This window comes from Lynx canadensis, chromosome A1 (assembly GCF_007474595.2).
Source record: "Lynx canadensis isolate LIC74 chromosome A1, mLynCan4.pri.v2, whole genome shotgun sequence".
NCBI lineage: Eukaryota > Metazoa > Chordata > Mammalia > Carnivora > Felidae > Lynx > Lynx canadensis.
Window position 1 is genome coordinate 68,811,666 of NC_044303.2, and position 288,358 is coordinate 69,100,023.

At 41.6% G+C, this 288,358-nt stretch overlaps 2 protein-coding genes across 6 annotated transcripts; both read left to right on the top strand.

The window, feature by feature from the left end:
* The first annotated feature begins 3,037 nt into the window (after positions 1-3,037).
* Positions 3,038-162,484, top strand: MBNL2 (muscleblind like splicing regulator 2). Of its 5 annotated transcripts, XM_030312935.2 has the most exons (10): positions 3,045-3,238; positions 52,692-53,466; positions 106,254-106,418; positions 116,703-116,903; positions 119,647-119,910; positions 127,163-127,216; positions 127,907-128,060; positions 135,195-135,230; positions 136,523-136,617; positions 159,695-159,798. In XM_030312935.2, the coding sequence occupies exons 2-10, from the start codon at positions 53,293-53,295 to the stop codon at positions 159,707-159,709; spliced, it is 1,158 nt and encodes a 385-aa protein (XP_030168795.1). In that variant the 5' UTR covers positions 3,045-3,238; positions 52,692-53,292; the 3' UTR covers positions 159,710-159,798. The 5 variants fall into 5 exon arrangements, with proteins under 5 accessions (XP_030168787.1, XP_030168795.1, XP_030168770.1 ...); XM_030312910.2 differs by lacking the exon at positions 127,163-127,216; XM_030312927.2 differs by lacking the exons at positions 127,163-127,216; positions 135,195-135,230 and having other exon boundaries at positions 3,038-3,238; positions 159,695-162,484.
* A 43,514-nt stretch (positions 162,485-205,998) lies between these two features.
* Positions 205,999-242,038, top strand: RAP2A (RAP2A, member of RAS oncogene family). Its single transcript, XM_030312946.1, has 2 exons — positions 205,999-206,373; positions 238,174-242,038. The coding sequence occupies exons 1-2, from the start codon at positions 206,060-206,062 to the stop codon at positions 238,409-238,411; spliced, it is 552 nt and encodes a 183-aa protein (XP_030168806.1). The 5' UTR covers positions 205,999-206,059; the 3' UTR covers positions 238,412-242,038.
* The last annotated feature ends 46,320 nt before the right edge of the window (positions 242,039-288,358 follow it).

Sequence of the window (288,358 nt, forward strand, 5' to 3'; positions counted from 1 at the left end):
AGGCCATGTTGAGGACTCTTGTCTTGTTCCCAAGCCCAAGCTGCCATAACAAAATGCTACGTAGACTGAGTGGCTTAAACCACATAAATGTGCTCTCTTGGGGTTCTGGAGGCCAGAAGTCTGAAATCAGCTTGCAGTGTGTCAGGTTCTGGTGACGGCCCGCTTCTGGCTGTGTTGTCACTTGGGTGAGAGAGAAACGATCTCTCTCCCTGATGTCTTCTCTTTTAAGGGCACTAATTCCATCATGAGAGTTCCACCCTCATGACCTAATTGTCTCCCAAAGACCTCATCTCCAAATACCATCACGTTGGGGCTGAGGGATTCAACACAGGAATTTGGGGGAGATGCAGTTCAGTCCATCGCAAAGATTTTGAGCAGAGAGAAGAATGTAGAATCATCAGAATTCTACTTTCAAGTGAATTCTTATTTTGACTGATGTGTGGAAAAGGGACTGAAGGGATCAAGAAAATATGCAGGAGGCCAGCTAAGAGCCTGTTTCAATAGTTGTGGTGAAAGACACAGATATCTTGGACAAAACTGCATTGGCAGAGACGGAACGAAGGGAAACATTTCTAAACATCTAGTACTGAACCTAACAGGCTTTGATAATGGCTTTCGCATGGCGGTTGGGGAGAGAGCATCAAGAATGACCACCAGGTTTTTGGCTTGTGCAATTGGATGGATATGATAGCAATTCTCGAGATAGGGATCATGAAATCAGCAAGTTTACTCATGGCACCTCACTAGATACGACGAAAATGTAGAAAGAACAGTAAGAGTGGCCATTGTTTAGTGAACATTTGTCATGTGTCAGCCACCGTATAGATGTTTTAAGTACATTATCTTGATATACTAGGCAAACCTTGCCTTCCGAGGTGGGGAGATCAGCTCATCATTAGGGGTTTAATGGCCTGGTAAAACAAAGAGCGCAGAACGCTTTCAGAGGAGGAGAACGTCAGAGAAGACAATGTGAACAGAGAAGCCATAACAGACAAATGAGGGTGCAAGCTGAGGTCTAAAGGTTGGGTAAGATTTTGTTAAGTGAAGCCCTTGGGAGTCAGGTCTGGGGATGGACTGTGGGAGCCAGGTCCCGGAGAAATGAGCATGCCTCCATCAGGAGGTTCACTTAGGAAAACAGTGTAGAAAAAGTTGAGTTAGAAGGGGGGGGGGGCAGGTTATGAAGAACGTTGAGAGTCTGTGATTTGGATTTTAAGAAAGGAGGCATTGAATATGAGAGGAGCATGACTTTGCATGATGGGAAAACCTGTCTGGCAACAGGGAATCTTCTTGAAAGTGGGGAGGCTTGATCCCAGAGGCCAACTTACTGGCATTTATATTATCCAGGTATCAGATCAGAGTTCCTCACTAGCCAGGAGGAAAAATCAACAAGACCTCATTTCATTGAATGAGAGTAGGAGAACGAGTCAAAGATGACTCAAATTTCAGGAATGAAATGAAGGGAATGGTAGTTTCATAGGCAGAAGCAGAGAGATGGGAAAGAGGAGACAACCTATGGTTGTCCATTTGCGTGCAGTGTGATACTGAGTGTATCGCTAGCTAAAAATAATTTTCTACCTGTTTGACCGTAGAGATTATTTGAATTTTCAGAAAAAGATCGTAGTAGACAGAAACCTAAAAGTTATACGTGACGGATTTACACTGGGATGAAAACTGTTGTAATTATTATTGTAAGTATAAAATCAGAGGGGAATAACGTGTGATATTCTATTGAAGAAATAGCCTAGAAATCCCAGGAAATGCTGTGTTTTTAAACTGCAGTTAGCAAAATCAAGGGAAACCATTACATCCCACCCCAACTGGTACTTCATTACAGATGCACTGAACAGTTGCTTATAAACAATAGTGCGTTGGTTCAACCTTCCGGATGAATGGGGCTTTGTTCCTGCTTTGGTCTGGTCTTGGAATCATGACACTTCATTTTTTAAATTCAGAATGTTGTGTTTAAGTGGAAGGAAAATGCATGCTTCCTTTTGTGTTTTCCAAATGCCATATGAGTTTTTTCAGAGCTTGCAGGAGCACTGTTGACTGGGGGGAAAAATAAATAACCCATACTCACCTTTCTGTTTCTCTTTTCCTGCTTTATCTCAGGGAACTTCGGCACGTCTAGACAACCTTTGGGGAATGGCACCCGATGGTGCCCCTTGGATCATGTGCCGTGTGTGTTCAGCTGTTAATATCCTCCTGTAATCACTGCTTCACTGATGACGATATGGGCCAAGGCACCGTATTTATCAAATGGTACCTGAGGTACCTTAGGATTAGGTGAAAGCACACCTAGTCGTCTCACCGCGGCCTGCCAGCAGGACAAAAGGGTAATGTGTAGATATCAATTTTATTGTTCAGAATTCCCTAATTGAAGACCCCAGTGGCTGGAAAACTTAGATGAAAGCTGTACGAGCCACAGTAATTAACCGCTGCAGTAACAGATGTTCTACAGGAAAACTGTGTGCAAGGGGGTTAAGCATGTTTTGATTTTGAATATGCACTTGGGCTCACACATTCTCCCTCACTAATAGGAATCAGCTGTAAATGCCCTCCCTGTAAGGTATTAATTTCCACGGCAGACGCTGAATTGTTTCTCCCTTTTCAAAAACCAAAACCCAAAAACCAAACCCATGCTTTGTCAGATGGGAGAAGGACTTCAGCTTCTCCTGCACAACCTGGGTTTCTTTTTTGAATCTGCGGAGTTGGTATCGTCGAAAGTCTTTACAGCGCAGTCCCAGGCTCCGGGCTGGCTGTCTTGGAGGGTGTTTTCTCCAGCTACCCCTCTCCCGGCTCTGCCAATTATGTGCCACTTTGTCTTGGTGCTATGATTGCTTTCTTCGGAGAGGGAAATTCCTCTTTCATCAGTATGGACGCACTGTTTTCACACACCGCAAGTGCTGTGCTGCTGTGTCACTCATCCTATAAGAGCCAGTTTCAGACGAGGAGGGCTGACGAGCTGCCCGGGGATTGGCTGCCCCCGGCTGGGAGGGATTTGTGGGGAGGAAGGGCTGCAGCTTTACAGCAACAGAGTTTAGACTGTCTTTGCTTCATCATCTGAAGGCAAAATTTTCCAGATACGGCAGACGGCTCCCAGAGTACAATACACAGGGAATGAGGACTATTTACATGGAAATTTCTGCCTCATGATGCAGCGGAGAAGCCTCGGCCGCTGGATTCTGCCAGATGTTCCCGGGGTTACTGTAAAAGGGAAAAAGAGGCAGAGCTAAACAAGGTAAGAAAATCACCCCCCCCCCCTTTTTTTTTTTTTGAATGTTTAAAGAGTTTGCTGCAGTATATGGTGCATTCCATGTGTGTTGCTTAGGGAAGCCAGGGAAACCGGATTCCACTAATTCAATGTAACACTTGCCGGGGACCCTGGAGTTTTACGTAACATTTTGATTTGAGGAAAAAAAAAAAAAAAGAGAGAGAAAGAAAGAAAGAAACGGCAAAAGCTTGAATCTGTGCCGCCTGACTGGGGTGAGGCATAAAACGAGTGTTTATTTCAAAGAAGAGATCCATTTTATTACTCAACAAAAACTGTGAATTCCTGGGAGCGTTCTTATTTTCTTGTTCTAGAAAATTTTCATTACTGCCCCAGTTCGCTCCCGTATAAATAAAGTTTACGTTGATCCTGCTATTTGAAAACGGACTTGTAATGAAGAAGAAAAGGAAAACTTCGTAGTAAATAACCATCGGTTGAATGTTTAGCCAAAAATACGTCTATGTGTTAGAAATTAGGGACCCACCTAGCCCTATAATGCCACGGCTTTGAGTTTCAAAAGCACATTTTTTAACAAGCCAGCAAGAGGTAGCTTTCTGACAAGTTTTCGATACTGTAGTTCAATGTTTACATTTCTTTTTCTGAGCCTTTGTTTCCAGCTTAAAAGTGGAACCATTATATTCAAAAGTAAAGCTGGGTTAATAATGCTTACTGCAATTATCTGATCTTTATGCATTTTTAATGAGAACACACAGCCAGCAGAATAATTTAATGAGGGCAGGCTAGCTTTTAAAGCTGTGTCTTCGCTATGCCGAACCATATCAACTTTCTTGCCGAGAAGCAGCAGGGAGAAATGATGGAGATTTATTTTTAACACACTTGGCCCAAGAGAAGGAAATGATATATTTGTTAAAGAATTCTTTCTGCCCTTTTCCGTTTTAAATTTCTGCCAGGCATGAGGAAACTGTGCTTTTTTGTTAGGCCTCGGAAGCATGTGTTTACAATAAATGTGTAACATTTTTAGAATAGTTAGCAAGCACTGAAGCGAAGAAAAAAATCTGACTTGCCTAACCACTACTACCGTGAATACTCTTCGAGAAACATTACTGTCCTTTTAAAAGACAAAGGTTAAGTGGAAAGACAATTTGTTAATTTGGTAATATGTGCATTGGGGAGCTAATAAAGTGGGGGGAGAAAGGAGGGCATGCTTATAATCTTTAAATAAGATGAAGTTTCTTCAGCTATCCTGCCTGTTTTCTAAGGAGCAGTTCAAATATTCATTTAAATAAGGGCAATGCCACGTAGATTCTTCCAGACCCACTGTTTTTACTTTCAAGGAGAAGTGCAGGACACTAGCCCAGAACTTCTGACGTCATCCCCCAACTATTTCTGCTGGGTGTTCTTTTATTCAGGCTCGTGGAGAGGAATATTGCTTTACGTCCTGGCCAGGAACATTCTGACTCTCACTTGGCAGGTCTTGAGTTATGTCTTCATATTTTAGCCCGTCCTTTCTAAACCCTAAACCCATCTCCAGCGTAAATAGGGCATCTCCTACCTGCCTCACGTCGGGCGGGTCCGAGCAGGTTCTCTGCAGGGTTCTGGCCGTGCTGGCGAAGAGCAGTGGGGAGCGGAGCACGGGCTTTGCTTCTGGCCCAACTTCGCCTGGCACAGCCCAGTACTGCCACCTGGGTGGATAGTGCCTGTGGCCTCATTCCCAGTTCCCCCGGAGCCACTGTGTAGGACCAAGGTTATGCCACCAAGTTCGTGGCTGGCCGTGATGGTGGGAACAGCTGCTTTTACATAAAGAGCACCATGCCTGGTGCAGATGGGCTGAAGGAAGGGAAGTCCAGTACTGCAGGCTGTTAATCTGTGTCACAGGTGGTAACCTGGGTCGGAGAGATCAGGGGAAGGTAGCGTTTAATATGGGGCCTCTGAAGGGAGAATTTCCAGACGAACAGACCGGAGTTCTGGGGAGTTCCCGGTTCTAGTTTACATTCCCTTTCCAGCTGCTCGTGTAGCCCTAAGCAGGCACCCACCTTCGTTTTTCTCTCTCTTAATAGAACTGAGTAATACTTGCTACACTTTTCTCTCATGATTCCAGCATTCATTTTGAGAGGCCTTGACCTTGTACCAAAAAAATAGATAAAATAAAATAAAATAAAATAAAATAAAATAAAATAAAATAAAACAAAATAAAAAGAAGTCATCTGTCTCTTGCCACAATGAGCTATTTAAAGTACAAAGGGATAAAACCTCCGTATTAATGAAACGGTTGGCAAATGCCTTAGGGTATTAAGATAAATAGTCATATTTCCAGAACCCTTCACTCTACTGTGTGCTCAGGTCAATTTTCTAGGGATATTTATCCTTAAACCAACAAACAAAATTTCCAAGGAATTCAGAGCATTGCTGTTTGCATTTTCTCCATCGATCTCATGCAATATACCAGAAGCTGTGCCAACCAGACTATTTCAGACGTAGGCCTTGTAGTGCCCAAAGCATTCAGTGCTATTTTTGCTTTGACTTTGCATTAAATTTGCGAGAGTAGATTGAATAAGAGAGACAATATGAGGAAAAGAGGAAAATACGCTTGCAAATATACTGGTTATGTAGCTTTACTGGTTACCGGCCTGCCTCCTCTCTGCTAGTTGTTTTAATTTGCTGTTGCTATGGCGAAAACAAATCAATATCACATGGCCACCAGCCAGTCCCGCGCTCGGGGAGCGCCATCGAAATTCAAGATCAGGCACTCAAGATTCCGAGCGAGAATTGGGAGAAAAGCATTTAGATTTGAGTTTGAGAGAATTCCTGACGATAGACTGACCAGGCTCAGTCTCTCGTGCCCTTCCTCTCCCTTTCCTCCTGCACTTTCTTACTGATAATGAGAGAAGATGGGGGCAGAAGGCATATTGATTTGTTTACATTTTCCAAAACGACAAAACGTATCGTCAGCATAGAAGCAGGTTGGTAACGTTGCAAGGGGTAAAGGATTGTGACTGATGAAAGGTGATAAAACTGTGGGGCATGTTTGTTGAAAACATAGTTTGGGGGCCTTGAATATCTCTGGGTACAGCTGCACCTGAGAGCTGACAGGGTCAGAAACAGTTACTGTGTCATATCAGGCAGAGAAATCTGGCAGCTCGAGAGAGCGGGGGCAGTGGAGGCGAGGGGCATTAGAGAAAGGTGGGGGTGTAAACCATCAGCCAGTAGCAAAGTCAAGGCAAAGCTGTAGGTCCAGAGTCAGGCCAGGTGAGCACGGAACCCCAGGGACAGAGAGGAACAGGGTAAAGGACTTCGCTCCTTTCACAAAGTCTGCCCGAAGACCTGGCAAGGAAAGAGAGGAAGGGGCTGCAGAGAGAAGCAAAGGGGTCATGCGCCCAGGCGTCCTTTCTGGAATGGTCCACCGAACCAGATGGGCGGAGTTGCGCTTGGCCGCGTGGAGCCAGGGACTTGATATTTCACGCGTTGGTTTCTCTCAGAAGAACGAGGCAGGAAGACGTAGCTGGGCTTTTAAATTAGTTACAATACAGTGTTTTTCTCCTGGGTTTTTTACTCAGCTCAGTTGTTTCTTAGGTTTTGTGTGCAAACTGGGGGTTGCAGCTGTGATAACATTCATAGTAAGCAGTCCAGGGTGGCGTCAAGGCTGGGTCTGCATCAGGTCGGTGCCTCCGAAGGCTCGGCAGCCGAGGCTAGTCCCGTTTCTGTTGTGAGAGTGAAAACAGGTGTGAAAGGTAAAGCCCCAGGGTTTCTTTTGTGAACCTGAGCCACAGGCCAGTGGACAAACTTTCAGCTGGCCCGCTCCCCTTGACTCGGGAGAAACGCTTGGTAATAAAAGTGGACCCACCGACTTACCTTAGCGCTCTGACAAAGAACGTATTGTCTAGAAGATGCTAGGTCAGTATATTCCATCAATCAGTCAACAAGTGTTTATTAAACACCTCTTGGGTTCTCTGGCTTTTGCTATTCGGTTAAAACGAGTCAATTACCTAATACCTGACTTAGTGTATGTGCAAAATCAGCGGCAGAAAGAAATGATGCAAAATCGTAAGTTTTAAAGACTTTAATAAATGTATTGGTTAATGTTAATTTCACCTTGACTATCAGGCATTAATTGTAGGTTTCAGATCGTTCTTGGTGTTTGGTGGGGGGAGAATAAGGGAAGGGATTTTGAGTTTTAAATGTCTATATGCACTTTCCTCACCTCTGTTACTTTCCTCAGCATAAATGCTGTTTAAGTAACATATAAAGATGTAAGATGAGCAATAGACCTATGAGAATGTGCTGAAAAGTCCCAAATAAGAGGCCACTGAGAGCAATCACCCAGTCTCAGCAAGCTGAGATTCAGCCCCAAAGTGACTGGGGAATATGGACGCATCATCTAAAAAGCCTTAAACACCAGTCACCAAAAGGAAATCCTAGATCCTCTCCCATACTCCAGAGCCTCGGGGTACCTGGGAGCCCCTGATGTAATTATCTCGCCATCCCCGTCCCAGTAAGGAAACCTGATTCCCCACCCTGGAGGATTAAACTACCCCCGCTTTTCCCCTTAAAAACAGAGTTACTTAAAAAAAAAAAAATGGTTTCTCCTTTTAAACACAAAGTTTTTGCTTTCCTTTGCTTATTTGTTGTTTTCTTTCTTTCTTTCTTTCTTTCTTTCTTTCTTCCTTCCTTTCTTTCTTTTTACTCTAACTTTTTTTTTTCTTTACTCTAACATCTCTGTGTATTTTCTGGGTGCAGACAAACTGCAAGGTTAAGGACTCACTTTGTGGAGAACTGAGTGGGAGACTGAGGGACATAAACGAGCCTAAAGAAGTCTTTTTAGTTACGAGTCTTGGCAGGCAGATGGGCTGTTCTAAGGTTTAGGAGCATCCAGGCAGCTGGCTGCTGTACGAGCTTGGGGGGGGGGGCGGGTGAGCCCCCCTCAGAGGACAGAGGGAGGAGGCAAGGAACACCCAGCACTGCAGGTCCTGGGTCTTAAGCATTTGCAATCCACGATCGCTGGGGAACAAGATACTTACAAACAAGATAAGAATAGGTCAGCACACAAATGTCTTCAGAAGAATAATTAACATATGTATAGTTTCTTACACTTTACAAAGGGCTTTCACAGACCTTATCTCAATTAACAGTTCAAAAAAGAGGGTTTAAAAAAATCCAGAAGCCTAAAATTAGAGCACTGGGTAAAGCTCCTGGAACAGATGAGTTATAAACTGGATTAAAAAAAAAAAACAAAAAAACAACTTTTATTCATTTATTTTTGCCCGTGGTTAGTGACTTGAATTTTGAAAAGCAGGAAAAACTTCTAAGTGTCCCTGGTGCATGTACACATGTCACTATCTCCTGTCCCCACAAGCTTTCTTGGACAATTCCGTGTAACCAGTACTGCAGACAGCCTAGTTCCCAAGGCAGAACAAGAAGAGAGGCTGATTGGCTTTGCTTTCTCAGCTCTGACTGTTCAGAAGGCGCCAGGGGACAAAACCTATCCTGGGTTCGTGCACCAGCCTAGCCACATAGTAGCCAGGTAAGTTTGGCTATGGATGGCAGGGAGGTGCTTCTAGAACATAAAGTTCATTAATGGTCGTAAATTGCCCGCACACGTGGGAAAAACCAAAATTCAAAGTATTCCTTTTGCCCACGAGAGCTTCTCATTGAGTCCTCTTAGGCCTGCTAATGGGGTGGGGGAGAAATTAATATTTTACAACATATCTCATTTAATTTGAGCCTTTGAAGAATATCACAACGTTAATGCTCTCCCCGCAAAGTTAATGATGGTCCATAGAACGAGAGAAGTTCCCAAAGGTTCAATAACACACCCGTGAGCCCATCGCTAATACTTGCTAGAGCCAGTATGTAAGCTCAGACCCTGACAGGGTAGGCAGCACCGTGTTTTCAGCTGAGCAAATGAAAAGGAGAAAATAAAAATCATTCATTTTCAGAAAGAAATAGGTGGAAGTAGGAGGGCAATTGTTTTTAGAGATCCTAGATATGCCTGATACAGTTCATATTATGACACCAAAGTGCTAGGTGAGATAATAACAGTGATGTCTTACAGGTACGTATCCCTTCAGTTTTTATCATCTCTTTAATGGTCACAACATTTCCTTCTTGTTCCTGTTTTATAATTTAAACAAAAACTGAACTTGAGTGAGGTTAACCAATGTGTTCAAAGATTTTTTTTTTTTCAGTAGCCAAAAAAAAGCAGAAAAGCTAGTCCTCAAAGCTATGGGAATCTGTGCACATGATATTCAATGAGATAAAAGTCTTTATTTTTTTTTTAATTTTTTTTAACGTTTATTTATTTTTGAGACAGAGAGAGACAGAGCATGAATGCGGGAGGGTCAGAGAGAGGGAGACACAGAATCTGAAACAGGCTCCAGGCTCTGAGCATTCAGCACAGAGCCCGACGCGGGGCTCGAACTCACGGACCGCGAGATCATGACCTGAGCCGAAGTCGGACGCTTAACCGACTGAGCCACCCAGGCTCCCCGAGATAAAAGTCTTTAAATGAAGTCACACTGCAGTCTGACTTGGAGTTTTCTTGTAATGGATGTTGCACAGTGGATAGAGCCCAACCCAAGCAATTTTGGAAAGACAGTAATGTTTTTAATTAAGATATTGAATTATTTGAAAAATCTATAAATTTCTGGCATCCTAGATGCAAACTTCAATTAATCAACTAAAAAGTATTGGTGAAGCATACATTATATTAGTGATTTACTACTTGTAATTTTAAATGCCCTGGTTGTTCAAGCAAGCAGAACTTTGTTCGGGCTGGAGTAGTAGATAACTTTATAGAGGGAAGCTCTATCCTGTAGCTCTGAATAGATATATTTTGTCCAGATCAGTGGTCCTAAAGTGGGAGGTCTACACCCGACCTAGGGCAAGATGATTCACTAGGTAAGGAATAGCTGAACTTGTGTCTTATACATTATTTAGCTCATCCTTTTAAAATGTCGATTTTCACATATGTTGGATAATGTATGTAACATATTAGCATTGTTATGCAAGTGTAACATTTATAAATAAGTAACAACCTCATGACAGTTGTGCCTGCTCAAAGATATTTTTCTGGTAGGGGTATTTGTTCAACAAACTTCGGAGAGGACAGGAGTCAGAATTAGAGAAAAGAAAGTCATCTCCAGAGGAGGAAACAGCATGATGTGATATAGGGGGCAGTGCGGAAGCTTAAACTTGTCTCTGGGGAGCAGTAGGAAATAGGGGTAGTGGGGAAATAGAACATGGGGGAAGTCAGAATATGGAAGACCTGAAGAGCTATGTCGAGCTTAATTTTGTTACTTATAACATCATATCTAGTGTTTTAAAAGTGTTCAATTACAACTTGTAAGAGAGGGCTGGAGATCTGAAAATTTGTAACATATGATGCCACTGGGGGAAAAAAATCTTTTGCCATATTCTAGGTATGATGTGGGAAAAAGCGGGCTTAGAATAGCATTGTGAGGATAGAAGAGAAAGGGCAAATCCAAAAGGTCCTTGAAGAGAAAATAATGGAAACTAGTGACAGCTTATAAGAGCCAAAATGGCACTGGAGTTATCAGGAAAAATGTCAGTGGAACCCTAACAGAAAACAGGGGCGGATGGGAAAAGGAACCAATCAGTAGGAGCGGGGTGGTGGAACGGAAGAAGATGATGAATGGTGCGTTCTGGTCGTGGTGTTTTAGCTAATGGTGGGTCATCCAAGTGGGCTATTCCATAGACATCTGACAATGTGGGAACGGAGAACAGCTTAGATGCAGGGCTTCAAATGTCAATGGAAACATACCTGTGTTGCAGTCATAATCCAAGCCAAGGATGCTGACAACCTCCAAGGCAAAGGGACCATAAATGGAGACAGGCAGATGACCAAGGATGGGCCTTGGGAGAGGACTACCAGAGACCTAGAAGAGCAGAAATGCTAGCAAAGAATCGGGAAAATAAACAGCCACAAAAGAGCAAAATTGTCAACCAAAAAGTGAGTTCCAAGACTCTTAAGCACCGTACCGCAGTCTCTGTGGTTCCACGGGATGACAGTGCGGCTTCCCACACTGCATTATCCCGCTGCGCATGGTTGACCCTCTTTGGCATGAGTGCTCAAGCCATGGCCCTCTTGAAGGCAAATATTGGTTCACTGTAATGGTGAGAGTCGCAGGATACTGGATGGATAGGGAGATCTTCCTGCTGCGTTTTTCATATATACGGTAGCCTTTTTTTAAAAAAATAGATTTTCAGTAATAACCAGAAGAAAACACTTAAAACCAGCAACTATCAAGACTTCAGCGTCTGTATCTTGAAATACACCTTTTGGGGTGGTGTCATTGGTTAGAATGTTAATTCCAGGGCGATTGGAGATTTCTCTGGACACCGGTCACCCTATTCTCACAGACCCAGAGGTCTGTTTATTCTTGAATCCAGCAGGTCTCTGCCAAACCCAGCCATTAGGAGCTCGAGAAAATGAGAAAAGCACTCAAAGTGGGTAAACGGTTGCTGTCCTCATAGCAGACCCCCGCAGTACGTAAACCATAGCACCACTTCTCAGACTTCCACGTGCATAGGGAATCAGCCGGGAATCTTATTAAAAATGAGATTCTGATTCAACAGATTTGGAGTGGGGCCTAAGAGTCTGCATTTCTAACAAGCTCCCGGACGATGAACACGCTGCTCATCAGCAAAGCTCTAGAGCACAATGGCAGTTTTGCTAACATAAACGTAGATGGCGGCAGACCACTGCGTCTGGCGTGGTTTTCAAGGAGTGCTTTCTGGGGCTGGGAGCCAGGACCTACCTCCTTGACACAGTAAGCCTTTCCAAACTGCTCAGGCTCAGAGTGGGGTGAGGGTGAACTGACTTATGCCGTGGGCCTTGCCCCAAAGCCTCTGTAGTCAAGGGTGAAAGGCAGGGCCTTGGGCTGTTTCCAGGAGTTCTGTGCTTTAGACAGCTGGTCTGTGGATGTCTCCCCATGCTCGTAGTGGAACTCTGACCAACTCATCATCTCCCTTCATGGTGCAGAGAATGTCATTCTTCCCTTATTCTCTCCAAAGAATATGAAGAATAGAGAGGACGTGTTAAAGGTGATGAAGATCGCATCTGTTTAAAAATGCTACTTTTAATGTTTTGCAGTAGAAGTGAAGACAGTTTTAGAAATGATAGCTGTCTAAGGTGGTGGCTTAAGGGAAATGTCCAGGCCTGATTGTGGACAGCTTTGTATCTTGTCACAAGTCTTACACCTTCTTTTGTGTCCATCTGTCTTTCCTCCCTTGAATGCTTCATTTTCCTGTCCATCTGCACGTGGCCCCTCTTTCCTGGGCCGAGTCTAGCTAAACTGATTTGGAGGAAGTTTTCCCTGCCCAGATGCTGGTTCAGCTCACACACAGATGGCTGGTGTTTTCTTGCATTTTTAATTTAACCAATAGCCTTTCAAGAATGAAGGGAAACGAGTGTCGGTTGAGTATATTGAGTGCCTACTATATGCCAAGCCCTCTGCTGGGAGCTTTGTGGACATTGACCCATGAAGAATTTTTATGAAGAAAATAAAGTCCCGGGAGCTGAGTTACTTGCGAGGGTCATACACTAACAAGTGACAGAGCAAGCGGTGAAACCCCAGTCGGTGGTCTCCAAAGGCCCCGACCTTTTCCAAAGGTGCTTCCTTGGGGGTTTGCTTTAGAAAAACTTGTCTTACATTCGCACATACTGCTAGCCGAATTCACTCCACTTACACTTGTGTGTAAGACAGACCACAAACAAGCAATTACTGGCATACTGTTCGGGCATGAGTTCAGTTTCAGCCAGGAGCTCCCCTTCCCAAAGGGACTTGATAAATCGCCAGGGATGGTCAGAGCCTTCTCTCCGTTATTTGTTGTCATTAGTTGGCCTTTTCTTTACTCTTGAATCTCGTGTGTGTGTGTGTGTGTGTGTGTGTGTGTGTGTGTGTGTGTAAGAAGCTTAAAGACCTAAAGATGTCAACTTATTGATACCTTAAATAGATAACATATGTAAAAGCCCATTATCGGCTGTGGGGCATGTACAAGAGGGAGATGTGTTGTGTTGTGGCTTTGCTGTGCTCTGTGAAAGTTCTTAGAAACCGCTTTTCTTGTCCCCCGCCTTCCCTCTTCTCTCACACGCGTGTCTCCCATCCTCTGCCGAGGCCCGTGCTGCTTGTTTCTAGTGCATGTACCCACCATCCTGTTTCTTGCTTGGCCTGCTCCTGAGCCAGCCCGTCGTCTCTTTTCTCTTGCTCTTCTCTCTGCCGAGGCATCTCTCCCGGGCACCCCTGCTAACGGGCACACGTAGTTGCCCACTGCTCCTGGGGTTCCGCTCACACCTGGCTCTTAGCTGATAGAAAGGTCTATTTATTTGCCCCCTTAGGAAGCCCATCCTTCCAACCCTACAGTATCAGCTTCCTGGCAGCCACCACAAAGACCATCCCCTCAGGAAACAAAACAAACCCTATCTCCAGAGTTCCCCTGTTTCTTTTCTTTCAAGTTCCCTGTTTGCTAGTAAGCTGCAATTAAGAGTCAGGATCAAAGGGAACTAGCTGCCTCTGGGGCTGCAGGGACCCACCAAGAACTTTGGTCTCCTTAACTCCTTACTCCCTGTGATCTGCTCACCTGCACCTCTCTGTTCCACTGGTGCTCAGGTGTTGGGGCTGCGGGAGCTTGGGGAGACGCCTCGGGGCCTCAGGAGGGGCTCCTCACACACGCGAGACCCTAACAACCCCTCCTCCCGATTTACAAAACCCACAAACATAAGGTGAAGATCAGAGGCAATCCCAAATTGGGAAGAATTGGAGGGATTATCTAGCACAGCTCATGTCTACCCCCCACCACAGCCCTGCTACCCAGGTTCTCATGGCTTCTTTCCCCTCTGTTGACTGGACAATCACTGCCCCAGAGTGCTTACGAACTACAACATTCTGTTGTAAAATTCAGCCTTGTGCTGAGACGAAATGTGACTCCAGTGACCTTCACTCTCCGGCCCTCGTTTGGGCTTTTGGAGTGACCCAGATGCTTCTTCAGTGGGTGAGTTTCTTCATATATTGAAAGATGGCAATCAGGCTGCCTCTCATAGGAGCAGCTGGCAGCTCCCTTATTTAGGATGTAATACATTTATTTATGCAACTTAGCCCGCTCTGAGTTTCTCTTGGGTTGCTCTGAGTTTCTCACGTTGACCCACATCGCTATCCTACTTGAACCTTGAACCAGCTGTGTTAGAGAAAGGGGTGGGGCACGCCGTGTTCCCTCAGCTCTGTGCAGGTGAAGTGAGGAAGGTCAGACATCTTCCCCAATGGCGTGGGATGCTTAAAAATTTCTGTCAATCCAAACAAGAGGCTATAGACGCCTTTGGAAATACCTGGCAAGATGCTGGGCATTGACTTGCAAAACCACCCATAGGATGATGGATAGACAGATTGATTTAGATGGATATATATGTATGTAGACAGGTAGAGAAAGACATTAATATACATAAACACATATAGAGCCGTAGACCCAGATTTAGATTAATATATGTAGATAGTTACAGATAAATATTTGTATATACAGATAAAGTTAGGTAGAGATTTAGGTTAATATATATTATGTATTTAGATTAATATACATACACAGATAGATATATGCACACAGATATATACATTGATATGTACACACACAACAACACATCTCGATTAGTGTGTATACAGACACAGACAGATAATCCACACAATTTGAATACCACACTAAAGCGGCTTTTAGACCTAAAGCACTTGTTCGGGGTGTTCTTTTGTTGTGTTGTTTCTGGTTTGGGACTCAACAAAATGGTGATCGTTGTCGCCGTGGCTCTTGGTCCTCCTGAGTCCCTCTGTGGCTGAGCACAGCCCCTCCACAGCTTGGAGACATATTCCACCATCAGCAGATGCCAAGGTCACCGAAGGAACTAATTAATCCCAGCTCCAGTCGACAGCGAGCTGCACTAACCTGTCCTCCTTCCTCAGAGAGGGAGAAACCAGGAAGGATTTTCTCCTTCAGTTCCGCCCGGGGCCTACTCAGGGACACCCTGTGCAAACAAAGGAAGGGCTGGTCAACTGTTTCCCGACTAGCTGGCCAGGTTTTCATCTAGAGAAAAGCCTGTTCAAGGGCTCTCAAACATGAGTTGAGAAAAGCCTTCCAGATTCTCTTAGGAAAATTCCCAGGTTGATATTTAACCTAAAGTTCCCCAGGCCTCGACTCTGCCTTTTTTTTTTCTCTCTTTACTACTAGTCTTACTAATGTCCATAAACCCAGCCAGCACTCTCATCCATGCTGAAAATGTGCCTTTTTAATTAAAACTACAAGTTTTCTAGCTGACCACGAGGGAGCATAAATTTCTTCCCCCTCGGGGTAAGATTGATGTCGTATCGCCCAGACCGTGCTAAATAATTGATCAGAAAACGTAACTGAGAGGAGTGCTTATTTTGGGAAATGTTGGCAGCCGATAACCCAAGATGGGAAGTTGGAGAATGTTGCTGCTTAAAACATGGTGGAAACCGGAGTCAGCATTAGTCTTCTTAGCCAGATACATGTTGGGTCTTGAGTTAATGGTTGTGTGCCTGTGGATTTTTATTTGATGTTCTGATCTCTTCCTTCCAGGCTGACAATTAGTGCAGAGAGTCGTGGGAAGCCCCACGACTTGGGCTCTGTGCTTTGTCAACGGTAGGGAGTCTCTGTCGTAGATCCGGTCAGTGCAGTTCCATCCTGGCCCTCTGTGTCTCCCCCGAGGGCCCCCCCCCCACCCCGAGCTGCGAAAGCGGGAGGGACACGGGCTCGGGCGTTAGTTTCCCTTTACAGTTTGGCAAATCCCAGCACCTTCTGGAGTTAGGTTTGTGACACTCTCCATCTTGCTCACTGGCTAAAAACAGAAAAAAAAAAAAAAAAAAACCCACCAAAATCAAAACCATATGTTCCACAGAATATCAGCCTTCTAGTGAACACTGTGCTATCAAATAATCACTGCCGACCTAGCCCCATATTTGAAGGCTACAGGCACGGGAGCTGATCTGCTCCGGCCAGAGGCTGAGGCAGGTAGAGAAGGGCCATTCTGTTTGCTTTCTTTCTCAAAATGGCACGTCGCTGGAGCCTTTCAGCTTCTAGTGGGGGACGCAGAGACTGCATTTACTGACTTATTTCCCTTCTTCCCATCTTCCTTCTTCCCCTCACATTTTCAGGATTGAAAATTAGAAACACTTTTCTCCTACATGCAAAATTTCTCTCTCTCTCTCTCTCTCTCTCTCTCTCTCTCACACACACACACACACACACACACACACACACACACTTTTTTTACCCCCTGCTTTGAAATGGCAATTGCTGCCAGACAGGGCTTCTCCAAGAACCCACTGCTGTCCTCTCCACAACAGTCGAAGGGTTAATTTAAGATGTAGCCAGCTAGTGAGATGTAGTAGCTAGTTCAAGAGAGGGGTCACCCTTTGGCGACAGGGGTTCTCAGGGTCCTGCTAATACGTTATTCCTCGGTCTGGGGGTGGGTCACACAGATGTGTTCACTTTGTGAAAATCCAGTGACTGGACACTTAGGATGTGTGATCTTTCTGTTTTTAATAAAATGTTTAAAAGTGTAGCTGGCTACCCGGCACTGTGTATTGTAAGATAAAGGGAAGTGGGTGGGGCGGCACCCCATATCCTTTTCTCACTGCGGCCCCGCCCCCTCCTTATCTGTTCTCCCCTCTTTCTGGGCTCTAGCTCGGTTCCCAAGACTAGTGAGGTCCCTGAAGCACCATCGCATCCTACCCCCGGGCCAGGGGGAAGTTCATGCTTCACATTCAGACTTGAAAAGGAGATCATCATCATCCACATCAAATAATAACCATAATAATAGTGCCACTTTGGTATGGTTTCCAAAGCATGTCCTTTTCTCCTCCCGTGCTTATGTTTTATGTCTTACAAACACGTGCAAGTCGTGCTTAAAGTGTTTTGGGGTTCTTTTTTTTAATCCTATTTGGCAAACAAGACCAGTGGAGGGAAGGAACTGTGTGAGGACCGCAGATGGCCGCACCGTTTGCCCTTTCTTCCCGTGTAACCCTAGATTTGTGGGAGTGCGTATAAGTCAAGGGAGTGCAGGTCTCAAAAAATAAATAAGAGTGACTAAGGATGGCAAGAATGTAAAGCTTGCAGGCCATCCACAGGGATTTGAATCCTGGCTTCCCCTACTTAGGATGAACAAAAGTCACAAGTCACTTGGAACTTTGATCTCCTGATTGGCCCAGTCGATCAAGGTGATCATTCCGTGTTTCAGGATTTTTGTTTAGATTTGGGGCCACAAGATACCAGAAGTGCCCTGCACACAGCGAAAGCCCTGTGTCAACAGGCTGATCATCATTCACTTAATCTTTACTTGTTCTGCCGGGGCAAGCACATTCTATTTAGTGAAGTTTTCTTGGCAAAAGAAAAATTTGCAGAAAAAAAAAAAAGTACCGTGTGAAAGGTTGAGGAAATATGTCTTAAATTTTCCTCATTTCCTTTCCTGTCATGGAATTTGTTCTCTGGTGCGACAGATAAGATGTATAAATAAACCGCAACGGTGAAGGTAATTCGTGCCACAAGGGAGGTATAAGGTTCCTTGTCAGTAGACTCCTGCTGTGCAGGTGAAGCAGGGAAGTCTTCTTGGAGGAGGCAGCCTCTGACGCGGCCTGTGAAGGAAAGCACCCATGCAGGTTTCTCTGGAGAGTAGGGCAGAATCCAGAGAGTATTCATGGGAGCACAGCTAAAATGTTTGGCATGATTATGCCTCAATTGTGGAGGACCCTGAATGCCAAACTTTGAATTTTGAACTTTATTCCAAGTACGGCGGAGAGCCACCAAATGTTTGTGAGCAGGTGAGTGGGGGAGCAGGGGGAGACGTCAGACACTGCTTGGGGAGATAATTCTGTGAGTACAGCTTAGAGCTGAGAGCTGTGGGCACCCAGGAAGTCATGGAGGAGAGAGCAGGTGACAAGGATCCGGCAGGGGTCATGCACTCATACAGGAGTGGCTTCCCAGGTGCTGGGGCAGGAACCTTGGAAGCCAAGGGAGAGGGAGGGAAGTCCGGGATGACCCGGAGACCATGAACTTCAGTGACAGAAACATTCATGACACCGGAGACAGACACATGCAGGAGGATGGGGAAAGATATGAGATTGGTTCTGGTCACTGGAAGTTGGAATGTTGTCATGGAAGTATAGGTCTGGGTTTCCGTAGAGTGCAGAGCTGGGAGTCCATTGGGGACTCATCCACAGAGGAGTGGAATTTGAAATCATAAAGGAGTTTGAGATAGCTAAGGGGTTCCCTCAGAGAACTAGAAAATGGTTGATGGCACAGCCTTGGGGAGCACTTACATTTGAGGGGATCTCCTAGGCACACTCCTGGTGGCAGGGAATCTGAAAGCAAAGAGACTTGCAGAGACAGCAGGTGTTCTTGGGACAGGTGTGTGGGCCTCAGGGCGTCTCTCAATGCCCTTGGATCTGTGAGAAGCAATCATGCTGTTCACTATGTCCTAGAAATAACGTGGGCGGGTGATGTAATATGGATGAGTATTCGGTTCTCCTAAAACCAAGTGCTAATGGGAAAGAAAGAAAGTTCAGTGACAATGAGGACTCAGTCTGGTACCTTGACGTGCGGAAGTTAAGACGGCACCCTGACCTTTGGGAGACAGCTGGAGGGTGGCGACTGGGAGGCTGAAAGGCAAGGTGCCAGGACAGTGGAGGTGAAATCATTCAGAGGGAGTGAGATATTTAAAGGAGTCGAAGGGATGACGGAGGGAAGCCGGAGAGGAATCAGGGCTAAGGTGAGACCGTGTGGGACTGAGGGGAGGTTGACTAGGCTGGCAGAGTGATGGATAGGATGAAACCACCCGGTTTTTGAAAATTTGTGGGAACAGGTCTGATTCTGCTCTAACAGGAAAGGTGAAAAGCATCCGATAAATTGGAAGGAAGGAGTAAGTTGAGGACCAAATGCTTCTGCAGGGAGAGTCCCAGAAGCCTTTGCCTTGAAATGTATCCTGCTCTATTCAAAGTAACTGTAGTGGGGTTACCGACATACGGCATCGATCCCCAGTTATTAGTGAGAGATAGGCTTTACCTCATTGCAGGCTTCTCTATGACATGGCACCTGCTCGACTGTGGCTTCTTTCCAAAGTGTTACGTCGAAGCTTTTTGTTGTTCTTCTGTCTTTTTATCATTTTCCTTAGCTTTTCCCCTCATTTTGCTTCGGGTCAGCAAAAGGATAATCACGGGCCTGGCACTCTTCCCCTAAATAACAACCTGCCAATATAGATGCCACTTGTAAAGCTTCCTTATCATCCCACTCCCCCATGCATTTTCAACTTGAACCTGGTAGGTAGTAGATGTTCACTAAATGTGCATGGAATGCAGTGGAATGATTGAAGTGTTTTATTAGCGAGACAGGCATTTGTATAGATGATTATTAGCTGTGAGTCATACTTACAGAAACTCACAGTCCATCCTCCACCCAAATGCACCCAGAAGTTTCTATTCCGGATGAAGAGGGTATGTGTTCTGCCCCCAGGAGACTGCACACATGTCTGTGTAGCCGTACTTTAGTACTGAAGAGAGGCCAGCTAAGCCCCAGCCCCTTCGGCCAAGGGTTGTTTTTTTGCATTTAAGCCTCAGAGTAGTTGATGAAGGCAATGGGCGGTCAGAGACTTAGAACAAAACACACAAATGGAGGAGGGATTTGGAACCCCTTAACTTTCACAGGACGTTTTAGTTGCTTAATTGCTGTAGGATGCATACTTCTGCTGACGTTCAGTTGCACAGTGTATCCAGCACATCTCACAGGATGGATTGGCCTATTTATTTACCCTTGAGGGCCACCTGAAAACTAAGTGAAGGACAGGCATGCCCCCAGTCGAGGCCAGAATGAGCTCCTACAGCCATAGGACAAGGTCCTATTTCTCTTCTGCGTTCGCTGCCCCACACACCTCCAGCTCCTAGAGAAGAAAGAAGTGTGGTTTCCTTCCCAACCCATTTCAAAGCCCTTACCAGTTACTCCAAACGCCGGTTTCATTGGCTGCACAAATTCTCCGGAAGCTTGTTTAAAAAGCAGGTGACAGATTCCTAGGCCGTGGCCCCTGAGATGCTCACTTGAGATGTGTGGGACAGGGCCCAGGAATCTACATTTATTACAGAAACAGAGTGATGTGAACACAAATGACTAATAGACCTCTGGGCCCAGGGGTTAAAGAGACCATTTAAACCCTGCACTCAGATCCCAGCTGTTTCACAGACTACAGGCTCCGTTTCAGGCAAAGTTTAACTTGTACCTGAATCTCAACTTTTTTTTTTTAATTTTTTTTGATGTTTTTATTTATTTCTGAGACAGAGAGAGACAGAGCATGAGCAGGGGAGGGGCAGAGAGAGAGGGAGACACAGAATCTGAAGCAGGTTCCAGGCTCCGAGTTGTTGGCACAGAGCCCGACACGGAGCTCGAACTCACGAGCTGTGAGATCATGACCTGAGCTGAAGTCGGACGCCCAACCGACTGAGCCACCCAGGTGCCCCCTGAATCGCAACTTTTTGAAAAAATGCACTTAATAATACTTCTCTGGGTGACGATTAGGCTTAAAGGGGATCACCCATGCCAAGAACTTTCTATCCTGCACAGAATAAACAACACATAATTTTGGCTGTATTTCTTTGACCCAACATGAAGCTACTGGGGAATGGTCCCCAAGGAACGCTGCGGACCTTCTAGACAATTCCAGAAGGAGCAGCGACTCCATCGTGACTGTTTCTGCAATTTCTTACAGTCTTGTATCGCTCACAAAGACATTACCGGTTTTGCCACAAAATGCAAGAAGGCTGTTCCTCAAAATAATTTTAGGCCGGACTTCTGGGCACACTTACGTTTGGTAGGGATGGTAAGACAGCGAGGCATATTTCCCTAAACCAGAGGAGTGCGGTTGCTTTTGACAACAGGAGGACCAGGCCACATTCAGAAAGCTTCATACAGTGCATGTGTGAAAACGGAGCACTTGACCCGGCCCTGTGACAGCCCATGCCTTGAGCTGTTTCGGCAGATAAAATTGATTCTGTCCCCACTTGGGCCGTTTTTAGGTCATTCGAGCAGATGGTAACTGGCTCACATTGGGACCAAACTCCTGAACTTAAACTTTTGGAAGTGAATGAATAAATGAATGAATTTCCTCGGGGGCCAAGAAACACTCCTGACATCTGCCAGTCCGTCCTGGCCTTCTGGTCCCCGGAGAAAGGTTGGCCCTTTGTTGCTTAGAGAACAAATAAGCAAGGATTTGCTGCAAGGTGTTTCCTGCAACCATGCGTTCCTTCCTTCCTGGCCCTAGTGACCCAGTTGCCTGTGCTGGAAGACTCGATGTGGCATGTCCTGTTTTCCCCCCACAAGAACCCTTCGACAGCAGAGACGCTTTCACAAGTTAGGTGCTTGCTGGTGCCCCGGGTCATGAGATTTGGGTCACACACAAACACAGAGGAAAGAAAGGTGGTGTGGAGTCCGTTGATTGGATTGGCCCACGGGAAAACCTAAGGACAGAAGAGTGAAAAAGAAATTCAAAAATAGAGGAGGGAGTACAAAGAGAAATGTACTCTGGGATGGAAAGTCTCCGTTTCAGCTTGCAGTTGGGGAAGATTTCTAAATGCTTCCAAATCAAGGGATATCTGCAAATCTTCAAATCCATTGTGAATCATTTTCAAAATGCTCATTCCCTCTGCTCAGAAAGCATTGATTAAAATCCAGCCGTCTGCTGGTGCACTGATGCTCTGTAAAGCAAGCAAAACAAAGTTGATGGGTAGCCAGCGATCACCGTGAGGAGTTAGGACACACGTGTGCACGCACACAGGCACTCACTGCGAAAGCCAGTGGGGGACCCCTGAGACTAGCCCTGTTTGGGTTGGGGGCCCCAGACACTTAACGATTAATCTAAGGCAGGAGGGAGGGAGAGGCCATCAGAATGTGGCCGGTTGGGCCGAATTCCCATTGGAGTGGGTCTTGAATTGAGAAGGATGCCTGGATTTAGGTAACAGCCAAGGAGAGCGGAAGACATCCCGTATCAGAGGAAACTGTTCAAACAAAAGCCAATAGGAGGAAATGAGCTCGTATTGTGTGCACACATGGGGTTCCACAGAAAGGAAATTGCCTGATTCAGGACACGTCCGATGCCTCCTGAAGCTACAAGGCAAGGCCGGGCCTGTGTTCCCACAACCTGGAGAGTGTCTTTCTCAAGCCAGGGTTGGCTGCAGTGAAACCGGTAGGATTTTAGCAAAACTGTCCACATTCTTAGACTTCTAGAAACTTCTATCACAAGATGTGTCCTTGGGGACCCAAAAGGCGATTCCTTATGCTCTTGTTTGTGCTTTAAGGTATATGGATCTAGGAGAAGGTGGGGAGCAGGCACTTGGCTCAAATGTTCAGGTACTTTTTTGGGTAAAGCTCATTCATTCTTCAGGCTCCATCAGGCAGCTGAGGTTCGGCCTGGCAGACCCACTCCTCTCTGGGGCCCTTTTTGGCTTCCTGGGGTGGGCCAGGCCAACTGGGACAAGGCTTCTTGCTGGGCTCAGATGGGTTTTACATGCAGGTGTCTCAGCTAGACAATGGTGGCATCAACAGTCTTGCTACCTGCCAGCTTCTATCCAAAATACAGTCCTGACCATGAGCTTTCGATTCTCTAGGGTACAGCCTGGTGCGGCCTGGTGCCTCATGGGGAACACAGAAACAGGCATGACGTTCCCAGCCCCCAAAGACTTTAGGATCTAGAAGAAGAGCATTCATTTCAGTAAACATCATAAGAAATGGAAATTTCCCTGGCACCACTGAGCCCCTGGGGTGAGGGGGGGGCACCTATGCATTGTTTAAAAGCTTGGAATGATCGGGACTTGTGGGTTTGTTTTTTTTTTTCCTCCTTTGTGTTGCCTGATTGACAGTTTGAGTACAGTTGAGCTTGGATTTGTGGGGATGCTACTGTAAGTGGCATGTATCATGGAGTCCTTTCTATTGACGTCATCTCTGAAAGCAGTGCCCACAGAAGGCAAAGTGCAGGCCCAAGTAGGGCTCCACACTGGACATGGGGCCCAGCGATGTGCTCCCGTGAAGGAGCGTCCATTGTGCTCTCTCCCCCGCCTCTGCTTCAACCCCCAGAGCTATGGTATGCTTCAGGCGTCCTCCCTCCATCCTCCCCCTGGTGACCGTCTGCGGCAGTGGCCAGTGGCGGGCGTGCGCGGTGAATGTAGGAAAGAAAGCCCTCCAGAAAGTGCACTGTGCTTCTTGAACGTCTCAGGTTCCGCTGCGGTTTAGGTAGATGGATTTTCAGTTGACTCTGGAGGATGAAAAATTGGGGTCCTTAAATCATGTTCTGGTGAGGCACAACAGCAACAAGATCAACTCCAAGGACATAAGGACTAGAGTAGAGGGGGGCACCATGGGCCAGGAGGGTGAGCGGCTCTCAAGGCAGTGGAGATGCTCCAGACAACAGCAAGCAAAGAAAGGGGCGAAGGGTGTCACAATCTCCTTCTAATTAGCATGTGCCTTCTAATTAGCGGCTTCTGAGGCTTATCAAGTCTCATCTGTAAACTAAAACTAATAGGCAGTTAGGGCTTTTTTTGTTTTCTTGGTTTTTTTGTGTTTTTTGTGTTTTTTTAGTTTTTTTTTGGGGGGGGGGTTTGCTTTTTTTCCTCCCTACCCTTCAAGGGAAAAACACATGAATTAAGATTTAATTTGCCAGCAAACAGCATAATATGTACGCACGGAAGCAAAACTGTGTTATTCGGCATGGCTACGGCTGAATATTTAGGGAGATTTTTTATCCTCCAGCATAGATCTTGTTTTGTTATCATTCATCAGAAGCAGCAAGAAAAAAAAGGGGGGGGTAGAGTGCAAACTTCTCTGAAGATCCCTGCCTGTTCTCTTTACATCTCTGTCTCCCACAGCATCAAAAAGGCAAGAAAGAGAACCACACCCTTCTCTTGGCCACAGCGTGGATAGTATTTTGCCCTCCCCGCTGGCTAAAATGACGAAATAAAAATACAATTCATCTCACATGACATCGGATCATGGCGGTTTCAAAATTCCTCATAGTTTAAAGGCTGATTTACAGGATTAGGTCATAGAAATGCCTGTAAAATTCCAATGTGATTATTTAGTTCTGTTCAGTTTGTTTCAAATATTACCACACGCCCCAAGGAAAACCCCACTTGTGAAGATCTTTGTAATGAATTGAAGTTTGCCTGCGTGACTTTTTTTTTCAGCTCTCCTGAGTAAACACGGCTGTAATTTCGAAAGCAACAAATTGAGGGATACACAGGGAAAAGGGCGCCAGTGCCCAATAATACTGCCAAACTGAACATGATCAGGAAAGCTAAGAAAAATCTGGAAACTAATAGAGACAAGTCAACTTATATTCAGGATGGTCCCACGAACCCTTGAAGTTCGCTGAGAACCTTGAAACTTTGGCTTTTTCGTGTATTAACAGCCCTTTTGTGCCATTGTTTTACAATGTAGACCAGCTGATAATGTGCCTTGTTCCTCATTGACTTTGCGATCTCATTCTTTGCCACAAATATAATGGCCTGTTTGTTTTGCTGCTGATGCACACTGGCCAAAGAATCAGACGTTTGTTTCACGGGTGCTTGTTTTGAAGAAATCAGTTCTGGGTACATCTTTACACTGCCTATAAAAACAGAGGCTCATCTGCGTGAAAGATACCCCAGGTCTGCACTGGGGTGGGCGTCCATGTATCCACTACTATAGAAAATGAAATTGAAATATAATAAAACTTCATTTCAATGTAATTACTAAAGATCCCGAATTATAGGCTATGCATAAAGATGTACACTTTTATTAATTATACCAACATACAGCAATTTGTACCGGCCAAGAGTATTTCTCATAATGGCTCTTAAGAAGTTCTTATTAATGAAGAGATAAGAATGATTTATAAGTAGTTTTACAGGTATTTATATCTAAATGAATGGTAATGAAATGCCTGGGAAGTTTGGTCTCATAAGTAGGGTAAATAATCCCATTAGAATGACGCTAAGACTATTAATTTTTTCAGCAAGCGCACACCCCTTCTGCCCCCCTTTTTTCGTAAGTAATTCAAAGGTAACCTTTAGCCTAGTCTGGGGGTGGTTTCAACTCACAAGGGAACTCTGATCAGTTGGTGGTGGCTGCCTGCCTGGAAACTTGTTTTGAGAAATCTTCCAGTGCCAAGTCTAGATTCATAGGGAGAAAGTGCTAGGATTGATTAGTCATGCCTGCTGTGGACGGGCAAGGTGGGAAGAGGGGAACTGAGGGCTATCCATTTGCTACCCTTGGCTGGAGTCTTCAAAAGTGCTGCCCAGTTGGCATTGTCACAAAGCCACCCCCAGAACGCACTGCAAACTGATAGTAACTTCAGCTACTACCAATGCAGTTGGTAGGTACCTTCAAAATCCACAGTTGAAGGTTCTTCCTACGAGAATGGTAGCCGTTGAAGTATCTTAATCCGCTTGAACCCTGAGTAAGAAAAGTAAGTTGAATTTACGAGTATAGCTATAGAAATGCATTTTTACTCTTTCTAAGTTTGAAGAACAGAATTATTTACAACCCTTCTTTCTGGGTGTGATATTTGGGGAAGGGAGTAGGGGGGCTGTTCCACGGGGATGAGCCCTTCGAAGTGGCATTTTGATATTTCAAGCATAGTCGTTGCATTTTTTGGAAAGAAGGTGAACAGGTGCTTATTTCCTTTCATTAAAACAAATCTGAAACTCAGGGCCAGGTCCACAGGACAGGCTGATTTTCTTTCACTTCTAAGTTTAATAACAAATAACACACAGGACACAGGAAGGGAACCAGCTCTCTTAAAGCACCCACTGTGTTCTAGGCACCTTGACAACCGTTTTCAAAATGTTAAAAAATATATATATTTAATGCTCCCAACTTCCCTGAGAGATACAGAATATTGTCCCATTTTCGAGATCAGAAAAATGAGGTTTAGGCAGGTTAGCTGTTAGGTCAATATGGAGCTTAAATTGGAACCCGCTTCTAAAGCAGGCTGAAACGTCTGTGTGAAGTTCCGAATTTAAACATAAGCCACTTGTGCCAACTTTTAAACAGGACTTTTGCGGTGCCACTTTAAATATTGACAAGTAATTCTAGAACTTTAGCATTTTGAGAGTCCTCAATAAATATTGGCTACTACTATTTCTCTCCCTCTCTCTCTCCCCCTCTTCTCTCGTGTGCGCATATACATACATAGGTGTGTGTGTGTGTGTGTGTGTGTGTGTGTGTGTGTATAGTGAATGTCTGTGGAACTTCAAATGTTTATTGCAAGCCACTTTGCCTTTTTATTTCAAGAAAAAGTGAATGGCTACTTTTTATGTTAGAGAATTATCTAAACCTAGAAAGGGTAACTTTTTATAGGAGGATAAAGACTACAAAGTATGCAATAAAATCAGCAGTGTGTGTAAGAAACTAGAATATCATCCGACATTTCATACAGTTTGTAAATTGTAGTTCTAATCCAGAGGAAGTCTGCTTTTAGTTAAATGCTGTGAATAAACCCCTGTTTCTAAAATTCTCCATCTCTCTTTTGGTGGGAGGGGGCAGTATGGGGTTGGCGCTAGAGAGAAACTTCTTTTATTTTTTTTCCTTTTTCTCTGAGAAGGCTTTTTATTAATTTCTTTTCCTGAATTTTTGACCCTGTAAAGAAAAAGAGAGCTATTGTACCAAACCACACAACAGGACAGGCTCCCCCAGAAGGGAGTTTTCCTTCCTGCTGAAGGACACAGATAGCAGCTTTATGAGCTGGTTACAGTCAGCTTTATCGCAAAGCCAGTAGATTTTCTTAATATACTTATTGCTGTTCTGTAAATAGCACGGGGGCAATCATGAATCTGAATCACTTATGGGGTCAAAATGAGACAGATACTGGTAATCTTGGGGAGAAGTGTTAAGTAGACTCAGTAATGAAACTAGTAATTGGAATTCTTTCTAATTGTGCGGGCTGTTAGTCTGCAAACTAATCCTTTGAGTGCCTGTTGTCTTCCTCTGAAATTCACTGAGACACTGCGTGCGGGAAGCACTTTATTCACTATGTAAGATGCTCCATAAATGCCAGCTGATAATATTAATGATAATAACTGTATTAAAATTTTAATTAAGACATGAAGAGAGCTCTAAGATTGCCCACCATATTTCTTGAAAAAGAGAATTCATTAAAAACTGCAGTGTGCGGGGCGCCTGGGTGGCTCAGTCGGTTGGGTGGCCGACTTCGGCTCAGGTCAGGATCTCGCGGTCCGTGAGTTCGAGCCCCGCGTCGGGCTCTGTGCTGACAGCTCGGAGCCTGGAGCTTGTTTCGGATTCTGTGTCTCCCTCTCTCTGACCCTCCCCCATTCATGCTCTGTCTCTCTCTCTATCTCAAAAATAAATAAACGTTAAAAAAAAATAAAAAAAAAAAAACTGCAGTGTGCTTTATTTGTTTCTTTATGGTCCAGAATATTTGGAGGAACAGCACCGGAATCCTGGCTGTATGTGAATCACTAAAAGCCATCAGAGAACAGGCTGAGACTTTTTTGTCTTTAAAATGGTATGGTACCCTGAGTTTTAAAATTCTGAATTGTCTTTTGATTCCCTTTGAAAGAGGGACAGGCGAAAGAGGTATTTCCTAAGGTCTAGCAGAGCTTTTAATTCTAGAAGAATGTTACTGTAGTTCTTCTCAGAGCTCTTTGGGAAAGCATCATTTCTCTCCTGTCTCTCTTGCCTCTTGGCTGAAGTTAATGATATGATCTGGGACACTACTGTGTGGATTCAAATGTAAAGCGTCGAGGTTATTGAGGCAGTGGTATTCTTGGTTACGTGAAAACTGTTTAGAACTCTAGATGCTTTTAGTTCATTCATTAGTCAGACAGCTGAAAAAAAAAAAGCAGAGTGGTTGGAAGATTAATAATGTCACTTACTCTATTTTAATCACATTTTGATTCGGTGGTATTGTTTTTATTTTAGACAGTTCATAAGCAGTTAATATTTGAATCTGCAGACCAATTGTTCTACCTGTGATTTTTACCCCAAAACATACGTGTGCCCAAATTTTGAAAACATTTAGTCTGCATCAAAGCAGATAAGGCAAATCCTTCATTATACTTCTTAAAAGTTTTTTTTTAATTTTTACTTTTTAAATTTAAATTTTAATATTTATTTATTTATTAGAGAGAGAGAGAGAGCTCATGCACGCACTAGTTGGGGAGGGGCAGAGGGAGAGAGAGAGAGTCTTAAGCAGGCTCCACACTCAGTGCAGAGACGGACGGGGCTCAATCTCACAGCCATGAGATCGTGACCAGGGCCAAAATCAGGAGTCAGACACTTAACCAACTGACCTACCTTCAGGCGCCCCACCTTCATTATACTTTTTAAGCCTAAAATGATTTGTCATCAATCTCATTCTAGTTCAGTGTTTGATGTTGCACTGGAAACAGTGTTTCTTGGCAAATATCCTCCCCGCCATTTATTAGTAGTCGTGGATTTAACATGTAATTATTTTCATATTGCATAACAATTTACTTTTCGTAGTATTTCACAGACATGTTTGAAGCTCTTCTACATGGTTGAATAGCTTAGTTGATTGAAGCAAGAGACCATGATTATGGGTTGCTGATACCATGGACTTATGCTCCATTCCAGACCTTAGCCAACCCTTCTAGAAATATGTGCTCTGAGTCCCCAAGGGGGTCAAACCATACCATGATATCTTCAACCACATAACGTACAAAAAGAAATTCCATGTTCACTATTGCTATTAAGAATAATAAAATCCAGATAGTGGATTTTTTTTCCCGAGAATCTCCCCTTTTATTCTGAAACCCTACAAAATCAAAGGAGGGGAAGAGAAGGTGGAGTTGTATCCGAAATGTAACATTAAAACTGTCTCATTTGGTGCCTTAGTGGTTAATTTTACACTAGTTATGTTTTATTATTAGATGTAATAATAAGGAGTTATAATTTAACATTTTTATGCCAAGTTCTATGAAAAGTGTTATGCAAATTTTACTATATTAGGAAGCTACAATTTGCAAGCCATTGTCACTCTGTTCATTCTTTTATTTAATCTCTTTCCTTAAAAGTTGGCCAGCCCCCTACCACAACCTACTCACTGTGAGCTTGAATTATTCAAATTAACATCAAGTTGTTTAAATATTAAACTGCATTTTACTTGTGACTTACTTTTCAGCAACATTATTATAATTTCTGCTGAGCAGTTTGGACAACAGACTATGATACGCAATCTGCTTATTGTATCAACTAAGTGGGCAAGGGTCCTGTCAATGAAAGTGTGTCCAAACTCAGCAAAATAATGTGATTTCCCTAGTTGGTTACTTGCTTGCCTTCTAGGATGTTCAGTCTGGAAATTATATCCACTTTATAAATGTCTCTTGATCTTCATAGCATTTGACCTATGGTTCAGTTTTAAACGAGACAATGACATGTTTGCAAGCATAAAAGCCCACAAGGCATTTTTAGAATTTTTTGCAATTTTTTTGTTTTATTTTCTGATGATAGTTGCTTCCTGAAGAGAAGATATACAATATTCAATATCACATGGTAAGCATTTGGATCTGACATTCTACATTGTTAGAAGAGCTGCTTAATACCTAATAATATGAATGTACAATAATTTGTTTTAGCATTTCCTGTCACTTTATATTGGTTCTAATTTTTTTATTTTTATAAATTATACTGCAGTTAACATCCTGATATGTAAATATTTAATCCCATGACTGATTCCTTTAGGATAAATCCCTCAAAATGGGATCTCTATGAACTATATATGTTTTCACCCTTTGAATGTTGGAGAATACTTTTCATTTTCGTGTAGGAAATATATGATAGAGTATATTATTTAGAGTAATAATTTCCCTCAAAATTCTATAGACATTTTTCTATTGGCTTTTTATGTTTTGTACTGCAGAAGAGAAGCTGATCGATTTATTTGTAGTTAACTCTTTTTGGGACAGAGGGGCTAAATCATTTTAGAAACTTCCCCTTGTCTTGGTGATTACTAGAATATTCTAAGTTCACAGAGCTTTTCATTGGCTTTGCCTAGGACATGGAAATCTCTTCTTTCTTGGCTCCCTTTGAACTCCAAAAATTTTCTAGTCCATATTTTTTAATTATGCTGTTTCATTTGTTCCTTTATTTTTATCTCTCCAGTGACATGAATCATTCTTAGTTTAGATTTTTGTTTTCTGGCCTCCAGATCTGTAAGCAGCTCTCTGATCATTTCTATCTTTTTCCTTTTTCTCTTCGTTTTAGAAATATGTCTCAAGTGTATTCTTCACCTCACTGATTCCATTTTTGTACACTGACAGTGCTCTGTATTGTATAACATTAAGGTTTTAATTTTGCTACTGAAATGTTGGTTTCCTCACATTCCTTTCTTGTGCCATCCAACCGCCATTTTTATCTGTGGCTGTTTCAGTCCCGTTTCAGTTCAGTTACCATTTTTTTCCTTCCCTGTTTCAGTTTATGAAGAAAGGATGGGCTTCCCTGGGTTTTATTGAAAACACAAAGCAAGATGCTATCTTAACATATTCTTCTTTTTCTTTTATGATAGACCTTAAGCTCTCCATCTTGACATTTTTTTTTTTTTGATTTGCAAAATCTTTCTGTAGTATGACTGGTGTCATATTGCATCTTTGTTGCATATTTAAGTTTTTGTTGGTCTTTTTACTTGTTCATCCATCTTGAATGGAAAAAGGTCTGTCCAGGCCTGGTTCTTTTTATTCAAGACAGGGAACAGAAACCTTTTTATAGCTCCCCACTTGCCACCTGACTGTCAGTAGAACCGTCTTCTCAGATGGCAGGCAGAGGGTTCTTGGGTGTAGATTGAGTTCAGTGGTATGGTATACAGGGGTGTAGCGAGGAGGGAGTTCGGGCCGTGGGGTACCCAGCAGGGATGTGTCATCTTGGCTTCGGTTTCTTGCCCTAGGGATTACTACTCTCTACCCACTCTTCCTCTGCTTGGCCTTCATGCCAAGTTTCCGACTCAGCCAAGCCTCCTTATTGTTGTTATTCCCATGGTACAAGGGAGACAAACCCACTGAGCTGCTGGATTTCAAGTTAGTGTGGCTACTCAGCAAAATGTTGGATTTTTCTGTAAACTAGGAGCAGTAGAGACTTCAAACCATGTAACTGATACCATTTCCCTATTTCTAACACTCTTCAAGTTTCCTTTTTCTGTATGTTGATCAACCTTTAGTTATTGCACTGGGGATTTGGCAGGGGGTAATTAAATAGCTACATGTGCTCAAGTTGACAGTGTACCAAGAAGTCAGAAGTTTTTAGTTAAAATGTATCAAAGCCATTAAAAATAGATTGACCTTTTGTTGTTTGCATTGTTTTTTATTCTCAGAAAGACTTAGATGCCTGTTATCAAAGATTGACCTATATATTCTTTTGCCCTTTTGTGGATTATCTTTTTAATCAAATCAACATGCAATTTATTTTGGTGAATAGTACAAGTTGAGTTAATAAACTCAATCTATCCTCTCTTTTTTCCCCAATTTTCCTAAATAGTACCTCCTGAATGAGACATGCTTTCTCCACCTGTGGTACTTATTATCTTGGATCCTGAATTCTTGGGTACACTAACATCCCTTTCAAGACGCGTTTAGTCAATTGCATTGATTCGGCTATCTATTCTTCAGCAGTAACAAACTGTTTTAATTGTTTTTTATTGACACTACATGCATCCATCTACTAAGGCCGATCCCATATATTATGATTCTGTCTTCATCTATTTCTTTTTCTAGAAAAATCTCAAAATCATTAAGTTCTTTCCATATTTATAAAAACCTTCTCCAACAAGAACAAAAAAAAATTCTTTTTGAGACTTTAGTAGAACTGTCTTGAACCTGGGGCCCCTGGTTGGCTTAGTCAGTTGAGCGTCTGACTTCGGCTCAGGTCATGATCTCATGGCCCGTGGATTCGAGCCCCATATCAGGCTCTGTGCTGACAACTCAGAGCCTGGAGCCTGCTTCGGATTCTGTGTCTCCCTCTTTCTCTGCCCTTCCCCCCACTTGTGCTCTCTCTCTCTCTCTTTCTCTCAGTAATAAATAAACATTAAAAAAAACTGTCTTGAATCTATAAATTAATTTGGTAAGAACTAACATCTTTAAATGGTAAGAATGCTAATCCAGAAATATCTCTCAATTAAAAAAATAATGCTTTGTGTCTCCAAGTAAAATTTGTTAATTTTTTGTCTATCCAAAACATTTTCAGTTATTATTCCCAATTGTTTTATGTTTTATGTAGCTATTATGAATGATACATTTTCTACTATGTATTCTACCTGATTATTGCTAGAAAGCAAGAAAACTTGGTTCCATTTAATTTTATTTATTTTCCTCATTTCTGGCAGCTTACGGAGTTCGCTTTTTCCTTGTGAGACTCACATTTAATTCTCTTCAATTTTCTGGGTATATAATCATATCAAATCAAGATAATGACAACATTTTCTCCTCTTTCTTAACCATATATTTCTGTTACGTATTAACGTATTGACCTGCACTATGTCTTGACTTAAAAAAATTTTTTTGAAGAGCTGATTTTCTGAAAATTTTCAAAAATAAATGGTTAGTGACAGAGGTTTCTCTATATTTTATATCCTGCTATGAATGCAAGTTCCCTAGGGAATTTTAAACTAATTATAGCAACCAGCACTAGATATTTCATCTTGCTAACTGAAATCTAAGACACTTAAGTATCTCATAAATATTAGTTTTACGATATTAAAAAATGCAGGGTAGTCCATTTAGACTGATTGCACATAAGTTTCCTGCCTCATAGAAAATAGCACTCTGGTATATAAATTTAAAATAAAGAGAGCCAGCTATTTTCTTTTGCTTTGTCTCATCCATCCATCCATCCATCCATCCGTTTATCTACTCAACAAATACTTATTGAACCTTGTGCTCAAAGCAAAAGAATGGAAAAGTCTAGTCCCAACCCTACAGACTCTCAGCTGACACTTACTAGGGATGCATAGTTCTGCTCACATAACTGCACCCCAAAATGTTCATGGCTTGATTAAATGATATTGAGTGAATACTTATATACTTAAGTTCTTATTACACTGATTATATGCTTCGGAGTTAAAACTTGATTCTCCGGGAAACAAATACTTGTGACATGTGAGTAAAACCAAATATCACTTGTGGATCCTGTTCATTCATTATCAGAAGGGTTCTCTTTTTGCCTGTCTGTCCCGTTCTTTTATTTTCTCACTTGAGGAAAGTCTGCAGCTATACAGGGGAATGTGGGAAAAGTAAACGCATTTCAAGTTTACTGGTTTGCACATGCATCAAAGAAAAAAAAAAATCTTTGAGGGGCACCCGAGTGGCTCAGTTTGTTAGGTGTCTGACTTCAGCTCAGGTCACGATCACACAGTTTGTGGTTTCGAGCCCCGTGTTGGGCTCTGTGCTGACAGCTCAGAGCCTGGAACCTGCTTCAGATTCTGTGTCATTAAAAAACAAAACAAAACAGGGGCGCCTGGGTGGCGCAGTCGGTTAAGCGTCCGACTTCAGCCAGGTCACGATCTCGCGGTCCGTGAGTTCGAGCCCCGCGTCGGGCTCTGGGCTGATGGCTCAGAGCCTGGAGCCTGTTTCCGATTCTGTGTCTCCCTCTCTCTCTGCCCCTCCCCCGTTCATGCTCTGTCTCTCTCTGTCCCAAAAATAAATAAACGTTGAAAAAAAAAAATTTAAAAACAAAACAAAACAAAACAAAACAAAAAACACAATAAAAAATCATTAATAATTCTCCCTTTGTAAAATAGTGATGCACAAAATTTTCTTTTTATAATAACACCATACTGATTTCATTTTATTTTTAAAAATTTGTCAAGTGTTTATTTACTTTTGAGAGAGACAGAGACAGAGACAGAGTGTGAGCAGGGGAAGGGCAGAGAGAGAGGGAGGCACAGAATCTGAAGCAGGCTCCAGGCTCTGAGTTGTCAGCACAGAGCCCAACGGCAGGCTCGAACTCACAAACTGCGAGATCATGACCTGAGCCGAAGTCAGATGCTTAACTAACTGAGCCACCCAGGTGCCCCACCACCATACTGATTTTAATACTATAGAAATTATCATATAGTTTTTTTTGGAAGCTTACATTCTTGAAATGTTTTCCAATAAAATTTTTCAAGCAAATAAAATTTTGATGGACAAATGTTGAGTAAGAAGCATTTAGATACTCATATGAACATATTATAACACTGAATCTTCAAGTTTGTTAATATATATGATTTCTTTTTGAAAAACAAACTGTGATCCAACCTAAAAATAAAGTAAAATATAACATATACTGATCTCTGAAGCATGATGGAAGATTTTGTTACACTATGATAAAGAGGAAGGCAGTAAGCAATGTTCTAGGAAGGGCTCATGACAATTTTGGTTGTAAAAGTTTAAAGCAAAAACCAATGTCATTAACTTTCTCTAATGCATTTACTCTAATTCATCTCTAAAATGCTTTCTGCAAAGCGTTTGTCTCTATTTTGAAAATATATTTGGGGCACCTGAATGGCTCGGTCAGTTAAGCATACGACTCTTGATTTCAGCTTAGGTCATGATCCCGTGGTTCGTGAGTTTGAGCCCCACTGTTGGATTCTGTGCTGACAGCATGAAGCCTGCTTGGGATTCTCTCTCTCTCTCTCTCTCTCTCTCTGCCCCTCCTCAGCTCACGTGCATTCATGCACACCCTGTCTCTCAAAATAAATAAACATTAAAAAAATTAATTTTCAATCTATTTGAATTGAACTTGCGTTTTAACTTCTTTTGACCCTAAATCTAGTCCCCCCTTTAATATTTAATTCTCATACTTGTAGGAACATAAAATGATCTACAATTCCAAATACATATTATCCTCAGTCATAGTGCAAACTCCTAGGAAAACTAGTTAATTTGATGGATTTCCTAAATCAAGATTGATCTTAATAAGTGAGAGCAAACACAATTGAAACCAAATGGATGTACTTTTCAGTGGCATGAACATCCCAGGTGCCCTTGGCTGTCTCTGATGTTGTCATGAAGAAGTGAGAACATTAGATTTCCCAGCCCCAAAGGTGATACTAAATCCATGTACCCCCATGATCATTTCAGGCATGTGAATGATCTGGAGAAGCACTCTTTTCTTCCCCGAGGAGGGTTAGTGATTCAGATGAAATCTTTAGCTTAAATGAACTTTGTGTTTCTGCTGCAGGGGAACCAGGCAAACCCCACCGGACCACAGGTGTCTCCCTAAAGATCCCTGTCACTACTAGGCAAGAAACAGGACTCCTAGCGTGTCCAAGGCCAAAGGGGCCCTGGAGACCCTCAAGTGTTTCCACTGAGACCTCCTCAAAACAGAGGAGAGATGAGATGGTCTCCTGAGGTTTAGGAGGACTGACAGAAGAAGGCTTCTTATTTATCTGAAGTCTGTAAATGGTATCTTCTACTCCATTATGTATGTCTGCTCTAATACAAAAAATTTAAAATTACTTACCCCTGAAGTTATTTGACTTTCCTTTCTGTCCCAACTTTTTTATTTTTTATTATTTTTTTTATTTTAGTAAAACTGATCCTTCTGTACGCTACAGTATATGTTTACCTGTGGCTATGTAGCTACTCACCCCCGGGTCTCACAACCACTGCTTGGTCCAGCGTCTCCTTTTCATGGCTGGGTAAGCCAAGGCCTGGAGAGGGGCTGTGACTCACCCCAAGTCTCCTGCCTACCTTGTGACCGTGTGAAAACTAACTCAGCTTTCCTAACTGCCAGCCCTGCCCGTTTGCTGATAGTTAGGCAATTGGGCTACTCCCCAAGGGTAGGAAAGTGTATTTCAGACGGAGGGCCTTTCCTTTTTACACTTTCCCACTTTGGGAAAAGAAGTGCAGATGGCCCTTTCTTTCTAGAAACTTCCTGGGATCTAGTGAGCTAAGTGCGTTTTTTAGTAGGAGGTGTGGTGAGGGAGCCAGTTACCTATGTGTTTTCAAGCTCTCCATCGTCTTCCTGACTCTTGAAAACCAAAGTGCTTCTCCTTCTAAGGAAACCTTGGGAAAGCCTAAAGCATTGGCCTAAGACAGATAAGTGGGAACCTTTAAAACTGCTGGCTTAGGGACAGGATCTCCATCCTTAGCGGCTCTCTGAAAATATTGCAGGTACCATTTGAGAAGCTGGATGAACCTCGGGAGGCCTGTCCGCAGAGCTGACAGGGAGTTAGAGAAAGCGCCTTGCACCGTGCAGAAGTCGTAACCAGGCATAATAAATATTTTCTGCTGCTGAGTCATTCTTACTGGAAAAAGTAGTGCAGACAGGATCATCTCTGCCAAGTGCTGCAGGGGTTATCTGTGTGGCCTTAACCAAAATTTCCACCAGCGATGTTGCAACCTCCCTGCCCCGGCTCCATGAAGAACCCAGGGATGAGATGCCTTGTAGTGGTGCTCTGCTTCCAGTCGTCCAGACTCCTGCACAGACAGTCCACCGCTTGAGGCTCGGCAACAACAGTGTAGCTGGGGCGATGAAGTTTCAAGTTCAGTGGTCGGCTCGATGGCATGTGGTTGTACAAACTGTATCTCTTGACTCTTAGCAGTTGCGGATGTAAGTGAGTCATACGTTTCTCATCTGGACACGCACTTTTGTTAAACCCTAAGAAGTCATTTTGATTCTGTTTCAATGAGCAAAACATCATTTACATCTGCACACAAGGCTTTATTGTAATCATGAAAATTATTTTGCATTTTACCCCAAGTTTAAAAGAGACTTCATGAGCAAAATAATGCTTTAAATGTAGAAGCAGTGCTGTATAGGGGAGTTGCCTGATCATAGCATACCGTTAGTGACAAAACTTTGGCGGGGGGAGAGGGGGGTGTATACAGAGTATAAGGAGGTAGCCATGTGATGATCCGCATGCCAGAAAAGGTATTGTTCAGACTCTCTCTTTTTGCCTCTCTCTCTCTCTCTCTCTCTCATTTTATCTTGTCAGATTTGGTTTGACTCAAAGCTATTGGTTCTCTTAGAGAAGGAGGTCAGACCAGTTTGAGAAAAAAGCAGCATTAGACGAGCAATCGAAGTATGCACATGGGAACGCAGGTGATAAAATCATTTTGGAAAATAATGAACAGGTAACTTGAGAGCTTGTCGTGAGGGTGGTATCACAGGTTATGCCAGGTTATTAATTTTCCAGCTCAGCAGTATGCCTCTTAAAAAACACTTAAAGGAAAAGGGATACGTTTGTGAAAGAAATGCAGTTGTTGGAGGAGATTAAGGAACTGACTGAAGTCCACGGGTCAGTCACCCGGGGAAAGCAAAACTACGTACATTTAAATAAGAATTGTGTATTTGGAAAAATACGCAGAATATGTAGTTGAGAGAGCCGTGTTTAGTACATTAAAATAGATGCCTGAAGATTTCATGATTCATCTACATAATCCCAATGCACCCCCACCCCTGTTCGTTTGTTTGTTTCCTTCACATTTGATGCTTGTTGAAATGACCCAGTGAACTCCAAGTCACAAGGGAGCAGAGCCCCATGGGTAGGCGGTGATCATCAGGCTTTACATTTTGCTCCTCCTTTCACAGGAAATTGGGGAGAGCACTGGCGCCTCAGTTTCCCCTTCCATAAAATGGGAAGCACGTTCGCCACTTCAGAAGTTGCCCGTGACCAGGGGCAGTGCAGCCCTGTGACTTATTTTTCCTTTCCCCCAGTTTCCCTGTTGCACTTCTCAGAGCGGTGGCCCGCTGTTGCCATGGTGACACAGCACCGGGTGACGTCGCTTAGAAATAACCACAACCGGTGGCAGCGGGGAGGCTGAGCCACCGGTGATTAGCCTGGGAGGAGTGCCCCATCTGGGCAGAGAGGCCACAAAAGACGCTGCTTGGGGAGGGGGTTGTGGAGAAGGGGACCTGGGTCTGACAGGTCCTGTGGTGCTGCCAGCCTCCAGCGATTAGCATCGTGTGACCTAATAATGCCCGCCTGGGTTACATCAGAGCGCGCTAAGTTTTGATAGAATATGCACTTTGTTGCCAGGTTTGTCCTTTTTTTTTTTTTATTTTTTTTTATTTTATTAGAGCTCCGGGTTTCAAGTGCAGTAAATATTTGTTGTTGATTTCAATTCTAGCAGTTAGTTCAATTTCCTGAAAGATAAGAGGAATCTTTGACTCAGACTCATTTGTGTAGCCTGCTTTATACTTGGGGCTTGAGTCACTCCTTGTCCACAGCCATTCTAAAAACTATGGCAGGAAATTGATTTTTTTTTTTAACTTCTAGGGTGAGTGAAATGACATCAAAATAAAAATCCTCCTTTCATATTTTGACTTCTTCCTGATGCTGCATTTCTGGGTTCTGTACTTTTCTGCTTAAGTCAAATGGTGCTCTGTAGAGAAATTTTTATTTTGTTAAATATTAATGAAATACCATCACCTGGATGTCTGACCCTCGGGGTATCTTTTTCAGTGTTCAAACAAACCAGTAGCATTCTGCATCCTTCTGGGGTCTTCTGAACCTTGGGGCTGTTCAATACACATCCCCCATATCTAGTTCCGTGCCAGAATGATCATATTCTACGAAGTCAATGGAGTGGGGTTGGACGTCAACAGAGGTTGCAGAACTAGAAGGTTCTTCCTATCAGAACCTCTCTGGGGTGTATTTAACAGCTGGATTACAAACCTCCAGAAGAAGGGGACCTGGCTATGGCCTCAGGGGACAAGGGCAGAGGAAGACTTGGTTTCTCTGGTCCGCCTCCAGAGATATGTCAACCCCCCAGTCCACTGTGTTGAGGGTCCATGTGGCTCAAAACTTGGGCATTCACTTGCTAAGAATACCAGGGCCAGGGATGGGGCCACTTGGGGCCCAGTCTTATCAAAGAACTTACTCACAGCCAGTTTCAGCAAACTTTTCTGCTGACAGCCTTCAGGAGCCAGTTTTGCTCCCATCCGGAAAGTCCGAGACCACCATACCGTGACGACTGGGCTGGGGGTGTTGGTGAGTTCTTGGTGCACAGTAGCATTTTATGTGCTGTTCTAGTAGAAGAGAAAATGTAAAGGAGTATTAACCCACCACCCCCCCCCCCCCCCCCCGGGGAGGACTGATACAATATTACATCAGGAAAGACCTCTCCTCCCCATAGGCTGACACCTGGGCCGTATGACTCTCTGGGAGAGGCGCATTCTCTGCAGAGGGAACAGCCCCTAGATATGTGTTCTTTTTTTCTTTTAGTGTTTATTTGTTTTTGAGAGAGAGAGAGAGAGCAGGGGAGGGGCAGAGAGAGAGAGGAGGACAGAGGATCTGACTTGGGCTCTGCACTGACAGCAGCGAGGCTGACCCGGGGCTCCAACTCACAAACTGCGAGATCATGACCTGAGCTGAAGTCGGACGCTCAACCCACTGAAGCACCCAGGCGCCCCTAGATCTGTGTCCTTTTTGCAGACCGGAGCCTAAGTATTCAACACCTGCTCTGTCCTCGTGCTGAATGCAAAACCCTGTCACCTCTGCACCCTCCCTGGGTGCCCCCTCGGATCTGGACTCTGGAGCAGGAACACAATGGACTCCCCAAATGCTCCCCCCTCCCCGATACAGTTGCTCCTGTTAGATCTCACAGCTCAAACAGCCTGCTAACAAATCTAGGCCAAACCCAGCCGAGCTGATAAGATTTCCAGAAGAGTTCCTAAAAATACATTTCTCCTTAACTCAGCCTTGCCAATCACTGTACAATCACAGAACTTTCAGGGCAGAAGTGGCCTTAAAATATTGTTGCACCCTCTCCAGTTTGACGCTAAGAAAGAAGTTGGAGCCCCAGAGAACCAACATAGTGGCAAGAACAACAATGGATGAGAAATATTTCAAATCACATCATGAGGATGGAACCAAACAAGCCTTAAGGCACAAGCTATGAGCTTTGTAGTGTATTCATTGATTTATGTGTCCATTCATCCGCACACTCATTCAGCAAACATCCACTGAGTGCTTACTATGTCTTAAAAGTTTCCGTGTCGCGTTAGCTGTCAGGGATAAGACAGACCCTGCCCTTACAGATGTTATATTCTGGTTGGCGGAGAAAAACGAAAACATCAGTAACTACGTGTGTGAGTTTCCAATCATGATGAGACTTTGGAGGGAAATAAAGCAGGGTGACCCCGCGTGGGGAAGGAGGACTGATACGATATTACATCAGGAAAGACCTCCCCTCCCCATAGGCTGACACCTGGGCCGTATGACTCTCTGGGAGAGGCGCATTCTCAGCAGAAGGAACAGCGAGGCCAGAGTCCCGAGGCAGGCTGACAGTTGACAGCTCAAGGACAGGCCAAAGGCAAGGGTGGCTGAGGGGGAGCGAAGGGAAGGTCAGGGAAGGTGTGGGGCTGGTCATGACGGGCTATTATAAGTCTCTTGGCTTTGACACTCGAGGTGGGGAGCCACTGGAAGTTCCTGAGCAGAGAAATGACATGATCTGGTTCCATTTTCAAAGGCTTTCCCAGAATTATGTGTTGGAGGGGCTGCAGCGGGGCATGGGGAGCCGCAGAGGACACTGGTTGGACCTGTGACATTAATCCAGATGATGGCAACCACGTGGGTGGTGAGAAGGGGCTGGATTCGGGATCTGTTGGAAAGGCGGAGCCAGGGGAACTTCCTAATGGGTCAGATGTGGGCTGCCTTCAGAGAGAGGGAGGAGGGGGGAGGAAGCGGTGGCAGAGACAGAGAAAGGGCACAACTCTGGGGAGTCGTCCCTGTCTGGTGGGCTTCGAGCCGTCACCCGTCACCCGGTGGCGAGAACGGCCAAACAGAGGCCTGGTGGATTTTGCCTGCATTGCAGTTCTAGTCTGTTCCCCACCCCCTCTACATTCACCAGCCGCAGGTATGCTAGCCTCTCCCCTCCTCCCCTCCTCTCCTCCTCCTCCTCCCCCCTCCTCCTCCAGCTAACACTGGCCACCAGGCATAAACGCTTTGATCTCCCTCCTCTTTATTAACCTTTCACCTCAAAAACATGCTGGCAAAAGGTTCTCAACAAATGTTTGTTTTAAGCCAGTACCTGGGTCTTATCTCGCCACTAAAGATGTCCCAGGAATTTATCTGTCTGCCCTGCACGCAGACTGGCTCCAGCCCCTGCCTTTTTCTTCTCTTTGAGACACGTGCTGCTCATGGCCCCTTCTGTGCTGATCTAAGGGAAGCCACTGGCTCTTCATTTCCAGAGCACATGTGATCTGATCCAGCCCCTCTTGGTGGGGGTACCGGCCACGCCGGCTTCTGACATCACTCACACCCACCCCGCACACACACACACACCGAGATACTTTATGATACACTTTCCTGATGGCGTATCCAGTTTCCACCAGGAGAGAACAGCCTGGTCCCCCACGTCCTCAACTCCCATCACGTTCGTGTGTGCTCTTGTTATAACCCAGGTCTTTTTGTTGCTTTAAACTGCCCCGTCTCTGAGGCCTTGACTTTTGAAATTGACAGCATCCCTTCGCCGCCCCTGCTCTCAAATGCCAAGGGCAGATGGAGAAAGCGACGAAACCAAACTTTCATCTCAGAGCAAGCTCATGCTATCGCGTGGAGGTTGTGCCTTCTGGGCCACTTGACATTCTCTGGCTTTATCTCTTGTCCCGGCCGCAGCTGCCCGCAAGGGCCATCGGAAGCTTCAGGAGCTCTTGGTGGGGGCCCAGCCCCACACCTGCCTGTCCCAGCAGGTCGAACATCTCTTACCCAGAGGGCAGGGTCCACAACACAGAAGCTGCCCCATGTCACTTTCCTGCTCTCCAACCGAAAACCCGGCTGTCTCTTTCACTCCCCACCTTCTTTCAGCCCTGCGTCTGAGAAAGGAGCATCTTCTCTCTCCCCAAGGCTGGGCCTCCACTGGAGCTGGTGGCCTCATCCTTCCCCCTCCTTTGGGCCACAGTTCCAGCTCTCGAGCCCGCACCTCAGTTTGCCATCTTTTCCCAAGCTGCTGTTGTGTTTCCCTCCTTCCACTCAGGAAAGAAATGAGAGGCTGGAAGTGAGATAGGAGAAGCAGGCTCTCTCCCCCTCTCCTGGGTGCTTCACTTGGTCCCTCCTTCCGCTTCTGCAAACACATTCCAGGCTCACAAAGGGTCACCCGCCCTGGGAGCACGCAGGTAATCAGCGCCCATCTGACTGCAAAGCAAAGACAGTTCAAAGCCTCCCCGGTTGCTACATGGTGTTCTTGCAGCACCAAATACTCCGAAGAGCTCCAGGCACCGAGGGCTTCATTTTCCAGCTGTCCTGACCCCTCCCCCCACAGCTGTGAGCCAGGGAAACTGCCATCTGGAAAGTCAGCAGTGGCAGCCTCGTTAGGATGTCTGGCCACCCCAAACCATCCACATGCCCATGGTCTCCTGGAGGCAGTGGACTCGTCTGGCTACTCCCTCCATCTTGGAGCTCTGAAACTCTCCCCACACACCCTTGACCCTGCACTATTCAGAGGATCTCATGTCTCTCGTCATTCTTGGTCTATGGTTTCGCTTGTTCCTCTTCTTTCCGTCACCTCTAAGTAACCGAACAGACTGTCCTTGACTCTGTTCGAGGCTTTCTCATTTCTCCCCTGGATATAGACACAGATGTAGATACAGATATAAATCTCTCTCTCTCTCTCTCGCTCACTCTCTCTCTCTGTCCCCTCTCTTCAATGCCCCTATTTCCAATTGGCTTCCACTTCCCGACATCCTTCCTCCTGGGCAGAGCATCAGTGTCCACACAGGATCCAACTTTTGAAGTCCTCTTTGATCTCTCCCTTGCTGTCTATATTCCCAAAGCTGATCCACTTCTAGTGGATTCATCCCAGCCACACCCTCCTCCTCTTCCTTCTCACTACTGCAATGTAATTTGGGGCCTCAATTATCTCTTTTCTCTGGACCATTGCTATAATCAATATCCAGTGTTACCACCTGTGAGACCTTCTCATTCTAATGCATCCTGGGTGAAGCTATCAGAGAGAGCTTCCTCTAGCTGGGGTCTTAGCTGGGTTCCTCCAGTGCCCCCCCAAATCCACCATACTAGTGACCCTCATATTTTATACCTGAGTCACCTTAGTCAGATTTATACAGCTTAAGACCCTACAACACCATTCTCAGTGCGGATAGGACCGCCCCGTAAAGAAAGGAAACATTTCTTTGGAGATTTAAGGGAACATTTTTTCCCATTGTCCAAAGGACTAGGGAGCATCTCTAAAATCTGGGGCGCCTGGGTGGCCCAGTCGGTTGAGCGTCCGATTTTGGCTCAGGTCATGATCTCGCAGTTTGTGGGTTTGAGCCCCACATCGGGCTCGCTGCTGTCAGCATTGAGCTGGCTTCGGGTCCTCTGTCTCCCTCTTCTGCTCCTCCCCTGCTTGCACTCTCCCCACAATAAATAAATATTAAAAAAATATTTTTAAAAATGTAGTGGGCAGGAGTGGAGGATTTTGCCATCTTGTGATGTCTATCTGTGACTCCCTCAGAGCGAAGAACCGGCCTGTAGCTCATGACCTTTGAGTGTCCTGCTGGACATTCACATAGATTAAAATCCTGTTCATAGTGATCTTGGTCAAGATCTTAAGTGTATTTTTTTGTACAAAGTGTGGTTTTAATGGATTTATTTTTTACTTTTAGACCATCTTAATACAGCTGAATTTGTTAAGAACATAACACCTGTGTAAATTGAGGCAACATTGTTCTTTAACTTGTTAGGAGCTGTAACGGGAATTTTTTGACATTTTGAAAAGACACATCACTTGTCATACCTCTGTCAGTCTGCATTTGTGCCTGTCACACTGAAAATAATGCTACATGCATACAGGTGTGAGCCTCTGAGCGCCTCATTCTATTTGGTAGCATGTATGTATGTACCTAAGCACTGACATTTCAAAACACACATTATTGATTTTATTAACAATTACTTCCTTTGAAGGCTTCTACTCCAGTATGGTAATATATGCTTGTTGGCCGCACTATTGATTATTTTTGTTCAGTGATAATGAAAGTTACGCTACAAAACTTCTGTCGCAAAAGGGGGTCTAGGCATTTGTAAGCGTGCGGGCAGATGAAATAGCCAGTTGGCTGGTGATAATGGAGGGAGAGAGAGACAGAAAAGGAAAAAGGTCAGCTGAAAAGCAGTCCTGTCCACCAGGGGCGGTGGCCAGGGAAGGAAATGGAAGGTTCTGGCAAAGACTTCTCTGGGAATTCAGGGGCTAGATTGCAGCCTGCCGCTCAGTAATCATTTTTTTCTGACAGCAGCCACTGGGTCCAGGAAACCGGTAAGTGCGGTCAGACTTAAATGGTATCTAATACAATTGCGTTTATTCTAATAAGAGCGTCTCCTAACTGAATTATAAATGTTTAGATAGAAAACACAGACACAGTGAAAAAAACATAATTTGAATACAAATGTGTGTTGAATATATTATATCTGACTGTAGTTTCAGGATTATATTTAGAAATTTCTCCTCTTCTAATTAAAGATGAGATTTCTTTCTCTGCCCATTCCTGGAAACTGCAGTGAAAATGGACTGGAAATTTTCATGTGTTAAAATGAGACCTGGATTTTATGAATCTTTCGCTTGTATTTTAAGACACAAGAGAAAAATTGTAGCTGGGAATTTCTTTTATTACTGTTGTCATGAACACTGGCTCAGCAGACCCGCCCTTGTGACCTTGGGTGGCCAGTGTTTTGTTTTTCTCATTGAAGTGTATTTAAAAGTGTGTTCAAAAGAACAAAGTACCATATAAAATGGAGGCATCATTGTTAGCCTCGGTTCTTTCTCTGCTTAGAATGAATGTGTGTTTGGAATTCGTCTTAGAAGAGCATCCATCAAAAGTTTGTCTCACTCGGGGCGCCTGAGTGGCGCAGTCGGTTAAGCGTCCGACTTCAGCCAGGTCACGATCTCGTGGTCCGTGAGTTCGAGCCCTGCGTCGGGCTCTGGGCTGATGGCTCAGAGCCTGGAGCCTGTTTCCCATTCTGTGTCTCCCTCTCTCTCTGCCCCTCCCCCGTTCATGCTCTGTCTCTCTCTGTCCCAAAAATAAATAAACGTTGAAAAAAAAATTTTTTTTTAAATAAAAAAAAAAAGTTTGTCTCACTAATTTCTGGGAAGGATCTCATAGTGTGTACCAACTTCATAGAAAGGACTTTTCTAGTTTCTGTTACTCAAACTTCATTTACTTTACAGAAATTTATAACTTTTAGTGAGTGGAAGTTTATCTCCACCTGTCGTGTGTGTGTGTGTGTGTGTGTGTGTGTGTACATGCACATAGATGTAAAGCATATAGATGTTGTATCTAATGTTGATAATACTGTATAGAGAGGACTTATACTACTGCGTCTATGTTGGTTGCAGGACATATATTTATGGCTTTGGTATTTTCAACCCCTTGATTCCAAACAGGAAACTGACACTCAGAGAGCGTAACTCAAGACGTTACGCAGCTATTCAGGAGAGAGGAGCAACTAGAACCCCGTGTAGAAAAACTGATTCTCCATCCAAAACCACGCAGAAGTCTCAAAATGCCATTTAACTTACGTTTCCAGTAAATTATAAAGAAACCAGTTTCAAGGTTCTATAAAGAAACATGTTCTTAAGGACTGTCACTTCTGCTCCCTTTACAAACCTTTTCTTCAAAAAGTCAACTAGGTCCTTTATTCATTTTGCAGTGGGGCCTCTCTAGTTTCTGTATTTTTATTGGTGCATAGGGCTTCCTGTGGGAAGGCCCCAGTGAGGGACCTCTTCTCAGTGGCTGTGATTACAGGGCAGGATTACACCCTCTCCCGGAGGTCAAGTGGCTCTCAGCCCAGCACGCCAGCCAGCAGCATCTCGAGATTCCTCTCCTGCCCAGGCATCTGCATCTGATAGGTGCGGGCTGAGGCCAGCCATTGATCAGGGGCGAGAGCACACTGAGAGCTATTTTAAATCAGGCTCCAGAAATAGAAGTAGGGATGCTCAGACATCAAGCGACTCGCAGGGAGGAGAAATCATTCTTTAAAAATATATTCGGAGAATTTAAAAATTGAAAAGAGGAAACCCAGAGAATCTCAAAATGAGAAATTAGGAAACTCAAGGAGGCATCGTTTCTTTATTGTAATTAGATTTATGGAAAATAAAATTAAAGGCATCCCATAAATTACTTAATGGATAATGAGTCCTTGACTGTCTGACTCAGAAATCGGTTTGTTTTGCAAGGACCCTTTGATCAGCTCGCTAGGAGGCCGGTGTCTGGCAGACGGCTAAATGCCACAGCTGACCAAAAAGTGAGCGAGGGAGCCGCGTACTGCACAACTATTTTCCTTGAGGCGGTCTTACATTTTGATCAGTCTCAGCCTCACGATCCGACATGACTGATGTTTTTCCCTTCAGAAATGTACAAACTGGCTACAAAGCGTCAGCAGGGCGAGGACACCTGGGGTCCCCGGCCCGGGCTTGTCTGGCTGCTGAGAGGTGTGGAACGAAGGGAGGTGGCCTGGCTTGGAGGCCGCGCTTTCCAGACTGGCCTGCCGCATTGTTGAACAGCTGCAAGGGAACTTGCGCAGCTCAGTGTTCTATAGTCAGAAGTCACAGCTTTCTGAAAATCCAACACCTAGGAAGGTTTTAAATATATTTTGAAAAATGAAGTCTCATGTAAGTGAAACCCCTAAAAATAGACTGAGATTGTTTTGTAGAGTTGCACAGCGAGTCCTTTGGTGTTTCAGGAAATACTACAGCGTTTCTTTACCCTTGAACTTCAATCTTGCTTTTCCTTTGAAGATGCGTCCAGTGGTGAACCTCCACCCTCGTTATACCCGGGTGCTACACATCAGCCCTTCTGTAAAGAGCTCTAGCAGGAAGGGGCAAAGGACTGAGCTGCTGGTCACCGAGGGCCACCAGCCCTCTGAGGCAGTCCTCCCTCAGGCAAGGGTCCTAGCAACAAAGCCCCACTCACCTGGACCAAAGGCCTGCTTCATCCTGAACCAAACCTACAGGCTACGAGTTCATTTATTCTTGTAATTCTCATAGAATGAAGTCTTGTCGAGAACAGATCTCTCAGATGTTTTCTGTGTAGTTGTGTTTTGTTTTCATCGATCAGAAACAGCCACTGGAAGAAGCCCCCAGCCAGCCCTCCTGCAATTATTTCTGGGGGAATCAGTGACCCCGAGACCCTGTGATCAACTCAGGGCAGACATCTTTGTTCCCCCAGCACATGGGGTGGGGGGGGGCAACAAGAAATGCGTACTACAGCAGTTCCCAAACTTGAGCGTGCCCCAGAGTTACCCCCAGAGCTTATTCAAACACAGCTTGCTGGGCCCCACCCCCGGACTTTCTGATTCAGTACCTCTGGGCGGGGCCTGAGAATCTGCATCCTAACAAGCTCCCAGAGGCTGCTGCCATGCTGGCCCAGGTATTAACACTTTGCAAATCTGCAAATCGCTGGGCTAAGGATGCTGGGGTTCAAAGATCAAATAATTTGTCCTTGGGGGCAGATCCTCCCTGTCACCAGGGCCTTCTTGGCAGCGAGGTAAGCCAGTGGCACCTGCTGGAATTTTCCTCCAGGATAATACTGAAATTCCCTATTCAGAGCCTTATTCCTTTAGGTTAGCCTTCAGTCCACATTAAAACGCAAAAGTTCCTTGGAGGAGGATCAGGAGTTCGTTTGACAAACATTTGTTGAGTGTATTCTTGACACCAGGCACGTAACTGAGCACTGAGGATTTGAAAATAATAGGCAGTCTATTACATACACAGGGCGAAACCTTGAGCTGGGGGCAGGCAGGTGGAGAAGTCAATGTGTAAGTTCTGGAGAATTAGGAGGTAATACTTAACAATCATCACCAGGCACTATCAGAAAGTGGGCTACCCAAAGGTCACCAGAGGGGGTGAAGCAGGTCAGCAGGAACAGCACTTCAGGGTACAGGGCAGTGAGGGCCTGCCAGATCAGTGCTCAGCTGAGCCTTCAAGGGCAAGGGCGTCTCCTCCTCCATGAGGGGCTTAGAAAGCCAGAAGGGGGAGAGAACACGAGGCCGCTGAATGCCTGAGGAGGACAAGGAAAGGAACGCCAAAGAAGGAACAAGGCCAGAGAAAGAACTGGGAACAATTACTTTTGAATTCTGCCTGGGTTCTGCCCCGGAAGGAGCTAACTAGGATGGCATTGATTGCGATGTTGGAAATAAAATTGAAGCACAAGTCAAAAAAAAAAAAAAAAAAAAAAGGTGGAAAAATAGAAGCATAAGCGAAGCATTGGGAGAAACCGGAAAATATTGTAGGCAGGAGCCCCAGCTTCTTAGGGCAACCCAGAAACGTCTTGCATATAAGCAGAGCCAATGGCAGCATATATGGGACCTTTCTGAGAATGAGAAAAGGGTGCCCTCTCCACTCAGACACATTTTCCCAGGGGCCCCTCTGGGTAGATGAACTAGAAAATGCCACAGGTTCCTCCCCGCTCACCCAGAGCACTGGAGGATGGCATCTGTCGCTGCATTTCCAGCAAGCCCTCAAACGTAGTAGGCACCCCAGCAGTGCTCCCCGCATATTTGGACTAGGCATCACACCCAGGGTCAATGCCTGGGCCCTAAAAGTGTTTGATTCACTTCTGGCTTTAGTAGCAACTGAGGGAAGAAAGCAAGCATCAGGCCTTTGTAAGAAGAACACTGTGGGATTTGTACTTGGGGCAACTTCTCTGTGGGTTCCTTCCGGCTGCGAAATAAATCAGTTTGAGAACCGAGGGATGCTCCGGATAAGTGGCCTGAGTACACAGTTCTGTCGGTCCCTTTGATCTCTAAGGCACCGCCCTGCTCTCAGCTTCTGTAGCTGGAGCAGATCCGCACAAGGCATAAGCCTGGCCATCGATGTAGAATGACTGAAGAGAGAGAGGAAGCCTGAAAGTGGATTTATTCAATAAATATTTATAGAGTAGCTCCTCCTTTCATTGCCTTGCATTGGGACAGCACTTTACTGCTTACAAAGTATTGTTTGTTCTCTCTATAATCTGTCCTTCATGGCATCAATCATGTAATGTAGGTAGGAACTATTATCAACATTTTAGAGAAATTGACTTACTCAAGGTCACATGAAGGAACCTTGGCAAAACAAAGGCTTGACGCTGGCTCTTAGGACAAGGTACTTTCCACCATTCCAGAATGTTCTGTGTTGGCTGAAAGAAAACAAAATGCAAAAGCCAGTAAGACATTGCCATCAGTAGAAATATAATGAGAGGTACATGTAGCTCTGAATTTTGGAGGGGCTAAAAAGAAGCAAGTGAGCTTAATTTTAATATAAGCTAAATAATAATATTTAAACCAGTTACTTAAAATATTATCAACTCACCATGTAGTACATGTGAAACAATATTAATGAGATACTTTCACATTCTTTTTTCATACGAAGCGTTTGAAATCGGTATGTATTTTATACTCAAAGCACAACTCAATTAGGAGCTGAACCCATTGGACATTCTTGATCTGTATTTAGATTTCATAGAATTTACAACTGAAAAGTAGATTTATGTACTCAGGTCAGTCCAAGCCCACTTGAAAGGTTTCCAGGAACTAAAGTGAGGATCAACGTTTTAGTTAAATTTACATTAATTAAGAAGAAATACAAATTTCAAATTTAGTTCCTCAGTGGCACTAGCTACATTTCAAGTGGTCAGTAGGCACATGTAGCTAGCGGCTCCTATACAGGAGAATGAAGCCCTAACACAACCCTTCCTCCCAAGAAATCTAGTCTGGCAGATCCAATATGTGCTTTGGTCTGTGTGTTAGCAGAGGTTAGTCTTGTCCCTTGATAACCGTGTCAAAAGTTGGTTTTCTCCATCCTTACCCCTCATCAGCCATCTTCTTTGGTGGCCTTCCTTAACCTAATTCAAGTCTGTGCTCTCTTCCTTGTTCCCACAACTGCCTGCTTATATCCATCTCAGAAGATGGAGGTTGTGATGGGCCAAGGGAGGCAGTGTCTTTGATAACATTAGCTCTGTAACTTTTAGGATAGAAACCAAGAACAAGCAGGAAGGAAGAGGGGATTTGTGAGAGGATAGCAATATACTTATGTATAGTATGATGTGCCTTCTTTTCCTTCTGGAACATCATTGACGTACACAGGACTCTGGCCAGCAGAAAGTGTGGCTCCTCTGCTTTTAAAAGCAAGTTCAGGGGCACCTGGGGTGGCTCAGTTGGTTGAACATCCAACTTCGGCTCAGGTCATGATCTCATGGCTCATGAGTTGGAGCCCCACGTTGGGCTCTGTGCTGACAGCTCAGAGCCTGGAGGCTGCTTTGGATTCTGTTGCTCCCTCTCTATCTGCCCCTCCCCGGCTCGTGCTCTGTCTCTCTCTCCTTCAAAAATAAATAAACATAAAAAAAAAAATAAATAAAAATAAAAATAAAAATAAAAATAAAAATAAAGCAAGTTCATCTCCTTCGAGTCTGACTATCTAAATTCTGGTTGGATTTTCATAGTAACTACAAATGGCAATCTGTTTCTCCCAGGAAAACAATTATTTCTTACCTGAAAATACACGCGAAAGTCTACCCCATTCACTGGACTGGGTTGAGAGCATTGTTTCTATGTGGTTTTTTAGGAATACTTGAGTAATTATTCTTTTGCCATCTGTGCCTAAATACAAGTTTACCCGTTTCTTTTCCTACACGTGAAAAGCCGTGACCAAAGCCATGCTGTCTTTAGGGCTGAGCTTCTCCTGGATCTTTGTCATCCTGTAATCCCATCAGACCCTGGTCCGTAGGACTCAGGGACTCTATAAAATATCGTACAAATATAAACTAGATGTGTCCAACCTATCATTTTAAACCTCATTATTAGTGCCTCGGCTCCACTGAATACACAGGCAGGAATGTTTTCTTGTCCCCTGCTGCCCTCATCCTTTGTTCTCCGTGGGGGTTAGAGATGGGGGTTGAGGCAATGGAGGTGCAGGTTCAGGCTGGTCTGTGAAACCTGACCCAGAGTAAATTTGGTTATTAAACTCATCTTCTTAAACTGCCTAGTTAAGCAAGTTGATGTTAGCTGCTGGGAACACAATGCTGCCAAACAGACAAGCAGTAGCCTGCCTGTCCCCTCAAGTATTTTACAGCTGGAGTCAGGCATGTGTCATGGCCATCAAGGTGGCCAATTTCCTTACATGCACATACAGTTATTACCGATTTACACACTTCTGCTAGCAAGTAAATGAAGTCCTGGGATGAAGCAGCATTGCCTACCATCCCAAGAGACGTCCTGCTAAATAAACCTTCCATGATCGGATAAGCTTGAGAGACACCATTGTTTCTCTTACTCTATTGGAGACTCTTTCAAGACCGAAAAAAGCCCTATTGCAAAGAAGCGTGTTCAGCCTGGTTTACCTGGAGTTAACTAAACTTAATTATCATGGGACCTACTTTCCTCAGGGGACATTTGTGAATCACTCAAAAGTTACTGCTGTCTGAACTTACTCATACATGCTGATTTTAAATGCTCTACGTCCAGTTTCCAGTAAGTTCTTACTTAAAGAAATTTTTAAAAGGACATCAAGGCCATGTGTCTAAGGTAGCTGGCAGCATATACAATATCTGAAAATGATCAGCTTCTAGTATATAGTCCTTTATTCCTCCTGGACCCAACGATGTTAAATTTTTAACATTTTAACTACTTCATAATCCTTGAAAACATTAAAAGAAATGAAATATAATTTTAGAAATATGAATTTTCTAGTTATATTTTTGTTGTAGGTGTATGATTTAACTCCAGCATTCCACAGAATGGAGATTGTGAGTCCATTAAAAACTAAACTGCACTAAAACTAAAACGAACTTGCATTCATTCCTCTGGTCAGTGAGCCAGTCACCAGTTAAATCGGTCAGTAAATATTTTTTCAGGAACTAATAGCCATGAACTAAGGCACTAGGGACACAGAAATGACAAATATAAATAGTCCTTACCATCTGAGTGCTTACTGCAGAAAGGGGAATACTAACATTAAGCAAGTAATAACAGTAGAGAGAAAGTATAAGAGACCTAAAAAATATTGGGAAGCTTCTCCCTATCCATTTCTAAGTTCAGATCTCTGTAAACTAGAAAAAACATAAAGAATAAGGAGCCCACACTGCACCCAAAATGACAGTACCCTTATTACATAGGAAGACACATCCCGAATAATTGTTTATAGCATTTCCAACAATAAGATCAATGGCCTAAATGTGAAATTAATCTGAAGCTACGGTTCTAATACACTGTTTTGGCGATGAAGCACATTAGATGGGATTGTTTCAGAATGCTTAATTATTGTGTCTGCCACACTCATGTGTTTGAGTCATTCCTAACTTCTGGACTGCTGCCTAGATTTCTGCAATACGGCTGCAATTTTGTTCTCTCTCTCTCTCTCTCTCTCTCTCCCTCTTTAATGCATAACTTTCCTCACTAGCCTTAAACCTCAAAGTTCTGAACTGCACTTTTGCAAATTCTATATAAGACCTAAAACAGTTTATCAAAGTGTTGATTCCATTGAGTTTGGGTGTAAGTTGATGTTTTCTTTGTGTTCTGCAGGTTCATGATTTCAAAGTGCCTGTGTGAAGTCACTTTCGCTGGAAACTGCAGCCTGAGCTCTTGTTGTGTTCAAATTGTTCTTCCGTCAAATGCACGTAGCCCTGACCTTACGGTGGATGAAGATACCTCAACTGTCTGACTTTGCCAATTGCTCGATTTCAGGATTTAGAAGGGTGGAAAGAAAGAGAAATCTTGCCAAGATCTGAACATCTAGGTGGCTTATTCTCCAGCACCGTCAATAGCTGCGCGTGTCAGAACTGAATATCCTCCCAAGGAGTGCCATGATATTGAAGTCACTTTATTAAAAACAGTTGTGTCTGCAGATCGGTCGAGAGACTCGGACGTTTACCGCCAGAGATGACACTGAGTGTGCTTCTGTTGCGGCCCACTGTCTTCAAGTGGGGCATATTGATTGATGAGTGACTGCTTGCCGATAAATTCTCTCCTCACTGCTTCCTGGATTGGGCCTCCCTAAGCAATTGATCACTTACCTTCAGACTCACATGTGGGGTTTTTCACAACAGTAGTCTCGGAATCACTGGGACCTGGATCGATTTCATCATTTGACACAAACAAACAGAATCCCAGTAGCTCGAGCATCATGGCTTTGAACGTGGCCCCCGTCAGAGACACAAAATGGCTGACGTTGGAGGTCTGCAGGCAGTTCCAGAGGGGCACGTGCTCGCGCTCCGACGAGGAGTGCAAATTTGCTCACCCCCCCAAGAGCTGCCAGGTGGAGAACGGAAGAGTGATCGCCTGCTTTGACTCCCTGAAGGTAAGGGGATGCGTTTCCTGTGTCGTGTTGATGGCACAGTGGAGTCTCGGATGGAATGCTTTCCCATGTAGCTTCACAGAAGTTCAACAGTCATTTTTAGGTTCTGTTTTCTTGTTTGCGGTGACTGTTGGGAGATCTTCACCCACGTTTTTTCATATCAGGCATACATAAATTTTTTACAGAGCCATGTTTAAATTAAAAATACATGACGGTATATTTTGGGTCTGGCATGACATTCATGTACCCAAGAGTTTTAAATCAAAGTCTGGCTTGTGACAACTGAAGATAAATATTTTATTAACGTTTGATCTTCTGGAGGTTATATAAAGGTGAAGAAATTGAATGTGTCACTTTTATGTGCCAGTTATTCTGATTCGCCTCTCGAAGAATTTTCTACTCTTATGCTTTTCTTTCTTGACCAAGGGCTTCCTAAAATACTTCTTAATAGGTTTTTCATTCTTTCTGACGATTTGCCATGGCTAACAGAAATCATTGAGTACATACTTAGTACTCCTTGAGAACCCACTATGTGTTAGTTCACAGCATCACGGAAGAATTGAATGTGATTCAAGATGGTATCCTTGAGCTCACTGTCTAGGAGGGAAAATACAGCATGTCAGCAAGTAACTATAATGCAAGACAGAAAGGGACATATGCCTTAAGAGAGAAACAGGCTTCTATGTGGGTCCATAGAAGGGAGAGCTGGCTTCCAGCTGACTGTTTCAAGACATGTTCTAGAAGGTTGTTTCAACCTGAGGTGTATACTAAGTCAGGTGGGGTTTGGACTTGCAGAAATTGGGGGAATTATGATGAAATATCTAATTGAAGGAAGTAGGTGTGACTTAGCCCATAATTCTTTGAGGCTTATTTTGCCCTAAAATATGGATTCTGTGAATCCCAGACTGTCTAGGACAGTCCTAAAATCATCATGATATAGTTTTCAATGGAGATAAGAGCTTAATGTTTACATCTTTGCAAAACTTTGTATAAATAAGCTTACCAAAGAGTTAAAAAAAAAAAAAAAAAAAAAGGTGGTCCATGCTCTTGGGAAATCTTAGTGCTGTGAGTTTACAAAATAGTGACCTTAGCCTATTCTTGGATATTGAAGGATTGGGTATGTTTTGAGGGAGAATTTCATCTTAAAGTGAAAAGTTACGTCTTATGATATTTATTAGTCGAAGTCGAAATATAAGACTTTGTATATTTAAGTATATCTTAAAGGGAAAATTTGTCTACACACTAAAAAGCAGAAGGATACATTTGTAGCCCAAGAGAAGTCTTTTAAGGGTTAAAGTTTGAAAAATTAGATATGCCATTTATCCCCATAACTTTCCCTATTTTATTCCTCTTTATCATGAAAAGTTTATTAGATTAGACTTTAAAAATATGAATTGTTTTGTCTACACAGAAATAAACAGATGGATAAATCACAGTTATATAAAGTATAACATTATAAGCATATTTTTATAATAGTATTTATTTTGCTTTTAGTCAAACAAGTAACCTAAGTACGTATTTGCTTCTACGGTCATCACCCATGGAAACATTCACTATAAAAAGCAGTTTAGATTAAAAACTAGATTTTAAGAGCTTCAAGATATGGAAACAGGTCAGAGGTAAGAAATTCATTTCCCAGGTCATCCTACTTCCTTTGTTTTATTGATCCAAGCCTTCACTGGTTGGATATTGACTAGGAAACCAACGTCTTAGGAAGTGTCTTAAAACTTAATTCTTTCAGCTAGTTAAGGAAATATGAGGGAGATATATACAACACATTAAGGCTAAGTACTTCTTGAATATCAAGAGGACAGCAACTTCCAGGTCCTTACAATTTATTACCTCAATGTGGATTCTCCGGGACTACAGTTGTTGGAGGAATTCCAACCCATGGAGAAAGGGTGAAGAACAGTGAAGTTTAACATAAAAGCATGAACCAAGCATGAAGATTTGAGTTTTAAGGACCATTTTCAGAAGTGTCTAGTGGAATCATTTGCAGTGTTGAAGCATGGTTACAGATTGTCTTAAGTTATCAGTTCCCTTTTAGAATTGTACATTTTCAGATTATTTAATTTGAGCGTGGTGTCACTTATTTTTAAAGTTGTCAAACTGTGAAGAATGTGAAAAGAGCCCATAGCATAGGAGTAAGACATACCCGAGTCTATAAATACCTGCTCAACCACTTCCCCGACTTGGGTGGGTCCCTTGTCACTTCTTAGCTTTGTTGTCTCATCAGTGAAATGAGAACATTTGCCAGTGACATTGGCTAACATATGCACACTGCCCGGCACCATGCGGACATATTCACCTTGCAAGGTGGATGTAAGAATGACAAGTTCTTACAATAAGGACGAGTAAATTAAAAAGGCACTCAGGGGCACCTGGGTGGCTCAATTGGTTAAGCGTCACGCTCTCTTGGTTTCGGCTCAGGTCATGATCTCATGGTTTCGTGAGTTCGAACCCCACATCAGGCTCAGTGCTGACAGTGTGGAGGCTGCTTGGGACTCTGTCTCCTTCTCTTTGTGCCCCTCCTCCACTCACATTGTCTCTGTCTCTTTCTCTCTCTCTCAAAAAAAAGGCACTCAACAGTGGTAGCTAAAGAGAAAAATTATGATGACAACAATAATTAAGCTATTCAATTTTAATTTCATTTAATATAATAAATAAGACAGTGTTGCTCCGCGGAACCAGCCTACGACAGACGGAAATGCAAGGGCTTGGCTGTCAGGCCAGGGCTTGAATGAGTTCTGGCTGGTTAGAAGTGAGCTATAGCATTTGAGACAAATTATTTTACCTCCTTGACTTCAGTTTCCTCTTATTCAATATTCATATTATAATTCCAACTTCATAAGGTTACTGCAAAGACTACCTGGCCTAAGATATGCCAGATGCCTAGCAGAGGGCGGGACATAGTAGAGCCAGCTCCTGTTATTTTCCCTTCATAATAAAGTATTACAGCATAGACACTGATTTTGATGACTGGCTTTATAGACAGGATGTGTCCAACTCATAAAGCGTTCAACTCTTAATGTGTCCAAACTCTTAAGAATCTACTGTGTGAGTGATAACAGCTCAGTGATACAAATTAGTCATGACATTAAAGCAAGTCAAGTTTGACGCCGACATTATGTTTGTGGTTAGTATTTCTTACAAGGTATTTTCTCAAGGACTGTGGACTACTTTTGTTCAGAAAAATAGGGAAGAGGAATCTGTGTTGGCATACCAATATAGAGACCAGTCGACTATAAGCCTGACATATTCCTTTTTGTTTTTCAGTTTTTGTTATGGACTATTTGCATCCATGAGGAAACATCCATAAAAACATACTAAACAAATTAGTGGGTGGTTAAAAAGGAGATTTGCTGAGGTCTTTGGAAAGAGAGTTGTACATCTATAAATACTTTTGTAGAAATGTTTCAGAAAATAGAGCACAGTTCTTACAATGACAACTGTACTTTATTCACAACTGTTACCTTGTTGCATTTTAAATGAAACCACTGGGCAGAAAAGGCATTTGTGATTTTTTTTTAACAGTGCAGTTGCTTAAATTTTTCTGGAAGGCCTGGAACATGGTGTTCCACAAGATAGGTTAACTTGACAAAATGCAAATTGCTTCGTGAGCAGCTAACCTCCCCGTATCCTTGACCATGTTGGCCCCATCTCTGTTCCTTTATAATCCATAAAACAGTCTCCCTCACAGTTGAGATGTTTGAGATTTTTCTTTTCAGGTTCTTTTCCCTGTAACCAATAGGAACTAGTCTGGATTGTTTTGCAGACAGAAACATCCGGAAGGGAATAAATGAATTAACTTTTCATGCTTATTGGGACTAAAGGTTTTGGCATTTACCACTTTCGTCAAGTATTTAATGTCTTTGCTTAAACGTTTTAATTCAAACTGAAATTAAAATAGGAAATAATTTTTTAAAAAATCATGTTGCTAATTTTGGCCAAAGAAAAACAAAAAGCACTCCTAGAGTCTTTGGGGAAATTGTTTTGGCTTTACATAATAAAAATTAGTTCAAAGACCCTGTGATTCTTTGAGCACCTGAGTGAGATGATGTCACTCTTCCATTGGAAGCCTCCCAGTGGCTTCCCAGCTCGCCTGGGTACATGGGTAAAGACCGATCCTTACAAAACTGTTTGGGCCCTGGAGATCTGACTCTCACCCCAACCCCCTGACTTCTGTCCTACCACTGTCCCCCCATCCAGTCCCCTGTAGCCACCCCGCCTCTAACCTGGCCCCTGGCTGTGCCAAGTAGGCTTCCTCCTTAGAGTGTTTACACTTGCTCTTTGCTCTGCCTGGAATATTCCTGCCTCAATTGTACGAACAGCTTATCCCTCATTCCCTTCTGGATTCTGATCCAAACTGCCAACAGTGAAGCCTTTCTGCCAACCTTATTTCAAATAGTAATTTCCCCGTGGCTGTGATTCCATTTGCTCACCATCTTGCTTTCTTCTTTTCCCTAACACCGCCTTCTGGTAAACTGAACACATACTTGGTTTGGGTTCATTATCTGTCCCCCTCCCTTCTGCTAGAATGGAAGGTCCATGTAGATGGGGATGGTATCTTTTCTGATCACTGTCGTGTCCTCAGAGCCTAGAACAGTGTCTCCTACGTATTAGATGCTCAATAAGTATTTGTTGCATGGTAGAGCATGTTCCTTAGGAAAGGATTCAAGCCTCTCAGGTAGGGCTGCTGCATACGGCTTGTGTGGGTGCATTTCTCAATATGGTCTGTGTGACCGGCACCCCCTGGAGTTGTGCAGTGCACAACCTGTACGGCAATGTGCTATGGCCCTGTTCTCAATAGTCCAATAGATTCCAGAATCAGGGGGCTCTGTGCAGGAATTAGAGGCCCCAGTATAATACAGCATGGAAGTGTAATACAACATGAGAAAATTGACAAGAAAACTGACAAGTAATTGACAAGTAAATTACTTCAGTTTCTCTGAAGTGTTGCAGAAACTACTTACTATTACTCTCCCATTCTTTCTAAGTTTGAAAATGTATAAAAATAGATCCTACTCACTTATTTGTGGGATGCTGGCTATAAGTTGGCTGATGACAAATAAAATTTTAGTCTTCATGTGTATGGGTGAAAATTTTAAAATCGAATATGGTAGTAGATATGTGATTGTTTGGGACAGTTCTTCAAAACATACTAAAAAATGTATGTCATTGGCCTTGGCCTTAACTTCATGTTCTTGAATTGCTTTCAAATAGAAGCTAATTCTTTGCAGAAATTGCTTGAGGATTTTTTAAGTTATGTGCTCAATTCTGGCCTGATTTGAAGGTATAATCTCAGACAATTATTTTGTTATCTATAGAAATCTCTGTAGTCACATAGAGGCTACTTTCCGCCAGGTATTTTTCATGAATTATCAGTTCCTTCCAACGACTCTGTAAGGTAAATATTCAGTCAACCATTACAGTTGTGGGATACAGGTTGGAAACAGCAAATAACTTACAAATGGTGGGGAAGAGACATGATCCAAGGTAAGTGTCACTCCAAAGCCGCCCCATCACTTCCCTCCTCCTAATTCCTCTTATAGAATAACTCATCGGTCTAATGAATTCTAAAACTCCTAATATCTTAACAATATCCATGTTTCACAAATGTAGCATATGGAAGTGTCAAAAACATTCTAAAATAGAAGCCCCCAGGAATAAACTGATGTAGGTACTAAAAAGTTACATATTTGAAAAGGAGAGACAGTGAGGTACATGTATTTCTTTTTGTCTGTATTTGTCTAGAGATATTATACATCACTTACTAGGTCTCAGTAGCAAAAGTAGTTTTGGTCCAAGGTGTTGGTGTGTGTGTGTGTGCCCGTGCGATTCTGACACATAGGATTTCAGATATCACGATAAAGTGAAGGACATGTTCTACTTTAACGGTGCCCGGACCACCAATTCTACTCCTTGTGTAAGAGATCCATGTATCCATCATCTGACTGCTGCCCTCCGGGGCAAATCAACCACTTGCCCCTTCGTGATACTATGAAGACCTCCATGTAACAGTTCACTCCTCTAAGTATGTGTCCCCGTACAAGCCCGTAAGCTTCCCAAGGACAGGATGGTGTCTTAGTCATCTCTGTGCCCAAGCACCTAGCGTGGCACTGATGCGTGGAGGAGGTGCAACAATAACCATTCCAAGAGTGCATAAATTAACGAAGGAATCCCCACGACTTTTCAAAACGAACTTATTGATGATTGCCAGTGAACCTCAGACACCAAACTGCTCTGCGTGGCTGTTCACCATTTTCTTTAATTTCTCCATTTTGTTCTGCAAGCCTGGCCAGCCCCTCCTTGGGCTTCTTTCCTCCTCTTCCCCCCACTCCTACTTCTTCTACCGCTGCAACCTTCCTATCTCGCCTCTAATGCCACCTCTCCTCTCCTTGCTCCTCACTGTGGATACTTGCCAAGACTCAGCATTGGTCTTTCCTAGATCAGGTCGGTGATGAGTTCTGAAAGGGTGTCTGGGCTCAGCATTCAATTCCCACCTCTGTGTCGATCAATCCAGGTTCTGGGTGCGTGCCCTTTCCTGGCCAAGTCCGTGGCCAAAATGCCCACCAAACACCCTGTAGGCAGGCTCCATACTCACCTGTAGTTGAACATTCCTAGATCCAAACTCTTCATCCACCCCCAGTCATCATCCCACTCCATGTGCCTTGTTCCCCAGGCACAAAACCTTAGCTTGACACTGACCACCATGCCGAGGATCCTTAGTCTTTCTTTTTCTTTCTTGTTCTGGTTGTAGGGAAATATATAAACTTTAAGAATCAATAAATTATTAAACTGTGAAATGTTTACCCAGATACAGACTATTACAACAAATCTTAAGATCTCAAGGGTTTCATGTTGGCCTCTAAAAACTATCTATGGACTGCAATTTAAGAAAGTCTCATCTACAGAGAAGTCTGACACATTAAAGTGGGCACAAGATGACCAGAGGGTCATTAAAGATACTTTCTGGCTGTTTCTCAAATTTGCCTAGGGTCAAAATTAGCACCAGATTCTTCCTGATACTCAAGATATTTCTATGCGAAGAAAGAATATACTTGTAGCTTCCAGAACAAGAGGAGGGCCAAGAGGAGGACAGTGTAGGTGGAATCAGTTTCGGTGCCTTTAGCGAGCAAAGGAATGAGGATTCTCAAGGTGGCATCTCCCTAAACGTCCTATCAGGGATAGCACATCTATGGCATTTATGGGTGATGCCATCTTCCTAGGGATACGGCTTCTACCCTCAAGACACCTGCATTCTAACCCAGTCTAAAATGAAGAGGTAGACAAAATAATCTCTACGTTAGTTTCCTGTGGCGGTCATAACAAACTACCAAAGACTGGGCAGCTTAAAACAACAGAAATGTATTGTCCCCCAGTTCGGGGCGGCTCCAAGTCCAGACAAGCGTTGTTACAACCGTGCTCCCTCTGAAGCTTCCGTGGGAGAACGCTTCCCTGCCTCTTCTCTTTTCTGGTGACTCAGTGTCTTCTCTGGATCCAGCTTCTGAAGTCTGTCTTCCTGCGTGTGTTTCTTCGCATGGTCTTCCCTTTGAGTCTGCGTCTAAATTTCCCCATCTCACAAGGACGCCAGTTACATTAGGTTAGGGGCCCACCTTTTCTGGTATGACCTCATCTTAAATAGTGATATCTGCAACGACCCTACTTCCAAATCAAGTCACAGTCTGGAGGACAGAGGTTAATTCTTTAATTCATCTTTTGGGTGGAGGGGGACACCGTTCAACCGTAAGAATCGTATCCAAACCTAGAAAATGTCTGAAACCAAACACTGTAGTCTAACTCCTGAGCCCAGACTACTTTCAAAGTCTACCTGTGAACACTGCTCAGAACAGCCGCTAGCCATCATTGGAGTTGGCAAGAGAGATGAGGCTAGAAAAGGCTAGAGAGATGAGGCTAGACGAAAGAAAGATGATAAGCTGACATTCTGTGATTACAATAATCTGTGTTTGAAACATGTAAAAATAGATTAAAATGATTCGCAGAGAAAACTGGCAAAACTTATTTTCTCCAAAAATCAAACGGAGCAAAATATCACTTTTAACCTTAATTACATTCTTGAATAATTACATTTGTTTATTATTCACTTAGCCTTGGGCAGGGATGCTAACTTTTGCTAGTCTGTGTAGCAGTTTCTTATGAAACCATTTCTCACCAAAGCTTAAGGAGAAAGAAACATTTATCATGATTTGTTTAAGATTCTAGTTTTTTTCTGAAAATGGAAATAGCATCTTGTCAGCACCCTCCTTCCTTCGTTCAAACTTTTGCTTTTATTTTAGAATGTGGTTTTGTTTTATGTATGTATGTATGTATGTATGTATGTATTTAGAGAGGGAGCACAAGGAGGGGGCAGAGGAAGAGGGAGAGAGAGAATCTGAAGCAGTCTCCCCGCTGTCAGCGCAGAGCCCAACACAGGGCTCGAACTCACGAACCACAAGATCATGACCTGAGCCGAAATCAAGAGTCTGATGCTTAACTGACTGAGCCATCCAGGCGCCCCAGAATGTTTTTAATACAATGCAAACTAGGAAGCAAAAATTTAAAAAGCCCTGGCCTGGGAGTCTATATCTGCGCCCTGGCTTTCCTGCACATAATCTTATTTCATTTCACCTCTCTGAGCGGGCTCCAGGTGCCTCATTGGTAAATACTCATTCATTTAGTCCTCTCATTCGTTCATTCATTCATTCCCTCTTTCACTGAACAAGAGGTCCAAACCAAAATCCGCAGGACTCAGCAAGAAATGGGAGTGAGGCACTCAGCACTGGCTGTGGGGGAAATGCAAGGAGGACTACAGACTGCAGGAAAGTAACTGAAAAGCATGTGACCCCCTGACCGTGGCGGCCACCACTCAGCCGCAAACAGCTGTTGCCTGCCTTCTGAGACTCCTGGGGATTTTTTAAAAAAGAACCAGAGGTACATATTTTGGTGTGAAGTTTCCCAATCCCTAAACCTTGGCAACCAACGAAAATATTTTTTAGACCCCGAAGGTCAAGCAAAACACATCTACAGGCTGGATTCCATCTGTAGACTGCCACATTCAACCTCTGCTCAAAACAAATGAACAATAATTGATCATGGGACAGGTGCTGGTGAACACTGGGAGTGGAACAGCAGACACCCCTTCTTCCATCAGCGGAGATCACAGAGGGCAGAGCAAAATTATAAACTGCTCTGAAGGACCTAAGCTTGAAAGACCCTACGTGTGTAGTGTGGCTGATTCACTCTCTGGTTTCGCCTTACCTCACTGGCCACTCCTGCTCTGTCTGCCTTCCTGAATCCTCCTCCTTCTGAACACTGGCATCATTCCAGACTTTGAACGTCTCTACGTTTCCTCGCACCTACAGTGACCCCCCTTACCCTTATAACTCACCAAGCATGATCTTGCCTCAGAACCTTTGTACTTTCTGGCCCATATTCCAGAGAGCTGGACTCCCTAGATGACCTCATCCAACCCAGTGGCTGTAGACATCTTTTCGTATGCTGAACGTTTCGGAATTTCTGTCTCTGGCCCCGATTTCTCCCCTAAGCCCTAGATTCATGTATTCAATTGCCCACCTGACATTTTTACCTGGACATTTAAGTGACGTCTCACATTTAATAGGACCGCTAAGTTTTTGGTTTCCCCTACAACCTCCTGTTCCCATTGTCCCTATTCTCAGCAGATGGTGCTGTTTATTTGCTTGATCAAGTAAAACATCTTAAAACCCAGCTTCAGTCTTCTCTTACCATCACCACCATATCCAGTCCATCAGGAAGCCCGGCTTTCTCCACCTTCTGAAGACATCCTAAATCCAAGCACTTTCTGGTACTTCTGTCATGACCACCCTGGCCCAAGCCACCATGTGTCTCCTATGGACTATTGTAACAGCCTACGGTAGCTCATACTTTTGCGACTCCCTCCATGAACAGCGTGACCTGGAAGTCAGGTCACGTCATCCTCTAGCTCAGAACCTTCCAGTAGCTGTCCGTGTCACTTATGCAATCACAGCCCTTAAGGCCCCCTGTGCTCTGGCTCCCTGCTGCACTTCTGGCCCCATAAGTCGACCACGCTCCCCCTCACGACTGTGTTCCTATCACAGTGGCCTCTTTGTTCCTCAGGGCCTCTGCACCAACTGTTCCCTCTACGTGGAATGCTCTTCCCCCACGTAGCTGCAAGCCTCAGTTCTCCACTTTCATCCGGACTTTACTTACATGGCCCACATCTACCCACAAAAGCAACCTCAGAAATTATCCTTAAGGGATGTGATCTATCTCTGTGTCTCCTCTGCGTCTGTCTCTACCACGAGACGGTGAGGCTGTAAGGCAGGGATCTCGTTGCTCTGTCCCTGCACCCAGCACGTGCAGGGTGCTCAATCAGATTTGCAAATGCATAAATGTATCCTTAATTCTTACACTTTTAAATGCCACTGTTCCAACAAAATTCAAATCACTTTTCTGGCTACCCACTGCTTAATTTTTTTCTGTCAACCCACAGACAGATAAAACCTCAAAGTTAAAGGTTCTGTACAAATAAGCTCTTTGCTTTACAACCCAAAAGGTGTTTCTGGGTCATGCTCATGTTTCTGGAATGACAGATCACATGGAGATTTGCCCACAAGTGTCAGCGAAGAGCTGTTAAAATTCATGGAGTGGCTTGTTGGACCACCGTGGGCAACTCAGCAGATCCCGAAAGCCTGGCTATAGACTTAACGCTGGCATTGGACGACATTTTCACTAGTCTATGAAATAAGGACACTGAAATACTTTCTTTCTCAGTTTTGTTTCATTTTTATGGTGGTAAGGACACATAACACGAGCTATGACCTCACCCGTGTAACAAATTTTTAAAGGCACGACACCGTATTGTTATCTACAGGCATAGTGGTCTATTGTAATACTCTAGGATGTATCCGTCTTAAACAACTGAAACTGTACAAAATGTTTTTTTTTAAATAAAGCTGAATTCTTTCAATTCAAAGTTTCTTTTTTATTCAGAGATTATACCTTCTTTTTAAATTTTTTTTTAAATGTTTATTTGTTTTTGAAAGAGAGAGAGAGAGAGAGAGAGCACAAGCAGGGAAGGGGTAGGGAGACAGGGAGACACAGAATCCAAAGCAAGCTCCAAGCTCTGAGCTGTCAGCACAGGGTCTAACACGGGGCTAGAACCCACGAGCGGCGAGATGATGAACTGAGCTGCAGTCGGACACTTAACTGACTGCACAGGTGTCTCTGTACCTTCTTTTTTTTTTTTTTTTAATTGATTATCATAATGTTCCTTTTGTCTCCAAAAGAGGTTTTCTTAGCAGATGAGTTTTGTTCTTTTTCCCTTAATGGCCTTACTCAGCAAAAGAAAAAGTGAGCAATTCTGTGTCAGTTTCCCATTCTTCTTGGAAATATGAACTCCATAAACTTGAAAGGTAGGGACATGCCGGCTCATACTATCTGGCCTGAAATCCCCATTTCACTCGTTTGGACCCTGCACACAGAGAAGGCTTTGTCATCACAAAGTCACTGATAAGTCCACACGTTCCCTGAAAGAAGCCTAGAAGTTCTGCAAGCCTTTTTCTCTTAGCAAACGAGGACAGCTTGATCCATCAAATGAGTGGATTTTCACTGGCGGGGGTTGGGGGTGGGAAATGAGCCCGAGCGGAGACAGAGACATAGAACAGACCTAGAACATACCCGTTTCAGTGTATGAGAGCGGGTCCCCCAGAAGCCCAGGGTAGCAGGCATCCAATACTAAGGTCTAAACTACAGCAGGGGGCTCTCCTCTGGGGCTACGGAGACCAGGCCTCTTGTGGCAGAGCGCTTTACCAGTGACAGGCTGCACCTGTTTCACAATTTCCTCGTGAATTGACCTGCTAATGCTAAGTAGCATATTCTTTCCACTTGGTTTGGTTCAATTTCCTCTGGCTCAAAGATTATAGCCTAGTTTCTATTACCCTTTCTCAGCACTGTCAAGACCAAGAAGAATAAAACTGATAAGAGGACGAATCCGCCCCCAGAGCACCACTTTTGGGATTCAGGAAGTGAGTGGATGTTGACATATTTATTTGTGATCAGCCGTACCTGGCTGTCCTGCCTGACCAACCAGCATTAGGGGGATATGTCTGATGAGACCATTTTCTTAGGACTGAGTTCGTGTGTCCACAATGAATGGCAGGCCCCTTGGAAAATGAGATGATGCCAGGAGAAGGAGGAAGGGAAAATGACTCAGAGGTTTTTACCCAGTTCAAGCAAAACGAAATGATTGGCTTCAATTTTAGGCATGTTTACATTTCACTCAGTCTGCTGTCATCTAAGTGACACTTTGTATTTTTAAAAAAATTAATCACTTGTAGTTTTCAACTGAATAAGTGCCATGGACACCAAAGTACATTAATGAGCCATCTTAATATGAAAATTTGTTTCTCGAAAAGGAGAATACAGTACATACAGGTTTTTTAAAAATAAGCATCTGGTTGGGGTGCCTGGGTAGCTCAGTGAGTTAAGCATCCTATTCTTGATTTCAGGCTCATGTCATGATTTCACGGTTTGTGAGATCGAGCCCCTTGTCAGGCTCTGTCCTGACAACGCAGAGCCTGCTTGGGATTCTCTCTCCCTCTCCTCTCTCTCTCTCTCAAAATAAATAAAAAACATTAAAAAAAAAAACTTAAAATTACACATCTGGTCCACATCTCAAATCTCATTCAGAAGAACATTTCAAGTGCTCCCAGCCCTTAGTAAAATCATGAATAATGACACCAAAGATATTATTTCCACACCTGCCATGAAACGAAGCCCTGACCCAGATGCTCAGGATGTAAAATTAATCATCAGCAACCTCATTTGCGAAATTTAATTCATATCGCTTCCCTTCTGCTCCCGTCGGGCACTTGGTTGTTAACAGGAACTGTGATCGCGGGAAAATATTGGGATAGCAGAATTCTTAATGAAGAATTCTAGTAGCTCCAGATGTTCTGAGTGGTATATAAAGCCGCAGAGGAAGAAGTTTCATTTCCTAGAGAATTTCAATGTCTTTGCTCATTTACTTCTTCTACAGTCATTGGGCCACCACCAAGTGCTGAGCACTATGTTTGATGCCTAAAAAGACAGACACCTTGTTCCCATGGAACTCGCAGTCGAGTGAAGGAAACAAGAGAAAAGTAAACAAACTAATCAAATAATCACAACTTATCAAGACCGCTCTTCATTCAGGAAATACCGAGCGCCCACAGAATGACAGGCACCGGGCTAGGCACCGGGCTAGGCACGGGCAATACAGCCTGTTCTAAAAGCAGCCCGGTTTCTCGACCTCATGGGGCTTTTGTTCTAATGAGAGTAGACAGGAATCAAATGGCTAGAAACAGCACCCCCCCATCCTAAAAAAATTAGTTATTTTCAAGTTGTGAGAAATGCTAAATAGGAAATAAACTTGGATAGAAGCCAATGTGATCGAGGAAGAATTTAAATAGAAAACGTGACCTGGGATGCTGTCTTCAAGGAATTACTTTCTGAGCAGAGATCTGAAGGACACGGAGGAGGAGGCAGCCAGATGGAGAGAAGACCTTCCCTAGGCGTGGGGAAAGGGAGCTCCAAAGCCTTGGGATAAAAGTACTTCCCTCTTTCTAGAAACGAGGCAGGGCAACTACAGCACAATCCATTGGTCAGGGGAACAGAAGCCTGAGACCATGAGTAAGAGAGAAACCATGTAAGAGTCTGAGTTTTATGCTCAATACTAAGATTTCCACAAGAGGTTGACGCATTCCCATTTGCCTCAGGAGAAGGCCACTCTGCCTGGAGAAGGAATTGCAGAAGGAGGCCAGGCCATGACATCATTGGAGAGTCTTCCCATCGTCCAGACTGAAGCAATTTTGAAATCTTATGTGTCTTTGATATTTTTTAAAAAGCCTACGTAACTGTCTAAGGGACCCCTTTATGCTTATTTTGGAACTTTTATCAGTGGCCCACGGTATCCTTGCTGTAGGCTTTGTCAGATGATGGAATTGCACCAGAAGAGAGATAATTCATTTACCTCTGGTGTTTCAGATGGGCAAGGAATGCAGGAAATTCTAGATCTCCTGGCCATATTTATATAACATAGTCTTGTGAATTACTGCCTGATGTCTCCAAAGATCAGGTTTGATGGGGAGAGACCAATACCCTGCATGAACCCTATCACTTAATAGCAGGCCACAAGTGCAATTCAGAAGAAACTTCTTTCAGGGGCGCCTGGGTGGCTCAGTTGGCTGAGGGTCCCACTTTGGCTCAGGTCATGATCTCACATTTCATGAGTTTGAGCCCCAAGTCGGGCTCTGTGCTCACAGCTTGGAGCCTGGAGTCTGTTTCAGATTCTGTGTCTCCCTCTCTCTCTGCCCCTTTCCCTCTCATGCTATCTTTCTCTCTCTCTCTCAAAAATAAATAAACATTAAAACAAAATTAAAAAAAAAAAAAGAAACTTCTTTCACAAGAAAGACTTCTTTAATCTCTGTAATCTTAAACTTTTCTAGCTGGCCTCCTGCATCTTGCTCCCTTTTGTCTTTTAACTTCTTTTTCCACAGACTCCAAAACCCCTCGCCATCCATCAATGGCTGTTCAATATTGTGCCATATTCCTTGAGAGACATGGACGTGTCAGATGGAGTTCGTGCTCTGACGGGGTTTCTCAAATAGCCGAGGAGACAAAGAGCCATGCAAAATTAACAACTAAATACTAAATTGTTTGGTACTAATTATTGGGAAAAAACCTTTTGAGAAAAGAGAAGGATGGACTGCAAAAGGGAGCCAGAGCATGTCATGGAAAAGAGCCTCACAAGCTATGTAGACGTCAGCTGAAAGAAATGGCTGACCTTCACGTTGGATAGCCTATAACTGTGGCTTCTATCCGTTTTTCCCTTGGGGACTTCTGGAGGCACCTATTCAGTAAGACTGAGTACATGGATCCCAGGAATCTGTATTTTTAGAAGCTGTCCAGTGATTCATATGCCCATTTTCGAAAGTATTGCTCCAAATAATCTCATCACGCACTGAAACTGCTTGTTCTCAACACCGCATAAACCTAGTAAGCATCCCTGAAAGTCTTACTTAAAGTTTCCACTTGTCTCCCCAGGTTCCAAGACGGCACAAACGTATGGTGTCTCACAGGTAGCATTTTCCAAGTCAGGATAAAAAAGGTCAGCCCCCTGTTCCAAAGCCTTTGACTTCTTATTCCTGTGCCCACTTTAGTTGAAATATCCAACAACACAACAGACTACAAGTCATTACCCGTAACCGTGCACCGTAAAACAACAGCCGCCAATCCCAGTCGTTGCCATTGGTGCCACCGGGAGGGGAGAGCAACCAGGATGGGAAGCAATGGGAATGAATCAGCAAATGATCTGGGTATGTTTACTCTGAAGAAAGACAGATTCAGAGAAAACATGGTAGCTATTGCCAAATACTCAGAGTTGGAATGGTGAAGAAGAGGTAAAGTTGCTCTGTGGAAAGGATGAAGACAGGTATTTGTTCAATATGAGTAAAAAAATATCTGAACATGCCCGGAGGGATAAGAGTTTCCATCTAGGGAACTGCTCAAATAATGCAAGCTTGGGATTTGTATTGTGTCCTTTAAAATGTTCTACGCCGGGGATATTAAGAGGCAGTCTCATGCAGAACTAATTACTAAAACGGCCAATCCTAGCTTAGCAAGAGAAATTTTCCCTAGTGTCAGTGGTGGAATATTTAGTTGCCTAGCAACCCGTAAATATCTATGATGCAATGGAAAATCCTTAGTTTGCGTCTGGGTTGATTGTATGGTTCCTAATACCACACTTGGTTCATTTCATTGATGATAAGTATTCCTGTTATAGTCTGTTACATATCAAAATGGTGCTGAGCTGCAGCTTTACACAGTTTCGATCTTTGCCGAACACTAGCCAGCTGCCTCGCCGAGCCCAAAGGCACACACTAGTAATAGATGTTTGGTCCATACAGGAGGCGACAGGATAAGACAGTGAGAGCACAGTACTTTTGGAGATATGTACAACGGTTCAAATGAAATCTGGTGGAACCCTAAGTGTCACGGTACAGGTTTAATCATGAACTCTCCAACCTCGGACTTGTGTGCATTTCTAATAAATGACTAATAGCATTTATGGTATAGAGCAAAGTTTAAGGTGTAGAACAAAATGTGTAAGATACTGCAATCATAACTTTCTAATCACAGTCTCCTAGAAAACTGACAAAAACATGTGGATGGGTTAAAAGTTTGGTCTCATTTATAAAGGACTGCTTTACATTATAAGAACCAAAGAACAGCTGTTTGTCAAGCTTCCACATTAAACCTCTGCCAGGATATCTTCTTAGGCAGGTTTTCTTAGTGATAATGACTGGGTACATAAAATAAATCACGGAACCCCATCAGATTCTATCCATACTAAATACCGGAGACATTCGCTTCCCCTTGTCAAAAGATCATAAATAACAGAAGTAAAACCGGCCAATCGCTGAAGGAATAATCAGTATAAGTTTACTGTGCGCACAACCAAGAAGACAGTTTGCAAACTGGGAGCACTCAGTCCAAAACAGGGAATGAGGCTCCAGGGCGCATTGTTGTAAAGCAGCTTATATAGTGAGAAAGTTTATTCTTCACAGTGACTGGACACAATACTAGAATTTTCTCAAATGATAGGGAACTGGTCAGTGGTGACCTCATATCAACCTCGGGAAATAGTTCCCAGTTTTGCTTACGATGTTCAGAGTCATAAGCCAGAAGTGATCCAGGTCAAGTTAACCTTGCAAAATAAGATAAATTAAGCTTTGTTTGTATGGCTAAACTGGTTGTGTATGCTCAGGAAATTTTCAAGGCTGGCCTCTGATTTTTTTATTTTAACACCCTCTTTTGTTTGACCTCTTAAACCCAAATCATAATGTTAAAAAGTGATTGATTTTGATTCATTTCTCTTCCCCCCCCCCCCCACAAAAGGCTTAGAATTGCTTCAGGTAACTTTTTATTAGCCAGTCTAGGACATTTGTACAACAATATAATTAATAGCATTTTTAATGAAAATGATGGTATATTAATTGGTAATTTTTGGATGAGTGTTCTTCCTAATTACTTATTAACCTTTAAATCAGATATACACAAGGGACTAGAGCAAGATTCATGTCTTTGAGTATCTGAAAGCTTTTTCAAGGTGGTTTTTTTTTTTTTTTTTATAAAAAGAATCCAGAGGAACTGTTTTTTCCCCCAGAGGAAACTCAAAATTATATCAGGAACTAAGTATGGTATGATGCTTCACACATTAATATGCTATAGAAGTTTTCATGTATCTATTCTTGTCACCTTAGTGAACATAGAAGTATGGTTTAATAAGATAGCAAAGAGGATGCTGTCCATTTTTCTTTAGCACTTAAATTTGCAGGTAGTTGCAAACAGTACTGAAAAGAGGAAAAAAGGCTATTATTAGGTGAGAAGGTCTATTTATCTCACTATACATACAAGAAAATGAAGAAGGCACGACCTGCAGAAGATCTCTAGATCTTTGGCCCCAAGTATCCAGTCTGACTCCATGTAACTCAAAAAGGCTTTAAACATAAAGCATGGTGTGAACCTTCGTCACTGCCATTTAAACAGCAGGGCCATTTAAGTGGCTGAACACAGACTGGATGCAAACACAAATAAGTGGATTTCAGAAGGCAAGAGTCCAATTTCACCTTCTCTGATGGGAAGTCTTCCCACCCTGGAAGTCTTCTCTGTAGCCCTTTTTCTGAGTTTCTCTCGGCGTTTTCTGTCTATGCAGAACTGTGGGATAAGAGTCACTATTTGAAGGCCTATGTTACTTTTTACTCGTTGTGAGGATTCATTTGGTACCTGGGCCTTCCCTCTAAGCCTTTGACCTGTGAACTTTTCTTGTTTTTAATTGGTTTTTTTTTTTTTCATGTTTATTTTTGAGAGAGAGAGACAGAGCATGAGCGGGGGAGGGGAAAAGAGCAAGGGAGACAGAATCCGAAGCAGGCTCCAGGCTCTGAGCTGTCACCACAGAGCCCGATGCGGAGCTTGAACTCACAAACCGCGAGACCATGACCTGAACTGAAGTCGGATTCTTAACTGACCGAGCCACCCAGGTGCCCCGACCTGTTAACTTTTCTATTTTCTCTCTCTGTCTTTGCCTAATTCATTCATCAGAAAATTTACCGAAGCCTGATATATCCCAGGTTCTGTCTTTGGTACAGAGAATACAGCAGTGAAGACATCATTGTGACTTCAAGTCAGTGATAGTTTAATGGTTGGGGATTGGGGTGAGGTGGGGTCAGAAATGAGTATCGGGCATCTAGAATGCGGTATAATAAGTACTAGGAAGGGTATCTGTGTGCCCTAGAGCATGGGAAGTTCCGGGGTATGTACTCTGGAAGCATACTAGGGGCTAGCCAATTCAGACTGGGGCTTAAGGAGGTGAGGGAAACTTCTCATCGGACTTAAGTAGGAAAATGGAGGTGGCGTTAGTGGGTAAGAGGGTAGAACACGCCGTCTCTGTCTTCCTTCTCTGACTCCATGAGGCCACCTGTGTTCTTAGTCACCCCATCTCTGTCCTTTTGCCTGGTTTCACATGACTCCCATCTTCCGTGTCTCCCTACTGGACCATTATTTGCTTTAGAGCAGCCCCTGTGAGGGCCATCCGTCAAACTATTACAGGACAATGACGAATAAGCTCTGTGTAAAGGCCTTGCTGCAGGTGGAAGGAGGCTGCAGGTTGAGAAAGGAGTCTGACTCTTCCTTCTCCCAGTGATTCCAAGAGGTCTGTACACAAGTACACGTGAAATCCTAACTGTGGCTCCGCTTGCCTCTCCAAAGAAGAAATAACTGCCTAAAACAAGAATTAAAGACAAAAGGCTAACCTATAGAGAGAGCAGCAATAAATACATGCACACATTCAAGAAGTTTTTTAAAATGGATAAACAAAATGTTTCTTGAAAGGAGAAGAGAGAAATGAAAGAAAATAATCATCACCATCATGGCTGCCATTTAGTAAGCATATCTACACATTGTCAACTGTACCAGCCATTGTTCAGGTATTGCATATAATTCTGAAAACAATCCTGGAAGGCAGGATTCTTTTGTATTTATTTTTTTTTATTTTTTTAACGTTTATTTTATTTTTGGGACAGAGAGACAGAGAATGAACAGGGGAGGGGCAGAGAGAGAGGGAGACACAGAATCAGAAGGAGGCTCCAGGCTCTGAGCCATCAGCCCACAGCCCAACGCGGGGCTCAAACCCACGGACCTCGAGATCATGAACTGAGCCGAAGTTGGTCGCCCAACTGACTGAGCCACCCAGGCGCCCCACAGGATTCTTAAAACAAGTCCTCGAACGGTCTTGGGCACAAACTAGGAGCTCAGTAACTATTTCCTGAATGAATGAAGATATAAATGCTTTTGTGTTCTTGGTGGCTGTCTCTCACCTCCTTCACCCCCTAGAAAATAAAATTCCTTGAGGGCAAGCACTTCATTTTGCTTTCTTCCATATGCCAAGCACGTAGAATGAGGCTGGCACGTGGCAGGCACTCAATGCTGTGCCGCCCCTAAAAGACAAGGAAACAGAGACTCAGCACAATTCAGTATTTTATGCAAAATCACACATAAACCTAGACCATGTAGGACTTGATCCCAGGTCAACCCGTGTTCTTCCTCCCTTTACATCACACCAGTCAAGCCTTTCCTTCTGTACATTCTCTCATTATCTCAGGCCTGCTCAAGTTTCAGAGATACTTGGCTCTCTATAATTCACTAGGATAGTTTTGTTGAAAAGACTTAGCACAATAGCATATATTGGTGAATATTTAGCACATACCTATTAGTAATGGCAATTATCAACTTTCCCAAAAAATAATATGGGGGGTGAGGGGAACAGGAATGGGAAAGGGTTTTTTTTAAATTTTTTTTGATTTTTTAATGTTTATTTACTTTTGAGAGAGAGAGACAGAGTATGAGTGGGGGAGGGGTAGAGAGAGAGGGAGACACAGGATCCAAGTAGGCTCCAGCCTCGGAGCTGTCAGCACAGAACCGGACAGGGAGCCTCGAACTCATGGACCACAAGATCATGACCTGAGCTGAAGTTGGACACCTAACCGACTGAGCCACCCAAGCGCCCCAGAAATGGGGAAGTTTTTTTGTTTTTTTTTTTAAATTTTTTTTTCAACGTTTATTTATTTTTTTTGGGACAGAGAGAGACAGAGCATGAACGGGAGAGGGGCAAAGAGAGAGGGAGACACAGAATCGGAAACAGGCTCCAGGCTCTGAGCCATCAGCCCAGAGCCTGACGCGGGGCTCGAACTCACGGACCGCGAGATCGTGACCTGGCTGAAGTCGGATGCTTAACCGACTGCGCCACCCAGGCGCCCCAGAAATGGGGAAGTTTTATTCCTCCTGCTTGTGCCGGAAGAATGGGGGAATACACAGAATGGGCTGCCTGTCCCCAACAGCCACAGCGAGCCTTCGACTATTGGGACAATGCAGCTTAGTCTCCTCATCAGGACTTATTTGCATTATTAAAATGTAAAGACAGACTCACTGGTGTGTCATGACTCATCCTCATCATTAAGATCATTATGGTGACCTGGCACGTGTGGGCAGACTAATCTTCGAGCACAAGAGCGAAACGAGGTGCCTAACTTGTCATGAGCCTGGCTGCTTTGGGAGAAAGGCAGCAGTCTGCTGTGATCATCAGAAGAATCTAAGTGACTCAGTTTTACAAAGTGTGATCACTGAGGCTTTGGGGAGTTTATCAAACTAGATTGCAGCTACCTTCGTCTCTCTAGATCTAGATTTTTCTGGTTCTTTCTCTAATATTCTTTTCTATTTTTCCCAATTAGTTGGACAAAATTAAAGGTCCCTAATACTGACAGTGTTATAGAGAATTATGCACTCTCATATGCTATGGAAGTCTAAAACGGCTTAGACTTGTTGGAGGACAACGTGGAAATATAAATTATATTCTTAAATGTTGATAGCATTCAAGTCAGCAATTCCATTTCTAGATATTTATGCTAAAGAAATACTTATATATGCATATAAAAAGGCATGTACTAGTGTGTTCATGTCAGCAGTATTAATTAGAGTGAAAAACGATCACAAAACTAATCACTGAGGTCATCCAGGATGGGTTAAATAAGCTTTGGATAACTAATACTCTGAAATACACGTGACACTTAAAAACTGAGGGGAATTACTCTAACATCTGTATCAAACACATCCACATCTGACTTGGCAAAATCTCCAAAGCATATTATTTAGTAGGAAAAAAGAGCTAGTTGCTGTACACTATTAGCTGTTTGCATTTAAAATACATTCCAGGGGCACCTGGGTGGCTCAGTCAGTTGAACGTCTCACTTCGGCTCAGGTCGTGATACTGAGGTTTGCGAGTTCGAGCCCTGCGTCCAGCTCACTGCTGTCAGTGCCCGCTTTAGATCCCCTGTCCCCCTCTCTCTGCCCCTTTCCCACTTGTGTTCTCTCAAAAATAAAACATTTAAAAACTTTACATTCCAAAAGATAGATTTCTATAGGTACATATATAATGTACCTATTATATATGTAATATATATTATATATGTAATATATATTATATATTATATATATTATATATGTAATATATATTATATATGTAATGTATATAATATATGTAATATATACCATGTAATATATATCATATATATGTAATACATATATATAACATATATATAACATAAGTATATGTTATATATTTAAATAATATATTATTTATCAATATTATATATGATTATGTAAAATAAATCACATATAAATATTATATATTATATAACATGCTATACCATACATGATACAGTAATATTTTCTGGATAGATCTAGACTTGTCTTTTTTCTGATAGCCTCTTTGTGTCTCAGAGCCTTTCAGGCATGAGGAAAAGCTGGGGCAATGTGATGGGAAGGAGCTGAGCCTGGTCTGTTGAGGCACAGGGAAGAGACCTCGCTGAGCAGCAGAATGTCATTACATATGCTTTGGGGCTGAGGTCACCCTGCTGTCTGAATGCTCAGGGACAAGAAGATTGAGTTACTTGAAGGAAATGCTATCTCATCCTTTGCTTGCCATTGAGTTCTCCCCCAGCCCTGGGAAGAAGAAGCTCTACGAGTCAGTCTGGCTCCACTGGCCCAATTGAACAGTTTAATCAGTTTAGAAAAGGGGTTTAGTTTACAGAAAACACCCCCTATATTAGCTCACCAATAGCAAACGGTGATGAGAGCCCTGCATTGCATCAGGTTACTTGTGGTCACCAGAAACGAGAGCAGGCAGGGTCTTCGTGTCCCAGACCTATGTGGGATCGAGAGCAAGCTCCACCTACTCCTGTCCCATTTCTTCCGGTTGGACTCTTTCTCAGTTCTTCATACGGTGACAGTATTGCAGTGTCTTCCCAGAGAATATCCCCTCTGAAACACCTCCGGATTTCTGTAGCCATTCTTTAGCACATCCTTGGCCTTGGAGATTGCTCGTCTGTCTCTCCCTGGTACTGCAGACATCTTCACTTGCCTCTTCGTCATGAAGCCCCTCTCATCCGGAAAGCCTAAGCAAAAGTTCTCTTCCTTCGCTATGTCCCTTTCTTTCATTCTCTGACCCACACCATACATAAACAAGTCCCAAATGCTGTTTGAAGAGCTTTTCTCTACAACTAGTCTCACTATTCTGATTGGTCAAATGGGAGAAAAGAATCCCAATCAATTAGAAAGATATGGGGGTGCCAGGGTGGCATCCAACTCTTGGTTTTGGCTCAACTCATGATCTCACGGGTTTGTAAGTTCAAGCCCTGCATCGGGCTCTGTGCTGACAACGCAGAGCTTGCTTGGGATTCCCTCTCTCCTCCTCTCTGTCCCGCCCCCACTCACACTGTCTCTGTCTCTCTCAAAATTAAATCAACTTTTAAAAAATTATTTAAAAAATTAGAAAGACATGGCAGGAGTATCCTGTATTATGGAAGACCAGAATGCCAAACAGCATAGTTCACACTTTTTCCTAAAGCTATTTTAGTTTGGGGTGTTACCGGGGTCTTGGGGAAACCTTAGAGGTCCCTAAGGACGACAAAGGGATAAAATTGAAGTTTACAATGTGCAGGCTGGTAACAGCATGTAGGATTAATTTCAAGTGAAAAAGAGACTGTGTCTCACCACGATTACCGAGTATTAATATATGCCCAGCACTATGCCAGGCTCTTGAAAAACATTATTTCACCGAATCCTCACCACCAACCTTATGAAGTTTGTGCCCATTTTGTGCCTATAGCAACTGAAGCTTAGAGAACTTCGATTTTCCTATGGCAGACCCACACAAGGATTTCAAGGATTTCAATACAAATGCAACAGGCACAAATATGTCCGTAGAGTGAAGACACAGAAACTCCCAGGAGACTGGTGTGAAGTCCATACGTATGAGACTCCAGATTCTGTTGGCTCCAGGAATAGAACAGAAAGGAAGGGAGGGAGAATTCACAGGAAAGACTGGCAGACTGAGAGCAAAAAGGAAGACAAGGAGCAGAGGGAGAAGACACTTAGTGAGCACCCAGACACAGGTCGTGGTCACGTCCTCAATCTCCACAATAACTTTGTGGAAAAGATCTTATTTGCCCATTTTGTGGTTGAGGAGATGGGTTTAGAGATTTGAGATAACTCTACGTCTCCCGAGTAGCAGAGCAGGGACTTGAATTGTGCCCTGTGTGCCTCCCAATCTGGTGTCTGTGGCGCCTTACTGCGCTGCTTCCAATATGGCTTCCAGCTCAAGCCCTGGGGATGGGGGTTGGGGGGGGGGGCTGGGAATCACAATACTATTCCCAAAAGTGGGGAAATCCTCAGGGAGAAAAACATGTGAGTAGGCATGGGCACGATAACGTTTTTGAGGGTGAGGTGGCAGGAGTCTGTTTGGGTGGAAATGTCTTCGGTATCTGGGGACTGGAGTTGCAATTTGACAGCAGAAGTCATGAGGTCGACACCAGCCCCTCAGGGAAAAACAAGTAGAGTCAGAAGAGGAGGGCACTTGGGGGTGGGCAGCAAGGTTGCCCACAAGTAGAGGCCAGGAAAACCCATAGGCACCAGCAAAAGAGATGGAGATAGCACCAGAGGGGAAAATACGAGGGTGCCATGATCAGAGACTCCCAACACGGAGGCTATGTCCAAAAAGTTCTGAATCCAAGCGTGTCTCAGCCAGCCAGCTGTCAGTTCACTCCAGCCAGCCCAGGCTGCTACTGTGATGTTTTGAATCATGTCAAATTCATAAAGAATATATTACATTCCGTTACACGCTGTAATCACAAAGGACAATGAAGTATTTACTTTCTTGGGCACCCACTACTTTGGGTGGTAAATGCCGTTTTCAGAAAATATGCCTCTAACTGGTTTTCCGATAAAGTATTTGCTGAACATTTGCCTTACATAAACAAATAGAAAAATAATAATAGTGTATATTCCCTCTGAACATTATAGGAAAGTGTAGGCTCCCATTGAATGAGGTTTGGAAACAACATAGCAATTTGATGTCCTGTCAAGCTTGTTAAATTGCGATTCTACCAGGATTTTACATTGAGCCAGACCAGCACATCCCAGGGTATAAATTAGGCATAATTGGATATGCACCGATTCTTTCGGGTCACTGGGATAAATTTAATGCTATAATTGAATAAATGATACTGTTGTGGCCTGAAAAGCTCTCTCCCAAAACTTCTAGCTCACTCTCTGCCAGTAACTGGGGAAATTGAGTCTACGCTATGATTTTATATGTGTTTTGCCATCCTAATCCCTCCATCTGAAAAATGGCTCCAATTTAGACCTATTGATTTATATTTTCAACCGTGGGGGCAAGGATTTGCATTTTTAAAAAGTTCTCCGATTAATTCTCTTGGAAAGTCAAATTTAGAAAACACTGTTCTATGTTTTTCAGAGAGGAAAGCTTTGTCACATATTTTATCTACCTCAACTTTGTAGGGATTGACCTAGTTGGGCTATGTAGAGAGGTGTTTATTTGATCATTGCTTATACCAATGATAAGTTAAAATTTTATATGAAAATTTTTGTGTACCTTTTTACATTGGGCAAACATATAAACACAGATTTATTTACTTTTAATTTTTAATGTAATGATATTTGCTATTGGTATGTTGCTATTGGTATGTTGTCCAAATTCTCTCATGTATCCTGGACCAGGAGTGTAATGATAAGACAAATGAAGGATTTTATAGTATTAAAAATATAAGATCTTTGAAGACCTGGCTTTGTTTGGATCCCATATCTATCATTAATAAGATAGCTGACGTTAAGCAGGTTATTTGCAAACAAATGATAACAATGCTAATATCTAGTCTGCTTGTTAGCTCATAGAAATTTCAGAAGCATCAAATGATGTGTTGAAAATGATAGTGCTTTGAGAACTATTAAGTGCTTACAAATAAATGCATTACATATAGAATTAAAATAAGAAGCTCTATGTTGTTTCCTCTAGAACAGTCCCCAAGGGGAGAAGTGAGAGGGATTCTAACTCTGCTTAATGTAGACAAAGCTCTGTTTGACTTTTCTACTTTCTATATGATTTATATGTTGGTTTTCTGCTTAAGGCTTCATTGGAAAGTTGCTGCTAAAAAAAAAAAGTGAAAGAAAAGGAAAGGAAAGAAAAGAAGAAAAGAAGAGAAGAGAAAAGAGGTTGAAAATCACTCTTCTGTGTTCTATTTGGCTTGCTGCCCACATTCTTCTTTCTTTAATTGCCAGCCCAACCTTAAACAAGTAACTGCTCATTATCACCTTTATAGAAATTCTAAAAAGGTAAAATTCCAGTTAGTTTCCTTCCTTGACTTCTTATCAGGAATTCTAGTTAAATTCCTGGGGTGAATTTAAAACTAATGGTTAAAGTGTGTTTTTAGATGAATTACTATTATTCTCTAATTTTCTTTCAATCCCTATGCATAATTAAGAAATTATTATAATAAGAGAATTCCTTTGTAGCTAATTACAATCTATTACTTGGAAATAAGAGTGAAATCTTAGACTTACACATGTATCAGACAAAATGAGCAAATCATGAAACTGATCAGTCCCCAGTGCTCAGCTAATATTGGGTTGATATGATCTTAGATTAACTGCTTAAAAGCCTAAATTGTTACTTAAAAATTTCAAATCATGTATCTGCAAGCTATCTTTATTTTTTCTCAGATTCTTATAGTAGGTTTCTCACGAAGAGTTCAAGACATTTGACACAAAGTTCCTCCATCAGTCATTAACATTCCTAAGAGGGACTAAGCAGAGGAGGAGGTGAAGAAGGCACAGGAAAGGAACAGAATGAATGCATTCATTCCCGCTTTCTCTCTCACACACATACACACACACACACGCACACACGCGCGCATGCTCTCAGGCATGCGTGCACCCACACACGCATGCACACATACACTGCTTAAGGGAAAACACAACAGAGCAGAATTCCAGTGGGGCTCTCTCTGCCTCAAGCGTGGGGGCAGCCGGCTGAGCGGCTCCTGCTGCTGGTGTGCACATATTCCATTTGTCTCCTTACACAGAGGAAGGGAGAATAACCGAGAACATTTCTATAACCACTCCCCAACCCTTCTTTACTGCACCGCAACCTGATTTTTGTTCCCAGCGTTCCACCAGAATTAACCTGGATGAGATCACCAACAACTTTTTAAACGCCATATCCGGTGATCACTTTTGCAACTTTTAATTTTACTTGACCTCTCAGCAGTATTTGACAGTGTTGGGCACTTTCACTTTCTTACCCGGTACCAGTTTGTCCACGCCTTACCCTCTCTTTGTTTTCCTTTCCTTCAAGAATTCTATTTGTGGAGCCTTTAATTACCATCTGAGACCAAACTGGTGATGGCTTCTTCTTGCCATCACTGTAACTTATATGACACATATTACACGGTACTGCAATGATTTGTTGGCACTATTGGGAAGCTGGCCTTGGGCCACCAGTGTAAATGCCTGGGACATAAATGGAAAGCTCACCCTGTGGTGATCCTCATTTAACTTGCCCCCTCTGAGCAAGGGACAAAGCAGCAAATGCTTTTAGAAAAACCTGAAGGGATTCCCAATACCAGAAAGGGAGGGAGAAAAATAGGTGTCCTACTTATTAGTTCATTTTCCATATGGAAAAAACATTCATGGGAAGTAGAGAGCCTTTGGACATTGGTCTCCTGGGACTCAGTATAGACTGATGTTGGTTGCCAAGCAACAAGAACAAGGCTCAAGGACTTTAAGTTCCCTTCTAGCTGGGAAGCATATTTGGATGGGTTCTCAAACGAGATTTCTGAAATTTATAGGGAGGCTCAACCTTGGTTTAGATCACTCAGTGTTCATGAGTCCTCTAGCATGCCTAGCCCTTCAGAATCTTGCTTCTTGTTGTCGACGTAGCGTCTTATTCAGTATTGTTTGGTGCATGTTCCTGTTCTCTCCCTAGTTAAATTGAAAACTCTTTTGAGGGACAGAAAGGATGCCTAAATCTTCTGAGTCCTACCTCCCAGCATTCAGCATATCGTCAATAAAACCATATTAATTGATTGATTATCTGATCTTTCTACTTTGTTGTCAAAGACCTTCCTTTTATTTTTCTTAATGGGCCCAAATTTAGTGACACTTGTAGAAGCAAGCTTTACCTTTCAACTTTTAACTTCCATTGATTTTTCCATTGTGCGTGCCAAAGCCTTAAATTGATTGCAGTTGTTTAAAAGAGATGTATATTTTTCTTCTACACATTTTAAGGGGGAAAAACTTGAATGTGTTTTCCCTAGACTAAACCAAAACCAGATAGTTTCTCCAGAAATGTATGAATAAACAACAAAGTGGTTACTTTAGCAGCTGACATGCCATTATATTGGATTTCAGAGAGGTCAGGTACTTTCATATTTCATATGACTCCAGGTGAAAGAAAAGATATTTAGTCAGCAACAGGAAAAGGAAAAGTAAATCCACAAGCTCTCTTGTTCAGATTTGTGATATAAAAACTGAACAATTTAATGTAGAAGCAATATGGCAAATTATATTAGTCAAGGAGTATGTTACTTTTAAGACAAAAGAATAATCGTGACATTTTTGCTGTTTAAAGACAAAACAGTTCCCCTGTCATGATCATAGAGTCATGAATGTTGGATCTGGAAAAGACCTTAGAGAGCTAAATTATTTTCCACCCAATGCCAAGATGGTGACTCCTTTAGGGCAAGGATTGTATTTTTTGCTTCCTCTTCAAAATGTCCACAGTGCTGAGTCAAGAGATGTGCACTCAGTTCCTTTAAGTAATAATCAATGATGTGGATCATTGCTACAGAGTCACGGCTATAGGGGGGCAGAAAGAAGATTTCAGCCTCACTTTCTGGAATTGCCTTTCTCTTTGGTAACAGCCCATTTTGACCCATAGAAGAGCTATTATAACAATAGGGATTACATCTTTGGGGTTTTCCCTATGTCACTCATCAAAATGTCATACAAAGAGCTACACTGGTGCTTTTGTTGCCGGACCAGCATTGGCCAGCTGCCATAGTGCCTGCAGGCCCCGGTTCATAGAGAACTGTGCATTGACCTGCCCATGCAAAAATTGTTGCGAGGGCCTTACCTGTATATCACCACAGGACAGTCACTTACAATGATTCCAGATCAATACCTCTCCGAGTTGTCTAGGAAGTCCTACCAGCTGTCACTTAAGGGTAATTAACACATCTCTCTCAATTATGCATGCTGGTAGAAGAATTTCAAACATTTGGCTGGATAACAAATTCATCCCCTCCATTAGAGAAAGGTCATTCCTCTGGCCATCTGGATATTTACTTTTCTTTAGAAATGAACTTCATGGAATTTCTGTCAAGAGGGGAAAATGGTGAGGACAAAGGGAATCTCTTAGTAAAAATATCTGTCACCCATTCAACACTGGCCATGCCCACAAACCAACAATCTTAAATGATACATCCAATCCTTATTTATTCCACTATTAACATACATGATGCTTAATGGGCATACTACTATGACGAGAGTTGCCTCTGATGACCCTTTATGTGATATTCTTGATCTCTATAGCAGAATATCTCTTTTACTTCCCGTGTGTTCATGAAAGGCAGCAGCAACTAAGTTAGAAAAGAAAAGGTACTGGGAGGGATGAGATGGTGGGTAAGTCCTGACTCTTACGGAGGATAGAGGCCAGCTGGAGGGGACACAAACTGGTTGTAATACACTGATCAATTCCTTCCCTGTCAGCCAGGTACACAAGAAAATGCCCTGTGGGAGGGGAAGACATGCCTGAGTGGGACAAGGAAGGTGTAGTGGAGGAGAGGGTGCCTGAGATGGGCCAGTAGATGAGGAGGAAGAGGGCATTTTAGGCAGAAAGGGCCTCATGAGCGTGGGGGTAGAGACAGGAAAGTGTGGGATGTTTGGAATTTGAGAGCAGTCCAGGTGGACTGCAGCATAGAAGAATATAGGGCATGTAGGGAGATAAAATAATAATGATATGTTGAAACAGGGTTGTGGGAGAGCCTGAACACCAAAGTGAGGAATTTGGACTTAAGCTGGTAAGTTAGGACAATGAAAGATTTTGAACAGGGAGATGAAAACTTAGAGAAATGACCTTCATGACTGTTAGAGGTTGAATTCCATCACCTCACCAGATTCTTATGTTGAAGTCCAAACCCTGGATATCTCAGAAAATGGCCTTATTTGGAGATAGGCCCTCACAGAGGTGATCACGTTAAAGCAAAGTCATTAGGGTGGGCCCTGATCCAGTGGGACTGGTGTTCTCTCTAAAAAGGGAAATGTGGACACAGAGATACGGACAAAGAGAAGACAATGCAAAGAGACACAAGAAGAAGACGGCCGTCTACAAGCCAGAGACAGGCCTGGAACAGACACTTCCCCAGAGCCTTCAGAGGGAGGGTGGTCCTACCAACACCTTGGTCTTGAACTTCAAGCCTCCCAAACTGTGGGATAACACATTCTGTTGTTAAAGCCACCCAGGCTGGGGTACTGTGTTAGGCAGCCCCAGCAGACTCATGCAGCGACTGTCTGTGACGTGGGCTAGAGAATGTGTGCTCCAGGAATGAAAGATGTGGCCTCACAGGATGGTGGTGATGGGAAATCAGAGGCGAAAGAGCCATGACAGTGCCGCAGAGAGAGGCGCTTCCTGATCAGGCTGCTGGCAGAAATGTCAAGGTGTCAGGTACAGCAAATAACGGGCTCCTGATTCTTTGTTCACCATTCAGACTAGGCATGAAAAGGCCAGGGTCCTAGTTGGTCCAGGCTCTGATCCCAAGCTGGTCCCACCCTCTCTCTGGCCCAGTGTGCCCATCGTAGAGGGAGGGGATTGCACCAGATCATCTTAAACTCCACGTCCAAGAACGTCTTGATTTTACAATGCTAATTACATGAGTTTTATGTTAGATACGATAAATACGCGTGCGTGTGTGTGTGTGTGTGTGTGTATGAGTGTGAGTGTGTGTGAGAGAGAGTGAGCTCCAACCTGTTTCTAGGAGCAATTTGAGGGAACTTTCAGAATTCAGCATCATTGTTTTTTAAAACGGACAACAAAGTAGAAAATCAATCTGAAGGAAATGAGAAACTTATTACGGTCATCTAAGGTGAACTCACTACAGTATTGTATTTGAACTTTAACTCTGAGTTTCCTGGCAGTGAAGGCAAAGAAAAAGCATGTGCTCATTGTCTGATAAAAATCCATGTAATTTGATTAGTTCTTGAGAAAAACATCTAGATATGCTGAGTGCTCAGATAAGATTACATTTAAAAATACACCGATTCAAGATACATTAAGCATCACGGAAAAAAAAAAATCTATACTTCTTAATCCAATAATTCCACTTACACTGAGGAAATAAAAGGAGGGAGGGGCCATGTGGGAGAAAACGCTTGTCACAAAATTATTTGTGAATGTGTAAAACTGTAAAACACCAAAACGGGAGAAATAGTTTAACTTAATTGTGATGCATCCAAGCAGGCGGTATAATATAGGCATCGTAAACAAGACTCCCCAGCTGTTGAGTGGAACTGGCTGATGATAGCCTCCATGAGAATAATCAAGAGATAAAATGATTTCTTCACCAAGATTATAACTACATAAAGATATGGAAAACATCAAAGGGAGTCCTCAAACACAGCAATAATACTAACTGTGAAGAGTGATCACCCCTTCATATATCCCAAATTTTTAATAATGTTTACAATTGAAAAGAACGAGCCACTCACATATGTTGTGCTTTATGGGATTACATTTGTTGTTGTTGCTCAGCTAAAAGGAAAGAAAAAGATTTCAAAACGCGAACACAAGAAACTGAAATTGTATTATTTGGAAAAAGTTGTTAATTTCTTGAACTAGCTTTTGGTTTTCAGAAATGATTTTTTTTAAAACGTGAGTGGGCCCTGACAGTCATGCAGAAGCCTTCCTTGTTTGCTTCCAGGTGACTGCAGCCGGCTGAACGAAGCTCATGTCCCCTAGTCAGGGGCTGGTGATGGGTTAGGTCTATTGGTCATCTGTGCACGGCACCCTCCAGGCCTCCACCCCTTGCTTAAATCACTTCTAGTGACCCAGCCGCCATTATTCCTCCTTCTGCTTAGCCTGCTCCATTGCTCATGACAGATACTAATCCTCTGTACCCCTCCTCTCCCTCTTGTTATTTCTTTGAAGAAAGGGAAAGAGCTTCTACCCCTGGTATTCGTCTGACTGAAACCAACTAATTATGACCAAGGACTATTTCTTCCCGTTGAGTTGAAACATTGAAAATGTTTTAATTTTCAAATCCCCGTGGCGTGTGAGAACAGTCTAGAAATGAGCCAGCCTAGGCGATAACTTGGGAATGTTGGTTAGAAGAAGAGTATAGGTGCATGTATCACAGACCCGCCAGGCCTCTGGCAAAGCGCCTTCAAACGCACAAAAAACAATCGATGTAATAAACCACATGAATAGAATGAAGGAGGGGGGATCTACATTATTTCAATTGATGCAGAAAAAGCACTTGAAAAAATCCAGCACCTCTCGTGATAAAAAGAGGTAAGCTCCTCTTCTGTGAGTAGTATTTTTCCCTCCTCACCTCTCTTTTCTAGATTCTTTTCCCAATTTCATGTTTTTTTTTCCACAATGTCTATTATTCTCCTTTACCTGAGCAAAGTGATTATGAAATTACTTCACACTGAAGTTTTAATAGTTTCAGGGTCATTTTCATTAAAAGGCCTGGACCAAAAAGAGTGGGAGATATCCCCAGAAATGAGTCTATCATGGTGAGGCTCAGACCCAGGAAAGCAGAATGTTGCTTCTTTCCATTGTCTTACTAACTCCTAGTTTACTCCAGCAACAGCCACTGAGTTTAGAATTGAAATGTCAGTAGCCCCAACTTACATTCATTTATTATTTATCACTTATGATGTATACATTTTTGAAGAACTCAAATTCCTTTTCTAACACTGAACATTTTTCCCAGAGCCCCTATACCCCCAATTATGTTTTTATTATCTGTATGTTGAGAACACACCTTACGAAGGTTGCTGTGAATTCAACGAACTATTGTGTGTTTGAATCTTCATTTTATTCCCAACAATAGCATTTTATAACCTCTGAGGCTGTTAATACATAGTATTCGCAGGACACTCTTTATTCACTCTCCAGCAGTGTTTGGTGATACATGCATCCATGTTCCCCTGACAAAAACTCCCCTCCACTGATCATTTCAAAGTCAAGTGAGTTCCAAAAAATTCTTAGAAGGAATTGCATGTACCTATATTGAAAGGAAGTCAATGACCCACTACCTCAGGGCTATGAACTTGAAAATGGAGGCTCTCAGTGGTACACCCTAAGTCCTAAAGGTCTAATGTCTCTCAGCATCCTAACATTTGCCAGGCTAAAGGTAGGTCCAACGTGTTCACTTTAAATCCTGAAAATGGAAACTGAACTGTCAAGTTGATTATTCTGAGGCAAATTTTTGGTGCTTTTCTCTGCTTTTTCCTTCTTTTCCACACATCCAGCTCCATGCCTGCCCTCTCACCACACCATGTCAGGCCCCTGAACAAACGGAGAAACGCATGTTCTAAATAGTCAATGTTCTCTTTGTGGGATACTCATCAAATTCCAAAAGAGAAGGATCTTCTTGAACAGAAGGAAAAACTGGGGGCAATGAGGTTTGAGGATTCTTTTACATTGTAAGGTGTAAATGGGGTTGGCAGAGTTTGACCGGGACTTTTCCGTGCTCTGTTGAAAAGATCTTTTCTCCTCTTGCTGTTGTTAGAGGAGTGCCTGGAGCCTGTTGCTTAAGCAGCCCTTGATGGATGGTGCCGATGGCCTGATCGGCTGTTTGGTCTTAAGGCCCAGGTGGAGGCTGCAGAAGAGCCACCCACGTCCTTTCAAGGAGGAGAGCGGGAAGGGTCTGGGGGCTGGCCGGGCATATGGTGGCCCCCGTTTCTGGTATTTAAGCTCTTCGTGCTCTCCTGGCCTCCAGCCTGCTGCCTGATCACAAGAGCAGTGCTAAATGGAGATCTGTATGAGATCAGCAATATTTAGTGATTGGGAGGCTGACATAATGCACTTTCTCATAATTTATTAAAGTTGCAATACATTTGAAAAATCTGTGAAGAACATGGAAACCTCGGGGTAATATCGTCCAGTGCATTAACCCTCCATTGATTTTGCATCTCAATCAGAGTAAAAGCCAAAGTACTTCTGATGACCTGTGAGGTTCTCCCCCCAACCCCCCACCCCCCCGCCCTGTCTGCACCTCCCTCCCCTCACCTCTCCAGTCTTGGTTACCACTCTTGCCCTTGCTTTGCTCCAGCCACACTGTCCTGGTTGCCATTCTAGAATACTCTAGGCAAAGTCCCGCCTCAGGATCATTGTACTTCCTGTCTCCTCTTACCAGGCTTATTCCCTTACCTGAAAAGTCCTCCTAGAGACCTCCTTCAGACAGCCTAACAAAAACTGCAAAGTTACCCACCCACCCACTTCCTCTCCCCCTTAGATATATTTTTTTCCCTAGCACTTATCAGCATCATACCCACTCTGTAATTCACTTGCTGACTTTGTTCAAGGTCTGTCCTGCCCCATTAAAATGGAAGCTCCCTGAGTTTAAGGACTCTTGCTTCTTTTGCTCATCACTCTTTCTCAAATGCTGAGAGGCTTGCCTGCTACAAAGGAAGTTTGAAATATGCACTGAGTGAATGAATGACTGGAGATGGTAGTCCGGGGACATAACGATTGGAAGCATCTTGCTATGACAGCTCTCCTCTACTGAGAAAATCAGCAGCTTAGGCACCGAGGTCAACAACACTAGGTCTGGAGGCTTCCAAGTGGAGGGGGGGAGGCCAGGGGACAAGGTGCAAGAAGCTTTGCCCTTGGCTCTCAAGAGACTTGTTAGAATCCTAACTCTACCTCCCACTAGCTCTGTGACCACTGACAAGCTGTTTGACATAGGTGACTGGTTTCTCTCAATTTAATCAATACATGAAAGAAAGATGATGATACAAAAGTCCAGGGTTGTTGTGAGAATCAGGGCCAATGTCCATAAAACAGCAGGTGTATAGCAAGCCTTCATGAAAGTGAAAGCTATTCTCATACATGTTCATCATTTGTATTAATTTGTAGCTGTTTGCATTATTGGTAAAAGTAGAAATTCACATGCTTGTTGGCGTTTTCATTTTAGGGAATACATCGAGTCTATTTTAAAACTCCTTGCAATAGTATTTTTGTCCTTATAAGAAAAAAAAAAAAGTCTCCTATATACACTTGTATTTCATTCCAGTGTGGATTGGTACTACTTAAGGATCCTTTTTTTTTTTTTTCAACGTTTATTTATTTTTGGGACAGAGAGAGACAGAGCATGAACGGGGGAGGGGCAGAGAGAGAGGGAGACACAGAATCGGAAACAGGCTCCAGGCTCTGAGCCATCAGCCCAGAGCCTGACGCGGGGCTCGAACTCACGGACCGCGAGATTGTGACCTGAGCCGAAGTCCGACGCTCAACCGACTATGCCACCCAGGCGCCCCAAGGATCCTTAAATAGGAAGAAATGGTCCCTTAAGCAGTGAAGATCATCTTCCAGTTATATCAGTTCCCCTACCTCCAAATGTCATCTCACAAGGTTTACGAGGGTCTGGCCTTGCAAAATCCATGTGTTCCAAAGATTCATTTGTTAAACAAACATTGATGGCATACACGTTCTCCACCAGGCACTGTGCTCTCCGTGACTGACTTTTCTGAGGCAAGTGGGAGAGCTTCCCCTCAGGAACAACTAGCAATAAAGCCCTGAGACTGAGTCCTAATGATAAGAGCAGGCATTGGGTGTTAGGTGCTGCCCAAGAAGTGCAGATTGTTCCAGAAGTGCAGGGAAGGCAAAAATACATTCTCAAGGGTGGCTGGGGAGAGGTTGGAAAATGGTTCACATGGAGGAAGGCCGGTTAGACTGGGCCTTGGAAGGGAAGTAGAATTGGACAGTTTGAAATGGGGAAGGAGACTTAGGAATGGAAACAGCTTGAACATGGCCATAGAGGAGGCAGGAAGTCATCAGGCCTTGGGTTTCCCAGCTTCAACTGGGGTTGGGTCTAGGATGTGTGGATCTAGCAGATGTGAGCCTGGAAAGGAAGCTTGCTGTCTGACAGTGTGGAGGCCTTGACCACAGATAAGGACATCTGGACACAACTCGGGAAGGAATGGAGTTTCTGTGAGGTTCTGAGGGGGAGGAAAATGCACCCAGGGTCATAATTCAGGAGGTTCATTCATGGCGGTCAGTACATTTCACATGCCCTGGCCTTCCAAACTTGCATCTCCAGACCACACCTCTCTCTTGAACTTGAGATTCCTGCTTGCTTGAAACCCCCGACTTCAGTAAGCTACAGGCATCCCAACCTCAACATCTCCAAAACACGACTCCTGCAGTTTCTCCAAACCTGTTTGAACAATGCCTTCTGCATCTCAGTCGATGTCAGTTCTACCCTTCCAGTGGCTCAGGACCAAACCCTCACTGTCCTCTCACTGATCTCTTTCACGCTCCGTATCCAGCGTGTTGGGAAATCCTGTTGGATCTTCCTTCGAGACATCACCGAAACCCACCACTTCTCACACCACTGCCACCAGCCTGGTCTAGACCATCATGGTCCCTCTCCAGGATGACTGCCACAGCATAGCCGGTCCCCGTGACTACTCTGGCTCCCCTGTCTATTCCCAAAAATGTCAGTTAGATCATGTCACTCCTCTGCTCAAAATCTCCATCCCTTCAAAGTCAGCAAAGTCTTTCCAGTGGCCTACAAGGCCCTCCGTGACCAAACCTCTGTTACTTCTCCGACGCCTTTTTTGGCTGTGCCCTGGTTCAGCGTACTCCAGGTACTGGTACACTTCCAGGTTCCCTGGCCATAGACATGCCAAACATGCTTCCTCCTTGGGGCATTGGTACTGGTTGTTCTCTGCCTAGAACGTGCCTCTCCCAGACACAGGCCATGCCCAGCTGTCCACTCCCTTTGGGTATTTGCTCCAAAATTACTTTCTCATTTAAAAAGACTACTGAATTTAAAAAAGGCTTCCCACCCCACTACAGCATGCCCACCGCTGACCTCACTTCCCCACCCCCCCAACCTCAGAACTTGGCATAGTCTACTCTATAATGTACTTACTTCTAATACTCAATGCTTATTGCCTGTCTGTCCCAAATAGAAGCCAAGTTCCATGAAGACGGGGGTATTTGTGAGTTTTGGGTGAAAGAGCGCTGCTGGAGGGGAGGTGGATGAGGGTCTGTTGTCAGCATCGGGCCACATTCAATGGCTTGCACCAGCCTGAAGGTGACAGTGGGAATGAAAAGTGAGCCATGATGCAGGAGACCGAGTGGCCATGTATCCAGGGCCAGATAACCCCATGTGGGAGATGTGGGGCTTTGTAGTAGATGAAGCACCAGTCACAGGATCCATGGCACACGGTCCCGTAAATTTCACTGTGCTCTAGAGCCAGAAACTGTCCTTATTTATTGATCACGGAAGCAACTAGGTGAAACTGAGTAGATGAAAATGAAGAAAATACTGGCCCTATAAAAACAGCTCTGTGCCCTGTACTGGCAGAAGTATCATACTGGGGTCATCCAAGGGAGGTAGAAACTTCCTGGGGAAACTGCCCTCCCCTGGGGCTTTCGGCCTTTCCTATAAGCAAAGCATAGATATGTGCCTAAAACATACGTGCATAATTCTTTTTTTAAGTTTATTTATTTATTTTGAGAGAGACCACCAGCAGGGCATGGGCAGAGAGAGAGAATCCCAAGCAGGAACCGAGCTGTAGGCAGGAGTCCATGCAGGACTCGAAGTCACGAACCAGGAGATCACGAACTGAGCCGAAATAGTCGGATGCCCAACCAACTGAGCCACCCAGGTGCCCCCTTCCATAATTCTTAAACTATAGCTTGATACATGTATAATCCATTTATCTCCCTGAAATCCAAGGGCCTCACCTACTGATTTTGAAAGCTTGCAATCTCCTCCTAACAGGATAGCTCCTGGGGCTGGGAGTGGTCATCATGCTGTTCTAATACATGGAGAGGTGCTGAGAGTGGCCTACTTTGGTTATTCCCTTCAATTATTAGTTTGATGTATTAAAATTCAACCATATTTATAAAATGTACTCAGTCACTTTAATTGGATTTGTGAGAATGTATGATTTATGAAACATTACATAGATCCTTCCGGCTAATACTGGGCTTAACTGTTACTTATTACTGTGATTTCTTTCCTTTCTTCGCTTCATATGTATATGCATTGCAAATCTCTGTGTCTAGAGTTTCTCAAAGATAGGAACAATTTATTTTTCATCTTTGTATTCACTTGGGCCTAGCATCATCATACCAGGCATATGGTAGAAATCAATAATTTATATTCCTAGGGCGTGGCAGTTTTGGCATCAGGCTAAGTAGATTCAAATCTTGGATCTTCCCCAGCTGTGTGACCTGGGGCAAGTAACTTAACCTTTCTGAGCCTTAGTTTCCGCACTTGCAAAATGGGGATAAAAATGACACCTACTGCAGAGGCTTACTATGAGCATGAACAAGATCATTCATACAGAGCGCTTAACACCATGCTTGGCATGTCATAAGCATCCGCTAGACATAATTTTCATGATTATATGAACATGTGAGATTAACGCAGCGATTGAGAGCAGTGGCTCAAGGGTCACACTGCCTGGGTTGAACTCCTGGTTCTATCTCGTGCTACTTAGATGGCCTATGACAAGGTCATTAATCTCCCCAGGACTCAGTTCTCCCATCTGTGACAAGGAGGTATTACCAGTACTTCCGTGTCTCATAGATCTGTCTGAGACAATGCATGTGAGCACTTAGCACAGTGCCTAGCATGGATATAATAACTTTATTATGTATATTTATATTATGATAACTATTATAGTAATAATAATAATGATAATAATAGTATATATCTACATTCACTAAATGTTTCCAAGTATTATTATCATGAAAGTATTTATCTTTTTTAAAAAAAAAAAACATTAGGCTCTCAAATAATAAATTGATTCAGTTTATACATAAATCTGACCAGCAGTTTCTGGACTATCAGAAGCTTAAGTATCCAACCAGTAGCAAAAGATGGGGAACATTTGGGGTTTGCTGAGAGAAAATACGTCTTCCATAAACTGGGTATCGGGAGGACCCAGGAGGGAGAGGGAGTAATGTCATATCTCAGTGTTTGGCTAGATCTGACCGGAAGGGACCCCAGGCTCTGAAGACAGTTCTGCCCATTGGATCGAAGAGATGCTTCCCATGAACCCAAGAGTTCTGTCTCAAAGATTCTACCCTCCTGCGTACATTTTGGAGAAACATTGAGCAGCAGGGAGCTTGAGAAAAATTAGCAGGGTGTCTGTCTACTGAGGCTGGGTTACAGTGAGGGCAAATCAGGAAAATGATCCTTGGTGGGTCTGTGGATGGGGAGCCGCTGTCCCTAGTGGACCACAGGCCCCAAACTGGGAGCAGAGTTTTCCAGATGCAGAGGCCAAGCAAAGCTCCGGTCAGGGAAGGAGCCAGAATGGAGGCAGGTTTGCAGGCCTAGAACCGGGACGTGAAGGGAGAAAGCCTGTGTTACCCTATCTAGCATGAGAGAGCGAGGTCGCCCAGTGAATGAACAAGGTCAAAAGGAAGGCAGAAAGTTGGAGCTTGGGCCAGAACAGCCATGCAGCCATCAAAACTGGGGAGGCTGAGTCGTTATCAGCCAGGGCAAAGACCTAGTCTCAGTTCAGGATTTGTCTTAGGAACCTGGGAAAGAATGAACAGGTCAGGAGCTCAGAAGGGCGGGAATAACAGGAAACCTGAGCTGAACACAGCAGGCCTCTCCTCTGTACCCTCTTCTCTACCATCTATCCTCGGTGCATCAAACTGCCTGTGAAGGTGGCCTCACCTCCTGAGACCACAGAAATGCATATCGACCTTTGTAAAAGCAACTTCAAAATGCCGGCCAAATTTACACATTTTCTTTGACTTCCCTCCTGCTTCACTGAATGACTCTCCCCCCACCACCCCCACTCCATGCAATTTTAATATCAAGGACAATTTTTATCAAGTCTTTCTCTGTAATCAGGATATAAAAATTATCCCAACATTTCTCTTTGAAAATGGATCTTCAGAGACTCAGTAGGCCTTTATGCATTACTAATGAGTTCTTTAGTGAAACATTTTGTCTTTTACTAAAATAAATCTCTCCTATTAAATCTTCCATGTGAAAAATCTGATAGCATTTAAGCTGGCTAGGTTGACTTGTAGAAAATCATTGTGCTTGGGAAGGATTTAGGAGTTGTTACAGTTTGTTTTTGATCAGGCAAGGGGATCTTGTTAGCCGAGTTCATGAAAAAAAGTTAGAAGACACATTCACAAACCCAAATCTTTGTGTTAGGAGATAGCAGGGTGTTTTGCTGGTAAAGGCTCCAGTCTCATGACACACTACATAATCTAGCATTTCTTAGGGGTGACCATATTAGTTTGCTCAGACCGCTCAACCAAGTACCCCAAATAGGTGGCTTAGAATAACAGAGATGTATTCTGTCACAGTTTTGGAGGCTACAAGTCTGAAATCGAGGAGCATGTCCTTGATGTGTGGCGGGGCCATGCTTCCTCTGAAGAACTAGGGAAGGATCTATTCCAGGTCTCTCTCCCAGCTTCTGGTCATTTCAGATGCTCCTTGACTTAGAGATGGCCGACTTCTCGCTGTGTCTGCATCATCTTCCCCCTGTGCATGTGTCTCTCTGTGTCTGAATTTCTCCTTCTCATAAGGACGCTAGTCTAAGTGGGGTACAGCCCACCCTGATGACCTCATCGTAACCTAATTACCTCTGTAAAGACCCTATCTCCAAATAAAGTCACATTCTAGGTACAGGGGCTTAAGACATCAATGTACCCTTCTGGGATGACACAATGCACCCTGTAACATTGACCATCCAGTGTCACCTCCCTGATGTCCATTGCCACACGAGGCTGCTAATTCTGTCCTAAACACAGCTCTCGTATGTTGGGCCAAAAAACTGTTAACCGTAGTTCTTCCACTGACCTCCAGGGACAGTGGAGAGGGCACACTTTTTAGTAACTTGGGACCAGAATTTAGTCCTGGCTGACTCTGACCCGGCGTTGGATAGTACCTTCAAACCTCCTTTATTTTCCTTACCTTTAAATTAGGGGGCCAGATCACAAGAATGTTATGAAGCTGTAAGAAGCTACTGAGTCTCAAGAATGCTTTTTGAAGGTGTGATACAAATGTTTCTTTTGGACTTCAAGTTTCCTAATAGTGGCTCTGCAGAGAGCGGCCTTGGTCGCCCAGCTCTGCCATTACTCCCTGTGTGACCTTGGGAAGTTATTTACCCCTCTGGGCCTCTCTTTCATCCCAGAAGATGAGAACATGAACAGCACCTCTGTTCAGATCTTGTATTGAAGATTAGAATGTAATCTACGAAAAGCTGCCTGGTGCATGATATGCGCGCGCGCTGTTATATAAGCCTCAGCTATTTTTATGGAGGGTGGGACCACGTCTTAGTACCCTGTGTGTAATTCCAGCCCAGCTTCTGGCATAGAGCAGATGCTCTACAAAATGTTTGTCGAGTGAATAAAGGAACGGAGGCATGTGGCTCTGCCCGCAGGGCACAGCCTGGATAAGCCCCACACCTGTGGACAAGCCGCTATGCCTACACCTGCCCAGGCGGTTTTTTTTTTTTTTTTTTTTTCTGAACAAAGTGCCGCTTCCTTCTGCTGCAGTTTGGCTCACAGGCCAGTCCCCCACCACCAAGTAACGCAGACCAGCCCGAGAGAAGTGTTCTCTGCTTGTGTTGCTAAAAACGAACGCACTCTTGAAAGGGCCCCCTAGCTTTCCCATCTTCTTCCACGGCTTCTTCCCCCAATCTTCCTCTTTCCCCTGCTGTCTTTTCTCATCTTCCCTTGCTGCCCACCGCTTCCCTAGGCTCAGACCATTCCTCACCCACCTCGCCCCCACCTCCTCCTGGCAGCCCTCCCAGCCCGAATACCAGCAACCAGGGCACTCCAGCTTTGTCACAAGTATATTTATAATCAGGTGTGATATGCGAGATATTTTAAAATAAATACCTCCCAGGTGGGTAGCCACCAGTCAGTGGCACCAGAGCTGGCTCAGGGAGGCCCCCTGCTGTGCAGGATTTAACACTTCCATTGCTGGGATGGGGGGGGCAGGGGTGGCGGGGGGAGGTGCTAGGATTGGGGGGGTGGCTGGAGTGACCAGAGTAGTGAACAGTGGCGGGACAGCAGCTGCTTTTTAAACTGGGACAGAAGGACTTCCAGTATTTTGATAAATAGCACAGCTATACAGGAGCATACCCCCTAAACATCAGCCATTAGGGCTGATGGTCTCTTTGTGTCTGAATTGCAGGAAGGCCTCCGAGGGGGCAGGTGATTCACTACTCACTTTACAAATCAGACTGGAAAAGTCTGTAGGAAAATGAAAATGTATAATAACGTTTTATGCCTTTGGATAGATGTCACTTATTTTTAAAAAATGGCCAGCTTCTGGAATTGCTGATAAAAATGGCAGCCAGTGTTTACTGAGCATTTACTTTGCTCCAGGTGCTGCTCGAAGGCCTTTCTAAGGCCTCAGGAATGTAACTCCCACAGAGTGGTTGCGAATTAGCTTGGCTTGTTTTAATTTGCCCCTTCCACATACATACAACTAGAAAATCTGATAAAGATCTTAGTTTAGATGTGAAATGTCCCTTCCTTTAGAGCGATCCCTGGGCCCTAAACTAGTTGGGGCTCCCTACAGTGTGTCCACACAGCACCCCTGAATTCCTCCTGTCAGGGCATGGGTCACTCTTGTGTTAGTCGCCCATTTCATATCACAGGGCTTGGCACATAGAAGGGGCTCAAGAAGATTTATCAAAAAGAAGAAAGGGCAATCATTTGATAACGTGCACTCTCTCTAAGATTCCCTGTACTGCAGATATTTGCAGGAGAGGTATAATAAATAGACTAGAAAGGTGTGCCCTTCCCCACAGGAAAAATGCTACTGCTGTGATATTAATATTTCATACAGCTTCTGTTTCACCCATGGCCATGGTAATACACGTTAGCCTATCTAAACACCATGGAATTAAACAACCACTAGATTGGTTTTGTGTTATGTTGATATTTTATCACAGTTCACACTAACCAATGTACCTCTGTGACAAAAGACAGTTATCTTCCAATTAAACAAAATAATTTTCAAATAAGGCATCTGATGCCCAGATATTAGTTTCCTTAAATCTCTCGAGAACACGGGGGCAATTTTTACTCTCATTGATGTCTCTTAATTGGCACATTTTCAGTTAGCATATGAACTGAAAAGACCAGTAAAAACAGGGTGTGGCTCCTTAATTAAAACTGACAAACAGCTCTTTCCAAATACATGACCAAAATGGTACCAGAAAACTAAAACTGCACAGGCAACCAAAATCCATTTAAGAAAATAAAAATTTCAACGTGCTTTGAAATGGCAAGCTACAAACAAATAACCCTCTTTGTCTCTCTTCCTCGTTCATCACTTTTTATGTTTTGCCTACTTAAAATGGTTACAAAATTAGGTCTTTTTCTGACTTTTTTTTTAATGTTTGTTTATCTGAGAGAGAGAGAGAGAGAGAGAGAGAGCAAGCAGGGGAAGGGCAGAGAAAGAAGGAGACATAGAATCCGAAGTAGGCTCCAGGCTCTGAGTTGTCAGCACAGAGCCCAAAGCAGGGCTGGAACTCATGGGCCGTGAGATCGTGACCTGAGCTGAAGTCAGATACTTAACTGACCGAGCCACCCAGGTGCCCCACAAAATTAGGTCTTAATGGCACTTAACAATAGTGCTTGAAGGAATAAGGCAGTTGTCACAATGAAGGAAACCATCAACAAAACAAAAAAGCAACCTACTGAATGGGACAAGATATTTGTAAATAATGATGCATCCAATAAGGAGTTAATATCCAAAATATATAAGGAACTTACAGACCTCAACACCAAAATAATCATCATCATCATCATCATCATCATCCAATTTAAGAAATGAGCAGAGTACCTGAATAGGTATTTTTTCTATAGAAGACATCCAGATGGCCAACAGACACACGAAAAGATGCTCAACATCAGTCATCATCAGGGAAGTGCAAATCAAAACAACAATGAACTGTCACCTCACACCTGTCAGAATAGCTAAAATCAAAAGCACAAGAAACAACAGGTGTTGGTTAGGACGTGGAGAAAAGGAACCCTCTTATACTGTTGGTGAGAATGCAAACTGGAACAGCCACTGTGGAAAACTGTATGGAGGTTCCCCCCAAAATTAAAAATAGAATTACCATATGATCCAATAATTCTACTATTGGGTTTTTGCCCAAAGAAAGCAAATACATGAATTCAAAAAGATAAATGCACCCCTGTGTTCGTTGCAGCATTATTTGTAGTAGCCAAGATATGGAAGCAGCCCAAGTGTCCATCCATAGATGAATGGGTGAAGAAGATGTGTCTATGTGTAATGGAATATTACTGAGCTGTAAAAAAAGAATGACATCTCGCCATTTGCAACAACATGGATGTACTGAGAGGGGAAAATGCCATGTAAAGTAAGTCAGAGGAAAACAAATAGGGTATGATTTCACCTAGACGTGGAAGTCAAGAAACAAAACAAAGGCAGAAAGAAAAAAAGCGACAAACAAAAAACAGATTCTTGAATACAGAGAACAGACTGGTGATTGCCAGAGGGGAGGTGAGTGGGGTGATGGGTGAAATAGATAAGGGGGATTAAGAGCACTAAGTATGTATCAAATTGTTGAAGCACTACACTGTCCACCTGAAACTAATATAACACTTTATGTTAATTATACTTCCATTGAAAAATTAAAAATACAAACAAAGAACAGGGCAGTTGCACTGGCATAATGGAGCCTGAGTCACAAATCTATTGACGAGACACTGGGGATGGCCCTAAGGTCTTTCCCAGCCCTCTATTCATAATAAAAGGTCCTAAATGCATATCTAAAGATGGGAAGACTCAGAAGCATTTGAAGCACTCTCTAAGGAAGGTAAAAAGCATTAGCACTGGGGGAGAGCTCTGAATATCACCCCACCGGTGCAGCAGTGGAATGACAGGCAATGCCAGTTTCTGGAAAGAAAATGCTACCATTACCACCTTTACTTGGGCCAGCCATCTACCCAGTGAGGTTCAGGCTTCCTCATTCCCCCTCCTCCTCCCAGCTCCTCCCAGCTCGTAGCTGTGCAAAGGCGGGTAAAATTGGAGGTGTTGGTAGCTGCCTATCAGCATTTGTGATTTTCCCTCGTTTCCCCATCTGGCTACTTTCTCCAGCCTTCCTTCTATCTTCCCACACGTTTCCTCCATACTGTGAGAGCGAGAGATAAAGGAACACTCCCTAGAAAAGAGAAGATCAGATCATAAATATTCCCTTTTTAATCTGTCTTTAATAAGGGCAATGTTTTATGCTCTTTACCAAAAGAGAAGTGCATATATGGACCATAAAAGGTAGATTGTAATACAAATTGAACTAAATCACTAATAAACAGAAAGTACTTATTTTAAATTCATTCATAATATTGATGATCTGGGCAACTGCTCATTTTGATGGAAGTTCTGGTTATCGTTTGCTTGTAGTGATTCCCTGAATTCAGTTTCCTCTAATTCCAAAGTCCTTATGTGGTTGTATTTTATTTGCTCTATTATGTAGTTGGAACTAATAATACAAGGAGCTCATGTGGTTCAATTAGTTTATTTAAATTCAAAAGAAGCTTAAAAGCCTAATCTGTCACTTGCCTTAGAGTACAGCTATTTCAGCCGCATAGTTAACGTTATAAATTAGGCCCTGATGTGAATAACCGTTTTATTCCCCTACACTTTTACTTGCCCATATCCTTCCGGAAATGTGCTGCAGAAGGAAGAAAAGGGTTTAGGCCAAATGTTAAACTCAGCCTCTTGCCACCTGACAGCGACCCATAAAAATGATGGCCCAATATAAATATCAATGAAGACCTTTATTTTTCCCCACTTTGTTTTTTTTTTTTTTTTAAATTTTTTTTTTCAATGTTTATTTATTTTTGGGACAGAGAGAGACAGAGCATGAACGGGGGAGGGGCAGAGCGAGAGGGAGACACAGAATCGGAAACAGGCTCCAGGCTCCGAGCCATCAGCCCGGAGCCTGACGCGGGGCTCGAACTCACGGACCGCGAGATCGTGACCTGGCTGAAGTCGGACGCTTAACCGACTGCGCCACCCAGGCGCCCCTATTTTTCCCCACTTTGAAAAAAACCTGGAGAGGGTCTGAAATTGTAGGGAAACGGAGGCCGCGGGTGGGTCGTCAGGCCAGTTCAGTCACTTGGAAACGTCTGCTGGACATCTTCTATGCACAAGAACCAAATGGTGGTCTGACTGAATTTCTCACTTTCAAGCTGTGTACCACTGTAGGTACTTAATAAATCCTCCTAGACTTAATCAGCTTGACTTAATTTGCCACTTCTGTTGGCGCATCTCATGCCTTGTCTGTCACATAGACTTCTCAACTATTCTCGAACACGTTGGAGCTGTTGCCAACAGAAGTCCCTGGTGTCACTCTTTACTGTAACTGTTGCTGTACGTAGTTTTCCCCTTTCACTAGATTAGGGACATTCGAGAGGAAATAGATGTGGAATAGACAATGCATAGAAAATTACGATGTTTCCAGAGCAACTTCTGCTATCTCTCCAGCTGTCACAACCATCAGAAGGGGTTGAGATATGGGAATACGATGGCCCCCATTTGAACAGATGAAAAAATGGAGACACAGACCATTATGATGATTTGTAAAAGTTAGTATAGCCATTTGGGGATGAAGCCACAACCAGAATGTCAGGATTTTCCCACTATAATGCATATTTGCTTTTGATTCTAGATTAGTCATGCCACGTCAATCAGCCCTGGCAAGTTTCAGCAGGAAAAATACCAAAGAAAAACAGATCTGAGGCTCTTCTGAAGACAGAAATGGCTGTGTTGGCCATTGTTCTGTGACAACAAGAATAACAAAGGGTTAAAGAGCTTGGGAGACAGGCCAGAGAGAAGCAAGGGATGGAGAGACGAAAGTAGGATTAGCGAAGTTGTTTTTAATTCCATTTATCTTTATCTACTGTGCAATGACGGTGTTAACAGTAATAGTAATGATAAGGGTGAAGATGAGGCTGAAAATAATAAGAGTAATCATATCAAAAACTTAAGGAGGGCTTACTAGGTGCCAGAAACTGTTCAAACACTTTACAGGCATCAACTCATAATCTTTACTGAAAGTCTAGAGGTAGGAACTATTGTTATGTCTGTTTTGTGGATGTGGCGACTGGAGGCCACCAAGCCCCATGGCAAGAAGAGCAACGCTGGATTCGGGGCCAAAGTAGTTCAGGAAAGAGTCTGTTCCCTTTACCACTAGTTCAAACGGCTCCTCCAAAAGGGTTTCCGAGACAGAACAGGTCTCAGGAGTGTCACTCCAGGACGAGAATCTGTCGTCCCATCAGGGTTCCGTTAAGCTAGCCTCACGCGTGTGGAATGCAAGGGAATCCTAGAGCCTCTCTCACGGCCAGCCTTGGGGTCCAAGGCAGACCCCTGGACTCAGAGTATCCCCGCAGGCCAGTCTCAGAGCACATGCCGTCTCCCCTCGATGGTTAGTCAGCCCTTGCCATTCTACAGCTGGCCGCTGGCTGGAAAATACCACCATGTGCTGAAAGCAGGGCGTGGCCAGGACCCAACTGGAAGAGGCAGAATTCAATAGGTCAGACTGTGTTTCCCGAACCTCCCCTGGAATGATTCCCCCCGAAAAGGATCTTTTTAGAGTCTGCGGATCCGTGGCTCAGCCCACACCAAGACACGATTCCAATTATTCCCAAGTGATATGTACCATAGGGAACCTCGTCACTGTTTGAATTGTTATATATAAAATCCATAGCTTTCCCACGGAAAACTAATGGGACGTGTTCTGTGAGCTATTCCTGTGGGCAAAAACTCCTATTGTTAATCCCTTTAACAATCTCCTAATTAATCTGTTTTCTTTTTGGCTTCCATATTTTAATTGACTTTTTCAATTAGGAGCATATTAGAAAAAGATTCTAAAAATTACTTGTTTTAAAATAAGCATTTAGAAAATCTCATTTTCCAGTTACACTTCCCCCCCCCCCCCCACACCGACCTGATTCTGAAATCTTTTCTTAGCCAAGGCTGTGTTTATTCGATCCCACGCCATGTAATGTAATGGCCGTGTAATTCTGATGGCTCCAATCTGTTGTTCTGCCAAATTACAGATTATAGTTATTTAGCATCTTTCCCCATTCTGCTGAGAATCAACACAGATACTCTGTATTAGAATCTTCCACGGTCACTTACTTTAATAAACTTAATTCGGCTTGAAATTTTTACTCGCTACTCCCTAATCTAAATATTCCTGGAATAGAGATTATTGTGAAGGTAAAATAAACTGCACAAACCCTACGTAGACTCTGTCAGAATCCGCTATTCTTTTAAAATAAGCTGTCTCCAGACAATGCAAACTATAATAAAATTAAAGTAGTAAACAAAAAGTATAAAATGCAATAATCACGGTGAGATTCTGCATGTAGCTAGTATAAAACGGTGCTACTCTCCTGCTTAAAAACTCTGGGGCAATGAAGTTCAAACCCCTTAACGTGGCTCCATTTGCTGCCTGTTTTGTAAAGGTTCTCACTCCTGCTCCAACCCACACCCGCTCCTGTACTCCAGCCTCGGGAAACCACGCAAGCCCCTTCCCCCCCACCCACCCCATGTGCATTCATCTTGCACATTCTCTTCCTCTGGTTCTCCTTTTGTATTCTCTCCCCTCAACACACACACACACACACACACACACACACACACACACACACACCAGGCACCACTCACTCCTTTGCCTCATTCCTTCTCAAATCCTTTAGGTCTCAGTGTAAATGTCACTTCTTCAGCGTCCTTCCCTGACGCACCTGTCTCAATTTTGACCATCTCCCACTCTCCTGTCTCAGCGTTCTCCTCAGAACACGTATCACAATCTGTAATTATACATTTATGGGTGTCATTATTTGGTTAGTACCCCTGTTCACCCCTAGACTGCAGGCGTTATGAAGGTAGGCAGGGTGTTGCGCTTACCACAATGTCTGACACACACATAGTAGGATCTCAATAAATATTTGTTGAATGAATGAATGAGACCCAAGCTTGAAAGTACATGAAGAATAATGGTGAATGTGATCCAGACCACTTATGGTTTCCATACGACCTGAAGCTAAGGTCTCAGGAGCTTTGATCCCCACATCAGCCCCTCCTATGGGCCCATCTGCCTGCCCTTGCCTGGGCTCCTGAGGTTTATTTCCCTAAGACTCTTCACACAGATTCTGCAATGGCATCCTCAGATCTCCATCCCACAGAAGCCGAACGGTCCCCTTCTCTAGAGGCTGCACCCTACCTCTCTCATTTCCCCAGAAACAGTGTTTAACCAAGAACTAAAAAGGAGGAAGAGTTGAAATAAAACAAAACAAAACAAAAAAACATCCTAGCGGCCACAGGAAGACTTTTCCAAGACATTTTTATCTTTATTTCTTGGACTAAAATCAGGAGATATTACTTTTGACACTTCTGTTGTGTTTCACAATGACAAACAAAGACACTTTACATTTCTGCACGCTGCCCTCTCCCATTCGGTTATGACAACTTGCTATGATAATCAACAGTTTTTGTGCGATGATGCGTATCCCACGAATCGTATGCCTTAACAAAAACTTCCTTACAAATTGTTTACTGTGTCAAATAGCTCATTATGTTTTGACAGTAGCTTTTCCTTTAGGATTTTAGAGTCCTGTAGGATCCTTTACTAAGATTCTGCCTGGATTTTCCCAGTTCTTGAGTTAGTATGCCCCAAACATCCATGGTGCAACACGCTTCAAAATATTTACGCTAGATTGAACTACGGTGCAGGGGTGTGTCTTTAAGTATGGGTACTTGCAGAAATACCCTGTAGAACTGAAAATAATTTTAAATATAGAATACTTGAATAAGCATAATTAAGTAGCTTTCATCAAGTTTTTAAGTAAAACTCTATTCCACAGAAGAACCAAAAAGCCAGTGCAATTAAATGTGATCCATACTTATTGTAAATAAAATGCCATATGTAAATATTTTCTCTTTTTTGGTAATATTAACAACATTTACTCAACGCTTACCATGTACCAGGAAGATGTACCTCTAAACCTTGTGCATATATTAATTTATTTAATCCCACAACAGCCCTTAGAGGAAAACACAATTTTTTTTATTGTACAGCTTTAAAAAAACTGATGCACAAGAAATTCAAGTAATTTGCTCAAAGTTACGCAGTGAGGAGGGACAGAACCAAGTTATGTGCCCAGGAGTCTGCCTCCAGGGCCTGTGAGCTTAACCATTTCTTTATCCCCCTACCGAAGGACAGACCACTATCAAGGAATAGACCAAGGCAAATAATCTTTTCTATTCCCAAATTCTCATATATATTTTACTATATGTTAAATTGTGTTATGCATTCTAACTATTATATTATATATATGTGCCCATGTTATTTTATCAAGGATAACACTAGATTTTAATCTTTCCTAGATTTTAACTATTGCCAATAACTAGCTTGGTATAGTGATGTAATTGAGTCAGGAAGACCTGAATTTAGAATCCAGCTCTACCACTTACCCATTAGCTGACCTTGGGAAAGTTCCTTAATTATTTGTGAACCCCTTTGTTATTTTGTAAGATGGGGATCATGATAGCTGTTGTAAGGGGAAAATGAGATAACCGTGTATAAATTGCCTGGCACGTGGGTGATCAATAATATGCCTTATTCCGAATGTGTAAATGAGAACACTAGGAAATTACATTAATTCTCATGAAAAAGAAGGTCCCATCAATAAATTACTAATTTGATGTTGTAAATCATGTTCTCTTGGCTGAAAATGGTTTATACCATTCCTTAAGTGTCCCGGCTGTTATCAAAAGATAATAGCATTTACAAGAAAACCATATTTTTCTAGCCTAATCGAAATTTTTACATGTAGCTACAGAGGATTACATTAGAAGACCAGTGGGTCAAATGGACAATTAGATGAATGAGCAACACCGAAGAGCCAAATTGGTAGAAGTGTAGACATGTCACAAATTCTTTCACCATTCCATGGAACTCTACTTTCCTGGAATCCCCCGCATTGGGACCAGCCGTATGTCTGTGCACACAGGCCTGTAAAGGTACTCTGTATACCTGAGCCTTGCTGGGGTCAGCCTCCAGGTCAAATGATTGTGCTGAAAGAGTGTGGATTGAGGTTGTCACAGAGGAGCCTGAGGTGCGTTCTCTTCTGTACGAGAAATATCGTTCTGTTTAATCCGCCTCCACCCCTGCCGATGGGCAGCAGCTACGTCCTGTATCCCATGAACCACCTCCCATCACAGATGATAGGAGTGTATGTGGGCACTTGGCAGAGAGGCAGCCAATCCAGAGACTGGCCACACGTCTGTGTTGTAGGAGCTGGCCCGATACGAATGCCTCTTCAGGACTGGATTTTAGCAAACAGAAACTTGCAGGCAATTGTCAAGGACAGAAAGGGAAATAAACAAAGAGAAACCTAAAGCAAGTTGGTAGGGCTGGAGGGACCCTGGGACATCACAAAACAAAGAGCGAAGTGAAGTGAGGATAAAAACTATCCCCCAAAATTGCAAACAAAAGGAGATGGAGAGAGAAAGAAAGGGATTCCTAGACCACTTTGATTTACATTCTCTTTCATTGTGGTTTCAGTCTATCTGTCTTCACAATAGACCTTCCAATAGTTGACCGGGGATGGCAATTTCACACATAGGAAGCTGCATGACACCTTCACAATATGAGCCTGAGACCAAGGGGACACACTGACATGTAACCATTGTTATAGAATTTTATTAGCAGAAATGTGACCAATTCCCTCTGATGTCCCCAGTACCTGACTATGTCCTACACTCAGTGGGTGACACAACCTTTAATGCTGCTAATAGTAGAGCCTGAGGACAGCATTGGTTGATGACCACAGACCACTAGGACTGAGCCCACGACCGACATTGCCCCCTCTCCACTGCGGTGGGGAAAGGTTCAGACTGGAGAGGGAGCCAACACAGCCAAAAGTGCAGCCGGAATTAGTGGGAGACAGAGTGAGAACTCCAGATGTTTAGAATTAGGATGACTATAAACAAATTTGTTTCTCCAGATCCACCAAGCTTGCTGTTTAAAATTATTTTTGTATCTGGTAAACAAAGCCATATTCTCTTGGTTGCAAATAGACTAATTCTTTAGGGAATGATAATACTCATACCAGTTGGCTCTTGTAAAGAAGAAAAGAGTATTTGCCCTTCTTTCTCCAGAAATTGCATGAGTCACACGTTAACATGATTGTCTCGATCGGTACTTCTGGAAACTTGGGAACTCAGTATGAACCCTGCATCAGCGATTACTCTCCAAGACGGGTTTTATGCACACCTGCCACCCAATTATTATTTTTTGTTGTTGTTGTTGGGCCAACTCTAACATCCAAATGTTACTTTAGCCATAAGCACTCTTCGGACACTACATTTGATACAGTCGTCATGGGAACAGGGCAGGGCCATGGGGTAACCACTTTTGTGTACCAAACAAATTAGCCGCAGGTAATGATCTGAGTTTATGCCTGGAGATTTCATTAATGCATCGATTACTAAGAAATGTCCACTCCTATACTTCCATTGCGTCTCCTTTAATGATTTGAATTAGGGATATCTTCAGCCAATGTGGAACACACATTTCAAGGAATTAGTATTACTGTCCCCACTGCACACACTCAGTACATGATTATTCATATTTGGTCATGCACAAACCAATGCAGAGCAAGTTCAAAGACTCCTTTTGATAAGTCCCGATAAATACGTTCCTCTGCTTGCCTTCCACACTGCCTAGGCTAAGGGTCTGCCTTTCCTCCTAGCCCTCACATTCCTTTAGAGTCTGTTGTCAGAGTGGGAATCCGCTAGAAAGAACAACAGAAAAAAAAAAATCTCAAGAAGCTTCTCTGCTGAACAGGTTTCAGCAAGATTGATAATCACCTAATGCCTGATTCACTCCTTGTATGTTCCAAGTCTGTTGTATGTTCCAACGGGAGGGTGAGTGCACGTGCACACGCGCACACGCCCACACTCACACACGGGTTCCTTGCCTTTGTATACATGGAGCGATTGTGAAGTGGTTGACAGTAGATGAAAACTACTCCTAACAGTCCTAAAACCAAAACATTCGTTTTACAGGGCCGTTGTTCACGAGAAAACTGCAAGTATCTTCATCCTCCAACACATTTAAAAACTCAACTAGAAATTAATGGGAGGAACAATTTGATCCAGCAAAAAACTGCTGCAGCGATGCTTGCCCAGCAGATGCAATTTATGTTTCCAGGAACCCCACTCCATCCAGTGGTGAGTACATCGCATCTAATGATGGGCTTGATGATTAAAGTGTTGGTACGGGCAGCGCCACATTGACCTAAAACGGCCTCGCTCTACTTTGTCTCTGGCTACAATTAAAGCAAATAGCTTTGAAGCTAAATGGTTTCTGAAAATAGGGTTTTTGAAATTATTTAAATGGAAAAAGTGTGTGTGGAAACAGTAGGCAAAGACAGTTTCTAAGCAGTGTCTGGGAAATCTGTGTCCCTCCCAACTCGGGCTCACCGGTAAACTCCACCTTTGAACCATCTTAGAACAGAAAGAGTTCGACATTTTCATTTAGAGTACGAAGTGATGATCTATGTGAAGAGCAGGTTTCGATGCCTAGCACGTTGTTAGCAATCTAGCAGGTGGACTCTTCCGTTCAACGGTGTCGTTTTAAGGATGAGCGAAGGGAGAAACCCGAGAGGCTGAACCATTTACCCGATGTCTCGCAGCTAATACGCTGTGGGTCGGGCACTGGGGCTCAGACATTGGGAGCAGGGCGCTGTCTGCAGTGTGCTGGGTCTGAAGCCCCACAGCAGCCAGAGAGGAGGCTGCCTTAGCCACCCACACTCCGCTGCCTCTCAGAGGCCTGGGAAGGGTGTGGCGCTGTGGCCAGGGCCCCAAGAGTAAATGCTCAAGGGAGTTCAGGCTTTGAATATGTATTGTGTCATATTTTCTCCCTGATTTCAGTGTTTGAAAGTATTTCCTTAAAGGTCTGGAAATTGTTTTAGGAATGAGGCCCTGGGGGAAAGGAGCGCATTGGGCTTCAGTGGAATTCATTTACATCTGTGAATTATTTGTCAAAAACAAGCTAATTTTAAAAAAACACACACACAACAAAGCCAGTAAAGTGAGAGATACTTGCTTTTTTAAAGCAGTACATACACAAAAGACTATTGTTTAAAAATTAGTCTTTATTGTGTGAAAAGTCCTTGTGATTGAAGGCTGCTAAATTAAAAAGGACGCTGCAGCTGAGATGTACTTTCTTGAGTGTCTGCAGGATGAGGTGGGGAGGGTGGAAAGGCCCTGGTGAAGGGAGAATCTGGGCAGATCCTTAGCTCTGCTGGTGCTTCTGCTCAAGAATGGTGGACAGGACAAAGTAGCCAGGACCCAGCTCTGCCCAGAGGCGGGGAAAAAAAAATCCAGGTGCATGGGGATCCAGCAATAATAAGATACAGTCTTTGCGGGGTAGACAGAGTCATGAGAAGGGCGAGGTAAGATTCAGGCACAGGGAATTATGATTTTGAATGAGGCAAGAAATGCTACTTGGAGAAAATCCCAAATAACTGTATCCCAAAGGATGAGTAGTTGGGAGCCTAAATGTAAGGACAACATAGACAGAGTTCTGCATACATTTAACACCAAATATAGGCATTTAAGTGGATCTGTTTAAAACCACACACACATGTATAATTTATGGTTCTCTATTGATGTTCGCACATAAATTATTTTATTAAATTACCTAAGGCTAAAATAATTTAGTTTTTCGTCTTGAATAATGTCTGTAGGAATAAATTTGGAACCACCGAGATCAACACAGTCACACGGTATTGTGTGTCTGTCTCACTCACTTTAATCATTCACTTCTTATTTACTTAGAATTCATAAAGATTGACCCCCCCCAACAGTGGCAATGTTAATAAGAAAAGCCCATTCCCGTTGTTAGCTGTTAGTTGAAATCATTTTTGAAAGTTGTTTATATATTGTCTCAAATATTAATTAGAAGTTAATAATCATGATTTGTCTATGAAAAAGACATTTAATATTACATTTAATATTTATATTACATTTCATATTACATTTAAACATTTTAGTAGAGGCTTCTAAATCACAAGAAATCTCAGAATAAAAAGTGTGATAAACTTAAAAATCATCAACTCTACAAATAACTTCAGAATCTCAGGAATGCGTTAGTGACGTCGTACAGTATAGTAAGCCAAATAATGGCCCTGAAAGGTACGTGGAACCTGTACATGTCACCTCTAAGGAAACCAAGTCGTCTTTGCAGATATGATTAAGTTAGACATCTTGAGATGGGGCAATCCTCTTGAAATAAATGCAATCACAAGTATCCTTATGAGAAACAGGCAGAAGGAGAGTTGACACATAGAGAAGAGGAGAACAGCAATGTGCCCATAGAGGCAGAGACAAGTGACGAGGCCACAAACCAAAGAATGCCAGCTGCCACCTGAAGATAGAAGAGACAAGGAATAGACTCTTCCCTGGAGTCTCCAGAGGGAGCACGAAATGCCAATACCTTGATTTGGGCCCAGTGAAACTGACTTCAGACTTCTGGCCCTCAGAACAATCAAAGGATAATTTTGTGTTGTTTTAAGTTTCCAAGTTTGTGGAAATTTCTCAGACTAGCTACAAGAAAGTAATACATGCAGGAATTGCTTAAGACAAATAAACTGATAAACATGGGAGTAGAAGAACCACGCCATTTTTAGGTTTCCTTCTAAGCTAAATTTCTCTAAAAAAAAAAACAAACGGTGGATATTTTTTCCACTCCCTCTGACTTCCATCCACCCTAGACCTAATCCATTGACTATCTCACCACTGCCCACCATATTACTAAACCAGTGGTCACTTTTGCCTTCATTGTGTTCATTTGACCGCTTAGCCATATGCAACATATGTAATCAGCCTCTCCTTTGTGGAATGCTCCTTCTTCTTTAATCTGTATTCCTCTTCTGGAAAAGGCTGGAGATGTTGCCCATTATGTTCCTTTGCTGTATGTTGAAGCTGCTCTACATTGAGGTTCCCAGCACTGGACCTTTCTTTTATTGACCCTCTCCTTCATGGTTGCATCCATTCCTATGGCTGTAAATCATCTGCAGGCTGAGAACTCCCAAATATGTTTCCAGACCTCTCCTCTGAGCCCCAGGCTCGCATATCTAACTTCCTACTGGACTCACCTTTATATTTCTCCCTGGAACTTGACATGGTTAATTCCAAATTCTTTATCTGACTAAGTTCCCATTTCAGTAAATGCAACCAGCAGCTTCAAAACCAAAATTAAGCAGATTCTCTCACATCCAGTTCATCAGCAAGTCCTGTCATATCTGCTTTCAAGTCTATTCCCTTCTCGAACTCCCCAAACTCCCATCTGAGCCACCATCAATCTTTCATTCAAAATACCTTGGAAGCATTTCCTTTCTAATCTCTCAATTTCCATTCTTGCTTTATTCCAGTGTATTCTGCATACGGCAACCAGAGGAATATTTTTAACACATAAATGCATCATACCACTCCCTTACTTAAAACCCTGTAGTGCCTTCCCATTTCATTAGAGACGAAGCCAAATATGTAACCATGACTATGATCTATAATGTCATCTGTGGTCTGGTCCCATCAGCTCACCAACTCATCATGGGCCACTCTTTCTGTGTTCACTAAAACCGAACTTTCAGTTCCACACATACACAAAGCTCTTTCTTGCCTCATGGCCTTTGATCTTGCTGGAAGTATCTATCCTACTGCTCTTCACATGTTAACTTCATCTTATGCATAAGGACTCCAAATCTATCCCCTGTGACCTACCACCAATCTCCATCACTATGAGTAAGGCCTTCTCATTTCTGCTTATCCATAAAAATAAATTGTAATTTTATTTGTTTGTTCTTTCCCATTAGGGTTTAAGTTCAGTAAATGTGCACACAGTGTCCTTGTACAATGTTTAAACCATTAAATACTTACCGAATGAAAACACAAACCATTCTTTCCTTTTATGTCTCCAATTGACTGTATTTTGAAAGTCCCCTTAAATTTTTCCTCCTGGCAGTTTTTCTCTCCCCAGTTCCTAATGGGAGTAATTCTTTTCCTTTCCTTCCTCACACACTGCACCTCCCCCAACACACAACCTTCATATGTACACTCAAGATAAAGAAGTTGGTGGTTGGAACTAAAAAATGAGTTCACTAATATTGTAGGATACAAAATCAATACACAGAAATCTGTCATCTTTCTATACACTAATAATGAACTCTCAGAAAGAAAAAATAAGAAAAATGTCTCCTTTCCAACTGCATCAAAAAGAATAAGATACCTAGGAATAAATTTAACCCAGAAGATAAGAGACCTGTACACTGAAAACTATATGAGATTGACGAAAGAAATTGGAAGGCAGCTATGCTAACCACTATACCACCAACGCAGGATTGATGAAAGAAATGGAAGAAGGCACAAATAAGTAGGAAGACAGCCCATGCTCATGGATTGGAAGAATTGATATTGTTAAAATGTCCATTCTACCCAAAGGGATCTACCGATTCAAATAATCCCTATCAAAATTCCAATGGCATTTTTCACAGAACTAGAACAAATATTCCTAAAATTTATATAGAGTCAAAGAGACTGAATAGCCAAAGACATCTTGGGAAAGAAGAACAAAGCTGGAGGTATCATGCTCTCTGACTTCAAACTACGTCACAAAGCTATAGTAATCAAAACTGTATAGTATTGGCATAAAAACAGATACATAGATCAATATAACAGAATAGAGAGCCCAGAAACAAACTCACTCACATAGGGTCAACTAATTTGCAATAAAGGAGCCAAGAATATACAATGGGAAAAGTCTCTTCAATAAATGGTGTTGGGAAAACTGGACAGCCACATGGAAAAGAATGAAACTGGACCGCTTTCTTATACCACACACAAAAATTAACTGAAAATGGATTAAAGACCTGAGTGTAAAGTCTGAAACCATTAAGCTCCTTTCCTAAAAGAAAATATAAGTGGTGACATCAGTCTTGGTGATGATTTTCTGGACTTGATAACAAAAGCAAAGACAACAAAAGCAAAAATAAACAAGTGGGACTACTTCAAACTAAAAAGCTTCTGCACTGTAAAAGAAACCAGCCACAGAAAGAAAAGGCATCAATGGAATTGGAAAAACAATTTGCAAATCATAGATCCAATAAAGGGTTAATATCCAAACTATATAAAGAACTCATACAACACAATATCAAACAAGCACACAAAATCCTATGCCCATTTAAGAAATGGGCAGAAGATCTGAATAGACATTTTTCCAAAGAAGATATGCAGGTGGCCAGCAGGTACATGAAAAGGTGCTCAATATCACTAATCATCAGAGACTTACAAATAAAAAACACTATATTACCTCACATCTATTAAATTGGTATTATCAAAAAGATAAGAGGTACCAAGTTTGGCCAGGATGTGGAGAAAAGGAAATCCATTGCATTGGGAATGTGAAATGGCACAGTCACTATGGAAAACAGTATGGAGGTTCCTCATAAATTTAAAAAATAGAATTACCACATGGTCCATCAATTCCACTTCTGGGTATTTATCCAGAGAAAATGAAAACACTAACTTGGAAAGATATCTGCACACCTATGTTCATTGCAGCCAAGATATGGAAGCAACTCAAGTGTCCATCAACAGATGAATGGATAATGAAAATGTGATATATATAAACAATGAAATATTATTCAGGCATAAAAAAGAATGAAATCTTGCCATTTGCAACAACATGAGTGGACCACGAGGGCATTATATTATGTTAAGCAAAATAAGTCAGACAGAGAAAAGAAATACTATATGACTTCACTTGTACATAGAATCTAAAAAACAAAACAAAACAAAACAAAAAACAAGCTCATAGATACAGATAGATTGCTGGTTGCCAGAGGCAGAGGAGAGGAACTGGCAAAATGGGTAAAGGGGGTCAGAAGTACAAACTTCCAGTTATTAGAAAAGAAAGAAATTCGTGAGGATGTACTATTCAGCACGGGGACTACAGCTAAGAATACTGTATTACATAGTTGAAAGTTGCTAAGAGAACAAATCTTAAACATTCTCATCACAAGAAAAAAATTCTGCAGCTACATATGACTTACTGTGGCGATCATTTCACAATATATACAAATATCAAATCATTGTGTTGTATACCCTAAACTAATAGAATGTTGTATGTCGGTATCACCTCGATTTAAAAAAAAAAAGAAAAGAAAAAGAAGTGGGGGTGGGGGAGGATAGAGATTTAAAAGCCTATACAACCCAGTCCTTGGGGACAAGGTCTTGCATTGAGTATTCTGCCCTCCAGAGATGCTTCTGGAAGTAAAGAGAGGAGGCTTAAGGGATGCCATGTTTTAAGCCTTTCAGTTTGAGTGCCAAATACCTACCCTTTGAAGTGAAAGCTTTCTAAATGTATGAACTCTCACGCTCCTGTTTTAAAAAGTCAATTGACTAAATTTTAGAACCATAAAACACCCCAGGCCACTTAGTCATTACTGCTCAGCACTGATCCTTCCTTGCCACTACAAAATATCAAAGAACACGTGCTGAATGTGTGTGTGTGTGTGTGTGTGAGAGAGAGAGAGAGAGAGAGAGAGAGAGAGAGAGAGAGAGGATCTTGGAACCTGGATCTACTGGTATAGTGCACTGAACAAGAAGACCAGCGTGTGAAACGCTAAGGAGAGAGAAACACAGGAGCGTGAAGTAAAGAACAGAGGTTAGAAACAGCAAGGCCAGCATTTCAGAAGCCATTTTCTCCCACGAGACTCTGTAGCTCTGGTCTTCTGGCCTCTCTGGCGGCCGCTCGTTCTGAGCGATGCTGGGGACCAAATGGATCCCATCTCAGACAAGCTGGCAGCAGCCGTTCTGCACAGAGCACGGGGCCGACTCCCCCGGGGCTCTAGCTGGTGGTGTGCAGAACGGAATCATCTGGAGATGCCACCTCTCTCTTTTCTCAGCTGCAGCAAAGCACTGAATTCAGACGCGAGGACGCGGTGTCAGCCCGGACTCTACTTGGGGAGTTTTCATTTGAATCCGGGATCTGAGATCCACTCTTCCAGGGCAGCGGCACTGCTGTTCAGAGCAGCCTCACCCTCCCGTCTGGAGAAGGCACCGGCTGACTGTGGGACAGGGCTCCCCGCCAAGGCTCTGGCTTTACACTCAAACACATCAGGGCGGCCGGGTTTTTTTTTCTCCCCTTTTCTGTTTTAAGAAATTACCAAAAAAAAAAAAAAAAATCTAGGGAGTGCAGAAGAATGGAAATAGCCCCAGCCTGGGAGTCAGGAGTCCTGAGTGCTTTGCCTCAGCAGCATTGACCTTGGGTGATCTATTGAGTCTATAGTCCGACCTGCTTCCACCTACTGTGATGCCACACTTGCTCCTCACGGATAACGAGAAGTTTAAAGAAGACAGTGTGTGTGACAGTGCTTTGGAAACAGCGGCTCGTATGTACGTGTAAGGCAGCACTGTCAACAATAATAATGGAGTGCCCGTCTCTGAGAATGACTATAACTATTTTTTTTTACTAATCACCTTCAATCAAAAACACTGTATTAAAAAAAGAGAAAATATCTCATTGAATCTGTCCTATCAACTTTTAACTGTCAGCTTCACATGAAAGAAAATAGGTATTTTCCCCAGCCCATATTTCAAAAAGGAGAAAACATTTGCTATCATTAAATAAGAGTTTATACCTCTATTATTATATCGCCATGCTGATTATGTGCGTGTTATAGAATCAGTGGATGATTTTGGGGGGAAAACTTTATTAATACCAATTTTTACTCTACCCGTGACACCTGCTATTTGCTGAGTTCTGACCATGGGAAGTGGGGAAGAGGTAGCACTTTGTTCAGCCCAACTTTTCAAGTCAACTGGTTTTACTTCCTTGAGAGAACTAAAGCTCAGAGAGGTTAATTCACTGCCTAGGATAACAGTTCACTGGCAGAGCTCGGGATTTGAATCCAGATCACTCTCGGTCTAAAATTTGTGTTTTTCTTTTGAAATAATACTCTCTCTGAGCTATGTGACAGCTATCATCAGTAAACTGCAACATTCATTTTTAAGGCTTTTTTTTTTTTTAATGTTTACTTTTGAGACAGAGAGAGAGAGAGAGACAGAGCATGAGCAGGGGAGGGGCAGAGAGAGAGGGAGACACAGAATCTGAAGCAGGCTCCAGGCCTGAGCTGTTAGCACAGAGCCCGACGCAGGGCCTGAACCCACAAACTGTGAGATCACGACCTGAGCCGAAGTCGGACGCTTAACCGACTGCCACCCAGGCGCCCCTGCAACATTCATTTTAGATCATTAAATTAGATGAACAAGTAATTTACATTTTGGAAAGCAAAATTTTTCTGATTTTAATAGATTTATTAATATCCAAAAAGGTTTCAGGAAATGAGTTTTGAGGTTCTGACATCCCACTGACAGTCAAGGTACAACCTGTATTTATGTCACCACACTGACCCTGGCTTCAAATGATCCACAAGAGGGAGGGTTGGGAATTTGCTGCTGCAGAAAATCAAAAACGGGCCTGTGGGGGAGGGCTGTTTTCTTTAAATGTTTACTTTGATAATGGTCTCTGTGTTAAATTACACATTCAGTACAAGTGTTTTAATACCTATTTTCACTCTCCATCTATGACAGTGGTCCCCAAACTGCGCCACACATCAGATCACATAGTAAGTTTTTTTAAATGCAAATTTCAGGGTCCCTGCTTAGACCTATCGAGTCTGGCGATATTTCTATTTATGAAATTCCCCTCAGGCATTTCTGATTTAGCTGGTTCTTTGAATCCCTGATCTGTTGTGATATATGACCTTTCAGAGTTGATTTTTTTTTAATTCTAACATTAGATAGTCATACCATTTAAATCACTTGGCTTTTTTTCAATGGCTCTAACTCATAAAAACTATAGTTACTGAAAACCGCAACTTTCTGTAATTATGGCTCAATGGGTTGAAAATGGAAAACATACACATATAAAATTTGGGAGAAAAAAAAATCCTAACTGCCATCTATTTCCCATGTTGAGACCTCATGTTGCAACCCTGTCCCAAAGTGAATTTGATGTCTGAGCCATAAAGATCTAAGAGCTCCTCGTGGGAGGGCTATAACAGCGCTCGCAGGCCATTAGAATCACCTCTCACAGCCCCCAGCCACTTCGCTAAAGACCTCCAGAACCTCTGAGAACTCCTTGAACAAACTATCAGTAATTCACTGTTTTCTAACATGAGCATCCATAAGAGGTATTTTTCCGTTATTGCTGTCAACAAAAAATTTGTTTAATAATAAACATAGATTGTTATTTTTCCCATATGTTCAACAACTCATTCAGAGCCGTAAATAGAAAACAAGAATGTTACTCACAATATATAAATAGAGGGGTAGCGTGACATGGCCGAGAGCACAGTTTGGTTATTAGAAAACTGCATTAACACGTGATTGCAAATATCTGCAAACTGCTCCTAAAAATAAAGAGGGTAAAAGTCACCAACTAGCTAAAAAGCCAACCAACCAATAAAACCATTCAGGGACAATTTAGTGTAAAATTCATCCTAACAAAAATCTTTAGCGTCTTACACTTTTAACATTGGTTCTAGAAAAGTGAAGCAAACTTTATTGTTCTCTTACATTATTTCCTTTCTGGAAAGCATATTTTTAGGTGGGGCTTTTAAAAATTATTATCCCATCAACCCCCTAGCTCAGTTCTTTCTTATCTCTGGACAAGGAGTGTAGCGATCGAGAAGTTTAAATGAAGTACGGTATGCCTGTATCACTGCTGCATTGATTTTAACCTAGGAAACCAAACCAACTTTTAGTGGCCAGTTGAAAAATTGGCCAATTAAAAAGTTCATGTTCTCTCATCCAACCTTTTAGGCAGGGAAGGTTAGATCTAGACACAGTTGAACTGGACCGAGAAACAGCAGGTCCATATGAACACCACATACAGGCTAGTGACGGAATGTGGGAACATGATGCTGAATCAGAGCAAATACAGTCCCAGATAATCCCCAATTTTTGAGAATGTATGTACTCGATCAACTTGAAAATCAGGCTCTAATCAAGGTTTTTCTTTCCTCCTGTCCTTTTTTCAGATGCAAGGAGGAGAAATCAAAGGTTAGGAGTCAGTTTTCCATAGGTTTACCCCCTTCCTGTTATAACATTCACTGTTTGGAATGATGAGCAATGACAGTGAGAATTATTGTTTTTTCTTGAGAAAACTTTCATAGGGATAAAAATTTAATCCGTTCCCTGTAATTAGGTTTCTATAATGTGCTCGCATGTTTTTGTATGGTTTTAGGAAGAGAGGATATACATGGATATTATTTTTTTTAAGCAAAACAAAACAGGCAATCTAATGAACTTTCACAGGCCAGCATCGATTTACGCAAGTAACACAAAGGGTCTTGTGTATGGTAAGTTTTGCTCAAATGACACTTACTGGTGATTTTTTAAAGTTTTATTCTAAAGAAATCTTTGTCCTGTGTTGTCTTCCTTTAACAGCCCACTTTTCCTGTAGGTCCCGCAATAGGGACAAATACGGCGATTAGCTTTGCTCCTTACTTAGCACCTGTAACCCCTGGAGTTGGGTTAGTCCCAACGGAAATTCTACCCACCACACCCGTTATTGTACCCGGAAGTCCACCCGTCACTGTCCCGGGCTCAACTGCAACTCAGAAACTTCTCAGGACTGACAAACTGGAGGTACTTCATTATATTTATGGTTTGAGATGCATCTGGGGTAGAAGTGTACTTCTGTGTAAGTGAATGCTTATAAGATATTAATTCAGTCTTGCAAAACAGCCATGTGCACGCACACACACATTCATCTAAAAGCCATGCATTCGTAATTCTGTGGTTTCAATTTAAGGCAGAGTTATAAAGGAAATTAGTCTGTAGGGAAAGAATTAGTTTAGCACAAACAAAATTCAGCTGTTTGGAATGTGTGTTCAGGGGCAAAATATTTAACAACCAGTGGAACACTGAATCAATCACTGTGTAGGCCATAGAGATGGCTCCTGAAGGCCTCCAGCTGTGCTGGCATTAACCTTTCATGGCTCCTGGAAAGGTCTGAGAATGGCCAAATCAGAAGAATTTGAAACACCTGGGGACAGGGGTAGGGGTAAGTGGAACTATGACTATTGACCATTTGGTATGATCACATTTCAATATTTTAAGAGCTAATATGGTTATATTGGAACGTTCCAGAATATCAGCCCTGGTTGTACTGTTGGTAAACAGGGAAACTGGAAGCTGGGCGTATTAGGTATTGATTGAGATATTTTCTTTAACTTAAGTTCAAGTGTTCGGTAAAAGTCAAGAAAACACGTTCATATAATTATAGAAGATGATTCTTAAGTCATGAGTCAAGCCAACCCTTACTGGGTAAAATTTCTCTTTAATCAGAGTAAGAGGATTTATCTTAGCTACTATATCCTGTGATATTTAATAGAGCACTTTATGCAGTAGTGTAAAGATTCTGATAGATTTTTTAAAGAGCTCCTTTAATTCCATTACCTATTTAAGTTGTTAGGTGATATATGTATGGTTAGGATGTACACGGTGCTTTACGTTGGATCATTGGAAGATGTTCTTTCAATGTGCATTTGCTTAAATATTTACCCAATAAATCTTGAGGGCAATACAATGTTGCTGCCTGGTATCAGCTTCACTCTGGAGCATATGAATCCCAAAACGAAAAGACTAAAGACCCTAACGCTGCTGTTTTGATCTAGCCTGCCCCTGTGAATATAGAACAGACCTTTCATGGTCTAGAAAAGTGTTTGGGGCTCCACCTGCTGGACCCATGGAGTGTTCAGTTCGTGACTGTGTGGTTTAGCTAACAAATTAAATCAGCCGAGTTGGGAACAAATTGTCCTCCCCAACAGGACTGGTAGACAAAGACATAGAAAAATAATTTACAACGACTTTAGCAGGTCTTCATGCAGTTCATTTCAAGCCAGGAATGAAGCCGGCTTGTCCTGCACATGGCGACCCTTGGTAAATGCTTGACGGCTGCTCTGTACCTCTGATGTGGCCTCAGACTGGAGGATTCCATTTAGAGAGGAAGGCTTTCTCGGAATTGATGGGAACATCTTAGTAATTTTTATTTGTACATTTTATGAACTAAAGATCGGAATATTAGCTTATATCCAAAGCAGGAGGAAATGATGAGCAATCTTGCGACTTCTCTGTTTACCCTTCAAACCCTCTTGGCCACTGGTCGGTGAAACTGTATTTCCCAAGTAAGTTTGACTGTCACAAAGCTTGACTGTCACATCAGTGACCCTTCATATAACGAACGTCACTGATGGCCGAGATGCCAACCACCGCTTACTGGCTTTGGAATTAGAGCCTAAAAGGAAAATAACTTACAGTTTTACTCGTAGTTCTGTCCTGCTAATGATGTTTATAAACCTAAGTGTTATGTCTATAGGCCAGTCATGTCATCTTATATTATCGATATTCAGGGCAGAATCAAGAATGCGCTTTAAATTCTAAAGAAAATTTTCTTTATACAATAAACTCTTGATGCATCGGAATTCTTAGGTGATGGAGCATTTAGGGTAACTAAGGATTAAGGACCAAAAAAGCAATAGCAACAACACATGAGTACTTGGAACTCTATCCCTCCTTCCCTCCACTTATTTCTTTCCCCTTCTTCCCATATTTCTCTCCTTTTTGTCTTTTCTTTGTTTTTTATCTTCTTCCGGTGCCATCAAAAATAATAATAGAGTGATCTTAAATGCAAGTTTCAACGTCTCGGTCTCGATTGTTCTGACTCATGATTATAAGCGTAAGTTATCTTTTTAGAGCCCGGGAGTCCTAGGGGAAAACAGGAGTATTCAGATTCACCCCACCCACTTGCCATCCTTGGAGAAGGAACAAGCTTGTTTCCCCCAATCCCTTCTGGAGTTGTACAGCTGTGACCTGGTGGCTTGACCTGTGAGGAAACTATTCCTCCGTGCAAAAAACAAACAAACAAACAAAAAAAACAACCAAAAAACTATGGCATCCCAGGGTTGTCAGAGTAGGAAAAGATTTGGATGTGCTTACATATGTCCAAATTATATACTATATGTCGTTAAATAACATATATTATGTCCTAATTATTAGAGATGTATATACACTAGCCCAGGGACAAATGGAGGCTTTGTTGATTTTTGTTATTTTAGCGAAAACTGCGCATTTTGACTTATTTTCTCAACAGACTCCCACCCCAGCAAAGAGGGCGAAGCAAAACTCAAATTAGTTTGTCAGGGACTCTGGTTACTTGAGCTCTGCACAACAAATTTCTAGTGAAATGGCACGAAAGCCATTAAAAGAAAGGAAAAGCATTTATTCCTTTTTTGTTTTTTTCAACCTAAATGGCTGCGCTCGCAGAGGTAGTTCCCGGCGGCCATCAGCCTCTCTTCTGCATCGTCTGCTTCTCCCCCCTGTGTCCTAGGTATGCAGGGAGTTCCAGCGAGGAAACTGTGCCCGGGGAGAGACCGACTGCCGCTTTGCACACCCCGCAGACAGCACCATGATCGACACAAACGACAACACCGTAACCGTTTGTATGGATTACATAAAGGGGCGTTGCATGAGGGAGAAATGCAAATATTTTCACCCTCCTGCACACTTGCAGGCCAAAATCAAAGCTGCGCAGCACCAAGCCAACCAAGCGGCGGTGGCCGCCCAGGCAGCCGCGGCCGCGGCCACAGTCATGGTAAGTGAGGCGCGCCCGCCGCGCACCTTCCTCCGCCCGGGAGCCCTGGGCGCCGGGCGGCGCTTTCCCCGCGGGATTCAGACGCTCTCCCAAACGATCGGGACCTAGGGAAGGCTGCTATTCCTGCTGCTCCGCTGCCTAAGTTCTGTTGTTGTTTCCCCCCCGTTTTGTTTTGTTTTGTTTTGTTTTGTTTCCCCCTCCTTCCCTCCTTCAGCACAATAAGTAAATCCCTCGGGCGCAGGGAACCCCGGCGAGGCGTCAGCGCCCCGCCCCGGGGCCCGTCCTGCTGTGAGTCCGGCCTGCGCTGGCCTGGACTCCTCCTGGGAGCGGGCTCCGTGGCCGGCGCCGGCGGGAAGGTGGGCTCCAGAGCTTAGCGGAGGGAAATGCGGCTGAGCGCTGCGCGGCCCTGGGGGCGGGGAGGCTAGCAACAGGTGACCAGTGACGGGCTCTTCCTACTCCTGTTCCCCCCGCCCCACCCCGTCCTTCAAACTATCCCCCCCCCTCCCCCGTAAATGCAATTGTCTGCAGAGCATCCAGTCACGAAACAGATGAAAATGGAGCTGCACTGACTGGTGCTTTAAAAGGGGGGGGGGGGGGCGGCGGGTAACACAGCCTGGAGTCCCTGAGTCACTGTACTGTCCCTTAGAGACCAGCTGTCTCTGCCACCTCCTCCTGCTCCTCCTCTCCACTCTTCCTCCTCACCATCACCATCATCATCATCATCATCATCATGGCTGGGGAGCTGTTACAGCTCCAGACTCTCAGGCCCCACCCCAGACCTTTGGGATCAGAATTCTAATTCTAAAATATGCTCAGGAGGGGTTGTATCCACATTAACAGTTGACAAGCACCTGCCTGGAACACTGGTTCTCAAACGTGGCTATGTTTTGGAATTACCTGAGGGGTCTTAAAAGATTTCAACACCGGTCCTTTCCCCCAAAGTTTCTTATTTAATTTGTCTGGGTGTGGCCTGGGCGGTGGCCGTTTTTTTTGGAAACTCTCATGGGATTCTCCTGTGCAGCATGAGAACCATCACACTAGGCTGTAGAAATTTCTAGTTAATTTGTTTTAACATGAGGTCTCCGGCTTATCAGAAGCTCACTTTAATATATGATAGACACTGCGCATTCACTCATTCATTGAAAACATTTGAGTTTTTTTTAACATTTATTTATTTTTGAGAGAGAGAGAGACAGAGCACAGGCAGAGGAGGGACAGAGAAAGAGAGAGGGAGACACAGAAGCAGGCTCCAGGCTCTGAGCTGTCAGCACAGACAGAGCCCGAGGTCCACGAACCGCGAGACCGTGACCTGAGCCGAAGTCCGACGCTTAACCAACTGAGCCACCCAGGCGCCCCCAAAACATTTAATGAGACCTGCCATGCAGCAGACACTTGCTGGGAGCATACACACATTAAGCGGGCTTCCTTACCCTCAAGGAGCTTGGAGTTTAGTGAGAGCAGCACTGCTGCTCCGTGATGATGGAAATGCATAATGGGTCCCAGCGGGGAATGAAAGACTCGGTGGCCAGTGCTCCCTCGGAAGAGACAGACGGGGCTTCAGAGATGAAAGGTATACTTTAATAAAACAGTATTCTAACTAGCGACTGCCACCTCACACTTGGATAACTGATCAAAATGCAAGCATAGCTGTTACACGTAAAAAGCTCCTATTATTCAACATTCTTCCCACAAATGTTTTTAAAGGCCTGGCCCTGTGAGTGCCGGGGATACAGAGAGAAGAGCACAGAGCCTGCCCTCACGTGATGACCGCGTAGGGCGCGGTGCGTGGTCACACAGACCCTTCCGATCGGATCCTGTTCCCAAGAGGCTTGAGCACTGGTCCTCCGTCTCCCACGGTTTCTCTCAGAGTCTCTGAGGCTTTGGTGCTTTTGCCTCACATCTTCTTAGTCTTAATTCCCCGGACAGAACAGTGATTTTTCTGAATGTGTGAGTTTCTATATATATGCACAGGTGTATGCAACCACAAGAGAGAGAGTCTGTCGTACAATATAGAGAAATTCTCCCTCTCTTTTGTTCTAGTAAAAGAGCAGTTTGCAAAACTGATTGTAATTGGGAACCGAATGGGGGTGGGCGTGGGGAGGAGAGTAAATTGGTTACTTAATGCTGATGGAAAAGGAACTCTTCTAGTGAGCAAGTGAGGTCTTTTCTACCTTTCTCCTATGTGGAATCTGTCTTCCCATCCTCTTAGTGAAGATCTCATCCTATAAGAAGTGAAAGCCTGGGTGGCTCAGACGGTTAAGCATCCGACTCTTGATTTCAGCTCAGGTCATGACCTCATGGTTTGTGGGATCGAGCCCCACTTCGGGCTTGGGATGGCAGTGCGGACGGAGCCTGCCTGGGATTCTCTCTCTCCCAATCTCTCTCTTTCTGCCCCCTCCTGTCTCTCAAAAATAAATAAAAAACTTAAAAAAAAAAAAAGAAGTAAAACTGTTTTCGTTGCAATCATTGTTTTAGGCCGGCCCCAATTTATCCTAACCGGTGTATTGACAGTTAGGCCCAAAGAACACATTTTTTCCTCTGAGGACTGTGGTTGCAGGAGACAAAAAGCCAACCGAAGTAGCTGAAATAAAAACTTTGGACTTCGTGCGGTGCCCTCCAAAGGGAGTAGAAGTAAAACAGAGATCAGGATGCCTGCATCCAGAAACTAGAAAAACAGTAGGTCTCTCTTTTTTTCTCTTTTCTGCCTCTCTTGGTGTATCAACTCTGTTTTCTAAGACCAAGTTCTCCAATGCAACATTGACCACGGCCAGACACCTATAGGGATACATTCTTATGTCTTTCGACAAGAGAGAAAACAGTATCTACTACAGCAGTTCTGATTAGAAAAACTAAAAAAGCAATGAAAGGTCATTTTGGGGCTGTCTTCATGGTTAGAGTATGAGCGTGCTATGATTGGCTCAGCCTGGGTCACAACAGCCATCTCTGGCCACTGGGGTAGGCGACGAGGTTCTGGGAATATGAAAAAATTAGTCCCTCTATCTCAAATACCTGTTGATACAACAAGCCACTGGTAGTAATAGTGACCTTAGGGCTAAGCCCTGAATTTATCTGAGCCTTGATTGTATCTGGCTGTTTATTAGAAGCCTTGATTGTATCTGGCTGTTTATTAGAAGCAGCAATTGTAATGTCCACTATCTATCTATCTATCTATCTATCTATCTATACTTCAGTCACTGAAGGAACAATGCAGCCACTCTATGTCAATGGTAGGTGACTTGGGTTGGTGGGGATAAGAGAAGAAATAGGCATTTACACAAACACGTCCTTCCTCAGCTTGGTATTTTAAAGTCAAGACTCCTTCTCTGTGTGCACTTCCGTGTGCCCTTCTGCGCATTTTCACATCATACTTACCAAGATGCATAGAGGTATTGCAGTGGATGTCAGTATATGTAGTTACCGTATTTTCCCAGATAGTTATACTGTACCCAAATTTGGAGTTCTGATATTTCAGGGGATCTTGCAACATCGTCAAAGACAAGCCAAAGGAATGTAGTTTCAGAAGAAAAGCCAGCTTCTTTCTGACAATGACATGAAAATTATTGAGTCTGTCATGTCTTTTTAGTTGAAGTGAGAGGCTCATGTGAACCCACTGAGATGCAGTTGGGTAAAGTCAAAGTATTCTTACTCTAGGAACAAGATTGCCCAACACACGGAAAAAAAGACCCTCTTATTTTATTTCCTTACTTAAAAGAACAAATGAGAGTGATGATTGCAGTCAGAAGATCTTAATATTCCATTCACCTGGGCTCCATATCTGAACACAAAGAATTTCTGTAATGCAATTTGTATTATTGTCCAGGGATTTCCCCTTCTTTTGATTAATTGGACCCTGAAACACATTTAAAGCTTTGATTCCAGAAAAGGAGACATTTATTTCCTTTAAAGCCTTATTCTTTCATAATACGTCTTAAAACGTGGGCCTCATCCTCACCAGAATTTTTTTAAATGTGAAAACAAGGCAGACAGAGCGTCTCTCTGGTAATTTTCACACAAAGGGTATGTGATCTTTAAGCAAGCCATCTTTCTTCACAATCCTACAACATGGGGCTACATGGGAGAGTCCTGTTTTGTGAAAGGAAACGGGGCCAGCTGCCGTCAGCTAGATAAGCTTCAACCGTTCAAGAAAACATGTACAGGAACTTTGAATTCCATCCTATTTGTCTACATCCCTTTCTTCCACAAGAAGGCAGCAGCTCTGATTATTGTCACCGGGGTTTTCTGACTTCTCAGAGTTGGTCTTTGCCCACAATGCCTGGCATGGGCCCTTGGTTTGCGTGCCTTGACTCGCGGTTGAGTTGTTCTTTGATCCAGAGAAGGAAATATCTGGCTGGATGTACACAAACCTGCAGGTGGTCCAGAAAGGGCAGAGGGTCCAAAACGTTGTTGAGGCCAGCAGGAATGGATGCCAAGTGTCCGGCACATAGTAGAGGCCCAAATAAAGAACTTCTTTCTCTGCTTAGGTACCTAAGGAAGCTTCTAAGACCAGCCATGCTTGGTGATCTCTAAAGTCTAGTCTAAGCCTGAAGACCTTTCAATGTAGGTAAACATATGACAGCAGTCAAGTCATTCTTCTACCGCAGAGTATCTCTGTGTTACAAAGCCATACTATAACGTGGTTATTAATCCATACAGATTTTTTTAAGCTTTATTCTACGCATGTGCTTCAAAGCATGAGGTATGCAAGATACTAATATGTATGCCCAACCTTTGAAAACTTACTGTTTCCTTGGCAAGACATGATATGGGGTGCCTGGGTGGCTCAGTCGGTTAAGCATCCGACTTTTGACTTTGGCTCAGGTCACGGTCTCACCGTTCGTGAGTTGGAACCCCACATCGGGCTCTGCGCTGACAGTGCAGAGCCTGTCTGGGAAATGTTTTATTTATTTATAAATAAATATAAACTTTAAAAAAAAGGAAAAGACACAATATTTGTGTCTAGGAAAGATAACTCACAGTATGCAATGGGAGAAAAGGAGATGCTGGCCAGCTCAGTTTGGAGCTCTCAGTGTCCTCACATTCCTAGGTTCTTCTGATTTCTGTGGACATGAACTTTCATCAATCTAAGATCAGAAAAAAAAGAGCATTAACCTTCCAGGTGAGGATCCTAGGGAGACATGTTTACTATTTCTTCTTCTACTTGGAGACGTCATTGAATGATGCTTTGTTCAATGAAAATTTCATTCATAAATGCCATCCTTTGGAGACATGATCACTCTTCCAGTTAGCATAGCAGACAAAATCAACCCAACAGTAGACCTGCTTTGGAACTCCCAAGGACTGGAAAAGGGAAGAGAAGAACTGAGTCCAGAACGTTGAGACCAAACTGATTCTGAGTTTGTGTTCTCGGTGCACGTTGTGAGAACGGGCTGTGCAGCCTTATACAGTTAGCACAGACGAATTTAAGCTTAAAGAAATGCATTATCAAGCAGTGTCAAGACTCTGCAGCAACCGAAGATCTTAAATAATGTGGTGTCATGGAAGTTACATAATGGGGAACTTCCGTCTGAAGAAAGAATATCCAGTACAAAGAAGGTTTCTCATTGTGAGGCTCTCTGGGTTTTAAAAATGCTGTAATTCTACTTCCAGAACACTCATTTTATATTATTTGATGGCCTCTATTAAGACTGCCTTCCCAAACATTTCTCTTTTGGACATTCTGAATCTCTTCTCTGCCTTCAATCCTTTCCTCACCCACTTTCTGTCTACCTTGCCCGTCTTTACCTCCTGGCACCTCTATACTTTTGATCTCGAATCATCAAATGATGATGAAAAGACCTCTATCTGCAGAGGAAAATATCATTAACTGTTTCCCATTTTGAGAGTTTAGTAGTACCTCATATTATTGCAAATGCCATGGTTCCAGCTCAGAACTTTAGAATATCACGTTTTGTATTGATTACACAAACCTTAGGGATTTACCTATTGTGCTACCCATTGAAAAAGGGGTATTTCATTTTTTATTTGCATTGGAGCTACTCCTTTTATTTTATTTTTATTTTCACAGAATTCCATCATAGAATTTTCCATTTTTTACAGCAATGATCCAGGAATAGGAACATTTTTTCACCGTGGTCTAAATCGATCAATATTTGTTATTATTTCAGCTGCTTAAATGAGACAGTCTGCCCCCAAATATGGTTATAAGTTAAAAATATTATTTTACATCTAATATTTCAAGCAGTCCTTGGCTATTTTTTTTTTTAGCTGTTTGCTCTTTTTAGCTGTTGTAACTTGTTCTAGCCACGAGTTCCACTTCTCATTAACTGGGTTGGTCACTGATTATAGCTGAAATTACAAATAGAATTATTAAATAGAGATTATTCTGATACCTGAGAACACTAAATACCTTTTTAAAGGGTATTTTCTTAGCATAATCCGGTAAGTTGTTTGAGATAAATTGAATTATAATTTCAAATGTAGTGGAAAACACAGAATGGATGATAAGTTAGTCATTAGAAACAGTACAATGGGATGAGAGTGGGAAATTTGAGAAACTTACTATTCAAATTCAAAACTTGTTAAGTTTGGAACCTTATTCCGTGTTGCCAGATCCATGCTAGCAGAGTGAAGAGAAGAATTGAGACAATTATCCACATGATTCAGACAAAAAATTAAGATCCAAACCCAAACAGTTTTGCCCAAATAATCTTGTGTTTGAATATTTTTTTGCCTGAATTTTTTGTCTCAGTTTGCCACTTCATTTTGTTAGGCTAGATCTTCATTAACAATTATTTTTCTGAACGTTAAAGATAATATCTTTTTTTTCACTTGGATCTTCCACTTAGTACATTCGTTATTTTACGTTTGAAAACTAACTTATCAGAAGTTCATCAATCCTATGGCCCTTGAAAGTTTTGCATTTTTTTTCTGAAGCAATATAAAAAATGCTTATGGTGTGTATGCAAGCTGCTGTTTTAATTAACTTTCCTGAATTTCAAACATCTATATTTTACTCTCTTATATGCTTTTAACTAAGGTATAGTAGATGCATTTTTGCTTCAATACTAATTTAAGGTGTAATATTCATTTCTTTAGAGAACATTTTTGTTGTTGTGCATGCCTAGTGTTTTGTACGTTGTATATTGCATTCAGAATATTTTTTTCCTTCTCACCTATCCACAATGCAATGCCGTTCCCATGATGCACCTCTGCTTGCTGTTTACCTGTATGTTAATTCGCTTGAATCCCATTGGCCCACTGCCATCATGTGCTCGCTGCCTGTTATTAAAAGACTCAGTCGACTGCCAAAGCAATGAAGCGACCTCTCGAAGCATCTGTAGACCTGGTACTTTGACCTTTCACCTTTCGCTTTGCATGTAGCTTTTCAGAGAACCATCTGAGATTTGTATTACTTGTAAAAATTGGTTGCAAATGATCATTATTATTAATTAATGGAAAAAAAATAAGGTGTTTAGCCATCTCATTTTCATACGTAATATGTGAAATAAATTAATCCTAACAAATTTTAATACCTTTTCCAAAAGAGTGAAGCAAATTTAAATTACTTGCCTCGGAAAAATGCGCATTATAATTCTTATTAACCTTTAAATCCAAGAAATTGCCGTTTAGTTAACGAAGAGAATAGGTATTAATAATAACACAAATGCTTCTTTCCCCCCTTAGAATAGTTTAACTCGTTTTAAAAGCTGAAGTCATTTTTTATTTATTTTTTATTATTATTATTTATTTATTTATTTATTTATTTATTTATTTATTTATTTATTTTGGTGTTGCTTGATAGTTTTTCTTTTCCTTAGTTGAGATGCTACCGTTTTGGGTTACAGAAATCATGCTTCCGCTCTCAATAACAAATTCTCACTCATTCGACATTGCCGCTGTTTAAATTAAGGTGCATGGCAGAGGCATCTCCTTAGCTGTCATTTTGAAAGAGAATGTTGGACTTGATGATCTCTGTGGACACGGAAGGTGTGGTTACTTTGAGTTATACATGTCCTATCCGATTCTTTCCTCATAGGCCTTTCCCCCCGGTGCTCTTCATCCTTTACCAAAGAGACAAGCACTTGAAAAAAACAACGGTGCCAGCACGGTATTCAATCCCAGCGTGCTGCACTACCAGCAGGCTCTCACCAGCGCCCAGCTGCAGCAACACACGGCGTTTATTCCAACAGGTACGTGCCCTGACAACTCCAAGTCCCGTGTCCGTGTGCCCTTCCGGTCATGTGCTTTCTCCTCATCCCTCAAAGCTGTTCGGTGGCATCTAGTTTGCTTGTAAAGGTACAGTCAGTACAGCCTGAAGCTCATCATTGTCCTAGCTAGCTAGATACGTTTACTTTGCTTGGATGATAGCGAAAGACTGTCAGGTTTCTAAAGCCAAATATTTTAGAGAGTTGAGTGACAGACTGAACCCATGAGACGCAGAGTGGTCAGTTAGGCCTCTTGGTTTCTTGTATCTGCACATGCTGTGTAAAATTGTTTATGTCAGTAGGGCCTTTTTATGTGTGACAGTTCAGATTTGTCATTAACCCTGAATGAGCTAAAAATAGCAATTCCAGTAAATACTAACCTTTTTTTTCCCTATTCCTATTCAGAGCACTAAACAAAAAACCAAGGCTGTTCAAATTAAAGCGATCTTCTTCTCATATTTTACATCCATTCTCTCTCTTTCTCCATCGTTCTCAGCTTCACCAAGTGCACAAACAGGGCTCTTAACTCGCAGTTTCTGAGCCAATGCCTGATAGTCTTAGCTGCTCAGGTCCATTAACTGTATCATTCCACTAAAAGATGAATTCTATTAATCACAGAATCTCGAAGTTTAAAGGATTCTTAGTGATCTCCTCATCCAGTCGATCGTTTTACAGATGAGAAAACTGAGGCCCCCTAAATGTGAGGTGACTTCCCAAGGTGGCACAGCTAATGAGACAAGGACCCAGCACCTAGTTTCCCCGTGACTGGTCCGACGTACCGGGACATGACACCACCCGGCTTCCGTATGTGGAGTCACAGAGTTCTCCCTTACAGCTCGGCAGACATAAAACATCAGATAAAAGTGAAGAAGCAGAAGTGCAAAGCATGTCAACCCTCCTCCTTTTTGTACCCACCTCCCTGACCCCAGACCTACACACACCATATACGAACACAAAGTCATCATATATTGACCATGGTATTGACTTTTTAGTCTGTGTTAGAAGCAGGGATAATGTCCTCAAAATAAATAAAGTCTCCTCCTACTGTTTAAAAAAAAAAAAAAAAAGCGAAGAAGAAGAATCAGAGAGTAACTTAGGCTTTTGTGAGAAGACAGTCCATTGAGTTCTTAGTTCGGAAGTCAAAATTTTCATCCCATGATAGTGACTTGAAGGTAAATATAGATGAACAACAGTTTTATCCAAAAGAGCTTGTTGGTCCTAATCCACATGGTTGGACTTTTTGGGTTTATTTTCCATTTCTTTAAATCCTGTAGCATATCAGGAATTAACATGGGAGGGAGTAGAATCGCTATTTCTGTGGTATTCTTTGTGTAAAAGTTACACTTTGAAATGAATTGTCAACTTTTTAACAATATTTATTACAGTAAAGATGTAAGTTATGTGAGGAAAATGGTTCTTAGTGTTTAGTTTTCCTATTTTACTTCCGCTTTTCTCTTAAGTAGATTCATAGACCCGTGGAGTGAGTTTCTATATCAGTACTTATTGGGACTTATTGTACTTAAGGTTCTATCACAACCTTAACTAGTGACATTTCAGTGCAGGGATAGCACAGCAGGACTTGTCATTGTAATCCACTAGATATAACATGTTTGTAAAATAATAACTAGTAGGTAAACTTACCTCGAGGTCTCGTAGGATTTCTAGAAGCGTCTTATTTTATAGACCTCGTCACTAGATATTTGAAGAGAAAAAAATCAGGGAAGAATGTACAGAGGGGTAAAACATAAAAGGACAAGTCTGTTTCTGGAGACTGGGTAATAATTTCAGAACAATTTCCTGAGAATGCCTTTGAAACCCTGGAACTTAGTCGTGTAAAAATGTGAAGGCCTCTTAACTCGTATTTAACACTTCAATCCAATAATGACTGCTCTATTAAATCACTGAAAGAACCCTCACTTAAAAATGTTTCACCTGGAAACCATTTAAAGACTTCCAAAGCAAGAATGGATAACATCCTTTATGCAGTGACCTGATTATTGCTGATGAAATGATTGTATCGAGGAGCGATAGGCTGTACTGGTTGCTGTGCTTGAGTACTTCTGCCCCCTGCTGGATTGTTTAAAAACTGTCCGTGTGTCCGGCAACCCTCAATCGTGTGCACTTTGGGAGCCGAAAAGTGGGTCCTAGCCCACTTAATTCTGTGAATTACAAGTGTTTCCATCTGTAACATGATATCAATATCATAGTGAACAACCATGTGGCTCTCGTGCTCTGAAATGGTATATCAACTTCTAAGAAGTTTTCACATGTTTTTCTTAAATGATGAAAGAGAAAATAATTTTCTCAAAAGGCAGTTAGTGTAATCTTTCCCCCACTTAAACCCAGAACAGAAATTTTAGTGTTTATCTTGGCTCTAGCTTTTATTTCAGGCTTTCTTTCTCATAAACCACATTTTCAACTTAATTTTAAAATGGTAATGATAATGATCATTGTTAATCACTGTTGTCTTAAACGTCTGCAAATTAAGTGATGATGTTCAAAAATAAGTTTTGTAACTTGGCAGATGGGTGGGCCCATTATTTTTAACATGACAGATTTTGATTTTTCTATAAATACTTTATATTAATATCGATCCTATACGAAACAAAAAGCATTTCGTGTTCTCCTGGAGGCCACCCTTTACCGAAAAGTCATTCATAGTGGAATTTTGGGTTTTTTTTTTTTTAAGATCCCTAACTTTTATTTCTTCTTTTTTTTCCCCACTGAGGTATCATTGACATGGAACACTATATCAGTTTCAGGTGTACAACATAATGATCTGATAGTTGTATACACTGTGAAATGATCACCACAGTATGTCTACCTACCATATGTCACCCATAGTGAAGTTTTTGATATGTTACTAGAACTCTCCCAAAGACACAGTATGAATTTGGATTTTAGGAATTCTTCCTCCAGACTGTGGAGATAGTAATGTAAAATATCATGCAAAATATGGGATTCCTCTCCCAAACCATGCTAACATAATTATCACCTTGGTTGGTGCCCTAGCACGTTTGTGGTGGGTAGGACTTTTCCTTTTCTCCCTTTTTTTTTTTTGATAGGGATTATTTTAATCTAGGAGTTATACTTTTTCTTTGCTATGTTAGGAAAGCAGCAAAAACCACACACACTTACAAAAATAGCAGGGTAATAATTCTTGGCATTTCTCTGACAGGTTTATTCTGAGTTACTCTAAGTGTTCTTATAGGCATTTTCTCATTATTCTTCAAGATCATTCTGGCAGCAGCAGGCGTAATTATTGGCATTTTGCAGATGGAAAAACCGAGGCTGTGTCTATGCTGCAAAGTGGAAAATATAATTAATGGAAATATCCAGAGAACCGTAACTCACAGATTCTAGAGTTGGAATATTTCTGCAACCAAAGCAGAGAATAGTTGAGAAGTCTTTGTTGAGAGAGTTAGTGCCTTAGTGAAATGCCTCAGCCGGTCAGAACAAAACGACCCACCGACTCTTTCCTTGATATATTTCATTGTACTGGATGTACAGAATAACCAGAACAAGGAAAAGTGTTAGCACAAATATTGCCTAATGATCAGAAACCATAATGTTATGTAAGGTTATCACACACCTTGGTGAAAGATTTGTCAGCATTCAGTGGAAACTGTATCTGTACAACCACAGCAGAATCTATTTGTCCCACTTAATTCAGCAAACAGTTCTTGAACACATAGTAAGTTCTGGGTTCCAGATCCAGTAATGAGAATACAACGAAGAGGCAAAAATCAATACGATGCAGAGTGTTAAGGGCCCCTTGGGGCATGAGCAAAGCTATTTGAGAGGGCAGCAACAGGCAATGCATTAGGGCCATCAGCATGTGCAGTGGGTGGTGGTGACAAAGGATCCTGAGAAGGAAAGAACTCTCCAAAGGAGAAGAAATTTGCTTAGGACTTTGAAAGGAACGTTTTCCCAGCGGAGGAAGAGCATCCCAGGCAGGGGAGACAGCCTAAGTTGGGGAGAGCATATTCGAGGAAGAGCAAGTTATCCGTTTTAGCTGCAGCATAAAGTATTTGAGGGGCAGGAGGAGGGTGCAAGGGCGGAAAAGAAGATGAGAACCAGAATCTGGCACTAAGACAGCCACGCAGAGCAAAAGCTATTTGCTTCCAATATTCATATCGTTTGTAGAGCACACAGAGAGAAAGAGAGGCTCATGAAATTAATTTGGTTGAGCATTTCAACCACATCCTGAACTGAAGCTGAAGTGATACATTCGACCCCGGCTCAGTGTGGCTGCTGGAGCTGCTGTAGATGGTTTTCAACCCAGTGACATTCGCATCCGTGACACAAGAAAGCCCTCCAAGAAAACCCCTCCACATGGGAATGCAACAGAATTTTTATGCGCCTTACTTTGAATCCAGCCATGGTTCACTCTGAAATGAAATCATTTACAAAGTGGGTACATACATTTTAGGAAAAGGTTGATCCCACTGCACTCACTAATGGCAGAGAACACCCATTCAACCGACTGTCCACCTACCGTGTGCCCCAAAGACCTAGACAGACAATGAACGCTGCCCTCCCAGAGTTAACAGCAGAGGAGGAGAGATGGATGTTCAAGAAATGCCCATACAAATATGTAACTTAAATGTTTTATAAATCCTATGAATGAAAAAGTAGAGTTCAATACGCTTGAAAATAGAAAACTGATTTAAATGGCATGTGGAGGTAGGTAAAAGAGCAATTGAACAGTTTTCTAAAGAAGTGACATGTGTCTTGAGACCTGGAAGATGAAAAGAGTAGGGCGAAGATAATTCCAGGCAGAGGGGACAGCTTGTGGGAAGCCCAAAAGTAGGACAAAAGTGCGATGTGTTCGGTTCAAAGAAATGATAGACTAATCTGCCCGGGTCACAGTGCCAGCCTCCAGAGAGGGGTATAGAACAAGCCAGGGAGATAGACACTGGACCCTAGGGGACCTTTATCCTAAAAGCAATGAGAAGGCAGTGAATTGTTTCCAGCGGAGAAGCGAACAGACCTGTATTTAGAAAGGTTTACTCTGACAGCAGAGTGGAGACTGGATTAGGCAGGAGACAGGAAGGCAAGCAGGAAGACCAGTTAGGACATCATTACAGGGCCAAGCCTGGAGACAATGGCGATCAGGACCGGAGAAGTGGCAGTAGAGACGCACAGACGGACAAATGCAAGATGCATTTTAGAAGCAGGATTGCTTTGGCTTTTGGGTGAGCCGGAGCAGGGAATTTCAAGAGGGAAGGCGGATGCATAAATGTGGAAGCCTTGAGCTCATAGATAGTATTTAAATCCCGGGTTGAATGGTATCATGAATTGAATGATGCCTGGAAAAAGCATAGAGTAGGTGAAAAGGAGCCAGAAGTGAGTCCTAAAAACTCCAGCATATAGAGATATAGAGTATGTGTGTGTGTGTGCGTGCACGTGTGTGTCTGGGTTATCAGAAAATCCAAGGGAAAAGACTAGTTTATTATGGAGGGAGGGGCTGAGTGCCAAATGTTACCAAGACTCAGGAAGTTAGATGAAAGTGGAAGAGTTCCTACTGATTGCACAAATACGGAGTTCTTGGTGACATTAGCAGTTGGAGGGAAGACGTGAAAATGAAAGCCAAAGTGGAAAAGATTGAAGAATATGTGGGGTCGAGGAAGTGAAAATTATTGTGCAGGTAACTTTTCAGAAGTTCGGTTATGAAGATTAGAGAGATAGGGTGAGAGAAAGAGAAGGAGAAAGAATCCTGTCGTCAACAGGATTTTGAGATGTGCGTGTGTGTGTATGTGTGTGTGCTAAATCAGACATATTAGCACGTGTTTGCTGAAGAATCCATTAAAAGCCCAGTTAAATAGCTTCTTTTCCTGACTAGTTAATGTTAGCCTGACCAAAATGTACATCAGGCAGAAAGTACCCGTCAGGTGTGAACAGTTTGGCAGAGAGAATAAAGGCCTTCACATCTCAGATTCTTCGCCTAGTATCTCAGAAGACAGTTCTAAAACCCTAAGTGTGTACATCCATTCGTTAAAAAGAGTTTTCCTTTATTCATTACAAACGAATGTTCTGTCACCTACATGACCCCAACCTTCAGGTATCTTATATTACATTACCTTGATTTTTAGTCTAAGGAACTGAACCGGAAGTAGGTCATTCATTTTTTTCGGCACTCTACAACACACATTTCTCTTCATGGTCAGAGTTTTCTGATTCAAGCACATTAATAAGACCACCCCCAGAGAAGGCAGCTATTCCCCTGGAAGGAATGAAATCTTCCCTCCCTCCCTCCACCTGGAGGCCAACCTGATTTCCTAGTTTTGCCAAAGGTCTCCCTCAGAGATCACCGACTAGTAGCCATGACAAAATCGCTAGCCCTGGTCCTAACTCAGCCCCAGTTCTGCACTATTTTGCCTCTACGCTATTCAAGCTTTGTTGCCAGCACCACTTCTTTATAATGATGAATCTCGTAGCAGAAAACAGATCACATACACATCGAGGTCATTTTGTCACAAGAATGTCAGTCTTCCTAAACTGTAGGGCTTAGTAGCAATAATCCCAAATTCACATGACCTGCGAGCATTTGATTTGGAGGATATGGAATCTTAATTACTGCTTTTATTTTCACATTGTTTTTGACACGAAACAAGCACAGTTTTAATGCAGTAAGGTCAGCATAATCTAGTAAATACAAAACCTGACCTGGATTTAGGAATAGAATTCTATTTTGAGCCTTACCCTTGACTCACACTATGCATGACCTTGGAGTAGTTACTATGCCTCAGATTTTTCATCTGTAAAATACCTACTTCCTACCTTAGAGGATGACCTTGATATTGTCTGTAAAATACCTTGAGGTCTTAGAGGAAGGACACTGTAGCATTGTCACATGTCATTCTTATAAGAATCATTTTGATGGATGTGAATAAGAAGTGTGGAAAGTAAAGAGTGAGCTTTGAGTAATATTGGCTTCCAATAAGTCAGATATATTTGTGTCTGTACTAAAAATGTGAGTAACTCTAAGAGACTGTGTTAACTAACCCTACTGATTTCTGGTTGTGCTTCAATCTCACTTTGAATGTTAACTCTAAACCGCTAACCTGTTTCTTTCCCTTTATTCACTTTTTCCACCTGCCATTGCATGACATGCAGGGTCAGTTTTGTGCATGACACCCGCTACCAGTATTGGTAGGTTTCAACCTTTTTTTATGTGTCTTTTATATTGTGTACAGTACCTTCACTTGCTTGAAATTTATTTCCAAGATGGTAGAAATGCTTGAGGAAATGGTAGATCTGAAGGCTTATTTGGCTTTAGAGTTAATGTATAGGTTTTTTTTTTTTTTAATGTACTTGTAACTTGAAGAAAATGACCATTTCAATGTGACCAGAACAGCAGAGCAACCACTACAAAACATAAAACCACAAGTATTGCTTTTTTAATGATCTGTATTCTGTTTCTCTTTATAGTTTATATGGTTTAGCATAAGAAAAAGAAAAGCTTACTTTATCAGAAAGGCAGGCTAATTTCATCAGTGTTTTAAAGTTTCATAGTGGTGTGCCTTTATCTCCTCTTTGCTGTGTGTTAGAGTTATCAGAGTTTCCCAGAAGTATTTATTTTTTAAAATTATGAATGGATGTATTTTGAAAACCAATGTCTGAACTGCTTTGCTTTATTATCGCTTTTTTAATTTTAAGTGTTGACTTATTTGTGATGATGATTTGTACCTTAGCACTCCCTTAGATGTTAAATTTTAATAATCCATCGTTATCCCTACACACCCAGTGCCTTGGTACAAAAGTCCGTCTTTAGGACACGCGGATTCGTCCCATTTAGAATAAAGAGAAATAAACATTGGCCAAATTTCCCGGGCTGTTTCACAGTAACTGTGTTAGAATTAACACCAAGGCCTCGAGTTTTTGCTCTACCATTTATTAACCCCAAAAACCCCACAACCTCCAGCAATTTCAGTGCAAAAAAGCAGCCCCAAATTGACAAAAAATTTCCGTCCCACCACAATGAACTCCAAAGGATGTCCTACCCCAAACTGGGCCTACACGTTGAGCCTTGGATGTTTTAGAATGACAAAAATGAATATCGTATACCCTTACTTCATTGGACATTACATGTCGCTTTTTTAGAGGAGACCATTAGTACGTAACAACCACAGACGCCGGATTGGGAATGATCTATTGTTAGAAGTAAAATGTTTATGAATACATCAACCAAAGTGATCCGCTTTGGCCTTTCTGGGAATCACTGATTATGTTTTAAAACTTCCTTTAATTGTACTTGTAATAAGCTATTTTCCCTTTTTTATTTCTCTCCCATGCTTCCTTGCTTTGCATTGTGATTGCATGCCATCTGCTGGTTTAACCCATGATGGCTTGCTGCTCTGATATTCACCATGCCAAAATACCACTTCTATTACCATAATGCTACACCCTCCTGTTCATTGCTCCCATGGTACCCCTCCTGAAAGTACCCATGATGCACAGCGCTACGTCAGCCACTGTCTCTGCAGCAACAACTCCTGCAACAAGTGTCCCCTTCGCAGCAACAGCCACAGCCAATCAGGTTTGCTCCTTTTAAAGCTTTCTTTCACAAATCCCAAACTCTAAATGAGTGCTGATATTTAAAAAAAAAATTCTCGGTGAGAATTTTTTTTTCATGTTTATCCATCAAATTTTATTTTTTTAATTAGTTTATAGCCAGCATTTATGGACAGGTTGCACTTATTTAGAGTTAACATTTACTGCAAATAATGATGTAGCTATGTTTTGTGTTGCACTGTTTGTTTTCGTACCTAATATTGTGTAATTAACCTGACAGGCTTAAATTCCTTTTAGTACAGCATTACGTATCCAGTGGTTTGTGAATTGCCACAGAGAAACTGTAAAAGCTGAGCCGGAAAACTGGCTACATTTCGATTCGGTTCATTCAGACCCTATCACCCGCTGGGGAGGAAAAAAGTTCTCCTCTGAGAAAAGTCTCCCCTTTTTCCTTCATGTCAAATTTGAGGTCTGAATGATTCTTGTCCACATCTCGCCTTGGTCATATGTGCTCCCAAACTCACTGGTCCCCACTTCACAATTTGTGTAGAGATATTGGCCTAAGAACCAGAGCGTACTGGAAGAGAAATACTAGGCACTGAGTTCACAAAGGCTGGATATAACTAATTAGGGGTGTTTAACTCTGTTGGTTTAACGCATGTGCCGGAAAGACCATGGATGTCCTATTTCTCAGTGAGAACCAGTTGGCTGTTTCCCACTCTGTAATCACAGGCTGACCGTCACCCTAACCCCAGCCAACCAACTTGCAAACATGTGCTCCCGCACGGGAGAGGCACATGAGGACTGGTGAGCGTAAACTCTTAACCTCACCTAGAAAAACACATTACTGCGCATGCCCTCCCTTCATAGAAGAGCAATGGTTTTGGTTCTGCTTTTTAGCTTAATTTTTTTTTTAAAGTAAAATCAACCGTACTGATAAAAGATAAAAATACATATAGGAGTAGGCTGGAGGGAAGGTCTGAGCTAATGGGAGAAACTGGGAGAAATCACGTCAGGTCATAAATGCAGATTCCAGACTGCATTTTGCAGGTGAGAAGGGCCGATTCACACTTTCTTTCTATGTTCAAGTGCGTAAGTGATCCCAGTGCTATGCGTCCCATCACGGAAGCGACAAGTGTGAGTGTACTTGAATGAAGGAATAAAAGTAAAATCCCGTGATAGGTCCGACTGTGTCCTCTGAAATGTGATGAAGCGGGACAGGGATGGGGGGGGGGGCGCCCACACGTGCTCTCAGAGGCAGATATAAACTAGTGATAACGCTTCAGCTCTCCCTCACCACCTCCAAAGTGCCACATTACCTCTAAGGAAAGCCAACTCAGCTTCCAGACAGATATGATAAAGAATAGCAAGTAAGTTTCTTAGCTGGGAAGAAGATTCAGAAGATAGGATGGGCTGGAAGAGGGAGAGACAATTTTCATCCCTGCTATAACTAGGTTCACAGCTATAACTAGGTTCCCTTTCATTTGCTCGTTCGTAATAAGGAAGCTGGATGTTTGGATATTTAGGTCTGAGTCCTGCCTTCTTGAACCATGTTTTTGTGGTTGTTGACAGAATTTTTGTGAGAAAGTCCTCTCCTAAAAAAACAAGTTTGAAGTATCATATACTGGCATTCATTATGATGGAATTTTACTATACTTTATGGCAAGTTAAGCACTTGGGTTTTTATTTTTTTTAACATTTTACTTATTTTTGAGAGACGTAGAGCAAGTTGGGGAGGGGCAGAGACAGGGAGACACAGAATCTGAAGCAGGATCCAGGCTCTGTCGGAGCTGTCAGCACAGAGCCAGACGCAGGGCTTGAACCCACCAACAGTGAGATCATGACCTGAAGTCGGACGCTTAACCAACCGACTGAGCCACTCGGGCACCCCAAGCTAAGTGCTTCTAATGCTGAGAGATCTTTCCTAAGAATGGAAAGGAAATCGAGATAAAGAAACACTGTGGAGTTTGGGCATAAATTCCATTCATATGGTAAATACTTAATCACATATCATAAATATTTTTTCCAGCCTGGTGATTTTTTTTTTTGGCTCCCTTTCCTGGGAAAAACTTTGAGAGATTGCACACACGTGTGGGTTTCTGTACGTGGGAGGGTGGCAGGGGTAGGAAGCATGGGATATGCAAAGGCTAAGATATATCATTTTACAGCAGACTGTGATTGGCAAGGGAACTGACAAGTTTAACTCCAGCTACATTTAAAGAGATATTATTAAAGGAGTACCTGACAGTAGCTTCGAGAATCCTAAATCTGTGTCTTGCAGTTTATCAGATATACTAGTTGCTGGGCTCCACTTCAGTGATGAAGAAGAGAAATCCTTTAGCAGCTCTTCAGGAAGGCCAGCTTGCTCAAGAAAACTACAGAAAAAGAAATAGTCATAAATATAAATTTTTCAGATAGAATATTTTTTACGTATTTTCAACAAGTTTCAAAGAGCGAAGCAGCCAAACAAGAACTTGGAATGTCTTCCAGTGCCCCACAATTCAGAATTCAGAGGATGCTGATGGCCGTTAAATGACAAGGCATTGTCTTGTTAATCTCACCCTTTAAACTCAAATAGAATCATATCCATGTGAATGATGTGTCCTTTAAACAAAGTAAGTCTCAGTTTCCTCATTTGGGAGAGGGAGCCCAGCATTAGATCACCCCAAAGTCCCTTCCAGCCCTAAGATCCAGAAAACCTGTGGTCCCTTCGCTGCTATGCTGGACCCAAAGTATCGGATGTATGAAGCTAGACACTAGCGGAATGGCAAGTAGTGCTAACGATTTCAGAGTTCAGGGCACAATAAGCATCTTGCCTTCTTTTTCCTTCATGGAGTGATCTGTCTTTAACAAAAAATGCGCTAGGGTTTTGACAGTCTTTCAGTGCATTTGATCAATTTATACCGGCAGTTCAAACAGTTCAAACCTCACAGGCATTTGTAATTAGAGACAAGTCATTCATAGAAGAAAGATAGACCAAAACATCCCACGACAGACCCTCTGGTCCAGGCTTCCTTTACACGTGAGCCCGTGGTGAGCCAAGACGAACAGGTACAAACCTCGAAATTAGGTTCTCAGGGCTGAATCAAGGGGCCAGCAATGAAAGTTTTCAATGAACTTAGACTTGTAGTTTGAAATGCAGTGAAGACAAAATCCAAATATTTGGGGGAAATATAAAATAATCCTTTTGGTTGTTTGACTCTGGGCATAGCTTTATAAACAAAGATGCAATGAACAAATTTATTAGCAGCTATTTCCTCTTTCAGCTAAGGTCTTTGGGCCTTACTATAGAAATTACATTACATAATCATTACCTAATAAGATTATTATTTACCAACTACTTATTTTGACAGGATACTATTCTAAATGGTTTCTCTCTCATATATGTTACATTATATATCATGCCATATATTTTATATTATATGAGAGAGGGAACGTATGTATAGATATACTCATGTAAGCCTTAATCACAGTCTTATGAGCACAGCTTTGGGCATCTCTGTTTCACAGATGGTAAGACTGAAACAGAGGTTAACTAACTACCTTAGCCAAAGTTCAACAGCGAATGAAGGGTCTTGCTGGAACTGAATCCCGGGCAATCTGACTCTAGAAGCCTTGCTCTTAACCACCGTGCTACACCACCTTTCTCATAATTATAAATACACAAAAGTCAGTTCCCTCCCCAAATAAAACTATCTTTCAAGTGAGACCCAATAGCAACACACTCTGTTGCTATAGGAGGAAATGAAGAAGCCTTGCTTGTGCAGCTCAAATTATGGTGAGTCCTAAGGGGGGTGGGGGTGGGGGGTGGGAGATGGCCTGAACTTGAGCTTTGAGCTAGTTATGTAATTGCCAGGTCGTGTTTGGAAACCATATAGCTGATATCCACTATTGCAATATATAACCACATATGAATATTCTGCATAATATTATAACAGTGAGTCCAGTGAAAATTACAAACAGGATTTATACACGTAAGATAAGAAGTAAGAAGATAAAAAGTCAAAAAGAATTCGTCCTTAGTCCTAGTGAAGCAGGCTCAAGGGCTTCTTTTGGGTGAAACCCTTGCCCAGACTTGACTCTTACTTCTGCCCATCAACTAACAAATGTCCTGGTAACAAGGAAGGTCAGACATGAAAATGAAAATACCATATAAAGCGGTCTGTTTCAGTCCAACAGATAGAATGTATCAATCTACAGATGCCTATATTGGGAAATATTTGATCTCAGAGTACACATTAAAAGACGTAGAGGTATACAGCTTAGGATATGGATTGCCTAGTTTTTTTCATATTGCAAGAAATTTCATTTAACAAGAGTACAGATTGAAATTCTTATAACTTGAATTATTATAGGACTCTATGCTGTCATTGCTCTGCTATGTTTTATTTCAAACCTACATTCTGTTTCAAGAGGGGAGAAAACAGTTTCCGAACAAATACACTTCAAGTTTTAGTTCTTCATTTATATACAGAGTTCATTCAGTTTACCTAATAACATCCTTGAAGACCCAGTTAAAATACAGTTTATACTGACAGTCTTTCCCTTCCTCCCGGCAGCTAGAAGTGCTTTTTCTAGCCTCTGAGTTCTGAAAGGACTCTACCTGCACGCTCCTCGGAGCATCGCTGGAGAGAAGGAAGGCAAGCGCACACGCGCACGGGCAGGCAGGGGCGAGTAAAAGGTGAGGCCAAGAGCTAACAATCTGATTGGCCAGAGCCTCAGTTTCCGGGGAGGAGGCAATCTGATTGGTCAGAGCCTTAGTTTCCGGTGGGAGGGGTGGTGGTGACTGCAGTTGGGTTTGATTCTGACTGTACAGGACCTAGGCAAAGGGTTTTGCCTGATTTGGCCAATAGAGGTCTTTAAACAGGATAGTTGACAGAACAGAAGTCTGGGGAGAGTGAACAGATAGATTTGAGGCTGGAGAGTCTATGGAGACCATTGAAAGGTTTTAACTGAGACGGTGGCCACTGGCAAGTGGCATACTTTGTCTTGCCTTTGCCACATTTACTTTTAACCAAAGAGAAACATAAAAACTCATCCCATGGCAAACGCATCCAAATATTAACATCCTATGGCACAAAAAGAAATTCGGGCTGAGGTGAAAGATTAGCCACAGGAAGTCGCTCCCGTAGGACCTGAATTCAGTCCCTTCAGGGACAGCAGTTGAGTGGACTCACTGGTCCCATGTCTCCAGCGTGCTTACTCCTAACATGTGCCTTTCCACTTCTTCCTAAATGAGACTTCAGAGCCACAGAAGCTCAAAGACCTCCCAAGCCTTTGCTCGAAAGAAAGAGCCCCTCCAGATTTGGAGTGAATACACACCGCCCATGTTTCCACAGTGAGAGCTACATGGGCAGTGAGGGCGATTATCCATCTAATTCATTCTGGGAAATGAGCCTGTGCTAGGAAGAAAAAGTTCTTGAACTTGGATATTAGGAAGCTTTTTATAGAGCACCCCACCAGTTAACTTTTTTTTTTTAAGTTTATTTACTTATTTTCAGAGAGGGGGAAAGGGCAGAGAGAGGGAGAGAGCGAATCCCAAGCAGGGCCTGCACTTTCAGCACAGAGCCCAATGCAGGGCTCAAACCCACTGAACTGTGAGATCATGACCTGAGCCAAAATCAAGAGTGAGATCATGACTGAGCCACCCAGGTGCCCACCCCCCAACCAGTACCTTTAAAGCTAGGGAAAACAAATTATATTTCTGGCAATATGTTAAAAATCTCTCAATCATATCTACAAAAAGTGATGATTCAGGTTTAAAATTATGACCTCAAAGTCTTGTTACATCTTCTAAACACTCCTCCAAAGATTAAATCCATTTAACAAAAAGTTGACCTTAGGAAGAGTTTATTGAAAATTAGTAATATACACATATAATTCTCTATGAGAACATATCTAAGTCAGAAAAATCCCATTTTCTATACATGCCAGTTATAAATTTACTGTATCTGATAATCAACTTCAATAATATCGTACCAAAAAAAAAAATTACATGCAACCAGATTCATAATAGTATGCTTTATCTGGCCTGCTACAAATTACTTGAGAGGGAAGAATAAAGATTAAAAGCATCAAATTTTACTTCTCACAAATAAATGTGAACACAACCTCAAAGCTATTTGTATAAAGATTTTTGGATATGTAAGTTAGCCTGTACTAATGAAGAAATCTAGAAAGGTAAGGTCATGTTTTACTTAAACTCTCATCTCAAAGAGTTTTATAAAACATCTATTATGCAAAGCCATCTGCCAGGACTATATTCAGATAAACGTAGGAGGCATTAAACACTCCCCACTATTCACCATTTGACCCATTTGGAGCCTGTTTTTTTTTCCCCCACAAGAAATATCTTGGTTCTGTAAAGCATTGGTGTGGGGGAAGTGGGTTCCTGGGAGACCCTCTGCCAAAACACACGGTGGTAACTGGCCTCCAAGTATGGATGCTCGAATTCCTTTCTCACCATTTGCTCATTCCTGGGAACAGACTGTAGAAAGCAGCTGGGACCCAACTATGTTGTGATCCAGAGAGGCCCAGAGAGCAAGTGTCAAAATCAAGCCCTTGTGAATAGTACTCAGGTGGAGAACATCCATCTCAGCATTTGACTTCCCACCGCTAAAGCTCCTTAGCCACCTTGCACGTTTTGCTCATGTCCTAACAATAGAAGGGGGTTCCGTTTCAGTAATGGATCAGGTTGCTTCAAATGAGGCAGAACTGCCATATTAAATATTTTGTGGAAAGAGGTAGCAGTGAGTAAGCGTGGGGGGGCGGGGGAGGTTGGAGCCTGCTATAGCTCTAAGTAAAAAAAAAAAAAGCTAAATGTTTGAAACTGCAGGACTTGCATTCAGTTAACGCTATTGGCTAAAGCTGCTTGGCAATTTAAGTGTAAATTCCATGGCGCAGTGCAGCTCAGGCATCAGGATCCAGAGGGAATGATCCGGGTCAGAACACTTTTGGAGGAGGGGTGGGTCTTGGATCTAGGAGAACCGTACAGAAGCAGATTGTTTTTGCTCTTCAAGAAATCAGAAAATAAGAAGACAATAGATCTTTTAGCTTTCTGCCTCAGAGGCAGCTGCTTTGCAGGCCAAACGACCCTGAGGTTCAGTTCATAAATGTGTCTGCAGATTCTCAAAGGAAAGGCTAAGTTATGTAAGTGTCGTAATCTAGTGCATTTTCATTTTTCATGAATAATTTACACCTCATGGTGAGAAACTTGGGTAGAATTCTTTTCTATGGAGCACCTAAAGACATATCAGCTCCAATTTTGTGCAGCTGAAGAGAAAATGTCAAGGGTCCTTATGTGGGACTTTACTGCCTGGTGGATTGTCCTACTTATTATGACTCAAATCCCATCCTCTTTTGCATTTTGATGGAATTTGGGGGGAATCTTTTTAGATTGAGAAGTTCTTTTCCCAGTAGTATTTTGGCTTCTATTGATGGTAATAAAATCATGCTCAACTTTCCTAATTTGAGGTTTCCGCTTTTGAGCAGAGTGAATATACTGTTCATCCTGTATGTGTGTTTATTTCAGCTGTAGACCTGCACGGAAAGAGACTAGCTACCACGCAGGAATTGAAATCCATTTTCAAGGGCTGAAAGATGAATGGGGTCTCATTCTTAATAAAAGTTGTTAGGAACAGAGTACAATTTTGATTTATAGGCATTTAGCTCCCCAAGTTCTACCGCTGCCGCCCGCCTTCCTGCACTTCTTACCAGCATGTTTGGGGCGTTGGCAGCCTTTCTGTGTGGGCAGATGGAGAGGAGACATCCCCACCGCTTCCTGATGAGGGGGGAGGGACAGCCAGCTGACCTGACTGTTCCTTCACTTACTGGATCTGATGCCACCACGTGTCACAGACAGTTGCCAGTTGGTCTGGCCTCTCAGCCCCTGCTAGCATTCCCTCTGGGCCACATCGCTGGGGGTGACGGCTCCAAGGTCAGACCTGGCTGAGTCTGCTGATCATTCTGGAGGCTGCCACTGTGGGCAGGGGCTAGATACCAGGAGTTTACTACCTAGTCAGAGAAACATGGAGCAATGGGAGAATGCCAGCAAATGAAATAGTCGGATACTCAAACGTTACTATATGGGAGGTAAGCTCCGTGGCAGGGCCTTATCCCTAAAAGGGCTGGGGAGTAGGTCTTGAGGGGTATGTAGGAATTTGACAGATAACGACCACTGTGAAGCATAAGGGGCGGAGATGGGCATGGGGTGAGGGGGAAAGGGGACAACCCATATGAACGTACCATCATTCTGCTTTACGTGTGTCCTCATATTTAACCCTGTCAGATGAGTCCTATTCTTCTTTTACATGTGGTGAAATCAAGGCTTAGATTGGCCACATGTGCCATCAGTAGTAGAGCCTGCATTTGACCCCAAGTCCATCTGACCCTGAAGTCTATGCCTCCCCCTTGCCCCACATTCTTCCTCAGTAGCCTATGTGGTTCACACAAGAGTTTTAGAATCAGTCCTGGACTTTATCCTACAACAGAGGCAGATGGAACAGCTATTACTTTATCAGATCTAAAGGAGGCGGGTGGACCCTGGCTCACATGGGCAAAACGAAGAGCTCTAGGCCATAGTGAGTGGGAGAAAGAGGAGAGGGTGCGTTTGGGCAGGGCCGGAAAGTTCAGTTGTGGAGGTGAGAAGGGATTAGTTACTGAGGGCTTAGGAGGGCAGGATGGGAGCAGGGCAGTGATGTGTTAAATCAGAGACTAGGAAACGCTAATCTACCACAAGTGAGTGGGTGGGAACTAGCTGGGACAGGCTGAGGGCAGGTTCACTGGGGAGGAAGCTACCTCATCAATGAAAAGATGAACTTGGGATGGAGAGAAAAGAGGAAATATGGGGAGGGATAATTAAGAATCAGGAAAGTTCAAAGGCGCGTTTTGATCCTTTGGCCTCCCAAGGGTCTTCTCCCGCTTCTATGGTGTCTGGATTTCACCAACTTCCTCCTCCCTGCCACACCAGCCTTCTCTAAGACATCTCTCCAATGACTCACATAAGAACAGTTCTTGTTGACACATCTTCACTTGTATTTGTACTATGAAGGACCAGTTTGTTGACCACTATTCTCTGACATTGGTTCATAAAAAAGTGTAGCATTTAGAATCCAATCTGCTGGAGCTTTTGGTCTGTTTCACTTTCAGTGATCAAATCATATTATTCTATCATTGCCTTCGCTCTGGCGTTTTCAAAGATCCTCAGAGTTTATGTTGATGAGCTTCCTGTCATCAAATACACTCTTCACTGTTCACCACAGTCTGGAAGCAGCGTCATTAAGCTGGTCGTTGTAAATGTCACCCATTTTTCCATAGTCATGGTTACATCAGGCATTGCAGGTCTGACTGCAGACCTGCATCAACTCTTCACAGTCATGAAAGACAGTACACCGTAAGAGAAATTTACTGCAGTCCTGCCATACTCCCACAGTAATATAAAAAAGGAAACTAAAATGCAAGTTACAAATTGGAACAGGAGCCCAGGTGAGCAGGACAACTTATCCAAGTCACACAGATATTGACAGAGCCAGGGCTGGCACCCAATTATCTGTGTCCTTCTGAGAGTACTGCTTTTTCTCTTTCACCACACTGCCTTCCTGAGAACGTGCTTTAACTGATCATTCCCGTGGCCACAAAGTAGAGAGCGCAGAGAAAACACACAGACAACTCAACTGCTCTCCTTTATGGAGGACTTTCCAAGAGCCAGACGTTGTGCTAATAAGCCTTTTATATGAATTATTAAAACCCAAAATGGCCCTGTAAGGGACTAGTCTTATCCCCAGTATGCAAATGAGGAAACTAGTTTCAAGAAGCCGAGAGGCTTGTCCGAGATCATTGATCAAGTGGCAAAACCAGATTCAGAACTTTTCCAAGCCCCTAACTTTCCATTGCACAGTGAGAAAGACCTAGAATGGTTAAGTGACTTGCTCAAGGTTACATGAGGGTTCGAAACTTGCCTCCTAACACCGCACTTACCCCACTGTCAAACCACAAGGCAGCAAGAATATGTGAGCTACACATTTGTTTTTGAACAATCAATAGCTTTGCTTCCTTCTTAGAACTTAGAAAAGTTTTTGAGGAATCAAAAAGATACCCAGGGATGTTAAACTTGATTCCTTCTTTTTCTCCAAATATATTTTCCAATAATAATTTCATAGCTCTTGCATGAGTCATTCTTTCAATATTTGTCATTGTTACACTGAGATGTTTGAAAGGGCCAGAGAACCACCTTAGTTATGAGAATTCGGGAGAAAAGAAATTGCTTGAATCTATTCCTATTGTTCACCTTTTCTTTGCTCTTCTCTGGTCCTTGCAATGTGAAGGATGGCCTTGAACAAGGAGAGAAGTTTAAAAAGGGAAAGCTAAGGAATATGTCAAGAATGAGAAGAAAACCCCATTGTACTCCTTTGCCTTGGGAAAAAAAAAAAGGTGTTTAAGTGTTGCTTTTTTTTTTTTTTTTAACATAAGGTCATAACATAAGTCCCTTGTCTGCGGTGTATGTGAGGCCCAGGAAAAGACAGGTGTATGTGGGGCTCAGGACAGGACAGGTATATAGGGGACTCCAGGACAGGACAGGTGAAGGCTTGAAGACAGAAGCACGGATGTGTGTTAGACAGAGACTGGTGTGCAGAAGTGTCCATAAATCGTGGTTTGCTCTAAGCAGAGCGATACACAAATTTTTAGTAAATGCTGTCTATACCTTGTCAAAGTATTCATGTTTTGTGCCCTGGCCTAGGAAGCTAACTTAGGTGAAATATTACCAAATAACAGTGGTCGCATGTGCTTCCTACCACTAGGCACTCATTAAATACATGATCTGATCCACACAACTCATGAGTTAGGGACAATGTTTGATCCACACTGTAGAAATGAGGAACACTAAGAATGATAAGTGTTGAATCACTTGCCCGTATAACACATCGAACGGGCCTAGAGCGGGCTTGGACGGGATCTAACTCAAAAGAATCCTTCCTGTCATTGGATGTTAACTTTCTACTACAGTGGACGCTGATCATCATACACTGATGACTCTTGATGCTTTTATAATCAAAGATTTTAGTTTGAAAAATGATCAATATGAGTGACAGTCAAGACTTTCATGAATAAACAGAGAAATCCAGCTTATATTTATTTAGTTGTCAGTGACAGGTCAGGATACACAAATATAGAAAGGAGAGTAACTATATTTGACATTTTTAGTATCTTAATATCATCAAAATCAGGTTTATTAACAACATAGATGGAGTGCAATACAGATCATATAATACTTAAATGCACAATATTATTATTTGAATGTCCATTTTAAATAGAAGCTGAAATGAAATTTTATTTATTCCCTTCCCTTTTAAGAAAAGGGAACCAACACTTAACAAAACCAGATACTTACTATACATGGTTTCATTTACTATTCAACAGAACTCTGTGAAGTGTCTTATCCATTTTCCAGAGGAGAACAAACATTAAAGAATAAATTGTTTAAGATTCAAGCAGGTAGGAAGTGGCTGGACAGTTTTAGAATTCAGGTTTACCTGCCTCCAAATCCTGTTCTCTTGGGTCTCCACCATAGAATGAGATTGGAGTTTATGGTCTGTGTAGGATTGGGATGAATCTCTTTATATGGTTCCCTTTAAAACGTCTAACTATTGAGTTTAACTATTAGTTTTTAAAGTTTTAACCATTTAAGAAGGAAGTTCTAATAGAAACAAACCTCTTGAAATCCAAGCTCAGTATCAGAAATAGTCTGAAAATACTGTTGGTTGATGAAACCATAAGGAAATTCAAATTTTAGTCCAGAAAACAACAGCTAGAAAGCAGATGGACAAGGTCACCATTTCACCCTTCCCAGGATGGTAAACTGGCAAATAACTTCTGGCTGGAAAGAGTCTACCAAGAGGAGTCCTCTCATCCAGGGCTTTTCATTTTTTTTAATTTTTCAAACAATGATCATTTTAAGATTTTTTTAAGTTTATTTATTTTGAGAGCAAGAGAAAGAGAAAGAGCACAAGCAGGGGAGGGACAAGCAGAGAGAGAGAGAGGGACAGGGTTGAGAATCCCAAGCAGGCTCGGCACCATCAGCACAGAGCCCGACATGGAGCTGAAACCCACAAACCGTGAGATCATGACCTGAGCCAGAATCAAGAGTTGGACGCCTAACCCCCAGGCACTCCTAAACAACGATAATTTAAAAGGAGAGACACTGTTTTTCTTCCCAGTCTCCATAGAACCTTACCTTCACACCTGTCTCAGGTGAACTGAACATCACTACTTGGGAATAAACGTTTGGGGTGGCTTGGAGGAGGCAACTCAAAGGAGCCACCAGGAGGCTGTCTGGTTGTAAGCAAGCCGGGGAGCTGAATTAGAAAGTGAGTCTAGGAAGCCGATGACAATTCAGGTATGAAACAGAGAGCCAGGGGTCCCATTTTAAAGCCAAAAATGGGGAGAAGAGAAGGAAAAAGGAAGAAGGAAATAAGTATTGGGGGAAAAGGGGGTGTAAGGAGTTATTCTTTAATGGGCATAGAGTTCCATTTTGGAATGATGAAGAGGCCTGAAGATGGATGGTGCTGATGGTTACTCTGCAGTGAGTGTCCTTACACCATTGAACTGTACATTTAAAAATGGTCAACATGGCAAATTTTAAGCTATGCCTATTTGCCACAATTTTCTGAATTGGAAAAAGGATCTGAATAGACATTTCTCCAACAAAGCAGGGATTAGGATTGGAAAGAAGACATGTGATTGTACTTTTATTAGGTCCATCGCATAAAGTTATTTTTACATGACAAATTATTTTTTGTGGCTGTGTTGTCTTTTAAGAGTTCTGTTTTTGTAAAGCAGGCAGCTGCGTACACAAGCAGATTTGTCCTCAGTGAGCTGGAAGCGGGGTCTGTGCTGAGATGTGAGGCCGTAACAACAGCCCAGTGTTCACTCGGTGGCAATGCACCTTCATACCTTTTCTCAACAGACATTTACTAAGAACCTAGTATGTTTCATGTAAAATTGACATTTCTGGAAATACAGCATTTACACAAAATTTTCAAAGTTCATTTATTTATTTTGAAAGAGAGAGAGGCAGGGAGGAGCAGAGAGAGAATCCAAGCAGGCTCCACACTGTCAGTGCAGAGCCCGATGTGGGGCTCAGACTCACGAACCATGAGACCAGGCCCCGAGCCAAAATCAAGAGTCAGCCGCTTAACTGACAGAGCCATCCAGGCACTCCTGGGAATACAGTATTGAACAAAACAGTCCCTGTTCTCATGAATCTTACCTAATGAGGGTGCCAGGCAGTAAACCCACATGCAAACAGTGACAGTCCAAGCACTTCTCATATAATTAGGATCATCTCAAAAAGTAGAAATGCTCAAAGAATGGTCCTAGCCACTGAGTTTTGACAGAGGACAGCCATAAAGAAATAAAAGAGAATATAGAGGAGCTTTCTTTATATATTTTCTTTTTTCGGTCTCCATTTTTGGTATTTTGACTCCCCCTGGGAGTTATTAGGGAAGACAGATGGTAACCTGGTTTAGCTACCCACCAGCCTGCAGAGGTACCAACATTGTGCAAGCAGAGTGAGAAAGCCAGGCTCAGAAGGTCACGAAGCTTGCTGATGGCACAGATAAACCTCCTGAAATTCCAGTCCAGGACTCTGATTTTTCCTTTGCGCCATGATTTTACACACAATTAAGTAGTTTTGTTCACCACCTTCTCTCTCTCTCTCTCTCTCTCTCTCTCTCTCTCTCTCTCTGACTCACATATGCAGACACACAGGCAAAGAACTAAAATAGGAAAAAAAAATACTAATTTTCCTGGAAATTTTGTTAGATGGCAGGGTCATCCCACCAATTCCAGAAATGTGCAAGATGAGTACGAGACACATTTCATGGCTTGCATGCAACATTAATCTTACCATTCCTTTTACCGAATCTTAGCATTTGGTTACTTTTCCGCCTTTAAGTGTCCTAAAAGCCAGTTCTTAGCAGGCTGGATTATACATTCTGCTCCACTGTTAAAATGAACACCACAGCCAAAATGTGCTCAGGATTCTAAGTCCAACATAATGGAGGTGGATATAAAAGCAGGGTATTGAGCAGGATTGAGGACTTTATGTTGAATCCAACAGGATCTTGTTTCTGTGATTTTTTTCTTGGCCCAAATCTTCAATTTATTACTGGAAGCAAAACCCCATATTGAAAAGAGCAGGTATAAATGACTGCTCTGGAAATCTCTTTTCCATTGCTGCATAAACTGATTTTTAAAGGCATAAAAAAAGTTTTCTGTGATTCCACCTTCATGTCCAGGGGTCACCTTCCGTGAAATAGCCTCCGAGGTGGGCGGCCTATTTCATCCCTGGTAGCCTCACTTGCTATACATCTCACTGAAAATATTCTAAATATGAAATGTCATATTTAGAAAAATATTTTCTAATTTTTTCCTATAATGTTTTAGAATATTTTTTTAAGTTCATTTATTTTGAGAGAGAGAGAGCACGCACATGTGCAAGTGAGGGAGGGGCAGAGAGAGAGAGAGAGGGAGAGAGAGAGAGAATCCCAAGCAGGCTCTGCACTGTCAGGGCAGAGCCTGACGTGGGGCTCAAACCCACAAACTGTGAGATCATGAGCTGAGCCGAAATCTAGAGTTGGAAGCTTAACCAACTGAGCCACCCAGGCACCCCAGAATATTTTCTCAAATAGTGTGGTACAAATCTTGTATACTGTGTCTCATATAGTAGAGGAATTTAGCCTTCTTTCATATATAAAAAGTCCTTAATTTTAAAAGTGTTTGTTCAAAATTCCCTTTGTCACTTGGTTTGAAACTCAAATAGTTTTCCCATAGAGACAGTGAGGAACTTGATGGTAAGGTCTCCAGGTTGGCCTATCATAGTTTACTTAGCTCATGACATTGCTCAAGGATAATACTGTACTAACAGCATGGGACAGGCCAAATACCATGTGCATGGACGTTTCTGTATCTTTGAGACTCAAGAGAGATGCCAAAAGCATATGCCTAACTCAAAGCCCCAGACAGCTGTGTGATAGAAAAGTCCTTCATTTTCTCTATCCGCTGGGAGTAGAGGAACCATCACCCACGGTGAATTCCTTGACTAGGATGTTTGCTGGGGAAGGTCGGTAGGGTAGGGATGCAATGCATGGTGTGGAAGACAGAAGTGTCAGGCATGAATAGGAAGAGAAAACCTGGGACTTGTCCCTACCCGACCACCAGATGCATGCATCCACCCTCCTTCCCATTTTCCTTGGTTGCCACGGCCTGATCCACCCACTTCTTTTTTTTTTTTCCTGGCTGTCGTGTGGCCCCTCCAGTCTAGGGTCTGGTTTCGTTTTCGTTTTGTCTTGACTTCCTCTGGCATTTGCAGAGCAAACATGGTGTTATGGCTCCTCTCTTCCAGAACGAGCACCCGACACCCCTGAACACTTCTGTAGCATTACAGGGAAGCATGAGGAACGAAAGTCTCTCATAGGCCTTTTCCTTCTTTCTCATTTACATCCTACAGGAGAAAGAGTCATCCTTGGATGATCTATGGATTTTTAGGCGACACGAGGGCTAGATTCCTGTCTCACTGTAAAACCAACAGAAATGATCCTCAGAATCCCCTCAAGGGACTTGGATTGGTTGAGGCTAGGTGTGGGATAGATAAGGGGATCATGAGCAGAGCCTCACCCCATACTTACAAGAATCTAGATTTTTCCACATGTGACATGGAATCATGTGAGAAGTGCAGTCTTACTCAAATCAAGAACTTCCATGTATGTATTTTATCCAGATAAATCCAGATAATACAAATTGTCAGTGTGGACCCTGGTCAGTAATCTTCAGTGAGACCAGGGTTATTGACTTTCATGCAAAACCTCAATTATTAATATTTTTAAATGATCAATTTTTATGTATTAGAAAGTATATCTGAAGAATCTTTCTGTTCAAATATTATAGGATAGAAAATTTTAGAAATGAGTCCTCAGCAAAATGATATGTCATTGAAAACAAAGGAATTAGAACTTTGAATGTAAACTTTCTGTGAAGAACAGAGGACAAAACAATCATCTGACTAAACTACTCTTTACGGTCTGCTAAATACTGTGGGCATTCCGGCTGCCTTGGGTTGCTCTTTTTGAGTGTGAAACTCATTGCCATATTTGAGAACTTTCTTCCGCAACCCGCATGTGTGCCTAGCCTTCCTACATACATGCAAGCCCATTTTGAAATCAAGTCAAATGTGGCACAAGATGTTGCCTTCTCTCAGAATAGTATTCCCCCAAATGATGACTGGGACTATTTTCCAAAGTGTGTTTTCATATACCACTAATTATCTTTGAATTGTCTGTGTGGTTCAAGTTTACAAATAGTCTTGAAATAGGCCAGAGTGCTTACAAATGTTCATTTTTTAACCCGTATCATTAGAACTGCTCTGATAAGGTTATGGTCACTGAGACCAAAGACATTTGCTTTTGACTTTAGTAATCCATTCTGTGATTAAGTACAGAATGAGTTTGCAGCCAAAAATGGACCCATGGGCCTCTGCCTTTGTACATTTCACCTCAACCAAAATACTTCACAAGTTTGGCCTCTCAGACAAAATTAGGGAATTTCAGACAGTCGTGACTGACATGAGAAGTACTAGAGAAAAGACGGAGAGAATATTAAACAGTAGACAGACTGAAGGAGGGAGGGATGCCAGTAGATAGTAGTGAAGAGAAACATGCATGACAGAATAGAAAGAAAAAAAAAACCCTGTAAATAAAGAAAAAAAATATTAGCCTGGTGAGCAACAAGCAAGCTTCCCTAGCTTGGCCATAGTTGCAGGAAATGCCATTCGGTTTTCAATTTTTTAATTAATAATAAGTTCTGTTTAAAAAGATAGCGAAACATCCTTTTAAAAATTACCTTCCAAGGAAACAGGGCCTTGTAACCATGAAACAGATTGTCTAAGGAATCAACCAAGTCTAGAAGTTTTCTTCAAGTGGCTCTTTTTTTTATCCGCCTTGTTTCCGTCTTTGTGAGTGATTCTTCCCCAGCCTGGAATATTTTTCCCTTACCGATATATAACAGGGAGTAGGGGAATGGTTTATTTTTCTCGAATATTCCCTAATCCTGAATTTCCCTGAGAGACTGCAGAGATGTATATTGCACAAAGGGTTCTTTTCCTGCCCCCATTACTATATCGCACTTGTGAGTGGTCTGTTGGTATGCTACTGATGGCAGCTTTGTGGGATTGTGTCCTCAGTAAATACTTTTTCAGCGCTCTGTGCACCCAACAGTTAATACGTGCCTCCCTAGACACTAGAGATATAAAGATGAATGAAACATGGCCTCATTCTTAAAAACTTTGCTGTGGACCCAGTTAATGCAACAGCCTTGCTCAGAAATGTGCATTAGAGATCCCATGCTAGTAGTATTCAGATCCACTGAGATTCCTTCAGATTTCAGCAAAACCATACAAACATAGTATGAGGCATATTTTATCTACATCATCAAACTCAACACTCCAAAGACACTGTTGGATGGCTATTCACAGGAAGATTTAAGTAAAACATTGTTCTTCTCTTCTAATTATTTTGTGGTTTGGATCCGTAGGAACAGTTGGTCTTTTCATTGAAATGTTTTTCGTATCAATTAAGCCAAGCAGTAAGAGTTCTTACTGACTTTAATATTGAGCTAACATTTTGAAAGATAATTCATCTGGCATCCCGTGAATCTTTGTCATGAACACATTTATATAACAAGTATGAATATTTCTGGAAGTCATCTGGAAGCTCACCGTAACCTAGGGTATTCATATGTTCAGTTCCTGGCTATCCACCACGAGGCAGGAAACTCAGAAAGTGTTAGTAGTTGGTGCCTCTGAAGCCTGGAGAAATCCTATGCTGATCTCTCTTCTTTGGCTAACTAGCTAACCAGGGCTAATTAGTTCAGCGGTTGAGTGGATGATGCCAATGCACTCAAGTTCAGTGTTTCAGCCTCTGCATGGACTATTTTGCTTTCAACCAAGTGCATTTCTTACTCTGGCCAGCTGTTTTTCAAGTGTCCACCAAGGGTAAGAGCATATGGTTGGCTCAGCCAAAATCTAACATCATCTTGGAAGAGAGAAGGCAATGTGGATATTTCCTATCTGGTGAATCAGTAAAGGGAGGGACAGTATTTTTTTCTTAGAGGGTGCCTGTTGGTCAAGTACCCTATTCCTTTGGGTGAAAGTCAAATGTCTGCAAGTTGCAGGATTAACTCCCCAGTGTTGCCTACAGCATTGACTGTTACCTGGCTCAGGAAGCTAGCAATCCAGGCTTAATGGATCTCTCCTCCCAGTAAGTAAGGCACAAACCAGCATTCAGCCCAAAGATATATTTGACCCACAGAGTTGTTTTCTATAATGTCAAGTAGTTGCTGAATTCCCATCCTCTTTTGGAAAACAGAAAGGCCAAGCAATGTGGAGCCCAGGTTTCTGCAGGTAGCCATTGGCTGGAGCTGACTAGCTGCTCCGCCATTCCTTCCAGGCACGGGCCCTCCCATCTGCCACACTCCCTACCTGACCCACTCACTCATGTGCATTTCCTGCCTGGGCCCCGCAGTCAGTCAGCTTAATATGCAGGGACCCTGTCTTCTTTTTAATAAATTTGACTGCTGTTGCACTATGAAGCAAATGGTATACGCACTTCCCGGAAGATGCAGAGATTATTAAATGGCTGCTCATAACACATTTGAGGGGAAAACAACCCATTTGATATTCTTTGGGGCCATTCATGCCTTGTCTTCAGCAAATATGTATTAGACTAATTGTATACTGGGTTCATATGGGAATAATTTAAGGATATGGATTAAGCAGAATCATCAGATTCTCAAATCTGACCACCTGAAGGAAATGCTAACTAAAAAGTAGACTCCACTGCAGCCAAGTAATATTTTTTGCATCACCGATACTCTTGTTACAACTAGAGGGTCCACCAAAGAGTTATCCCTGACCTCATAATTTGAGATCGAGTGGGTCTTTATTTTAAAAATAGTTTTAAAATGTTTTAAATTGCCCAATATTGTGGACATCAGCTAGTCTCATTTTTGTGTGTTCTCCTTTAGTGGAAAAAGGAATTAAAAATAATACTTTTAAAAGTTCAAAATATTGATTTACCATACAAGATTGGCTAAAATCTTATTTTAGCCCCTTCTTCATCATGGTTCTCCTTCTACGAGAAAAGACTTAAATTTGAGAGACTGGTCTATCAGAGAGATGAACAGAAGTACATCCTGTTCAGTGTATTTGGTTTCTTTCCCATCACATACCATACTGGGGTCCCCTGAGGCTGAAGCAGTGGACCTGTGACTGGGAGGAGGGGCTTCCACTGCTGTGAGCAGTCACATGTGCAGCAGCCACTGGGAGGAGCCCTGGGTAGGATGTGGTTGCCCCACCCCCCACCCCCGGGCAAGGACCAAGCAGCCCCAGGGTCCCTCAGCAATTTCTCCCCACATGGCTCCTGCGGACAGTCACTGCTGCCTCCAACACAGGGCTCCATGCTGTTTGCTCTAGACTCTAGCCCACGGCCCCGCCTTTCCCTGGTTCCCAGGCTCCCACAGGGCTTCTTCTGAGCACTGATCTCCACCGGCCCCATGAGAGGTATAGACACGTCCTTTGGAATCACTGTTTTCCCCGGTCATCGCAGACTGTCACTATACCCTGGAGGGGACTCCCGTGCCAGCAGACAGAATGAGCTAACAACTCTAACTCATGCTGGTTTGCACAAGCACTTTGTATGTCGTGCAAGCCGGTTAAAACCGTTTGTGCTGCTTTTCCTGTGTGTCTGCAAAATATGACTGGCAATACTGACCTAGCTCTTAGGGCTCTGGTAAAAATCGCTCAGAGCCTCCCAGAAAATCAAGGAGGCATCTATTCAAATTACACCAAAACAACAATGATGTTTCAGAGAGGAGATTTCTGGGGAATCCAGTGTGGTAGCCAGCTCTCTGACGTGTGTGTGTGTGTGTGTGTGTGTGTGTATATATATATATATATATATATATATATATATATATATTCTGGCAGACCCAGGGGAATTTTTGATTGCCCCTTCCAAGAAAACACAGGAGGTTGAGGAAGGAACTTTGGAGATCAGTCCCAGTTTGGGCAAGTGCAGGACAAGAAGGGTGCCACTGACAGCCAGTCTATCGAGGTCACTTTGGTGAACTGTGATTTAATTAACTGTTCTTTAAAATGGACAGGCTGAGGATTAGGACTTGTCAAAATCCGATTCATAGCCCATGTTTCAGGGCCACGTATAAATCTGTTCTTTTAAGAATGCACATTTTGTACCTAAATTGAAATATTCAGACACCCACGGAAGGTTTTGATCCTGCTGGCCATTAAAATTACAATGGAGATTGAAGAAGTCTTTATGTGTAGAACAAATTTTATATGTCCATATAGAATTAGTAAGAAAGAAAATCTCTGAGAAGAGGCAGCAGGGAAGCATACAAAATGTACCTATTTGTCTTTATTTTAAAATTATGTTTCTTTGCTGTGAATTAAAAATATAATCTGACTAAAGAAAAACCAGATTTCAAACTAGACAGAAGAGCCCTCTTTACTTCCAAATGGCTTCCCTACCCCCTACCCTCTATACTCCCTTCCCCCCCCACACACACACACTTGGCTCTTCTCTTCCCTCCAGGGGTCTCCCTCCAGCTGGAACTTGTTCTGTCCCCTCTGTGGGCCCCATGGCCTGTCGTGTCCCACATCCTATACCATCAGAAGCAGCAGTCAAATGGGCAGTAGCTGTATCAGAGGCACTCAGTTGGTAACTGTTCCTCATCTGGACTCCTGTCTGCATCTCCAGACTGTACTTCACCCCAGAGTACACTTAATTCAGATTGTACCAGCAAGCTGTATTTCTCAGGGGGGAGAAAAAGTAATAATCAAATTACATTTTCAAGAAAAATGCTACCATCCAAAAAAATGAAACACTCAAAGCTTTCTTCTAAAATCAAATCTCTTGGACTTCTTGAAGCTCATGGCTGCCAGGAGAGTTATTCATTTTTTTATACCACATACCATAGTCCACAAGTTAGTCAAAGACATGACCAGAGTTTCCCGGTGTAGAGGCCAGGTGGCAGTAACAGCTGACAGATAGTAGCATCGGCCATTCTTGTTTATGTCTTTATCCATATAACGAATCCTGTGTAAACTGAGGCGGACGGTCCAGGCAAGCTGGGTGAGTCCAGTTAACTCTCTCAGTTAACTTCAAGGTTAATTTACAATTCCTTTAAACCCGAGTGGTTGTACATGTCTCTTTGTCAAATGTAAGTCCAAAGCGCTGCTGCAACTAATTTCTGTCATACAAATTTCCCCTTTGCTAGGCTTTCTGTAGGATACCTTCCTTTCCAGGCAGTTCAGAATATCACTCTATGTGGCAATATAGTGTCACTTAGTAAGCAAGAATGTAAATATATTCTAAAATATGTATTATTTATGTATCAGTTTAAGAAATTGCAAAATTTTGTCCCATAAATATTTTAGGGAGACTTGCTGAAGTAAAAGAATAAAGAGAAAAAGGACATGATTTGATGTCCTGGGGCACATTCTTATTTGGAAGCCTTATAGACAGCACTGAAGCTGAGGGATTAAATAGAATAATTTCTATTTAATAGTCAAGTCTCTAAATCCAAAAGTGAAGTTACAATACGACCAGCTGAATTAGGTATTAGCAACTTGCAACGGGCTCTTCAAGGATACTGTGATAATATTTACATATAAAATCATTACATCTCATTTTTATTTGTGTATCAGTGTGCCAGGACATCAGTATATAAGTATACAAGACAAGGAATGCTATTTTTCCCAGTTAATTTTAAATTCCTAGGAACTTAAAAAAAAAAAGAATGAACGTATCTGAGAAGTTTTGAGTTTATATTTAGTATAAATATTTAATATAAATGAGTTCTTCCTCTATTTTTAAAAATTCCATACACATCTGTATGTTCCAATAAATTAAAGGATATGGTTTATTTCATGGGAGGAATTAATTTGAGTTTGTACTATTTGCGTATACACTAAAACTGTTTTATGTAAACTGCAGGAGCACCCACTTAAAAGGAAAAAATATCCACATGTGAATTCTAACATAATAGGATAAGAAATTATGCTTGTAGAAATAAGGCTTTAATTGGGAGTTGCATCCCAGTGTGCAGGAATATTAGCTTGGCCATAGAGAATTTTTACTGGCTTTTTCCTAAACACTCTTAGCACTTTGATAAATAAATATTTCATTCATTGCACAAAGTTTGGTTGAAGTATTGCACAAAGAATAAATACTTTTGTTAGAACGTGTTAAAAGCTTGGCTTTTTAAATGCTTGAACTTTAGAGGACTGGGTCACCCAAGGCAAACTCCCTGTCTTTTGCAAAGGTATGAAGTTGGAAATGAGCTTGGAAATCAGACTCCTGGGACCACGATTTGCATCTGATAGTTTAGCTTTATCTGTGCTTTTGGATTTATTAAGAATGCTTTAACTGCTTTATTAGAACATTGTCCCTTTTTCTCTTTCATTTGGGACGTTCGTACATTCTCTACTGGTTATTATATCTTGGGAACAAAATTACTTTGGATGGGAACACACCTCTGAATTTTACATGCGCGTAAATAATAGATAATACTTAATTTGTTATACATTTAAAAATGTTTATATTTAAACTTTTCCCACAACTTTTCATGTACAAATGAATTCTCTGATTAGACTCCCTGATCACCTTAGCAAATACTAATTGAATGAATATGTGAACATACAAGAAAGAGATATGAGGCAAAGACTAAAAAGGAGATCGGGGTCTAAACACACTGCATGCCCACATATCCACTATCAGAGTTTTACAGAAAATAAAATTCTGTGCATTTGCCTCACTGCTGTTTACAGCGGCCACATAGCAGCAGCGCCTGAGTATAAAAATTTTCAGCATGGAGGGTGGGGATCGTTGAAGATGACGATTGCATCAAAAGATCACAATATATCAAAATGAGAAATTGAAGAAAATTCCTATTTTCAAAGAGTAAAAAACTGAAACTCGTTATGTTCCCTCCCAGCAGGATGTCTAAAGCATGCTTGTCTTTTTCTTTAACAGATAATTCTGAAATAATCAGCAGAAACGGAATGGAATGCCAAGAATCCGCATTGAGAATAACTAAACATTGTTACTGTACATACTATCCTGTTTCCTCCTCAATAGAATTGCCACAAACTGCATGCTAAATAAAGATTTAGTTCTTCTGGACAGACCACAACTGTAAGAAGCTAGTGCTGCTATATCATATATGAGTATTAAATATGGTATGCTTAGTATATTCCAACCTAAGATAGTTAACTACCTGAGACCAGCTGTGACGTTTAAAGACATAAAGAATAAAGTTTACTTTTCAAGGGTTTCTAAACATAGTTTCTGTCCTAGGAATATTGTCTTATCTCCATAACTATAGCTGATGCAGAAAGTCCAACCAATGTACTCATTTCGATTGAGAATACTTCCAAGTTAGCAATAAGCGATTAGCATTAGTTAAAAAAAAAAAAAAAATCTATTCCGAGGGCAGGTTCTAACGCCAATTACTGTCATTTCATTTACCCGCTGGATCAAAGAGTATGTTTCGCTTCTTCACAACATGAATGCTGCAGCAAAGGTGGGAAGTGAAGTAAAACGGACGCCTGTCCCGCAGGTCTAAAATTTGAATGGAAGTTCAAGCACAAGTACGGGGGACACATCAAAGTGTGGTTGTTTGGTTTGCCTGGAGATGCCGCATTGAATCATGTGATTCTAGAATAACATTAACTAGATTGAAAAAAGAAACTTTGCACGGTATGAGCTTCATACCCCACCAAACAAAGTCTTGAAGGTATTATTTTACAAGTATATTTTTAAAGTTGTTTTATAAGAGAGACTTTGTAGAAGTGCCTAGATTTTGCCAGACTTCATCCAGCTTGACCAGAATGAGAGGCCCATGCCAACAGTCTAATCAGAGGGATTAGTTTTTCAAACTCACCATCCAGTTGCCTGTTACAGAATAACTTCTAAACTAAACACCTAGTCAAACAACGAAGCTGTAGGTGAGGAGATCTGTATAATATTCTAATTTAAGTAAGTTTGAGTTTAGTCACTGAAAATTTGACTGTGACTTTAATCTAAATTACTATGTAAACAAAAAGTAGATAGCTTCACTTTTTAAAAAATCCATTACTGTTTTGCATTTCAAAAGTTGGATTAAAGGGTTGTAACTGACTACAGCATGGAAAAAAAATAGTTCTTTTAATTCTTTCACCTTAAAGCATATTTTATGTCTCAAAAGTATAAAAAACTTTAATACAAGTACATACATATTATATATACACATACATATATATACTATATATGGATGAAACATATTTTAATGTTGTTTACTTTTTTAAATACTTGGTTGATCTTCAAGGTAATAGCGATACAATTAAATTTTGTTCAGAAAGTTTGTTTTAAAGTTTATTTTAAGCACTATCGTACCAAATATTTCATATTTCACATTTTATATGTTGCACATAGCCTATACAGTACCTACATAGTTTTTAAATTATTGTTTAAAAAACAAAACAGCTGTTATAAATGAATATTATGTGTAATTGTTTAAAACATCCATTTTCTTTGTGAACATATTAGTGATTGAAGTATTTTGACTTTTGAGATTGAATGTAAAATATTTTAAATTTTGGCATCACTGCCTGTTCTGAGAACTGGATGCACCAACCATATCATTTTCGTTTGAGCAAAAAGAAATCCGCCATTTTACTTAACGTTGGTCAAAGTCTAATGACTCTCTTTCTATTGTAGATTTGATAACCCCATCAAAAGAAAATCACATTCTAAGTGTAATCTTACATAGTGCTTGTATCGTTGCATTTGTTTTAATTTGTGGGAAAGTATCGTATCTAACTTGTATTTCTTTGGTAGTTTCATCTTTATGTATTATCGATATTTGTAATTTTCTCAACTATAACAATGTAGTTATGCTACAACTTGCCTGATACATTCAAACTTGTTTCATTTTTCATTTCTTTTTTTTTCTTTGTTATTTCACTTAAACTCATTGAAAACATAGTATGCGTTACTAAAAGGTCAATTACAGGAATCACTGAAATATTTTTGTAGACTAATTGTTGTAACATTGTCTTTCTTTCTTTTGTTTCATGATTTTGATTTTTAAAATTATTAGCACACAGCTATTTTCAGCCCTTTAATAATGCAGCATCAAAAACATCACCTGTATCCCCAAATGAATATAGAAGACTGTATTTTTACTATGATATCCATTTTCCAGAATTGTGATTATAATATGCAAAGAGTCATAAATATGCCATTTACAATAAGGAGGAGGCAAGGCAAATGCATAGATGTACAAATATATGTACAACAGATTTTGCTTTTTATTTATTTATAATGTAATTTTATAGAATAATTCCAGGATTTGAGAGGATCTAAAACTATTTTTCTGTATAAATATTATTTGCCAAAAGTTTGTTTATATTCAGAAGTCTGACTATGATGAATAAATCTTAAATGCTTTGTTTAATTACAAAAATAAAATCACCAATGTCCAAGACACGAAGATAGCAACTCAACAAATACTGTAGTTAAGAGACGAACTCACCACTTGTATGGGAACTACATTTCACTCTTGGTTTTCAGGATATAACAGCACTTCACCGAAATATTCTTTCAGCCATACCACTGGTAACATTTCTACTAAATCTTTCTGTACCACTTAAAGAATTCCCTCATTCATTACCTTACAGTGTAAACAGGAGTCTAATTTGTATCAACTCTATGTTTTGGTTGTAATATTCAGTTCACTCACCCAATGTACAACCAATGAAATAAAAGAAGCATTTAAAAGCATTTCTAGTCTTGCTCCTTTTTGTGTGGAGACAGACTGGTAATGAGCCAAACAAAACAGTCTCCACAATCGCACAGAAAACATTTGGGGACTTCAAGGAAGAGCAAGCTCTGGTCTTCAGATGGGAGACTGACAGGTTTTGCTTTTAACTTTGGTTTTTTAACCGTAAGGAAAGCAATTTAAAGGGATCACTTTGGAAGTTCTTTTAGTATTCCTTGAAACTAAAATAAACAGTAAATTCCCAGCAGTGCTATTTATTGTTTATTTTACCCAAGGGATACAGGAGTGCTGATGCGTACAGGCACCTGTACCCCAATGTTTAGAGCAGCACTTTCAACAATAGCCAAATTATGGAAAGAGCCGAACTGTCCATGAACTGACGAATGGATAAAGAAGTTGTGGTTTATATACACAATGGAATACTACTTGCCAATGAGAAAGAATGAAATCTGGCCTTTTGTAGCAACGTGGATGGAACTGGACAGTGTTATGCTAAGTGAAATAAGTCATACAGAAAAAGACAGATACCATATGGTTTCACTCTTATGTGGATCCTGAGAAACTTAACAGAAGACCATGGGGGAGGGGAAGGGGGAAAAAAAGTTAGAGAGGGAGGGAGCCAAACCATAAGAGACTCTTAAAAACTGAGAACAAACTGAGGGCTGATGGGGGGTGGGAGAGTGGGGAGGGTGGATGATGGGCATTGAGGAGGGCACCTGTTGGGAGGAGCACTGGGTGTTGTGTGGAAACAAATTTGACAATAAATTTCATATTTTAAAAAATTAAAAAATAATAAACAATAAATCCCACCACTCAGCCCTCTTCTTCAGGATTCTGCCTGATAATGAAGAGAACCGCAGCCACCAATGGGAACAAAATATCAGTTTCATTAAGACAAGGAAGTGCCCATTAATCCACAAGACAGGCTTCTGGTGAGAGCCTGACTGGACAACAGGCTCAGCCCGGTGGCTGCAGAGGCACAATGGTGAGTCCTGTTCCATATGGACATCCTGGCCAGGTGGGCTAAGGAGAGGACAGAAAGTTAGCATGACACCTGAGGGCAGGTGTTCAACAAAGAGAGTTCCCCCAAGAGGTGGTGGGTACCTTCTCCCATTTCTCCTTCCTCAGCCCTTTGGGGCCCACAGTATTTCTCAAGGAGGGGGGTATTAGCTGTTGGGTTGAAACGGTCCTTGTCACGCTGAGTTTGGCAAAAATCACCTCCTCTGTGTGCCAGGGCAGGAACGGGGGGAAGACAAGAACGTTTGCTCCACAGCAGGTTTGAAGCTTCAGCCCTCTGAGTGGTTACGAAAGCCCTTACAGGGAAGAGTAGGAAACAATCAGCAGCACATCAGGCAGATGCAAAATAAAGTCACCTGTATTTTTAAACTGTGCCATCGGGATTTCCATGGGTAAAAAATACTTTCACACCTTTGTAGATGTTGGAAAAACTGGCTACCTGTCTGGACGAGCAGTTTTCACTGTAATGCAGAAAAAAGCTGCTATCATATCAGTCACGCATTACAAGAAAACATTCTCGGTTAATAGTTAAGTTCAAGGTATCGACTTTAGAGAACAAGTTGTTATTTTAAAGGAAAGATCTAAGACAAATTGTACTTAAAATTTTCACACCTGGGTTTATAAAGTGTCATTTCCATCAGTAGACTGACTTTTTATGGTACCGCATCAAAATCAAAAGTGAAACTTAAATGGGAGAGAGCAAGGCTAGTTCATCTCCTCCGCATAGAAAATATTTCAATATAAAATATCCGTTATTCTATACTTATCTGCCAATAGAAAAAGCGTCATTTCAGTTTGGGGTGGGGGCAAATTAAAATAATGCTTCAAACACAAAAATATACTCTCTTATTTTTTAAGTCTTTTTTTTTTTAAATGTTTATTTATTCTCGAGGGAGAGACAGAGTGTGAGCAGGAGAGGGGCAGAGAGATAAGAAGACAGAATCCGAAGTGGGCTCCAGGCTCTGAGCTGTCAGCACAGAGCCCGACGCAGGGCTCGAACAAGCCAAGAGCTCATGACCTGAGCCAAAGTCGGACGCTCAACCGACTGAGCCACCCAGGTGCCCCGGCTCTTTTGTTATTAATTCAAGTTCTTTCACAGCACTTTCAACACTTTAGGGGCAGCCGGGCAAACCAAAATGTAGTTCAATATTCTAATATTTGTGGGAATAAAGATACTAGCTTGCTAAAACAATGATTTCTTCTTCCCCCAAAACATCCTAGTGTGTCTGCCATATTAGGCTATTATTGTTGTTGGACCAGTCTGTCTCCACAGAAATGACTGAGTCACTATGACTAAGTACGATTTATACAAAACGGAACATGATTAAAGCTTCCCTACATGCTCCTGGTGGAGGAGGTGGGTGGCAGGAATGGAGAATGGGTGGAATTGAGAACGTTCACTAGGGACGCATTTATGTGCTAAGTCCTAAGCTAAGCGGTCTATATAGGTTTCTAACAAGCCCACCCCGTGTCATTGAATGGAACTACTAATAACATATGTAAATTCCGACTACTTACAAAGATTCCTACTCAAGGTGTATAGAAGATTCTGCTGTGAGAGTAGCTTCACTCTGGATCAACACTGATTTTTGGCGTCTGTGCGCAGTTTGACTAGATCTACAGCTCAGCCGAAAACTTCGGCTTGGGTCATTTCAATGGCGTGTGGCCTCGGTGTCTCCCTCTCATTCAGCTATTTTGAAAAGTAACTGCCCCCCCCTTTTGAGGCGCCCCGCTATCCACCCCCTCCCCCCAGTGTAAATGTCACATGTGCTACTGGGCCTGTATTTTAATCAAACCATTCAGGTATCTCCTCCACATTTGGTGAAAACCCATCTAACCGTTTTCATGAAATAAGGTATAACCAGGCAGTAACTCTGCCTTGTTCACATATGCTTTACACACTCCTTAGCATTAGGAAGGAGCTATTATATACTCCACGGTCAGGTTGACATGAGGTTTATTTGGAGCACCCTTCCGGTCAAAATTTCATAAAAGAATCAGACTAAAGCCTCCATCCAGGCTTAAGGTAAAACTATAATAAGAACCCTTTACTAGGTTATATAAACTAGTTTTCTTTCCTGTCACAAGAATATGATTTATGAAATAGTTTGAAGTGATGGCTGCACAGTACTATTGTAGATTTGGGATGGAGCCTTGTTCTTGATTAGGACCAGAGGTGGGGCGCCTGGGTGGCTCAGTCGGTTGAGCATCCGACTTTGGCTCAGGTCATGATCTCGTGGTCTGTGGGTTCGAGCCCCACGTTGGGCTCTGTGCTGACAGCTCAGAGTCTGGAGCCTGCTTCTGATTCTGTGTCTCCCTCTCTCTCTGCCCCTCCCCCGCTCACACTCTTGTCTCTCTCTCTCTCAATAATAAATAAATGTTTAAAAATTAAAAAAAAAAACAACAGCAAAAGCATAGAAGGTTATGGGGTTTTCTTTTTTTTCGTTCTTCCCCTTTTTGTTTTAAGAGACATAAATAAAGAAAAGAACAGAGGTGCCTGGGTGGCTCAGTCGATTAAGCGTCCAACTTCGGCTCAGGTCATGATCTCATGGTTCGTGAGTTCCAGCCCCATGTTGGGCTCTGTGCTGACAGCTCAGAGCCTGGAGCCTGGAGCCTGCTTGGGCTCTCTGTGTCTCCCTGTCTCTCTGCCCCTCCCCCGCTCATGCTCTGTCTCTCTCTCTCTCTCTCTCAAAAATAAATAAACATAAAAAAGGCAATGTTAGGAACAGAGGCTCCTGGGAGGAATGTTACATTGTACCACCTCTCCAGTGTTATTCCCCACCCCCCCCTTTTGTCATCAAGCTTCCATACGTTTCTCTTGAAATCAAAATAATGAAAGCCATTGCTCATTTTCTCAATAAAGACATGTCATTAAATCATGATGGGGCAGCCCCTGGAAAGAACGAATTTCTGGACAAAGGTCACACAGAGGTCACATAGCCCTAAAATCCAACCTGAGTCCAGACAGTCTGAGGAGTTAGGTTTTGGTGGTGTTCCTCTCTCTGGTAACTTTACTAGGGTTTTCCCAGGACTTTGGTTTATATAAACAGAGGAAGAAGTTTATTACCAGTCCTCATGTGTAAACTAAGATGATCTAAATTAGGGAAGTCTAACTCTCCTTTGCTAGAGAAGCCTTCCTTCAAACAAAACGTTCCCCCACAGAAGTTCTCGGGCAAGACAGGAGCGACGTGCTCTAATTGCGAGGGGCTCTCCCCTGCTGAGCTGCGGCTTCTGGTCAACTCAGCAGTGCAGAGCTGGAGACCCACTCACTTAACTAGAAAATCTGTCATTTTAGACAGGGAGAGAAGTACATCAGCACGACAGCTTAGGAGACCTGCCTCCCAGGCTCTAAGATGTCTGAGCAAACTGATAGGATATATACAGAAAAAACAAACATGCTACAGATTAGATATACATTTCAACTCTCTCTCTCTCTCTCTCTCTCTCTCTCTCTCTCTCTCTCACACACACACACACACACACACACACATTTATATGGAGAACAAACTAAACACTTGTTATCCATAAACACAAAGTTGAGGATGTTTCAGTTCTGCACAAAGGGAAGATCAGGCTCTGTGCTTCCTAAGAGTCGAAGTTAAGACTCTTAGGTTAAGAGCAAGTTTCCAGTCATGTTGCCCAAGGTGGACTCTTAACTCTGCTTCCTTACATCCTCTAAGCTTCAGTGTTTTTCATCAGTACACTGGGCTGAAAATAGGGTCTACCTCACCAGGACATTGTAAGGATTAAATAAAAGAATACACACTGACCGCAGAACAGAGCCTGTCACGTAGCGGACTCTTCAGTGACTGTTAGTGACTGTTCTTAAAATACTATTAAATAGGCTCTTGTGTTTCCCCGTAAATATTTATTTCCTCGCCCTATCCAAACAACTCTTGGCAACTAAGAGGCACCTCTGCTATTTCGTCGATGACAATTAATGTCAAGAGCTGACAGGCAAATTATAGAGAATTTATAATAACAAATAATGAACTGCATTATTTCTGTGGAAGCCTACAATTACTTCCATTCAACAAATGCTCACTGAGCCCTGACTAAGCACTGTTAAGCTGTTCAAGGGATGTGAACATAAGCAAAGTCCCATCCCTACCCTCAAGAAGCTTCCCGTGTGGCGGAAGAGGAAAAATAAACCTGTGAGAAGCAGAGGAAGGATGCAGCACACTGGATTAGTTTCCCAGGGCTAACAAACAAACACCACAGAGAGCCAGTACAACAGAAATGTGTTCTCTCCCAGTTCTGGAAGCTTTCTGCCTCCTGAATTCCTGCTCCTTTGCCGGAATGTTTGTCTTCTCCCTCTGGACATGGCAGGAATCATTGACCAACTGGATTTCACGAACTAACGAGAGCTGCCTTGGCCAATATCTGCCCCCTTCCCCAGCATGGCCTTTGTCCAGTTGATGATGGAGTTCACAGGCACAACTTTGCCCAACTGAGTCAGCAGTGAAGGCTCACCCCCTGCTGCCCATGGGGCGGCCTGAGGCCTTTGTTGAGACTGTCTCACAGCCCAACTTCTTCCTCTGCTCAATCCTGCTCCCTTCCCCTCCACATGGGGCTGGACTCTCCACCTCAGAGTCTGCTTCTCAGGGAACCCAAACTTTGATACCGAAACAAATCTACCATTGATTAGTTCCATTATGCAAGCATTTGATTTCCTTTTTAAACTGAGGCCAGAAATATATCTAAAGTCACGATTTGATTATTTTTGACAAATTATTTGCTTATAAAGTGTCTTGCCTGAGAGAGTACCAAATTAATCATAGAAGAAAAAGGAGAATGATAAGAAAGAAGTCAAAACTGAAGTATTTTCTAGTATGTATTCCAAAACACGATTAAAATTTCACATACTGTAAGGGGAAATACAGCTTTTATATTAAAAGACACCAGTGAGGGGCGCCTGGGTGGCGCAGTCGGTTAAGCGTCCGACTTCAGCCAGGTCACGATCTCGCGGTCCGTGAGTTCGAGCCCCGCGTCGGGCTCTGGGCTGATTGCTCAGAGCCTGGAGCCTGTTTCCGATTCTGTGTCTCCCTCTCTCTCTGCCCCTCCCCCATTCATGCTCTGTCTCTCTCTGTCCCAAAAATAAATAACCGTTGAAAAAAAAAATTTAAAAAAAATAAATAAATAAAAAGACACCAGTGAAAGTCAGGTTTAACTTGGTCCAAATTTTTACTCTTAATCTTTTATATTCCTTTTATATGTCAATTCTTGTTTTGAAAAGAAACCAGAAAAATGATCCAATTGGTTCTTATGAAAGCCAAGCATCTTCATATAAGGTTAAAACAAAGCACACTAAGTTTGCATTGACAACTACAACCCTAGAGCCAGATTCAGCTATAGAACGTAAAGAACATAAAACTCCAGAATGTGGCCTGCTCAACCCATCAAAGCCATTTCAAAGCTAATGGAATTGATTCTTCTATATCATTGATAGCATTTGCAAGTTGAAGTGGGTCACACTTGGGAATTAATAGTGATATGCACTATGATGATGAAAATCTTCATTGAGGACAGCAAGGAGTAATTAAGAAAGCATACCACCATAATCAATATTGAGATTATCCCAACTCCTCTAAGAGTCATCAACACGTTTCAAATAAAACCACGTATTTGGTGGGTTTGCTCTGGAAAATATCTTTACAGAGATCAGTTGATATATTTAGTGCCTGACTAGCTAAAAACATGGGGACTATAACTTTCATAATTTCTACTCACAGGAGCCATGGCTGGGAGATAGGAAACTGGGTCAGTGTGGTAGCCCTTTGCTGAGGCATTGGTCGGGACTAACACTAACCACACTTCATCCTGTGACATTAAAGGCAGCATAGCACTGTGGTTAAGAGCGTGGCATTGGTAGCCCAGCAGGCTGTGTTCAAATCCTGGCTCTCCACTTTCCGTCTGTGTGACCCTCAGTGAGGGCGTGAACTCCTCATTCCGTGAAAAGGAGCTGATAACAGGAGTATTGAGCAATAAGGGGACAATGAGAAGCAGGTGAGTTAAATACACAAACTCCTAGAGGTGCGCTGGAACCTAAAAGCACTAGTTAGCTTTGAAAACCAAATCAAACTTGAAAAAGTCAGCCACGTGAAAGGAGCCTCTCTCTATGTGTAGCATTTCTCCAGCAAGCCAGCCTCTCCCTGGGGCTCCTGGCAAACTGACTGGTGAGAGCGTGGTTGCCTCCCAGCGGAATGAGGTAAACCAGCGTGGCCGGTCATCGGACACTGACTGAGCTCAGTGGACAGCTCCTCTTATTTTATATCCCACAGTAATGAAGCTTCCAGAGACTTGCATTTCTGGAGGCACAACAGAATAAATACAATGAATGAGTCCCTGGTGGAAAATAACAAAGACAGAGGAATAAAATATTAAAAAACATCTCTTTGCACTATGGAGCTATCAAGAAAGTAAGAAATGCTGAAAGGCAAAAAAAAAAAAAAAAAAAGGGACGACTTTCCTGTGAGCTAGCACCAAATCTACCCTTTGCATGGTGGCACGTGGCCCCAAACTCCAGTGAACTGGCATCTCCACGTGGCCCAGGAAGACCAAAAGCAAGGCTGGACCTGTCCTGCAGGGAGTGGGCAGAAGCCAGAAGCCCCAGGGCCTACCTTTGGGGCTAGAGTAATGTTCTCCCGCCTGCCTTGGGCACCAGAGAAACCGTAACCAAGATAAAGAATATTGTTAATGTTAGGGGCGCTGAGGTGCTCAGTATGTGAAGTATCTGACTTCGGCTCAGGTCACTGATCTCTCAGTTCATGGGTTTGAGCCCCGCGTTGGGGCTCTGTGATGACAGCTCAGAACCTGGAACCTGCTTCCAGTTCTGTGTCTCCTTTCCTCTCTCTGCCACCTCCCCCGCCAGTGTGTGTTTTCTCTCTCTCTCTCTCTCTTTCTCTCTCAAAATAAATAAAACATTAAAAAAATTTTTAAATAAATTGTTATGTAATATCTTTAACAATCCAAACAATGGAAAAAGCCCACGATGAACAAAATAGCAAAACCGTGAACAAGACTGTTGCTATTTGTTTGACTTGCCGCCCCAGTGTCACTGTGCAGGGGAAACTGCCCTTTTAATCCGGGCGCCGGTCCCCCTACCCCCCAACCCCAAAGTGAGTTGTGAAGGTAGTCGCTGGCCTGACATCAGATTGGGCCACATGGGGCTCTATATGTAGTCATGTTTTCGATGTTGAACTTTCATTAACTTTTTTCCCTTGGTCCACAATGTGAGAGGCATTTTTAATATACATATCTATATATATTAAATATATTGCATATATATAGAATATGAGAGGATATCTTGAAATTGCACACATTCTTCCTTTTGCTTCAGGCTCCAAGCGGGCTACAGGGAACTGCAATCTGGCGTGTTTGAGTGATTGTTTGAATGATCGAAAATAAATCAATGGACTTAGGAGGCAGTAAGTTCTGTTCTAAGATACAGAGAGAAGGAACATTGTCATGAAAACAAGATTTTCCCTATTATACATTTACTATTCTATTTACTGTCTCTGTTTACTATTTTCTTCCTATAGAATTTTTTTGAAAGTCCTGATCAATACCCGTGGGAATTGATTTTACCACCCACAGTTTGAAAGACAGTATTCTAGGGTAACTACTAAGAGTACCCTGGCAAGTATAACTTTCAAATGGAAAAAAAAGTTGAGAAAATAAAATTAAGCAATCCATAAGAAGGTGAGAAGGGAGAAATAAAAGAGAGAAACTATAAAAAGAAAATACATAGAAGTCACAAAATCTGATAATAGAAATAATATGTCATTAATGACAATAATATAACCTTATTAATATGTATTAGTATATCTATTATGGCCAGACTGGATTATTTTTAAATCTAGGTATGATGTTTACAATAAGCATATCAAAACATAAACACACAGAAAGTTGGAAAATCAAAAAATGAAAGAGCAGGTGTTAGGAAAAGGAACCAAAAGAACACTGGTATAACTACACCGATATCAGATAAAATAAAATTTAAAGCCAAAGCAATACTAGAGATTTTAAAAGGTCACTTTCTAATGATCAAAGGGTCAATTCACCAGAAAATCGGTTCTATACCAGTATGTACATAAAAACATGAATGCAAACTATATAAGCAAAAATTGATAGAACTATGAAAGATCTCATCATGGTAGGAAATTTAATATATCTGCTTAGTAATTAACTGATCAAGCAAGATCAAGTACATGAGGAAATATCTGAAATATCTAAATAACACTATCATATGCTGTTCTAATAAACACAGAACTCAAAATGAAGTAATATGAATTATCTTCTTGCACATAGGAAATATTTACAGAAACTCACTCTGTGCCAGGCTATAATGCAGGTCTCAGTAATAAATCACAAGTGTTGCGCATCCAATCACATTTTTTCTGATAAAACAATGCAGCTGTTAGAAATTAATGATAAAATAATGAGAAATTCTATTTGCTTAGAATATAAAATAGTCCTCTGAGCGAAAGCATAAATGGAAATTAGAAAACACTGAGCAGAACAATAATGAAATAAACACACACTTTAAAGGTACAAATAAAATGATAAGGAAAATGTATACCCTTAAATAGTTATGTTACGAAAGAAAGGCCCCAAGTTTGTAAATCAACATCCAAATTAAGAAGTTAGAAAAAAAAAGCAATGAAAATCCCTAAAACACATAAAGAAGAGAATATAAATATAAGACAAATTTTCCCTAAAATAGAAAAAAAAAGCTATATATAGAGAATCAGGAAATCAAATATGCAGCTACCAGAAAGAATAATTCAACAGACAAACCCTTTGAAATTATAGTCAAGCAAACAGAGAGAGAAGGCATAAATAAGAATATAATGAAGGTGAAATGGCATAAATGAAATCACAGTGCAGACTAACAGGATAGTAAACAGATCACACACACAGTTTATGCCAATACAATCCCTGGAAAGCACAAATACCAAAATTCCTCCAAAAAGAAATGGAAAATAAAAGCAGATTCTATAATCTACTGGTCAATCAAAATAATTGAATCAGTGTTAAAAAAAAGCCAATTACTTATACACACCCATGCACACACATCATTAGGCACAGTCAACTTTATATGTAATTTTTACCAAATATTCAGGAAACCAAAGATCAATGTTAAACAAATTTTTTTGTAATGAGAGAAAAATAGAAGCATGCCCCAATTCATTTTAATACCAAACCAATGACAAAATCAGGAAGGACAGTAAAAGACGCTCAAATTATGGGGAATGTCACCCCTGAAACAGATCTATCAGCACATTATCAGTTTCATGGAGAAAAAAACCATGATTTCCGAAAGATGCAAATGTATCATTAATAAGATAACATCCATTTGTGATGAAAAATCACTTGACAAATTAGTAATAAAAAGGGGATTCCAGGTGCACCTGGGTGGCTCAATCAGTTAAGTATCTGACTCTTGATTTCAGCTTAGGTCATGATCTTACTGTCGTGAGTTCAATCCCCACAAGGGGCTCTGCACTCACAGTAAAGAGCCTGCTTGGGTTTCTCTCTCTCCCTCTCTCTCTGCCCCTCCCCCAGTTATTCATATGTGCACATGAGGGCTCTCTCTCTCTCTCTCTTCTTCTCCCTCAAAATAAATAAACTTAAAATAAAAGGGGGAATTTCAATACCTTGATAAAGTACATAAAATACAACTGAAATAACAATAATGATAAAATGTTCAAAGTTGCCCTTTACTACCAGGAACCAAGGTAACTTGCAAACCATTGTTGCTTTTGTCCAACATTGTACAGGAGGTTCTAGCTAGTACGGTAGCACAAGAAAAAAAATAAAGCCTGAAAACTAAGAAAAAAGACAACCAAAATCCTTATTTACAGATGGCGTGATTTTTTTTTTGCAGAAACACCAAAGAATCAATAGATATGTAGATTAATAGGTGTGTTTATAGAATTGTTGGGATTAAAATTAATATGCATTAATTAAGATACTCTTGCTGTTGTAATAGATATACCTCAGCAGCTTCACAAAATAACAATGCATTTCTCATCATGTAAAGCTAATTCGGTGGGAGCAGATGAGAAATAGTGTTCTGCTCCACCCAGTCTCTTAGGGACCCAGCTGATAGAGATGCCACCCTATTCAATATGTGGCTTCCGAAGCCTTCCTGGCATTAACATCCAACAACATACAAAAGGAGAGGGAGCTATAGAGATTTTTTTAAATGTTTATTTCAATTTTGAGAGAGATACAGAGAGAGAGAGAGAGAGAACGGGGGAGGGGCAGAGAGCGAGGGGGGGACAGAAGATCAGAAGCAGGCTCTCGCTGACAGCAGCAAACCCAATGCGAAGTTCGAACTCAAGAACCGCAAGATCATGACCTGAGCCCAAGTCAGATGCTCAACCAACTGAACCACCCAGGAGCCCCTGCAGAGGAGGTTTTCATGGCTCAGACCTCAACTAAGTATACATCACAGCTGCCCACATTCCACTGGTCAGCCAAGGTCATATGGCCACACCAAACCTGATTGAAAGGATGGCCAGGGAGAAAAAAATGTGTGTCCTTGAAGAAAGGGAAACACTTCGGGTGAAAAGCAAGGTTGTCTCTGCCACATAATAAATAAAAATTGTAGAACTGTACCCAAAGGCAGTTTAAAAATTAATTTTTCAACAAGATTATCAGTGATAATAGCAACAAAAGTATAAAGTACCTAGGAATTTCTCTAACAAAAGATGTACAAGACCTTTTTGAGAAAGGTTTTCAACTTTTTGGAAAAAACCTTAATAAACAGAGGGATATCCCATGTGCACAAATGAGACATAAAATAGTGTCATTGAGATATCACCTCTTCCCATATTAACTGATAACTTTCGTGCAATCAAATAAAAATACTAACAAAGTTGTTTAGGGTACCTGACAAACTAATTCCAAGATGTATATGGAAAAGCAAAACACTAAGAATGCCAAAACCCCCACAGGAGGATATGGTAAAGGACTTCCCTAGCCCACAGCTGAACTAATTATAAAACTATAGTAAGTAAGACAATGTGGAACTGATAAGGTGTTAGACAGGCAGACCTATGGAACAAAAGGCCAAAAATAATCTGTCCTTATCAGAAAGATTCACTCATGACGGAGTGACAGAGAGACCCTGAAAATCAGTGGAAACAGGGAAACGATGTAATAAATGGTACTTGGGTATTTGGCTCCATGAGGGATAAAAAAAATTTTTTTTGATTGAATCCCTACCCCTCACCATACATGAGAATCATCAGTGCCAATTAGATTCAAGGCTTAAATGAGGGAGGTCAGAACCATAAATTTTTGAAAAGATAATATGTAAGAATATCTTCACCATCTTGGGAGGAGGGTAAGATACATTAAATTTTTTTTTCAAGCTCTAAATCATAAAGGAAAAAGACTGATACATTTAAAGCCTTTAAAATTAAGAACTTCTATTTATCAAGACGATCGAAAGGAAGACAAGAAGACCCAAATAAGAAAAGATATTTGATACATATGTAAAGATAAAAGATTAGCATCTGGCATATGTAAAAATCTCCTACATATCAATATGAAAAAAGACAAAACAACTCAGTGTAAAAATGGGCAAAAGACATGATCAGATATTTCACAGAAGAGGAAGTATGCATGGGCCAAAAACATGTGAAAAATTTTCCACTGCATCAGTAATCAAGGAAATGCAATTTAAAACCACAATGAGATAACATTTCACACCCATCAGATCAGTAAAACTTTAAATGTGGAACAAAGCATACTCTCGTACAGTGTTGTTCAGACTTTAAACTAGTATCATTGTTCTACAAAACTATTTAGCATTACTACCTAGTAGCATATCGCTTGGGTCAAGGGCTGGGAGTGAAGATCAAAGCCCCAGTTTACCTGTGATAACAGCAGCCAGGAGTGATAACGAAACTGTGATAGAACTTACTTATACCAGTAACTCACACCAGTGCTGTGGTTTAATGTCTTCAAATTGGCAAGAGGCATAGCCTGGTGGTTAAGTGAGTGGTTTTGAAATCATATTGCCTGAGTTTAAACCTGACTCTGGCCACTTACTAGCTGTGGGCCTTTGCAAGACCCTTAGCTTCTCTGTGCCTGAGTTTTTACCATCTCTAAAAGGGGACAGTAAGACTGAACATTAATAAATGCTATTATGATTACTAATTCTTTTAAAATTTCACTGGAGATGAGGATGAAAGTGTAAGGGGTTTGGGGTGGCCCGGATTGGGACAGCACCTGCTGAGGACACCCAGAGCTTACTCATCTTCTGGGTTTGCTGCCTCCCCAAGACCACCCTCAATTTGTTGTCTCAAGTGAAGGCCAAGTGTGGTATATTTTGGTTTCCAAGCTAGAATAGAGCATGTTCCTAACAATTTTATGCAAGTCAGGAAAAATCCCCACATTTTCCATGTGCAGCTTCCAAGCATAAATGAAGAATATGAAGTCTCTGCTATTTTAAAAGCTAATTACTAGTAAAATACTTTCAGATTCACATTTCCTGTGAAATAAAATTCTGCCTTTGAAATAGAGGTCTCTGGCAGAGCTATTCAGCAACACCTTTGTTCCAAGCAGGGGTTTTCCTTTGGTACAGAACACACTGTACCCTACTCAGAAAATGATTTAGTTTTAAAGGAGAGGCAATTAAAGCATATAATTTTCAACACACATTTAAAAATATCTACCCCAAACCTACCAAAGAGATATGGATGCTGTTGGTGAGTTCTTTCATTTTTGAAAGTTTTTGTGGCCAATAAATGAAACAAAATGTATAAAGATACCCAGTTCAGTGTATGGAATTGAAAACAATAAACAAAATAATTCAACCACAAACAATCTACATTTGGATGACAGATTTTAAGACCTTCCTATCATCAAATTTCAGCTTCTTGGAAGAATATATTTATAAACATCTTCAATGATTCAATATGTTGAATTTTTTTTTCAGTATGTTGAATGTTGGTCCTCTTTCTATATGTGTCCTATTGGTTCTTCTCAAAAAGCTAGGTTAGTTAGAGATTAAGAAGGAATAAAAAGGAATAAATCATGTACAACTCTGTTTCCTAACAACTCAACACAATTCCAAGTTGTGGTGTCTCACAAGTCAGACCTGTACCTAGCACTATCCAAATAACAAAAAGTACTTCACAAAGTTGAATAGATCGGGTATGAGCTCATAATTTTGCAGCGTCATGTGTCCCTTTATCTACACAACTGCACAAAGTTTCAAATCCTTCCAAATCATTTCATGTCAAAAAACAGAAACACATTCTCTTCTCTTCTTCCCTTCTCAGTATAAAAAACGGTGGAACAAACAGTCCTCACTTGCCACCTCCATTCCCTTATGTCTGATTTTCTTTTTGTTTTAGAAAAGCATTATGCGATATTGAAGACTTAAAAAGGTATACAGAATAAAGCAACAATGTCCATGTACCTACCTCTCAGCCTAATAAATAACATATGTACAGGCAGGGGAACATATGTACATATGTACAGGCAGGGTAAACTCCTGTGAACGCTGGTAGATTGCATACCCTCTTCCTCCCAAATTTGAACTACACCAACCCCATGCACTTCATCATAATTTTATCCTGTACGTATCCTCAAACCCACATGCAACACTGGTTTTGAATTTTTTAACTTCATGTAAATGTCATACAATATGTATTCTCCCGCCTTTTGCTTTACTCACTCAGCATTATGTATGAGAATTACCCATGCACATATAGTTGATGTTCCTTAGTTTTCACTGCTGTATAGCATTCCACTGTGTGCGAATATATTATAACTTAGGTCCTGATTAGTAAATACCATAAATATTCATTTACTACTATGAATGGACATTAGTTGTTTCCAGTTTTTGAACTAAATCCTCTCCAACTTTTGATATTGCCAATGTATATGTTTTGCCAGTCTGCTATCCCATTGTGATTTAATTTGCATTTCTCCAATTACTAGTACCATTAAGCCTCTTTCCTATAAGTTCCTGGCCATTTGAGTTTTCTAAAATTATTCTACATGCTAATCTTTTTTTTTTTTTTTAAGGGGTAGTTTTTAACATCGTCAGATTTATCAAGCCTTTTCTTTACAGTTAATAAATTCTTCCTTACTCTAAGGTCATAAAGATATCTTCCTACATTTTCATCGGTAATAATTTGCCTTTCAAATTATTCCACTGAGAACTGACTTTTGTATTTAGAGTAAAGCAGGTACCCAATTTCATTTTGTTTTTCCCTTGAGAATAATGGACTGCTCCACACTATTTTGTGAGCCATGTATCTTTTACCCACTGGTCTGCAGGGTCCGCTCAGACATCAATTTTCTACACATATTGGCTTCCTAACCCAACCTTCTGGGTTCAGTTTCAGCTTCCTTTCAGTTGAGGTGAATCCCTTAGCAGCCACTAGAAGAGTCAGTGAGTGGTAATCTTCCTTAGAAATGTATGAGAATATTTGCTTTTTCTTGAATGACCTATGCATGGATACACAGCATAATTGTCCTACAGCATTTAAAGATATTTCACTGTCTCTGTATCTATGAACTCAGAGATCACACATGAGAAGTCAACTGCTGATTTGATTTGTTCCTTTATACATACTGTGTCTTGCCTCTATAGCTTTTTATTGTTTCTGCTTTATCTTAGAAGTTTTTTCAATTTTTTAATTTTTTAATATTTATTTATTTAGAGGGTGGGAGAGGGGCAGAGAGAGAGGGAGAGACAGAATCCCAAGTAGGCTCCACACTGTCAGCACAGAAGCCCAATGTGGTGCTTGATGTCACAAACCATGGGATCATGACCTGAGCTCAAATCAGGAGTTACATCTTTACCGACTGAGCCATCCAGGTGCCCCTCTCGTCTCTCATTTTATCTCCAACATTGGGAACTCCGGGTTACACTGTATTATTATATATCTCTAAAGTATTTCCTGTGTTCTCCTATCTTCTTGTCCAAGTTTCTCTGTTCCTTCTGCCTAGAAGACTCTCTTCCTTTTTAAGCTCATTGAAATCTTCCCCATTATTAAAAACCCACATTCAAGTCAAACCCTTCACAAAGTCTTTCAAATCCTTAAATTGGAATTAATCTTCCCTTCCCCTGTGCTCCTATAATATTTTGTCTATTTTAATACTATCACCATCTGCCTTATATTGCTACACCTGTATGTCTCCATTAGCATGTGAGTCTTTTTATTAGCCAACACATACCATAGTGCCTTCTGTATCAAAGACATGCAACAAACATGTATTGACTTAATGAAGATGAAAAGGAACCAGAAAGAGCCTCTTACTCTTCTCAACTTTTACCACTCGACTTTATATTTATCTTTAAAATAATAGCTGGGTTTTGTCACTGAAGCCAAGCAGCAAGCTGGAAAGGAACAAATTATGAAGTTCGTCTTTGCAGTTTGGAAGAAGAAACGCATAGACGACACCTTCCCTGACAAAGGAAAGAGGAATTAGGGGTCACAGGGGGGATGGAGGGGGAGGTCATGGAACAAAGGAACGTCTCATACTGTAATCTCCACAAGACGGTCCAGTTGCTGACCTCTTTTGTTCAGTAGGGCAATAAAATATGTCATGGGAGGTCAGCAGATGTTATGATGGTGGAAAAGGCAGGAATGATACAATTATAAGTAACCAAGGTGCCCAATGGGTCCATTTCAATTTTTCTCCTGCCTCTTCTTTCACCAAATGATAGAAAATTGCCATGAGTTTTAAAGCCAGTTATGTATTTGTTGCACAATAATGAAACAACCATGTAAACACCTTTCTTAGTTATTTCCAAATAGCCAGACATTCTTATCACGAAGGTGCTGCTCATTTACATGGTCATCCCAGAGCTGAAAACACTACGGAAAACTCTTGTGTTGGTCACGAGAACATACTTCTGTAATGAAAGGCACAAAAGTTTGTGTTTTACATTTCCTCTTCCCACCAAATTCAAAAGCAAAATTGCTCTTGCTTTTCAGCCATTTATTTAACAATATTGAGTTCTTGTTACCCTATAAGCACGGTGCTAAGAGCTGGAGACAAAATGCTGAGAAAAGGCAGGCGTGGCCCCTGACTGCATAGAGTTTACTTGCCGTGGGAGAGAGGCAGGTACCAAAAAAAAAAAAAAAAAAAAAAAAAAAAAAAAAAAATCCTGGACACACATAAATATAATGGTTATGAAAGAAGGTCTTATGGAAAGAAAGTATAGGAGACTCTGCAACAAAGGAATTTGAGTTAGTCTGGAGAACTAGAAATCCTTCCGAGAAAAGACACCACCTCTGACATTTGAAGGTTGATTCCAAGTTAAACCCGCAGACTGCAGGGAGGGTGAGGAGAGGGATGTTCGAGAAAGTAGCGTACACAAAGGCTCCGCTCCTTGAGAAAAGCTATTTATGAACACTGAGGAAACAAAACAGCTTTAAAAGCCAATGATTGTGACCACAGAACCCTCTCCTTTCTCTGTCTGCAAGATCTTCAGCGGCCAAGTTCGGGATCCTTCATACTATTCTATTTAATAAAAGTCAATTACTTAAGCAGTTTGGAGAGCTTAAAACTGCAGCCTGTTTGAAGAAGTTGGGTGATAAACCTAAGTCCTAATATGAGGGAAGGAGGGAGGGAGGGAGGGAGGGAGGGAGGGAAAAAAAAGAGATGTCAACACCTGAGTGTGTCCTGAATTTTTTAAATTCTGTTTCTGTTTCTGAAACTCCTCCCCGCTTCCTCCACTTCCTCCCTGAGCTCAGATGCACAGTCACAGGGTCAAATCTTCCTTTCCTTTATTCTGTACTTTTTCTTTCAAATGAAAGGCAGCCATGCACAAGCCAACTCAGGAAGGATTTCATGACTCGTTTCTCTGGGCAGTCTGTCACCGGACCTACCAGCGAGGCTAACGTAGTATTCTGGTACATTCTGCTGGAGATCCCGTGATGGAAGAGAGCAGATAAAAAAAAAATCAGATAAAAAGTAGCAGGTCCATTCTGCACATTTCTTGACGTTTCCAGTTTGTTCACTGATGCAGAATGACTTTTTGAAACTGTTATTTCGTCCAATGTTTTACCTACTGGCCAGCGTGTTTTGATTCGTGCCCTAGCACCCGCAATAACATTAATCTCTTCCCACAGCCCTGCAACAAATATTGAGTCTGCTGTGCAGGATTGGCACAGCACTAATTCACCTCTCACTTAATTGGTTTGCTTTCTTACCTTCACTGCAGCCAACATCTCGGACTAACCGTATCTATGTTTTTAGCCTAATGCAAAATGGGTCAGACCTCTACTTCTTGAGCTGGATTTAATAAATAAAAACTAATAGCGGAGATGGATGACCCATTAGACAACAAACGACCAAAACCTAAGATGGATTGCGCAATCTGCAGCTCTATGAATGTATTAAATTTCCAGACGTAAAATAAATAATTCATGCAAATAACCAAGAGAAGATACCCAAGAATAAAGTTGTGTGGTTATCCTCAACAGCAGATGAACTAAATGACAAATTTCATTAACTCTTGACTCAGGATGTCCTATAAATACATTTTAACGAACCACTGTCTAATAAGAAACTGGTTGTAGAGATCAAGGAAATTCTGTTATCTGCCTTATCTAGAAGTTTTCTGGTATCTAGACCCCTCAGAAAGGAATCACTGTGACTACGGCTGTTTTACACTGGAGTCGAACTACTACCTTGTGATTTCAGGAATTAAAAGTCCCTCACATAACTAGAGAAGGAAAAAAAAAAAACAAGCAAAAAGGATATGTGTTAAGAATTCTTGGGGCGCCTGGGTGGCTCAGTTGGTGAGTGTCTGACTTCGGCTCAGGTCATGATCTCATGATTCGTGGGTTCGAGCTCCGTGTCAGGCTCTGTGCTGACAGCTCAGAGCCTGGAGCCTGCTTCGGATTCTGTGTCTCCTTCTCTTTCTGCCCCTCCCACGCTCACGCTTTGTCTCACTCTGTTTCTCAAAAATAAATAAATGTAAAAAAAAAAAAAAAATTAAAAAAAAAAAAAGAATTCTTCTCCTTCGAACCAGGAGAGTAGGACCCAGTGAATAAAATAGGGAGTAAATGATGAACTTGGTTTATATCCTCCCATGCTTAAAATCATCAGCATAATCACCCCCTCAGCTTTCCTTATTTGCCAGATAGGGATAAGAAGTCCATTCCATAGGGTGGTTTCATGGTTTATTTGGATTTGAGGAAGTCAGGATAATCCTGAGATCCTCCCAGGGAGATATATAAATAAAGGATGATGTGATGTTTTCTAGGGCCGTTAGTGAAGAACTGTGCCCATTGGCCCTGGCCACGGGAATATTCCAGCCTGAAATTAAAGAGTGGTTAGGCCGCCTAAAACAATAAGAGCAGGATCTGTGACAGGCAGTGTGGATCTCTGGGACCCAGGGATGAACAGATGAGTCCTGGGAGGTCATCAGCAGTTCAGAGAGTGCTTGAGTGGTGGTACTCAATGCACAACATTGGACTCTGTTTGGGTTGGTGAAGTCCTCCCTGAGTGTCTACAAGGCAGAAGATTAGGTTTTTTGGAATATTCTAAAATGAAGAGAGTCTCTACTTTCCAAGTAGAAGATTGTTTATAATGGACTTGTAAGCAACTAATCCTATCTTTTTTTTCACCTTTAGAAGAATCTTACTGTGACTATCATTCCCATTTTATAGATTAGAAAACAAAAGCACAGAGAGGAGAGTTTAGTGATTTGTCCCAATGCAGCAAAGACGGTGAGGGACAATGAAATTCAACCTCTAGCCTTTACCTCAGTCTCTATTCTATTCCTTTATGGAGAAGCAGAGACTACATCTGGGGTTCTTAAGTTGTTAAACTTTGTTCTTCTCATAGGATTAAAGTTAACTAATCTTTACCAGAGATGATGGCTTGAATTTTAGGAATTCCTGGGTTCTTGTTTAAAAGCACCACAATACCGATGTCTCTGGGTTATAAATTCTTCCCAGTAACCAAATTTACTCTATTTACTTCGGACATAGCAGATTGCTCGGTCTCTACAGGCATTGTATTCAGCTATAATAACCAAGAAGTCCCTCACTGCATACAGCACTAAACTGGTCTTTGAAATTTTCTGGGACAATTAGAAAAGAGTGAGAATTTACATGAAAGCACAGGGGCGCCTGGGTGGTTCATTCAGTTGAGCGTCCGACGTCGGCTCAGGTCATGATCTCACGGTCTGTGGGTTCAAGCCCCACATCGGGCTCTGTGCTGATGCTCAGAGCCTGGAGTCTGCTTCGGATTCTGTGTCTCCCCTCTCTCTCTCTGCCCCTCCCCTGTTCATGCTCTGTCTCTCTCTGTCTCAAAATAAATAAAAACATTAAGAAAACAAAAAAAAAGCACAGGGTTTGCACTGTCTGAGTCAAGGGGGTGTTGGGGGAGTGAATAGGTGTCTCTGAAGACTCTTTCGGCAGGTTTTGTAGCCACAACAACCCAGGGGGCTGCTCTCTAGGCCTACAGACAGTCACCTGTTGTCAGCTCCAGCCCTGCCCGCCCCCATCAATCTGGCACCTCAAAGCCACCTGACTTTTCTTAGGGCTTAAAAAAATATTTTTGCCCACAATGTTGGTGTTCACAGGCTGCTGACTTCTCCAGAATCCATTGTGGGGTATACGGAAGCAGAAAGAAACCCAAGGAACTCACAACTGGGTCATTCCTTGGGTCTCAGGCCCCTGGCAGGTTGGCCTTCTCTCTACCTTTCAGTCTTCTTAGTTTGATATGTCCTACTAGAGTTTTACTGTACTTGGTGGGAGAAATAGAAAAGCATTCTACTCCATCTTTCCAGAGGTATAGTCCCCTTAACTTGCCCCTGTGTGTGTGTGTGTGGTGTTGTGTGTGTGGTGTGTGTGTTGTGTGTGTGTGTGGTGTGTGTGTGTTGTGGTGTGTGTGTGTGTGTGTGGTGTGTGTGTGTATTAAATGTAAAATGTATATTACACTTGCCAGGTTAATCACTTCTACATGACACTTCAGGGGTACTGATGATACTCACAATGTTGTATGATCACGCCAGTATCCGTCTCCAAACTGTTTTCTGCCTCAGACAGAACCTCAATGACTCCCCAGCCCCTCCTTCCTCGGCCCCCTACCTGTGGAACCTCTGGTCTACTTTCTAGTCTATGAATTTTCCAATTCTAGGTACTTTTCTGTGTAGTGGCATCACAACATTTCTTTTGTGTCTGGCTTCCTTTACTGAGCATGATCTTCTCAAGGCTTGTCCCTGTTGTAGCATATGTCAGGATTTCCTTCCTTTTCAGGTTGTGGAATATTCCAGTGTATGGCTAGGTCACATCTGCTGTATGTTGAAGGGACACTTCCGTTGTTTCCAACTTGCCTTTTTCACAAGGGAGTGCTGAGGCTCGGACGAGGAGAGGGGGCAGTGGAAGTGCGGGAAAACCTCACTTAGTCCTCTCAGTTCTATCAGAGGCACCAGAACACAGACAGACCCGACTCTGGGAGGCAGGTGCCGGCATCCGGGGAACTGCGAACGACCTTCAGCCAGCTTTCCTCTGGGAAGCCTGTGAATTACGTAGTTGGCAAGCGGTGCCCACTCATTTTAACAACCTTCCACTATGGATTTACTCACGACGCAATCTGACGCTTTTTAAACACCAGAAAGGAAAAAAAGAATGGAATATTGTTAGTCTGTGCACATCTCTGTTGCTCCAGGTCTCATCTGTCCCTGTCAGAGCTCAGCCCTGCTCAGACTGCCCAGTACTGTCACCGAGCCTAGAAAAGCTGGCCAGCTCAACCTGCAGGGAAAACACACACAGGAAAACCCTGTGTACATGTGAACACTAGTGTTTAGGGAAAACAAGAGGCTTCTGCAGAGATTTACATTTCTCTAGAAGGCAGTTAAGGTACTAAGTAGTATAATTAAGGGTACCAAACAAAAAAGGGGTAAAGATTGCAGAACTTGAGAAATGGAGAACAGTGTGACGGTGGGTAGGAACCCTGACGAACCCTGACGCTACAAGGGTAGGCATACATCTCTATCCCAAATGCACTCTGCATCCCAAGAGCGCTGCATTGATTTTGGCGTATCTTCCTGGGGTGACCACGAGACTCCTACTCAAAAGTGAACACTCCACAAATACTATCTGACCTTTTGTGCTTATCTCTAGTAGAGCAAATAATCCCAGTTACTCCCCGCCAAAGGTTTAAAATTTTGCAGTCTCACTGCCATCAAAGTTAAAGTTTATGACTTTTATTTCAGATATTAAATATTCTAGGGTAGAAAGAAGACTGTTTGCTTTCTTTTGTCTTCCCAAACAACATATCATGTGGTGATGGACTCTGTGATTTTAGGTATTGGCTCTGGTTTCCTTGTGCCAATTCTGTTCATGGCAACAAGGTAGACACAGTATTCCGGGAGATGTGAAGATGAGGAGAAGTCAAATCCTCATTTATGCTGAAACTGAATACAGAACTGATGGGCCTCTGGTCCCATTACAAACATACATACGTTGGATAAAATACATAAAATATAATTATGTCAATGCCCAAACTAGAAATGGAATAGGAAACCACTGGATACAGAAACAGAGAAGAAATTCAAACCTAACATGGAAAGGAGGAATTGAGGCTTAGCCTGTCCACCAGGCAGCCTGATACAAGTTCTCCTGGAGAATGGAGGGCAGAATGAGCTTTTGTTGTTTGTTTGTTTGAAATTTTTTTAATGTTTATTTATTTTTGAAAGAGAGAGAGACAGAGCATGAGCAAGGGAGGGGCAGAGAAGGAGACACAGAATCTGAAGCAGGTTCCAGGCTCTGAGCTGTCAGCACAGAGCCCGGTGTGGGGCTTGAACCCATGAGCTGTGTGATCATGACCTGAGCTGAAGTCGAATGCTTAACTGACTGAGCCACCCAGGTGCCCCAGCAGGTTGGGGTTTTAAAGTTTATTTACTTATTTTGAGAGGGAGAGACCAAGTGTGTGAGTGGGGGAGAGACAGAGAGAAAAGGATGGAGAGAATCCTATGCAGGTTCCCTGCCGTCAGGGTGCACAGCCTGACACAAGGCTCGATCCTGAACTGTGTGAGCCAAAATCAAGAGTTGGACGATTAACCGACTGAGCCACCCAGGCGCCCCCAGGTTGGGCTTTTAGCATCCATCTGGTTTCCATAGTTTCCACCTCAGCGAAGAACCCAAAGGCATCTGCCAAATTCATGAGGTAGGTACCAGAAGTTGACCAAAAATATACTAAGTCTAGATCCTCCTCCTCAAGAAGAATTAGACAGCAAACTTAAGACTCAATTGAAAAGGCCTGGGGAAAAGGCCAGAAAATTCAAAATCCTTATGAAACAGTGATACATTTGACCCTTGTTGAAGTCATTTTTTTAAAAAATAAGTACTAATTGAGAGTGCAGTAAGCCTCAAGTTGTTAATTGTGTTTTTTTTTATTTTTAAAAAATGCTTATTTATTTTTGAGGGAGAGAATGAGAGACCATGCATGGAAAAGGGGCAGAGAGAAACGGAGACAAAGAATCCAGAGCAGGCTCCAGACTCTCAGCTGTCAGCACAGAGCCTGACGTGGGGCTCAAACTCACAAACGGTGAGATCATGACCTGAGCTGAGATCAAGAGTCAGATGCTTAACCAACTGAGCCACCCAGGCACCCTTGTTAATTCTGTTTCTTATGCACATGAATGAATCACCATCATATCCATATTATCTGTCCTAATTAATAATCTCAGTTATAATTCTCTAAACATGATCATCAAAACTGCAGAGATTTCTTATCAACAAGCCATAGAAATGAATTCCCCCAAAGTACATTCACAAGAGAAGCAAGTAGGGCTCAGGCAAGATTGGCTTATTATTAATCAAATTGTTCTGCTTCATCAATAAAATGATTAAGGGCAGCTAGCACTGTTACAGAGTTTATTGATCAGGCCTTTGATTTCACTGTCAGGTGCCTGTGTGGAGAAACGTAACTTCAAACCCTACTGTAAATCTCAAGCGGTTGGGATTCTTCGGAGTCTCAGCATCACGGCCCGTCATGACAGATGGTTCAACAACGACTGGGAATGAGATTCTGCTCTGTGGGAACAACACAGTGCTGATGGAGTGCCCGGGGTTCCTTCTCTCAAACACCATTCTTCACTTACAGACACTTTGGTAGTGTACATGCACCATATAAAGCTCTTCTTAGGGAAACATCTCTGTTTAGCTTGACTTTTGTTCTCCGTTATTTTTTTTTAATGTTTATTTACTTATTTTGAGAGAGAGAGAGATGAGAGAGCAGGGAAGGGGCAGAGAGAGGAAGAGAGTGGATCCCAAGCAGGCTCCCCTCTGTCAGTGCAGAGACCGACACAGGGCTCAAACTCACAACCATGAGATCATGACCTGAGCTGAAATCAAGAATCAGATGCTTAAGGGGCGCCTGGGTGGCGCAGTCGGTTAAGCGTCCGACTTCAGCCAGGTCACGATCTCGCGGTCCGTGAGTTCGAGCCCCGCGTCGGGCTCTGGGCTGATGGCTCAGAGCCTGGAGCCTGTTTCCGGTTCTGTGTCTCCCTCTCTCTCTGCCCCTCCCCTGTTCATGCTCTGTCTCTCTCTGTCCCAAAATAAATAAACGTTGAAAAAAAAAGAATCAGATGCTTAACCAACTGCGCCACCCAGACACCCCCAATTTATCTTAACTGTAATGACAGTGCATATTATTGACTGTAAACAAGGACTTGCGACATGTAATTTATATACAGTACTCATTCATTGCTTCAAATGAGGAAACAGACTATGCAACCTTCCCAAGGTCATTTTGGGAAGGTGAGAAAAGCATTTGGGTCCAGGTATGTTGGACCCTGATAATGTATATTATCATGGATGTGCTTTTATCCAGTGTAATTACTGCCTCTAACAGTAAAAGTCAATATTGACAATAGAGATGCCCATTGGCAATATTTAGTTTAATTGTAAGAAGATGTGGTATACATTTATGATATAAATATTCGGTAATGAGCTATCATTCCGATAGGAAAAAAGTATTTCTTGATTGGATACATCTATTTATCTGGTATATAGCAGACACTTCACATACTACATACTGCTTAATCCACATAATATCACTGAGATGATTCTATTCTTTTTTTTTTTAATTTCTTTTTAATGTTATTTATTTTTGAGGACAGAGAGAGACAGAGCATGAACGGGGGGGAGGGGCAGAGAGAGAGGGAGACACAGAATCGGAAGCAGGCTCCAGGCTCTGAGCCGTCAGCCCAGAGCCCGACGCGGGCTCGAACTCATGGACCGCGAGATCATGACCTGGGGTGAAGTCGGCCGCTTAACCGGACTGAGCCACCCAGGCGCCCCGAGAAGCTTCTATTCTTATTCTCATTTTACAGTTGAAGTCATTCAGGCTTAGGATGGCTGGGTAACTTTAGCAAATTCACAGAGAAAGTAAGTAGTTGAATTCTAGTCCAGGTGCTTGATGCTACACCACACCGCCAGTGTGACTTTATAAATGCATCATAAGGGTGCTTTCATACTAAGTATTTGTGTACAAAACTATTTATAATATATTCTTCATCAACATGTATATTCTCTATTTTGTATTAAGGACAAGAATCAAAATAATCAAAACTCCCCCCCCCCCCGCAAAAAATAAATCTTGAAAGTATCTATCACTGAAATATGACAGTTAAAAGCTGAAAGGACGTTAGGGCTTATGGAGTACAACCCACTTCATCTTTTTAAAAAATTTTTTTATGTTATTTTTGAGAGACAGAAACAGAGCACAAGCAGAATAGTGGCAGAGAGAGAGGGAGACACAGAACCCAAAGCAGGTTCCAGGCTCTGAGCTGTCAGCACAGAGCCCAAAATGGGGCTGGAACTCACAAACTGTGAGATGATGACCTGAGCCCAAGTCGGACGCTTAACCAACTGAGCCACCCAGGTGCCCCACAACCCACTTAATCTTAATGATAAGGAAACTGACACCCCAGAGAAGTCCCAATTTATATGGCCACTGACTAGTGGTGAGATCGTGAACAGTTTTCAAATGACAGCTAAAATGTGATTTGGTGAAAAGCCATACCAATTGTGAAGATAAAATAAACAAAACAAATAGCACTATGTGTAGCATAATGTTAGCTAGGTTATTATTATCATTGTTAACAACATGACTATATTAAAATTAGGGGACTGAATCTAATGGCCCCACCACATTGGTCAACCTTATATCCATACACACGTGGTCTTTGTGTCACTGCACAACAACAGCATTCTTCACTCGCTACATGATTTATCTAGTCACAATCACATGTATTCACCTACTGTATAAGTTCTTGTCTGGTTTCGAATGAACATATAATTGAAATGTTTCATGGGCTTCGCAATACATGACTACTCAGAAAGTGAATAAAAAAGCCTAGGGTAGGGTGACAATACTATCCAGTTTGCCTGGGGCGGCCCAATTTGTGCTTGGTGACGTAGCTTTATTATCAATACCATCCATTTTACTCTCGGAAGTGTCCCAATTTGGATGGTATGAACGTATGGTCTAAGCAGTTCATTTTCAAATTGATTAAAAATTTAAATATAAAGCTATTTTAGAGATGATGGCAAATTTACACATGCGATATAGGCTACAATCTAAAAGCTTCATGCCCTGCAGATAGGACAGCAGGCGCTCCCTGTGTTCACAGGAGAAAACTCCAATTGTGTCCGGGTAAGCCATGTGCTGTCTTACAGAGGAACTAGAAGATTTCAGATGAACTTTTAGTCTTTCCAGAACACAACGACACTACTTACATAACAACAGACATGCTAAGTTGAAGCAAAACACCTCCTTCTACGTGAATAGCTGCAGGAAACATTCAAACCCTCCTGGACTGTCCACTCTTGGAGGCCCGTCTGCCTGGGTCTGTGAGATAAGCTGCATCCCAGGCCTCACATGCACGACTTGGCTTTTGCCTGGAGCTCTGTGGTGCATTCTGTTATTAATGCAAATAGTAACACACATGAGGGACAATATTTCCATCATTACAGAAAGGACGCAGGTATCCTCCAGAGAATATAGCAGGACCCTCTAACTAACCATCAGGCGGCAGCTCCTAAAGTCACTGTCATGAACATAGTTAGGTTCTGAACAACGCTTGGGCTATTACATATAATTCATGCTGACACACTGACAGCAGAATGCTGTTCATTCCAGCATAAGCCTACCAGAGGTTTAGCGGAACACATCCTAATGGAATAAGCTTGTCTTTGTCAGGAATATTCCGGTTGTAATAAAAATCCACTGATGTTAGCTTAAAGAAAAATTTAGTATAAGGTTGGAGTGGGAGAGGCATCAGACACATCAATGGTGGAAAATGTGATCAGATTCTCCTCATGAGGCAGAAAGCTCTCAGTAACTAAGTGAGCTATGACCTCTGGAATAAGTGGGTCACCACTGCTTTTCCTCTACCTTTCTACATAAATCTGCTCATTCTATGGCTTTCCTCTGTATATTAGCATCTCTGCTGATTTCTTTGTATACGGAGCCCCCCAAAAGGCATCCTCATTGTAGCTTTCTGTCATTTCCTTGTTCAAACACCCAGCCTTTAGATTACAATTCTAAATTCCCAGGAGGAAGCAAATCTGACTGGCCTATGAGCTGGGCATGATGTACCAGTGAGCTACGACCAAAGAGAACTTAAATAAATAAATACAAATATGGGTCCTCAGGAGCCTGATTTGAGCAAACATTCCCAAAGGAACCTACAAATGGGTATAAATGGTTGTGTGCATTTTAACTGTACTTCTCTAGTCCCAAGGAAGCCTATTTTTTATTTTTTCCAAAATGCATTGGGAAATAAGTTGGCCATAAACAGGCACAGAAAAACATCAGGTTCTGAGTATGAAAGTAATGCCATTTTAGCACACTCAACTACGCTCTGAAACGTCCGTACAGAAGATCAGATCATGTAATTCGTGAGAGTCCATACAAGGAGCGCCATCCAGGGCACCCATCGTGGACTCACAGTGAGGAAGCCAGTGGTGTTCATTTATCCTTACTCTGTCGTCATCTGGCTATTCTTGCCTGAGCCCCCATGAAACTCCTGGCCTCCCACCATCTCCAAGTTTTCCTATCTGTTTACCTCAGACCTTAGGCTGGAAGGGAAGATAGGGTCTTTTGACAAAGGGTTTTAAGACATAATAGATATATTGTTAGGCAGCTTTTCTAGTCTTGCCATTCAGAATCCTCGATTTCCAACCAACATGAAAAGCTCCTGAAATTTTAAGGGGACACAGACAAAAGTATACCAAAGGCTTGAGTTTTTATAATTACCTAATTTTTAAACTTGAAGACTCATATCATTAAAGCTCATTTGTCTTTGTGACTTGTTTTATAATTGTGTTTTTACCTGATTATAATTGTCTTATTGGTGATTTTTACTGAAGTTAGAGCATGATGTGATTGATTCCTTTTAAGAATGAATGTATATACAGGGAGATAGCAAATGGGTGCTTTTCTGTATTTTCCACGATTTTGTCAAATCCAGAGTTTGTTTGTGTTTTAATGTAAGATTTGGCTTGAAAATTAACAAATAATTACCTAAAGGATGTGACTTATTTGTCGTTCTTGTGAATTAAGCCAAAGTTACTCTTTTTGAAGACATATTCTGTTATAATTTTAGTTGGGTTCCTCATTTTAAAACATCACTGATTTTATGTACTATGAAAGTAGAAATAACACCTTTTAACAGAGAGGGCAATACAATAATTCAGTAATTTGGGACTTGATCATAATTTTAATATCATTTCATGTTTAATCCAGTCACCATATATTGAATACATACTATTGACTAGCCAAAGCATTACAGAGATTAAGAGATGGGGGGGGGGATGTACCTTCTCCATCCTTCTCCCCCACTGGCCCAAAAATCCATGAGTCCACATAACAGATGGAGGTAAATAAACAAAATACAAGAGAACAATGCAGTAAATATAAGAAGTATGAAGTATTTGGGAAGTATTGAAGAGAGAGAGAGAGATAATTCTAATTTGAGGGACACACGAGGAAAGGAATTTTAACTAGGTTCTGGACTTGAGGTATGTAATCTGGTTATTCAATATCCTCAGTAGTAATTTTTCAAGCTCATCACTTACTCTAAGCATGATTTTTACCTCAGAAAATACAAAATTAGTATGGCACATTGATATTCAACACAGAGGTGTGTCAGAATCATCTAGAATATTTTGTCAAATATGCAATTCTCAAAAAACATAAGCCCACTCCTGGGTCCCCCATATTCTTAACTAGTGGGACACACACACACACACACACACACACACACACACACACACACAAGTGAGACAAAGTGTGAATGCCATGGTGAAAGCTTTAACATGAACTTCAATGTGAAATAGTTTCTATAAATACTTTTTTTTGGACAGATAACTGTTCAAGTTCTTGGAAAGATCTGATTTAACTCTTAAAATTATAAAATGTGTCATTATAGTTAATTTTATTTAAGGTTATCTTAGATGTATTTATGAAATGTACTTTAGTCCTTTCTGGAAACTTGTAGAGTAAAAATACATAAATAAATAAAAATAGTTGATGATAGATATCTGGATGGATAGCTGTGACCTGAATGAATTAGTGCTCTTTATTTCTGCTTTTGGAGAGCCAGGATTTGAGGAATACTGAAAACAGGCCCAATCCTATGCACAGGTAATTCACCCAGCCATAGTTAAACATCTTACTGAGTCTCAGCCCTTCCCTGACTCCGTTAGTCACAGATCCAGGTAGAACAGCTCCAGCTTCAGACAATGTACAGCCCTAATACAGGCAGCATTGAGCCCCTCGAGCTTTGCATTTTCCGTGTAAAACCTCAGTAACATATGCTGTTGATTGATCTCCTTTCTCAATAATTCTACTTGGATTGCTTTCTTTGAGTGCCATGATCATAACCTTAGCACACCGCAAGCTGCCTATTTTCGCTCCTTTGACTTTGTCAGTATCTGGTGCAAAACGGACATGTTCGGTTTTAGTCTTGGAGCTGACTGCTGTTCGTATAACTTATGTTGACAGATTATATTTTTTTAGATAATTTACATATGTTGTGGCATCTTTCCACTGGAAACAACAGTAGTTTGCATGGGAAATAACCAAAGTCTTCATTTAAAAAAAAAAAAAAATCCCAGAGACCAGTCCCCCACAGAATGAAGTCAAGGCAACTTGCATGATGGATAGTTTAACCCTGTTCAACTACCTGGCATGCCAAGGAAAATAAAAAGGCTAAGTATCCCTGAAATGTCTCCCTCAGCTTCTCTCATTCAGATGTAAACTGGAATCAATTTGGCATCAGTGCCATTTGCACAGAGGTAGTGCTTTGATTAAGTAAACAAGATTTCTCCTTCTCCGCTAGTGCAGCCATTTCCATGTGGTTAATTACTCATTAAGTGCTAATATTTTGTGAAGCTGTGTGAGAAGCATTAACTAGACAATAATAAAAGAGGAGGTACTGTTCTGTTAAGAGCCAGAAGCTGAGTTTTGAGGAGATCACCCTGGAAAGAAGGATGGATAACTCTCCTTGACAAAATAGCTGGCTGGCTGCTGAGAAGAACAATCAGATAGGCCTTCAGCTGTGACTTCTCTGTCTTCCCCAGGGCTCCCCAAATCACTGTTGAATGTAATAGTGTGAGAAGCAGAAGAAATGGATGGAAACAGACGATGGGATACAGTTCCAAGGCTGGAAAATTCTCGTAATCACTAGAAAAAAGATACTATTTGAATCACTCTAAGAATCCAGTAACTGAGAAGGTTGTTACTAGTCATGTTACACCGTGCGAGGAGATTAAATCTATTTAAAAAAAAAATTACTATATGGCACAAAATTAATGGGTCCCCACGACCTGCTCATGGTCACTTCGACACACCTTGTGCCATTTAACTACTTTTCTTCTATTTTATTTTCCTTGTTTTCTCTTCCTGACCGGTAAGCCCAGCTGAATGCCCCCAGAGTTTATAGAAGATAGTACAATTTAACTGCCTAGCTCCCACTTACATTTAACTGGAAAAAAAAAAAGCTTTCACATCAAAAACTAAAACCATAGGTATAAAATTTCAGGCGGCAGTCAGTTAATAGAAAAGCTGACTTTCCAAATCATTCCTGCACTTCTAAAGCCCAAAGATGGCCACCTACATTGCCTACTGCAGACCTATTTCTGAGCTAGAAGTTCTTTGGGGGATATAAAGCCAGTTTTAGAGAAATATTTATATCTCTTTCTCCTTGATATTGAGAAACTCCCCATTCTCTTCCTTGTTTTCATCTCCTCGATGTTACAGGATCTTTAGAAGCAAAGTTATAGTCCATTCAATCGTTCATTTATTTACAGACATTTTATGAGTTCCCACAATGTTTTACACAATGTGCCAGGTGCTGCTAAAACCCAAATGAACAGAACACTGTTCCTATCTTCAGTGAGTAGAGAAGACAGCATGGCAATGTGCCACTGATGTAAGACAGAAGTCGGCTCAGGGTTTACAGCAGGGGTCACAAGAAATAAGCAGTAAATTCTATCTCCAGTGTACACAACTACTACGAGCTAAAAAGAAGACATACTCCCACTGTGTAAAAAAGAAGAGTATAAACCCCGCAAGACACTAGCACTTGCCTTACTTCAAATGGGAAAAGTAATTTGGAAAATTATGTTCTCAATCAAGTGTTAGGTTAACCACAAAAGTATGCTAAGGATTGCGAAACTTACAACCTTAAACATAAACCAGAAAAAAAAAAATTAGAGAATAGGCCATACATACGTGGAGATGTACCTAATAATGGTGCACCTACACTTCTGTAAGCCACTTTTTCAAAGTGAAATCTAGTCTTTAACATTATGCTTGGTTATCTATCTATCTATCTATCTATCTATCTATCTATCTATCTACATACCTATCTAATCCATCCATACATCCATCCATCTATATCTATCTATCTGACAGGAGAAAATCACCTTTTATTCCTAGCATAGTGCCTTGCACATAGTTAGTCGTCTAGAATTATCCCTTGAATGCTAATGTTAGAAACTAAATAGCATAATGTGAGTTGTAAGGAATTTACATTTTTGTAACAAGTATCTTTTTTTTTTTTTTTTTTTTTTTTTGAGAGAGAGGAGAGAGAGAGAATGCGGATGCACAAGGGGAGGGGGTAAGGGAATATTAAGCAGGTTTCACACCCAAGCATGGAGCCAGACTCAGGGTGCAATATCACGACTGTGAGATCATGACCATGAGATCATGACCTGAGCTGAATCAAGAGTTCAATGCTTAACTGACTGAGCCACACAGGTGCCCCAACACAGGTATCTTTTTAATTCTCTTTTGACTTTTGAAGTATTGATATTCAAATATTTGATCTTCTAAGTTTTTGGCAAGAATTGTAATTTGGTTTACCTAAATTCCTTTCAGTCATTCAAGAGATATGTGTTAAGCATTTGCTTTGTATAAGGCACTAACCTAGGTACTGAGGATTAAAAGGAACAAGAGAGACCAAGACCTTACATTCTAGTGGGGTATACAGACAATGAAGAAATAATCTAAATGGTAATTTCAGAGAGTGATGAGGATGTATAAAAAGCAGTAATATAACACCGTGTCCTGAAATAGGGATTACTCCAGATTGTGTGGTCCAGGAAGGTCTTCCAAAGAGATGATATCTGAAGAGAAACCTGGGAAATAGGAAGGAACCAGTGAAATAAAAGTCTGGAGAATCCCAAGCAAAGCCACTCTAAAAATCTGACCCAACCACAGAGACCACACACAGACTAGTATGTTCAGGCCAAAGATCTGAAAGTTTTCCTTGAGTTCTCTTCTTTCCCATTACCTCTTCATCCAAACCATCATCTAGTCCTGTCAATATCTAGAAAACAGATTCTCAAATCTTATCTCCATTGCTGCCCTGAACAATTCACCATCTATCACCAATGTAGTAGCAACATAGGACTATTGATCATCTGAAATGTGTCCAGTAAGGATGCTGTAGGCCTAAAACACACACCAGATTTTAAAGGTTTTGTATGAAAAAAAGGTAAAGTATCTTAATAATTTGTCCTGATTGTATAAATTGTATTGAAATAATAATATATCAGATTAAGCAAAATACACTTTAAATATTAATTTTATGTTTGACTTTTTTGCTATCCGTTGTATTTTATTTTGGAATTTAATTTTTAAAAACCCAAGGGTTTTCTTTTTTGTCATACAATGTCAATAATTAAAGTTCCATATTTATTTAGATACCTTAGTTTTTACCTAAGTCCTTGTTTTGTTCCAGAATCCCAATCCAGGATGTTACGTTACATTTAGTTTTCATGTCTCTTTAGGTTCATCTTGGCTGTGAGAGGTTTTTCAGGCTTTTCTTATTTTTAAGAAGCACTAGTCAGTTAAATTGTAGGCTGCCTCTCTTTTTTAAAAATTCCATTTATTTCAGGGCATCTGGGTGGCTCAGTGAGTTGGGCATTCACTCTTGATTTCAGATCAGGTCATGGTTTGTTAGCTTGAGCCCTGCATCTGGCTTGTGCTGGTGTGTGGAACCTGCTTGGATGCTCTCTTTCTTCTCCCTCCCCACTTGCACGTGCTCACTTTGCTCTCTCTCTCTCTCTCTCTCCCAAATAAGTAAACTTAAATAATAAATAAATGAAATAAAAAATTCAATTTATTTAACTAAAACAAAAACAGTTCACCCAGTTCTCCTACCTCCCAACTCACCACTCTTGCACCCACCAATCTGTTCTTTGCATCTGTGAGCTGGTTTAAGTTTTGTTTTAATTCCAATGTAGGAGAGATCCTATGGTATTTGTCTTCCTCAGACTTATTTCACTTAGCATAATCCCCTCAAGTCTATCCATGTTGTCACAAAGGCCAGATTTTTATCCTTTTTAATGGGTGGATAATATTCCATTGCAGATATATAGCTACATTTTTTTTAATCCATTCATCCATTGATAGACACTTGTATCCATGTCTTGGCTACTATAAATAATGCTACAATGAACATGGGAATTCAGATATCTTTTGAGTTATGTGTTTTAATTTTCTGATGTGGGGTTTGAACCCTTCACTACTTAGGAAAAGCTCTGGATTTTGAGTTCCCTCCTACTTGTGGGACACTGTGCCAGTACGGGGCTTATTAGAGAGATTGTGTTCCAGCCTCTCCTCTCATTTTAGTGTGGTTTTCTTCTCATTTGCCCAATTTGAGTCATCACTCAGCCAGCCTTTAGGTTTTTTTAAGAGAGGATTTTTCTGCATGTCGTATAGACTTAGCATGTACCATGAGAGAAGGTTAAGTTCAGGAATTTCCCATATCTTCTTTTCTAGTATACACATTAAAGCTCTAAATTTCCATCAAAGAACCACTTTGTTGTATCTCACAAGTTCTGATAGATGGTATTTTCATTATCCACTAGGTTCCAAGTGTTTTTAAATTCTTTTTAACCATGAGTTACTTAGGATTATGAGTTTTAAATTTCTGAATAATGTTCTTCGTCTGTCTTATTTTAAAGTTCTAATGTAATTATGAATTCAGAGACTGATGCCTTTTTTTAAATATATCTTTTTAATGTTATTTTTGAGAGAGAGAGAGAGTGAGAGCAGGGGGAGGGACAGAGAGAATTTGAGGCAGGCTTCAGGCTCTGAGCTGTCAGCACAGAGCCCAACGCGGGGCTCAAACTCACGAACTGAGAGATCCTGACCTGCACCAAAGTCGGATGCTTAACCAACTGTGCCACCCAGGCGCCCCTGAATGATATCTATTCTTATAAATGTATTAAGATTTTCTTATGATCCAGCATATGATCGATTTTTGCAAATGTTCTGTAGGTGCTCGGAAACAAATATGTATGCTCTAATCATAGGTTACATTTTTCTTGTATATGTCTGCTAGTCAATTTTATTAATTCAAACCTTTGGTATCCCTGTAGTTTTTGTCTGCTTATCAGTAATTGAGAGAGAAAGATGCACTGTAAGAGGGGTTTATCCACTGTTTTCAACATGGGCCTCTGTGTGGCAATATTCTGAGATTCTGAGGCCTTCTATGCCTATGAATATTTGTACCTTATTCTCACACCTGAATGTCACTTTGGCTGAATATTACACTTCGGTTTCTAAATCTCTTCTCTGTTCAATATTTTAAAAACCTTACTCCACTGTTCTTCTTGCTTCTAATGCTGCTATTCAGAAGTCTGATGTTTAATCTGATGTTAATCTTCATACTGTTAAAATTTTAAACATTTTCTGTCTTGGATATCCCAAATTTCACTATAATATGTGTAGGTGTAGTTTTTCTAGATCACTTCCTTTGAAACTCCAGGTTGAAACTTCAACCTGAGGTGTTTTATCTGTTTATCCATCCATCCATTCATTCATGGGAAATTTCCATTATCATTTCTCTAAGAAGTCATTTTTTGGGAGAATTCCTATTATCTGTATGCTGCCACTTCTGTTTCCATCTCTCGATTATTTCTTTTTTCTATTCTTTGAACTTCTGTTTCTCCTTCTGTGAGATGACCTCAATCTGGTTTTCCAGTTCATTCCTGTGTTACTTAATGGTGTCCCTTCTGCCATCTTATCCTCTCTCTCTTGCTCTTTATTTCAATGATTATATATTCCATTTGCAGTATGTCCACTTGGTTCCTTTTATGTGTCTTTGTTTTCATAAGCCTCCCATTATCCCTTATCTTTTTTAGCATGTTTATTGGATTAATTTTAAATGCTCGGTCCATTTTAATGTTTGTGCTTCTGATGGCATCTATAATCTTTTTCTCCTTTGAAATAGTTTGTACTTCTCAAAATACCTTGTCATGGGCATTCATTTTCCTCTGCAAAAGCATATGAGGACAGACATAGGGTGACCCACTAGGGTTCAGGGAGGCTTTGCAGGCTGCTGGACTAAAACTAGGACCATCCCAGGTAACCAAATGGTTGATCACCTTTCCAGAACCCATTCTGAGTCACTTAATAAATGAACTCTAGAGCAGAGAACCCAAGTCCAAGCAACTCACAGCCGATCGCTCTTTAGGTCTAGAGATCATCTTCTGCTTCCCCTGAGAGGAGAGAGGGAACAGTCCTGAGGGTGCAGTTCACAAGTCCCGGGAAGGAAGAGCACAAGGTGTGGGCTGGCAAATGCTCCAAGTTGGTTAGGACCTAAGAGTTCTTGGCTCCTGACAAGCAGAGGGCTTCTGTGTGGCCCTGATTTTCCCTTTGAGCCCGTTTGGGCCAGAGCTCTGGGTCACCACATGTGTTGGGGCAGGCATGATTTTCCCAGTGAGTGAGAAGCACAAGTACATGTGTAATGGTTCTTTTCCTATTTGATTCTCCCGTGGGGTGGCTGCCTGCTCATTACTCACGCCTGAACCACCACCCTCTTCTCCCAGTCCCCTGACCAAATAGCTCCTTCAAATCCTCTCATCACTAGGCTTTCTCTTCGTTTCTTCACTTGAGGGTCTTGTACCTCTATATTGCTTCCATGACTTTGCAGGAAGGAGCAGTAATAATGTTAGGTCAGCATCTTGGAGTCACATAATTTGTAGGATGGCTCCTAATCATTTTTACACTCTTTATTAACAAATGAAAAGCTTCTTGGACACGTAGAACATGCTCTGGCAATGGCAAAGCACAATAATTATTCACTGCATTATTATAAACACTATCGAGGAAATGTTCATACGCCTATTGTAGCCTAATTTTGTAAGAATATTCTTATATTTGTACAGAAATAGCATTAGAAAAATTGCTACAACCATATTGACCAGGAAACACCAGAAAATCTGGCAAGCTTCTGATTTTTGTTACAAGTATTATTATTGTTGCTATACTATTATATTTGGCACATCAATGTGTTTTTTTTTTAATTTCCAAAATGCGTCACTAATCTGTAACTATATTTCCTTACAGCTTCTTTCTTTTTTTGAGTTTATTTTTGAGAGAGAGAGAGAGAAGAGAGAGAGAGGAGAGAGAGAGAGAAGAAGCGGGGAAGGGCAGAGAGAGCAAGACACGGAATCTGCAGCAGGCTCCAGGCTCCGAGCTGTCAGCACAGAGCCCAACACGGGGCTCAAACTCACGGATGGCAGATCATGACCTGAGCTGAAGTTGGCTCAGTTAACCGACTGACCCACCCAAGCGCCCCCTATTCCTTACAGCTTCTTTAGTGAAAAGACTTTTCTATGGTAAGGTACAAAAAGGCACTCTAGGAAAACATTTTAAATTACATTATTTACCTAAAGACTATCTTTATATATTACTGGCCCATTGAAATTTTTCTTTTCAATCAAACTCCATCATTTTTACATAAAGCACGCCAGTAACAGCTACATGAAAAATACCCATAAGCAAAAACTGTGCTGCTGTCTTCATTTTTGCTACTCCTCATTTTTTCCTTCTATTTGTGAAAGTTTGAATTCCACCTTCTTGATGCCCTCAAGTCCGTAATTACTCTTATGACATTTATTTCATGATGCCCACAGTATAAATTATTCATCATTTTGAATAATGCCTTAACTTCTTGAAACCTACCCCTGTACTTTCTACTTTTTCTTCTGTATTATTTTTTCCTGCATTATTTTTATACCTTTTGTAATCTTGCCTTGAGACTTCTAGCTTCTGATTCTTCCCCCCCGATAGTTGTCCCTAGAATGGCATTGCTATAGAGAATTAAAGAATCCGGTGATTCTGTATTTACCTTATTTTGCTCCTACATCATTCTGCTTTCTTCCTTTGCTCACGGCTCCTTGCACCTAGAGTGCTCCCTTCTGCCCAATCTTGTCTATTCTGTGGCTAGTTCCATCAAAGCCTGGCTCCAAATTCATTTCCTTCAGACAGATTTCCATAATTAAAACCCACTTCAGTTTATTCCTCTTTCTCTTGGCCTCTAAGAATTCATATATATAAACTACACATAATATCATGTCCTTGAAAGTGTATGTTTTTATAATTTTATTCAGTTATGTGGTTATATATTTTGTGATATTTTATTATTTATATTATTATTGCATCCTTGCAATCTCTAATTTTTTCTTATTAGCATGAATGTAAGCTCTTATTATGTAATGTAAGTGTGCGATCAGTTGTTTCAACATCAGTCTCTTCTGTTTATGATGTCTATAACTACGAGCTCTTTTGGATAATTATCTATTTTTGTATCCCCAGAACCTACAAATATACATAGTAAGCGCTCAATTAATGCCCTAATGTCTTTGAAATACCATTCAGGATATACATAGAATGAAAGTGCTCACAAGTGCTTGCTGATTTTTTTAAATACGTTTTGTCTCGAAACTCTCACACTTTCTATAAGAGTTGGGACATATTTGACTCCAAGATGGAGAAACATAACAGACTTTAACACAGACTTAAACCAAAGGATGCTGGCTGTGTACTTAGTTAACAAGTTCAAAGGTGGGCATTTCCAGCATTGGTATGACAGTTCAGTGTTGTCTTCCAGGGCCTGGATTCTTCCCCCACCTTCCTCACATCCAAAGCTTGCTGGGTTTCAACCTCAGCCATAAGGCATCATTGCCCAAAGACGGCAGCCACAGTCTCTTATTTCAACGTACAAGGCAGGAAGCAAGGGAGAGTGACATCAAAACAATGGGGATGTCTACTCATTCTTGTCAGAATCCCAGGAATCCCCCAGCTCTTCCTGTTCTAATGACTTCTTCCCGTTCTAATGAGAACAAAGTCATGTGCCTACTTGTGGACTAACTATGGGGCAGAGAGTAAAGGACTGCCATTAATGACAATCCTGTTCATCCCATGTTTTTCACCCAAAAGAAAGGGAAACTGCTGGGGATGCAAGCAACACCATGTTTCCTCTTTGGCCGTGTTAAGTAAACCACACTGAAGCTCTATTTTCCTCCAAACATTCAAGCTTTTAGGATTCTCCGAGCTTTTTCTTTTTATTTCCTATATCTTAATCATTAAGCCACTTCCTTCAGCAACACAATCTCAACCAGAAGGTTTTTTCATTGACTTGTTTACATCCTCATTTAATTTCTGCCTTCAGTTCTTTCTTTTCAAAACCACTAAAACACATCACATTTTAAAAAAAGAAACATTTTTTTTTTTGCTCCTTCCTTTCCACTGTTTATATATATATTTCTGTTTCTCAACTGTATTAGGAGCCTCAGAGGCCATGAAAATGTCTTCTGCTCTCTTTATAACTGCCAGCCTGAATTTCATAGGTGCAAAACAGACTTCACTTGTCCTTCCCCTTTATGGTTAATCACATATATGCAGGCTTTAATAGGAAGCAATAAGCATCGGGGTTTTACAGACAAGAAGCACTGCTATTATTGCAAACGTCCTCTTCCAACTTGTTTACATTAAATTCTTTGCATACTTGCTTCTTGCTCTAGTTAGAAAGTCCCAGAACACGGTGTATTTCCCACTTCATCCACCTTTTCCAACATCTTTCACAGAAGCCAAGGAAGGAGCTAGGTTTCCATGGTAACACAAGTGTGACAGTTGAGGCTATCTGGGCACAGGTGAGATAACTCTCAGATTTAGTGGGGAGAAATGAAGTTTTCCTTTTTTTTTTCTCTCCCAGCAATGTCCTTCTGAAGCTAAAGAGACCCTAAAGTGTCAGTACACAGTGTTTTCACTATCATACAGATTTATAGCTCTTGGAGAAAATTCAATTTCATTGTATCTCATTTCTATTTTGTCTTTCCCACAAACAAATGAATGGAGACATAAGTTTTTATTTCCAAAATCACTGTCAGAATAGATAGTTCATGCTGGCATAAAAATGAACACGATTAAGGAATCAGGAGACAGATACCCATCTCCAAACCAGATCTTCAAAATTCTCTACACATTCTGACATCCCTTCCTATGGCAGCTAATCCTTCAGCCAGTATTTCACATACGGCCTCAAATTAGGTAAGTACCACCACATATAAGGCAGAATAGAAAAGGAAATATGCCCTACTTATCATGTTTCTTTTGCCTCTTAGTGATCAAAAACCCGCCTTTAAGGCAACATTGAGAATAAATATCGAGAATGAATATCAAATGAATATGAACTCATCAAGAATGAATATCGAACGTCAACGTGAGAAATATAAATGAGGCTGCATTCTGTATACCTCTCCTTATCAAGAAAAGTCAGCAGTAATGAAAGGTCAGGGAAAACAGCCTGAAAAATGTCAAAAAGCTCTCCTATTCTTTATTATGCTAAGTGGAGTGGCTAGAGAGCCCACTCACTATTTATTGTGTGTGACAACTTCTATCAGATGCACAACAGTCCAGAGCTTCTCAACTTCTCGCGACCTGGGAAGTGAAAAAACTGCTTAAGATTACATTCTTGATCCACAATCCCAATGGAAATTTCTAAAAAAATAATACAAAGGAAGGAAGGAAGGAAGGAAGGAAGGAAGGAAGGAAGGAAGGAAGAGAGAGAGAGAGAGAGAGAGAGAGAGAAGAAGAGAAAGAAAGAAGAAAGAAAGAAAGAAAGAAAGAAAGAAGAAAGAAGAAAGAAAGAAAGAAAGAAAGAAAGAAAGAAAGAAAGAAAGAAAGAAGAACTGCCACTGGATCTTTTTTTGCTTGCAAAGTAAATGATTTTTCAGTTCCACTGTAATTAAGGTACTACACGGGTTGTAATGCTCTATACAAAGAAAGTTTGATGCTTCTTGGCTCCATTTAACCCTCAAAAAGCCTAGGAACTTATCACCATGATGCACATTTGGATCTTAAAGAGACAGTCTGTCTTTGCTCTTAAAAGAAGTGTGGCTGTTACTAAGCTAAAGTAATCTCAAATAAGCATACAAGTTTCACACAAAACATGAGACTTGTAAAAAGCTAGGTGCACACTGCATTTATAAACATCTTCTTGAAATATCCCTGCCAAAAAGCTCAGATATAATGCATCCATGTGAGCTCCTTTCATTTTAATTCACTTTTCCACACTACTAGTTTAGAATTCTCTTTAGTTTCGATGCTCTTAAAACGTTCCTCTGATTCTTAGTTCTTTTGCAGTTTGCTTTATCTGCAGATTCCATAGGCTCAGATATTACCTCTCATACTTTGACGATATTTAATCAAGAAATAAAGGCTGAGTTATATTTACTACACTTTTTGACAGGACACTTGCCCTCAATTATTTTAAGCCAAAGCTTGGTATATGTTATACTATAGCAAGATAATGCAAACTTAAGTTCTTCATTCTAATATAATGGACGGACAGGGCAATAGAACACTGTAAAATCTGAGTACACTTTTGTAGTAGTTTGATAATTGGCAGAAAAGACGGTAAAGAAACACCTGGTTTTTCGAGAAACTCAGACCAAAATCCTTTCTACATGATGACCTTGTAGGGAAGGGAAAGGGCGAAGAGGTATGCCACGACTAAACGTAAGAACTGCAGAAATTTATTATTCCCGAGAAATGTGATTTAGCAACTTATGAGCGTAGACTAGTCTGAGAAGGACATAGTTTAAATCAAGTAAATCCAATAACCCATTATTACAAAATACAATCCAGGAGTACTTGGGAATATAACTTCTCCTAAATTTAAATTTTTTTTTTTTCAACGTTTATTTATTTTTGGGACAGAGAGAGACAGAGCATGAACGGGGGAGGGGCAGAGAGAGAGGGAGACACAGAATCTGAAACAGGCTCCAGGCTCTGAGCCATCAGCCCAGAGCCTGACGCGGGGCTCGAACTCCCGGACCGCGAGATCGTGACCTGGCTGAAGTCGGACGCTTAACCGACTGCGCCACCCAGGCGCCCCTAACTTCTCCTAAATTTAACATTATGGGCGTGAGACACTGTAACATACAAGGCTACAAAGACCTAACGGTAAGTTTTAAAACTAAGTAGTTAAAAAAAAAATGTTTCAGGAGGCACGCATGGAAGATCCGTGCCAACTGCTGCAGTACGTCTCCTTAAGTACCAGAAAATTTCTCACCCTAAAGACAAAAGTCCCTGTTTTCTCTATTCATCCCACGATTCAGCCCACATCGCTCAGCACCATTTCCAAGCCCATCACTTAGGCAGAATGCCAAGCAGACGACGTTAAACGTCTGAATTCATCACTCTCGCCTGCAACACACCTTGCTCCTTGCCAGCACAGGGCACAGCGACCGGTCCCTCATCCACCGACCCCTCCCGGATCCCACCAGTGGCCCCGTCTCCATACCACCGGCTCTAGGTGGCAAGGGAATCGCGAATCCTGGTTGGCTCAGATCGAGCCTCCGTCATTCGCCAGCTCACCTACGATTGGTTGGCAGAGAGTGCTCAGGAACAAACGCCCGGCTTGGCCAGGCGAGGGGAGGTGAGTTGGTTGATCCTGCGACTAGAGTTTTCCTCATTGGCTGACGGGTGGGCATCACGTGGTATGAAGCGGCTCTCTATTGGCCGAGAATGGTACCATGGGGTACAGAAACGTGATCTGGTTGGTTGGAATGAATCCCAGCTTCCTACTAGGTGCCCCAGCTAGCTGTTGCTATGAGGTGGCCCTGGGCCTTCTTTTGCGGCTTGGAGCTCTGTTCTCCCGGTTTTCCAGGCGCCCGTAGCTGAGAGGGCGTGGGAAGAGCTCGACACGAGTCCGGCGCTGGAGAAGGGCGGGGCTGGGGGCGGTGGGCGGGACCCCGGCGACGTAACCGGGCGTGGGCCTGACTTCCGCGGACTCGCCTTTGCCGCCTCGGGCAGTGGCTTTGGGGGCCTTATGTCCTCTCCTTCAGTGTTCTGATGCTTAAAAAAAGGCTCACTCCGTTGTATTTATCTGCGCCCTCTTAAAAAAGCTTCTCTTTATGTTTATACAAGAAAACACCGAAGCCCTCAGGGGTACAGAGAGACTGGGTGGTGTCAAGCAAAATCCCTAATACCTCCTTTTGGTCCTTGCCCGTTTCTTCTTTTCACTCTCAGCCTCACGTTAAAGCCTGCAGACTGCTCTGGCCCCGCTAACATCTTGCCTCCGCCCCAATGCCGAGCGTGGGATTCTCAAGTTGACCAGGTTCCCGGCTCAGGCAGACGAACTGCGCATGCCCAGTACGCAGGCCCTGGGGTTCGACGGGGCGTGCGGGGTAAGGTGTTGTTGGGTGGCAGAGGAGGTTGTTTATCTAAGCGCGAGCCGAGGCTTCCGCACCGCGCAGTCTCCCGGGAGCGCGCGCGGCCGGTCGCCTAGGCGACGGGGAGCAGGGGCGGGGCTGCGCCGCGGAGCCCCGCCTCCTGCCGCCGGGCCCCGCCCCCGGCAGCGCTGCGGCTCCCGCTCGGGCGCGCGCTCCGGCGCCCGAGGAAGCGGCGGCGGGCGGGGAGCTGGGCGTGGAGGCGCGAGGGGCGGGGCGGGCGGGTGGCACTGCGGGCCCGCGGCTCGGGCGGCTCCGGTGGCTCCGGCGGCTCCCGCTCGCAGCTCGTGCTCAGTGCCTCCCGGCTCCCGCGGGCCGGATTGCCGCCCTGCTCGGCCCATGCCCAGGGCTACTGCTCCCTCCGCCGGCGCCCGGGGGGCCGCGGCGGCCGTGAGGTGGGGGCGGCCGCGGGAGGCGGCGGGGCCGGCCGCCGGCGCAGGGTCCGGGGGCGCAGCGCGGCGGGCGTAGGTCTATGTCGCGGGCGGCGGCGGCGGCGGCGGCCGCGGAGGGACGATGCGCGAGTACAAAGTGGTGGTGCTGGGCTCGGGCGGGGTCGGCAAATCCGCCCTGACCGTGCAGTTCGTGACCGGCACCTTCATCGAGAAATACGACCCCACCATCGAGGACTTCTACCGCAAGGAGATCGAGGTGGACTCGTCGCCGTCGGTGCTGGAGATCCTGGACACGGCGGGCACCGAGCAGTTCGCGTCCATGCGGGACCTGTACATCAAGAACGGCCAGGGCTTCATCCTCGTCTACAGCCTCGTCAACCAGCAGAGCTTCCAGGATATCAAGCCCATGCGGGACCAGATCATCCGAGTGAAGCGGTGAGAGGGCCGGGGGCGGGCAGGGGGCTTCGCGATGCGGCCGGCAGCCGACGTCCCGGGGCCAGCACTCCCCAGTGCTCTGGGTGGCTGTGGGCAGGGGGAGCTGTCTAGGGAGATGGCTCTGGGGTCTCGTGCTCTATAATAATATGTGGGGGTTTTGCCAGCATCACCACCACCATCATCTTGAATCTTAAATTTGAGTGCTTTGTTTCACAACTCAAATTTGGCATCCCGTGAACCCACAGCCCAGCTCTTTGTCTCTTGGATATCGTTAGTAGCACTTGTACAGAACCCCAAAGGAAACAAAGTTTAAAACTTGCAGGGGGAGAAAAGGGTTGGGTAGGTCTGTACTGGGAAGAGGGGAGCTGTGCAAGCATAGTGGAGACATTTTCAGATTGAGCAACAACAAAAAATCTACCTTTGCAATATTTGACAGCAAAAATTGCTCACGCATATACGGCAAAAAATGTCAAGTCCAGAGGACAGAGACCTTTCTCGTCTCTTAAGAGATCGAGTGGTGCCAAGGCGTTTTACAAAAATGAACTCTGCAATTAAGATGAAACTTTGAAGACGTTATTAAATTATTTGAAGACATCGTAACAGCTCAGTGAGATTGAGAGTTATTAGCATATAGGAGCACAAATATGCCATTCACATTAAAGAATGTGGCTTAACTTTTTTTTTTTAATCCAACTGTCTTACCCCCCTAAGAAAGGAAAAGAAAGGAAGAAAGAAAGAAAAGGAAGTGAAAAAAGCATTCCTAGAAACAAAACAGAAGTTTCTTCAAAGGTGTAACTCAAGTATTAGCTAATTTAAAGTTAATGCAAGTAAGCTTTTTCCTGATATGAACTCTTTTTTTAAGCATGCATTTTGAAAATACGGTTGGTAGCTTAAATGGTTTCGAGTATTTGTTTTCTCTTATGTTAACTGACTATATATTTTCCTAGAATTTCCAGCATCAGAAAGATAATAATATCTTAGTTCAAGGTTTTAGCAAATTTTTCTAATTACTAGTTACACATTATTATTTTGTCTGATTCTTATTAATAATTACTAATAATTTTGATTTAGTGTAATTTTTTTCCCTACCTAATTCTAGCTGTAGCTCCACATTTGAAGACACTTACTGAAAGGTAGTTGTAAGTATACTGTAGATATAATCATATTTCAAGTCAGTCTGGAAGAGCAAAGCCCAAGTCACGTGTGTTCAGTGGGTACTCAAAAATTCATTACAAGACGTGGATTTTTAATGCAACATATGAAATCACAGGGGATTTTTAATGCAACATATGTCCCCATCCCCCTGTTAACTCATTGCACATGCACTTTAATAGCTAAACTAAAATTTTGTATATTAGTTTCTTCTGTTAAATTTCAAACTTTTGAATAAAGTGAATATTTTCATGCTCCTCTTGCTATTCTAAGATCTTCAAATCTGATAGCTTTTTACTTCTCCAGTCTCATTTTCTTAGCGTTAATTGCTACAGGAAACAAATGAACAGTTTTGGTGCTAAAGTTAATAGGTGTCTGACTCTTAAGGGGCTACGTTGAAGTGACTCAAATCCTGAATTAATACTTCCCCCATACTACTAAAAACAACAACAACAATACAGAACAGGGCAGTCTGATACATTGTCACATGGCGATCTTAAGCCATAAACATATGTCAAATAGTAAAGTAAATGCCCCAACTGCTCCATATTTAAATGTATACTACTGTATACATTTAAACGTATACATATAACTCAGACATTGATAAAGTCACATACAAAGGACAAACTTCTTGACAAAAGCCTAGGAGACAGAATATGGTAAAATATCCTTAGTTTAGTCCACATAATTTTGTAGTTTCTTATGATTTAGTGGAGATTACTAATAGCAGGCTAGTCTAAATTTGGTATACTGAACAACTTATTTGTTTGCCTATGAAAAGAGGAAAATTCTACTTGCCCAGATGTCTTTTTACTCACTAGTCTCAGTTCTTGATGTAAAAAGACCAGGGATCAGCTGAAGTAGAGTTCATAAACTCTCTTCACTGGAATTCATCCATTGTATCTGTGAGGGCCCCGTGGGCCCTTCTGTGTCCTCACATTTTATACCTCATCCTAACTTTATCATCTGGCCCCCCAGCCTAGAACATATTCTAAATAACTTACATAGAAAGAATCTGTGTATATTATATATATTTCAGTACAGTGTATAATGCATATATTATGCTAAAGCAGGCATTAAATGTGCTAGTTATTTAACTCTTCCCACTTAGAATAAAATATGATTTTCAAATAAGTGAACTTTCTACTCTTTTGGGAAATCCATTTTTAAATAAACTAGTTGTTATAGGAAGTATTCAGTAAGTGTTCCCTCCCTTCTGCCCACTAGCTGCTTTACATAATTACATACAACAGTTGTTTGGGGGTTTTAATACCACCATAATGCCAGTGACAAAGGTGAAGTGCAGAGATGTTGGGTCTTTTACCCAAGACTAGTCATTGATGGAGGGATTTAAACCGAGTTCTGTTAGAATCCATATACTCTTTTCTTCTATACCGGGCTGCCTTTGAACTTGTTGTTTACTGACAAATTCAGTATCCAGCTTTTGGTCCGGGCTGGCACCGTTCAATACAAGTATAATGTGAGCCACACATGTAATTTAAAAATTTCTAGTAGCTTATTTTTTTTAAAGTACAGCAGATAAAATCTTAATGCGTTTTATTTAACACACTATGTAAAATATTGCCATTTTAACATGTAATCAGTATTCAAAAATTGAGAAATCTTACTTTTTATGCTAAATTTTCGACATCTGGTGTGTAATTTATACTCACAGCACATCTTAATTCAGACTAGCCATATTTCAGGTGCTTAGTAGCCACATGTGGCTGCAGGCTACCATACTGACAACATAGGTGTAAGGTGTATATATTGTAGGGAAACAATAAGCCTCGGTTTTCTTATCTGTGAGATAGATGCGCCTTTCAAAGTCTTTATTAGGATTAAATGAGATAACCCATTTTCAGGTGTCTAGCACAATACCTTGAACAGAGAAATCACTCCAAAATTCCACCTGTTCTTTTATTAATAATGTTGTCACCCAACCTTCTTTAAATTTTATCCTTGGTATGAATGTAATTTTAGAGGAAATAAATTGTGAGTGCATTTTGAAATTCATTACCTGGTGTAGACAAGATGAGAACAAAAAGCAATGGGGATTAAAACAACACCTTGAAAAAATTTTGTTGGTATATTCTCAAAATATTTTCCCTTATTAATGGCTTTATGGGAAAGGGGAAGAGAATGAAGATTTAACTTCAAGTGTAGCACCAATTCATGGCCAGATAGTGAAATAGAGCTTTTTATTGGACTGTCCTTGTATGGAGTATTGGGCTTTTAGAAAATGTCAAACAAGCCTGTACTGCCTTAAGTGTTGACAGGTGCAGAGACATTCATATCCATACACTACCTCCTGTCCGAGCCAAGGGGACCAACTAAAAAATGGCCGTATTTATAAATTCACGTGCTTTCCTTTTTTGACCTGAGTTCCCTTTTTTGACATGACTTCAGATGAGAACACACACTCCAGGAAGTGTAATAGGGATACAGAAGATGTTTCAATTGAAATAAAACTAGTAGAATTTTTTCTGATTTCAAGTTGCTTTTCCCATGCCTCCTAGGGTAAGCCATCGTCCTGACTTGAAGTATCTTGGAACATGCTGTCCCAGGCCTATTGTTCTTAGAATAAAGCCCAGGAATCCTCACATGATCTTCCCAGGTGCAGTGTGCTCCTGCCCATCCCTGCCTTTCCGGCCTCACCTTGTGCAGTCTTCCTTGTCCCTTAGCTCTCAGCACCCACACCTTCTTTTAGTTCCTTGGAAGTGCTTGCCTGGGCTTCCCTTCTACATGTAGCAATCATTTACCTTGTGCAGTTAATTCCTACTCACTTTCACCCTTACTTAAAAGAGTTCTTCCTCCTCAGGGAAGCCTTCTTCGTCTTCCCAAACTGAGTTAACTCCTTCACACACAAGGTTAACCTCATGCCTCACTCCTTCCCTGAGCCGTCATACTTCAGACATAAGTGGCATGCTGTACTCCCTCTTCTCGTAGCACTCACCGAAGTCTAGCTATTTGTGTGATAATAGACATGCAATCAGTCTTTCTCATTAAACTCTCATTCTGTGTGGCCAGTGCAGCTCCTGGCACAGAGGAAACACTCAGGAAAAATGTATTGGAAAAAAACAGTATTTGGAAATAAAAGTGTTTTTATTGTCCTTTGGCCTCAGTTTCTCTAGACAGTTTTTTTTTGTTTTGTTTATTTTTATTTATTTTTATTTTGAGAGAGAGAAAGAGGGCATACAGGGGAGGGGCAGAGAGAGGGAGAAAATCCCAAGGGAGAGAGAGGGCTCCCACACTGTGAGCAGAGAGCCTAACACGGGGCTCAAACTCACAAACCGTGAGATCATGACCTGAGCTGAAATCAAGAGTCGGACACTTAACCAATTGAGCCACCCAGGCGCCCCTCCCCCCTCCCCAAACATTTTACTTTTATACATGGAGGAGACGATTCTTCGAAGTCCATTTTGCCGATGAAGTAGATGATCTCCCTTCAGCTCTAATATTCTGTGACGGCACTTGTATCTAGTTAGGGTGACACGGAAAGGGTGAAGTTTAATAAGAACCTTGAAGAATCAGGAGGACAAAGTCTTCCGGAAGTGGCATGTGAAATGCATAGAATATGTTTACTGGCTGTTAAATAGACTAAATTGGCTAAACTAGGAATTCATATAGAAGTGTGAAAGGAGGTAAGGCTGAAAAAATGTAAAGCTAAGTTACAGAAGATTGAAGACTTTGGACTTGATCTTGTAGTGAAGGACCGTGATCAAAATTAGTATAAAAAATGGTAACATGGAGGTGATGTAATTGACCGCTTAGTGGCAATAGACCAGAGTCAGAAGGAATAGTCGTGCAATATTGTGATAATCTAGTTTCTGTGCCAAGTAGAAAGATTCTGTCTTTCTTTCATGGAGGGATAGCTGGGGGAGATGATTTCAACATTGGACATGGCAGTCATCCATATAGATGCACCTAATAAGTAATTAGAATATTTGGATAAAGCCTGAAAAATCTGTTCCCGTTATCTATGAATATAAAGACTCAGGGTCATCCCTGTGGTTCAGATGTGGAGAGTAGATGAAACCTCCTGGGTAGAGTACACATAAAGAGAGAGAAATGAATGGATATGGCCAGGAATAGAAATTGTAAATGAATATGGCCAAGGATAGAACTTGAAACTTGTAAGATATACAGAGGAGACTGCACATTACTAGAGGCTAGAAGGTGTGGGGCATTTTATGATTGGGAAGAAGAACGGGGAAAGGTGGTTGATTTGTACTACCCAAAGTAAATTTTTTTTCTATATTTTTACTATTTTACTACTTTTTATTATTTTACTATTATTTCTAATATTTACTAATATTTTTATATCATTTAAGTGATCGTTTTTAAGTGACCCAGCTGATAGTTTGCACTCTTCCTCTTCACAATAAGTAGCTATAAAAACCTTCTCTAAAGCAGAAGCTGGTTGTCAGTTTCTACACATAGATCTTGACCCATGACAGGTTGGTGTTGTAGAGCCGAAACCAGGGACTTGGGACTTGTTTGTCCCAAGTAAGTGAAATTTCTAGAGTCTGCTACCATTCTTTACTGTACAAACACATCCTTCCCCAGTTTGATACCTCCAGTAACCAAAATTATAATTGAAAGTTTGGCCTCCAAGGTACAGAGCCTAGAAGCCATGCATCACTTTTTATAGCCCCAAGTGTTGTTTTCCTGGAAGCGAAACTTGTTTTTGCTGCATTGTAAAATTAGAACATTACAATATTGTAGTTTTCTCCTTGCCATCCCAAGACTGGAATTTTTTAAGTTCACTTTGCAGATGGAGCAGATGATCTCCCTTTGGCTCTAACATTCTGTTGGTTCTTCTCTCTAGTGGACGTGGTGAGGGAAGAGGCACAGTTTAATATGAACCTTAAAGAATCAGCAGCCCATGACCTGCAAGTCTTGTCTGGTTAAGATTTGGTGACAGTTGTGTCAATGAAATCTGTAATCAGAGAGATCATTATTGTAATTTTTTTTTAAGGGAGAGGGGTCAAAAGTAAGTTAAGTAGCCAGCCAACCATTCTACTGCACACAGACAAAAGATACCACTGTCCCTGCATATTGGTAAGTCCTCTGACAAGAACAAACAGATGATTTGACCACCGACCACTGAATGAGAAATACTCTGGTCACCAGGCAAGTGGATGATGTTGACTTTCTAGTGTTCCTTTAGGAAAAGATCAGGTAATGAATAGGGTCACTAAGGAGGAGGTGGAGGAACTGATAAGATAGATCTAGATGACTCAACCAATAGGCAGAGCCAACGAGGCTGGAATCTTTTTATTTGTTAAAGTTTTTCAGTTAGTAATACACTTGAGTGTTTTCTCTGTGTCCTCTTCCAGGAAATTATATGTGGCACACTACGATGCATAGATTATACATTTACACATATTTCTAAGCAATGAACTTGACATAAAGGCATGTATATCATACTTAACTCAAGAGATTTTTTTTCAAGGATAATTTTTATGTTACACAGTTTTTTTTCTTAGCCATTGTCTTCAAACCTAAGCCCCTGGGGAAGGATGTGTGATTCCACTCTTAAGGGGGTTTTTTTGCTTCTGTTTTGACTTTTCCTTGTTATCTGTTTCTCTCCATCTGTTCTTACCTACTATTTTCATATATACTTATATTTTTCTGGCCTACAGAATAAAAAGAATTCTAAGTATGCTACATTTTTTTTTGGAAAAATATTTCAGTTTGGATATGAGTAGATTCTAACGAGATACAAATGATAGAGACAGAATAGTTACAAAAGTATAAATGTAGAGATATTTCTGTAAGAAATGCATCATGAAATTTTAATAGCGTGCAGAAATACACCATATATATTTGCCTTTTTGTTACTTTGACAGCTGTGCTTATTATATTAAAAATTATTCTCAGGGGCACCTGGGTGGCCCAGTTGGTTGAGAACCGACTCTTGATTTCAGCTCTGGTCATGATCTCATGGTCATGGGATAGAGACCCTGCATACGGCTCTGAGCTTTCAGTACAGAGCCTGCCTGGGATTCTCTCTCTCCCTCCCTCTCTGCCCTCCCCTGTTTGGGCATGTTCACACATGCTTGCTCTCTCCCCCCAAAAATAAATACACTTAAAAAAATTATTGTCAGCCTGACAGAGAAGTTAAAACATACCTTTATGCTTTACCAGATCAAATTGTGCCTTTTGGGGGAATAATACCAATAATGGTAATGCTATGACTTTAGATGACTGCATTTCAATAAAGTATATAAGTTAGATATAAACATATGGGTAAAGTTTTAAGATTATCAAAATACCTAAAAATAACATATCTCTAGTCGCGAAGATTTTAACATGGTATGTACTAAATACTCTTTGAATAGATTTAACTGTAAACCTCCAAAAGATTGAAATCTCGGGGCGCCTGGGGTGGCTCAGTCAGTTAAGCGTCTAACTTCAGCTCCGGTCATGATCTTGCGGTTCATGGGTTCAAGCCCCGCATTGGGCTCTGTGCTGACAGCTCAGAGCCTGGAGCCTGCTTCAGATTCTGTGTCTCCCTCTGTCTCTGCCCCTCCCCTGCTTGCACTCGGTCTCTGTCTCAAAAATGAATAAAAACGTTAAAATTAAAAGAAAAGATTGAAATATCTTTGGAAATATGGGACCTAATATTCCAACTATTTCACCTTTTATTTTTGTAGGAAAACCCTAAAAAAAACAAAAACAAAACACCTACATTAGCCTGATTTTTAATATATTTCAGTTTAAATTAATGGTCACAGCTGTGAAATAAAATTTATTTAGGCCTGTGAATCAAAATAAGATTATTGAGTTTCTGAATTAAATATCAACAGCACATTGTATTGAAGTCTTGGTTTGGTAAGTCCAGTAACAGAGCAACATTGGAAGTCTTTGGAATCTGATGCATTTTGACCTGATGTTGAAAATATTACACATTGCTAAAAACTGTATCTGAATAAGCTATTTTAAATAGATTACAGTGTGTAAATTAAGTACACTTTGAAATTATACATTCTTTTTACTCAAAATGCTGAAAGATATTCACTGTCAGAATTGGATAGTTTGTTGTTTTTGCTTTGTTCTGTTTTTTAGTTTCTCTAATATCTTAATATGTTTAAGGCTTGAAAACATACTAAAATTGATTTCTTAAGGGAAAATACAGTGATTTATAATTTTTCTGTTTCTTAAAAATTTTTATAATATAATATATATAATATGATATATATAATGTAATATGACTATAATATATAATTTTATAATATATTTATATAATATATAAATAAAATAAAAAATGAATTATAACTGACAATTTTTTTCACTTAGTGAAATTACACAAGAAAAACATTGTAAACTGTTATTTAAAACATTTAGAAGTGTTTGTTACCCCTTAAACATGATGATTTGATATGTGTATATATTGCAAAACAATCACTACAGTAAGTTTAATTAACATCCATCACCACATATAGCTGTAATTTTTGTGTGTGTGATGACAATTTTTACAATTTTCTCTTACCAGCTTTCAAATATAGTTATTCTAACTGTAGTCACCATGCTGTTATAACTGGAAATCTGTACGTTTTGACTACCTCTCTCTCTCTCTTTTTCTCATACACATACGCACACACACACACACATTCTGCCAACCATCAATCTGTTCTATGTTATCTATGAGTTCAGGTTTTTGTTTTAAGATTCCACATATAAGTGAAATCATACAGTATTTGTCTTACTCTGACATACTTCACTTAGCATAATGTCCTCAAGGTCTGTCCATGTTGTTTCAAATGTCAGGATTTCCTTCTTTTTTTGTGGCTGAATAATATTCTGTGTGTGTGTGTGTGTGTGTGTGTGTGTGTGTGTGTACATACATACATACATACCATGTTTTCCCTGTCCATTCATTCATCGGTGGACACTTGGGTTTCTCCACGTCTTGGCTATTATGCCTCAGTGACCGTGGAAGTGCAGATACCTCTTCAAGATGGTGATTTCTTTTTCTTTGTATAAATACCCAGAAGTAGAATTGCTAGATCACATGTAGTTCTACTTCTACTTTTTGAGGAACCTCCATACTGTTTTGCATGGTGGCTGTACCAGTTTGCATTCCTACCAGTAGTGCACAAGGATTCTTTTTCTCCACATCCTTGCCAACATTTGTTATCTCTTGCCATTTTGATAATTGCCATTCTAACAGGTGCAAGGTGATATCTCATGGTGGTTTTGATCTGTATTTCCTTGATGATTAAAGCACCATTTCATATGTTTGTTGGCCATCTGTACATCCTCTTTGGGAAAATGTCCATTCAGATCCTTTACCCATTTTTTTTTAATTGAGTTGTTTTGTTTCTATCAAGTTGTATGAGTTCTTTGTATATTTTAGATATTAACCTCTTACCAGATTTATGTATGAAAATACTTTCTCCCATTTCATAGATTGCCTTTTCATCTTGTTGATGGTTTTCTTTGCTACGCAGAAGCTTTTTAGTTTGATGTAGTCCCATTTATTTATTTTTCTTCTGTTAACCTTTGCTTTGGTGTGAAATCCCAAAAATCCTTGCCAAAACCAGTCTCAGGGAGTTTACTCTCTATATTTCCTTCAAAGAATTTTATGGTTTCAGGTCTTCCGTTCAAGTCTTTAATCTATTTGAGTTGATTTTTGTGTATGGTAGAGATACTGATCCATTGTCATTCTTCTGCATGTGGCTGTCCAGTTTTTCCAACACTATTTACTGAAGAGGCTATCCTTTCCCCATTGTATAGTTGTGGCCTTTTTTGTTGTGAATTAGTTGACCATGTATGCATATGTTTATTTCTGGGTTTTCTAGTCTGTTCCATTGATCTCTGTGTCTATTTTTTATGTCAGTGCCATACAGTTTTGGTTACTGTAGCTTTGGAATGTAGTTTGAAATCAGGAAGTGTGACACCTCCAGTTTGGCTCTTTCTCCAGATTGCTTTGGCTGTTCAGGGTCTCCTGTGCTTCCACACAAATTTTAGATTTGTTCTATTTCTGTGAAAAATGGCATTGGATTTGATAGGGATTGCACCGAATCTGTAGATTGCTGTGAGCAGTACGGATATCTTAACAGTATTGTTTCAATTCACAAGCATGGAGTGTTGTCCCCGTTTATTTGTGCCTTTAGTTTCTTTCGTCAGTAGCTTATGTTTTGTTTTTTAATTGTTAAAATCTATCAAAAAAACCAAAGTATTGAAAAAATAACACATCTCTGTATCTGCTTCCATGCATTCACTCAGCAGTGGCTGTCACATTTTCTTAATCGTGGCCCTAAGTTAAGAGATACATTTTACATTGTGACACAGCACACATGCGCGTGCACAGCATAAATATGTCTAACTAAAACCAGAGTTTCATGAAATAATAGTTAAATTTCCTATGTTGCTTGTAATATTTTTTCTACTTTATTCTTTTTTATTTCATTGTTTTTAAATGTTCTTCTTGATCCACTCAATTGATCTCATCACACAGTTTGAAAAGGGCTGTCCTAGAATGTCTGTCCTCCAAGAAAAAATAAATACAACGATCTCAGTAATAGTTTGAAGCAACATTTATCTTTTCTTCCTGCTTTCCCAGTTTCCAGCAGCCCTACATAAATGCTACAAAAATGAAACACTTCCTAACCTGAATTAGTAACATGCTAACCTCTGTTACAGAGAAAGATAAAGTTCAGACACTAAACAAAAAGATACATAAAGTCTGCCTTTTGAAGAAGCATGTGTTTGTGCGTGTTAAAAACATGACATTTTTCTCATTTCTTGTGTAATTTTATTCATTCTGGTAAGGCAGGATAGCTCCTGCCTCATGAAGACTTAAGACAGAAAGAGATGCTGTAGTGACATTCAGACTGGAACGTGTGATTGCAGGATGGTCCAGCTTTGCCACAGGCTGCCGAAGAAGCTTTGGAAAGTGATCTTTGTAAGAGGTTTGCTGCCTCTGTCCAGGATAATATTGATTCAGCTCTCCCTGTGACAGTAAAAATAGATGAAGATGACCATAATTATATATATATATCTTGATATCACTTAGGAGAAATGCCCAAGAGAAACATCATAAACCCTTACTTAAAACATTTAGGAGTGTTATCTCTCATGCTTTTCTAAGGAGCAACCCTTACAAATTAATAATTCAAATGTGGAAATACCTCATCATGTTAATAATTCATTACATTTTCGTATTTTCTTCTCTATTAGGGATCTTTACAGCTTTCTGTAAATGAAATCTCAGGTGTTTTTCTCTGCCCCAGGATGGAGAATTTTGTTGTTTTGTTCTAAACTCTAAATACATCCATACTTAGATTTCCAGGGAATATAACAACTACCGTATATATGATAATTGCTCTAATATGGCATTTTATTTTCTTATACAAACTGATCTTATTTATAAATATGGTAAGAGTTAATCTGGTTAAAGCTGAGTTGCAGTACTTAGTCATGTAATTAGAGGCAAGTTAACATTATCTGCATCTCAACGGCCTTGTCTGTAATATGGGTATAATACTGATGAGGTAATGAACGTAGTGTTTCTTTACATGGTAACCCTAAAATATCAGTAGTAAAGTTTCGCCGAAAATCACACAAATAGGAATGAAGTCTAAGTATTCATCTGACTTTATAAAACAGTATACTGCCCCACATTTTCTTCAGAGTTAGACTTGCCTTACCGTATCTAGATAGCTATATAGCTAATTTAGTATTGCATTTCCATTTTTTTCCCACTGCTTTCTCGTCTGGGTGTGAAGTCCTAGTACAGTATGTTATAGAAATTATAGCATAGACTCTGGGGGTTTTGTCTTTGCCTTCCAGTAGAGACTGTGTTGGCTATAATTGGTGACAGTATGTTTTTGTGACTCACAAAGAATTGTGATGATTTTCAGTACATATATTTTAAGTACAAAGAACACATTACAAAAAGTGATGAGGCATATAGTAAGTATTTGTTAAATAACACTTCTTCTTGAAAATGTTGGTAATGGTAATAGACCTTTTTATGAATACCAGAAACTATTCATGGGGTTAAAGATCATTTTAACACTCTTCAATGGCCAGTTTAGATAGGTAGGTAGGTAGGTAGGGATAGATAGTTTAGAGACCGAGAAATGTTGACCGAGCTTTTTAATAAATTGATTCCAGAAGTTTTATTTGTCTTTGTATAAAAGTCATCACTGTCGGGGCGCCTGGGTGGCTCAGTCGGTTAAGCGTCTGACTTCGGCTCAGGTCACGATCTCACGGTTCGTGAGTTCGAGCCCCGCATTGGGCTCTGTGCTGACGGCTCGGAGCCTGGAGCCTGCTTCGGATTCTGTGTCTCCCTCTCTCTCTGGCCCTTCCTCTCTCTCTCTCTCAAAAATAAATAAACATTAAAAAAAAATTAAAAAGTCATCACTGTCAACATTAAATACTATGCTTTAACCCACTTCATTTGCATAACATTGCCCTGGGCATTAAGCAAAATCAGTACAAGATAGTATCTGGCCTTCTGGTATGCCAGCATGTACTGTAAGTGAGTATATATTTGACAGTGTTGAGCTAATTACATATATAGAGAGAGGGACAAAATGCTTTTTAAAACAATTTGATTTCTAAGTTCCAAAATATTTTTCCACCAAAAAACATTGCTTTTACCAGGGCCTCCTTTTCTAAGGACTTTTTTCATGTGTTGTAACTCATTGTAGAAATGAAAACTTTGCCTGTAAGAGTAATGCCAACGATTATATATTTACTTCATTATGTTTAGTGTATTTTGATCCTCCTTGGAAATGAAATCTTATTTTCTGTTTATATTTGGTTGTAAAATGGTTTGAGCAGAATTGTTATTTTAGAAAGCATTAGAAAAGTAAACTAATTTGTGGAAAATTAAGAACAGTAGATTAGCTAGTCCTCCGGGAAGATAGCTGGGGACTAGTTAAAGATACTAGTTGATTATCAGGGATAGTCGAACATAGATTAAGAAATGAAGAGTAGGGGCACCTGAGTGACTCAGTGGGTGGAGCGTCCAGCTTCTGCTCGGGTCGTAATCTCAGGGATCGTGGTTTCAAGCCCCACATCGGGCTCACTGCTGTCAGTGCAGAGCCTGCTTGGGATCCTCTGTCCCCTCTCTCTGCCCCTCACCCGCTCATACTCGCTCTCTCTTAAAAATAAATAGCCATTAAAAAAAAAGAAATGAATAAGCTTTACCTTTGTATCTTTTTTGTCTTTGCATTTAGCAAAACTGAAATATCCAAATACGGTATATGTAAAATTATACTATCCAGAATGTCACCCCCACCTCCACTCAAATGATCCACATACACTCAAGACTGTTCTTTATCTGCTTTTGAACCAACACTCCAAACAAACACCGGCCATCAGTACTGTTGGTACCGTGGAGGGCTGGATGCCATGGCTCAGACAGATAGTTAAATACATGTATGCGCACATGCTTCAGAGCTAACTGGAAATTGAGACAACTTTATTAGCATACTTTTGAAGAGCAGGAGATGAGGAAAGAACTTCTTCATGGTTAATTCAGTTTGTGCACAATTGTAAGGACACACAACTTCTTTTTCGGTGGTCTCACGCCGAGGAACAGTAACGTTTGCATAAACTCTGTCCTTGCTCTCAAATGGCCATTAACCGGGTTCGGCGTGCTGCGGCCTTCAGTGAGGAAGGACCTGAGCTGCTGCGTGGGGCGCTGGGTGGGAAGGATCCTCTGGCTGCGTTCGGGCTCGGCAGGGACCATGCCGTGGCCACCAGCAGCAGTTGCCCAGAGGAAAGCAGCCCTCGTGGCACATTTACACCCAGGCCTAACAAGTCAGCACCCCAGTCCCAGAGGTATGTACCTTTGAAAGGCTACCCTTGATGACAGAAAACGCTTACTCCTAAGACCACCCTGAGCACGTCATCTGGTTTCGTTGAAAGAAACGCTTGGACGTTTATGGAAGAAGGGACTGTTTGGGGAAAGGAGATTGGGTCCATGGCTCTCATCAGCACATCCTGTTTAAATAATGAGTCTGGAAGCTTTTCTTTGTAGACCATACTGATTGGCTACTCACAATCCCTTATATCTTTTCCTTTGATTAAGTATCACTGCTTTGATCTGGTCCCCTTTCTCCAAAGGGGACTACCTGGACAGTTCAGGTGTCTGCCTGTGTCCATGGCACATTATTTACAGTACCCATTTCTATCTCAGAAGTGTCTCTGGGCAATAAATTATATGCCCATTCTACACTCTTACCTCAAATTCCCTGTTTTTAGTATCATCACAATTTAAATAGATGTTCATGATGTCTAGTCTATGTATAGAGTCTCTTCCTTTGACCTGGCCAACATCCTTTTGTACTGCATTTGTTAATTTGGATCAACAAATACTGATGACGTTTTATTCGGTTTTTAAAGATGACATCATTTTCTCTAAGCATGCTGGATTAAAGATGGCTGCACATTCTTTGACACAACTCCCATTGAGAGGAGGATCCGTTTCCGTTCCCCTTGAATCTGGGCTGGCCTGCGACTACTTTGACCAACAGAGTGTGGCCAAAGTGATGCTAAGCAAGTCTTGGGCCTAGTCACTAACAAGACTAAGCACCTTCCACCATGGTCGTTGGAAGCCCTGAGCTGCCATGCTGGAGAATGCATGAAGAGGGCTGAGACTACAGTGGAGACTAGCCATGCCCACCAACATTCCAGGCCGGCGGTGAGGCCATCTTTGACCTTCCGCTCAGCCCAACCCTAACCGAGCACCACTGAGTGAGCCCCACCAGAAGAACTGCCCAGCTGAGTTCTGCCTAAATTCCTGAAATAATAGGAAAATGGTTATGTCAAGCCATTAAGTTTTGGAGCAGGTTTTTTGTTTGGTTTTTAAATGCAGCAATAATTATCTGAAACAACAAAACATGTTTAGGTAAACATGTTATTTTAATTTTTTTTTTAATTTTTTTTTTCCCACGTTTATTTATTTTTGGGACAGAGAGAGACAGAGCATGAATGGGGGAGGGGCAGAGAGAGAGGGAGACACAGAATCGGAAACAGGCTCCAGGCTCTGAGCCATCAGCCCAGAGCCCGACGCGGGGCTCGAACTCACAGACCGTGAGATCGTGACCTGGCTGAAGTCGGACGCTTAACCGACTGCGCCACCCAGGCGCCCCGGTAAACATGTTATTTTAGAAGTTACTTTGATAGAAGAGCACTATCTTTCTCTGTGAAGGTCTTAAAATATTATTAAAGATAAACAATAAGTGAATGAGTTGATGTTGTATCTTAACTCTTAAAAGATGGCAGGTTGACGCAAGCACCTACCACCTGCCCTCACAGCGTACGTGTCCTCACAGAGTACCTGCCCCGTGTCATTTTACTGTTCCCACCTACATACAGTTAACTTTGAAGAGCAGATTTGATTGTATTAAGAACATAATATATTAAAGTTTAGTTTCCGCAGAAAAATCTAAGCATAGGTTTATACCCTTTGACATAAACTACCATCTATGTTAACAAGACAAGTTTCTTTCATGTATTTATTTGGTGCTAAACTGCTTCCATTTTGATATCCAGCACCTGACACTTAGAAAGTTTGCCGAATTAGTAAAGGTCCCTTCAGGTCATTACATTTCTGGATTTTGGCCCTCTTGCTCCCAAATATCTGGAGACCCCCCCCCCCATACCACTATGAATCATGTTAAGCATTTCAGTAGCTAATGCAAGGCATGATAAAGAACATAAACTATTCTCAGTAGTATACATCCAAAAATGCTTTTTTCAGCCTGGTGATCCTGGATATGCTTGCATTGTTTCTGTGACATTTCCACCGTAGTCTACATGCAAAAGCTGTCATCTTGGAAGATCATCATTTCATTAACTCATTCCATTTATTTTTTATTTTTATTTTTTTCGCTTTTTATTTTTTGAGAGAGAGCACGAGCAGGGGAGGGGCAGAGAGAGAGGGAGACACAGAATCTGAAGCAGGCTCCAGGCTCTGAGCTGTCAGCACAGAGCCCGACACGGGGCTCGAACCCATGAACCATGAGATCATGCCCTGAGCCAAAGCCAGATGTTCAACCAGCTGAGCCACTCGGGTGCCCTTAACTCACTTTATTTTGTGTGTCTATAAGAGGATTGATTCCAGCACTGGAGGTAGAGCTATATGTAGGACGTTCATAGCCCTCGTCCTTCTGAGGCCCCTGATGTAACTGCAAAGGTAGCACAGCTGGTGTAAAGCAGAAACAAGACTTTATCTCAGAACTCCTCACTCGGCCTAGAGTTTTGCTTTGTTTTCGATTTTCTTTCATTAACTTACTAGGGCTTCAGAGCCATGGTTCATACTAACGACTTAGCGGTGTTTGGGGTGAGAAGGTGACCGGAGTAAGAAAAGAAACTTCGGTTTGGAGAAGATTGTCACCCTTTGATATTAGAAGGAGTAGTATTTATCCTGTTTTTTTCGAAAACCAAATGGTCTTCAGTAGACGGTTAGATTTGGCCGTCCTTGCCAGGCGAATGGGAGCCAGACACAGAGGAGGTAAGATACTATGTCTGACATTTTTTGTACATTTTTACAGATATATCACCACAATTAAGATTCTAGAACTGACTTACTGGCAGATGGTTTGAGAGAACTTAGAAAAGAGTAATTAGCATTTCTGTAGTATTTTACAGTATCCATAATACTTTAATGGCTAAATCATGTAAAGTGCTTAGTGCAGTGCCTGGCCCCTACTAAGCCGTCTACAGATGCTAGCTATTATTAGTAAAGTCATCACCATCGTGTTCCTCAACATAATTCCTAAGTGTTAAAATTTCTGTCACAAATAAGGAACCTGCAGCTCAGAAAGGTCACATGACATCCAAGGGAGCAGAGCTCAGCTTTTTCTAGTTAACCTGAAACCCAAATCCAGTTCTCTCTCCCTTATAATGCACTCCATGAGGATTTTAGCCGTTGACCAAATTGCAGTTGACCTTGACTCTTAGCCTAGGGATAAGCTTTGTCTAGTCAAGTGGCTTGGGGGGATGGAGAGAAAACTGTGCAATGTTTTAAGATAATAGTTGTGGGAGTGGCATATAGGATAGAGTACAGAGGTGAAGAATTGGAGGTGGGACCAGTTAGGAAGCGGTTACTCAGCTCAGGAATGAGTTATTTTGGAAATGGAAGGGTTTCTATAGCAGGAATGTAAATGAAGGGACAGATTGTCTCACGTCCAATAATCTTTGCTCTCCTCATCCTATGTAATCACCACACTAGACCTACTACAGCCCCTCATCCCAAACCTGATGACTATTAAAGACTGTTGAAGATGTTTTTTGCTTACCAGCCATTCTCCCTTGCTGGTTCCCACAGAGACTTCTTAGAAGGGTTTATAACTTCTTTTACTTCAGGGTTGGTTTGAATTCTGTCACAGTACCTGTAGCTCTTCATTTCCAATGGTTGCTGTCGGGCACCATAATCTCCACCAATGGTGATAGTTTCCAGCTCCTTCATTGTGCAATTTTTTAATGTTTATTTATTTTTGAGAAGGAGACAGAGCGCGAGCAGGGGAAGGGCAGAGAGAGACGGAGAGGGAGAGGTATATTGCGAAGCAGGCCTCAGGCTCCTGGTTGTCAGCCCAGAGCACAGTGCGGGGCTCGATCCCGCGAACCATGGGATCGTGACCTGAAAGAAATCAAGAGTTGGACGCTTAACTGACTGAGCCACCCAGGTGTTTCTGGTGCTGTTTGTATTGTAATTTGGAAAGTAAGAAATATTTTAGTATCTTACTACAATAGTGGAACAGTCTCCCAAGGCAAATATTCTTTTATTCATAATTTAAAAGTTCCTAAAAAGTTTTAGCTCTTCATAGCTTTGCTGCATCTTTAAATCATCTCCATTCGGAGAGATGGCTTCTGAAAAGTATTTGTAATTGAACTTTAACTGTGTACCAGCTACAGAGGAATTCTCATTCATAAACATTTTCATCAGAAATTCTAAAATGAAGAAGTGTCGAGAAGACGTATTCCATAAGTTAATAAACGGAGAGTTAGGTAACCGTTCAGACAACCTGCATGTGCCTGAGCAGCTGCCTCAGTGTAGTCTTCTCAAGAACAAGAGTGGGACCTGTTTTGTGATGCACAGGTTTCGGATTTCAACTCTCACTAAAGGTAAAACGCATGTTTTATGTCTGGACACATTTGTTCCTTTGATAGATGAAAGCTGTGTGTTCTTCATTTATGTGTCTCAACGTGAACTTTCCCTGCTATTTAAATTATGTAGGAAGACCCATACTTTGTTGACAGATTTTTAAAACGATAGATTTTGATTTGGTAGACCAAATATACATTAAAACACACACTAAAATTTAGCTACATATTAAAGTATCAAATACAGAGCAACAACTGCTTTCTAATACCTTATTTTGGGTATCTTGGATATTACGCTTTAAAAAAAAAAATAAGGCGCCTGGGTGGCTCAGTCAGTTAAGTGACTGACTTTGACTCAGGTCATGATCTCACGGTTAATGGGTTCGAGCCCCGCATTGGGCTCTGTGCTGGCAGCTCGGAGCCTGGAGCCTGCCTCAGATTGTGTGTCTCCCTCTCTTTTTGCCCCTCCCCTGCTTGTGCTCTGTCTGTCTCTGTCTCTGTCTCTCTCAAATATAAATAAACATAAATTTAAAAAAAAAAAATAAGAGAATCAACTGGTTAATTTTTTGCATTTGGTTTTTAAGTGACAAGGTTTTAGGCTTCTAATTGTGAACACTTCCTTACACACATTCCTGGGGTAGAAGATGCCCACTTCTAATATATAAAAAGCCAGGTTAAATGTAGTCATCAAGATTTTTTTTTCTTTCTAACATAGGTATTTGAAGTACTGTGGTATCTTGATATGCCCAAAAAGAACTAAGGTTAGATGGATCCAATTTATAAATCTGAGAGTGAAGAAAATGTTCAAAATTATCATTTTTATTTCCAGTGACGTGCTCTTTAGTATTAGCATTCCTTACGCTTTCAGTCCTCAGGCAATTTTGAATATAAATTAAACAGCACAGAACTTGGACAGAAATGTAAAATTGATTAGCAGTGTTCAGCTGAGTAATAAACTAACTGATCGACTGAATCCTGCACTTTCTGTGACTGAAAAACCCTGTAGCCAACATGCATGCTCGCTCAATTTGTCCTGAAGGTTATTTTCTGTTCCAATTTTAATGAGGAAATCATTTAGATAATTATCTTCTTTATTGATTTTTTTTCTGTTTCAATTTATTATTTTTTTTTTATTGAAGTATCACTTCTGTGCAGTAAAGTGCATACATCTTAGATGTCCAGCTGGATGCCTCTCCCGTATAGTCAAATCCTGGATGAACGTCCAGGACACAAATTTCGAGCAGCACAGCGGTTTCCCTTGTGTCCCACCCTGTCACTGCAGGCCCAAAGACCAGCACAATCAGTCACGTCTGTTCCTGGGCTCCTGGCTTCTGTTGTTCCAGGTACCCTTCGTGAGATTCATCTATGCTGCTGGTAGCAGGAGCTAATTCTTTCCTAAGCCGCAGTAGTTCCCCTCGTATGGACGTACCACGATTCCGTCATCTCTTCTGGGGGTGGGTTGGGGCCGTTACCGTTAACGCTACTGTGAACATTCTAGTACGTATCTGGGGTTGCACGCATGTACACTTTCTCTTGGGGGTATACCTCGGAATGGGATTACTGGGTACGAATGCGTATTTGCAGCATGAGTAAATACTGCCAAATGATTTTCCAAAGTATTTGTACCAACTTAATCTTGCGCTCACATTGTCAGTCGTCTTAATCTTAGCTAACCTGGGAAGATTCCCGTGGTGCCTCGTTGTGAGTTTAGTTTTTGTTTCCCTGGTGTGTAATGGTGTTGAGCGCCTTTTCATTTGCTTCATGATGATTTGGGTGTCTTCTCCTAAGAAATACCTACTCCAGTGCTTTGTCCATTTAAAAATTGTATTGTTTTCTTCTCTTTTGTAGAAGTCCTTTATACATTCTGGATAGAAGTCCTGTGTTAGATACATGTATTGCAAATACCTTTTCCCAATTTTTGGCCTACCTTTTCACTTGCTTAATAGTTTCTTTACATGAGCATAAATTCTTAACTTTAGGGGCGCCTGGGTGGCTCAGTCGGTTAAGCGTCTGACTTCAGCTCAGGTCACGATCTCGCGGTCCGTGGGTTCGAGCCCCGTGTCGGGCTCTGGGTTGATGGCTCAGAGCCTGGAGCCTGCTTCCGATTCTGTGTCTCCCTCTCTCTCTGCCCCTCCCCCGTTCATGCTCTGTCTCTCTCTGTCTCAAAAATAAATAAACGTTAAAAAAAAAATTTTTTTTTTAAATTCTTAACTTTAATGAAGCCCAGTTTATTAACCTTTCCTTTTTTGGTTAGTTCTTTTTTTGTATCCTATTTAATGTATTTTTAAGACTTTTAAGACTTCATTAAAGCAATAATTTAGAAGGAGCTTTAAAAATAGTACACTTACAGTGTTGCATGATTATCATTCACAGATTTTCAGAAGTAAACAAAATGTCCAACTGGTAAGAGTTGAAGGCTAAAATATCATTCTCTTTTTATTAATAGTAAGTTGAGAGTATATGGGAAGACCTTTAATAAGGTAAAATTTGAGTGGCAAATGATTGTTACCTTACCCAGTAAGATAACATGTCACATATGGAAAAAACATACAGGCCTTTAAAGAGACTCCCAGGTACAATCAGTGAAGGATGGGTGGAAATCTAGAGTAATATTAATAGAAACATGAAGTGAATAACCTGAGTAGGATATTTTAAAAATAAAAATTTTGTAGGAAAAGGAAGTAGCTAGTTCTATGGGAAAATCATCATTTTGTGAACTCTACGCTAAGAGGAGGTGGTCTTTAATGCTCATTAAGAACTCCATGATATACCAGAATCTTCTTTGTAAGAGGTAGTGATTTGGATAGCCAGGATCATTTTAAACACGGTCACAGTGAAAGTGTATTAGAAACAGGGTAATAGAAGGCATATGGTAGTTCCCTTTGTGGTCTTATATTCTTAGTCATACAATAAAACTATACTTATAAAAACAATAGTTTACCTATGAATCATTTCTGATTTCTCTTTTTTTGTCAAAACCACTACCTGCTCTGTGTCTTTCAACCAGCCCTTAGTATGTCTTGTTGGTGCAATTTCCAAATATATTTTATGTCTTTTTTTTTTTTTTTCTACTGCCATTGCCATCATCCCAGTTCAAGTCCTTGCTGTCTCCTGCCTAGACCACTTCAGGTGTCTTTTATCTTCCTGCTACTTTTGTGACCCTAAAATCCATTTTCTGTATGTTAGCCACACTGATCTCTTAACACATACGCCATGTAACTTCCCTGCCGAAAGTCCTTCAGTAGCTTTCTCCTCTTTCTCCTGTCCTTAGAATAGTAGCCCTCGGTCCTCTTCATCCCTCATGCTCTTCTCTCCCCTTGCTCTTTATGATGTAACCATGCTAGTCTCCTTTTTGTTCCTTGAATAAGCCTACTACTTTCCTACTGCCTATCTTTAAAATCTTCTTCTGCCTAAAAGGTTTCATTCCTGGTTTTTCCCATGGCTCATTCAACTCTCAATCCTCAAGCTCAAGCTTGTGCTTAGATTTCATCTCCTGGAAATGCCTTCTTTGATCACCCAGTGTAATTAATATTGGCCTACGCAGGTTATTACATAGTAATATCGATTTTCTTTGTAACAGCCATCACAGTCTTTCGTTATATTGTCTGTTTGTGTATAGCGTTTCCTCCAGTTTTTGAATGTAAACTTCAGGGACTTCATTTGTCGTATATCTCCAGTGCCTCACACAATGCCTAGTGGGTACTCAAGAGATGTATTCATGAAAACCTATGCACCCCAAGTTCTTTTTTTTAATGTTTTATTCATTTTTGAGAGAGAGAGCTTAAGCATGGGAGGGGCAGAGAGAAGGGGACAGAGGATCCAAAGCAGACTCTATGCTGACAGCAGTGAGCCCATTGCGGGGCTCAAACTCACCAACTGTGAAATCATGACCTGAGCTAAAGTCAGATGCTCAACAAAGAGAGACCACCCAGCACTCCTATGCTCAATATAAAATGAAAATAAGAGTTCAGACAACCGAACTAATTTGTTACAAAAGTAAGGGAAGATTTTAAAAGAGATGAAATTTGACCTGAGCTTTGAATGGCAGTTAGAATTTGACTGGTAGGAAGTAATGAATCACTAAATTCTACACCTGAAACTCATATTACACTGTATGTTAACTAATTGGAATTTAAATAAAACCTTGAAAATAACTTGATTGGTGAGGACCACTATAGTTAGACGACCACCATGAACAAGGAGACAGAATTAAGAGCAGAAGATTCTCTCTGGAAAGTTGTAGGAAATAAGGTTGAATTAGATATGAAGGGCAAGAGTTTGGATAGCTGAAGAACTAAACGGAAAAGTTTATATACGACATGGTTAACAGTGGAAAGCTGTTGTCAGCCCCTGAGTAGGGGAGCATGGATGACATCATGTAAGTTAATCATTGCAAGGAATTGGTGCATTTCACCTAAGTTTCTCTTTCAGGAGCATATTCTTCCAAGGTCTGTAGGGTCTGTAGTGATTTTTCCTATTTCATTCTGATATCATTAATTTGTGTCCTTGTTTTCTTAGTGTGGCTAGAGGTTTGTCAATTCTACTGATGTGGACTAGTTTTTTTAGTTTTCTATTTAGGTCTGTTTCTATTTAGATTTACTATATTGTTTTTCTGTCTTTGATTTATTTGATTTTTCCTATTATTTTTACTTTCTGTTTAATTTGGATTTATTTTGTGCTTTTTCTAGTTTCTTAATGTAGAAGCATAGATCACTGGCTTGAGACATTTCTTCTTTTCAAATATAGACATTTAATGCTATGATAGTTCTCTGTGACCTGCTTTAACTGTGTCCCACAAATTTGGGTATTTTTTTATTTTCTTTCCATTAAATCTTTCCTAGTTTTCCTTGTGATGTCTTCTTTAAGCCATGGGTTATTTAGAAGTATATGGTTCAGTTTCCAAACATTTGTAAATTTTCTCATATCTTCCTGTTACTAATTTTTCATTTAATCCCATTATGGTCTGAGAACATATTTTGTATCATTTCAATTCTTTGACATTTGTTACAGTTTTTATAGCCCAAATATGGTCTATCCTAGTAAATGTTCCAGGAGCACTTGGGAAGAATATATTCTGCTTTTGTTGCATGAAGTGTTTTATAAATGTTAGATAAATTGTTTAATAGCCTTTTGCACTGCTACACAGTTTCTACCGTTGTGGTCATCTTCCCAGCAAAGTGGGCAGAAGATACAAAGGAGAAAAGAAAAAGAGAGGAACATACAGAGATTTCCCATATAATCCCTGCCTACACATGCATAGCCTCCCCCATTATCAACATCTCCCACCACAGTAGTACATTTGTGACAATTGATGAACCTGCATTGACACATCGTAATCACCCAAAGTCCACAGTTTACCTTAGAGTTTACTCTTGGTGTTGTACATTCTGTGGATTTGGACGAATGTTTAATAACATGCATCCATCATTATGGTATCCTACAGAGTATTTTCACTGCCCTAAAAATACTGTGTTGCACCTGTTCATCCCTTCCCGTCTCCCACCCCAACTCCTGGCAACCTTTGATCTGTTAACTTGTCTCCATAGTTTTGTGTTTTGCAGAATATCATATAGCTGAAATCGTACAGTATGTAGTCTTTCCAGATTGGTTTCTTTCACTTAGTAATGTACATTTAGGGTTCCTCCCTTTCTTTTCATGGCTTGATAGCTGACTCCTTTTTACTGCTGAATGAAATCCCATTGTCTGGATGGACCACAGTTTATTTATCCATTCACCTACTGAAGGATATTGTGGTTGCTTCCAAATCTTGGCAATTATGTGTGAGGTTGCTATAATCATCCATGTGCAGGTTTTTATGTGGACACAAGTTTTCAGCTCCTTTGGGTAAATACTTGGGATTGCTAGACTGAGTGGTAAGAGTATGTGTAGTTTTGTAGGAAACCACCCAAGTGGCTAAACATTTTGCATTCCCACCAGAAGTGAATGGGAGTTCCTATAGCTTCACATCCTTCAGCATTTGGTGGTGTCAGTGTTCTGGATTTTGGCCACTCTAGTAGGAGTGTAGCAGTATCTCATTGCTTTAATTTGCATTTCCCTGATGACATATGATGGTAGAGCATCTTTTCATATGTTTATTTGCCACCTGTATATCTTCTTTGATGAGGTGTCTGTTAAGGTCTTCGACTGATTTTTTATTGGGTTGATGGTTTTCTTATTGTTGAGTTTCAAGACTCCTTTGTGTGTTTTGGATAATAAATCCTTTATCAGATGTAAAAATATTTTCTCCCTCAGTTGGTTTTTAATACGACATTTAAAATGTCTCAGTTGCATTGTCATGATCAATTGGTCCCTCACAAACTACGAGGAATCAATTCTTCTGATACAGTGCCAGCTCTTAATTTCTAGGAAGGCCGATTATGTTTATTAACCTTGGTATGGAGTATCCCTGATAGCTTTGAATGTCTTTTTAGTGTCATTATTCTCCACGCTTAATTTTTGTATTACATTTACAGATTTCTCTCTCTTCTTCAGGATGCATTCTGAAACCAGCAGAAAGTCAGAGCAGAGGACTGTGGTTTCATTATTCAAGCTAAATTACCAGAAGTGCCCTTTTAAGATGAGATATTTGTCACTTCAAAACAAGTCAGTCTAGAGGAAGAGAGCAGCCTTACTTAGCTCATGGTTTCCATCCTTACAAGAAGTATTGATATTTCGTGCTAGCAAGCTGTGGTAGAAGCTGTCACCTCCTAGCCAAAAACAATCCTTTTTCTTCAGGACTGCCACAATACTTTACTGAAAGATTAAAAATATCAGTCCCACGTTTGCAGAAACAGGCACTCTTAACTTACACACTACTGGTTGTAATACAACTTTTGGGATGCCAGTTAAGACTCTGTGTGTGTGCACAACAATCTGATGAACTTAGAAATGTGATTTTTCTGGCCCACCTACACACATATTACATATACCTTTGAGACAGAAATCACACGTCTAAGTGTAGCTCATCAGACTGCTGTTTATGTTAGTAAAAAAAAATGAATCAGTAAAAAAAATGCATTAATGGGGAAGAAGTAATTAAATCATGGTACAGTTAGAGTATAGAGTCTATAAAATGTAATACTACTTAACCATTAATAAAACTTACATCATTTATTGAAATGGAAATTTCAAATATAATTGGTACAGTCTCCTTTTACAAAAACTAATATCTATGTTTATGTAGATTCATATAGGAAAATAGTCTGGAAGGATATATACCAGAAAGTTAGATTATTCTCATGGAAATGGGATTAAAAATGTCTTTCATTTTCCTCCTTACCTATTTAAATATCACTGGGATTTTTATCATTATTATGGCTGACCCTTGAACAGCATGGGTTTGAACAGTGCAGATCCACTTATATGCAGATTTTTTTCAATAAATAGAGTACAGTACTGTAAACGTGTTTCCTCTTTCTTAGGATTTTTTTTTTAATTTTTTTAATGTTTATTTCTGAAACAGAGAGAGACAGAGCATGAGCAGGGGAGGGGCAGAGAGAGAGGGAGACACAGAATCTGAAACAGGCTCCAGGCTCTGAGCTGTCTGCACAGAGCCCGACGCGGGGCTTGAACCCACGGACCGCAAGATCATGACCTGAGCCGATTAAAAAACCGAAAGCCATTAAAAAACCACTGAGCCGAAATCTGACGCTTAACCGACTGAGCCACCCAGGTGCCCCTCTTTCTTAGGATTTTCTTAACATTTTCTTTTTTTAGCTTACTTTATTATAAGAATAAAGTATGTAATACATATAACAAAGTATGTGTTAAATGACTGCTTTTGTTATCAGTAAGGCTTCCAGTCAACAGTAGGCTACTAGCAGTTAAGTTTTGGGGGAGTCTATATGCTGTCAGCGCCCCAATTCCCACATTGTTCAGGGTCGACTGTACTTATTTAATTTGAGCAGGGAGAGGAGAAAGAAAACCTATTTGCATTCTGGAGAAACAGATTTCTATATTCTAAAGGGTACAAGAACTAGGACCTATGGGAAGGGCCAAGATGTTACAAATGACAGCTCACGAGACAGGGATAAACCTTTTAACACTGGCTTTTTAACACTAATGTTTAACAGAACTGACAGAAAGGACAGAATGGGTTGTTTGAGATATGAGTTCCGCATCACTAATGATGTTCAAATATAGCCATTTGGTGAGGTTGTCATGGAAGTGGTTGGAGCCTCGAGTGGTTTGACATTTTGCCTTGAGACTCTCTTGGTAGATGTGATTTTTAACATGAGGGGAAGGTTGACTAAGGGGACCTATAAAAATCTTCCTGATTTTGGGGCGCCTGGGTGGCTCAGTCGGTTGGGCGTCCGACTTTGGCTCAGGTCATGATCTCGCGGTCTGTGAGTTCGAGCCCCGCGTCGGGCTCTGTGCTGACAGCTCAGAGCCTGGAGCCTGTTTCAGATTCTGTGTCTCCCTCTCTCTCTGACCTTCCCCCGTTCATGCTCTCTCTCTGTCTCAAAAATGAATAAACGTTAAAAAAGATTAAAAAAAAAAATCTTCCTGATTTTCATTCCTGAATTCAGAGACAATTGTACTTCAACCTGCTTGTGCAAAAGTGACTTAGAAGAATGCAGCATGACACAGACCGTGAGATCGTGACCTGAGCTGAATTCAAGAGTGGTAAGAGCCTAACCGCTTAACCGACTGAGCCACCCAGGCGTCTCAGCACGGCCTTCTTTTCATACGCTTCCCTCCAAAGGAAGTTAAAGGCGCTGACCGTAGTGGTTTCTGTCTACACCTTATCACTGGTGAATAAATGAAGGGAAGAAGGAATTGATTCTGGATTTGCCGCAGTGGAAAACTATGAACTATGTCAACACAGTATGGTTTGAGGTCACGAAGCAACAGATTAGGCCAGTGTCTTCAAAACCCTGCTGACCCGCACGAGTAGTCTTCAGAGCTTACACATGTAGATATATATTTTTTTAATAGCCTCTTTGTGGGTCTCTGGTCCCATAAGTTCAGATCCAGTAGGTCTGGAGTAGGGCCTGGGGATCAGTACTTTTTTTAATTCCTCAGTTATTTTGGCAATTGGCCAAGTTTAGGCACAACCAGAAGTAAAACATACATACACACATACATATGCATACACACATATCAGGACAGTTACCAAAAAAGAGAAAACATGAGACTATTGGAAAGCCATTAAAAAACCACTGGAATCCATTGGCAAGCATCAAATGTTGTGAACTCTGTGAAGCTACCTCACTGAGAAGCCTGTCGGCATTCTACAGCCGAGTGATACTCAAGCCTGAGTGTCTGATGATCCATTCAGTGCATTAGGCAGAGCTGGTTTTATTCATCAATATGTCATGTAATCATGCTCATGAATACAATAAACACTGTAAAAATCATGTCGATAAAACAACTGTTTGCAGACTATAAACAAATATAAGATTATTTGAGCTGCATGACCATAACCCTGCTCACGTTCTTAAAAGAAATACCAAGGAGGGGCGCCTGGGTGGCTGAGTCGGTTAAGTCTCTGACTCTTGATTTCAGCTCAGGTCATGATCTCACGGTTCGTGGGTTCGAGTCCCACGTCGGGCTCTGTGCTAACAGCTCAGAGCCTGGAGCCTGCTTCGGATGCTGTGTCTCCCTCTCTCTGCCCCTCCCCCATTCTCTGTCTCCTCTCTCTCTCTCTCTCTCTCTCTCAAAAATAAACACTAAAAAAAAAAAAAGATCATCCTATTGGGTGTTGTGCCAAGAAGAGTGCTAAGCTGTCAGCCATCACTTGGTCAATGATACGTACTGATTGTGGGAATGGCCCACTAGGTCCTGATTTTTAGCTTCGAAGCTGAAGTGCGCCTTGGAAACCTAGTCCAGCTCACTTTATAGTTCAAGAAACTGTGAACCAAGAGATGAAGTTAATTTGCTAAATTCACAGAACTAGCTAGAGGCAGTTCAGGGACCGGAGTCCTGGTCTGGCTTTGTTGGTTTTTCAGCACACCCTTGCTGGAGCAGGGAGCAGGGCTTCCCCACGCTCCCCCTCTGTTGCGTCAACACAGGGCTTTTTTGCTTTTTTCCCTTTGCCTTCTCACCCGCCCGCCTTGAGGAGGATCCTGGTTTCTCCAAATCTTACCCCCTCCACACAGGACCCGTTCCGTCAGCCCAACCCAAAGCCTCGCCTCCCCTTCCGCACAGGTAGCTGTATCTGGAGAAAGAAGGCTTTCCCGCTCTGCTTGCTCCTCTTCCCCTCCTGCTCAGCCCAGGGGACTGGAGAAGGCGAAGGCTGGCGGCAGGTGGCTGCTTCATTCCTTGACTCGGGGTCAGTCTCTCCTGCCTGTCTGTCCTCAGGAGCTCCTCACCTTCCTTCTGACACTTCGAGAAGCTGTGTCCTCGCAGCAGCAGGCAGGCGGGACAGGAAAGAAGCACCGCCCTGCGTTTCCCCAGCACTCGGGGCTTTCTAGGGCATCCTGTGAGCTTTACAGCAACCTGTGCGTTCAGTGGGAACAGATCCCCTGACTCCCTTTTTACCGACAAGGAAGTGACTACAGGTGAATACGGTGCAAGGTTTGCTCAGTCTTGCAGCCTCAGTGGCCGGGCTGGAAGCCGAGCCTCCAAATCCCAGTTTCGAATCTTTTCTGCGGTGTCATGTATTAATGTTAACAGCAAGAGACACAGTTTCTCACCGTCTGCTATTCCGAGATGTAGAGAATACTTCTTTTCCCCGAAGACCTTTGAAAGTCTTCTGAGGACATCAGTCTGAATTGCTCCAGCCGATTTAGCATCTCGGTCTTAGAGAAGACCACTGACCATTCAGATAGTGATATAATGGCCAGGTTCTCTGCTGCTAAACTGTCACCTTCACTCGACAGTTAACTAAATGCTGTTACATACGGACTTATGTTTGCAGTGTTCTTGTTGCCCTTTTGAGAATCCGTTGGCAACATTTATTCAGATTCTTGATTCAAACGGTGCGTGATACAACTGCTAATGATTTGATATGTTTGCAAGTTTTGAAAATCCACACAGCTGTAGCGTTTAGTCAGAAGTGTAAGAACTATTTCTTTACCTATAAAACATGATTTCATACTTTATTTAAACTAAAAACATAGTCTCTAAAACACTTACTGCTTAACTAATAAGAGAAAGTGATGTCATCACTTTCCCTGTTAAGGATGGTCCACAGAGATTGAAATTAATTTTTAACCCGATTAAATTCAACCAATACATTTTTCGGGATTGTATTCATGTTTATGTTCTTCCCCTGCCAAACAAGGTGATTTAAAGTAACGCTGCGGTGTATATACTCTCATAAGGAAAACCGAAATGCAGTTAAAAGCTTGCGAGTAAAATAAGTTCGGAAGGCTGAGAGGGCTCGTATGCAAAGCAGCTGGTCCGCAGCGTTTGTAATGCAGCTTCACCTTGCTGCCACTTGTCCTTGCAGAGGCCACCGGGCACACGTAATTGTTTGTAGGGAAGAGTCCTAGAAGGTGTGAAAAACCCGTGTGTCATACGGCCAGAGCTCGCAGTAGGATCTGAGGCCACAAAGCACAAGGCCCAGCTGGGCCACAGTAAATTCAGATAAAGCCACTGATACACATTGGAGTTTGTCCAAATCCATTTCCTGCAGAAGAATACCCAAGTTCTAGATTTACCTTTGATACGGTTGTCCCCACACATTTTTAAGTTGTTTTTATGTTCCAGATTGCTAAGTGGCGCACTGCTGGGAGCCCTCTTGTTGAAACAGTTCTCAGTTTGACCCGAGTGCCAGAGACAGAAGTGAGACTCTGGTGGGAATATAGTTTGCTTTACAAGCGTGAGTGAGGGGAGAGAACCAATTTCACTGAGTGAGGAGACCGTGGAAGGATTCTCACTCATATTAACCACCTGCCCAGCACTCAGTTTCCTGAATGATAAAAACTCTGTACGAACCCCGCCTCAGTGAAGTCCTATGTGGTAGTTTTCTCTTCTGATGGAGTGGCCGCGTCCTGTCATATTTGTTATCCTTATGTGCAATGGTGTGGTTTACTTCCTTTATAGATTAGAGATGCATTCTGCTTAGAGGAAGGTACACACACATACACACACACACACACACACACACAGACACACACACACACAGACACACTGATTTATACTAAAATCACGAGAAGCTTTTAAAATGATGTTTGGGGCACTTGGGTAGCTCAGGTGATTAAGCATCTGACTCTTGATTTCGGCTCAGGTTGTGATCTCATGGTTCATGAGATCAAGCCCCTGTCCGGCTGTGCACTAAGAGCGTGGAGCCTGCTTGGGATTCTCTCTCTTCCTGGCTCTCTGCCTCTTCCCTGCTTATGCTCTCTTGCTCTCTCTCTAAAAAATACATAAACTTAAAAAAATTAGAAAATAAATAAATGATGTTTAAAGTAAAAATGATAGCCTTAGGAAAATATATTAGCAACATTTCTTAGAACAAACATAAACAATATTAGTAAATAACTATGCAGAGTAGCACCATGTATTTTTACACTGTGAGTAACCATCGTAAAGAGAATCGATCAGCTTTAGGTATCAAAATGATTTAGGGCCTTTTTACTTTGTTCTTTTCATACCGTTTTGTTATCCTTATTAGTCTAGCTTTTTTCCAGATGTCATAACTCACAGACGCCTTATCTTTGTCTGGCCGCTATAACAAAAAAACCTCAGAATGTGGGGCTTAAACAACAGTTTGGAGGCAGGAAGTCCAAGATCAAGCCTCTGCCAGCTTCTGTGTGTGCTGAGGGCCCGCTTCCCTCGTTCTTGGACTCATCTTTTTGCTGAGTCCTCACATAGGGTCGGGGCAAGGGAGCACTCCCCTATCTCTTTTCCATATAAAAGGGCACCAATCCCATCCATGATGAAATCACTGCCCCAAAGCCCCAAACTCTTAAATACAATCACAGTGGGGCTTAGGCTTCAACACTGGGAAGAAGGGGCACAAACATTCGGCCTATGGCACACTTGTGCTGGTTAGGAAGGAAGGGACGGCATCAAATAAAGCTAATGACTGAAATGTTTACTCCTTGCGGGTTGAAAAGAACCATGATGTCTTTCAACTGGCTAATCTGGAACAGTTTTATCAAAGGGATAGAATGTAGTCATGTTTGATAGTTTCCATCCTAATGATTTCTACTGTCTTTTGTCTTAGGAACTATTCCAACATGACCAGTTTTGTATATTTATGGAGCGGAGTAAAATGCTGACAATTATAAATCGTTTGCTTGCTCAGTAGAGCTATTACTTCATCAACCGAAATTTTGAGTAAGCATCTCTTAGAATGGAAAAAGTTTAAATTAAGCCACCTAACAGGATTTATTCTGAGATTCTGAGAATAATTTTCCAAATATATCTGGAAAGGTAAATTGATTTTCGAAGCTGTATAATTGATTCATGTAAAGCCTCGTTTCCAAAACCCCATTTACTATCCACTGTGAGGGCAGCACCTGAATGCCCTCAGGGAGATGTCAAGCCAAGTGAGGCAAATGACGTTTCGGGCAACTAAAGAGAATGTTTGTGGTAGAATAGAATGAAAAGAGAGAAGATACGTTTTAGCCTCTGAGTGCCAACTTTTATAATGTCTGTGTCTCGTTTGCTCTCTTGTAGGTATGAGAAAGTGCCAGTCATCTTGGTTGGGAACAAAGTGGACCTGGAAAGTGAGAGGGAGGTGTCATCCAACGAAGGCAGGGCCCTCGCCGAAGAGTGGGGCTGCCCCTTTATGGAGACTTCTGCGAAGAGCAAAACGATGGTGGACGAACTCTTTGCCGAAATCGTGAGGCAGATGAACTACGCCGCGCAGCCTGACAAAGACGACCCGTGCTGTTCCGCCTGTAACATCCAATAGCGTCCGATGCGGCCCCCGGTCGGGCCTTGCCCGCTACCGCAGGCGAGGGCGCACCTCGTCCGCGCGACTGCGGAGTCCGCAGGGTGTGGGGGGTGACTCTGCAGTGCAACGGCCGCCCTCGTTTGGCGTCGAGCAGTGATTGTCAGTTGAGGTCTCTGAGTACCACTTGGGGTCAGTAGCTACAGTCTTCACCGTTGTCCTCGGCCTCCTGGACGCACCTGCAACTTGAAGGCATAGCCAGTCTACAGGGTGATCTCCTTCGGAAGCTGTGGTGGCATTGTCACCGAGTTGACAGAAGCAACTATTGTATAAATTCAAAATAATCATGAGAGAGAAACCGGAAGAATCCCTATGACCACTTGCGGTTAAGATATTTTGTCTTCTTTGAAAAAAAAAAAATAAGTAAAGGAGAAATATTTTCCTACGTAGAGTACTGAAATTTCAGGACTTGAGATAGTGCTTCTAACCAATGTATTCCGTCAAGTCAGTAACAGCTGACCTGCCAACGGCATTACAGGGAGAGATTCTTTCCTCAGCTGACGCATTTCTGTTCCTCAAAATTGATGCTTAACTGTAGATGTTATCCTAACGTGTGACGCAGAACTAACTCGTGCATCGATCCTTGCTAGAGCAAAAAAAATCAGAACAGGTTGTGTACGAATACGATCTGGCTTTCGAATGTGTTAAATCACCTGCTTTGCCACCCAAAATGGAGGCTCTCACAAGGGTTTGATCCAAATTCAACCCCCAAGCCCACCCTCTGTTAACAAAGCGGGCATGGTCTTAATTGACAAGAAGAAAGCGATGTGATGGGAAGATTGCCTCGCCTTACTCACAAGAAGCGTTCTGGTAGATTAACTAGTACCATCGTGTAAGGAAAATGAAGCCATGTTGCATCCACGTGTTCCCGTTTGCAGAAACCTCACAGGACAGTACACACATCTTGCATTTTTTACGTTCGTTAAAGCAGCAGACCTTCTTGCCTTTAAGGGCTCTGGTTGTGGTGTGATTCTTGGCTAACCTGCTTTCGAAATCACGTTTGCTATAGCAGAGCTTTATTGCAGGCATCTAAAAATTGAATAACCATGTGAAATAATTTGGGCTTAAAAGTAGAACATAAATTATAGAGTGGAAGGTAAGGGACAAAAAAAAACCAAAAACAAAAACAAAAAAACACAACCCTTTTATCTTTAATTTTCCTGGGGAATTATATAAAGATTTTCTTATAACAATTTTGCCCTGATTACTGAAGTGGCAAATAAAGCCAGAGAGAATATTTTCTTTTGAAAAGGTGCTCAAGCTCTGACATTTTGGGTTTTCATAGCCGTGAAGTATTTATCATTTGCATGACTAGTGGCACAGGAAAAACCTATTCGTAGGTTTTACAATCAAGTGCAGAAGGGTTTTGAGCAAACTTCAGAGCTGTAAATGCTGAAGAGAGTATCCTGAGCGAATCCTCTGGAGATAGATTTGGCCTTCAGAACTGCAATAGCGCTGAGCCTGAGATCTGCATCCTGCCCCACACTTTGTTGCTTTCACACACACGGGCAAGTAACCGCTGGTCTTCTGTGGGTACCTGAGAGAGGAGTGTGTGTTTGCGTGTGCATGTGTGTTTATTGTTCCTGAGAATTTGGCACAAGTCAGAGATCATTGCCTACACTGAGCATCCCGACTGCAGAATATAGTGTATCAAAAACATTTTTTAAATTATTTGCGTGTTTTTGACACTTTCTGAAATCCTTGGTAACCCCCAAGTGTTTAGTGAGCTGGCATTAAGCTTAGCGGATAGCAGAAAGGTGGATAGTACTTTTCATAGGTGAGAAAACAGAGATATGTGGATCCAACCAGGCTGTGATTGTTAAAAATCTTTGAATTGTGAATATTTGCATTCTTCAATATCGGTTTTTGTTTTTGTTTTTGTTTCTTTTATAACCCCCAATTGTGAAGCACCTTGTTTACAGGATGGAAAGTTCTAACCCATTTTACTGAAACAGATTTCAGTATGTAACAGTTGATTTGACTCAAACCTTTAGAGAAACCAGAGATTCAAGAAGTACGATTTATCTACTGAAAAATAGAAATATTTGTTAGTGAATCGGTTGAGACTTGAAGCGTCTAACTTCTCAGAATGATTGTTTTTTTAGAATTCCATATTTAACAGACAACTAAGAGCACATATTAAAAACATCTGTAAAGACTCTACAGTTTTACACTATGGATTGCCATGCAGACAAGAAAAAGAAGTCAAATATGAAAAGTATGGCAAAATGTAAGGTGGAAAGATTAACTAAAAATCCGGATTTTCGTCCCCCGTGTTTGTGTCAGACAGTAAGGTGGGTTTTCACTGTAAAGATGTTGATAAGAACTGATTTGGCTGCCTGATCAGTGTCTGCACACAGCCCTTCATATTTAGTGACAAAGCATCAAAGATATCCAGAAACATGGGAACCCTCTTGTGCTCTTAACTGTTGGTATTTCATCTGGTATGAATATAACTCGGTTTGAATGAATGTGTTTGTTGAGATGTTAATAACAAGCTTAAGAACGGGAGGATTGAATTTGTTGGCACACAAATCATCGTGGCTACAGAGAAAAGTTGGTGACCTTGTGTCGCTATTTATTTTATGCCCTGATCAGACTAGCACCTAGATAAGTGAAAGTTTTTCTAACATGCCTTAAAAATGTTATGGTTTGATCCAAAGACCCACTTTTTCTTTAGCTATTTGTGATAAGCTTTTTCCTTTGTTTTCCTTTTGTGTTGTTTTACTTTCAACACAGGCAGCGTTTTTTAAATTCTTTTTTTTTCCCCCTTTTATGTTGCAGCTTTTTGGGGGGGGGTTCTTTTTCAAGCTGTGATAGTGATGGTAACGGATGCCTTTCATTTTGTTCAATTTACAACATACACGCCAGCATCGGATCAAAAGCGTTACGTAAAATCTTCCTTAAACTATCGAAAGGTGCTCCGTGATCTTTTCCTTTGGTTCTTAGAACTAGAACTGAATTTTTGACTAAGTGCTAGAATTGCCGTCACTCTTCTGTGGAAAAACTACTGATATTTTATGCTTTTCTTTGTGAAGAAATGTTGCCTAAGGATGTCTGCTGTGTGTTTTCAGGAGTTTTCCGATGGGAACGTTGTCCATGTATGTCTGAATGTGAAAGTGCTTATTTTGTTTGTTGCTGTTGGTTTTCCGCTGGTTTGTTTTGGTTTTTAGTTGTTCTTCTCACTAGCCTTGTGTTCACGCTGGTAAGCTTTACCTGTCTCCTTGGCCAATCAAACGTTTGAGACTATGGGGGTCTTTTTTTTTTTTTTTTTTTTTTAATTAACGTGTCATTGTGCATCTATTAAATCTTGATCAGGGTTTCAAGAATGACCGCAGTGGGTTTTGGAAACAGACTTATCATTATTGATTTGGGGTTTCCCAGAGATATAGTTCACAGTTCATTGTTGAGCTCTAATACAACTGACCATTTAAAATTGAACAACAGTTTATTGTTTTGTAACAATGTCAGTTGTTAAACCTTGACATTTCGATTAAAACATGGATTGTAGTTATAACTCAATGCAAATTCAACAGTTGTATTTGGAGTTAAATTATTTTAACAAATAAATTTATTTAATGAAACTTCCTCTGGATTGGTTTGGTTCGGTTTTTGTACATGTTCATGAGGGAAATGTGTTCAATATATAGGAAAACAGCTAAGAATTGCCGTAGAATGAATTTAATACTCTTGATACAGAAATATCCAAGCTGAATTAAATGGACGATGCGTCATAAAAAAAGGAAGGTTAATAGATCATTTTCATACCCTTCATAAATAATAACACAAGAAAGACTTTAAAATTAGTAATTACAGGGGTAATTCCTGATTTTACTGGGTGGCACAGTCGGTTAAGTGACTGACTCTTGATTTCGGCTCGGGTCATGATCTCATGGTTTGTGTGTTCGAGCCCCGAGTTGGGCTCTGTGCTGACAGCGCAGAGCCTGCTTGGGATTCTCTCTCTGTCTCTCTGCCCCTCCCGTGCACTCTCTCTCTCTCTCTCTCTCAAAATAAATAAAATTTTAAAAAATAAAATAAAATCAGTAATTACAAATACAAACTTGTCTCCATAAATAGTGTTTTATATTTTTGAGGACAGCTAGCTAATTGGAAGTCTCAATGCTAATGTGAACACAATCATTCCAGGTAATTAACATTAATTAGCAGTTGCTCTGTGGTCCTGCTAGTGTAACTAAAATGTATCCTTCTAGTGAGGGGTTGGGGCTGTCTTTTTGTTGAGGTCTGGTGGATTTTAAGGTGCCAGAAGCTGGAGGTTGCTGCTCGGTAGGGCTGTAGGGCCTGCCTGTTCTATATGGGGCCCTGTGAATGTTGACAGAGGCTGTTAATTATGTACAGCCTTCAGCTGCCCTGATAAGGAGCCCATTCATTCCCTAAGCCAATTTAAACTATGCCTTTTGGTTATGTTGCCTTCAGACTCTGTTGAAATCCTCTGGCAACATTCCACCAGTTTAGAGGCTTCATTGTTTTAGAATATAAGAATAATCTGAATGAATATAACGGAGGCACTGTAGATAGGATCTCAAATATTTAAAGGAAAACGTGCCTATATTTTAGTGTAACAAATCAGTATCTGGTTAGCCTCATGATCTCACTTGAAGCTTTTATAAAGTAATTAAACCTATCAAATTATAATTTCAATTGGGAGAATTTCTTTATGGCCCAAAGAGCAGTATTTTGAAATTCTCCCAAGTTGTACTATTTCCTGATTGCTGGAGGGCCGTGAATGGAAATCTAGGGAGCTGGAGGAGTAAAGTGCCGCCCAGTTTGGAACCCATCTGACCCCTGGAACCTGTGAAGCAGACAGAATGGTCACAAGTTCCCTAAAAAAGCTGCTTACCGGGGCGCCTGGGTGGCGCAGTCGGTTAAGCGTCCGACTTCAGCCAGGTCATGATCTCGCGGTCCGTGAGTTCGAGCCCCTCGTCGGGCTCTGGGCTGATGGCTCGGAGCCTGGAGCCTGTTTCCGATTCTGTGTCTCTCTCTCTCTCTCTCTCTGCCCCTCCCCCGTTCATGCTCTGTCTCTCTCTGTCCCAAAAATAAATAAAAACGTTGAAAAAAAATTAAAAAAAAAAAAAAAAGCTGCTTACCTATTTGTTTCTTAATTTTCAAAATATATGTTACATGTAAGTACTAATAAACCATAGTAGCACTCATTTGTCAAATGGATAAACTGGTTTCACATTTTTTAATATTAACTTCTTTGGTTTTGTTTTCTCTTTGAGGTATTGGGGGTTTTTTGGGGGGTGGGGGGTTCAGAGAGAGAGAGGGCACAGTGAACGAGGGGGAGAGAGAGAGGGAGAGGGAGAGAAGCAGGGTTCACCCGATGTGGGACACGAGCTCACAAACTGCGAGATCATGACCTGAGCCAAAGTCAGATGCTTAACCGACTGAGCCACCCAGGCGCCCCGAGGTATTAGATTTTTTAAAAGATCTGCTGCTTTTCCAGGTAAGATGATGTAGTATATCTTTTGATACTTTCTTAGAACAGTAGTCTTCATGTTACCTTCTAGGATTTCTCTAAGATCTATTAGTGAAGAAAAAGAAGACTATCAACTTGGAAGATTAAATACAAAGACCTATTTAGTACACACGAACTAGGAAAAAAGAAACTGTAGGAATGATACTTGGTTTAGTTTATGGGAATTTTTTACAAAATCTTCCCATTTCAAAGACTCAGAAGTATCAAAGATTTCATTGTTTTATCATATGATTACAATTTTACATTGACAGTATTTGGGGTATGATTTACATTTTTATCTTTTAAAATATCAGGTATCAGGGCACCTGGGTGGCTCAGTCAGTCAAGCGTCCCACTTCGGCTCAGGTCATGATCTCACGGTTCGTGAGCTCGAGCCCCACGTTGGCTCTGCACTGACGGCTCAGAGCCTGGAGCCTGCTTTGGATTCTGTGTCTCCTTCTCTCTCTCTGCCCCTCCTCCACTTGCATTCTGTCCCTGCACTTTCTCAAAAATTAAAAAAAAAATTTTTTTAATTTTTTTTAAACGTTTATTTATTATTGAGAGAGCATGAGAGGGGCAGAGAGAGGAGGAGACACAGAATCCGAAGCAGGTTCCAGGCTCCGAGCTGTCAGCACAGAGCCAGACACAGGGCTCGAACTCCCGAACCGTGAGATCATGACCTGAGCCGAAGTGGGACGTTTGACTGCGCCACCCGGGCACCCTGTTAACTCTTCCTGAATGGTGTCCACCACTGAATGGTGACCTCTGGTCAGCTATCGCTCATGGAGGGTTACTGTCACATCAGGCCTGGTGTGGCAACAAACAGGCATCCACACATAATCCCCGATCCCAAAGACCTCTTTGCTGTCTTACCCCATTCAGGCTGCTCTAACACAAGCCTAAACCAGGTAGCTAACGAACAAATGTGTATTCCTTATGGTTCTGGTGGCTCGGAGATCAGGATCAAGACCGGCCGATTTGGTGCCTGGCAAGGGTCCACTTCCAGCTGCGCTGACTGCCCACTGTGCCCTCCCATGGCAGAAGGGAGAAGGCGCCGCTCAGGTGTCTTCCGTGAGGGCACTAACCCATGACCTCATCCCCTCCTAGGGGCCTCCTGGGGGTTAGTTTCAACATCTGAATTTTGAAGGGATGCACACATTCAGTCTATAGTACCAGTCTTTCATCTCGCCTTTTCCTTTAAGTCAAGGCAGATACAAATTAGCCCCCTGGTAATAACATAATTAATTTTTTCCCTACTTGTACATACCAGAATCCCAGTAACCCAGGCCAAGCCAAAGTCCTGGGCGCAGCCCATAGGGCTGTCGCTGACTCCGTTCTTTCTTCCCAAGGCAGGTGTGACCAGCCCGAATGAGTCCATGCTGGGGACTTTGAGGAGTCTGTGATGGATGGGAGTGGATGACAGTACAGCAGGGCTCCAGGGCTGTGCTATTTACAGGGTGTGTCTACTTCCTCAGGAAACACTCGGGCTAACAATAGGATCTGCCAGGGGCTGGCCTGGGGGCTAGGCATTGGAGGCACTGTGCTAGTTTGGGGACACCAGCAAAGCTGAGAGGGGCAGGGAGCTGTATTGCAGATACTCCCTTGAACAATAAACTCTGACTCCCCAGTATCCTTGACCTCGGCCCATATCAGGAAATGGTGAGTTAGCAGTGGCACTGAGAGAACATTGTCCAAAATATCCAGGAATCCCTGGATCCTATCCTTGAGGGAGGTGTAAGCTCGTGTGAAAGCAGCCTCACACAATGACATGTGCACAAATGCACACACATATGCACACACACACACACACACACACCCTAAAACACCGGGGTAAGGGAATGGCAATTACTTGCTGGAGATTTTATTTTTATTTTTTAATTTATTTTTATTTTAGAGCATGCATGGGGCAGGGCAGAGAGAGAGAGAGAGAGAGAGAGAGAGAGAATCTTAAGTAGGCTCAGCCTGGAGCCGAACTCAGGGCTTAATCCCACAACCCTGGGATCATGGCCTGAGCCGAAATCAAGAGTCAGACACTCGAGGCACCTGGCTGGCTCAGCGGTCAAGCGTCTGACATCGGCTCCGGTCATGATCTCACAGTTTGTGACTTCAAGCCCTGCATTGGGCTCTGTGCTGACAGCTCAGACCCTCAAACCACTGAGCCACCCAAGCACCCCTGGAGTTCCAATTTATTTTTCTTTTAATTTTTAATTTTTTTAACATTTATTTACTTTCGAGAGAGAGAGAGACAGAGTGCGAGTGAGGGAGGGTAGAGAAAGGGAGACAAAATCCAAAGCAGGCTCCGGGCTCTGAGCTGTCAGCCCAGAGCCTGAGGCAATGCTTGAACTTGAACCTTGAGATCATGACCTGAGCTGAAGTCAGATGCTTAGCTGACTGAGCCACCCAGGCCCCCCAGGAGCTTTCATTTTCAAGCGGCAGTACAGAGCTCTGGTGCACTGCCTGAACCCCAACAGATTGAGGTCTGCTCGAGGAGCTAGAAGGAGACGCGAACCAAAGTCCTCTGTCTACATCTAGCCTGAAGCCTGAATCCGAATCCTGAAGGTTGCCTCCGCTAGCGAGAAGAACCGAAAGAGGAGAAATGAGTTTGATCTAGTGCCTATCACAGCGTTCCCCTGGGCCGTCCTCCCAGGGCCTGACTGCGGGGAGGAGGAGGAGGCTCGCAGGAGGAGGACGCTCCTGGGAGAGCTGCCTCCAGACTTCTCCTCTCACTTCACAAGGGAGGAGAGGGAAGGATCGAGAGGCCCTGGCCTTCATCCTGGAAGGGCCATCTGGGCAGCCTGCACGTGGCTGAAGGAGCCTTTAATCCGACTGCTGTCCAGCAGCCCTCCTCCTTTTGGGAGCGAAACAGAGACGAAAGTGAAAACCAGTACAGGTTAGAGGGTGGCTTTTTCTCCACCAGAGCCGAAAACACCTTTCTTGGAAGCAAAGTTTGAATGTTTTCCCTTGATTTATTTTGTTTGCTTCATTATTCACTATGTTTTGGTTCATTTACAGTCTGTATTCATTATCTATTGCTGTGTAACAAATGACCCCAAAGCTTAGAAGCTTAAAACAACAAACATTTATTACCTCACAGTTTCTGTGGGGCAAGAGTCTAGCCATGGCTCTGGTCACTCCCAAGTCTGCAGTCAAGCTGTGGGCTGGGCTTTCAGTCATCTGAAGGCTTCACTCGAGGTCCATCTACCGCTAAGCTCCTTCAGTGGTTGTTGGCAGGATTCGGTTTCTCTAGGGCTGTTGCAGTGAGGCCCTTACTCCCTTGTTGGCTGTCAGCCGGAGGCCTGACCATATGGGCTTCACCACAGGGCAGCTCGCAATGTGGCAGCTGGCTTCATCCTAGCTGGCAAGTGAGAGCAAGAGAGGAGTACCAGCAAAATTGAGTCACAGTCTTCTGTTTTTATCTCAGAAGTGAAACCTCACCATTTTTCCCTGTTTGCTTCGTTAAAAACAAGACACTGGGTTCAGCCCACACTCCAGAGATCACACCAGAGTCTCCGGATGGTTCATTTTATGCGTCAATGTGACAGGGCCATGGGGTGCCTAGATATTTGGTCAAACATCATTCTGGGTGTTTCTGTGAGGGCATCTTTGGAGGAGATTAAATTGGCAGACTGAGTAAAGCAAGATTGCCCTCCCTGTTGGGGGTGGTCTCCTTCCAATCCATTGAAGACTTAAATAATACAAATAGGCTGACCTTCCTCCAAATAACAGTGAATTCTTCCTGCCTAACAGCACTTTGAACTAGAATATTGGCTTTTCCCTGCACTCAAACTCAAACTGAAACATTGGCTCTTCCTAGGCCTTTAGTCTGCCAGCCTTCAGACTGGGATCATACCATTGGCTCTCCTGGTTCTCAGCCCTCCGGCTCAGACTGGCACTGCATTATTGACTTTTCTGGGTCTTCAGCTTGCTGACTCACCCGCAAGTCTCAGGACTTGCCAGCCTCCGTAATCTCATGAGCCAATTCCACGTAACAAATCTCTCTCTATATAAATAGACGATACATGCATACAAACATACACACATACATCCTGGTCTATTTCTTTGGAAAGATTCAGCTAATATAGGTGAGAATGCCAGGAGGCAAAGATCATCGGGTGCCACCTTAGAAAGCTGCCTACCACATGTTATTATAAATTTTATCCCATACTATCTCCCTACTTAGAGAATTATGATCCCAATCTAAGGATTTCAGTGTTTGCCATTTTTTCCCATTTATCTTGATTTTAATTCCTCCCCTACCATCATGTGTACCACTATATCTAGAAAAAATGTCCAGGGCACCACAGACAGGCAAGAAGTCCTTACCTACTATGATACTAACTGGAAGGGCAGGAACTAATTATGTTTCAGTATTGAATATTACATAGGCATAAGTTAAATTTAGTTTTTCTGATTAAAGCAAAATAATTTCCCAAATACCCAGACGGAATATTTCCCAAACTGTATTCCCAAATCAATTCCCAAATACATTTCCCAAATGTGCCATACCAGTACAGTTTTCAGAGGAAATTGATTGGCCTTCATTAAATGATAAACCAGCAATCTGACAGAGTATTCTTCCACGGGTAGATTCTAGAAGCTATTCTGCCATCTGCAGTCAGGGGATGGGACGGTTGAGTCTTGCTACCTCTTTAACTTCTCGTAGTCAAGGCTGATTACAACAAATTAATAAATTAATTTAAAAAATAGTGAATATCTGATTTGGTTTCCTTTTTCTTTGTGAAGCTTTTTCATAATTGTCAGTAACAAAGCAGGTTGAGCCTCTGGTGACAGTTGATTTACTATCAGTTTACTGCATTTACCTGGTTGCGAATTAACTGGTTTGGTTTATGGACTATTCTAGCAGGCCCATGAAATGAGACGATCTTCCTCCCCACAGAGATTGTCTCTCAGAGGGCCTTGGTAATTAAGGAGGAGCTGATGAGATCTGGTGGGTAGATCTCTGAGTGGGAGGAGCTGTTCTGATTAAATTAGGAGCATGAAACATGGAGGGTCCCTCTCTTTCCCCACTAGACCACGGGCCCCAAAGTTTGTTCTGTTTTTTTTTTTTTCTCTGCTACAGAGAAGCTAGTCACTGCAGTAATCAGTACTAATTACCAACCCTACTCCCAACCCCACTATTCCCAGGCGATGACAATATCATAGGTCACTGTAGTACCTTAACCAAAACAAATAGTCTATAAAACAGTTTCTGCAACGGGCTAATAAAGAATTTACTGTAGTTTGAGGTCTGTTTGGTTTTTTTTTTACAGACCCATAAACATACCTACAGTAAAATGCCCCAAATTTGTCTGCATACCTCAATGGACTTTTACGGATGTAACCACCAGCCACATCAAGATACAGAACATCCCTGTCACTCCAGAGGGCTCCTTCTCAGTCATTACCTGCACCCCAGCGGTAACTACTGTTCTGACTTCTTTCACCATACATTATTTTTGCCTTCTTGAACTCCACATAAATTAAATCGTATAGTGTGTACTCTTGTGTGTCTAGAATCTTCTGCTCAGCACTATGTCTGTGAGATCCACTCTTGCTGCTCCTATGGCTGTAGTTTGTTCTTTCTTATCATTGTATATAGTGTTCTTGCTTATGAACATACTTTTTGAACATACTTTATACAATCTACGGTTAAAGGACGTTTGTGTTTTTCCCAGTTGGGGTCCGTTGTGAATGAAGCTGCTGTGAACATTCTCATACATAACTTCCGTGGACGGGCACCGTGCTCATTTCTCCCAGATAGATATCCAGGAGTGGAGCCTCTGAATCACAGGTGTGCTTGCTGTTTGCCTTCCGTAGACCATTTTCTCAAGTGGTTGGACCAGTTTATACAATAACAAGCAATGTGCGACAACTTCGATTGCACATGTCATAGGCCGGGCTCCCTGGGACGCAGGTTCTGCGACAGAGCTTAGTGTGCAGGATTTTTGTAATGAAGTGCCACTGGGACCAACTTCTGGGGGATAAAGTAAGACTGGACAGAGGGAGAAGGTGAGCTACAGTGTGGGGCTGACAGCAATCTGGGAGAGGGGTGGGGAATTAGAATGGCCCCTCAGAATTGTCCCCAGTTGGGTCAAGTTGGCTAATCCTTTACGCCCTCCAGCCATCAGTCACTGTGACCTTGGATGAGATGCAGCCCAGACAGTCTCTAAAGGATTGGAGAAGGAGGTTGTCAGCACTGCCAGCAGCTGGGGCAACAATCACTGTATTGAAACGAGATCCAGGCAGTGCCTCACGGTGTCTATCAGCTCCACGCACCGACACACATACCTAACGCCGTCAGTGTTTTTCATCTGAGTCCTTGTGGTGGGTGTGTAGTTGTATGTCATTGTGCGTTCTACCTTGCTTTTCTCTAAGGCCGATAATAGTCACATGCTTATTGGCCATTGGTGATCCTTTTTTGTGAAGTACCTGTTCAGGTCTTTTGCCCATTGTTTAAATGTGTTGTTTGTCTTTTCCTTTACATTTGAAGTTTTTTATATTTTCTGGATATGTATTTGTAGATATACCATCTTAGTCTGACACTTGCCTTTTCACACACTTGTTCGGGTCTCTTGACACAAGGAAAGTAGTCAATGTACCGATCTTTTCTTTTATAGTTATTTTTATTCTTTTAAAGAAATCTTTCTTACTTCAGGGATGTTCTTGACCTCTTTTTCCTCAATAGGTTGCTGAGTTGGCCTTATGCATAGAATAACTGTAGAATAATTCCTTTAATCATAGAGTTTGTTGCACAAATAAACATGAAGCTGCCATAATTAATTAGTCTTTGTTTCATATTATTGATGATTTATTGAAACATTTAACTGGGAAGTTTGGCTCTTGGTCAGTGGATCCCCAAATGCATTTTACCAAGTACTAAGTCTGTGTTAAATAGGAAAAAGAATTTCATGATCAAATAAATTTGAAAAACACCTGGTTAAACAAAATTAAGCATGTTTTCTACTGTAGAACTCCTTGGAATCTTCAACATTTTAATCTACATTATGCAACTTCAAGAGACGTGATAGATGCATCCTGTCTCTAAATTATTTGACCATAGAAACCTTTTTTTTTTCTCAGAACATTTCATAGGACTAGTGTTTCACAGGTCACGAGTTTAGTAAATATAAGGCAAGGGGTATGATATCGGACCAAAAAAGAGGTAAAAAAAAAAAATGAAATCCAAGAATCCATAGTGATATATTAAAATTTCACTAAGAATAAGAAGGGGTTAGTCTTTTTTTTTTTTTTTTTTTTTTTTAGAGAGAGTGTATGCACAAGCAGGGGAGGAGAGGGGTAGAGGGAGAAAGAGAATCCCAGGCAGGCTCTGGACTGTCAGCATGGAGCCTGACACAGGGCTCGATCCCACAATCCTGGGATTGTACCTGAGCAAAATCAAGAGTCAGACACTCAATGAACTGAGCCGCCAAGGTGCCCCAGCCATTTTTTTTAAAATAGGAGGATACTAGTTAATAAATATAGAAAGACTGATAGAACCAGGAAATCATCATTTTGCAATTTTTCACATAAAAGTAGAATCAGGCAAGGATCAACAATGAATGCTAAGAACATTGGGTCAAATTGTTATGAGGAAATGGGACCTTCACATGGTCTCAATATATCATTACACAAAATACTTCTTCATTGTGAAGGGAAACAGTTAGCTTTTCGGTGGAAAGACCTGGTTGACACTAACTAAACCAGAGGATCCAACTTAGCACCACCCACAATGGGATGAAACCCATTATAGTCCCTGCTGTGATGCAATGGGAAGCGGCCCATGTCACTTATGTGGTGTTCTTGCCAGAAACGTTCTGACCCTAAGCATAGGAAAGCAATCAGACAAGTCCTCATTGTGAGGCATCCCACAAGAATAGGTTTGGATGCTTCAAAAACATTTGTCTCAAAAGACAAAAATAGTGGAGTGGGGATGGGATGCTGCTCTATATTTAAGGTAGATGTTTAAGAAGAAAAAAATGGAAACAATGCCTCAACATTTCCCCTGCCTCCTGTCCTTTGCAGGTACAATGTGGTTCCATTAGCAAAAATTTACTGCACATACAAAGTCTCAAAGAAAAGGAATATGGGTCTCCACCCCCAAGGGAATGCATCAAAATCTGCATGTGGATACGCATAGAAAAAGCCAGTATTTCTCCTGATCTGGAAATTCAGAAACCTCCTTCCCCTGAACTTTGTACTCCACCCCTTTCTTGCTGAGAATCACCAAATTAAGTCAGGACTTTTCCTTTAACATACATGACGCCCATAACACTCGCTACCCAAATTAAAAAAAAAATTTTTTTAACATTTATTTATTTTTGAGGGACAGAGAGAGACAGAGCATGAGCGGGGGAGGGACAGAAGGAGAGGGAGACACAGAATCCGAAGCAGGCTCCAGGCTGAGCTGTCAGCACAGAGCCCTAAGTGGGGCTCAAACCCACGAACCGTGAGATCATGACCTGAGCCGAAGTTGGCACTTAACCAACTTAGCCACCCAGGTGCCCCAACTCACTATCCAAATGGTCCAACTTTTGCCACCCTTATGGCTAATACAAACTAAAGATGGCCCAGGGTACTGCTGCCCTGTGGTAAGTAAGAAAGCAACTAAGTAATTTTGGAGTCTACCCTGTGAACCCTAATGAAAGACTTAAGATAGACATCAATTATTCCCTTAAACCAACTCAAAGTTTCATTATCCCCTCCCTCCCTTCCTTCCTTCCTTCCTTCCTTCCTTCCTTCCTTCCTTCCTTCCTTCCTTCCTTTTTCCCTCCCTCCCTTTCTTCCTCCCTTCCTTCCTCCCTTCTTTCTTTCCTCCCTTTCTCCTTCTCTCCCTCCTTCCCTTCCTCCTTCCCTTCCTTCTTCCCTTCCTTCCTTCCTTCCTTCCTTCCTTCCTTCCTTCCTCTCTCCCTCCCTTCCTTCCTCCCTCCCTTCCTTCCTCCCTCCCTCCTTTCCTTCCTTCCTTTCTTCCCACTCTCTCCTTTCCTTCCTTCTTTCCTTCCTCCCTTTCTCCCTTCCTGCCTCCCTCCCTCCCTTCCTTTCTCCCTCCCTCCCTCCCTTTCTTCCTTCCTTCCTTCCTTCCTTCCTTCCTTCCTTCCTTCCTCTCTCCCTCCCTCCCTTTTTTCCTTCCTTCTTTCCTTCCTTCCTTCCGTCCTTCCTTCCTTCCTTCCTCTCTCCCTCCCTCCCTTTTTTCCTCCCTTCCTTCCTTCCTTCCTTCCTTCCTTCCTTCCTCTCTCCCTCCCTCTGTTCCTTCCTCCCTCCCTTCCTTCCTTCCTTCCTTCCTTCCTTCCCTCCCTTCCTTCCTTCCTCTCTCCCTCCCTTCCTTCCTCCCTCCCTTCCTTCCTCCCTCCCTCCTTTCCTTCCTTCCTTTCTTCCCATCTCTCGATCGCTCTCCTTTCCTTCTTTCCTTCCTCCCTTTCTCGTCTCTTCTTCCGGAATCCCTCCCTCCTTCGCTTGTCTTCCTCCCTCCCATCGCCTGTTTTTTCCTTCCTTCCTTCCTTCCTTCCTTCCTTCCTCTCTCCCTCCCTCCCTTTTTTCCTTCCTTCTTTCCTTCCTTCCTTCCTTCCTTCCTTCCTTCCTTCCTTCCTTCCATCTCATTTACCACCAGTATTGTCCATGGACCCGCACAGCTGGATTAGCTCCACGTCCTAAATCCAGACAATTGCTATTTAAGTCATTAACAGTATTTCCTTTTGAGAACGATTTTGGTCTAGTAGCCGCTCTGGTTGTTTTCTCTAGTAATAAATTAGTTCACTTTAGCAACTCCTGGCGTTTTCATTCACCACTCAGGGACATGTGATTTACAACTATAGCAAAACACACTAAAATTTTTCTACACTCTTTTCATTCACTCGTACAACAAGTATTTCCTTGTATAATTTTTTTAAATGACAAAGTTTTTTTGGTTGTTGTCGCGAATATCATAGACAACCAAAAGGATTTCTCGGCATTAACTTTAAACCGGATGACAGTGATGGTTAATGTTTGTCCTAGTGTCTGTGGGGACTCTGTCAGAGTCTTGCAAAGCTGCCATGGTCTGCAGGAGGGGGTGGGTGGAAGGGCAGAAAGAAGCCCACGGCCCACAGGCAGGTTTGGCTGGGATGCTGGAACTTGCCAAGCACAAGCAGGTCCTTCTAGGGACTCAAGGGATGGTCTTTGGAGGCTAAGGCCTGGCAGGAGTTCTCGACAGAGAAATGTGATACTAAGAAACGGAAAACCCTAAAGTAATGGCCAGCCTTCTCATCACTACTTGAAGGAGTTCCAAAGAGTAGGAAAAGAATACATCTTTTCTTTTTGTTTAATTGTCCCTGCAGAATTCCTAATGTGCCTTCAAAATGACTGTGTCCTCTTTTCTTTCTTCCTACAATGACTTATCAAGCCTCAGTCCTGAACAAATACCATCTGACATTTTAGCACATCAGTGGCTTAGAAAAATATAATTAAAGGTAAAATGTACTAGAACTGAACAATATAGATACCCTAGTCACTCACTTTTAATTACATTTGGATAGATCCTCCGTTGCCATGGAAACTCTCTCCTTGGGAAATTTTGGAGGCAGGGATCTGCTCCAAGTTTCACAGTTGTGTATCTTAAAGAAATTTTTTGTTCTATTTAGAAGTTTCAAAGCTATGCTGCAAATTTCCACTGGGATAACATGCAAACTTAGCTGTTGTTAGTTGCACAAAACAGTTAATTATAAAAGGCATTGTTTGCTTTTCATTGTTACAAATTGTTACAAATTTCATGGTTACAAATTCTTCCTATATGGAACTAGTTTCTTTATGGTGAATAGGTGGGTTGATTCCTTCAACTTCTATGTCCAATATGGCAGCCATTAACCACATCCTCATGTAGCTATTTAAGTCTATGTTAATTAAAATTAAATACAGTACAAATCTTCGGTAGAACTACTTGAATTTCAAGCCACACTGGACACATTTTAAGTGCTCAATAGTCATAGGTAGTTAATGGCTGTGTTCTAGACAGTATAGATACAGACCACTTCCATCATAGCAGGAAGTTCTATCCAACGACCCTACATTACAGTAACGATCATTTGTATCAGCCCTATTCAGTTTTCTTTGCTCAGAAACAGTAAGAGACCACGAACACATATGCGAGGCTAGTTTCGTGAGCTTGCAATCTGAGTAGTCATAAAGGGACTTGCACTTAAGTAGGACCTCAGGACCTTGGGCTGGGTTTCATGCTCTGTTGCCACAATCTTGCAATTCTTAATACTTTTGAACAAGGGACTCCCCACTTATGCATTAGGCTTCTCAAATATGTAGCCAGTCCTGCATATAGGAGATGGAGCTTGGATATTGAGTTATTTCCGTTCCCTTGCGATTGGTTCATTTCCAGCCTCCTCTCCTATAGTCCTTAGAGAGTGAGGGAGAGCGGTTGGCACCCAGAGTAAAATTCAGGTGCCTGCAAACCTTTAGGCTGTCTCCTCAGAGACCCTCATCAGGGATTCAGTTTTGAGTACATCTGTTCACAGGAATGCTTGAAGCCCAGACTGTGTCCCAACACCTCCAACATTAAGAGAAAGTTGGATTCTCTTTTGAACAGGTGTTTTCTAACATGGATTCTGAGTTGCCCACAGTGGAATCCCCTTCCCTTCAACAGCCTTGCCAACGCTTGTGTTTAAGCTTCAGCCTCGTTACTTCCACTCATCAGTTATTCATTCCTTTATTCTTCGAATCATTCATTCAACAAATCTGAAGTATCTAGTATATACGAGACACTGCTGCAGATAGGAATAAAAAATGATATGACACGGACCTACTGTTGCCATCTGGTAAATTATGTGCTGCAATTAACCCAACATTAACAGCAGATATGGGAGGACAGTAAAATCAAACGCAGCCCGAGTATCATCAAGGATTTATTAGCTGCTCTCCACGTTTCCATGGTCACATTGAAACAAAAACAATAAAAACAGGATGAATGTAGCAACAATATGACTGATTCATGTACTGTGTTATGAAGTTCTCTTCCAGAAAGTATGTACCACTCAGAAAAAGAAAAAACAGCACGGGTAATAATAGTGTTAAGTAACAACACAGTAAATACCAAAGTCATTTTCACTTGCTTCTGGAATTCACTGTGTGACATGCTTTTCTGAAAACTTTGACTCCTAATTACGTTTGAGTTAAACTAACATTGCAATGGTGTTGCATTCTGTGAGCATATATGATCCAGGTATGTACCAAACAACAGAGGGAAGACAGCATATAACTGGCCAAACAGAAATTTGCGAAGGCAGAGACATTGAGCTGTCATTTTACAAAGTATTATTCTTTCCTTTCAATATCTTGGGGGGACTTGCAAGAATTCATACCATATAAATTAACTAGGAAATAAGAGCAAAGGGAATATAAAGAAAAAAACTTGGGGAAAAAAAACCCAGGGGTACAGTTATCCACAATGCATGCTGGATGGTACTATATTTCTGAAAGCTGAGCCCTTCATACTTGATTCTGAGTTCCCTGGCAGCCAAAGTCAAGAGGAAAACAAAACTATGGGATTTGAAATGTCCTTGGGTTAAAAATAACCAACGCTGGAGATTTGTTTTAGATATTTCTGTGGATCCCCATAAAGGGCACGCTGTATGATGTAGCAAATGATACCATCAACTACATAGTGGGGCCTGTTCTGTTGTTAGTCTAGTGATTCCCGCCACTCATCTATTCTTTTCAATGCTTAATGTTTATACAATGATTTTCTGGATTTTCAGCAAAGGGGTGAGTTTTGAAATGTCCTATTTAAAATATTCCAGGAAGATGAGGACTTTTGTTACTTTCAGGCACCACGCGATAACTAATCGATGGTAAGTGAACTTTTTGAAGGGAATGAGGAAAGGATCTTCGTGAGGTAGCTCAGAATTTAGGGGTCAGATTATTTGACAGAAAGACCCTCCTCAGATCCTTCATTATGAGAATGGTGTGCACGGAAAGTGCAGGAATAGAAGAAACAGAGGGAGAGAGAGGCAGCAAGACAGAAACGGAGCAGAGAGCTGTCCTGAGAAGTTAGCCCTGTTGGATTCAGAGTCCTCCACCATGACCCAGAGGATGTCCTGTGAGAAGATGCTAGACATTCAACGGAAGCAGTGCTGGAGTCTGTGGGCTCTCTGGGCACGGCATCGGGGTAATGTTTGGGGGGTAGTAAGCACATATGGACTATGTGTGTGTGTTCTCTTTTCTCTTTTTATTAATTAGGTATAACTGACGTATAACATTATATGTTTCATACATTTTTTAAGAGACTTAATTTTTTAAAGCAGTTTTAGGTTCACAGAAAAAGTGAATAGAGCTATAGAAATGTCCCATATACTCCCCACTGCCCCATATGCACACCCCCCACTATTAGCATCCCACAGCAGAGCGGTATATTTGTTACAATCAGTGAACCTGTGTTCACACGTCGTTATCACGTAGGGTCCATAGTTTATAATAGGGTTCACCCTTGATCTTGTACATTCCGTGGGTTTTGACAAATGTATAATGCCATGTATCCAACACTATAAGACTATATTTGTTTTAAATTGAAGTATAATTGACATATAACATTATGTTAGTTTCAGACATGTAATATAATAATCTAATATTTGCATATATTGCAAAATGACCATCACAATAACTAATTAACATTCATCACCAAACATAGCCACAAAATTTTTTCTTATGAATCTTCTTATGAATCTTTCTTATGAATCTTTCTTATGAATTTAAAATCTCCTCTCTTAGCAACTTTCAAGGTCCATCTATGTTGTCACAAAAGGCAAGATTTCATTCTTTTTATGGCTGAATAACATTTTATTATATATACACACACACATATACATATATCACATTTTTTTAGTGTTTACTTATTTATTTTGAGAGAGAAAGAAAGAGAGAATGAGCAGGGGAGGGGCAGAGAAAGAGAGGGAGACCGAGAGAATCCCACACAGTCTCCACGCTCAGCGCAGAGCCCATCACAAGGCTTGATCTCACAACCATGAGATCATGACCTGAGCCAAAATCAACAGTTGGATGCTCGACTGACTGAGCCACCTAGCTGCCCCTATATACATCACATTTTCTTTATCCATTCATCCCATTGATGGACAAAGCTATCTATATATTTTTAACTTCAGAAAATCACAGTTCCTTATATTCCTGTGGCCAGACTTGACCGTGATGTCATCAAGAGCTCAGGATTTGAGAACAGCCAGAGCCAAGTCCTCCATTTCTACAGCAGAAATCCATGGGTTCTAGGGCACTAGAATGAGGTGAATGGTGGACTTTCAGTTCAAGAGCTTTTTCCTGATTAACTCCAAGTTTGATTTTCTCTACTCCCAGTCTGCAAAACTATACATCCTAGTGGGAGGTGGAAATAGCATGTATAATGAAAAATAATGGAGTGTGGTATAAATTTAATTAGGAAAAGCCAATTATAATTTTACCCCAGAAGACTGAGATGCTTAGGGAAGTGAATTGAATTTTAAAGTTAATTAGGCAATAATATATTGCACCATTTGTTGAAAATCTTTCTAAAATTTATGTGTTCAATTTCAGAGTTATAATAGTAGCAGGGTTTTGGGTCCATATCGCTTTTCCTAATTCCTCATTAAATTGCCCATGAAAATACTGAAAACTAAAAACTGATAAAGTGCCAATGTCAAAATAAATAAATAAATAAAATTTAAAAAAAACAAACAAAAACAAAACAAAAGTGCCAAAATCAAGGTGGGATTTCTACTAACTGCATTATCCCTATATTTCTATATTTTACCACAGTTTAACACACACACACACACACACACACACACGCACGCACCCTCATTAACTTAAAGGCAAAATACTAAAAGTAATCCCAGTACATTAAAGGAAAAAAAGAAGAGAGCAATTTCTTATAATTACCATATCGTCAATATTTAACACTGTTCTACAAGTTTTACCCAATTCAATGAAACAAGAAAAAGATAGATAAGAAATAGAAGAAATTAGGAGACAACAATATCAGAGGTACACCATCGTCTATTTGGAAAACCTTAGAAAATCAATTAGAAAGCGATTGTAGCTAATAAAAAGGAACACAAATAAATACACACAACTCAGTGTTAACTATAGTCAATCAAAATATAATAAAGAAAAGATCCCACTCATCATTGCAGGGGAAAAAAGCAAGCAAACTAAAACACCTAAACAGGAGACACAAAGCCACGCAAGAAGGAAACCATAAAATGAAATGAGGTTCCTGAGAGACGTCTTGACATGATGTTGCTGAAAAATCCAACACTGTTAAGATTTCATTTTTCTTACATTTAATGTACACCCATAATGCAACATCGGTCAAAATGCCAATTGGGGGAATGATAAAATGATTCCATAGTTCATCTGGAAAATAAAGGGAAAGGAAGAGATCAAAACCTTTTAATAATGTAGAGAAATGTCGAGGGGGAACAAATCTTGGGTGCCTGATCTTAAAGTGTTTGATGATAAATAAATCACATTTTATATATTTTGAAGTCAGACCTGGTTGAAATTATACCAACTCCTAGCTGGGTTATCTTTGGGCAAGTGACTAAGCTTTTCTGAGACAATTTTGTTTCCATTTTGGAATATATACGTGTGTGTGTGTGTGTGTGTGTGTGTGTGTGCGTGTGTGTGTAATGGCTGGTTAGAATTAAGAGATTATTTTCTCTCTTAGTACAATCACTGCCACATTTTCACTGTGATTACATTAGACAACAGAACCTTTAGGGAAACCTGTTTCATAAACCAAAAGAGAATCACTTTTCAAACGTGGTAATAATTGACATTGAAGCCACACTGTGAATCTTTACAGGTTACAATAATACCCATGGCGGGTAATGGGGTGGTGAGGTAGATCCTAGAGGGAAAAATGGTGCAAAATTACTGGAGACTAATTTAAAAATATCTATAAGGATCCTCAAAAATATTTCTACTTTTAGGGGTACCTGGGTGGCTCAGAGCATCTGACTCTTGATTTTGGCTTGGGTCATGATCCCAGGGTTGTGGGATTGAGCCCCACGTGGGGCTCCTCACTGAACATGGGGTCTGCTGGGATTCTCTCTCTCTCTCTCTCTCTCTCTCTCTCTCATCTTCTGCCTCTCTCCCCCCTTGCTCTCTTTCTCTCTCTAAAATTAAAAACAAAAAAAAATTTTACCTTTGATTCAATAATTCTGTTTCTAGGAATCTAACCCAGAAAAAAAATAGATAGGAGTAAATATATTCATTGCTGTGTAATTTACAAAACTCAAATGTTCAAAAAAGAAACTGTTAAGTAAAATAGACCCATATGAGAATTTTTAGGCTATCTATATTTATGCAAATAAGAATGATAAATGACACAGTACAATGATCACAGTAAAATAAAGAATGTATATAGGACATAATCTCAATTTTATAAATTAAAATCATGTAGATACCTGTATCTGTTTATGACAGGAAGAAATAATATAATAAGCCAGATAATATAGTATCTCTGGCTTGTTGAATTTCTCTTTTGCTGTTTTCTTAATATTCTACAATAAATGATTATTGTTTACAATAGAAGTTATCCTATTTATTTTTTTTAAGTTTATTTATTTATTTTGAGAGAGAGTGCACATGTGATCAGGGAAGGAGCAGAGAGAGAATCCCAAGCAGGCTCTGCGTCATAAGCACAGAGCCTGATGTGCGGGGCTCAAACTCACGAATGATGAGATCATGACCTGAACTGAAATCGAGAGCTGGACGCCTAACCAACTGAGCCACCTGGGCACCCTGAAAATACATGTTACTTTAAGTAACATATCTGAAAACAATTAGGCTGCTGTAAATCAAGAATTTAAAGAAAAGTATAAGATCTAAACATTTTTAAATGAAATAAAATATATAAGACTACTTCTCTATGTTAGTATTGTTTAACCAGTGTAATTAATGTTGAGTTCATTGATTAACTCAATTGATTTGAGTTATTTAAAAGCCTTGAGGTTATCTCTGAAAATATTAATCATTCTATTATATTTATAATATTAAAGAATAGGATGTTAGACTTAATATGTTTTAGGTTAATGACAGACTATTCCCTGAAATTGTATATATATATACATGTTTGTTTTAATTGCTACTAATAAAGTTACCATTCCTAAAAGTTTTCTTTTTCTCTTAGAAAAGAAATTCAATTAAAAAAATGTTGTGAGTCACAGTTATCTGGGCTCTTGTTAATGAAAATTCTATAAAATGAAAATTAGACAGTACCTGCATACAATAATTTCCTATACCATTGAGGAACCCAGCCTGGCCCTTGAGATACGCCAAATCGGGGCGAAAATTCCAGTTTACTCACTTGCTCACTGTATATCTTGACTTTACTCAAATCATTTCCCCTCTACCAACCTCAGTTATCTCAACTAAACAATGAGGACAATTGTAAGACTTGTGTTGTTTTTTTTTTTTTTTAATTTTTTTTTTCTTTTTTCAACGTTTTTATTTATTTTTGGGACAGAGAGAGACAGAGCATGAACGGGGGAGGGGCAGAGAGAGAGGGAGACACAGAATCAGAAACAGGCTCCAGGCTCTGAGCCATCAGCCCAGAGCCCGACGCGGGGCTCGAACTCACGGACCGCGAGATCGTGACCTGGCTGAAGTCGGACGCTTAACCGACTGCGCCACCCAGGCGCCCCAAGACTTGTTTTGAGTAATTCCTGACATACCTGTGGCTAGGACTAGAAAATCCAGGTTTTGCACCCCCAAAGAACTAAATTTAGGAGACAAAATTTGAAATAGAAAGATAGAAAACAATGTGCAATTTAAAGATGTGTTGTATTCAGAAGATAAAATACACTCTTACAGCAGCACAGGAAAAAAAACAAACTGCATTTATGACAGTGAAAATTGGAATAACAGACCAGAGGGTGTGTTTGAAGCTAGACTTACTAGTTTGGCTTCCTTGGGGTTTTCCTGCCCCACCCTACCACACCACATTCCTCCTTCCTACCAGGGAGAGTCAGAAATCAAATTTTCTGGTAAATTGAATATTCTGATTCACCAACATGACCACAAATACCAAAGACAGCTTATACATCCCCAAATAACTAACATCTTTTAATAAAATATACCTCATCTGAAAATGCTCTGAACATAATCTTAGACTGTGAATCACAGATTGTATCTGAATCTCTATAGACTCAAATGTTAGCTCAAGATCTTACACTCATGGTGCCTCAGGTTGTCCATTAAACATCACTGACATTAAACGGTAAATGAAAGCCCGGTTGTTTTCATTTTATGGCTTTCTGTGTCCTTTGTGAATAAGAGTTTGTGACAACAAATGTTATAATTACAGCTATTGAAAAAATAGCAATACATTACAATACTTTGGGAATCTCCTGTATTGGATCAGAAATAAACTGAAGCAGATTTTGCTGAGCTTAGTGACCATGTAGATATACATAGAGGACTCAGATATTTTAAATGACTCTGTTTTAGACAGTTACCTTAAAAAGTGAATAAAAATCAAATACTGTGGCATTTTTATTTTGGTTATTTGTGTTGTAAATCTACACACTGACCTTTAGAAAAGTCAGAAATCTCCAAGGCTTGGGCAAATAAGTAGGACAAGAGCAGACCAAATCTTAAATCCACACCCGTTGTCTTTACAACGTGCTGGAAAAGTAGAAAGTAGCTAGGGAACTCAAGAAGAAGAAGAAGAAAAAGACTTAATACAAATAAAATATTCAGAAGTCTGTAAAGAAATTAATATTAAGAAGGGGGATCAATATGAAAAACACAGTATTACTTGGCACTGATCTTTCTGACTTTTCTTAGCCCTGGGCAGAGGGACAATATTGATAGAAGAGGAGCTAAAACATTGACTGCTGGCATGTAGATGTATATTTTGGTCCAAGATTGTGCGAGTTAATCGTCCAGGGGGAGGAAAAAGATAGCGTTTGGTTTTGGCAGAGAGAGCTGTAGAGTTTGCAAAGTGTTGGGCCTGGACAATGGAAACATTGGCTCGAAGGTAGAAGGTGGAGACTAAAACCAAAGAATCCAAGAGCTGAAAGAGATTTGAGAGATCTTGTTTATCTGTTAGAGGTAAACGGGGTAATCAACCCATCAGGCCTGCCCTAGTTGAAAAATGTCTTGGAAACCATTCCCAACCTCTCTTAGAATCCGGCTACAGATATTAAAAGAATAATGTCCAGCTAAGTTTTGCAACATGTTGGACAAGTATCTCAGGAACTGTCTGCTAAAGATAAATTAATTTGAATTCACTTTAATTTAAGCACAAATGGTACACATTGTTTTGTAGAGTGGAAGAAGGCATCAGAAAACCAAATATTTTAATATGCCAACGCCCAGTTGCCTTCTCGCCGATGACTGAGCATTCTCACATTTTAAACCATTGTTAGACCTTGGTAAATTCTAGTCTGCTTCATCTTTAATCATTATACTTAGTATCATAGAACTGGAAAGTAACCTGGAGATCACCTTGTCCAAACCCTCGGTTTATCCATGAGCCCAGAATTGTATAATTGCTTTAGACTCATAGACATGCCACAGAACCACAAATGTTTCATGTCCCAAATAGAACTCACTTTAGTACAGAAAATGTGTTCCTTTTCTTACACCCTTTATTGCAAATAATAGTAGAAGCATTCTCTTAGTTATCTTAACTCCTTTCCTTAATCCCAAACTTTTTAAGAGAAGATTGAAAGACATTTTGAGATTTCTCTCTGAATTCATGTAACACTTTGCATACATTCTTGGCTTTCAGATTTTTTTTTAATTATTGAAGTATAGTTGACACACAATGTTATATTAGTTTCAGATGCTCAATACGGTGATTTGACAATTCTCTACATTACTCAGTGCTCACCGTGGTAAGTGTAGTCACCTCACAATGTTATTATAATATTAGTGACTATATTCTCTATGCTGTACTTTTCACCTCTGTGACTTCTTTGTTTTGTAACTGGAAGTTTGTGTCTTCTTCATCCCAGCCTTTATCATCTTCATTCATCCATCCATCCATGCATCCACCCACCCATTTGTCCATCACAGTTTACTTGGCATTGACTATGTAAAGACACTAGGATTGGCTCTCTGGACATAAAGATTAAGTAGAATACAGACTCTGCTTTCCAAACCTTGGACAAGAGAAAAAAGGCTGATCCAGGAGATCCAGGTAAATCAGGCATTACCGTCCAGTGATCCTTTTGCTAGAAGCAGGAACTTTTTCTTCTGTTAGAGAACGAGGGTGGAAGTGGAATGGATCAAGATATTTAGATTTTAAGTGTTGACTTCAACATTCTACAAGCTGTTCCCAAACCAAGCCAATGAAAAACTGTTGTACAGTTTTAACTGCATTTTCTGCAGATCTTATGGTTTGATTTATGGACAAAAGTATTTTTGTTGACGTCGTCATCTTCCTTGTAGATGTTCTTACATGTACCTGCCTGAATGACCTTCAACAGTCTACCCTTCATCCTGGGGCTCCCAGTTCTCAAAGTTGAGAAAGAAAGCATGCACACTTAAGAATTTTCCCACTTGGTTTTAGACACATCATTTGAGTGTGATTAGTGTCAACTTGTGGTGTGTCTTACTTATAATGTGCTTCATGAGACTTTAAGAAGGATATTGCAACACAATCTTTTTTTAGTTGAAAAATCTTTAGTTCTCAAAAGGAAACCAGTACATGTTCACTATAGAAAAAGTAATCAAAAGCCTTTTTCTCCTGATTCTAAGTACTTAAAACTGAAAATCCATTCATGCTGCTAGAAGACTCCCAAGTAGAGGTGCTAAGGACCTGTGATCTTCTATTTACTCTCATATCAAGGGAATCTACAGAAAGAACATAAGGGTCTTGATGGGAAAAGTCTGAGTAAGTCGCAGCTTGATTGCAGCTAGCTGCCCTGTGTTAGGGAGATGACAGAAGGCCAAGCTTACCAGGCTGAATTTTCTCAAGTGTCTTGATTTTAAATTAAATGTAGTTGTGAAGACATTTGACTCCCAGCCTGAGTTGTGTTTTTCCACTTTCTTAAAGGTTGGCACTGGGCTTTTCTTATTCACAGCTGCCTTCTCTAGTGTGATGAGACACATAGGATGGGCACATTCTTCCCTCGCGGACTGAGAGTTGAACTAAACCAGGAAATTGTGGCCCAATATAAAAACTTCTGAAGAGCAGACCATGTCATTGTGCCTTATAATGGGTCCTTTAATTAAAAAAAAAAGGGGGATGCAGGGGCACCTGAGTGGCTCAGTCAGTTGAGCGTCCGACATCAGCTCAGGCCATGATCTTGTGGTTCCTGAGTTCGAGCCCCATGTTGGGCTCTGTGCTGACAGCTCAGAGCCTGGAGTCTGCTTGGGCTTCTGTCTCTCTCTCTCTCTATCTGCCCCTCCCCCATTTGTGCTCTCTCAAAATAAATAAACATTAAAGATTTTTTTAAATTTTTTTTCAACGTTTTTTATTTATTTTTGGGACAGAGAGAGACAGAGCATGAACGGGGGAGGGGCAGAGAGAGAGGGAGACACAGAATCGGAAGCAGGCTCCAGGCTCTGAGCCATCAGCCCAGAGCCTGACGCGGGGCTCGAACTCACGGACCGCGAGATCGTGACCTGGCTGAAGTCGGACGCTTAACCGACTGCGCCACCCAGGCGCCCCAAAGATTTTTTTAAAAAGGGGTGCATCTGGGAATGAGAGGTCTTCCAAGTATAAACAAGCAGATTTCAACACAAAAGATGGTAAGGAAAGTTTCTCCTTCAATAATAGTAATAGTTAATGCCTACAGTACTTCCTATGTATCAGGTACTGTTCTAAATATTTTACCAATATTATTTTAGAAATGAGGAAACAGACTGACAATGGTTAAGCCATTTTGCTTAAGGTCATATCACTGGTGCGTTCTGAAGGTCACATCACACAATGCTGGGATGGCACACACCTGGATCCAGAATCTGTCCTGAATCACCACACAACCAACCTCTTTAAGGGGCCCTGATGATAACATCTTTCAGCTAAACTCTGCAAGTTGTTTCTAGAAAGTGTTCTAGGGTCTACCTTCTCCTTTGGGGTCTACAAAGAGGCTTGAGAACTGTGTTTGGCTTGAGAGTCAGTGGTGCTGAGTTGCGTATGAGCTCTGTCTCATGAGTAGGAGCTCCTGGAACTTTTGGTTTATGGTCATACTCATGGATCTGTAGACTGGCTACTGAGTATCACACCCTGCAGATCAACATGACATGTAGTTTGAGGCTTGTGCTTGTCTACCCTTGGCGGGAGAACACTGTATTCAGGAGGACTCAAGGTTTGGATGACTTAACAATTAGAAATGCTGTATTGGAGGGAGCCTTTGTAGGAAGCTTTTTGAAGTCTCTCCATAGCCATTGGGCTCTCTGTGAGAGGGCACAGTAATGGCGCAGCCAACAGTCTACATCGGTTTCAACGATCAGTGTCTACACAGGAACCGATGGTACCACCAAATGAGGATGACCCAGGAAAATTTATTTATAAAGTGACAAAGGTACAAAGGTGTGGGTGAGGTGTAGGGGAAGCTCAGACACCTGAGCTAGCAGCAGTAGCCCTAGCAGACCCCTAGACCTGGGACGGAGGGAAGAAGGAATGACCACAGCATCAAGAAGACTCAAGGCTCTGGATTGCTTTGAGAGGAGCACCCATCTTCAATCAAGAAGTGGGACCTTCCCAAGGTGACCTTCCAGGAAGAGAATTGGGGAATAATGCTCCATCCTCACTCTTTTTATTATCCTAGATCTCTTGTTAGGAATCCTTTTTGGCTGCCAAAAGGGAGCAAGAAATGTTAAGATTCCTTTGATGTAGTCCATGAAAGTCAGGCTTCCAGGGCAGAGAACAGTGGGAGAAGAGGGAGAGTGGATTTGGAGAGGGGTATTTGGAGACAAATATCCAACACAGGGGTCAACTAGACTACTATTAGACCAAAGCTGAGGTAGAGCTCACACCAGTGGGAAAGAGATTCAGCATGGGAGATGGGGACATCAGCACAACAACCCATGAACAAAGAGCCAGGACAAGTTAGCCTTGTTCCATAATCACAGCCATAATCACAGCAAGCTGAGAGTGGTACAATAGCCATGAAATCTCAAGGTATCAATAAAACCTTTGGCTGGGGTCACTGGGTCATTTTGTTCCCTAGTTATTGCACTAAATGATGTGTAGGAAATATCTGGGGACAGAACAAAGCCACGTCCACTGGGACCCAGGGAAAACCACACAGATTTGACAATTACAATCACAGAGGCAAAGTTGTGGTATAACCTGTATCCTTCAGCCTAACAGAAATGCTTGCTGAAAAGCTGTAAATGAATAGTAAGTACTTTTGTAAACCTGTACTTTTCTTTTTAAAAAAAAATATTTTAGTAACTTTTATTTAGACTAACCTTCTCACAGACAACAACCATGAACCCTGAAAACAAATTATTTTATTTCAGCTTCATTGCAATATAATTGACATATAACATCGTGTGAGTTTAAGGTGTGCAACAAGTTGATTTGATATATTTACATATTGCAAAACGATTACCACCATAGCCTTAGCTAACACCTCCGACAACTCACATAGCTACCATTTATCTTTTGTGGTGAGGACACTTTTTAGACCTATTCTCCTAGCAACTTCCAAGTACATACTACAGTGTTATTAACTATAATCACCATGCGGTACAGTAGATCCCCAAAACTTATCCATCTTATCCTATCCTATCCATCCATTTAGTACTTTCCTAAATCTTTGGATATAAATTAGATGGGAATTTGAAACCAAAACAGTAGTTTTATCAGAATCACATCTCTAGAATCTGACTATAATGCAACAAGGCAATGAGCAGAACCCAGCCAACAACAGCTGAAGGGTCACATCCAGCCTGCATCTTTATTTGTAAATAAAGATTTATTGGGATGCTGCCATGGTCATTCATTAACGGACTGTCTGCTTTCATGCTACAACAGCGGAGTTGAGTAGTTGTGACAGGTACCATATTGCTGACAAAGCCAAAATGTCTACTCACTATCTGTCTCTTTACAATAAAGTTGGCTGGCACCTTAATTAGATTTGGTTTTTACAGTGGAATGTGATATATGGTAACCTCATGACTGTGATTGTCAATTGGTATCTACTACCTGACTCAAACTTGGAAAAGGCAGCAAATACATCTGTCGCGTTCTCTTGTTCACAGCTGCATCCGCTTCACAACACAGGGCTTAGGACAGAATGGGTGCCAGTGAATGTCTGCTGAGCATATATGCGCTTAGGGAAGGACTTAGACGCAAAGCCCTCATCCTCCAAAGAAATTTCCCCTTAAAAAGACACAAAGCATTTACTTGCTATGGAATTGTGTAGCATTTGTCCATAACTGGCTTTGTTTGGGATTTTGTTATCTTTCTTCTTCACGCTATTTGAAAAATCCTGATTTGAGCTGGTTGAAGAAAAGAAGGAAAGAGGCACTTGGCAATTGTACCTGGAGTACATGGAATTTCACATTAGTCTTCTCTGCATCTGTTTCCTGAATCGTGTCTGGAATATTGATTTGGTAGATGAAGACTGACCCCAGACTTGCCCAAAGGTCTCTGAGTGCTTCTAACCCTCAAGCTTCACTGTGTCCCTGAGCTATTGCCAGGTTTTTCTCAGACTTTGCTGTGTGAAGGGTGAGACCTCATGCAAGTCAAGTGACCTGACTTCCAAGTGTGTGGGCTGAGAACGAAAGTAAAAATATTCACTTCAGAGAAAATGGCATCTTCCAAGGCATTCATTCATTCAACAATTGTTTATTAAGTGGCTATTCGATGCTGAGCATTCATCTAGGTACAGGAGATGTGGCAGCAAACAAAACAGGCAAAAATAAAATAAAATTCTTGCTCTCATAAACATTCTGGTTATGTGTGTGTACATGTATGTGTGTGTATGTGTGTGTGTGTGTGTGTTTGTGTGTGTGTGTGTGTGTGAGAGAGAGAGAGAGAGAGAGGCAAATTTATTTCCGGGTGCCTGAGTGGCTCCATCAGTTAAGCATGCAACTCTTGATTTTGGCTCAGGTCATGATCTCACAGTTCATGAGTTCGAGCCCCGTGTTGGGCTCTGTGCTGACAGTGAGGAGCCTGCTTAGGATTCTCTCTTTCTCCCTCTCTTCCTGCCACTCACTTGCTCCCACTCTTCTCTCTCTCAAAAATAAATAAATATCTTTTAAAAAGTTTTTGGTTGGACAGCAACATGCAGAAGGTTGAAACTAGACCACTTTCTCACACCATTCACAAAAATAAACTCAAAATGGATAAAGGACCTGAATGTGAGACAGGAAACCATCAAAACCTTAGAGGAGAAAGCAGGAAGAGACCTCTCTGACCTCAGCCGTAGCAATCTCTTACTCGACACATCCCCAAAGGCAAGGGAATTAAAAGCAAAAGTGAATTACTGGGACCTTATGAAGATAAAAAGCTTCTGCACAGCAAAGGAAACAACCAACAAAACTAAAAGGCAACCAACGGAATGGGAAAAGATATTTGCAAATGACATATCGGACAAAGGGCTAGTATCCAAAATCTATAAAGAGCTCACCAAACTCCACACCCGAAAAACAAATAACCCAGTGAAGAAATGGGCAGAAAACATGAATAGACACTTTTCTAAAGAAGACATCCGGCTGGCCAACAGGCACATGAAAAGATGTTCAATGTCACTCCTTATCAGGGAAATACAAATCAAAACCACACTCAGATATCACCTCACGCCAGTCAGAGTGGCCAAAATGAAAAAATCAGGAGACTATAGATGCTGGAGAGGATGTGGAGAAACGGGAACCCTCTTGCACTGTTGGTGGGAATGCAAATTGGTGCAGCCACTCTGGAAAGCAGTGTGGAGGTTCCTCAGAAAATTAAAAATAGACCTACCCTATGACCCAGCAATAGCACTGCTAGGAATTTATCCAAGGGATACAGGAGTACTGATGCATAGGGGCACTTGTACCCCAATGTTTATAGCAGCACTCTCAACAATAGCCAAATTATGGAAAGAGCCTAAATGTCCATCAACTGATGAATGGATAAAGAAATTGTGGTTTATATACACAATGGAATACTACGTGGCAATGAGAAAAAATGAAATATGGCCTTTTGTAGCAACGTGGATGGAACTGGAGAGTGTGATGCTAAGTGAAATAAACCATACAGAGAAAGACAGATACCATATGGTTTCACTCTTATGTGGATCCTGAGAAACTTAACAGAAACCCATGGGGGAGGGGAAGGAAAAAAAAAAAAAAAGAGGTTAGAGTGGGAGAGAGCCAAAGCATGGGAGACTGTTAAAAACTGAGAACAAACTGAGGGTTGATGGGGGGTGGGAGGGAGGGGAGGGTGGGTGATGGGTATTGAGGAGGGCACCTTTTGGGATGAACACTGGGTGTTGTATGGAAACCAGTTTGACAATAAATTTCATATATTAAAAAATAAAATAAAATAAAATAAAAAAATAAAAAGTTTTTGGTTACATTGAGTAAACATAGAGTATGCCAGATAGTGATAAGTTCTACAGAGAAAAATAAAGCAAGAATAGATGAGAGAGAGTGCTAGGCTGAGAAGGGGGGAAACTTCAAGTAGCATATCCCTTGATGTATTTGAAATATCTATTGATAATCTGGAATACAGTCTCCCTATTCACTGTCATGGTGGTAGGTTAATGAGCTCTTTCCTTAACATTCAGCATTATCAGAAGAAACACCACCATCATTGCACTAGAAGGGTCGTTGGCTATCTGATCCTCACCTCAGGGATGAAAGGAAAAGAAGTCATTTATGGAAAATTCACCTGTGCTGGGGCTTGAAACTCTTAGCACTGGAACAGTGGTAATTCATCCCCTGCCTTGAGCTTCTTGTCTGCACCTTTGCTGTAACCCATGGGGCCAAGTGAGGTGGTACCTTGGTCCACCCAGAAAGTCCAGAAACAGAACACAAAGGTTGAGTGATGCAGGCAACTTGGCGACAGGCTTTCCAAACTGATGTAGACATTTACTCATAGGGCCCGGACATGTGGGTGAGCCAGGGAACTATTCTCTCATATTCCCTTCACTTCCTGGACATTTTCCAAACGGATGGAAGGACGCAGTGCTTCAGAAATTCTGATCAGAGGGCTCAGTGGTCACCTATGAAAATCCTCCTTTGCACTTGCCAAAGCCTACCCAGCAGTGCTAGGCTCTGTAAGAAAGCAGGCCCCGGGGGCAGGGCTTGATCTGAAGCATGCCCTGAACACACTGAAAACCATGGCAAATGACCTCCTGGAAAACTTCACTGGTTTGGCCAACCAGCTTGAATCATTCACAAAACCACTCCAGGAGCATTGTACCGAGATGAGAGCTTAGCATGAACATCTAGCCACTATCTCTCTTGCCCTGATCAATAAGAGGGCCTTCAGTGCTGGCTGAAACAAAGCCTTCACACGTCTCAGAGTGTGCAAAGAAGCTGTGTGACCCACCCTCCAATCCAAGAACCCCAGGGGTCTGTGAACCGCAGTGTGGAGGTAAGATTAGAGAAGGTCTACAAAGCTCCCATGATGGTCCAGAGGGGCAACTTCTCAGCAGGACTGAGGATAACTGGCTACCACAGCTCTGTAGGGGACTGGTTGAAGATTTGGTTCCTAGAGCCTTAAGTGGATAGGCCTCTTCTACCCCTCCCCCACTTGCCTGGGAGCCAGCAAGTCTCTGCAGCATGGGGTGGGAACTAGGGTTTCCCAGGCCTGGGACACAGTCCAGAGTTAACACGAATAAAGTTCAGGATTTCCTGCAGCCTCTGCACTCGGGGTTCCTTCAGCTCAGCTGGTCCCACAGAGCACCCTTCAGAGCCCTCCAAATATGCATTGTGGGCCCAATTGTTTTCCTATGGATTGTTGCCCTTTCCCACGCTGGAGGCAGAAAAAGAATCTTTTTATCTCCAGCCTTGTGCCTTCACCACATCTCCTTATCCTCACTCCACATTTGAATTCCAGCTAACTAAAATTGTCCTTAAGATTTTTTTTAAAGATATAAAGCAACAAAATCACCTCTTTAATTCTCCTCATGAAAGAGTTTGGATGCCACCCTCTGCCTGAGTTGACCATTTGGGCTGCATTTGCCCTGTTCTGGAGAGTAGTAACCCCAACCCTCTTCTTGTACCTACGCCAAGACATACTGCATTTAAGAGAGGCTGAAATTCCCCAGGGCATTTTCTTTCTGATGTTTTAAATATTTGCTTATTTTTCCCACAGGAAACTTTACAGTTAGTGTGCATTCCTAAATTGATCATTTGCCCCCCGCGTTTCCCTCTTTAGGAAATCCCTGGGCTGCTCATTAGGGACGTTTCTCCTAATCTGACACCTCATAGCAGTGTGAGACCAGTGTAAGACCAGTTTTCTTATTTGCTCGGTAAATCTTAGCTATTGCCTTGTTCAGGACTCCTCTTCATACATAGAACGCATCTCCAAAAGCCAATTGGAACCCATTATTTTTTCATCTTTCCTAGGTTCAAACTCATCATTTTCTCTTCACTGCAGGGTTAAGGGCTCCCCATGGGGCTGGCCATGTAACACAAGCTCCACCAACTCTCCAAGCCAATAACTGTGCACCAGATTTTGTCTTCTAGTTACACATGAGGCACCACAGCAACAGGAAGTGGGGACTCAATGAAGATAAACCAGAAGTGGTTGATGCCCACAGAACAAGGTTCCAGTTAGAACATTCCAGGGGGTCATTTCACAGAGGTGACTCTTCATTTTGAAGGGAGAGTGCACCAGTCAGAAAGTATAACCAACTAGTTCATATCTTGCCTGTCTGCCATCAGAATAAGCCCGTGAAAACTATCTCTGCTGAAATTCTTAGCTTCACTTCGTCATCAGAAGCCGTCCTGCGAGTCAGAAAATGGTGCCGAATATCTGCAGAACAGAGAGCCAGTACACCCTACAGCAGCAGGGAAGCCCTTTGCTAGGAGGGGCCAAAGGCTGGGAATGTTTTCAAATCTTGGAGAGACTGTCAACAGACCCTGCTGCAGCTCCAGGGCTTGCTGAACTATGTGGAGATGTTGTCCTCAGCATCTGATCCCCAGGGTTGTCTGCTTCAGTTTAAGATCAGAGTGTAACTCCAGGCTAGAAGGTGGGAGACTTTAATGCTTCTGCAGCCCTTTTCACGGCTGAATCTCAATTTAGACTCAATTGAACTCTGTGAGTTACCGACGGAGAATGGGCTCTGTGTGTGACTGTGCTACACATGGCCGTCTCTTTACGTGACTCCTGGGGAGCCGTTCACCACGGTCTCTCAGAACAGCCACCCCCGCACCGTGCTGTCCAAAGCTTGCATGGCCATACACGTGAACATCATGGCAGACGCTGCAGGTGTTTCAAAGTCCGAGAAGGGCTCTGGCTGCCTTCAAAGAGCTTGTGGTCCGGGGCAGGAAAAGACTGCTACAGAAGCAACTATGATACCCAGGAAATTGAGCTCAGTAGCAAAATGGAAGTAAGTAACCAAAACATGAACTCAGAGGTAACTCAAGATACAAGCCGTGGTCAAAGGAAAAGGGAGAGAAGGGAGAAGAGGTAGCTGGCTTGTCTTGTGAACCTCCCGTTTCTGGTCTTAACCTGATAGGCCATCAAGAACCGTGCTTATGGAAGGTAACGCTGACAACAAGAAACTGGCAAAAACTGGCAAATTTTTCAGGAGACTGGAAGCCTGGTAGGAAGACACTTCAAATAGTCAAGGTAATGGATGGGGGTTCTAACTTATATAGTAACAGTCAAATGAAAGAACGGCAATGAAGATATTTGGAAGTTTATAAAAATTCATTTTGACTAACCCTAGAGTTAAAAGTGAGAAAATCAGTAAGAAAGAAAGTACTGAGGAATCCCAGTCTTAATAACAAGAAATAATATAGTTAAAGAGTTGGATTACATGATGTGAAACTACCATTTTTGTAGGTAAAAAAAATGGTTGATTATCAGTAGTCACATGAAATTCCAACATATTTCACAATAGGTACCCTTAAGTATCTCACTGTATAAGAAGTATAGCCCCAAATAAAGTAACACTGAAAGAAAGAAAAATTAACCATGAATACAAGCAAGTGGGAAGTGATTTGTTTAGCAGTGGGACAGGTGAGGGCATGTTTTAAAGAGCAGATACAGTTCTTACAGGAGATTGCCTGGTGGAGAATCTCCTGTGACTTTTCAGCCTAAGGCAAGATTCCAGAGAAAAGTGGTTGGGTCAGTGGAAGCCCAACACCTGTTTTGGAAGTAAAGGAGGGCATTGCAACTTAATTCAATTTACAACCTCCTATATGTATCCCTTTGGGGTTTTCCTTATCAGAAAATTTGTCCTAGAGTTCTTGACAAAAATTAAAAATATCTTCCCTGACATTTTCCCTGAGTCCATTTTTTCTAAGCGTGGTCCCTCCGCCATAATACATACTAAAGACAGAGTTGAGGAATAGAGAAAATTTAACAAGAAAATGTAACTCTGTTCAGCAAAACCTTAAATAAGCCTTCCATTGCATGAGGATGTCATTAGATCACCTAGGAAATATTCAAGATCTCCCGAGAATGAATGCTGTGAATTCTATTCAGAATGATGCAGGTTGTAGAACCTCCATGATTTCATTTCCAATTTCGGATCCATATCCATGTGCCTCCAAGGCTTTGTTCCCACTGCTTTCTTTTCTAGAAGTCTCTCCCTTCCAGTTTTATGCTGCTTGAGGAATGCTAACTCATCCTTGAGCCCTGACCCTGGGCCCACTCTCTAGGAAGTTTTTAAATGCTCAGTTCATGCTTTTATTTCCATTGTATTGAGTTTGGTTGCCTACCAATGTAAGTTTGTTTTTCACTCTTAGAGTTAACCAAGAAAGGTAAGCACAAAAATGCATGTTCTTGTATTAACCAGTAAAGCAAAGGAAAATAAATGTCCAGATTGTATGCTGATAATATGCTGCATTTGTGTCAATGAGATAATGCCAAAAAACTCACTACAAGAGTATGAAAATCCTTTCATTTGTATATAAAAGTGTGCATGAATTATGTATAATAGGAATATGTTTGTAGAGGCTTAAAAAATATTTGAAGGGATGCCCATCAATTTCCCCTAGGAAATAGAATTGGGGATAATGAGAAGATTAGGGATTTTCCAAATAACATGTAGTTATTTCTTCTCTGCTTGACTTTATTCTAAAAAGAATTCTTTTATTTCAAAAACAAAAAGGATCCATAATTCTCCCATACTGGATCTTGGAAAATTGTGGTTCATTCAAGCTCAGCACTAAAGGGAGTATGTTCCAGGAGCCCACAACACCCACTTCCCAAATTAGACGTGCCTGCAAGCATGTTTCTTAGTGCTTCCATTAGCGAGTACTCTTCATTCCACAGGGTGGCCTCTCTGAAGCCAAACACAACCAAATTAACGAGTTCAGGAAGCTACACTCCACAGCCCAATGTAGTCATCTTTTGGGGTAAATGAGGAAGCTGGTTAAGTAAGTTTTGTAGTTACCAAAAGGGATTGTTGCCCAAGAAAATCATAGGACCAGCAAAAGTCTTAAATGCAATATTTGACATGTTGTACTAAGAATTAAGTAGCCATTTCCCCAAATAGGAAACTGGCCACATAAACCCTTAGGTCTGAGCCCACTGTCATCTGCCTGCCTCTCTTGTTCTTTCATCACCTCCTCTTCCATTTTCCAACTACCAATCTTCAATCATCCAATTCCAATTCCTTTGTTATGTTAAATTTTCTAACCCCTCAAATTAGGCTTTAGACTTACCTTTAAACATCCAAAAAATGTCAACAATTGTATTGAGGAGACCCTGCTTCACAAAGGACCTTGTTTCTAGGATTTCTTTCTGTAGCAACCAACAAATAATCAAGTGAATGAACATCAGATTCTTAGGCAGTGCTCCTGACCAGACCCATCAGGGCCCATTCAAAGTTGGGAGTGGAGAGGAGTGAAGTTCTGGAAACAACAACCTGACAATGAATGTGAATCAAGAGCTTCCTATGGATTGGGCACTGGACTAAGGCATCTTTCCTGTAATATCTCATTTGGTCTCCACAACAACTCTATGAGGTTATAATAGCAAAAAATTGTCCCCAACCTGGTCTGTGTGATGTAATTCATAGCCTCCTTCCAAAAAGGTATTGGGATTATATTGATCAAATGTTTGAACAGTTTTCTGATTCACTTTAATGGGATTAAGCCTTGCTCGGGGAAATCCTCACCCACCACACAGCTGACTAATCAGACAGAGTCTGGTGGCCATTTCTAATAGCTTCTTTTTCTTTCAATAATCAGCCAAACAAGGATAATCTACTTATTGTCTTTTCCTGTAAAATATCTTTACCAAAAGTGAATCCTCCTTGGCCTGTAAGAGGATTCCCCCCCCCCTTTGTTGCAAGGTTTTCATAAAATTTTGACACAAGCTCATAACCCAATTGCCTGAATGCTTTTTAACTAAGTAGATGCTATCATTTCACCATTTAACACAAAATGCCCCATCACAGATAGAGCCAGAGCATGAAGGTGATTCATTTAATCTGAAACCCAGGTTTTTAGTAACTATTTTTCTTCCTTCCCAAACAAATTGACTTCTCATTCTTTCACTTCTCATACCACAAAGTTTGTGACTTTCAATCCCACTTGCCCACTAAAAACTTTCTCTCAAAGGCTTATCCATCAGGATGTCAAGCATGCCTTTGGGAAAGCCAATTTTGACTCTGGTGATAAAATCTCTGGGTGGGGAGAGAGGACAGGATGTGCAGCCTGACTCTGTGTCCTGTGGATGATCCCTCCCTGAGAGGTTCTGCTTTACCTCCATGACTCCCATCATAACACAGGCCTCAGAGGGCAATTCCCTTTAATCTCCTGGGTTCCATAGAGACCAAGATTCTCATGCTTTTACCATAGCTCAGACCTGCCCTGACCATCTAAACTAGGGTTTACCCAAGGCTGACATGTTAGTAGAAGGTGCTCCTGTCAAGCCAGAGATCAATTCAAAGCAAATCTTACTGAAGGGGAATATTAAAATTATAAATTCTCCTTCACTGGGGTCAAGTTCTGATCAGCTCAGCTTTTAAAGGTTAACTGTGACTTTGAATAAGACAACAGCTGTGGTGTTTCTGTTTCATTCAGGAGAAGTCCAGTCAGGCTGCTTATCACCTTCTACAGGATCCTCTTAACCCAGAGTGGAATGTGGGAAGAGATGTGGAGTACCTATTGTAAACAAGTCTATTCTGGTCTATGAATGTCAACTCCCTTTAAAGAAAACTAGCCCAACAGTTGAGAGTTGTTTTTTTTTTGTTTTGTTTTGTTTTGTTTTGTTTTTGTTGGCCATGACCCATGACATTGCAAAAAGAAGTACACATGGTTGATTTCTTTTCTCTTTACATTTCCCCTTCTATTTCTAATCTATTAATATTAAAGGACTTGAATGCTGTTTTGACTAACCAAGAGATTCTTTATCTATGGGAACACACTTCCAATAGATTTCTTTTATGGGAAAATGAACTCATAATTCATAGGGATAAGCTCCAGAATGATAAATCTGACAACAGGAGAGGCTTCCGGAAAAACACCTTTGCGGAACAGTCCCCATACTTGAAATTCCACCAGGGTCTGTAGGCAAAAAGCACAAATCATATGGAAGGTGTTGAGCCTGTGGGCAGCAAGGAATACAGCACCTTTCACAACACTCCTCACAGTGAGGCTTCGTATTATGACTACTTAATCAGTTCTCTGCTCACCAGTGATCTGATTTGCAAATGGAAATTCTTTCTTAGACCTTCTAAGTCATGTTGTGACTTCTTGCTTTTTTTGCACGGAAATACAGTGTGTGGGGTACTATGTGTGTCACAAGTTCAATAGGCTGCCATGAAGCTGAGACAGACTGAAACAGGATGGAACATTACACCTGGGATCTGAGAAGAAAATATAGGGTGGACACACAGGAAAGGTTTACTCCTCACGAGTGGTTCAAGGAAAAACCTAGAAGAATACAGAACTGGGCTTTTCACTAGGATTTTCTGCATCAATAATCTGCTCCATCCAGTATGAGAGCCATGAGCCACAAGTAGCTACTGAGCACATGAAATGTGGCTGGTGTGACCCATAACCTGAATTTCAAATGTAATTAATTTAAATTCAATTTATTATTATTATTTTAATGTTTATTTTTAAAGGAGAAAGAGTGTGAGCAGAGGAGGGGCAGAGAGAGAGGGAGAAAAGGAATCCAAAGCAGGCTCCAGGCTTTGAGCTGTCAGCAGAGAGCCTGACACGGGGCTCCAACTCACAAACTGGGAGATCATGACCTGAGCTGAAGTCAGATGCTTAACTGATGGAGCCACCCAGATGCCCCAATTTAAATTCAATTTAAATTAGCACAGATCTAGAGTCTAAATAGCATGGTTAAGAGAGACTAGAAGGGGGGAAGGACTCAAAATGAAACAAAGCAAAAATGTATTCAAATCAAATCTAGTAAAGATTAACAGAAAACAATGGTTTGGGTAGACTAAGCAACAAAGTTGATGATAATTATCTTTCTACTCTCTCTATGATCATGTGTACCCAGTATAAAGGAACTAGCCAACTGAGCTAAGTGAATAATAATTTTAAAAAGACTGACTGTCTATAATCACTAATCAAATGAGCCCAAACAGTTGATCTTGGAAACTCAATGGCTGCAGGCTTACTGGATTAAAAGAGAAACTTAGATAGAAAGAATCCTTCTCATGTACAAAAAATAAAGGATTTAAAGAGGTGAGGGCATAAGATAAAAATTCAGCAGAGGAAAAGAAGAAGATAGAAGTCTCTAAGAATAACCCAAAGAAGTCATTAGCTTTATTTTTTAAATTTTTTTAATGTTTTATTTATTTTTGAGAGAGAGAGAGTGAGCGCAAGTGGTGGAGAGGCAGAGAGAGGGAGACACAGAGTCTGAAGCAGGCTCCAGGCTCCGAGTTGTCAGCACAGAGCCTGACATGGGGCTCGAACTCACGAACCACGAAATCATGACCTGAGCCGAAGTCAAACGCTCAACTGACTGAGCCACCCAGGTGTCCCCAAGTCATTAGCTTTTAAATAGTAACAAGAAACAAAGGACAAGAAAGAAGAAGGAAAGGGGAGCAAGAAGAAAGGGAGAAGAAAGGGTGGAAAGGAGAGCAGGAAAGAGTGGGAGAGAGAGAAGCAAAAGAAGGAACACATACACACACACAAACCCTGATATAAATTCAAAAGCTGCTGGCATTTGGAGGAAGCATTTGGGAGGGCCTTAAGAGTTCAACCACTGTGATTGCTTTTGAAAAGAAGCACAGGCCAGCCAAGTTTCACCTAGAAATCACCAAAGTCTGAGTCACTCTATAACTGAATTTAGGATCCAACATTCAGTTGAGAAACTCTCAACAGCATACAGATGAAACTCAGTATTTCCTGAGCTCACCATCAAAACTAGGAGTTTCAGGGGCGCCTGGGTGGCGCAGTCGGTTAAGCGTCCGACTTCAGCCAGGTCACGATCTCGCGGTCCGTGAGTTCGAGCCCCGCGTCGGGCTCTGGGCTGATGGCTCAGAGCCTGGAGCCTGTTTCCGATTCTGTGTCTCCCTCTCTCTCTGCCCCTCCCCCGTTCATGCTCTGTCTCTCTCTGTCCCAAAAATAAATAAACGTTGAAAAAAAAAAAATTTAAAAAAAAAAAAAAAACTAGGAGTTTCACTTCTGTGATCATCTGGACACAAGAACACATTGAATCTGGGCAAAAATATTCAATTAACATTGCTAAGAATAATAGAGTGACATTCATGGGGTGGGGGGAGTTTGTAATATGCTTATGTCTAAAGCAGAGAGGAAATGGGATCAGTATTATCTCTCAGTTGTAGGGATGGTGAAAATATCCCATATTTTGGAAAAAGAAATCCAAAGAATGCATGAAGTCTTGTAACAAATTTAGTCTCTCTTACATATTGAGAAGTGATTTAAATTTTGTCAAATTTTATTGCATTTTAAAAAACTTGGAATCCATGACATGGGTGATTAACCAAGGCTGTGTATTGGCTGTTTTTTCCCATAGTTCTGCTAATTCAGAAAATTCATTGAATATTCACTAAGTGTCCAAAGCTGGAAATGCTATGGGCACTTGCTAAATGATTGCTGAACAAAATAATGAACTAGTCACTTAGAAGCAGATATTATAAACACCTGTCAATCATAAAGGAAGTGCTCATTTTTTCATAACCTGTTGATGGAGTCCCCCCAGGGCCTTTGTTTGGTAATTGTGGTTCCCTAGCAACAGCTGTCATCCTGAGAGACAGGTTGGCTCTGCCTTAGTCCCATCCATTGCCTACTCTTGTGGATTTCTAGAATTCCCCACAGCAGCAGCCCCATGTCCTGTGGATTTGAAGAAATAACAATAGATTTAGATATCCAGCATAACTAGTTTCCATTTAAAACTAGAAATGATGAATAAAATAAAAACAAGTGGAAAATTATCTTAACTACATCTACACTGGCAAAAAATTAAGGAATCCTCAGATTTAAAAAATTAACAATGACAAGCAGCCAGAAACAAAAGCAGTCAACTTTGTGTTGAGCATATTTCCCATGAGCTTAAGCCTTGGGGTTCAAGGTCTTGAAAGGTTTAGAAAAGAGAAGGTAAGGACCAGGGTCTTTTCAAGATGTGATTTAGCAGGAAACCCCTTCGTCAACTCGGGACCCCAAAGGCCATCTCTAAAGGTTTTCTCTGGACATAAACTCACTCCACCCCTCTCCCCAGACAGTGAGGATGTGCACTGTCTGGAGCCTTGTCACTCAGTAGAAGGGAAAAATCTCCCCTAAAAGTTTGTGAGCACATGCTAGTTTGCAACCCTAATTTACACAACCTGATGTTGTCCAAAATATATCAAGTCAAAAATGTAGTTTAAAGTGATTCCAGAATGGCAGCAGTGCCACTTCCCTGGTAGAACCAAATTTAGTTCTGGTCTGAAAGAACTACCTTCATTCCCAGAAACAGAAGGTAAAATATGGCCTAAGGGACAATTGCGAATTGGAAGGTAGAGCCAACACAGTGCACCGAATGAAACGTAGAGAAGTAAAGAAGTGGGAAACATGAAAGAGAGGGTCATGGTAGACAGAATGAGAAAGACTAACACAGGTCTGAGGTGCCAGAAGGAGAGAGAGAAACAATCAGGTAGAAACGATATTTGAAGAGAGAGATAGCCGAGCACATCCATCCAACTATAAATAGGAAGCGGGATGAACATAAAGGAATCCACTCTGGAGAGCAAAATGAAGACTGAATAACCATGAGAAGATGCTAAAAGCCTCTATACCAAGAAGACACAGGCTTCCAAGAAGTAGTGCTTAACTCACGGCTTGATGACAACCACAGGAACTTGAAAACAACAGATACATACAATGTATTGGGGGAAAATAAATGCCAATGTAGAGGTCAAAAACAACAACAGCTCTCAAGAATGAGGACAAAATATGGGGCACCCCCCTGGGTGGCTCAGTCGATTAAGCATCTGACTCTTGATCTTGGCTCAGGTCACAATCTCATAGTTCCTGAGTTTAAGCCATGAGTTGGATTCGGAGCTGAGAGCTTGGAGGCTGCTTGAGAGCCTGAGGGAAACAGGAGTAGAGGGAGAGAAAGAGAGAGAGGAAGAGAGAGGGAATCCCAAGCAGGATGCACACTCAGTGCTGAAGTCCAACACGGGGCTCAACCTCAACTCTGGGATCATGACCTGAGCCGAAATCAAGAGACAGACACTCAACTGACTGAGCCATCCAGGTGCCCCCAAAGTATCATCTTTTTATTCTATTTCCTTACCTGAGTTATTTTAACAGCACCACCCCTGCCTTGCCTTGATTTCTACAACTTTGGCTTATGTTCTATGGATTTACCCTTTAATCGAATCTTTATTGTGTGTATTCATGGCATTCACTCATGGACCAACCCTCTCATTAGGGTTCAACAAATTTTCAGGTGAAATCAATTAATTTTTGATTCACTTCTAATGGCTTCATGGTATTTTAAATGACAACTATGGCTTCAATTACAGCTTTCATTTTTTTTGGTACAAACTATTCTCCTGCAACCCTGGTTCCTTTAAGTCAGCTGAGCTTGACATTGCATTTGTCATTAAGCTCACCTCATTTTTCTGTTGCAGCTTGGATTAGTCTATTTGAGTTTCTTACTCTTTTCGTTTTACTCCAGTTCCTCAAAGGTCAATGGTAGTCAATCGTTTGATCAGATAACAGGTTCTTCTCTCTGGTTTTTATATCCTATATGTCCTGAGGTTGGTGGCCCCATTCTAAGCCTTTTCCAACTGTGTGTTATGCATGTAGCTGTCTTATTGCTGTGGCCGTCATTATCAACTCAGGCTTATTAAGCACTCAGTGACTGTATCAGCATGGTGTTCATGAATCAGAGAGTCTTGGTTCTCAGTCACTATCAGTGGTCTGGCATTGAGTCAAGGGTCAGGAAATAATGAGATCAGCCATGACAGACAACTGTACCTACGAGGGAGCCCATCTCTTCCTGTTGTTCCTAAGCTCTGCAGAAAGATCATGAGTTTTATCATGAAAGGCTTTGGAATGATGTTTGGATTCTGTCATAGAGCAGCTAGGTGAGCTTGAAAAAATCACTTAACTTCTTTGAACCTCAGTTTCCTCTTCTGTGATATGGAGATCATCATTACCATATCCACTGTTGTGCGAACTCAACATAACAGAGCACAGCAAGCCCTTTACAAGCTCTTCTAATCTGATTAATTAAATACTTCCTGATTAATTGAGTAATCTCAATTCTCCTTACCACTGAAATTTCCCTCCGAATTAAGACCTGTCATGTGGGACTTCTAGGAGACCAATCCTACTGACCCTTTCAATTCGATGATTAATAATTAGATTTGGGCGCTGGCAATACCCTGGTTCCCAAATCCAGTGAGAGAACTCGAGCAAACCATTCAACCTTCTGTCTAGGTGTTTGAGATATTTTAATAGATGCTTTTAAATAAAAAAGAAATATATTATTTCTTCACATATCAAATAAGCAAATAAGGTACACTGTGAGAAATTCACTGGAAATAAAGGCATTCTAAATTGCCTTTTCCTATTGATTTCAGGCAAATCATTTAACTTCTATGACCCTAGTATTTATTGTTCTAGTTTTTCCACCCCACTTAGGAGGATATTATGAAGGTCATAATTAGCCCAACATACATTGGGCATTCACCCCTTATTACTATCATTGTGTATCAGGTACCATCATTGTTGGCCCAGGCCACCATACAAAAACCATAGACTGAGTGGTTTCAACAACAGAAATCTATTTTCTCACAGCTCTGGAGGCTGGAAAATCCAAGACCAAGGTGCCAACCAATGTAGTTCCTAGTAAGAGCTCTCCTCCTAAGTTGCAGATAGCCTGTTTCTCACTTTGTCATCACATGGCCTTTCCTCAGCTTGGCTGCATGAGGAGAGAGACATCTCTCTCTTCCTCTTCTTGTAAGGCCACTCATTCCATCATGATGGTCCCACTCTTACGTTCTAATATAGCTTTAGTTGCCTCCTTAAGTCCTCTTCTCTAAACACCCTCACAAGGGGGCTTAGAGCTTCAATATAGGAATTTCAGGGAGAACACATTTAGTCCATAACAGGGATAGGACTTCTTTTGTTACTGTCATATATATGTACATATGTATGTAATACACACACACAGAGTATATATATATATATATATATATATGTATATATATATATATATTGAGAAGACTCTGTTTTCAGTAGAAGAGTAAGTCTAGGAAAATTTAGTAACATATACAGTAAGCAGAATCCAATTTAAATATTTGGAATTTTCACATGTAGGATCAAAACAAATATGATACTGTGTCTCCATTTCCTCCAAACTCCTGTAAGTGATCTTTACTGTTTTCTAACTTCCTATGCTACGAATAACAAGTCTGGATGACAGTCTAATTCTCTTGATGCAACAGCAGCCTTCTTTTTCTTTTTGGATTTCAGAAGATTCAGTTGGATAGATCTAATATGTCATTATCAGAAATACTTCCTGGTGTTAATCGAACCCCTTTCAATCTAAAAAAGCAAGATTTTGTTTAGCACAGGGAGGTTTATCTATTGTTATTTAATCTGTATTTATCTTTTATATATTCCTCTTCCCTTTCCCTATAACTCAGATTATCTGCATCTTCTGTGTCTTTTGTCTTTTCACCCTTTTCACCTATGCTTTCCATTTCTTTGTATTTTTGATCTGTATTGCCGACTGTTCCTGCACTCCATATTTTAGGTGAGGTGATCAATTTGATTGTGATGATATTCACCTCCTAACTTTCAATGTGGACATTGATGGGGAGCTTTTTAAAAAGTTTCCAGGGGCACCTGGGTGGCTCAGTTGGTTAGGTGTCTGACTTCAGCTCAGGTCATGATCTCACAGTCTGTGAGTTCGAGCCCTGCATCAGGCTCTGTGCTGACAGCTCAGCATGGAGCCTGCTTCAGATTCTGTGTCTCCCTCTCTCTCTGCCCCTCCCCTACTCATGCTCTGTCTCTCTCTGTCTCAAAAATAAATAAAAAACATTTAAAAAATTAAATTAATTAATTAATTAATTAAAAAGTTTCCAGAAATCTTTTACATTCTCTTATCTTCTTACGACTTCTCATTACATTTTTGTTAACTCTCTGGTCTGTTTTTCCATTAATTCTGCCTCAATAGGATCTGTGTCATCGAGTTGTTCAAGCTGTTATGTCCGTGGAGATGATTTGTCCTTTTCTTTTCCTACTCAAGTCAGTGAGTGTGGGTTTCTTCAGCAAAAAAGATGCAAAGCCAGCTGCTGGGTATCTGGGGTGGTGGAAAACTGACAGGCAGTGGAAGGTGTGCGTGCTTTTTACTCCTTGAGTAGGTCACTAGTGAATAAGTGCACAGGGCTGGGACCTGAGGGCTGAGAGGTAAAACCCCCCTAGTCTGAAGACACCCCCCAGGCACAGAGGGAGGAAGGGTAGGCTTCACTCTGGTCTTTCTTCCCCCGTCCACCTCCACCAGATCTGCTGGTGTGGTCCCCTTTGGAAAGATACCCTTTGACCAGCCAACTGGTACAGGAAGATCACCGAGGCTAAGTACATCCAAAGCTATGAAGACTCTGTAGAACTTAGGATCATTTATAACCTTTCCGTGACCCCTAAAGACCGGGGTCTACTACAAGAACCTACTACAATTAAAGGGGAAAACTGCAGAAATCTAGCCAGCAAAAGCAAAGAATAGGACAGATAACATCAAGGGGGTAAAATGATTTTTGGAAATGCAGACCAAAAATGAAGACTTAGAGACTGATTTAGCAAAGGAGAGGAGGCTATCCTCATAAAAGTGGCTACTGCAGGGAGGAGAGCCCATTCACTCTGCACAAGTGAGGCCTGGAGGAGAGACTGGGCAGGTGCCGGGGTGGGTTGAAATCTGGGAATCCAGAAACAGTGATCAGGAATGGCTTGGCACCTATTCCCCAGGCACAAGACTCACGTCTGGCCCTCTCCTGAAGGCCAGTCTAGAGAAAATAGTTTGTAAACCCAATGAGAGAGTGAAATTTACAGAGGAACTTCCTATTGGTTCAGGAGATTAAGCATTAAAATAGGCTTTCAAATCCACAGGCCTGGATTTAGAATTTTATTCCCATGTTCTTTGTGCCTTCCTGTTGGAAAACAGATGGTTGGACTAGGTTCCTGCTTTCATTCAACAAACAAATGTGGAAGGCCCTAGATGCTAGACATGCTACTTCATGTCAATCATACCTCTAGGATTTTCTTATTATATAAACTTACATTATATATATATATCTTATTATATTATTATATATTTTGTTATATTACATATTATATATCTTATTAAATAAACTATTATATATCAAGACCCATAAAAACCCACAATATTTCCTCATTGCCTTTCATGACCCCTAAGTAAAGCAGAAATAAACCAAGGAGACTATGCTATCTTAATAGTTTATATCTTCAATATGTCTCTGATAGGGGACTAATAAATGGATTTAGCAAACTTAAATGATAAATAATAAAACTATTTAATACAAGCATAATTCGGGGCGTCTGGGTGGCTCAGTTGGTTGAGCATCTGACTTCAGCTCAGGTCATGATCTCGTGGTCTGTGAGTTCGAGCCCCGCGTCGGGCTCTGTGCTGACAGCTCAGAGCCTGGAGCCTGCTTCAGATTCTGTGTCTCCCTCTCTCTCTGCCCCTCCCCCGTTCATGAGCTCTCTCTCTCTCTCTCTCTCTCTCTCTCTCTCTCTGTCAAAAATAAATAAAACATTAAAAAAATTTAAAAAAAAAATTTAAAAAAAATACAAGCATAATTCCCGAAACCTGCTTGTTAGAGACAGTATCAGAGACAATAATAATGAGCTAACTCCCCATACTCTATTCGGCTCATCAGTAATTTCTCACAAATGTCTATTTTTGACATCAGCACTTATTCCTGCCCCACTAGGGACCTCTAGCCCTCTAGAGTCTGGCTCGCACCACCACCAGACCGAAGAGTTTTCTGGCCAAAGTCATCGCACCATTAAACTTTCAACAAGAAGTGTTTCTGAGCCTCTCTCTCTCTCCCTCTTTCTCTCTCTCCCCGTCCTTCCCTCCTCTCCCTCCTCCTCTCCCTCTCTTCCTGTCTCCCTCCCTCTCTCTGAAATAATCCATTCTGGCATCTGTGGTGTAGGGACATGCTGACAAGATGCTTCATTTTGAAATTGTCCCCTAGGCTGGTATCCTTAACACATTCATTCTGTCCCACATTTCCTGTCTCACTTCCACCTCTCCTGCAGCAATCTTGTCCTTGAATCTACTCCTTTTGCCCATCCCCTCTGTGCTGATCCTTCTTAGTTCCTTGGTCTTCCTAGTCAGTATCTCCATCTACTTCCATAGTTTTGCTCCAATCAGTGTGCTGACTGACAGCATATGGAGATAGATATATAATGAGGCCACGCTTTTCTGCTGCAACCCACATAGCCAAGAGCTGGAAATCTCCTCCTGGAGCGCCCCCCAGGAGGCTGTGTAGTGAAGAGATAAAGAGCAGGGATTAGGCCTGTGTTCAAAATGTCACTCTGCTGGGTGCCTGGCTGTGGAACATTAGGCAAATTATTGAACCTCTCTGGGCCTCAGTTTCCCCATCTGGGAAATTGGAATAATAATAATGTTATTACCTATTCTGATTGGTTGTGAGGTACAATAAATGACTTATTATATGTGAAGTACTTAGCACAGTATATGGCACATGGTAAAGTCTATGTAAAATGTTAGCTATTGTTATTGTTATGATCAATTTAGACAAGCGATTTAAAAACACATTTAATTTTTCTTCATTCTGCTTTACTTAACCATGGTGATGTTGCTCTTCCCTGGTCATCTAAACCAGAAATGTATAGGCCACCCTCTACTCCTCTCTTTATATTCATTAACAACAGTTGATTTGACTTCCTACACATTTCTCAGATCAGCCTCCTCCTACCATGCTCTCTCTTCAGGGTTTTGTCACTCCGCATCTGGAACATTGCAATAGATTCACAACTGGTTATCTTTCTTATTTTCCCTTCTCCCTTTAAAAATCATTCTCTGTCTTGAAACCAAAGTGGTAATAGAAAAATTATGATGATGATGATGATAGTAAGGATGATGGTGATGATGATGTTGATGATGATGATGATAATGATAATGGTGATGATGATGATGATGATGATGATAGTGATAATGGTGATGATGGTGATGGTGATGCTGGTGATGGTGATGGTGATGATGGTGATGATGATGATGATGGTGATGATGGTGATGGTGATGGTGATGATGGTGATGATGGTGATGATAGTGATGGTGATGCTGGTGATGGTGATGGTGATGGTGATGATGGTGATGGTGGTGATGATGATAATGATAATGGTGATGATGGTGATTCTGGTGATGGTGATGGTGATGATGGTGATGGTGATGGTGATGATAATGGTGGTGATGATGATGGTGATGGTGATGATGATGGTGATGGTGATGATGGTGATGATGGTGATGGTGATGGTAATGGTGATGGTGATGGTGATGATGATGGTGATGGTGATGGTGATAACGGTGATGGTGATGATGGTGATGGTGATGGTGAAGATGATGGTGATGATGATACACAGTATTTTTTAGGCATTTTCTCATTTAATTCTCATAATGAATTGATGAAGCAGATACACTTATTACATTGTTCTATAAAACTGAGAAAACAGCATTTGACAGGCTAAGGAATTTGCCCAAAACTCCAAGAGGATACCTGACAGTCCCAGGATATCAGTGCCATCTGTTTGATCAGGGCCTGCACTCCCAGCTACTGCCAGCTGCATTTCCATTGCTTACAGCCCTTCTCCAGTTCCTTATTTCCTGCAGGTAAAAGTGTCTTCCCGTAAGGCTT

Coding starts and splice junctions, on each gene's coding strand:
- MBNL2 (XM_030312935.2), top strand. CDS start 53,293: ATGGCTTTGAACGTGGCCCCCGTCAGAGACACAAAATGGCTGACGTTG. Junction 119,911..127,162: donor CGGCCGCGGCCACAGTCATG/GTAAGTGAGGCG, acceptor TGTTATTAAAAG/ACTCAGTCGACTGCCAAAGC. Junction 127,217..127,906: donor TCGAAGCATCTGTAGACCTG/GTACTTTGACCT, acceptor CTTTCCTCATAG/GCCTTTCCCCCCGGTGCTCT.
- RAP2A (XM_030312946.1), top strand. CDS start 206,060: ATGCGCGAGTACAAAGTGGTGGTGCTGGGCTCGGGCGGGGTCGGCAAA. Junction 206,374..238,173: donor CAGATCATCCGAGTGAAGCG/GTGAGAGGGCCG, acceptor GCTCTCTTGTAG/GTATGAGAAAGTGCCAGTCA.